The sequence below is a fragment of the Equus przewalskii genome, chromosome 11 (genome assembly GCF_037783145.1).
Source record: "Equus przewalskii isolate Varuska chromosome 11, EquPr2, whole genome shotgun sequence".
Lineage (NCBI taxonomy): Eukaryota > Metazoa > Chordata > Mammalia > Perissodactyla > Equidae > Equus > Equus przewalskii.
This window is the reverse complement of record NC_091841.1, coordinates 18,782,718-19,048,150: the sequence shown is the minus strand read 5'-3', so window position 1 is coordinate 19,048,150 and position 265,433 is coordinate 18,782,718. Positions and strand designations below refer to the sequence as shown.

The window sequence follows — 265,433 nt, the reverse complement described above, 5'->3', positions numbered from 1 at the left end:
TGGAGAAACAAACTGGGAGGTGGTACTGCCCATAGATGTAGGGAAGAAGGGTCTTGCCCTGGGCCCCATGCCTTAGAGGGATTTGCTCCAGTCCTCCTCCAGTCAGCATTCCTCAGTGGGGCAAAAAGTCCCTGAGCCCAAGGGGATACACCATCTGGGGGCCTAATTCCCCTTCTAGACCATACCTTGGGTATCTAGGACCCTGGAATCTCTTGCTAAAATGGCCAAAGTCTACTTCCAGGGTCTCTGTGAGCATCTCCTCCCATCTACCTTTCTGCCAGTGTGTGCACCCCTAGCCAAAGGGTGGCTGAGGGGCAGCTGTTTGGAGGTGTATGGTTGGAGCTTGGACATGTGGGTGGGCTAGTCCCATGCATATAGCTAAGGCCTCTTGTTGTTTGGGATGGAGCTATGTTTTGGAGGAGAAGATGAGATAGCTACATTTCTGTGTAGAATCCCAAGGAGTCAGATTATTCTAAATTTGAACCTTGATTTCCAACGTCATTTGTGAAGAACACAAATGAATGATGCTGGTGTGGTGGGAGGCTACAGGTACTTTTTGAGCAGGGGTTGCCCAGCATAGACTGATGTGGTGAGGAGAAACCTCCCAGCCTATGGTACCAGTGCCTGCATTTGCATTACAGCCCGGGCCCTGCAAATGTTAGGGGCAGGCCAGCCCAGAGGTCACGTCACTTCACTGGAGGTAAAACTAGGAAGCTGCAGAATCAGGCTCTGAATCCAAGTCTGCTGAGTCTTTCCTTCTTTCATGACTTTCCATGCCAGTCTTCACCAAAAGTCAGAATTTTGGCTCCCTGGAGGTCCATTGGTTGGAAAGTTGGGTCCCATTGTGTCTGCTGGAGTTCTGTTCCTGGTGGAAAGAGCCTCCCTTTCTCACTAGACTGTGCACTCGCTGAGCGCAGAGTCCATGTTTTCTTTGACTGTTTATTTTGTCCACCTGACACAGCCCAGAGTAGGCACTTGGCAAATGTTGTTGACCTATTGGATTCCCTGTCTGACAAACAATCTTGACACCAGGTGCTGCCTGTCATGTTGACGTCCGGCAGAGGGAGGGGGCAGTTTGGGATGGAGAGTGGGTGTGGGGGAGTATTGGGAAACGATGCCTGGGAGTAGCTGTTCAATGAGTTGTTTTAGGCTCTATTAGTCTGGGAACTCATATTATGGGGTGGAAGACTCTGACGATTCCCCTTGCTCTTGGGCTAATTCTCCAAGGCCTCCCCTACCTCCTTGGCGACACCAGATGAGGAAGGAGATTATGGCATCCCCTCACTGCATGACCCTTCACGGGTAGCACTTTTCTCATGTATACAGGGAATGGACAGGGCAGAACAATATCTTTCCCCTCAGATTCTGTGGACTGAAGCCACTGAATTTGCAAGGGAGAGTGTCTACGTGTGTGAGAGGCATTGTGTGAGGCAAAGCAAAGAGCCACAAGCTCTAGTACGGAGGACGTGGACCCTCCTGCCCATTCCCACCGCCACAGCGCAGTTCCGGCCCCCGCTACAGGGTTGATTGCAGTAGCCTGCTGACAGATTTCTCTATGTTTCAGCCCATTTTCCTCAACTAATGTCAAAATTAATCTTCCCAAAGTGTAGTTTTGATCATGCGCCCTTCTGCTCAGAAGGCTCCAATGGCCAAATTGGGCTGGATGATTAATACCGACTAAGAATAAAGTGCTCGCACTGGTAAGAAAAGGCTCAAGACTTCCCCAGATAAACAGGTGAAGAATGTGGAGAACTGCTTCACCCAAGAGGATAAGCAGAGTCAACAAGTCTCTGGAACACAGTTCAACCTGTTAGTGCTCAAACAGATGGAAATGAAAGCAGAATCAGGATAGTGTTTCATACTTATTAAATTAGCAGAATTTACAAACACCATCACCCAGTGCTGGCAAGGTTGGATGAAGTCTGTGTTCCTACGACTCTGGAAGCAGTGTGCAATGCTCTGGAAAACAATCTAGTAAAATGTAACAAGAGCCTTGAAAACATTGTTACCTTTTGACCCATTAATCTCACTTCTGGGAATTGATCTTGAAAACATAATTCAATAGATTGAAAAAGCTCCAGGCATGTTACTGGCATTATCCTCCCTCATTTCTATGGGCAGGGAGATAGTTAAGAAAACCTTGGCTAATCTAGTCAATGCAATACTGTGCAGCCACAAAAATGATAATTAGAAAGAATATGCAGAAGCATGGAAACTGTTTATAACATGTTTCTTGAGAAAAAGCAGGATATGAAATTTTCATGAACATTGTGATTGCAATCATGAACAGTAGGTATTCATGTTGACAAAGTCTAGAGAAGAATATGCAAAAACGAAAATTAGTTAAGGTTGGGAGAATGTTGAGTGGTTTTCCTTTTTGTTTAAGAATCTTCCTTGTTACTATTGTTGAAGTACTATTTTCACAACAGAGTGGATTCTATAAAAACAAACCTCTTTTATTGCTTATAGAATAAGGTCAAAACTCTTTAGCCAATGGTCACTATAATAATGGCAATGATCCCATTTGTCAGGTTTACTACATTCCAGGCAGTGAGGTGAGCGAGTCGTGCATGCGATTTCATTGAATTGTCATGACAACCCTGTGAGTATAAACTAATATGATCCCCATTTTACAGATTAGGAGCCTGTGATCCAGTGAGGTTAGCCCACCTGCCTCACTTTCCACAGTAAGTAGTGGCAGAGCTGGGTTTCAACCCAGGCCGTCTGATTCCAGAATTTGTGTTGAATTCCATCATTGGCTTTGCATGTCAATGTTTAAAGAACTTCAGTCATTTGTGTATCACCGTCATGATTTTTGGGATAACTGTGGCTCACGTATCATGTAGTATGATACTTAATTTTAAAATTTACATTAACTCAGTTTTGAAACATTTGAATGTCTACTCTAGCATTATCCTAAGCAAGAATCCCCTTGCAATCATCTGTTAAATGTGTTGGGTATATTTTTCAGTGGACAAAAAAATAAAAAAACATTAATAGTATTAAAAAAATCACCTAAGTTCATCTTGTATAGCCCTCTTTGGGAAAAACAGAACTATATTATGCTACAGACCCAACCTCCCATTCCAGTCGTACTTCCTCCACACTTCCTGCACTTTCAGCTACAGCCATTTTCAGGGGCCTGAACTGACTCAGCTAGATCCCCTCTTTGGACTCTCCCAGCCTCTCCCAGCTGGGTGCATTCAGACCTGCCCCATGCCCCCTCTCTGCCCGAGGTTCAGGGCTTCCCCGGGTCTTGCCTGAGCCAGATCCAGATCAAAGCCATTAATGGACAGAGGACTCTCAGGTTCAGAAGACTGCCCACTACAGAAATTAATTCCCATTTATTAAGCTCCTACTATGTGCCATTGTTTTGTATCAGCCTCAGGCTGCCAAAAACCGCTATTGTGGTTGGACCAGCCTTTGTGCGTCTTATTATGATTGCAAGACACCCTTCAGCAACCATCAGGAAATTTTGAAAAAATAAAGGTTTATTAGTTACGGAACTTGGAAATTACGTAGCACATCTGGGGCCACACAGGGAGGTTGTGGGGAGAGAGAGAGATAGTGTGTGGACCTGGGGTTCTGCTTCTATTGGGGTCGAGGGTGGGGGCCTAGAGTTTCGTGGGCTTACTCTTTATTGGTGAATTTAAAACATAAGAGCGGGAATATAAAGCATGGGAAGAGAAAAAACAAGGGCCGAACGGTCAGTTATCGAAATCAACCAAGATGTCTAAAACAAAGGAGCCTCAGTGGGGGAGGTGGCCTGGCTCTATCTAGTCATTTGGCTGGCAGTGTGTTTATTCAAGATAGCTACCCGTTGAAACGGATGCCTCAGCAAAGAAAACTTAAGTTAGGCACACGACAAAAAAGAAAAAAAAAAAAACCAACTGCCAGGGCTTACACTACAGCTGGGCATTAACACTAACAACTTTATATATATTATCTCAATTGGCTCTTTTATTTTTCTCCATCTCTGGGCAAAAATTTAGACAATTCTTTTTATTTTATTGTGATAAGGACACTGAATATGCAATCTATCCTCTTAATAGATTTTTAAGGGTACACTGCAGTATTATTATCTACAGGAACAACGACGCACAGCAGATCTCTAGAACTTATTCATCTTGCATAGCTGAAACTTTATTATTGACTCTTTAGAACGACCCTGTGAAGTGGATATGATTTTTAATTTCTACTTTATATGTTAGGAAACTGAGGCTTACAGGGGTTAAGGCATTTGTTCAAGTCACATAGCGAGTAAGTAACAGAGACCAGATTTAAGTCTAGATCTGTTTGACCCAAAAGTTCTTGGTCTTACCACTCTGCCCACTCCATGCCTCCAAAGTATGCCTGTGAATTTCTTGCCTCTGCAGGGTATGGAGAAAAGAGGCACTTGTTTTTTATGAGTGGCAGTCTTAATAATTGGTTCGACCACTTTGGAAGACAATTTGACAACCGCTATTAAATTTAAAATGCATATCCTCGTTGACCCCAAAGTTCACGTTTTAGGAAATTATTCTGCAGGTATTCTTGAAATGTACACAAAAACATCTGTAGATTGATAGTCAATGCCTTCTTGTTTGTAGGCACATATGATGTAGGAGACACAACCTAAATATCAGCAATACGGGATTGGTTACATACATTTTGGTATATCCATATACAGCCATTAAAAAGAACAAGAAGGTCTATATGTTCTTATATGGAACCATGTCGGAGACACTAAGTTAACTTAGCAAGGTGCAGAACAATGTAATAGTATGTTACTATTTGTGTCAAAACCATGTGGGATGAAATATATATAATTATACACACATATAGTGATACATGCATAGACTGTCTCTGGAAGGACATAAACAGAAGAGGTAAGAGGAGCCCAGATTTTCCCCCAGAATTTTGGACTGAAGGACTCTTGTTGAGAGGAGAGGGAAGGGCTGGTCTTTCAGCAGTGGTTGTCCAGCCAGCAGACTGTACTCGAGACTCAGGATAATTTGAAGGGGTTGGGGATGTGAGTAATAGAGATCTTCACACCTACGTGGCACAACAGCCACCCCTAGGCATGCTCCTGATCATGGGAGACATTTTTTACTATGTAACCTTTTGCACTGTTTGCTTTTTAGAATCATATGCATGTATCACCCTTTTAATAATTTAAAATTAAAAAAAGAAGAATTTCCTGCCCACAGCAAGACCCACCTAAGAAATGGGGACTATCCAGGCTGCAGGTGGAGCGTCAGTGTCAGTGGACCCAGGTGGGAGGAGTTGGGATGTCAGCATGGGAATGCCTCTTTCATAGCACATGCAGGACCTGGGACCTCTCTATCTCTTTTCAGTGGAAGATTTCATCCTCTCCCTTCTCTGACTAGCAGCGGGTGGTGGCTTCCGAGGCAGGTTTTTGGTCAAGATCTATCTCAGTAGCTTCGCTGAGCCCAAGCTGCGTCACCTCTCTAGGACTTCATTTCCTTGTTTCTAGGATGGGGATAATATATATCTCATAGGGTGGTTGAGAGGGTAAAGGAGCTGGTGCTGGTCGGTGCATAGAAATAGGGCAAGACAATGGGGAGACCCCTCTATGACCTTGGCAAAAAGGAAAAAGTTGACTCGTGAGGGGTCAAACCAGCACACAGTGGGAGCAGAAGGAATGCCCCTCATTAGAGTAGTTTGGGTGTGCAAGTTCTAGAAAACCCCACCCAAACTGGCTTAAGCATGCCTCACTGTCCTTCTTCAGGAGGAGAAAGCAGGCCCTCCCCAGGCATAGGAGAAAAGTCTTTCCTTCCTCTCTGGGATATCTTAGGTCAAAACCCACCTGAGTCAAAGAATTGGAGGATAATGAACACCGATTGGCTTAAGTTGGGTTCCCGAAGCTGTCTCTGGCAAGGGTGTGATACCACCATGATTATCTTGGACTCATCAGGGCAGCCCTGCAGATGGGATCAAACCCGGAGCCATGTTATTGCTGAACAGTGGGGAGAGGAGAAGAGATGTTCAGGGGGAGGGGGTCAACCACAATGACGATCACAGCCCCCTAGGTCCAGGTAACAGTGTCTTGGCTGGATGTTAAGCATAGCTAAAGAAAGACCATCCATCCATTCATCCACCCATTCATCTGTTTAATAATTTATTAAATGGCTACTGGGTGCCAAGCATGGGGCTGAGGCTGGAAGTTTAGCAGTGACCGGCAGCCCTCTGCCAAGCCCTGGATCCTTGAAGGCTCCCTGACCTGCTTGTTTGATCCTGCACCTCATGCTCCCACCTGGCACTCACGTCCACCCGCACCCTGATCTGCTTTTTCTTTTTTGCACAGCGTGCTCATAACCTTCCGACATTCTATCTCAGTTGTTTATTTATTAAGGTTATTGTTTATTGTCTCTCTCTTCCTAGAACGTAAACTCCATGAGAACAGGGATTTTTGTCTTTTTATTTGCTGATGTATCAGTAGCCCCGGGCACCCAGTAGTTATCCAATAAATGGTTGTTGAATAAATGACTAAAGGTCGCTGCCCGCATGGTGCGCTGGTGTTTACAGACTGCAGTGGTGGGGGAGAACTCAGAAATCAAATAATCTCAAACACAAATGTGTAATTATAAGCAGGGATAATTTCTACGATGAACAAGTACGGGCCATAGTGAAAGCATTTGCGCCAGACTGGGGACTGGGACAGTGTCCTTCAGGAAGTGATATTTGAGCCACACTCTGAAGGATAAGTAGGAGTTTGCTAGGGCGTGAGGCAGTAAGGGACAGAGCAGAGGTCCTCCTGGAGGAGCCAGGCTGGGCATGGAGGGCTGGGTGGTTTCTCCTGCAGAGGGATGAGGAGAAGGGAGGCCCACAGCAGTGCAACCTGTCCAGGGTTTCAGGTCACTTTAATAAAGGAAGAGCAACGGCTTCTTCTGGGATCCTGGGAGCTCAGCGCTGATGCACAGGCAGCCACGAGGTGCTGGGGCCCAGGCAGCCCGCCTCAGGGGTAAATGAGTGGCTCTAGCTCCTCCTTGACTGCTACCTGGCCCTCCTTGTGCCCCAGGTCTCAGCACCCGAGCTGCTCCCAGCCAGAGGCCCTCACTCAGTGCCAGTGCTCTCGGGCCTGCCTCCTCCAATGACGATGATGGTGGAGGTGGGGGGACAGCACTGTTGTTACCAAGTCCCAAGGGACCAGTGACCCGCAAGTGAGTCCTTTTGCCTGGAGCCGCCTGCACGGATAGAACTAGACCAGGGTCGGAACAGCAGAGCAGAAACATTATTCATTGATAAACGAATGGAGGAGGCAGAGCCCCTGTTCTTTTCAAAGGGAAGGTGAGCAGGGTTCTCATGGGATGTGAAGGGGGAGGGGTCTCCACGTCATTGCTCAGGGCAGGGGCATTTAGGGCATGCTCGGGTCTTCCCTTCTTGCACGTGGCACCTTTTGTACGTTTCCTTGTGCCCATGGCACCCCATTGCTGTCTTGGACCTCTCTGGTTTGGACTGGTTCTGCCGTTTGGCCACCAGGCATTGTTCTGCTTTGGTTCCTATAAGTAAGCACAACTTAAAGCATTAGACATGGAAAATGCTTTAGGGACTTCCCTGGGTGACCCTCTGTGGTTTCAGAGCAGAGGTTTCCAAATCTGATGGATGCTCATGGAGTTCTGGGAGGGAGCTCAATGCAATCCCTTTCCAGTTTCAGGTTGCCGAGGAGGCTCAGAGGAGGAGGGACTTATTCAAGTCCATGCAGGGAGAGTGTCTTAGAGCTGGAGGCAGGCTCATGGAGGAAGGGTGGCCATCAGGGGCTTGGACAAAGATCATAATGACCTTTGACTCTCAGACCTTAATTCTGTAGACTTAGTGGGGGCAAAATCCCCCTAAAGGCAACCCTGATAGGGTGACCCGTGCGTCTTGCAGCTGTTATTGCTTGCTGGCTTGCTGCTGCTGGCTTCTCCTTCCGACCTGGGCAGATCTCCCAGCTGCCTCCTGTCCTGGCTGAGAGGGGAAGGTTCTCTTCTTACTGATAGTTAAACTCTTTAGTAAAATTCCCAAGGCAGTTTGGTTCTTTCCTTTTTCTTGGAGTCTCCTCTCTTGAGGAATCAGGACAAGTGACTGAGGTCCAGGTCAGAAAACAGCCCAGACTTTGCATCTTTCTCAAAGGCATTCGTCAAGGCAGTGCCCACAGGAACAATTCCAGGTGTCCCCAGTCTTGCCTGAGGGTCACTTTTCAGCCTCCCTGGACATTCCCTCCAGGTGTTAGGCAGCCTTAGTCCCAACTCCTTTTTGATTGTTTTAACTCCAGAGTCCTGTCGCCTGACCTGGATCCTTCACAGCTCTTGGCCCTCTGGGTCCCCCATCCCAGAAAACCATAGATACATATGCCTTTGATCAAGTGCCCCTGAGACCTCCTGGATCCTTTGTGGCCCCAGTCCATCATCAGGACAATGTATAGGCCAAGCCGTGTGCAGAACTCAGTGGGGATCAGTCTGCTCCCGTTGCCCTTTCTGGACCAATCTTCTTGCCTGCTTCTCAGAGCCCCACTTGTCAGCGTTCCTCCAGCCCCATCACTAGCTTTGGACTTCTTTGTTTCCAGATTTGACTTCAGGTCTCTCCTTTGCACCTTTATATGCCTTAAGGGCTGACCGTGTCAGGAGAGGAAAGAAACTCTGATGAGCCCAACTTTGAAGTGCACAAGTTGCAAGATGAGGCAGGTTGGCTACAATTAGCCCAAGCCACAGCGTAGGGAGGGCTGTGTGAGCTGGAGGAAGACTGATGATGGGGGCAGAGAGTGCAGGAAGGCATCCTCCCTCCCTCAGTCCAGCTCTCTGGCTTCCCTGGTTGTCTGGTTTGGTAGATGGAAGAAATGTTCTGTGGCTGACTTGTCACCTGGTGGCAGGGAGAGACTGCATGGAAAGTACACTTAGCCCGTGTCTGCTCTTCTAGAAGCCTCAGATTGCCAAATGGTCACAACCCCTGCCTCTCTCACCTACTCAGCTGCTGGGCCTGATCCTAATCACTTAATTTGTCAATGGCACCTCTTCGGTGTGACTTCCCTTGAGCCCAGATATGTATCAGGTGCTGGCTGATGAACAGCTGATAGCATCTCTGCTGGGAGGTATCTGCTTCTCACTGGGGACACTGAAACCAAACCCCTCTACCAGGACTGTCCTGCATCCTTTCCGGCTGGTGGGGCAGGTGCTCAGGCAGGGCTTGGGGAAGTGCTTTGTTTGGCAAATGGTAGAGAGTTGTGTAAATACGAGTGATTATTCTGTCTCTTCCCTCTCCTCCATCAGGAAACAGCATCCCTCGGCCCAGGTTCAGCTATGAAGGATAGAACCTGAAGCTTGGAAGGGGATAGAGTGACCTGAGCACACGTTGGTGCCATGTCCTCCACAGGTACCTTGTGTTTTAAGCAGGAAGAAAGGGAATTATGCTCATTTTGAGCTCTGTGGAAGCTTGGGCTGTTTGCGTCTAGGATTCCTATGACCTTTGAGAGCTTTCCCCAGGGAGGATGCCCCGCCCCTCAGGGAGCAAGAACCTCCAGTCCCTAAAAGACTCAGCTTCTCATGTGGAGGAAAGGGAACCCTGTGTAAATTGTGCAGCCACTATGGAAAACAGATTTGAGGTTCCTCAAAAAGTTAAAAGTAGAACTAACATATGAGTCAGCCATTCCACTTCTGGGTTTTTATCCAAAGAACACAAAAACGCTAATTTGAAAAGATGTATACACCCCTATGTTCACTGCAGCATTATTATTCACAGTAGCCAAAACAGGGAGACAGCCTAAGTGCCCATCAATGGATGAATCGATAAAGAAGATGAGCATATATATATTTACATATATACACATATATATACGTATGTATGTGTATATATAAATATATAAAAATAATTAATATATATAATAATTTAAAAATTATAAAAATTTATATATATATATAAAATGGAATACTAAGTCATAAAAAGAGGAAATCATGCCATTTGTGACAATGTGGATGGACCTTGAGGGTATTATGCTAAGCAAAATAAGCCAGACAGAGGAAGACAATTATGGTATGATTTCATTCATTTGTGGAAGATAAACAAACACATAGATACAGAGAACAGATTGGTGGTAACAAGGAGTAAGGGGGGGTGGGAGGAGGAGGAAAGGAAGAGAGGGGCATACATGTGATGGATGGCAGCTAGACTTTTGGTGGTGAACATGATGTAGTCTATACAGATGTGGAAATATAATGACATATACTTGAAAGTTATACAATGTTATAAGTCAATGTTACCTTAATAGAAAAAAAAAGACTCAGGTTCTCAAGATGGAGGCAGCTGTAAAGGGCGGCTGAGTGATGTTTGGGATGTGGGAGAGTGTTATAAAAACAAAGATGCGCCAGTTCCTACCAGTTCCCAGAGGAATGGTTTGTGAAAGTGGGAAACCATTAAACTACTTGGCATAGTAAAACCAGGAGTGATTCAACTTCAGAGATTGTTAACACACCTTCCAATGCTGTTACTAGGAAGAAGCTTTGTTTGACTCAGCCCCACGCGCAGGGTAACTTTATGAACAGAAATTTGCTTTTTTAAATCCCAGAGAAGTAGGATTAAGGTTGGATGTTCTCTCTCCTTGAAAAAGTTGGTTTTAGGATGAGTTCAAGGATGAATAGTTATACAGAATGAGGAGCAAATTCAAGAAGAAATGAGAGACAGGGCAGAGTGTTCCCCAGAGCGGTCCTTGAACCTCATCAGAATCACCAGGTATCTCTGGGGGGTGGGGCCAGGAATCTGCATTTCATTTTAAATGAAAGTATATCATACATACAGTAAGGGACCAATGAACTGTATAAATGTGCAGCTCAGTGAATTTTTACATAAAATAGAGTTGTACAACTACCACTCATATTGAGACAGAACACTTCCGGGGATCCCAAGGCTCCATCCCACCTCTTCCCACTAGAGGTAATTAACCCACCTCTCCCCTTCTGGCAGTAATCAACCACTATTCCAATTTTTATCACAATCAATCAGTTTTGTCCATTCTTGAACTTCACACAAATAGAATGGTATATTACGTACTCTTTTGTGTCTGGTTTCTTCTGCTCAACATCATGTCTGTGAAATTAATCCATGTTGTGTGCACCAGTGTTTTTTTTTTTTTTTTTTTTTTGTTGCGGAGCAGTTTTCCATTGTACGAGTATAGGACAATTTGCTTATCCATATTTCTATCGATGGGTGTTTGAGCTGTTTCCAGTTTTCGGTTATTATGAATAAAGCTGCTGTGAACATTCTTGTACACACATTTTGGTAAACACATGCACTCATTTCTCTTGGGTAAATATCTAGGGTAGAATTGCCTGATCATAGGGTAAGTGTGGTGGCCTCGTAATGTGCCTAGCTGGCCAGGCTGAATTCCCTTCTTTGTGTGTTTCTGGTTAGGGTGGGCCATGAGGGAGACCCTTGAGGGGTATATGTATGTGGTTAGCTTCGTGGTGAAAGATCTTGGTGTCTGCAAATACCCACATCATCCATGACAGAGGCAACCAAAACTGACATGCGTTTCAGAGATTCAGTCCATCCTTGTGGCATTCCAGTTAGGGCTTATGGGGTCCAGCCTCTTTTTGATCTCTTCTGCTTTCCATCTCCCTTCCATTGCCAACCTGTGGAATTCAAACTCCAACATGAGAGGCAAAGAGAACAGCTTTGCGAGACGGCTTAACCAGCTCCCACACTGACTTACTCAAATCCCTGTGACAAGTCCATATATATGGTGGTGCTGCTTCCCTGGTTAGACCTGGCTGATACCACAGGTATTGGTGTAACTCAATTAGAAACTGCCAAAGGCTTTTCCAAAGTGGCTGTTCCCGGTTACTCCCTCTAGTTGTTTTGTGTCTTCGCCACACCTCCATATTTTCATCCTTTGAAATTTTACCCATTCTGGTGGATGAGTATCTGTATTTTTAAACCAGCACTCCTTCGGATTCTTCTGAAGGATAAAGGATATGCAATTGGTTTGGGAATTTGATTTTGAATGAGATCTTCACCACTTACTGGCTGTATGATTTTAGTTGACATTTTGTTTCTATGGGCTTCAGTTTTTTCAGCTGTAAAATGAGTTATTAATCATCGCTAACAAGTATTGAGTGCTTACCAGATGCCAGACACTGTTCTAAGCACTTCGTGTGTATTAACTCATTGAATTCTCTCCCCAAATGGTAAGGTGGGTGCTATTATTGTCTCTAATTTAGAGATGGGGAAACCGACTTCCCCGGATTCAGACCCAGGCAGCCTGGCTTCCCTGTTTTTCCGCATCCGCCATCCCTCCATTGCAAGGCAGTGTGAAGACGAAGTGACGACCCAGAAGTGAAGGCTCTGCAAAGGGCGGTACAGCTACTATATATTGATTCTTCTTCTTCAGCAAGTCTCAATGGGAAATTGCCTTTCAGTTCTATCAAATATGCAGAAATTAACCTAAACAAAGAAGAAAACAAAAAAGCTAGCCATGACCATGATATGTAGCCAGCAAGGTAAGATCTTCCTAGGATCTAGAAAAATCCAGAGAAGAGGACACCCGTATGGCTCTCTGCTTTGGCTATTCTGGCCCCTTGGCAGTAGGAGTCCTTAGAGGGGTGTGTCAGGCTTCACCTAAGTGTCAATCCATCAACTCCTTTCACTCTGACTTTGTACTGAGCAAAGAACCTTCTGGTATTGATTTCCTTTCCCAAAAGTCTCTCCTTCCTGAAAGAGATTGTGCTGACCAGTCAACCTCAGGACTCCCGTCTGCTGGGTGGTTTCATTTCTCAGTGTAAATTAATAAATTGCATTTCAGGCTTATTAGTCAGTCTCTTGTGAGTTTGTTTCATGTAGGTCATTTCCCTCATACCTAATCACAACTGAGGTCCCAGGGAGAGACTGGGGAGGAAATACCATCAGGGAAATATAAGAGAGATGTCCAAAGAGTAGTATGAAAAGGTGCGGTGTGAGACCAAAGAGAATACAAAAAGGACTTCTGTGTGGAGGAAGGGAGAATCAAGGAAGGCTTCCTGGAGGAGGATGACATTGGCACAGGAAGAGGGACATTACAGCATAAAAGTGTGGTTAGAACACAGGCTCTGGAGTCTGCTTGCCTGAGTTGGAAGTCTAGTGCTTCCTAATTCATGGCTATGTGACTCAGCCAAGTTGCTTCATCTCGCTAGGTCTTGGCTTCCTCATCTCTAAGGTGGGCATAATGAGAGTAGCCACCTTATGGGGTGGCTGTAAGGATGAAATGATTATATATAGTATGTATAGCTCTTAACACAATGCCTAGCCCCAAAGCGTCACTCAGATAAATAATTGTCATTATCGTTGCCATTACTAATACCCCAAATGGTGTTTTCATTCAGGAGAATTCTAGGAGAAGGGTCACATTTGAGGCCCGCTGTATCCTCAGAGGTGGTTTTGTCTCAAAGGGAGAGTGAGTTGACTCTGTGTTTGCTTTAAGACTCAGAGGGCAGGAAGCTTTTTGCAGTATATGACTCTTTCCTTGAGAGTGGTCACAGCCTGTCCTGCGGTTTTGCAGCCCAGAAGGAGAGCTGCCCGTACAATCTATAAGAACCCATCAGCCTCCAGAACTTCCGTGGTTTCTGAGTCACTATCAGGCCATTGCAGCTTCCAAGCAGAAACTCCTAGGGCAGACTCACCGTCTAGGCCTTTTCTGCCCTTCTCTGTGTAGGGAAGGGGAGGGCACCCTCTGGAGGCAGCCTGGACCCCACAACAGACCCCTGTTCACCTTCACATCGAGCATCACATAACAGAGAGTCAGGCTGAGAGATGTTCAGCACACGCTGCATGGCTTTCCCAAAGGGAAAGATGCCCAAGATGGCCCAGCGAGGGTGCTGCAGACCCCAGGTCTCCTGCTTCTTTGCCTAGGGTTCTGTTTACAGATCCTAGGGGCCTCTCTAGTTTCACTGAGAACTTGATTCTGGCCACTGCAGGAAGGACGGGGAGAGAGGGACACATAAACCTCGCTAGAGGAGTACCGGGGCTTCTATCAGCTATGTGCTCTCTTGGCAAGTGGAGATTCCCCTCTCTCCCCAGTTTTTCCCCCTCCTCCCAGTTAATTCCAGACACCCCCAACTCCTTCAGCACATGGAGACGATTCCAGTTTCTTACTGTTTCCCTTTGCCTTTCTCATAACAAAAGTGGGATGTTCCATTGGCCCCAGCTTTTTCCTGTTCGTTTCATCTTAGAGGAGCTGGGTATCTCAAAAATTCTGTTATTTTCACTCAGGAATCCTGTCTCTTCCTCCTGCATCCATTTCCTCTTTTCGTGAGAGTTTGTGTGAGTGGATGTAGGTTGTTGAGTAAGCGTGGCTGGGAGACACAGACCCATGGCTGGATGCAGGGGCAATTCTTCTCTCTTGTATTAATCAATGATGGCGTCTGAAAGGGCTTCCCTTCCCCATTCGTGTAACTAATGATTGATACCCATGTTATTAACTCAAATGAGTTCATGCTCTGTCCAGCGCCTGGGGAAGCCCCCTCAGGGAGGCTGGGTAGGGTACTGGTTAAGAACATGGCCACAGTCAGAGCATCAGGGTTTATATCTCAGTGCACACCACTGCTGGTGTGATCTTGGCGGCATTGCTTAATCCCTTTGGCCTCAGGTGGCCTGGATAACGGATACTAATGACAACATCTATCCCCATAGGATTGTCATGAGATTCAGTGAGGGAATAAGCACAACACACACAGTATAGTGCCTGATAGGTGGTCAGTACTCAATGAATATTAGGTCCTATTGATGCTTGTTATTCTTCTCAATGGTGAGGCATGCCTTGGTGCTGACAGTGTTCCTCAACCTGGTCCTTAGCTTTGGAGGTTCAGAGTTGTCAGTGCACCCAGGGCACTCTGTTCTAGCAAAGTCTACGTGGGGAGTCAAATTGCCAATAAACAGCTGCTTGATGAACATGGAATTTGAGCTGGGTAGGGGGCAGGTGGACAGCACAAGGTTCATAAGGCTGAGTGTAGTGGGTCCTCTGGCCCCCATTTCTATCACTGGGACTGGCCTGGAAGCTCCCTGTGGCTGGTGGGGGAGCTCTGTTCTCTGCACGGTGGAAGGGAGGTTGATCTGGTTGCAACATTCGCTGACTCTAGCATCCAGCAGGGCTGAGCTGGCTGACCTGACTGGCCAGAGCAGCCCTGTGCCCCCAGTGCCTCTTTGGGCATCCTTTCAGATTCCCTCTTGATTAAAGAGAAAAGTCTTCCCAGAGCAAGGAGGCCTCACCTTCATTCAGTGACTCTCCGTCTTTGTCAGAACGGCTTTGAACACACCAGGAGACACCCTGAAGGGTCCAACTGTAAGACTTCCTCCCCTTCCTGTCTGCTCTGGTTCGTGAACAGACTTCCTTTCCACAGCCCACAGTACAATCCACCAGGCCCCTGCCTTGAACAAGCCCAGTCAAGTGGGGGACTTCCTCCTGGGTTACAGGTTGTAATTCGGGTGCTACCTAGAGATCAGTGTTCTGGTGGGAGGCTTCTGAAACAGATGATTGAGCTCACCCACTACACAGTGATTTTCTTTTCTCATTTATTTCTTTTTTCACTTAGGAGCACTTTGCAATCCTCCTCAAAGATGACTTCATGATTTCCTCTTTATTTTTCATCAATTAAACAATTTTTGTTAACAACAATAGCTGCTATTTATTAATTAGTGAGTGTATTAATTGGGCGATTTTCTTACATTATCCTTAATCCACACAACAACATGATTCCAATTTTATCAATGAGGAGACTGAAGTGCAGAGGGATCAGTAAGATCAGTAATGGGCTCAATATTGGGGATTTTGTTTTTGGCATTGCCTCAAGATGATTAGTATTTTTCTCCCCTATTGAAATGAAAGAGAAAACCTTTGCATTTACCTTTTGTCTTCCAAAACAAGCTTTTGAAACCTCATCCAAGATGATAGCTGGGAAAACCAAACATTCTGATTTGCGTGAGCCCAGATTTTGAAAAGACAAAATGTTTATATTTTGTTTTGTTTGTTTGCTTTGTGTATCAGAAATCAAAGTCCTTTCTATGAATGGCTTACAGTTTATCCACATATAAAAATTTGGAAAGGGATGAGGGGCAGGAAAGGGTATGCGGACCCTGATCAGAGAGGGGTCATTGGAGGTTGGGGGATGGGTCCTGGCTGAGGTTATTATGAGGAGTCTTGAGGACAGAGGTCAGTGCAGAGGTGGGGGCTGCATTGGAAGGTGGCCCTGCTGAGGACCAGCCACTTCTTGTGCCAGGGGGATGACTTGGTGCAGTTCATTCATCTGCCCTGGCAAAGAATGAAAACTATTCTTCCCTGGTCTACATAAATATACCCACCTCCCCACCCCCTTGCCATAAAAATATCTACAGTGTGGAGCCTGGATCTCCAAACATGTTTGTAATGCAAAGAAAAAGCCCCCCAGCATGAGTACTTGTGTAGGATGCAAGAGACCCAGTTCTATGCTCTCTCTTCCCCCCAGTGCAATAATGTCCCATGGCTGCTATTGCCAGACCCTGGACTGGCTCTCACTAGCTGGTTGACTGGGCCTCTGGCCTCTGAGGGGTTTTGAGCAGTTAAGTAGTGTCATCAAGTGGAAACCATGGAAATCAACTCTTGAAGCAGAATGGCGATGGTTTAGAGGCAGGTGATGTCCAAATGAGAGATGATGAGGTCTGAATAGGGCAGTGGCCAAGGATGGAGAGGAGAGATATTCAGGGGTAGAATCAATAGAATGTGATTGATTGATATGGGCTGAAGTCCAAACGCCTTCACTTAGCCGGCCACTCCAGCCTCAAGTGTTGTCACGCCCCTTGCCCGCCTCTGTTTTAGCTGGTTCCTGAATATTCTTGCTCTGTCAGGGCTCCATGCCTCTGAATGTGCTGTGCTGGCTTCTGCTTGGAAGACCATTCCCTCTCTCCAGAAATCTTGGGTTTCTTTGTGTGTCTCTCCAACTAGAGAATGAACTCTGAGAGGGAAGGCACAGAATCTCTCCTCTCTGAATGCCAGCCCCTGGTCATGCTCCACATGTATCTGTTGAGTGAATCAATCAATCAAAAAAAGATGCAGGGAGAAGGGGAAGGAAGGAATTGAAGGGAGAAGGAATGAAGACACTGGCCACACAGTCAGGCCTCATTATAATCACTCCTCTCTCTGATGTTACGCTTTAATCCTCATCGGTAGAGTGAAGCATGAGAATGAGCCAAAGGGCATCGGCCTCTGCTAGCGGCTGGAACCCGAACCAAATAAGATGGAAGGGTTCAGAGAATATTCTAATTGTCTGTCCCAACAGTTTCAGTAACACTGTCACATCACTAGAGGCAGTGCCTTCTGCAGACAGTGCTGGTGGGGCTGGGAGTGGGGGGGCACTGAGAGCCAAGAGAGAGAACAAAGTGAGGTGGACAGAGCCCTGACAATCTGTCCGGAGTCCTGGGCTCCAGTCCTGGATGCACGGATAGCCCGTGAGCCGGCCCTTTCTGCCTGCTCCCGCAGACTGACGTTGTAAAATCTCGCTCTCTTTGCTTTGACTTTTTCTGTTCCTCCCTTGCTACTTCCACACTCACTGATCCCCCAGGTCCTCAGGAGACTGAAATGGAAGCCAGAGCAGGAGATAGGGATTGAATTAATTTCAGTGTCTTTGTGTCTTGCAGTCAAATAGAAAATCTTGCATCCTAAATCCTGTTTGTCCTGGGCTCCTGTATTTTCTTATGGTTTTTTCATCAATTAGATTTTTTAAGAAAAGACTTTTCTCAAATGCCCAAACATCCATTGTTAAGACTACGAGTGTCAGAACATAGGTTTGGGAGTCAGGCAAACATTGCCACTTCGACGATTGACCTTGGGCAAGTTCCTCTGAAGTCCCCTCCCAGAGCCACTTCTCTGGCTCTGTCTACACACCTGGAAACTAGAGGACCAGTGCCATCCGCAGTCTGGCTACTGCCTACCATACCTGCCGGGAGTTCATAAACCCATCTCATAGTTCTTTCATGACAATTACTGTAATTAAGATACTACAGTCCTTATCTTACAGGAGGGGCAGCCAAAGAGCTTGCTTGGGGCTGTGTAACTAGTGAATACGTGGGGTACGGGACCAGAGCCACCCTTCCCCATGCAGTCAGTCACCTGGCTGGTCACACTTCCTTCCCCCTTTGTGTTTTGGTAGAGATCTGGAAAATACTCCCTGGTTTTAGCCTTCTACTATCCTAACCTTTTATGTCTTCCTCATTAAAAAGAAGGCTGGGCTTGGAATAACTTGAGTTCTGGGCCCCTGGGGGAATCCAGGAGGCTGGGCATGGGGGCCTGCAGACTGCATGGAATATGCAAGAAGCTCTTCTCTAAATTGAGCTTTGAACGGAAACAGCCACATGGGCCTCAGAAGCGGTCAGCTCACTTACTCTGGGCTGGAATGATAGCAACGCAGCTGCTTCAGCTGGCTATCTCACACTGATCACAGCTCCGATGGGCAATTATATGTGTCTTTGATTAATAAAAAATGGAGCAACGAATGAATACTTAATCAACACAGTCTGGCGGGTAGGCTCTTTCAGGACATGGGCTGGGGGTGAGGCAGGGAGTAGTCAAAGGGGTCCTTGGAGTTAAAAAGGCAGGGCACCCCTCCAGGGAGTGGTCTCTGGAAAAGTTGTCCATTCCTGATCGTTGGCGCCTTGATTCTGTGCCTGGGACTTGCTAGAAGCACTGGGGGCATGAGATCAGGAGAGAAGGCTGAGCTGGTCAGCAAATGGGGAAAAATGTACTCTTGTCCACCCAAGTGGTCAAGGAAAGAACATGGACTAGGGGATGTGTGTGTCCACGTGTCTGCAGGTAGCTGTGTTTTCTTTGCGTGTGCGCCTGTGTGCGCTGCGAGTTTGGAATCTTTTCTGTGGGTCTGCCTGTACTCGAAGCAGTAATTAAAACGAGCTTGGTTAGGGGAGGAAGGAGAGGCAAGGGAGCTAGGAGGCTGAAGGAGAGTGTGAAAGAGGAAAACAGACTCTGTTGGGGTTAGAGGGAGAGAGAGGAGAGAAGATCCAAGGGGCGGTCGAAAACCACGGGGCAGACTGTGAGCTCAGGAGAGGAAGGAAGTGATGGAGAAGGGGAGGTCGTGGACCTCCGCAGGTGCCGCCTTGCCTGTCAGGGCCCTTCCGGCTCCAGTGGGGGTGGGGGGGGACCAGGAGGAGACTGGGAGGAGCGGCAAGAGGCGGGAATCTGAACTGCGAAGAGTGTGGGACAGCGGGGCAGCCCTGCGAGGAGGTAGGACGCAGGTGCTGGGCTGGGGCGTGGGCAGGGGCCATGGGGAAGCGAGGCGATTGGGCAGGAGGCAGGCTGACTCCGGGGGCGCCCCTATCTGGAGGGGCGCTGACCACTTGTTGGAGGAGGTGTGGGGTGGGGGTGAGGAGGGGCTTCTGGGCACTTTCCTGGAAGACGGAGATGTGGGGAAGGAGACCTGGAGAGGGGACATGGGGCATCCTAGCCGAGAGTCACGGAGGATCCTCGGAGTTGGGATATTTTTGGCGTTAGACTGGCCTTCCTGTTGTGGCTAACTAGCCTTGGGCTCATTGATAAAACCTCCTGGAGCTTTGGTTTCCTTGTCAGTAAACCGAGGATAACGAAGACTAACTGGCCAGGTTGTTGTGAGGAGCTGTGAGGACATACATGACGGCTCCCCGTCTGCTTGCCTGCCTCAGAATTGCTGCGGTTGTAATTTTAGTGGTCAGTCTTCAGGATTTGGGCTCAGTTCCTGTTTCCCCCCTCTTCTGCCAGGCGGGGTAGGACAGGGCTTTTTGTTGCAGCTGTTTCTCCTAGCTGGCCTCTCTCTCCTCCCTACAAAGGACGCTTTGTCCACCTGTACCTTTCCCACAAGCCCCCTGCACCAGCAACCTCTTCCTTATTTTACAGCAACCAGAGACTCAACCACTGATGGGTTCTGCCCAAGCCGAGAACAGCCAGCACTGGAGAGCTCCCTGACTGGAAGGGCCTGCCAAAGGAATTTCCCAGGTGCTCAAACACCAGGCCTTGCAGCTCCTGTGCTCAGCCCAGGAGGCCACCAGTGAAACTGGAGGATCGGCCACACCTCAGGCCATGGCGAGTCAGGGGCTTCCCCTACGAGTGGCCACTCTGCTGACGGGGCTGCTGGAATGTCTTGGCTTTGCAGGCGTCCTCTTCGGCTGGGCGTCGCTGGTGTTTGTCTTCAAGACAGAACATTACTTTGAGGAGCTGTGTGAACCAAATGCCGGGCTGACGGGCAATGCCACACTGACGGGCAATGTCACGGGACAGACTGGTAAGGGAATGATGACTTGTCTAGGAAGCTGAGGCCGGTTCTCACTTGGTGGGAAGGAGTAGGAAGGACTCCATCCCCTGCCCACCCTGCCAACCTTTCTACAATGAGACAAAGGGGGTGTCAGCCTCCCCTGTCCCCTACCCCTCAACCTCAGTCTAGGAGGTGCCTGGAGAGGGAAGTACTAGCTCCTGAGGGGTAATTAGAGGCAGTCACATTTCAGCTCACCGAAGGGAGAACTTTCCACCAGCCAGCTGTCCAAGACGGGAGAGGCTGCTCTGGAGGGGAGCCAGGCTGGGAACCCACCTGGCAGGAAGGCTGGGCTGGATGGGAGGTTGGCCCACCCACTCTGGCTTCTGAGATCCCCCTTTCTGGCCTCCAGACTGCAAAGCCCAGGATGAGAAGTTCTCGCTCATCTTCACCCTGGCGTCCTTCATGAACAACTTCATGACATTCCCCACTGGCTACATCTTTGACCGTTTTAAGACCACTGTGGCCCGCCTCATAGCCATGTAAGTCCCTAAGGCCCAGTCTGGGTGGAGATGAGCAAGAGGAATTCTTCTGGCATTAGCCTCTCTTGGAGGGAGTCTCGGGCCAGGCAACTGGGCAGTCCTGCCAGGCGCTGCCTCAGCAGCTGCTCTCTTCCTACACCCCTACTTCCCTTTCCTTGCCTCCTTCCTCTGCTAGGTGTGAATGTGTGTTCTATGTGACATGCTGAATTGAGCAGGAGCCCAGGCCCGCTTTCTGTGAGAGCTGGCCTGGGGCCCGGGTTATGAAATTAGCAAAACCTAAAATTGTCACTCTGCCTTCATCCCGGGGAACCTTGTCTATAGCTCCTACAAGGCCTCATGGCCAGGTTGCTCAGACTTAGTTGTCATCTTCCTCACTCCCCGTCACTCCCCAGAGACTTAGCCAGTGAGGTCTCCTGGGACCTGCAGTGGTGGGATATCAGGTCCCCTGGGGCTGGAGGGAAGGCAATGGGGTTTCCCATGCAGATGAGTCAACGAGGCCAACGGACTTGTTCTTGCTCATCCAGGGTGCCGCTCCAGCTGGCCTGGGTGAGTGATAAGCAGTGCCCTGCTGGGAGCTGATAGAACCCAAAGCAAGCAGCCCCTGGCATGCTTGTGAGAGATTAGTTGTCAGAGGGGCTGGAGGGCCGGCTGGGCCAGGAAATAGCCAGGTCCCTTGGTCTTTAAGTGCTTGGCACATAATGACTTTATCTCGTCTCTCTTGGTGTTTGACTCCCTCTCCTCCTCTTCCCTCTCCTCCCTCTTCTCCAGCCTCCATGTGTTAAGAAAAACTCAGTCTTCCTTCCTGTGTTTCTCCTTTACTTTTACACACGATACTTCACACCCAAATGTGTGCGTGTGGGGGGTGTTCCCACACCAAGCCATCCTGCCACAACAGCTGGGTGGCCTACAATTTAACTCAATTCTGACCTCATCTTCCTGGAGATAGAGTCAGATCCCGCAGGTAAGGGCTCAATCCCACGAGACTGCCCCCACTTCAGACACCAGTCGCAAGTGGTGTGTCCCCTGGTTGCCCATGACTTCTGTCTGACTTGGCTGCGCAGCGGAGGTTCCCATGACTTCCTCCCGCTTGGGTTCAATTATTTGCTAGACCAGCTCCCAGAACTCGGGGGAAAACTTGCTTACATTTACCAGTTTATTAAAGGATGTGATAAAGGATGCAGATGAACGGCCAGATGAAGAGATATGTAGGCGAGGTCTGGGAGGGTCCTGAACCCCGGAGCTTCTGTCCCTGGGAAGTTGGGGTGTGTCACCCTCCTAGTATGTGGATGTGTTCACCAACCCAGATGCTCTCTGAACCCTCTACTATTGGGGTTTTGTGGAGGCTTCCTCAAGTAGGCATGATCAATTACTAACTCCATTTCCAGCCCCTCTCCCCTCTCTAGAGAAGTGGGGAGCGGGGCTGAAAATTCCAATCTTCTAATTATGGCTTGGTCTTTCTCGTGACCAGTCTCTTCCAGGAGCCATCCAGGAGCCCACCCAGAGTCACCTCATTAGAACAAAAGATGCTCCTAGTGCTCTTATCACTGAGGAATTTGAAGGATTTTAGAAGTCCTGTGATAGGGACTAGGGACAAGGACCAAATAGGTATTTCTTATTCTAAATCACTATATCACACAGGCACTACTTTTATTACCCTATGTCTTATAAGACCCCCAAACTGCTAGAAAATCCCCATAACCTTTGGATTGTGGTTCTATAATCACAGAACCCTGGAACTTTAAGCTTGGGTTCTAGGTCGGTCCAATCATTTCCCTTTATAGAAAAGGCCACTGAGGCCCAGAGAAGGGCAGTGTCTTGACCAAGGTCACACAGTGAATAGGCATTGAGACTGAAGGTTTTGATTTGTAGACCAGGCACTAACCCCTTTCTCCAAAAGATTGGCCTGTTGGGACTCCCAAGTGGGAGGGCCTTGGCTCCACTCACTTTGTCTCTGGCCAAGCCCAGTAACCTTCTCCTGAACTCATTGCATCCTTAGCTGAGTTCATTGCCCAGGATTTCCCAGTGTAGCCTTGGACCTTGAGAGGAGCCAAATACCCTCATTTGTGAGGTCAGGGCCACCTATCAATCACATCTGGGTTTCTGGCTCCTGGTTCCGAGCCTGGGGTCCAGAAGCATCCATGCCCATTGAACTCCCAGGCTGAGAATGCACTCTAGTGCCAAATTTGGAGATTGGGTGAGTAGAATTCTTGGTTTTGTCCCCCAGGTTTCCTTTTCCTTGACAACATACTCCATCCCCTGTTCTGTGTTTCAGATTTCTGTACACCACTGCCACACTCACCATAGCCTTCACCTCTGCAGGTGAGTGCTGTCGGGGGGTGGGAGGGACACAAGCTCAGGGGCACCTGCTGGGTGGGACAGTTGCCGAAGGTGATGGACAGGACACACTGACCCCCCCATGGTTATCAGAGAGCCACAGACTTTGAGCTTGAAAGAATCTTTGAGAGAGTTATTACTGGTCTATGAAAACAGTTTCACCTACTGAGAAATGCAACAAATAAGCACAATGGAGGGATTGCCTCAGAGAGAAGAATTTGGTCCAAAGATTTTGTCTTTCCTCTTATATGTATTAACATGTTCTCCCTCTCTTATTGTAGTGAAATGATATATGAATGACAGTTGCTTTTGAAAATATCCTTACTAGCAGGGCAAAAGTTGACGATCCTAGCTAGTCAAAAGTTTTCTTTTCAAATTTTACTGGTCTATAAATGTATAAAATTCCCAAAGTCTAGGAATTCCAATCTGGTTTATTCCTGCTTTCCCCCAGTATGCAGAGGAGAAAACTGAGCTAGAGAGAGACCCCTTGCAAAGACTTGCTCAAGGGAACAGAGTAAGTTAGTGGGAAGTGGGCTTGGGGTCCCCGGCTGTGCCCTCTCCTAGCATCCTGGTTATGCTGGCCAAGAGATGCCTTCTAATATTTCTCCCCAGTGTCAGATCGCATGGCTCAATTTTGGGGATAGGAAGTAAAAGTACATAACTGTTGCGTGTGTAGTCCTTTGCTGATGCCGTATGGCATCATGAGTTCGTCTCCATTTGTGCTCCGTAAACACGGGCTGAGTGTCTTTGATCTCATGAGATAGCCTGGCACCTCAAGCCAGTTATTTAAAAGCACTCTCCTCATCAAACCCGCTTTATCTTATCAAAGAGCCTGTAAATGATTTTCAAGTGGCTGAATGTGGTGGTGGTGGCTAAGAATGTTTGACTCACCTTGTGAAGCATTTGATCACCAGTTCTCCCTTCCTCCGTAAAACTGAGCTTTTGGTTTTTGGAAAAAGTGTTGGGACCACAATGACCCAATTGTGAAAGGAATCTCACCCAACCTTAGGAGAGTGCATTAGGAGAGAGGTACCTTTTATAAAGACAGAAATTGAATGGTAAATAGTGTGAATAGTCTAAAACGAGCACTTTACAGTGCTTCTCAAGGTATAGAACAATAGTTACTTCAGAGGACATTAGGAGGCACAACCTTGCCACGTTAAGCACTGAATCGTCTGGTGGAAAAATCATTCTTTTTCTATTTCTCTTTCAGTCCTCTGATTTCATGAACGAAAGTCTTGACATGGGGCCGGTATGAATTTAACACTATGGCAGGAGCAGGTTTCAAGCTTGGAACGTTCTGAGGGCAACTGCATCTAGTTACAATTTAATAACATTGTTTTCCTTTCATTGTATTTATTTTTACTATTCCTTTCTATTCTTGACAAGCAACATGAGTTGCTTTTCATTTACAGTAGTGATACAAAGTTTCCTTTAAAAATAATAGATTTCTTTTGGATAAAACGGAGCCAACGTAAAGAAAACATTTTAGCAAATAATAGGATGGGCATGGGTTATGGCCCAAATCAGGAAAGTGGGCAGAAGTCTGTAGCTTGGGAAAGACTAATTTATGAAGGGCTCCAAACTCCTGGCATTTTAGTTCTGTTATCGTCCAACACTTTCCAGACCTATCGTAGTAGTTTGTTTGCAGGTCAGTCTGTTCAAGGGTAGGAAGTATGCTTAACCCATCCTTCATTTCCAATGCCAAGCACTATGCCCCATGAAGAAAGTGCTCAAGTTTGATGAACAAAGGAAAGAGTCTGTGCCATTTTCTCACTGAGGTCTCCCAACACCCCATAAGGCAGGAAGAGCAGGGACTGTTATTCCCATTTTACAGATAGGGTGACTTAGTCACAGATTCGGAATCCAGCTCAAAGTCATGCAGTGAATAAGAAGCTGGGCTTGGGGACAGAGTCCAGACTTCTCTCCCCACAGTGTCAAGGATGAATAGAAGGGGCTGTTTGTGGTTGAATGAGAGAAGGGAGCAGTGTCTTCACTTCGAGTCTATCTGGAGACATCCAGGTCAGCCACAGACCAAGGACCATCTTTGGTCGGGAAGAAGGTGGCTCAGGAGACCTCTGCAAGGACATTTGGGGGAGCCTTGACCAGTACCCTAAGACCTCGAAGGATGCTAGAATTAGGGCCCTGAGCCCGGGATTGTTGGGAATTTGGAGCAAGTAGGAGCCAGAGTTTGGGGTTCCATGTTTGGGTTGCACTATGATGCTGCCCCACCTCTGTTTTTGATTGTTCCAGAATCAGCCCTGCTGCTCTTCCTGGCCATGCCCATGCTCACCGTTGGGGGAATCCTGTTTCTGATCACCAACCTGCAGGTGTGAGCCTGCCCTCATCCCAGGCACCTGGCAGGAGGGTGGAAGGAGGGAGAAGCACTTTTCTACATTGGCTACCTTAAATGGGGTTGGCCCCGGCCAGGGTGGTAGCTCCTGGGGTGGAGTGTGAGTCTGGGTATCATGAAGGCCTGGAACATGCTGGGTGCACAGGAAATATTTACTTCATGATTAAATAAGTGATTCAGGTTGGTCACATTCTCTCCAGGTGGGAAACCTGTTTGGCAAACACCGCTCAACCATCATCACTCTCTACAATGGAGCGTTTGACTCTTCCTCGGCAGTCTTCCTTGTCATTAAGGTAAAAAATAGCGGGGCCAGCCCATTGGCCGAGTGGTTAAGTTTGCATGCTCTGCTTGGGAGACCCAGGGTTTCTCTGGTTTGGATGCTGAAAGTGGACATGGCACCTCTCATCAGGCCATGAGGCGGTGTCCCACATAGCACAACCAGAAGCACTCACAGCTAGAATATACAGCTACATCTGGGGAGCTATGGGGAGATGAAGAAGGGGAAAAAAAAGAAGACTGGCAACAGATGTTAGTCCAGGTGCCAGTGTTAAAAAACAAAAACAAAAACGTAAAAAATAGTAATAGCCAACATTTATTGAGCACTAATATATGCCAGACACTTGTCTTGTGAACTTTGCATGATTTCTTTCCATCAACGCTTCTGCAGCTAGAAAACATGACACTTGAACTTGAGCCCAGGCCTGTCTGGTTCTAGAGGCTGAGCTTGTAACCATTAAACTCCTTCTTCACACTCCTGTAGGATTTTTGCAAGGAGGCTAAGGGAAGGCATGGCCATGATGTGCCTGGGCCAGTGTTGGGCAGAGGCTGGGGGCCCTTTGCAATGGGGTGTTTGTGCCCGTGAGCTTCTGGGTTGGACAGGGAGGTGGGGGGTGGCTCGTCGGGGCAGCAGGGGCAGACACAGAGTCCTCTCCAGCTCTCCTGAAGGCCGAGGTTAGTGATCGGGGGATGGGCTGTTGCCAGTGCTGTTAGTAGCCCACCTAACAGCCATTCTCTCTTCTTTATTGCTAACATTCCATCTGGGCAGTGGTGTGCCCAGCCCAGGGGATGAATCCTGATTGATCTCAGCCAACTGAGGCAGTCGCTTTCCTCCTTGCTAATGATGAGTAGAGGTGGGCATATTCTCCAGTCCTTGTTAGTGAGGTGAAGGGGTTGTATTCACGAGGACTTTAGGGATATTTCTCTCCTTGTTGGAAGATGAAAGCAGAGCAAAAAGAAAGCCTTCCTCCCTGGTCCCCCTTTCCACCCTTCCTCTTTGAATGTTGTGGCAACTGTTTGAATGTTTGAATATAGCTGGATGTGTGACAGCCATTCTGTGATTATGAGGCAACAAGCTGGAGGACAAAAGCTAGCAAACTAAGGATGAATGAGTGAAAGGAATAGAAGAATATGAGTCCTTGACACCCGAAGCCGACCAACTTGGGACTTCCCTCTGGGCTTTGTGTTAGGCCAGAGGCAGCTGGCACAGCCTGTGGGCCAGGGGCAAGAGAAGAGGATCTCTGGGAGTCACTATCCAGATATGAAACTAGCTTAGTGCTGTGAGCACCTGGGCTTGGAGGGTCGCCCACAGGCTGAGCCTTGGGGCACGTACTCAAGCCTTTCTACCACTCGTACAAGAACCAATTTCCAGGTTCTTCCTCCTTCCCCTGGATGTGCTTCCCTTTCTCTCTTCCCTCTTTGGAGTTGGAAGGAGAGACAGCGCGCCAGAGCAGGAGCTGGAGATCTCCATTTAATCTGACCTTGCTGCTGCTCACTCTGACCTTGAGCAATTCCTTGTGCCTCTCTGGACCTCAGTTTCACCCTCTGTAAAGTGAGGTGGTTGGGCTAGATCAACGGTTTTCAAACTGGGTGTCGAGGAACACTGAGGGGTTCCCTTTGATGTTATGTTGGTCACCAAGGAGAATAAGGGGGAGGATGACAGGGCCACTCCCCACTGATGTGTTTCATAAGTTGAATTTCTGTGTAAAATTTTGTTTGAACAAAAGACTTTGCTGCCAGTAAAAAAAAAAAAAAACACCAGGCTGGAAGATCTCTGAGAAGCTTCACTTCACTAGGAGGCTCTATAAGACTGTGGGGATGGATAATACGCTGCCTCCTCTGCTGGTTGGGCCCTGGGGTGACAGGGAGTCTATGTGTGTACGAGGTGTAATTAATTAGCTTCCAGGGTGGAAGGCAACAGCCTGTACCAAGACTCATTCTTAGAAACTGGGGTTCCAGCTCCTGCTTCTTACCCGGACTTTTCTTTGGTGTGGTAAAATCTATAGAATAAAATTTACCGTCTTAACCACTTTAAGTGTATGGTTCAGCGGCATTAAGTTCATCATATTGTTAGGCAAGCAACACCACCATCCATCTCCAGATTGAAGTCTTTTCAATCTTGTGTAAGTGAAACTCTGTCCCCATTAAACACTAACTCTCCAGTATCCCACCCCACCCAGCTCCTGGCAACCACCCTTCTGCTTTCTGTCTCTGTGAATTTGGCTACTCTAGGGACCTCATCCAAATGGAATCATGTAGTAGTTATCCTTCTATAACTGGCTTATTTCACTTAGCATGATGTCCTCAAGGTTCATCCATGTTATAGCACGTGTCAGAATTTCCTTACCTTTTTTTGTTGTTGTTGAGGAAGATTGGCCCTGAGCTAACATCTGTTGCCAATCTTCCTCTATTTTGTATGTGGGACACCACAACAACATGGCTTGATGAGCAGTGTGCAGGTCCATGCCTGGGATCTGAACCCACAAACCCAAGGCTGCCAAAGCAGAGCATGTGAACTTAAGCACCATGCCACTGGGCTGGCCCCTACACTGACTTTTTTCCTCCTTTATCTGCAGCTCCTTTATGAACAGGGCGTCAGCCTCAGGGCCTCCTTCCTCTTCTTCTCTGTCTTCAGTGTCTGGCATGTTGGGCGCACTTTCCTCCTGCTGCCCCGGGGGCACATCCCCTACCCACTGCCCCCCAACTACCGCTATGGGTAAGCACTATGACCTAGCAATTGTGGGCCCGAGCCCCCCATGTGACCTGGGATGGAAGCAGGGGATGGGAAAGTCGTGGTCACAGTAGGGCAGAGGAAACCTGTCACAGGAGAGGAAGACCAGCATGGGTGTGTCAGCTGGCAATTGCTGCATAACAGACTACCCCAGAACTCAGTGGCCTGAAACCTTAAGCATTTATTATTTTTCCTGGGTCTGTGGGTAGCTGACGAGTTCTACTGATCAGGGACAGACTGGGATGATCTTGACAGGCCTCATTCTTGCCTCTGATCATCTAATGGGTTAGCTAGGGGCTGGCTTGTCTAGGATGACCTCACTCATACGAGTTTTTTCTGGAGGTCATTGGGGGTGACAGGGATGTCTGGGACACCTGGCTCTCATCCTCCGACAGGCTGGCTTGGGCTTGTCCATGTGGTGCTTCCAGGGTTCCAAGAGAGAGAGTGCAAAAATGCACAAGCTCTCTTAAAGTTCAGGGCTGGAATGAGCACAGCATGATTTCTCTTGCATTCTCTTGGCTGAGGCAGCTCACATGGCTCAGTGAAGATTCAGGGGATGGGGAAATAGTCAGAGCTGCAAAATTCCATTGCAAAGCGTGGAGAACAGAGGAAGTGAAGAAATGTGACCCTTTTTGCAGCTCTTCCCCACAAGCAGTAGAGGGAGAGCTTTCATTTGCTGCTCACTTACTATCTGCCAGATCCCACGTGCTCTCTGATTTCGTCTCACCATGATCCTCTCAGATAGATGGGCTTATCTCCATTTTCCAAATGAGAAAAATGGGGGTCGGAAGGGTTATGTCTGAGCCATGTTGCCACAGCCAGGAAGAACAAGAGCTAGGATGTGAACTCAGCCTCTCCTACTCTTCCCACGCCTCCAGTGGTCCCCAAACTTTGCTGGGTATCAGAATCACAGAATCACTCGAAGATCTTCAAAAAATCTGGAAGCCTGGCTGCCACTCCCAGACACTCAGATTTAACTGGTCTGGCTATGACTTGGGCTTCGGGGTTGTTAAGAGGTGATTTCACTGTGCTGTGAAACGGGGGATCCCCTGCACTATTCCCTCCAGCCTGAGACTCAGGCTCAGCTCACAGCCCTTGGGCTGGGCTGAGGGGACTTCTGTTTCCACAGCCTGTGCTCTGGGAAGGACAGCAGGGAGGAGGAGCAGAAGACAGTGGAGTCCAAAGAGCTGGAGGGACAGTCGGAGTTCATTTCGCCAAAGGAAGGTGAGCCCTGCTGCTGAACCCAGTTCCCTTCAGAACCTGGTCTTCGTGGCGGCCGACCTGGTCCCTCACCTCCAGAGCTCCCCTAGAGACTCAGTCAGGAAAGGTCAGGTGGAGAAAGGACCTGTGGGGTCTTCTCGACCCCCTCACTTTATAGAGGGTCCAGACAGGGGCAAGACTTTTGTTTCTTTTCTCCTTTCTGTCCCTCTCTTCTTTCTCTCATGTCATTATCACACTACCCCCTGAATTCCATCTTCCATCATTTTCCTTCCTGTCCGCCGACTCTTCAGTCCTAAGTCTGCCTTATTTGTCCCCATTTCTGCAGGTCTCCTGGGTCTGCCCTCTCACTGTTCCATTTCCATCACCGCCTCTGTTGCCTCCTCATCTCTTTGGGTCTTTGGTTACAAACATCACAATCCCTGCTGGCTGAATTAGAAACAGGAACAGGATTCTGGGAAGCTCACAGAATCAAGGGAAAAATGAACTTTCCAGGCTCCAGGATGAGCAGGACCAGATTACGCCTGGGGGTCCCAGTCGAAAGTCACAGCCAGTCTGCCTCTCTAGGGAGAACGATCGGATTGGGCCACCCTGGCTGAGGAACAGAATGCTTAATTCACAGGCCCATCTGGACCATGAGGAAAAGGGCAGGGGAAGATTTCCAGAGGAAACCAGGATCCTGGTACCGAAAGAGAGGGGATGCAGAGCAGCTGAGACAACAGCTGTCAGCCACTAACCCACATCTCATGTCTAACTTTCTCCTCTCCATGTCTTTTTTTCCACCATCCTGGCTGAGAAAGATCAGGAAAGTGTTAGTGCAAGAAGTGTCATTGAAATCAGACTGTGAAAGACAGATCAGATTTCAGTCGATGAGAAGAACATGGGGAAGGTCATTCAAGGTGGTAGGGCCAGAATGACCAAGGCGTAGAGGTGAGCATGTGCCACTTGCGGGCAGCTCAGGGAGCACGCTGGATGAGTTCTGGGAGGTAAGAATACAAGGTGAACGTGGACCTCAAACTGTTCCATTAAGGCCTCTACACTGTTGTTCACCCCAGTGTTCCACTTTCCTTGTAATTCATGCTCAGATCCTCCTTTCTCCATCAGAGTTTCCAGATCCAGGGCAGCAGAAGGAGCTCCACTCTTTCTGGAGCTACGCTTTCTCGCGGCGCTTTGCCTGGCACCTGATGTGGCTGTCTATGATACAATTGTGGCATTACCTCTTTATCGGCACCCTCAACTCTCTACTCACCACTTTGGCCAAGGGAGACAGGGCACTAGGTATGTGGCGGGGCTGGGAGGCATCCCATCTGTGCATCCCAGTTGGGGACTTGGAACCTCGAGCGGTGCGGGGTGCTAAGCCCAGTAGGGCTATGTGCTCCAGAGAAAGGTCTGAGCAGGGATGTGGGGAGGATGGTCGGTCAGGGCAGGGTGGGAGGGTCCCCTCCTGTAAGGCAGTCCTGGAAATTTCTTATCTCTCAATGCTTCTCTGCTCTCTGCAGTCAGCATCTACACAAATGCCTTTGCCATCACTCAGTTCTTTGGAGTGCTCTGTGCCCCCTGGAATGGCCTGCTCATGGACCAGCTTAAACAGAGGTACCAGAAGAAAGCGAGCAAGACAGGTGAGACCTGGGCTCGGGAGCATCAGGGAACCAGGAGAGGAGAGATCATTTATCTTCATGCCCATCTTCTCTTTTGTTCTTAATCTTTTTCTACTTGCATCCATCCGTCTATCCCTCCATTCATCCACCCATCCATCCATCTGTCTGTCTAACCACTAGTCGCTGAGTGCCAGTTATGGGCCATACGTAGTCCAGATTCAGCAACGGACAAGACAGATATGTCCTTGTTCTCAGTCTAGAGAGTGGAGAAAGACAAGTCATTAGGCATTACAATCCATGAAGTAAACCCACAGGGGGCTGTGGGGACACAATAAGGGCACATAACCTGTTCCAGATGAGGACGAGATCGGTGTATGGGAAGGCTTCCTGGAGAAAGTGTCATCTAAGCTGAAACCTGAAGGATGAGTCAGAAGTGAGGAGATGAAGAGGAGGGCCCTGGGAGAGTGGCCCAAGAATACGGTGGGCTCAAGGTTGTGAAGGAGAGAGGGAAACGTTGAGGACTCCGAGGACTCCCTTAAAGGGATTCAGTGACTGGCTGGAGGTGTATTGGTTAAGCCTAGCACGCTCTGCTTCGGTGGCCCAGGTTAGTGGGTTTGGATCCCAGGTGTGGACCTACACCACTCATCAGCCCTGCTGCGGTGGCGACCCACATGCAAAATAGAGGAAGATTGGCACAGATGTTAGCTCAGGGCAAATCTTCCTCAGCAACAACTAAACAAAACAAAAAAACAGTAATTCAGGCTGGCCAGGGTACAAAGGAGTATGGAAGGGTCTGGAGAGAGAGCCGTGAGAAGGGGCAGGCTGTGCCCCATGCCGAGGAGCTTGGACAAGCTCCTTGGACATCAGTCGAGGAACAGAGGGGTGCTGAGGTATTTTAACCTGCAGGGGTTGGGGATGCGGAGGGACAAAAGTAGAGAGTAACATTTCTCCTATGACTTTCATCTACACCCCTCCCTGACTCCCCTGCCCTGCTTCTCCTACCCTGCTGGAGTATTCTACAGCAAATCTCAGTCATCAAACCATTTCATCTGTAAATACTTCAGGTTGTACCTCTAACGGATAAGCCCTCTTTTACTTGAATATCACCATAGTATCATCACATCCACAAAAATTCCTCAATGATTTCTTAATACCATCTACTATGCACTCTGCTCAAATTTCCGTAATTGTCTCAAATATGTCTTTTTACAGTTGATTTGTTCAAATTAAGAGCCACACACTATATGTGGTTGATGTGCCTTTTATGTCTTTTAAAATGTATAAGTGTCGTCTTCCACATGCTTTTTGTCCTTGTTTATTTGTTGAAGAAATGGGGTGTTTTGTTCTGTCACATTTCCACATTTTGGATTTGGCATCCTTTTGGTGTCATTTAAAATGTTTGGGTATTTCCTGTAAACACACAGGTTGGAGGCTCAAGGAGCCTCAGTTTAATATTTTTGGCAAGAGTAATTCAGAGGTGGAGCTGTGGGCTTCCTAAGGGCTCCCGTCAGCAGGCCCCTGGTACCTATTGTCCTGTTCTTATCATGTTAAGATTGATCAATGGGCTAAGACATTGTCAGTCTCATCCACTTATTACAAAGTTTCCCATCGACTGTGCGTCTGATGATTGTAGCAGCCGTTGATGATCAATGCCTAGACCCATTAGTTTACTAGGGTTGCCAACTCGTGATTTCCTGTTTCCATCTTTCCTTCTGCTTTCAACAGCGAGAATTCCTTTAGAAAGAAAAACTTCCCCTTATTAACTATTTTGTTACCCTGGGATAAATGCTTGGTTTTTCTTCTTTTTACCAGTTTTGAGAATAATGAATTGATGCCCTAGCAACTTCCAGGGGTGACTACTCATTGTTTCTTTTTCAAAGTCTCATTTTAAATATATTTGATGTGTTTCAATCCATTTTCACCACGATTCTTTTTGATGTTCAAATCGTCACATCTTTGGCCATTGGGAACTTTACCAATCCAGTATCTGTGTCCTTTAGACATCATCCTGTTAGTTTTAGAGAGTGTCTTTACTTTCTAGCACAATGAGATGTTCACGTCCATCTGATCAGGTATGTTTCCTATCCCAGACCTGAAACCAGCCATTTCTCCAAGTAACGCTGGGTCCCTTTAATGGGAAATGGTATTTAAAGACTGTAGTCTGGATGCTAGCATTTCTAATTCTCCTGGGTTGTCATTGCTTTTGGGCTTTGGATAGAGTTAAAGCATACATAATTTTTTGGAAGAAAAAATACATCATAAATGCCTAATAATGATACTTTGATTCAAATTTTACCTCCTTAATTTTAGATTCGTATCTCTTTTTCTCTTCCTCTGAAAATCTTGGTTCCTAACAATACTATACAGACACACACATGTATAGTATTTTAAAAATGTTTTATATATTGTCACTGGTTTTAGCAATATCAACATTATTAATAACAATACTGTTGCTGAATGCAGTGCCTCTCTCTCTGTGTCCTTCCATCCTTCCTTCCATTCTCCTCCTTAGCATATATCCCACAAGAGGATGTACAGTCAAATTACTGTTTTAAGAATCACCAACTTGACATAAAGTTATGTTCATTGGTTTCATTTCGTTCCTGATTTTGGAGGATTGCTTTGCTTGTTCTCTTCCTATTATTTTAATTTAATTGAATTTTTAAACATTTGTATATCAAATATTTACATTTTCCCAAAGCCAAAACCATGAAACAGTATACATTCCAAGAAGTTTAGTTTTCCTCTCTGTTCCCTGCACCCTGTTCGTTCACTCTGTCTTTAGGCAATGATCTTTTTCTTAAAGACAGACTATATAGACATAATTTCGCTCTCAGATAAAGGCCACATACTGCACGCCCTGTTCTGCGGTCTTCCTTCTGTGTGACTCTCTGTCCCGAGGATGCTCCCCAGCAGGGCCTTCTCCTCACTCTTCTTACGCTGCCTAGTTATCCGTGACGGGGCTGCAGGACAGCCAGGACAGCTGTCCCTCTGGATGGCTGTTTGGATCACCCCTGTCTTTTGTTAGTACCTGTCGTGCTACACAGAATGCCTGGCTGCAGGTTGCAGGGGCCAGAGCAGGTGGCCCTCTTAGGAGGCCATTGCAATCTGTGTAATCTGTGAGTGAGTGATGGTGGTTTAAAAGTAGGATGAGTTGGTGGGGATGGAGAAGAGTGGATACATTTGAATGATAATTAGGAGGTGGATCATCAACATTCATTGATGGACTGGAGATGGGGCATGTGGGAGAAAGAGGATTCGAGGATGACCCCCTGGGTTTCTGCCTGGAAAGTTAGATGGATGGTGGTTCCTCCCTTTACCCAGATCTCTCTTGCCTCCTTCCTGCCCTCCATTGTGCCCGCTTGCAGGCAGCCTCTCCTCTTCCCTTTTGGACCAGGTTTCTCAGCCTCGGCGGTGGCCCTTTGTTCCACGGTTCCTTCTCTGGCGCTGACGTCTCTGCTGTGCCTGGGCTTCGCCCTCTGTGCCTCAGTCCCTGTCCTCCCCCTCCAGTACGTCACCTTCATCCTGCAAGTGATCAGCCGCTCCTTCCTCTATGGAGGCAATGCTGCCTTCCTGACCCTTGCGTAAGTGGGCTTGGGGTGCATTACATAATGGGGGACACATGGGGCAAAGGGAAGCATGCTGGAGGCACAGAAATTGGGAGGTGAGGATGGGCCTGAGATGGTGAGGTGATGGTGACAGGGTCTGGGAGCAGGCGTAGGGGGTGGTGCCTGGAGGTGAGGCTGGCAGGAGGAGTAGAGCTTTCATGTACTTGAGCCTTCGTATCAGCTCTCCCTCTGCCTCTGTTCTCTACCTGGTGAACGCTTATTCACCCTCTGAGGCCCACTTCTGTTCCAACACTCCCAGGGAAGAGATGGAAATAAAGTGTCTTCCCTTATTTGTGCCCTGGGCACTCTATTCCTGCTGCCTTTGATGGTGCACACATCATATGGCATATAGTGATCTGTTTTTGTGTTCATGTTTTTCTCCCAACTTCCCTGGGGTGCAGCGTGTGTCTGGGTCCCTGCTGTTTTCCCACTGTCAAGCACAATAACTTCTCTGTGTTCTGTGGTTTGAAAGCCTGACCAAAGGCAAAGGGGAGAGGGCTGTTTGGGTGAGGGTGGGTGAAGGCAGGCCGAGGACAGGGGAGTTGTGAGCAAGTAGCTGACAAAGGCCCACCCAGATGAGGCCCTGCTTGGAGGGAGGGTCCGTGAGTGTCACTGGAACCCCATTTGTCTCCCTCCCAGTTTCCCTCCGGAACACTTTGGGAAGATCTTCGGGCTAGTGATGGCCTTGTCAGCCATTGTGTCTCTGCTCCAGTTCCCCATCTTCACCTTCATCAAGGGCCCCCTCCAGAATGACCCTTTCTACGTGAGTATTGTGGGCCTCAGACCACCAAGGACATCCAGATTGGGGTGACTCAATGGGCACCCAGCAGGGGGAGCCCCAAATCTGGCTGAAGTATTTCCTGCAGGAACATTGCTGCACACGGGTACATCCTTGGTCTTGCTTCTCAAACTGGGGTCAGTGGGAGCACCCTGCCTTTTGCTGTGGGTACCTGACACCACAGGGCTATCATGGGGTGGCTGCCCAGGGGGCCCACGTTCTTCAGAGATTTGGGAAGAAAATATTTTTTTATGTGTGTGGAGACAAGTAATCATATTCTAGAGGAGAACGCAAAATCCTCACAATGATTCATGAAAACCTAAGACTTCAAAGATATTTCCTGCTTGTGATGAGCACAGGTGGACCTTGGCCTCAGCCCTAGGGATGCAACGTGCATTGGATTCCACAGCTGATCTGAGAGGCAGGAGCTCTGTGCTCTCACCCCTGCATCCCCACACCACCAGGGATGCTCACCCACCCAGCCCTGGGAGGTGGGCGTGACTCTCCAGCTGTTTGAGATAGAAGAAACAGAGGCTCAAAGATTTGGGTTGTGTGACTTCTATGTTCAGAAGCCCACAGCAAAGGAGCAGAAGTCCTTTGACTTTGAATTCAGTGTTCTGACCACTGCACAGCCCTTTAGCCTCATTTTGAAAAGATCAGCAAAGTGTAGAACAGGAGTTTAAATCAGTCATTGGGAGGAAAAAAAAAAAAGCCCTGAACTGAAAGACTGAGGAGAATTACTTGGTTGTGATATCGGAGCACCCTAACTGAATATTCAGAAGATATGATGTAGCTCTCGTCCCTCCGTCAGTTTCCTGAGTGACCCTGAGCTGGTCACTGAATGCCGCCTGGGCCTCTCTTTCTTCCTCCGTGAAATGGGCACAATATCCCTCCCCACCTGGCTCCACAGGGCAGAATGAAAAGTAACGCACAGTCCTTCCTCCAGAGTGTCTGAGTGGAAAGTGGAAGATAAACTAGGCGGAATTCTGGTCCCCTCATTGGTCGTGGGCATTGCTCAGAGTTCCTGGACTTCACCTCCCTCCTTCCTGTCTCCCTCCAGGTGAACGTGATGCTGGTGCTTGTCACTCTTCTGACATTCATCCACCCCTTCCTGGTGTACCGTGAGTGCCAGCGGAAAGAAGGCCCCCCTGCAATCGCTTAGTTTGGAAGCCCTCCATTTTCAGCTCTGCAGATGCTTTTGCTAATCTTCCCCTCCCTTTGAGGACCCCGTATCCAGAAAGTCTTTGCTCACTCAGGCTACTTGTATTAAGCAGACATTACTTTTTCTTAAATAAAGAAGACACGTAACTGCTAGCTGAGACTTCTGATAGGCAAGAAAAGAATTTCAATGCCAAGCTGATTGATACCATACAGACCCAAAGCAAAAGCTTGTGGAAGTTCTCCTTAGTTGCAGAGCAGGACGCACATGGCCTTGGCAGACCCTTGACCCGAAGGGAGGTGATGTGATGGGAGAGGAGGTGTGTCACCTGCTTCTCTAGGCCTCTTTGGCCCTGAAGCCCATGTGTGCCTGGGCCCTGTACCACCAGGTAAATTTCCAGGTGGAGGGTGAGGTTGTCATGGCCTCAGCTATGCCCCCTGGCATTTGGAGGTGGTGCCCAGCTCTCCCTCAAAGGCACAGCCTTGGTTAGAGAGTGGCAGTGACAAAGGCTTGGTTAGAGAGTCTTGGGAGACAGAGGAGAGACGGGTTGGGGTGGGGGTGGGGGGGCCCTGGGCCTGAGATCCAGCTCTGCCACTGATGCTGGAGGCCCTTGAGCAGATCCCCCTTGGACTGAGCGTCAGTTTTCCCATCTGTAAAATGAGAGGATTCTGGAGTTGGAGGGTCTTTCTGAAGCTAACAATCTAGAAGGATTTAAGAGGAGTGGCAGAGAATCAGGCCACCCAGAGAGCCTTGGGTACCAGCTGGCCTGCTCGACTGAAGGATTTCTGACAAAGCCTCTTAGGGATGTTTTCCTCAACAAGAAGGGAGATGATGATTGACTTTGGGAATTATATAAAAATGTTCTCGGGAGAAGAATTTTGTAGAACAGTAAAGTCTTTCTGCTTAAAGCAACTACTGTTTCACCACTTCAGGCTTTGGGGATGTTGTGTGTGTGTGTGTGTGTTCCTGCCCCATGCCCCAGCTTCCTGGGAAGTGGACACAGCAGTGGAGTCCAGGAATCTGGTGGCAGCATCCTGATGTGGGAGCTGGACCCAGAGTGGGGTAGGAGACCTCAGACTGATATCCAGCTACCTGGTTCTAGGATGGGCTTGAGAAGCCCCTCCACCCCTGCACCCTCACCGCCTCCCAGGAGTCCCTTCGTTTGCCTCCTCTTCCTCTGTACCCCATCCCACCCCCATCACAATACTCCACACCCCCAGCTGGAAGCACTAGATGGAATCAGAAGGGCCCTGGGTGAGTCTCAGTTCTGCCACCCAGCAACTGGGCAAGTCCCTTAACCATTCTGGATCACAACTTCCTCACCTGCAAAAAGCAATGAATCATTTCTATCCCTGAGGGCGACAGTGAGAATTTAAAGTAATTGCTACTGCCTAGCCCGTGGTGGGAGCAGGTGCACATTTCTTTCTTCATTTACTCATGACTAGAAAGGAAGGGGTACCAAGAAGGGAGAAGGGGAGGGACCTGGAGGGAGAGAGATGGTAGGTGGGCGAGATGGGACAAACTGGAATACACCAGGTGTTTTCTTCCACTTAGCCTGGAGAGGGCTTGGGAGAGGACAGTGAGGGGGAGGGGGCTGGCAGGCAGATTCATTCATCCAATCAGTCTGTCCATCAACAAATGTTTATGGAGCCTCTACAATGCATCAGGCACTGTCCTAGGTACTGGGGATACAGAGATACACAAGGGGCTGAAACACAGCTCTTCTGTGAACTGCTGGAAGGGTAATTTGCAGGGGCCTGGGGACCTGGGTCTGAAGACAGACATCAGAGTGCTCACGAACGGCTTTCATCTTGTCTTGCTCCAAAACTTTCCACGGCTTCCTGCTGTCCATGGGGCAAGGCTCAGACTCCAGCCTGGCACTCACAGCTCTCAGCAATGTGATTCCAGCCACTCCCCTACCTTCCCCACCCTCTTCACCTCCCACCTCCAGGAGGACAGAATTCATTCTTGTGGACAAAGGTTCCTGGTCTGGGCGTCTGTGAGCACACCAGTTCCTCTGCGTGGTGGCTCCTCCCATCTCTGCCAGGGAAATTTGCCTGGTCTACTGGGGTCCTGTTCAAAATGCCATCTTCTCTAAAAATCTTTCCTTGGGGTCTCCAACAGCTTTGAGTTCTCGGCACTTGGTCACACCCTTCTTGGTGACTGGCACCTGCCTCCTTGCATGATGACCTCTCCAAACCTGGACAGCAAACTCCAGGAGGCGGCATATGGGTCTTACCTGGCTCAGTGACTAATGCGTGCTTGCTGTCCATGTGGTGCCGGTTAGGGCTCATTGAATGAATGATCACTGAATGAGTGAATTCTTTCTTGTCCTGGCCTCAGTGCCAACTGGAAGGAGAGAGCAGAGCACATGGGGGTGGGATGGGGCAGTGGGAAGAACATGGACTGGGGGGCCAGGCCAACCCTTTTTTCATCCCGGCTCTGTCACTAGTGTGACCTTGGATGGGCCACTTCACCTCTACATCTCAGTTTCTTTATCAGTATAAAGGGAGAAATAGACCTGCCCTCTGGACTGTTGCAAGGATTAGAAATTAGGTCAAGTGCCTAGCACATGGTAGGTACTCAACAGATGATAGCTATGATTGCAGTTAACATATTAAGTCAAAAAGAATGCCTAATGCCCATCAACTGGTGAATGGATAAATCAAATGTAGTCCATTTAGACAATGGAAATTATTTGGCAATAAAAAGGAATGAGGTATTGATATACACTACGACGTGGATGAACCTTGAAAAGATTATGCTAAGTGAAAGAAGCCAGTCGCTAGAGACTGCATACAGTGTGACTCCATTTTTATGAAATGTCCAGATGAGGAACCTCTCTAGAAGCAGAAAGTAGATTAGTGATTGCCTAGAGCTGGGCGGAGTTGGTAGTGAGTGCTAATGGGTAAGGGGTTCTTTTTAGGGTGAGGAAAATTTTCTAAAATTGATAATGAGTGTACAATTCTGAATATGCTAAAACCCATTGAATTGTATACACTTTAAATGGGTGACTTGTATGTGAATATATCTCCATAAAGCCGATACTAAAAAAAGATGTCTGGAAAATTGCCTTAATTTTAATGGTATAGACAAGATCAATATATTTTCCTTGAGTTTTAGTTTGAGAAATAGAATGGGATATTTTAAAATCATTGTGGTACATTTAAATACATTGAATTTAAATCAGAATTACCATTTTCTTAGAAAAGTATCATTGGATTAAAAAAGATAAAAAATTGTGCTAAAAACTTCAAAAAAGGAAAAAGATGTCTGGATTCCTCAGCAAGTGCAGGAAACACTTGGATCCAGAGAGAGAGAAGCGCAGCTGTGTGCACAGCCGCCTCTTTCTGCCCCAAGAGCCCCTTGCTGCAACTTCTTCCTCAGATGGGACCAACTGCTCTTTTAAATGAGGAAGCAAGCAACAGGGGTTTCACAAGTTTTGGGTTCCTGGTGCAACCCTCCTCTCCAGCTCCAGCCTCAGCAGAGAGGAACTGGAGGCAAGTCTCCTCCTCCACAGGCCGTGGTGCCAGGCGGGGCCTCTCCTGGGGCAGAGGACACTTCCATGAGGAGCAGAGTGCCTGCCATTTAAAGAACAGCTGGACAAGTAGAATAAAATAAACAACAGCTGACAGCCGGAATCAGGAGCTCTGTGTGACAATCTCCTTTCACCTGCCGCATTTTACAGATGAGGAGAGTTAGGCTCTGAGAGGCAAGTTATGTCCAAGAGCATCTGTCTGGTGCATTGTGGAGCTGGCGTTTAGACCCAGATTTGTCTGTCTCCTAAGGTCACGTTCATTTTAGGTGTTACCTTCTCTTTACATTCATTCTTACGTCAGAAACATGTGGTGGTTGTAAAAGAAGTCAGAAAACAAAGAAGTGCATGAAAAACAAATATCATTGTTAACTGCACTGCTCAGAAATGACCATGGTTAACAGGTTGGTATGTTTGCCCCTCGCCATGTGACTATGTGTGTGATAAGGGAAACGATCTCATAAACTTTTCTTTGCCATCACATAGTCCTTCAAAACGTGATTGTCAGTGGCTCCTTACAAGCCTATCTTAGGGCGATGTCACATTTTATTTATCCCCCAGCCACCCCGTCCTGGGGGCTCCCCTCACTCACATCTTGGGACATTGGGCCTAGCCGTTCTGTTCCCCCTCTGCTGCCTGAGCTGGCGTGGGGGGTGCCTCCTGACGGTGAACCATGAGCAGCCTAGGTCAGCACACTGGAGAGTGTGCCTAATAATAGAACTCAGGGGGCCAGATGTTGCCAGAGAGCCACCTTTGGAGCTTCTAGAGATGACGTCCATCCATTCATCATCATCTGTGAATCTGGTGCTAGCTGTTGTTCAGCCAAAGGTGTTGGCTGCCCGCTTCCCAGGTGCTGTCGACCCTCTTACCTAAATTTAAAGCTTGGGGCAAAGACCCCAGTGGTTCTTCCTGGAGCTCCTCTTGCTGCCAGACCCCCAGGGGATAGATGATCCCCAAATGTGCTGGGTGTGACTCCAGGGCACAGAGAGGGTGCCTCCTCTAACATTCTTTGGAAAAGACACTGCATCCAGGTATCAAGGCACGGGCTCCTATCCGTCCGTTCTTTGGCGATGACAATTTCCTGGGTGGGACACGTCTGACCCCTCCTGGGCACACTGCAACCCACGTCTCTGTGCACAGCGGGGCTGACTTAATGACAGGTTCATTAAACCCAGGACCACAGCTTGTGGTCTCACCAGCCCCCACTCCAGGGGTTTTGATTTTTTTTTCTAACCTCAAACATCTGCTTATCGGCCTCTCAGCATTCTGTTTCCTGAGTCCAATGTTCCCTCCCAGGCCTGAAGGTGGACTCAAGCAGTAGGTTCATGGGAAAGGCTCCGGGCTTTGCAAGTGCTGACCAGCTGCGTGACCTTGAAGAAACCCTTAATCACGTGGAGCCTCAGTTTCCTCCCCTGTAATAGAGATAATAAGTACCACGGGGACTTGTGGGGAGGACCAGAGAGAACATTTGAGAATAAAAGGTGGAGGCAGCTCGGGCTCTGCAGCTGGACTGTCCAAAACCAACCTCCAGCTCTTCCCCACACAAGGTCTGAGCTTAGATTCACGGTGCCTCAGTTTCCTCATCTGTAAAATGGGGATAACGGTAGAACTACATCATGGAGTTGTAAGGGTTAAGTCAATCAGTGAACGTAAATCACTTCAAACAGGACATTCACACCACCTGACATGTGTGACTGTGGATGTTATCGGTACCATCTGAGATCCCCTGAGGGGAGGGCAGCACAAGGTGTATCTACATTTCACTCCTGGTGGAGCCTGGAATGTCACCACCTGGTTCAGGACAGAAACCACTCTGCAGGCATCTGCCCAAGCTGTTTTTTCCGTAACAAAACAGCCTAGATTCTCTTGTAGCCTTTAGAATGGGAACATTACGAAGGCAAAAAAAAGACTTTCTAATTACCCCAAATCTTAAGCCAAAGTCAATGAAAAACATCAACTTCATATCCAATTTTTGTACTACTCTGTTTCTCCAGGAGTCAGTGCAGAAAAGCCGTGATCACAGAAGTGACAATCACCATGGGTGGGGCTGTGCATTCCTTCAGGAGCCAGGGGCTTGGGGCCAGAGATGGCTGGGGCTACGGAAGAGGACAGTCAGGCAGCCCCGCGTCTCCTTCTCACCTTCTCAGGCTGCTTGTCCTTGACCGAGTCATAGCCGCTCAGTTGCCTTTGTCTCCTCACCTGAAATGGGGGTATGAAGCCCACCTCAGAGAATAGTAAGGATAAATGAGACTCCACATGAACAGCGCTTGGCCCTGGCACGCACACGATAGGTCCTCAGTTAAGGGCAGCTATTAATTTTTATTATATGTACAAAGTCACATTAAATCTCAAGGGCACCATTTAAAAGTGAAGTGGCTTAGTTTTCCTTGCTTGGAATGCACCCACCCAAGCCGTACTTAACTCCTACAGTTTCTTCACGTCTCTGCTCAGACTTTCCCTTCTGATCTGTTAACTAGAACAGATTTTCTTCCCACCAGGCACCTCTCCTGCATAGAGCTTGTCACAGTTGCAGTTTGACATAGGATGAAAAAGAGTTAATGTGTGTCTACCATCAGGCTGGGAACTGCATGTGGGCATTAACTGTATCTTTGTTTACCCACTGTATCCTCAGGGCTTTGCACCTTACCTGGCACAGAATGGAGGCTCAAGAAATACTGGATATATAAGGGACCACACACATACGCACACACGCAGACACACACGCACACACACACAGACACAGAGAGAGACACAAAGAGTCGGGGAGAAGGAAGGACGGGAGGGAGGAAGAGAAAGAAAGAAAAAAACAAAGGAAGAAAGAGAGGGAGAGGGGCCGGCCAGGTGGCCCAGCAGTTAATTTCGCATGTTCTGCTTCGGCGGCCTGGGGTTCGTTGGTTCTGATCTTGGGTGCGGACATGGCACCACCTGGCAGGCCACGCTGTGGCAGGCGACCCACATATAAAGTAGAGGAAGATGGGCATGGATGCCAGCTCAGGGCCACTCTTCCTCAAAAAAAAGAAAGAAAGAAAGGAAAGAAAGAGAGGGAGAGAAGGGACTAAGGGAAGGAAAGAGGGAGGGAAAGGATGAAAGGGAGGAGGAAAGAAGGAAGGGAAGAACGAAGGAAAGAGCCTCTTTAGCCCTCCACCACTCTGACATTTCTGTTCCTCCACTCACAGGGACTTGCTTGCAGAAACTGCAGGATGACGTGAGCCAGAAGGCGTTGGAGAGGGTTGGGGTGTTTCTGGGGGTGTCGTGTCGGGCAGGGATGGAAGGATGGATGGTTTGGGTCAGAATGCTGTCCTCTTACAGCTGACCAAGAGAGCATGGCCTATTTAGGAGGAAGATCCTGAGGTACCCAGCCCCTCTCCCCCTTTGGGGCCCTTCAGTCATCTCCAGGAGTCTCCCTGGGGCCTGACAGCAGCTGCTTCAGGGATGGTGTGTGGCCAGCCTGGTGCTGAGCCCAGCAAACCTGAAAGCCCACTACACCAATAACCACAGGCCAGCCCACCTTTCTTGTTCATTGCAGAATCTGTGAGTTGGCTTACATCCCTAGGCCCTCACTGCCTGGGCGCAAACCTCCTTTGCTGTGTCTGTGAGAGCCCCATGCCTGAGCTATTCATACCAACTGAACATCCGATTCCAGCTCTGAGCTTCCAGCTGGGGAGAGCAGAGTTATAACTCTAGGTGCTTATGACTTGGTTCCTCAATGGTGGAGCTGTGACTTGTCCCACGCAGTGATGAGTACGTAGAAGATGCTAAGAAAACCTCTCCTCGTGGATGACAGATGAGTTAAAGTTCTTTTTCAAGCTCTGTCATTTGCTAGTTTGTGAAATTTGGACCATCGCTTAATCTTTCTGAGCCTCACTTTCTCTATGCCTAAAATAGGGATAATATTCAGAATTGTTTGTTGAAGATCTACCATGTGTCAGGCACTTAGTAGATTATTGCACAACCACCTTCTCAATTCATCCTCCCCAAAGCCTGAGTGAGGTTGTCATCCTTAACTCACAGATGGGCAAACGGAGACTGGGAGATAAGGTGTCTGCTGAAGTGGGTCAGCTCATGAGTGGCAGAGCCAGGAATGGAGCCAGGGTCCTTCCCATTCCAAGGAGCACCTTCTTCCTTCTTCCCATATCATCATCTGTCCCACTAACTTACAGGGTTGCCATGTGTGTCACTTACATTAGAGAATGACCGCCAGTGCTTTGTGCTAGTCATTTACCACCACGGGGTGAGAGGTGTGAAGGGTAAGAGGGCAGGCTCCCATTCAAATCCTGGCTCTGACGCTTACCTGGAAAGTAACTTAACCACTCTGAGCTTCAGTCTTTTATCTTTAATTTACGGATGACAATGGTACTTGCCTCATAGAGTTGTTTAGAAGATTAAATGATACGGACAACTTAGCACATAAAGGATACTTCCTAAATACTAGTTGCTGCTGTTGTTATTGTTATTAAAGTTCCTGCCTAAGATCTCATTTCAGGGAGCTTCTGCCCAGTTCAGTCTGTGGCACTCTTGAACAAGAATTGCCTTTTGTCATTCACTCATTTGGCAGACATGAATTGTGCCCCCAGCGTGTTTCTAGGAGTGTGGAGGTACCAGCGATCCACAGGTGAGTATGCCTTGGTCCACCGAGGAAACGAAATCAGAAGAAAGCTGCAGTGAGATGGAACAGGGACTGGGGTAGAAATAAGCCCTGATCAGGCTCTTTTCTACTTCTCTCTGGGAGAACCAGGGCAGGCGTAATAGAAGAGGCAATCCTTGGCTGAGACATAGATGAAGAGAAGGAGTAAGCTCAGTGGTTATGGAAGAAAGAGCTTTCTGGGCAGATGAAATGATATGAGCAACAGCATGCAGGCCTGAGAGCTCATGGCATGTTAGGGAAATAACATGGTGCTCAAAATGATTGGAGCAAAATGTGCGTGTGTGTGTGTGTGTGTGCGTGCGTGTTTGGGGAGTTGAGGTGGTAGAGCAGGGGCTCTCAACTGGGGGAATTTTGCCCCTGAGGGGACATTTGGCAATGTCTGGAAACATTTTTGCTAGTCACAACCTGGGAGGAAGGTACTACTGGCATTTAGTGGGTAGAGGACAGGGATGCTGCTAAACATCCTACAATGCAGGGGAGGACCCATACAACAAAGACGCATCCAGTCCAAAGTATCAATAGTGTTGAGGCTGAGGTACATAGGGGTTAGATCATGAAGAGAGTATTTTCCCAAGAGCAAGAAGAAGTAATTGAAAAGTGTTGGTGTGATTAGCTCTGGGTTTTAGACAGCTCATTTTGTCAGGAAGTGTACAACGCATCAGAGGTGGGAGAAGGTGGTAATCCTGGAGGCAGGGAAAGTAATTTGCGGTCAATTGAAATGATCTAGGTGAAAGATGGTCAGCCATTGATTAGGAGAGGCAGGGGATATGGGGCTGAGTGGGTAGCCAAGGGGGGGAAGAGAAAGCACTGTGACTTATGGATGCATGGATGATGGAGCAGAGCTGGTCAAGGATGGCCCTACAGTCCTGGCTTGGTGATCAGGGTGCAAGGGGATGATTTCTCCTGAGAAAGGGGCCACAACTAGAGGAGCAGGTTTTTGTAGGTGCACGTGAGTGTGTACGTGGGTGGTGAGTTCAGTCTGATGCATGTTCAATTCTTAATGCTCGTGGGACATCCAAGTTGGGAAGCTTATTGCGTGGCTGTATATGTGAGTCTGCAGCTGGGGACCGGACCTGGTGAGGAACAGGTCTGGGGCTGGAGTTTGGCAGTGATCAGCATATGTTTGCTATCTCGAGACATAGGGGCAGATGAGATAGTCCATGGTGATTGGGTGGAGTTAGGAAAAAAGAGCACCAAGGGATGATGTGATTACCAATATTTAACTTTCCAGAAGAGGAAGAGGAGCCCACCAGTCCCAAACTGGGAAGAAATAACCAGAAAAGTTGCTAAGAAAGGAGACAGTCTTTAAGAAGGAGGAAGTAAAGACGTATTGTGTATGACAGAGGTCAAGTAGGATAAGAAATGAAGAGTGTCTGTTTGGTTTGGCAATTGGGTGGCCAGTGGGGACCTTGGTAAGAGTAGTTTCTGTGGACCAGCGGGGTGGGCAGAAAGTAGATTACTACAGTGTGGAGAGTAAGAAGGATTTGAGGCACTGGCCGGCAAGTCTACACTGCTGGAGGAGCTGGGCTTTGGTGCAAAGCAGAGAAGCCACCTCATTCTTTGACTTAACCTCCAGGAAACACCAAATCATCCATATCTTGGCTTAAATTCCAGCAGTACCCCTGCCATGGTTGGGCCCCTAGAAGTGCTTCCCACCACTCCTCTGTCTCTCTTATCCTGTCTGTCAGTCCTCCAGAGCCCAGTCCAAGTAAGATCTCTTCAAGGAAGTCCTCTCTGACTGCCCTTGCCCTTAATGTGACTCGGGTAGCACTGGAAGTTTGTATCTTCCAGTTTATATAACTGCCATCCCTGTAGATTTTCACTCAATCCAGGGCCTTGTCTTACTGACTGACTAATAGGTTCATTCTGTTTGCCATGCTTTATGAGCTACATGAATCCTGCCTGAGAGTAGAGACTACCTCTGAGTATTTGTTGAATGAATGAATAAATGAATGAATGATCCAGAGCACATAGCCTGGCCCAGGATTGTGCCTATGGCAAATGGAACTCAGAAAAATATCTGTAGAATCAAAATTAAGGGACTTATACTCTGACCTAAACTCAGCTGGACTTTCTCCAGGGGATAAAGCTGAAGTAGATTAATCAGTTGATTAATTATTTCAACATATAATTGAAAAACTCTACCCAATGATCTGGCTGGAGTCCTAGGTAGTGAACAAAAACGACAAGGTCTCTGTTCTCATGGATTTTTCTTCCTACTGAGGAGACAGACAATAAACAAGAAACTAATAAATAAGCACGATGATATCATTTTGCTAAATGCTCTAAACGAAATAAATGGGAAGATGTGGGACAAAGTAACTAGACACGAGTGTGGGATGGGTGGGCTTGTTTATTTAGAGAGTTCTCAAAGAGGGGTTCTCTGAAGTGGTAACCTTTGAGCTGAGACCTGACAGATGAGAAGGAGCTAGAACAAAACTCTAGCTTGGCCAATGGAGCTGAAACCAGTATGACTAGGGTCACTCATACCAGTGAGGTTGGACAAGTAGACAAGAGCCAGCCACGAGGAGCCTTTTAGGCAGTGGTAATGAGTTTGGATTAATTGCTAGTGCAGAGGGAAGACATTGAATGGGAAGTATGGGGATGATGGGCTCTGATGTGTGCTATCAAATATGGCAGCTTGGGCTAGGGAAATGGCAGCAGAGGTGGAAAGAAGTAGACGGACTGGGGATATATTGAAGGAAGAAGGTGGTGCAGGGGGAGGCACTGACTGCAAAGACATATTCCTTCCAGTCTTGTGTGTATGAAGTCTCTGGGAGAGGAGGTGCCTGGAGGGGAAGGAGGCGCCTGGAGGGGAAGGAGAGTAATCTCACGGAGGGTGCAGGAAGAGCACTGAACTGGGATTCAGGACATCTGAGTCCAGTTCAGGACACTTTACACATCTGAGACATGGAGACTGGACTGGACCATCTCTAAGGGCCCTTCCAGCGCCAGTATTGTTGGTCTATGGCAATCGTTGGAGCATCAAAATGGGAAGTGTCTGAGGAATGTTGTTGAGGCTGATTTCACAGAGCAACGGTCCAGGTCTCTATCTCCTGGGCTGCTCACCCCTGGATGATCTCAGCCCTTTCACCACCTCTTATCTGCCCCACAGAGATATTGGCCAAGTCCAGTCAGCAGCCAGTCGATCAGCCCTGAAAGTCTGGTCGCTGAAGTCCATCATGTCTCTGAGGGCAGAACTTGGAACTAGAAGAGACTTCCCAGACTGTTATGGTCTGAAAGCAAGAGTGGTGGGACATCTACCTTGAATCTAACCTCTCTTTTCCTCTGTCTGTGCTTCCTGACCTGCTATCCCTGGGATCTTTTCCAGGAAGTCCTCAAATCGATTCCTTTGGGACACTCCTCTGTGTCAGTCAACCCTGCCCTTTCCCACCAACTGCACCAACTATCAATTTCATCCTGGGAGGAAAATGGGCCTTGAGGGCTGGATTAGTCATCTATGCTGCATGACAAGTTGACACAAATTTAGTGACTTTAAAAGACATACCTTTATTAGCTCATAGTTCTATAGGTCAGAAGTGAGCACAGCATGGCCGGGTTTTTTGCTCAGGATCTCACAAGGCTAAAACGAAGGTTTTGGCTGGGCTGCAGTCTCATCTAGAGTTCAGGGTTTTTTTTCAAGCTCACCTAGTTGTAGCAGAGCTCTGCTCCTTGTTCTTGTAGGACTGGGGTCTCTGTTTCCCTGCTGGCTGTCTGATGGGGGGTGCTTTCAGGTCCAAGAGGCTGCCCACATTCCTTGTCACATGGCCCCCACCATTCTCAAAGCCAGTAGTGGAGTATCTCCCTCAAGTTGAATCTCCCTCACGTGTGGAATCTCTGACTTCAGGAAGAGCTCAGTCACTTTGAAGCGCTCCCCTGATAAGGCCAGACTCACCCTGGATAATCTCCCTTTCCTAAATTGGACTGTACCCTATAACATAACACAATCACAGGAGTAAAAATACATCATATTTACACTCCCAGGGATTGTGCAGCATGTGTGCATGGGGGTAGGGGAAGGAGCTTGGAGGACATCTTAGAATTCCGACTATCTCAAGGGCCAAGCAGGACTTTTTTGCTGAAGAAGGGTAGAGGTCATTCCTGGCAATGGACAAATTTTAGATGATATTTGAGAACAAATCATTCAGTAAATGTAGAGGTCCTTTTCCTTTTGGGAGCCCATAAAAGAATGCCGTGGAAGGTTTGGACCCTCACCCTAGGAACATCACATCATATGATGTCCAATCATAGGATTGGAGAATCCATGGCCCCTTGAAATCACTCATCACTCCCAGAATGACAAACCCTGGGTCAGGGTGTGGAGAAGGATGCAGGTTAGTGTGAGGGCTAAACAGTGTGGTATTGGTATCTGGAGCTGCAGAGCTTTCTATCTTCAAGTTGCTTGTGTTGGTCATGGGAAGGATGTAAACTTGAGCTCCTTGGTATTGGCCACCACAATCCAGGTGACCTCTACCCAGTGCTCTGTACACACATGTTGTACGTGTTGTGCTGCAGCCCAACTTGTGCCATGGGAGAGCCCTCAGTGCCAAGTCTTCCCCTGGACAGGCTGCACCAGGGCTACCACAAACTCCCCCACGAACTCAAAGTTGGAATGAGTCTCTGAGAATGAGATTAGGAAAGATGAAATGCAGGCGTGGTCTCTTGGGATCCTCCATGGGAATGCTGATATGGAAATGGGCAACCAAGTCTGATTAGGGACATCCAGGTGCTATAGTAACTTTGGGGGCAGAAGAGGGGAATCCTAAGACGTGGGATCTTGCAGTATTCCTCTAACACTTCTTGGGGGAAGGGGGCAGGTCTGAGACTGGAGTAGAGATGATGGGCATCAGGCCTCCTTGCTCAAAGTTACTGAACTCCAAGACCTCCAGCTTATTGTTCCAATTAAAAATCTAGGTCTACATTAAACACCCATAGCTCTGCTGTGGCCTAGAGGGGGCAAGTGAGATCCAGTGGGACTGCATGGGTGGGCGGTGACAATCTGGAGCCCTAGCGTGATTGCTCCTCAGTCCAGTAGGAAAATCCACAGTCCCATGGTGGCCCCAGGGAGACTTCTGCTTGGCCCTAGTAGCAAGGCCCCACACACCAAGCACAAAGGCTGGGCGACCTAGGAGCAGAAGTGGCATGGCTGGGAAAGCTACCCATCAGCTGCATTAAACCCCCTTGGCTCTGCTGTGGCCCAGAGTGGGCAAATGAGATTCAGCAGGACCAGATGGCAGCAGGGCTACTAGTTGTGGCGAACCAGGCTACACCTACCATGAAAGCCCATAACACCACTGCAGTCCCTAAGGAGGGAGCATGTCTAAGCGGGTCTGTGGGACCAGACAGCAGCAACCCAAAGCTCCTGTGTGATTGTTCGCCCAGTTTACAGGAGAACCCACAGGGCCGCTGCAATCCCAAGGAGTGGCCCAGGCTCAGTCAGGAACAGCTGACAGGGAGCCTGGTCTGTGCAGATTACACGGCTGCTGCCCCTTCCCTCACAGTGGCAGCAAGGGAAAGCAGGAAGGAAACTCTATATGTGGAGGCACAAATCAACACCATATAGCAGTATGAAAAAATATATTAAGTCTCCAGAACAGAAGGAAAATGACAAGTACCAGGAAAACAATCCCAAAGACACAGAAATCTGTAACCTAAATGTGAAAGAATCCAAAATAGCTATCATTAAAAAGCACAATGAGGGGCCAGCTCGGAGGTGCAGTGGTTAAGTTCGCACATTCTGCTTCACCAGCCTGGGGTTTGCTGGTTTGGATCCCGGGTGAGGACCTACACACCGCTTGTCAAGCCATGCTGTGGTGGGCCTCCCACATATAAAGTAGAGGAAGATGGGCATGGATGTTAGCTCAGGGTCAGTCTTCCTCAGCAAGAAGAGGAGAATCGGTGGCAGATATTAGCTCAGGGCTAATCTTCCACAAAAAAATAAAACCTGAATGAGTCAAAAGAGAATACAGATAGAGAACTCAATGAGTTCAGGAGCTACATCACAAAAGAGCTTGATACTATAAAGAAGAAGCAATCAGAAATGTTGGAGATGAAAAACACAATGGAGGAGATTAAGAAGAATCTAGACTCCCTGAACAGGAGAGCTGATAATATGGAGGACTGAATTAGCAGTTTGGAGTATAGGAATATAGAAATGCTTCAGATAGAGGAGGAGAGAGCTAACATTAAAAAGAAATGAAGAAATTCTCCAAGAAATATCTGACTCAAGTAGAAAATGCAACATAAGGATTATAAGTATCCCAGAGGGAGAAGAGGAGAAGAATGGAGCAGAAAGCTTGTTGAAAGAAATAGTAGCTGAGAACTTCCCAAACCAGGGGAAGGAGCTGGAATTCCATGTGACAGAAGCCAATAGATCTCTAAACTTTATCAATGTAAAAAGCCCAACTCAAAGGCAGATAGTAGTGAAGCTTGCAAAAGTCAACGACAAAGAGAAAATATTAGGGGCAGCAAACAAGAAGACAATAACCTACATAGGAACCCCTATCAGGCTGTCAGCAGATTTCTCAGCAGATATCTTACAGGCTAGGAGAGAGTCGAATGATATATTCAAAATTATGAAAGACAAAACCTTGCAGCCAAGAATACTCTATCCAGTGAAAATATCCTTCAAATATGATGGAGAAATAAGAACTATCCAAGGTAAACAAAAGTTAAGGGAGTTCGTTGCCACAAGACCCCCTCTATAAGAAATTCTCAGGAAGGCCATCATACTTGGAAAAAAAAAAGAGGAAGGGGGTTACCAAACCCTGAGCAAAGGATACAAGTAGAAAGGCAAAATCAGAAAATCACAGCTCTCCATCAGAACAGGTTAGCAAATGTTTAAGCATAACATTAAAGATAAAGGGAAGGAAAACACCAAGAATAAATATAATCTTGCCATTTTGATCACAAGCTCACAACACAAGAAGAAAAAAACATGTGACAATAACAACAGAGAAGGGGAAAAGGAAAGGGATGGAACTGGCTTAGTCTAAGGAAATTAGAGGCTATGAGAAAATGGACTACCTCATGTATGAGATCTTTTATACAAACCACATGGAAACGACTACGCTAATGATTATAACAGAGACACAAATTACAAATAAGAAGAAGCCCAACATGGAAAACTATCTAATGAATTGGTAGTCGAAAATTCATGGGACAAGAAACAAAGGAAACACAGGAGAACTGGAAAATGAGTGATAAAATGGCAGTATTAGCCCCCCATATTTAAATAATCTCTCTAAATGTAAGTGGATTGAATTCTCCAATCAAAGACACACAGTGGTAGGAGGGATTAAAGAACAAGACCAAACAATATGCTGCCTCCAGGAAACACACCTCAGCCCCAAAGACAGACACAGACTCAGAGTGAAGGGATGGAAGATGACACTCCAAGCTAATAGTGAACATAAGAAAGCAGGTGTCACCACACTTATATCAGGCAAAGTAGACTTCAAGGCGAAACAGGTAAAGAGAGACAAAGAGGGGCAGTTCATAATGATAAAAGGGACACTGCATCAAGAAGACATAATACTCGTAAATATATATGCACCCAAAACAGGAACACCAAATTACATAATGCAACTATTACCAAAAGTAAAAGGAGGTATCAACAACAATACAATAACAGTAGGGGACCGCAACAGTCCACAAACACCAATGGATAGATCATCCAGTCAGAAAGTCAGCAAGGAAATTGTAGAAATAAATGAAAAAGTAGACCAGATGGACTTCATAAATGTATATAGAACACTCCGTCCAAAAACAGCAGGTTACACATTCTTCTCAAGTGTGCATGGAACATTCTCAAAGATAGACCATACGTTGGGAAACAAAGCAAGCCTCAACAAATTCAAGAGGGTTGAAATGATATCAAGCATCTTTTCTGACCATAATGCTATGAAACTGGAATTCAATTACAAGAATAAAGCTGGGCAAGGGGCAAAGATGTGCAGACTAAACAACACAATACTGAATGACTAATGGATCACTGAAGAAATAAGGAGAAATCAATTATCTGGAGACAAATGAAAATGAAAACACATCATACCATCTCATTTGGGATGCAGCAAAAGTCGTCCTAAGAGGGAAATTCATTGCAATATAGGCTCACCTCAATAAACAAGAAAAGTCTCAAATAAGCAATCTCAAACTACACCTAACAGAATTAGAACAAGAACAAACAAAGCCCAAAGTCAGTAGAAGGAGGGAAATAATAAAAATTAGAACAGAAATAAATGAAATCGAAACAAAAAAGACAGTAGAAAGGATCAATGAAACGAAGAGCTGGTTCTTTGAGAAAATAAACAAAGTGACAAACCTTTAGCCAGGCTCACTGAGAAAAAAAGAAGACTCAAATAAATAAAATCAGAAATGAAGGAGGAGAAATGGATACCACAGAAATACAAAAGATTATAAGAGAATACTATGAAACACTATATGCCAACAAATTGGACAACCTAGAAGAAACGGATAAATTCGTAGACTCTTACAACCTCCCCAACCTGAATCAGGAATAAAGAGTATCTGAATAGACCAATCACAAGTAAAGAGATTGAAACGGTAATCAAAAACCTCCCCCAAAATAAAAGTCCATGACCAGGTGGCTTCTTTGCAGAATTCTACCAAAGATTCAAAGAAGATTTAATACCTATCCCTCTCAAACTATTCCAGAAAATTGAGGAAGATGGAGCACTTTCCAACACATTCTACCAGGCCAACATCATCCTGATCCCCAAACCAGACAAGGACAATACAAAGAAGGAAAACGACAGGCCAATATCACTGATGAAAATAGATGCAAAAATCCTCAACAAAATATTGGCAAGCCAAATACAGCAATACACTCAAAAGATCATACACCATGAACAAGTGGGATTTATACCAGGGACACAGGGATGGTTCAACATCTGCAAGTCAATCAACGTGATACACCACATTAACAAAATGAGGAGCAAGAACCACGTGATCATCTCAATAGACCCAGAGAAAGCATTTGACAAGATCCAACAGCCATTTACGATAAAATCTCTCAATAAAATGGATAAGAGGGAAAGTACCTCAACATAATAAGGAACACATATGACAAACGCACAGCCAACTTCATACTCAATGGGGAAAAACTGAAAGCACCCCTCTGAGAACAGGAACAAGACAAGGGTGTCCACTCTCACCACTCTTAACCAACATAGTCCTGGAGGTTTTGGCCAGAGCAACTAGGCAGGTAAAAGAAATAAAAGGAATCCAAATAGGCAAGGAAGAAGTGAAACTCTCGCTGTTTGCAGATGACATGATCTTATATGTAGAGAACCTTAAGAAATACTTTGGAAAGCTACTAGAAGTAAGTAACGATTACAGCAAGGTTGCAGGGTACAAAATCAACTTATGTAAATCAGTAGCATTTCTATACTCTAAGATAAACTAGCAAAAAGAGAACTCAAGAACACAATCCCATGCACAATCGCAATGAGAAGAATAAAATATCTCGGAATAAATTTAACCAAGGAATTGAAAGACCTATACAGTGAAGAGTACAAGACTTTCCTGAACGAAATTGATGAAGACATAAAGAGATGGAAAGGCATTCCGTGCACATGGATTGGAAGAATAAACATAGTTAAAATGTCCATACTACCTAAAGCAATCTACACACTCAATGCAATCCCAATCAGAATCCCAAGGACATTCTTCACAGAAATAGAACAAAGAATCCTAAAATTCATATGGGGCAACAAAAGACCCTGAATTGCTAAAGCAATCCTGAGAAAAAAGAACAAAGCTGGAGGCGTCACAATCCCTGACTTCAAAATGTACTACAAAGCCACAGTAATCAAAAAAGCATGGTCCTAGTACAAAAACAGGCGCACAGATCAATGGAACAGAATTGAAAGCCCAGAAATAAAAGCACACACATCTATGGACAGTTAATCTTCGACAAAGGAGCTGAGGGCATACAATGGAGAAAAGAAAATCTCTTCAACAAATGGTGCTGGGAAAACTAGACAGCCACATGTAAAAGAATGAAAATGGACCATTCTTTTACACCACTCACAAAAATAAACTCCAAATGGATCAAAGACCTAAAGGTAAGACCTGAAACCATAAGGAATCTAGAAGAAAATAATAGGCAGTATACTCTGACATCAGTCTTAAAAAGATCTTTTCAGACACCATGTCTTCTCAGACAAGGGAAACAATAGAAAGAATAAACAATTGGAACTTCATCAGAGTAAACAGGTTCTACAAGGCAAGGGAAACCAGGATTGAAACAAAAACACAATCGACAAACCGGAAAAAAATATTTTCAAGTCATATATCCGATAAAGGGTTACTCTCCATAATATATAAAGAACTCGTACAACTCAACAACAAAAAATCAAATAACCTGATCAAAAAATGGGCATGAGATATGAACAGACATTTCTCCAAAGAAGATATACAGATGACCAATAGGCACATGAAAAGATGCTCATCATCACTGATCAGGGAAATACAAATCAAAACTACACCGAGATATCACTTTATACCCATTAGAATGGCTAAAATAACCAAAACAAAAAATCAATGTTGGAGAGGTTGTGAAGAAAAAGCAACCCTCATACACTGCTGTTGGGAATGCAAATTGGCACATCCACTATGGAAAACAGTATGGAGATTTCTCAAAAAATTAAAAATAGGAATACCATATGACCCAGCCACCCTACTATTGTGTATCTATCCAAAGAACCTGAAATCGGCAATTCAAAGAGATGAATGCACCCCAATGTTCATCGCAGCATTATTCACAATACCCAAGATGTGGAAGCAACATAAGTGCCCATTGACTGATGACTGGATAAAAAAGATATGGTATCTACATAAAATGGGATAGTACTCAGCCATGAAAAAGGATAAAATAGTCTCATTCACAACAACATGGATGGTCCTTGAGGGTATTATGTTAAGTGAAATAAGCCAGATAGAGAAAGAACTCTGTATGACTCTACTCATACGTGGAAGATAAACAAACACATGGACAAAGAGAACAGATTAGTGGTTACCAGGGGAAAAAGGGGTGGGGGGTGGGGGGTGGGGGGTGGGCACAAAGGGTGAAGTGGTGCACCTATAAGATGCCTGAGAAATAAGAATGTACAACTGAAATTTCACAAGGTTGTAAACTACCATAACCTCAATAAAAAACTCTAGGTCTACTGAGCGCACTGTAGCTTGTGATACAAGGAGAGAATGTGCCGATCAGAGGGCCCAGGCAAGTGGGCCCCTTGTTGGCATAGGTCAACCTAAAGGATGTTATTGGGACCAGATATAGACATTGGTCTCTTGAGAGTTTGATTAATGTGGGTCAGCCCCAAAGACCTTGATCACTTCTGCCTATTAATACGAGTAGCTGTCATTTGTTGAGCAATAACTAAATGTCAGTTCCTGCATCGCTCAGGGATGTTAGTGGCAGGCAAAAAAAACTCTCCCTGGTTGATCTGAGTAGAAAAATGAGTTTGTTAAAAGGAAGTGAGGTAGCTAATAAAAGTGCAGGAAGGGCTACAGAGGCAGACTTGGGGCCAAAACCAGGACACAGGACAGGTCTGGGGAGGACCCCCCCTGCCGCTGCTATAATTCAGACCCCGTGGCCGGGACCATAGGGACTCTGGGTCCATCTTCTAACACTATGGTCACTGCAGTGCCAGGAATGTGATATTGCCATTGCCATAACCAGAGAGAGGTCTTCGTGGCCCCCACTTTTTGGTCATTAGGTCCAGATTCAAAGGCTTGAATGGATGCTTCTGTTTAACAGAGTCGAGCCATATCCCTTAGCTGTAAAGGAGGCTGGGAACCTGTTTGGCTCTTTCATCTTCAATAATGAGAGGCCCGTTCTCCACCAAGATCCATAGGAGGAGGAGTTCCAGAAACCTCAGGAAGGTGGTAAGGGAGTCAGGCAGCTCACAGTATGTCCACTACATACTGACTACCTAGTGATGTAGGTACTGTTATCCCCACTTGATAAACGGTACAGAGAGGTGAAGGAACTTGTTCAGGGTCACACAGCTAGTAAGTGATAGATCCTAGATTCAAACCTGGACTGTCAGACTCCAGAACACACACCCTCAGCCATTTGCTCCATACCTCCACTGGATGTTCATGAAATGGAATTTCCAGGGTCAGTAAGCTGTGGTTTTCAGATTGTGGATTGTGTGACCTAAAGGAGACTTTCCTTGGGGTAGAGGTGCCTGAGCGGCCAACTGGCCTCCAAGAATCAGCTCCATCTTGTCATTGACTGCAGTAGCTCTATCCAACATGCAAAGTGGCCCTGCAGGCAAGGCTTAGGAGGGAAGTGAGCAGGAGCCAGCTCAAAGCTTCTGTCTGGTTTCTTGTTGAGTCATTCCCTTGACTTCAGCTTCGATCTCCTTAAGTCAGTGGATACAGAGGTAGGTTATTTCCATTCCTTGGCTTAAGATGGGATGTATTCTTCCCTGTTTTTCCCAGTCCTTTCCAATGAGTACACTGTTAGCATCACTTATGAAGGAAAGGACACTGTCCTGTGCATGTGCCAAGGTCGCCCCACCTCCACACCTTTGCTCATGTTGCTCCTTCCACCTGGAATGCCCCTGTTCCCTTCCTTTCTATTCACTACCAATCCATCTAGCTGGGAGTCAGCTCCTTGTTGCTGTGGAAACTTTCATTTCTACAAAATGTAAAGCAATACACAACTTTGTAAAAGTGTTCTTACTTATAGGTGGTTTTCTTTCCAAAGGAGAGTCTCCAAAGACTGAAATTGATCAAATGATACTTTTAGTTTTAATAGATATTGGCAGATTCACTTCCAAAATGTCTGTGGCAGTTCACATTCCCACCAGTAAAGCAGGAGAGCTGTGCATTTTGGACAAGCTTCCAAGGAGATTCTGCAATGCAGTACAGGATAGGAACCACTGGCTCCAAGCAATCTCAGAATGGCCTCCAGTTTCCTGGATAGGGTGACAGGAGAGAAGCTGGAAGGCAATGGGTGGGCTCCCCAAGGAAGTGAAAAATGCAGGGTTCTTATCAGCCCTCTCACATCCCTCAGGCTGTGGCCAACCTTTCTTCCTCTGGGGAACTTTCTCCAAGGCCACTATATAAAGTGTCACTGTGGGATGGAGCAACAGAAGATCTGCGATTTGGGAACTCCTCAGGACCCAGGAAGACTTCTTGGTAGGTAAGCGCTTTTTGGTGTAGTGGAACTGGTTCCAAGTAAATGTTCAATCTCTTGGGAGACATATGGCCAGAACTGGGAGGTTCTGGAGGGCTGGCTGGCACTGTGTGCAGCTGTCAGCTTGCATGGGTGTCAGCAGGGACAGGAATTCTGATCCTCTTCCTTTCAATTCCTTCTGAGGTATACCAAAGCTCTCCTTGTCTGGGGAAGGCAGCGATGCACATGTGGCTTCTTGAGCTTTGAGGAGGCAACCCACTTTCTAAGTGCTGTGTACTCCTAGGAAGGCCAATAATCATTTTTTCTGGATTCTCTTTGTTTCATAGACTGTGAGGGGCGAATTAAGTACAAAAAATAAAAGTAATAATTCCCTTATTCACACTCAGGTCCACAGGAAAGCCAACCTTGGCTGTTCCTCATGGTCTGCTTCATTCTATTCTAGCATCCTGGAGCCTCAGGGGCTGGGCTCAGCATTAGCTTTTCTGGTCCATCTTGACTTCTATTCATGCCTACTCTTTCTCCACCTCACTCCCAAGGTTCTCTAATGGTCTTGCTGTTATGTGTGTGTGTTTATGACAAACTGTGTTCTCCATTTCAGGACAAAGTCAAGATGAAACTCCCCCTTCTTCTGGATCTTCTATTTGGGGCAGTTTCAGCCCTTCCTCTAAGTAAGTCTCTTTGGTTTTCAGTCTTTCTTTCTCTCCTTTGCTCCTTTCTACATTACATAAGGTGAGAGTCACAAAGTCACCTCCTTCTCTGGCTATCCCCTATTTCAGGATCTCTGCCTTTAAAGGAGCAGGGTCTCTAGAGCCTGGAGTTAAAGGGACTCTTCAGGGCATCTGTATATCTGCAGTCTTGGTTATAGTATGATATTCTCAGTTTTGCCCTTTCTTCATAATGTTAACGATGATCAGAATAATGACTTCCTTTTACTTTGAGCTCACTGAGTGCACTATGCTAAACATTTTCTATGCATCATCTCCTTTAATCCTTATACCATCTCCATGAGCTCCCCTTGGGGGCTTGCCCACTTGTACACCCATATCACAAATAAAGTAAAGCTAGTAGACGATGGAATCGGTACTCAAACCCACAACCCCTTGACGCTAAGACCTTGCTCTTAACACCATGACCTCATGTGGGAGGCTGGGTTCTCCTCAGGGAGCCTTGTTTCAAGTTCCTCTCTTTCCAAGGCTGAGCCCTCAGATGCCTAGGGCAAGGTGGGAACTGTCCATGGTTCTGTGGAGGCAGGGAGAGTGATGTGAAGGAGGAGCACTTAGTCATTCTCTCTGTCAGGGATTGAAACATCCTACTTTGAGAGCCCCTTGGGAGATGACACCCTGCCTCAGGATAGGGAGATGCCAGAACGTGGGGCAATGGAGGCTCCTAGGGAGGGACTGATGCTGCCGGAAGGAGAGGAGGAGGTAGGCTCTGGAAGTGAAGATGCCCCTGAGGAAGAGGGGCTCATCAAGTCTGTCTCAGCCCTAGAAGAGGTGGACAAAGACTTTCAGTGCCCTAATGAAGAGGATACAATCAAACTGGAAGGCATCCCTGGATGCAAGACCTCCCGATTTATTGTGGTGATGACAGCCAGGATGTTTCATCAAGCTCAGGTGAGTGGCCTGTGGCTGAGACTGAGGCCTGGGGTGGGGAGAAGGGCATGGAGGGGATGTCTCTGGCCTCTGTGTCTCTGCTTATTTTCCTCACTGAGGACCCTGGGGGTGTCAGCATGGGCTGAGGCCCTCAGAGGTGTTAGAGGTGGGTAAGGGGGATAGAGTTGTGGATCATGTGGAAACAGAAGTTATGTTTTGATCTCCAGTTTTCAAATGGCTGTGGGGTTGGGTGGGGAGTGGGGGGATGAATTGTGGAGACTTCGAGACCCAGGGCTAAGGTTGTATGAATTTCTGTGGGAGGGGCGCTTCATTTTCCTCTTTTGTCCTGGCTTGCAGGATACTTGCCGGAGTTGCTACTGGGGCAACCTCGCCTCCATCCATAACCTCAACTCTAACTACCACATCCATTGCTTAGCCAGTGTTGTCTACCAGAGTTATGTCTGGATCGGAGGTGCAGTCACGGGCTGGGTAAGACGTGTCCCAGCTCTAAGGGAGCCCCTCCTGACCCAAGTCAGTGCACAACTTCCTGCAGGTTTCTGTGTGCTTCTGCTCTATGATCCCCTGAAGAACTGGGGATAAACGGACACCTGGGCAAGACATCAAAGGGGCTGCCTAGGTATCAGGAAGAGCCAAGAATTTAGAACGAGGAGGTTTGGATTCAAGTTCTGCTCAGCCTCTGACTGTCTGTATGAGTTGGGCAGGACTGTGAGCCTGGTTCCTAAATTCTAGGATGTGGTTGAAACTCCTGTCCCACCTCTTGTTAGGGCAAGAAGGATGAATCCACCACAGGGATGCATGGGATGTGATGGTGATGATCACTGTGGATCAACATTTCAGTTGACCAGAACAGTGTCCATCATGGTCCAATAGTCAAGGAAAATACTTGGCAGACAGCAGGAGGACCAGACAGGGAAAGTGCCAGCTCTGCCTACCTGTCTTCCTTTTGCCTCAGGCTCCAACCCACCTTCTCCCTCCTCTATCCTCTAGGGTGGCTCCAGGAGCTTTTATTGGATGGATGGCAGTGCCTTGGATTTTTGGTTCTGGGCTGCTGGCGAGCCTTTGGTCTCTGGTGGCAGCTGTGTGTCCCAAGGTGAGGTGGGAGTGGGGATGAAATCTGAAAAGGCCTGGGGAGGTGGGATGGGCTCCCAGAGGAGTTGCGAGGAAGAGCTGGACCCTTTAAGGGAGACGCCTCCTGAATCTACAGACTTCATCTCCACTGAAGTGTAGGGTGGGGTGGGGAGTGAAGACTCCTGGGGCTGAGTCAGGGGAAACAAGAGGCTGAAGGCCGCTTCTGGTTCTGCCTTCACAGGTCACTGGAGACTATCTCATTGCATCACAGCCCTCCCTTTTGTCTGTTCCTTCTGAGTGGGATCCAGTCAAGACTTCAGAGCTGCCCTCTCTTAAGACACTGCCTCCTTTCCCCTGCCTGCCTCCCCTACCTTTACCCTCAGCAGTAAAATTGCTTTCCTTAAATTGATTTATTTTTCCTCTGATCATTGATCCACTCGGCTTAGCCCCACTCATGAACTTTGTGTCCTACAGTGACTCCCTACTCCGCTGTCTGTCGTGAAAGGGACCAGACGTTATTACTCTCAAGGAGGATGAAACATGGGATGGGGTCTGTGCGGCCGTCCTGGAGACAGAGGAATGGGCTCAGCTAGCTCTTTTCATACAATGCCAAATTACCGGGCACCCAGGTACAGGTTCTGCCAGGACCCCATCCGTCTCTCTTGAAGCTTTCCCGGTGGACCATCAATGTCCTACAGACTGTGGTTACCTTAATGTGCTAAGAAATTAACATGTCCCAGGTACAGCCGGCAACTCTCAGGAGTGGGTATCTGAGCACCCCAGTCCCTCGGGTGGAATAATTCTAAGGCATGTCCTGGGCACCATGTCCCAGGGGAATTAACTTCCAGTTACTCATGGAGGTAGCTGTCTTTACAACACATATTTTCTTGTGAATTATTCCCTTCGCTACTAGTACCCTTGCACCTCCCAAATAAATTGGCACACAAGTCCTTGTCTCAGGGTCTTCTCCTTGGGAAACCCAATATCAGACAACCTGCTCTATGGTCAACTCTGTAAGGCCTGGGAATATGTTAGGACACAGCCCCACTGTTCGGGAACATACAGTTGTTTATAATATAAGCACAACAATATCCACTAATTTTTGCCACTTATTACACACCCACAGTGTACCATACTTGACAAAATGCATGTTACACATCCACAAAGAACGTTGTAAAAAATGAAAATAATGACGTAAGGGCATTGGCCTTACATTTCAAAATACGGGTTTCTGTGTGCATTTTCTTTCTCCAACAAGACATTCACTAAGCTCTGTGAAAGGAAGATGGCATGTGCACAGTGGAATCTGTGGAGCTCCTCACAGCGTGCAGAGCGCAGAGCCGAATCTACACTCAGGGCTTGTGTGTTGATCAGGGTCAGAGTTGTAGCCCTGGTTTCCTGACAAGGGCCACTCCCAACACTATCCGACAGGGACAGTTCTGAGAGCTGTACTGAAGCTGATCTCATTAGAGGTAGGTTGAGGCATTAGCCTCAGTTTACGGATGAGAAGACTGAGACACAGAGGGCTGACTCTGGGACTTGTGATTTCATTATACATCACACAACACTGCCTCTCAAGATGGCAAGACACACCCTCTGCATAATGTGGGGGTGGACAGACTCTCAGGAGGCAGAGTTCGAAAACCCTATGAACATAAATGCCAACAACAAGCCAGAGACTTGGAACTTGACAGATGTTGAAAATGTTAACACCATTGGCTAGCGTGTCTGGAGGTAGCAATTTGGGTGTGTCAAAAAAAGCGAGGACTTGGGAGTCAGACAGAGTAGGGTCAACAAGTCACTTCTTATGAGTTGTGTAGACTTGGGCAAGTCATTCAACCTCTCTGAGCTTTTGTGGTAGATATATAGGCTAGAGATGGTAATACCAGATTGTAGGTGATTTTAGTGACTAAGTAGGATAATGGATGTAAAAGCCTGAATGAAGCATAATATGCGGCCCATGGTAGACCTTTAAAAATGTTATTTCCAGTTTTAAATTAGATAGGCATCACTGTGGTGACTGAGCAAGTCATTGGAATGACTTTTTCCAGGTTTCATATGCAAAGAAAACTGGGTCAATGCAGAGGAGGAGCAGGTTGTGGAGAAGGGAGGTGAGTGAGAGGAGGCAGAGGGAAGGCAGTCGTGAGTGCATAAGGAGGCTGTCTCTGGTTTAGAACTGTCTCTGACTTGCTGTGTGATCTTGGGCACCTGTTTAAGTGCTCTGAGATGTTGTTTCGTCATCTGTGAAATATGGACGTTGAAATGAAACAACACGTGCAAAGCTTGTCATGGTGCTGGTTCACGAGAGTAGTTGACCTTATTGGTCAACCCAACCACTCAGTGAAATGATGCCCCTGGCCTGGACCCCAAGACGGGGGAGAACAATAAGGAGGAAGTCTAGTCCTCTATCCCCTCCTCCACTAAGAGATCTGAAGTTGGAAACCTAGAGACCAGGGTTTGGGGGCCCTGGAATTGGCCAATCCCCTCAGTCAGCTAGATAAGCTGAGGGTCTGGTCCGTTGGGCTGGGGAGATAACAGCCAGGACGGTTACCCTGCAATCAGGCCAAGAAGTGACCTCTCTGATACTTCTCCATTTGTAGGTCCCCTGGGAGAGCAGAAGAGAGGAAGGAATCCAGGCCTTTTCACCCTCTGAGTTACCTGTTCCTGGTGCCCTGAGAACTGGGGTCTGGGCTGGAATCTGAGGAAAACCAGGAGGTCACAGAGTTGAGTCCTCCATCCCAACAAGTCCACTAGCTCTTGGCAGTGATATCCAGGTAAGTCACTGTTTAGCACTTGCTAGTCTCTCCTTGGACTGCACTGAATTTGGCTGGAGCTTGGTTGATGAAAGCTGGGTTTGATATTTTTGCATTTTTTTTGACTTTTAAGAAAGATTGCATTGAAATATTATTTGCCTTGACTACTGAATTCTGTAGTGTTCCCTTCAATCTTGCACTCGAGACGAATGCATCACTCACTTCCCCCTATTCCGGACCCTGTGGTGGCAGATGGCGGGAGGGAGATGGAGAGTGGGGTGGGGTGGGGAAGCTGGTCCACCAATGTTTGAAGGACTCTGCATGAAGCTTTCCATTCAAGCTGTTGCCGCCTTGCCAGAAGATACGAGCTGAGTTTGGACAAAATGTCATATTCTAGATAGTGATACTCAACTGGGGCCATTTTGCTCCCCAGAGGACAGTTGGAAATGCATGGAGACAATTTTGATAGTGATGACTGGGAGAGGTGTTATTGGCATCTAATAGGTAGAGACTGGGGATGCTGCTAAACTTCTTACAATTTACAGGGTAGCCCCCGACAACAAAGAATGGACTCCAAATAGTAAGAGTGCAAAGGTTGAGCATCTTGATCTAGATCCTCAGTGCAGAAGAAAGAGCATAGGTCTTTCACACATTAAAGGTGAGAAAGGGAGGGAGAGGGACAAGGAGAGTTAGGAAAGGAGGGAGGGAGGGGAGTCAGAGAGACAGAGGTTGTAGAGCCAAAAAGACTTCGAAATCCTGGTTCACCCACTTCCAGTGAAATCTTGTCCAGTCACTTTCCCTCTTTGAATCTCACTTTTCATGTCTGTGAAGTAGGGATAGTCATACATTTTCAAGGGAATGAGATGAAAGTGAAGTTTCAGGGACGCGATGCATATAAAGGACTTGTTCTAGATAAGGGCCAAGGGGCACTGAGGCTCCCTTCACTTCCTCCCTCCTCCTCTCATGGTCTCCCGGATCCCTGGATGCTCCACTCCATTTGTTGGGATATTGACCAAAGGGAGGCTGCTCCTGGGGTTAAGGAGCATTGTTCAGGCCGGGGCCCTTTAGGGGCACTAATAATAACTTTGCCTCGACAATAGACATCTGGGGTCTTCTCAATCACACCAGGGTGGATGCGTACCCACATATGGCAGTAGACCCCAGTAGAGAGCAGGGCTCATGGGGGAGAGGATTGAGCAAACTCCTGATCAGCTCCAATGCCCCACACCCCACACTGAGTCTCTTCCCACTTCCCCAAAAGCCCAGTATAAGGGCTGCCTCTGGGGCCCAGCAGCCAGAGACGCTGAGACCAGAGCCTCAGACTCTCAGGAGGTGAGTGCTCCCCTGGCTGCCCATGGAGGAGAGGTCCAGGGCTTGGGAGGAAGCAGAACCCTATCTGGCAAACACCTCAGAGGTCTGTCCTTCAGAGCCTAATGGCTACACTTCTTCCTTTTCTTCTCCACTGTGAGTGAAATAGGCCCTGGTCCTGAGCAGACCTGTTCCTCCAGGGTCTGGGCTAAGTGTTGTTCCAGTGAGCAGTGATGGAGTTCTCAGGAAAGAGGGGACTTTTCACCTTGAGCCAACACCCCCACGTCCTTTCCCTGATTCTCCAGCTCAGGGTCTGTTCACTGGACGAGAAGCAAGCTCTCTAGATTGCTCTTTAATAAACCAGTTAAACAAACTCTTCTTCTTTGCCGTGTGCCAGGGGCTGTGCAGACACACTGGACATCCCAGGGAGGCAAGGTGGAGCTGTGTCCCTGTCACAAGACTGAGCAGATATGAAATGCCCTCTGCTCCTGCCCCTTCTCCTGCTGGGGACAGTTGCTGCTCTTCATCTGGGTAAGTCCTCCCCTTCTCGTCTCGTCTATATTTCTCTTTTCTCCTCTTTTCTGCACCCTTTTTGCACTGGTGGGGCCGAGGCCACAGCCTCCCCTCTTCAGTTGACCTAGCTCATCTCTGTTAAGATTTCTCCTGGACTCACAACTGTGACCTGAACTTTCTATCAGGGCTCCTTCACAAGGAAAAACCACCCACTCGTGTAGGTGAAGGGCTTCCCACAGGTGAATTCTCCCAACTCAAAATACATACCTGTGGTGTCAGCTAGAAGTCAGGTTCTCATCCCTTTGTGCATATGACCCAAGAGTTCTTGCCTCACTCAACACCTTGGAGATCCTTCCAGTCTTGTCGTCAGGTGGCATCCATAGGAAGGCTTGAGTGGGATCAGAGCTGTCCATGGCACTGGAAGAGGGGAGAACTCATCTGATGGCAAGTTACCTCTTCTTCCCAGAGAGTGATGACCCCCATTTGGACATCCGAGAGACACAGGCAGACCTGACCCAGGATGTGGAAGGTTCAGGGGAGCAGGAGGGAGAGTTGGCCCTAACAGAGGAGGTGATCCAGTCAGAAGGAGAGGAGGCTGAGGCTTCCACCAATCAAGACACCTTTGAGGATGAGCAGGCCATGGAGTCGGACCCAGCAGCCCTAGGTGAAGACTTGCAGTGCCCCAGGGAAGAGGAAACAATTGAATTGCACCATCCTGGGTGCAAGACCTGCCGCTACCGCTTGGTGCGAACTCCTAGGAGGTTTAAACAAGCTCAGGTGAGTGGCAGGAAAGCTACTGTGGAGGACCTGGGGGAGAAGAAGAGAGTGGATTCAGCCTTCCGTTCCATACTCATTTAGACTAGTGGTTATCAAAGTCTAATGTGTACCAGAATCTCCTAGTGAGATGAAATCTGTTAAAAAACAGATTTCTGGGCCCCTTACCCCAAATTTCCGATCTAGCAAGTCTTGGGTCGGGCCTAAGAGTTTGCATTTATACCACGTTCCCAGGTGATGATGATATTGTTGCCTGGAGACTGCACTTTGAGAACCACTTATTTGGACAAAAGGCTTTGGTATTAGATAGACCTATGTTCAATCCTGGCTCTGCCTGTCAGTGGCTGTGTTACCTGGGCAAGTCACTTCACCTTTCAGAGCTTCAGTATCTTCATTTGTAAAATGGAGATACATAGTTCCAAGCTCCTAGACTTCTGGTGAAGTTTCCATGAAATAATACATGGAAAGTATTTAGAATACTCCCTGGGTCATTGTAAACTCTCAATAAATGGGGGCTATAATGATGCTGAGTATTATTATTATTTCCTGCAAGAAGTTCCTGACAACAGTAAAAGGAGCAAGCGATGATACTGAGGAGGGCAGTAGGTCCTGATCTATGAACTGAAAAGGGATGTAGGCTCTCTGCTGGAGACTCATGGACTTGAGTAAAAGGAGAGTGAATTCTTTACACCACCTCTTCTTGTCTCTGCAGAATGTCTGCAGGAGGTGCTACCGAGGCAATCTTGTCTCCATACACAGCTACCACTTAAACTATCGCCTCCAGTGCTCAGTCAGGTGTATCAACCAAGGCCAGGTCTGGATTGGAGGCATCAGGAGAGGCCGGGTAAGTGTGGGGCCAACTCCCAGGTACGGGAAGTTCTTTCTGGTCACCTCGAGGGTACACCTGCTGGCCTCAAGTCTTATCCCAGCAGCTGAGGTGACCCTAGGCAGGTGGGGATGAGCTGGAGCTGGCTTGTACTGGCTCAGGAGAACCACTGATTATGCATGTCTCTTCCCAACTCAATGTTCAGTGACTTCACGCTTGTAGCTTGAAATCTCCCATGGTGGATGAATTTACACCAAGGAAGTTGGCAACTGCTACAAGTCCCTCTGCCTTCTCACCTTCCCCCAGAGATGGTTGTTAAACACTTACCAGCACACCCCTGGCGTCACGAGATAGGTTCCATGCCCATCTTGGTCACTTACTAGCTGAATGACTTCCTTGAGCCTCAGTTGCCCCATGTCAAAAATGGAGTCCTTCTTCTGTTAGAGTGGCTCTGGGATTGTGGATGAATAAGTGCCATCACATTTGCTACTCAGGTGTGGTCCATGAAGCAGTAGTATCAGCATCCTTGGTAGCTTGCTTGAAATGCACAATCTTGGGCCGCACCCCAGACCTCCTGAATCAGAATCTGCGTTTCAACAAGATCCCCAGGAGATTTGTATACACAATGAAGTTTGAGAAGCCTACTCTGTGTGATGATGCCATTGCCTGCACTCAGGGATGGATCTCTAGGGTATCTGGCTTCTAGCCGGGTGAACAGCGAGAAGAGACTATACGTATAGTGAGTGTCCAGAAAGGGATGCTTGGTGCTCGGTGTGCATTCTCCGGAGCCTGTGATTGTCTCTGTCTTCCTGGATTTCTGCCCTCTGATGCAGCCTATCCCTTCTCTAGCGCTGCCGCAGGAGATTTCGCTGGACTGATGGGAGCCGCTGGAATTTTAGCTACTGGGCCTCAGGGCAACCTAGAAAGGGGAGAGGCCGCTGCGTGGCTCTATGCACCAGAGGTGAGGGGAACTGAGCACCAGGGCAAGGGGAATGGGGGTAAGGTGACCTCTTACATACTGTCCCTTTGGGCTGTCTCAACACTCCTCCCCAAACTCACACCCTTCTCCCAACTGGAGAGCCACGTCCTCTCTGTGAGAAGGGCTGAGATGTAGGGACAGATTCCTCAAAGCAAAACCAGGTGATGGGGTGTCCTGTGTGGGGGTTAGATGCGGGCTTTCCATCTTACTGCCTGGGTGGGGGTCCTTTCCCTCTTCTGATATGATGGCGACAGATGAGAGTAGCAGAGGTGAACTAAACTGTGGATGAGGGACTAAGGAAAGATGTGGGAATTAGGGATGGCTGACAGACAGTTCTCCAGCTTCCAACAGCATGGATGAGGGATGTGAGGGAGCACAGTACAATGGCTAAGACCACAGGCGCTGGAGTAAGACTGCTGCGGTTCACATCCCGGCTCTGCCACGGGCCAGTAGAGACACAGGCAAATTATTACCCCCACTAAGCCTCAGTTTCCTCATCTGAGAAATGGGGATGAGCTAGCACCCATCTCTTGGAGTCATTGTGAAGATGAAAGCACTCAATCACCCTGTCTCCCTCGCTGTGGGAGCTCACGAAATGTGAGCTGGTAGGGATGTGTAGGCAACATATGGCTGACTGATCACAGCCACAGCAGGCGAGGGAGGGTATGAGGTGCCTGAGGAGGGAAGGAGCGGGGCACAAGCCACACTCAGATGGGCAGCTGACCTCACTGTGCTCTCTATTGCCAGGGGGTCACTGGCGACGAGTTCCTTGCAGCAGGCGTCTGCCTTTCATCTGCTCCTCCTAAGCCGTTGGCACGGAGACCCTGCCTTGAAGCCTCCTCACTTCACAGCATCCTGTCAGCCCCCTGGACACTGGCCTTGTCCCCTTGTCCCTCCTCGAAATAAAACCAGACTTCCCACAGCATTTCCTGACTCTTTTCTTCATCGCTCACTTTGGAGGACTCCCTGGGGTTCGAAACACCTGAAAGCCATCACTCCTGCAGGGTGGGGCTTTGAGGAAAGTAAAAGGTGGTGGAGCCTATAGGGCTCCCGGTAGGGGTGGGTGGGGGTGCTGAGGTTTTGGGCTGCAGCGCCACCTGGGGGCGGAGCATGGACTCTGGAGGACCCTTCTCAGCCCTGGCTCAGGGATTCTCACCCCTCTCCCCCAGGCTCTGGGGGAAGATCCCATTCCGTGGGGGGTGCGGAACTGGCCCTCCTATTTTGTTTGGGTTCAGTATGCGGGGTGGGGTGGGGTGGGAGTGGGGTGGTTTTCCAAAACGGAGCTGATCTTGCTGATTGAAGGATTGGGGTGGAGCAGTGAGATGCCATCTGGATAAGCATGTGGGAGGGAGGAGAAAGTAGTCTTGTCTGGGGGCAGCCTGTTCCTCTATTCTTCTGTTTTGTTGGCCTCAGATACTGGCCCCTGTTTTCCATTCTTCCAGCCACTGTGGGTGAATTGAAAGGCCCCAACTTTTTCTGAGATCTGTTCCCCACTCCATACCCAGGAGGGTGCCTGTCCTTCCCTCTCCCCCATCCACAGTCTACCTCCCTAAAGGGGTTACATTCTCAGGAGGGAGAGGTGCTTCCCAGCATTAGAGTCTTGGGGCCAGTCAGGGTATCTGGTTGCCTCTGGCTCCCATGCTGTGTCTACAGCCCCAGGCTTCAGCTTCTCTCCCTCATCCCTTGTTCTCTGACCCAGGGGACATAGAGAGAGAGCACTGTTGCTGCTCTTTACCTTGTTCGAGGCAGGATGCTTGGCTCCCGGTAGGATCTGGAGTTGATGCAGCAGGAGTTCAGATCTGAGACTGGGTATTAAGAGGGCAGACAGCCTTGGGTTGTGGGGAGAGAATGAGGGGGGCACTCTGAGACAGAAATACTTCTTTGGGTGTCGTTCTACATGGGGCACAGGGAGAAGGTGCAAATATTTCTGGAGATGCACATGCACATGCGTGTATGTGTATTTTGGTGTGTAAGCGAGTCACTCTTTGTATACCTGTGTGTATCTGTGTATGTGTGAATCTGTATATGTAAATGTGCGTAAATCTTTGAGTCAGTGTGTATTTGTGTGTTGTTTGAGAGTGTACATTTTGTACATCTCTGTATTAATGGATAGGCCTGTGTGTCCGTGGACACCTATGAAGCTCCGCACCGTAAGATGCCTGAATGTGTCTGTGCACGCACGTGTGTACTTGGGTGCCTTTGGCCAGTATGTTTTGAGGTGTGTATACATGTTAGTGTGTGTCTGAGCACACCTGTGTACAGGTCTACATTAGTGTGTGAACATGTGTGTGTGCCTGTCCCGGCATCTGATGGGATGTGGAGTTTCAGGAACTAAAAGAACGGTCTCCCAGATGTGCTTTCTTTCTAAAGGCTCTGGAGGTGGTGGAACAGGACAGGGTCGGAGAACCCCAGGGGAAGCGGGTGGCGAAGAAGCAGCAGGGCTGAGTTCCCTGAATATGAGCGGGCCTCTGACAACGGGACCATGGGTCTTGGGCTTGCCATGAATCTCACCAATGCTTGACCTCAGGGACTGCTTCTGGTGAAGAGGCCTGTCCTCCACAGAGGGGTGTGTCCCTCAGCTTTGGTTGCAGATTGGGTCAGGAAGCTGCTAATCACAGCATGTCAGTCTCCCCAACGGCATGGAATGGGGGCTGCCTGGGGGTCAGGGCCCCACCTAGGTCCCTGCATTGCATACTGCAACAAGCGAATTCTTTTTCGTGTATGTGTGAAGAAGATTTGCCCTGAGCTCATATCTATGCTAATCTTCCTCTCCTTTGTATGTGGGATGCCTCCACAGCATGGCCCATAAGTGGAGTAGGTCCACACCCGGAATCCTAACCTGCAAACCACAGGCCACTGAAGCAGAGCGTGTGGAACTTTAACCACTGAGCCACAGGGCCGACCCTGCAACAGGGTAATTCTTGACACTCTGCTTCTAAAAGAACAGTAGAATCTGGCTTTCAGGGGTGGGAGTGATAGGCAGTAAAGGAAGATCTGCATAGGGAGCTCTTGGACTGGTATTTCGGCTGAATGGCAAGACTCCACTTTACTCCTTGTTGGGGACTTGGTTCTAGCCAATCCCGGTCACCCACTGTCCTGCCAGCCAAGACTGGAGGTAGAGGGAGGGCAGGGAGAGGAGGGGCTTAGACGTCTCCAGATTGAAGCTTGCTTGAGGCAGGCAAGGGTAGATAAGGTGTCCCTCAAATATCCAGCACTGTCTGTTATTGGGCTCAACTTCAACCATTATATATTCATTCCTTTGGTTGTTTAAGGTCTTGCAGTCTTGAATAGCCTTTGATTAAAAAGCAAATACTCTTAGGAGAAGAAACCCCTAAGAGCATTATCTCTTAATTCGTCTGGGAGGTTGATTGGTAACTTGCCAAGAACGTGGTTCTGTGAGAAGGAACACAGAAGGCAAGGATGTGTGCCACTGTCAGTGGGCATGGGGAGAGGGCAGTTGTGGAGAAGAGAAGCCATTGAAAAGGGGATAAGGAAGCAGAGAGTGCAATATTCACCATTTTTTCTTGCTGGGGACTGAGGTAGAGTGTGTTTCCTGGTATTCCTTGCATAAGTTGGGCTCTGCAGGGGCTGGCCCAATGGGTGAGTGGTTAAGTTTGCGCGCTCCGCTGCAGGCGGCCCAGTGTTGCGTTGGTTCGAATCCTCGGCGCGGACATGGCACTGCTCATCAAACCACGCTGAGGCAGCGTCCCACATGCCACAACTAGAAGGACCCACAACGAAGAATATACAACTATGTACCAGGGAGCTTTGGGGAAAAAAAGGAAAAAATAAAATCTTAAAAAAAAAAAAGTTGGGCTCTGCAGCATGCTACTGGGTGTGGCCAATGCAATGTGGGAGGAAATGATGTAAGTCTCTTCCAGACCTGGCCTTTAAATGACCTCCTATGATCTTCCTGTTCTCACTGTCCTTGCCACAGGGATCTGGGGGTCCCTGTGTCCCTGAAGGCATAGCTACCCGATGGAAGGGGCTGTCTGACCTGCTGTGTGTAGTAAACCTTGAGATTTCACAGCCTACTTGTTACTGCAGCAGAACCTGGTTGAACCCAACACATATAGACAAGAAGGTGCCCAGGAATGTCCTAATTTTTCCCGGACAGACATAGCACAGAAGTCAGGATCCCAGCCACCAGAGTCACAAAGCTCTGTGTCTGAGTCCCAGTTCTACATTTCAATTTTTTTAGCCTTACTAAGCCTCAATTTCTTCTTCAATAAAATAAAAGTTGAGTTAGACAACATCTGTAATGCATTTAGCCCACGGCCTGGCAATGGCAGGTTGTCACTAAATGTTGGCTTTTGTGCAGAGTCATTAAGGAAGCAGTGTAGTGGTAGGAATGAGCATGGCTTCCAGTTTGAATTTCCATGTATTGCACATTTCTTCTTCTATGAAATAGGATTAATAACAAACCACAGCAAGCTCACCAGGGTTGGTGTGCAGGTCCATGTGATTATGTTGGTGACTGTGCTGAGGACACCAGCACGCAGGAGAGACAAGTTAGCTACTTTATTAGTACTGACGTCAACCCGAAGTCTAGCACACAGAAGCGCTAACTTAGTTCAGCTGTGGGAGGACAGTGTCAGGCTCACACCCATGGGTTCAGGCCAGGAGGGGCTGATGCACCCACAGGAGGACCAGCCCAGTGTGGGAAAAGAGAGGGCTGGGGAAGGGGGTCCCTCCAGGACACCGCTGCCTCCATCTCCTCCTCACAGAACGTCCTCAGCCCCAGCCCAGGCTCCTGAGAGCTGGATTCACCGGGAATGCCTGTGGGCCTCCTGGTTGGAGAATGCAGTGCCGTCTTCATTGTCTGCTGATCAGATCTCCAGACATGGCCTTATTCTGGAGGCTGCTCCTGGGGTGGTGTTATCCCACCATCCTGCGGATGGAGCTGAGGGGTGAAGGCAGAGTCAGGGAAGCGACATGGGCCTTGTGTGTGGGAATCTTACCCCTTCTCTCCCTGCGGTGGGAGATCACTGGTGTTGGGCCTTTGCAAGTGCCCACTGCTTGATCGTCCCAAACTACTCCCAAAGCTGCCCACACCCCTTTTCTCTGCACCTTCCTTCGAGGGGCCAGCCCTCATCTACAGTTAACTTCATTTCTGCTAAGTCCTCATGGTCATGCCCACACTCCAACTTTCCTGGAGGCAGATTTACTGTGAAGCCAATGAAACCTACTTCCGGGTTAATATGTCTGTGACAGTTCACATTCCCACCAATAAAGAAGGAGAACCATGCATTTTGGACAAACTCCCAAGAAGATTCTGAAATGCAGTACAGGATTGGAACCACAGGCTCTGAGACATCTGAGAGTGGCCACCCCCCCCAGGTTCCTGAAAGGGGTGACAGGAGAGAAGCTGGAGGGTAATGAGTGGTGTCCCCAAAGAAGTGAAGAAATGAAGGGTTCTTATCAGCCCTCCCACCTCCCTCAGGCTGTGGCAAACCTTCCTTCCTCTGAGGAACTTCCTCCGAAGTCCCTACATAAAATGTCACTGTGGGATGGAGAGAAGGAAGATCTGGGATTTGGGAATTCCTCAGGACCCAGGAAGACTTCTGGGCAGGTAGGTGCTTTCTGGTGTAGTGGAACTTATTCCAAGTAAATGTTCATCTCCTGGGAGGCATTTGGCCTGGTCTGGGAGGTTCTGGAGGGCTGGCTGGGATTGTGTGTGGCTGTCAGGTTGCAAGGGTGTCAGCAGGGACAGGAATTCTCATCCTCTGCCTGTCACATTCCTTCTGAGTTACGTGAAAGGTCTCCTTTTCTGGGGAACCAGAGATGCACATGTGGCTTTTTGAGCTCTGAGGAGGGAACCTACTTTCTAAGTGCTGCGTGGCCTAGGAAGGCCAATAATCATTGTTTCTGGATTCTCTTTGTTTCAGAGACTGTGAGGGGCTTATTAAGTACAAAACATAAAAATAATATTCCCCTCTTCACATTCAGGTCCACGGGAAAGCCAACCTTGTCTGCCCCTCATGGTCTGCTTCATTCTATTCAGAAAGAAGTGCTAGCATCCTGGAGAATCAAAGGCTGGGCTCAGCATTAGCTTTTCTGGCCCATCCTGGCTTCTGTTCATGCCTGCTGTTTCTTTACCTCACTCCCAATGTCCCCTAATGGTGTGGCTGTGGGGTGTGTGTGTGTGTGTGTGTGTGTGTGTATGTGTATGTGTGTGTTTGACAAACTATGTTCCCCATTGCAGGAAAAAGCCAAGATGAATCTCTCCCTATTTCTGGCTGTTCTATCTGGGGCAGTTTCAGCTCTTCATCTGGGTAAGTCTCCTTAGCCTTCAGTCTTTCTTTCTCTTCTGCTCCTTTCTAAAGTCTGTAGGGTCAGAGTCACAAAGCCACCTCTTTTGCTGGCCATCCTCTATTGCAAGATGTGTGCATTTAAGGGAACAGAGACTGTAGAACCTGGAGTTAGAGGGACTCCTTGGGGCATCTGTATATCTGCAGCCTCATTTGTAGTATGACATTCTCAATTTTGTCCTCTATAGATAATGCCCATGATGATCACCATAATGACTTTCTTTTATTTGAGCTCACCTAGTGTACTGTGCTAAGCATTTTGTATGCATTATCTCCTTTAATCCTCATAGCATCCCCATGAGGAATGTAGTATTGTATACGCTTATTGCAAATGAAGTAAAGCTATTAGATGATGGAATCAGTACCCAAACCCACAAGGGCCTGGTGCTGAGTCCTTGATCTTCACCCCATGACCTCATGTGGGAGGCTAGGTTATCCTCATGGAGGCGTGGTTCTAGGTTCCTCTCTTTCCAAGGCTGAGCATTCTGATGGCTAGGGCAAGGAGGGAACTGTCCTTGGTTCTAGAGAGGAACAGGAAAAGATGTGAGGGGTTGCAGTTGGAGTTTCTCTCTGCCAGGGACTGAAACGTCCAACTTTGAGAGCCCCTTGGGAGATGAGATCCTGCCTTAGAATGGGGAGATGCCAGAACACGGGACAATGGAGGCTCCTAGGGAGGGACTGACGCTGCTGGAGGAAGAGGAGGAGCAAGGCTCTGGAGGTGAAGATGCCCCTGAGGAAGAGGGGGCTGTCAAATCAGTCTCAGTCCTAGAAGAGATGGACAAAGACTTTCAGTGCCCTAAGGAAGAGGATACAGTCAAACAGGTGAGCATCCCTGGATGCAAGACCTGCCGCTTTGTTGTGGTGGCGAGAGCCATGACTTTTAGTCAAGCTCAGGTGAGTGGCCTGTGGCTGAGGCTGAGTCCAGGGGTGGGGAGGAAGGCAGGGAGGGGATGTCCCCAGGCTCTGAGTCACTGTTTATTTTCCTCACTGAGGACCCTGGGGGTGTCAGGAGGGGCTGAGGCTCACAGAAGTGTTAGAGGTGGGTAAGAGAGGGTAAGAAGTGAGGGTCAAGTGGAAACAGAAGTTACATATTGATCTACCATCTTCAAATGGCTGTGTGATTGGGTTGGCGAGTGGGGGAATGAATTGTGGAGACTTCAAGACCCAGGGCTAATGTCATGTGTATTCCTGAGGAGGGGTACCCCATTTTTCCTCTTTTATCCTGCCTTGCAGTATACTTGGCAGAGGTGCTACTGGGGCAAACTCGTCTCCATCCATAACCTCATCTTTCCCTACCACATCCAGTGCTCAGCCAGAAGTGTCAGCCAGGGTCAAGTCTGGATTTGAGGCATGAGCACAGGCTGAGTAAGAGGGGTCCCAGATCTAAATGGGGAGCCCCTTCTGACCCAAGCCTGTGCTCAACATGCTGCAAATTTCTTTGTGCTTCTGCTCTCTGATCCTCTGAAGAATTGGGGAGAGTTGAACACCTGGGCATGATAGCAAGGTGGCTGCCTAGGCATCGGGAAGAGCCAAGGCTTTAGGTGAGTATGTTTGGGTTCAAGTTCTGCTCAGCCTCTGACTGTCTGTATGACTTGGGCAGGACTATGAGCCTGGGTCCTCATCTCTAGAATGGGGTTGAAACTCCTGTCCCACCTCTTGTCAGGGCCAGAAGGATGAGTGTGTCACGAGGATGCATAGAATGTGATGGTGCTGATCACTGTGGATCAACATTTTGGTTGACGAGGACTGTGTCCATGATGGTCCAACAGAGAAGGCAAATGCCCAGCAGGCAGCAGGAGGATCAGACAGGGACAGTTCCAGCTCTACCTCCTGCTTTCCCTTTGCCTCATGCTCCAGCCCACCTTCTCCCTTCCTCTCTCCTCTAGGGCAGCTGCCAGTGCTTGTACTGGGTTGATGGCAGTGCCTGGAAGATTTGGTACTGGGCTCTCAGCCAGCCCCTGGCCTCTGGTGGCTTCTGTGTGTCCATGTGGAACCGAGGTGATGTGGAAGTGGGGATCAAAGATGATAAGGCATGGGAGGTGGGAGGATTATGGAGGTGGTGCTAGGAAGATCTGGACCCTCCATGGGAGAGGCCTTCTGGATCTTCAAACTTCATGTCCACTGAAGTGTGGTGGCTGCTGGAATGTCTTGGCTTTGTAGGCATCCTCTTCGGCTGGGTGTCGCTGGTGTTTGTCTTTAAGACAGAGCATTACTTTGAGGAGCTGTGTGAACCAAATGCCAGGCTGACGGGCAATACCACGCTGATGAGCATGCCATGGGACAGGCTCGTAAGGGAGTGATGACTTCTCTAGGAGGCTGAGGCTGGTTCTCACTTGGTGGGAAGGGGTAGGGAGGACTCCATCCCCTGCCCACCCTGCCAACCTTTCTACAGTGAGAGAAAGGGGGTGTCAGCCTCCCCTGTCCCCTACCCCTCAACCTCAGTCTAGGAGGTGCCTGGAGAGGGAAGTACTAGCTCCTGAGGGGTAATTAGAGGCTGCCACACTTCAGCTCACCGAAGGGAGAACTTTCCACCAGCCAGCTGTCCAAGACGGGAGAGGCTGCTCTGGAGGGGAGCCAGGCTGGGAACCCACCTGGCAGGAAGGCTGGGCTGGATGGGAGGTTGGCCCATCCACTCTGGCTTCTGAGATCCCCGTTTCCAGCCTCCAGACTGCAAAGCCCAGGATGAGAAGTTCTCGCTCATCGTCACCCTGGCGTCCTTCATGAACAACTTCATGACATTCCCCACCGGCTAACTCTTTGACAGTTTCAAGACCACCATGGCCCGCCTCGTAGCCATGTAAGTCCAAAGGCCCAGTCTTGGTGGAGATGAGCAAGAGGAATTCTTCTGGCATTAGCCTCTCTTGGAGGGAGCCTCGGGCCAGGCAACTCGGCAGCCCTGCCAGGCACTGCCGCAGCAGCTGTGTGAGAAACAGCCCAGAGTGTGAAGTTGGCTAGACCTGCTCTCTTCCCACACCCCTACTTCCCTTTCCTTGACTCCTTTCTCTGCTAGGTGTGAATGTGTGTTCTATGTGACAGGCTTTCTGAGAGGGCTGGCCTGGGCCCGGGGTTATGAAATTAGCAAAACCTAAAAATGTCACTCTGACATCATCCCGGGGACCCTTGTCTATAGCTCCTACAAGGCCTCATGGCCAGGTTGCTCAGACTTAATTGTCATCTTCCTCACCCCCGTCACTCCCCAGAGGCTTAGCCAGTGAGGTCTCCTGGGACCCACAGTGGTGGGATATCAGGTCCCCTGGGGCTGGAGGGAAGGCAATGGGGTTTCCCATGCAGATGAGTCAAAAAGGCCAAGGACTTGCTCTCGCTCATCCAGGGTGCCACTCCAACTGGCCTGGGTCATTGATAAGCGGTGCCCTGCTGGGAGCTGATAGAACCCAAAGCAAGCAGCCCCTGGCATGCTTGTGAGAGATTAGTTGTCAGAGGGACTGGAGGGCCAGCTGGGCCAGGAAATAGCCAGGTCCCTTGGTCTTTAAGTGCTTGGCACATAATGACTTTATCTCGTCTCTCTTGGTGTTTGACTCCCTCTCCTCCTCTTCCCTCTCCTCCCTCTTCTCCAGCCTCCATGTGTTAAGAAAAACTCAGTCTTCCTTCCTGTGTTTCTCCTTTACTTTTACGCACGATACTTCACACCCAAATGTGTGTTTGTGGGGGGTGTTCCCACACCAAGCCGTCCTGCCACAACAGCTGAGTGACCTACAATTTAACTCAATTCTGACCTCATCTTCCTGGAGATAGAGTCAGATCCCACAGGTAAGGGCTCAGTTCCACGAGACTGCCCCCACTTCAGACACCAGTCGCAAGTGGTGTGTTCCCTGGTTACTCACAACTTCTGTCTGACTTGGCTACACAGCAGAGGTTCCCATGACCACCTCCCCCTTGGGTTTGATTATTTGCTAGACTAGCTCACAGAACTCGGGGGAAAACTTACTTACATTTACCAGTTTATTAAAGGATGTGATAAAGGATACAGATGAATGGTCAGATGAAGAGATATGTAGGCGAGGTCTGGGAGGGTCCTGAGCCCCGGAGCTTCTCTCCCTGGGAAGTTGGGGTGTGTCACCCTCCTAGTATGTGGATATGTTCACCAACCCAGAAGCTCTCCGAACCCTCTACTATTGGGGTTTTGTGGAGGCTTCCTCAAGTAGGCATGATCAATTACTAACTCCATTTCCAGCCCCTCTCCCCTCTCTAGAGAAGTGGGGAGCGGGGCTGAAAATTCCAATCTTCTATTTATGGCTTGGTATTTCTCATGACCAGTCTCTTCCAGGAGCCATCCAGGAGCCCACCCAGAGTCACCTCATTAGAACAAAAGATGCTCCTAGTGCTCTTATCACTGAGGAATTTGAAGGATTTTAGAAGTCCTGTGATAGGGACTAGGGACAAGGACCAAATAGATATTTCTTATTCTAAATCACTATATCACACAGGCACTACTTTTATTACCCCACGTCTTATAAGACCCCCAAACTGCTAGAAGATCCCCATAACCTTTGGATTGTGGTTCTATAATCACAGAACCCTGGAACTTTAACCTTGGGTTCTAGGTCAGTCCAATCATTTCCTTTTATACAAAAGGCCACTGAGGCCCAGAGAAGGGCAGTGTCTTGACCAAGGTCACGCAGCAAGTAGGAATTAGGACTGAAGGTTTTGATTTGTAGACCAGACACTAACACCTTTCTCCAAAAGATTGGCCTGTTGGGACTCCCAGGTGGGAGGGCCTTCGCTCCACTCACTTTGTCTCTGGCCAAGCCAGATAACCTTCTCCTGAACTCATTGCATCCTTAGCTGAGTTCATTGCCCAGGATTTCCCAGTGTAGCCTTGGACCTTGAGAGGAGCCAAATACCCTCATTTGTGAGGTCAGGGCCACATATAAATCACATCCGGGCTTCTGGCACCTGGCTCTGAGCCTGGGGTCCAGAGGCATCCATGCCCATTGGACCCGCAGGCTGAGAATGCACTCTAGCAACAAAGGCTTGGTTAGAGAGCCTTGGGAGAAAGAGGAGGAACGGGGTGGGGTGAGGAGGACCCTGGACATGAGATCCAGCTCTGCCACTGATGCTGGAGGCCCTTGAGCAGACCCTCCTCTGGGCTGAGCGTCAATTTCCAATCTGTAAAATGAGAGGATTCTGGAATTGGAGGTTCTTTCTGAAGCTTACAATCTAGAAGGTTTTAAGAGGAGTGGCAGAGAATCAGGCCACCCAGAGAGCCTTGGGCACCAGCTGGCCTGCTCGACTGAAGGATTTCTGACAAAGCCTCTTAGGGATGTTTTCCTCAACAAGAAAGGAGATGATGATTGACTTTGGGAATTATATAAAAATGTTCTTGGGTGAAGAATTTTGCAGAACAATCATTTCTTTCTGCTTAAGGCAACTACTGTTTCACCACTTCAGCTTTGGGGATGTTGTGTGTGTTTGTGTGTGTTCCTGCCTCATACCCCAGCTTACTGGGGAGTGGACACAGGAGTGGAGTCGAGGAATCTGGCTTCAGCATCCTGATGTGGCAGCAGGACCCAGAGTGGGGTAGGAGACTTCAGACTGGTATCCAGCTACCTGGTTCTAGGATGGGCTTGAGAAGCCCCTCCACCTCTGCACCCTCACCCCCTCCTAGGAGTCCCTTCCTTTGCCTCCTCTTCCTCTGTACGCCATCCTACTCCCACCACAATACTCCCCACCCTCAGCTGGAAGCATTTGATGAAATCAGAAGGGCCCTGGGTGAGTCTCAGTTCTGCCATCCAGCATCTGGGCAATTCCCTTAACCATTCTGGATCACAACTTCCTCGCCTGCAAAAAGCAATGAATCATTTCTATCCCTGAGGGCAACAGTGAGAATTTAACGTAATTCCTACTGCCTAGCCAGTGGTGGGAGCATGTGCACATTTGTTCCTTCATGTACTCATGACCAGAAAGGAAAGGGGTAGCAAGGAGGGAGAAAAGGAGGGACTTGGAGGGAGAGAGATGGCAGGTGGGTGAGATGCGACAATCTGGAATACACCAGGTGTTTTCTTCCACTTAGCCCGGAGAGGGGCCAGGAGAGGACAGTGAGGGTGAGGGGGCTGGCAGGCAGATTCATTCATCCAATCAGTCTGTCAATCAACAAATGTTTATGGAGCCTCTACAATGCATCAGGCACTGTCCTAGGTGCTGGGGATACAGAGATACACAAAGGGCCGAAACACAGCTCTTCTGTGAACAGCTGGAAGGGTAATTTCCAGGGGCCTGGGGACATCAGAGTGCTCATGAATGGCTTTCATCCTGTCTTGCTCCCAAACTTTCCACGTCTTCCTGCTGTCCATGGGGCAAAGCTCAGACTCCAGCCTGGCACTCACAGCTCTCAGCAATGTGATTCCAACCACTCCCCTACCTTCCCCACCCTCTTCACTTCCCACCTCCAGGAGGACAGAATTCCTTCTTGTGGACCAAGGTTCCTGGTCTGGGCGTCTGTGAGCACACCACTTCCTCTGCGTGGTGGCTCCTCCCATCTCTGCTGGGGAAATTTGCCTGGTCTACTGGGGTCCTGTTCAAAATGCCGTCTTCTCTCAAAATCTTTCCTTGGGCTCTCCAACAGCTCTGAGTTCTCGGCACTTGGTCACACCCTTTTTGGTGACTGGCACAAGCCTCCTTGCATGATGACCTGTCCTCACCTGGACAGCCGACTCCAGGAGGCGGCATATGGGTCTTACCTGGCTCAGTGACTAATGCATACTTGCTGTCCATGTGGTGCTGGTTAGGGCTCATTGAATGAATGATCACTGAATGAGTGAATTCTTTCTTGTTCTGGCCTCAGTGCCAACTGGAAGGAGAAAGCAGAGCACATGGGGTGGGATGGGGCAGTGGGAAGAAGATGGACTGGGGGGCCAGGCCAACCCTTTTTTCATCCCGGCTCTGTCACTAGTGTGACCTTGGATGGGCCACTTCACCTCTACATCTCAGTTTCTTTATCAGTATAAAGGGAGAAATAGACCTGCCCTCTGGACTGTGGCAAGGATTAGAAATTAGATCAAGTGCCTAGCACATGGTAGGCACTCAACAGATGATAGCTATGATTGCAGTTAACATATTAAGTCAAAAAGGATGCCTAACGCCCATCAACTGGTGAATGGATAAATCAAATATAGTATATTTATACAATGGAATATTATATGGCAATGAAAAGGAATGAGGTATTGACACATGCTACAACGTGGATGAACCTTGAAAACAATATGCTAAGTGAAAGATGCCAGTCGCTAGAGACTGCATACAGTGTAACTCCATTTATATGAAATGTCCAGATGAGGCAACTCTCTAGAAGCAGAAAGTAGATTAGTGATTGCCTAGAGCTGGGCAAGGTGGTAGTGAGTGCTAATGGGTAAGGCGTTCTTTTTAGGGTGATGAAAATTTTCTAAAATTGATAATGAGTGTACAATTCTGAATATGCTAAAAACCATTGAATTGTATACACTTTAAATGGGTGACTTGTATGTGAACATATCTCCATAAAGCTGATACTAAAAAAGTTGTCTGGAAAATTGCCTTAATCTTAAAGGTATAGACAAGATCAATATATTTTCCCTGAGTTTTAGTTGGAGAAATAGAATGGGATATTGAAAAATCTTTGTGGTACATTTAAATACTTTGAATTTAAGTCAGAATTACCATTTTTTTAAGAAAAGTGTCATTGGATTAAAAAAGATAAAAAATTGTGTTAAAAACTTCAAAAAAGGAAAAAGATGTTTGGATCCCTCAGCAAGTGTAGGAAACACTTGGATCTAGAGAGAGAGAAGCGCAGCTGTTTGCACAGCTGCCTCTTTCTGCCCCAAGAGCCCCTTGCTGCAACTTCTTCCTCAGATGGGACCAACTGCTCTTTTAAATGAGAAAGCAAGCAACAGGAGTTTCACAAGTTTTGGGTTCCTGGTGCAACCCTCCTCTCAAGCTCCATCCTCAGCAGAGAGGAACTGGAGGCAAGTCTCCTCCTCCACAGGCTGTGGTGCCGGGTGGGGCCTCTCCTGGGGCAGAGGACACTTCCATGAAGAGCAGAGTGCCTGCAGTTTAAAGAACAGCTGGACAAGTAGAATAAAATAAACAACAGCTGACAGCCGGAATCAGGAACTCTGTGTGACAATCTCCTTTCACCCGCCCCATTTTACAGATGAAGAGAGTTAGGCTCTGAGCAGCAAGTTATGTCGAAGAGCATCTGTCTGGCGCATTGTGGAGCTGGCGTTTAGATCCAGATTTGTCTGTCTCCTAAGGTCACGTTCATTTTAGGTGTTACCTTCTCTTTACATTCATTCTTACGTCATAAACATGTGGTGGTTGTAAAAGAAGTCAGAAAACAAAGAAGTGCATGAAAAACAAATATCGTTGTTAACTGCACTGCTCAGAAATGACCATGGTTAACACGTTGGTATGTACGCCTCTCTTCATGTGACTATGTGTGTGATAAGGGAAACGATCTCATAGACTTTTCTTTGTCATCAAATAGTAGTCCAAAACGTGATTGTAAGTGGCTGCTTACAAGCCCATCTTAGGTCGATGTCACATTTTATTCATCCCCCAATCACCCCATCCTGGCGACTCCCCTCACTCACATCTTGGGACATTGGGCCCGCCCCATTCTGTTCCCCCTCTGCTGCCTCAGCTGGCATCGGGGCTGCCTCCTGACAGGGAACCGTGTGCGCAGCCTAGGTCAGCACACTGGAGAGTGTGCCTAATAACAGAACTCAGGGGGCCAGATGTTGCCAGAGAGCCACCTTTGGAGCTTCTAGAGATGACGTCCATCCATTCATCATCATGTGTGAATCTGGTGCTAGCTGTTGTTCAGCCAAAGGTGTTGGCTGCCCGCTTCCCAGGTGCTGTCGACCCTCTTCCCTAAATTTAAAGCTTGGGGCAAAGACCCCAGTGGTTCTTCCTGGAGCTCCTCTTGCTGCCAGACCCCCAGCGGATAGATGATCCCCAAATGTGTTGGGTGTGACTCCAGGGCACAGAGAGGATGCCTCCTCTAACAGTCTTTGGAAAGGACACTGCATCCAGGTATCAAGGCACGGGCTCCGATCTGTCTATTCTTTGGCGATGACAATTTCCTGGGTGGGACACATCTGACCCCTCCTGGGCACACTGCAACCCACGTCTCTGTGAACAGAGGGGCTGACTCACTGGCAGGTTCATTAAACCCAGGGCCACAGCTAGTGGTCTCACCAGCCCCCACTCCAGGGGTTTTGATTTCTTTTTTCTAAACTCACACATGTGCTTATCGGCCTTTCAGCATTCTGTTTCCTGAGTCCAATGTTCCCTCCCAGGCCTGAAGGTGGACTCAAGCAGTAGGTGCATGAGAAAGGCTCTGGGCTTTGCAAGTGCTGACCAGCTATGTGACCTTGAAGAAACCCTTAATCATGTGGAGCCTCAGTTTCCTCCCCTGTAACGGAGAAAATAAGTACCACGGGGACTCGTAGGGAGGACTAGAGAGAACGTTTGGGAATAATAGGTGAGGCAGCTCGGGCTCTGCGGCTGGACTATCCAAAACCAACCTCCAGCTCTTCCCCACACAAGGTCTGAGACTGAGATTCACGGTGCCTCAGTTTCCTCATCTGTAAAATGGGGATAACAGTAGGACTACATCATGGAGTTGTAAGGATTAAGTCAATCAGTGAATGTAAATCACTTCAAAGAGGACATACAAACCAACTGGCATGTGTGACTGTGGATGTTATTGGTACAATCTGAGATCCCCTGAGGGGAGGGCGGCAAAAGGTGTGTCTACATTTCACTCCTGGTGGAGCCTGGTATGTCACCACCTGGTTCAGGACAGAAACCACTCTGCAGGCATCTGCCCAAGCTGATTTCTCCCTAACAAAACAGCCTAGATTCTCTTGTAGCCTTTAGAATGGGAACATTACGAAGGGAAAAAGACTTTCTAATTACCCCAAATCTTAAGCCAAAGTCAATGAAAAACATCAATCTTCATATCCAATTTTTGTACTACTCTGTTTCTCCAGGAGTCAATGTGGAAAACCCATGATCACAGAAATGGGAATCATCAGGGGCTGTGCTGTACATTCCTTCAGGAGCCAGGGGCTTGGGGTCAGAGATGGCTGGGGCTGGGGAAGAGGACAGGCATGCAGCCCCGCATTTCCTTCTCACCTTCTCAGGCTGCTTGTCCCTGACCGAGTCATAGCCGCTCAGTTGCCTTTGTCTCCTCACCTGAAATGGGGGTATGGAGCCCACCTCAGAGAGTAGTAAGGATAAATGAGACTCCACATGAACAGCGCTTGGCCCTGGCACACAGTGGGTCCTCAATTAAGGGCAGCTATTAATTTTTATTATATACAAAAAATCACATTAAATCTCAAGGGCACCATTTAAAAGTGAACTGGTTTAGTTTTCCTTACTTGGAATGCACCCACCCAACCCGTAGTTAACTCCTACAGTTCCTTCACCTCTCTGCTCAGACTTTCCTTCTGTTCTGTTAACTAGAACAGATTTTCTTCACACCAGGCACCTCTCCTGCATAGAGCTTGTCACAGTTGCAGTTTGACATAGGATGAAACAGAGTTAATGTGTGTCTACCATTAGGCTGGGAACTGCATGTGGGCATTAACTGTATCTTTGTTTACCCACTGTATCCTCAGGGCTTTGCACCTTACCAGGCACAGAATGGAGGGTCAAGAAATACTGGATACATAAGGGACAGGCACACACATACACATACACAGACAAACACACGCACACACACACACAGACACAGAGAGAGACACAAAGAGTGGGGGAGAAGGAAGGAAGGGAGGGAGGAAGAGAAAGAAAGAAAAAAAGAGAGGGAGAGGGGCCGGCCAGGTGGCGCAGCGGTTAAGTTCACAAGTTCTACTTCGCTGGCCCGGGGTTCGCCAGTGTGGATCTTGGGTGCGGACAAGGCACCAGGGGGTAGGACAAGGCCACGCTGTGGTAGGTAACCCACATATAAAGTAGAGGAAGATGGGCGCAGATGTTAGCTCAGGGCCAGTCTTCTTCAGTGAAAAGAGGAGGATTGGCAGCAGTTAGCTCAGGGCTAATCTTCCTCAAAAAGAAAAAAAAAGAAAGGAAGGAAGGAAAGAGGGAGAAAGGGACTGAGGGAGGGAAAGGGGGAGGGAAGAAAGGAAAGAGCCTCTTTAGCCCTCCACCACTCTGATATTTCTGTTCCCCCACTCACAGAGACTTGCTTGCAGACACTGCAGGAAGACATGAGCCAGAAGGCGTTGGTGAGGGTTGGGATGTTTCTGGGGGTGTCATGTTGGGCAGGCATAGAAGGATGTATGGTTTGGGTCAGAATGCTGTCCTCTTACAGCTGACCAAGAGAGCATGGCCTATATAGGAGGAAGACCCTGAGGTACCCAGCCCCTCTCCAGGAGTCTCCCTGGGGCCTGACAGCAGCTGTTTCCGGGATGGTGTGTGGCCAGCCTGGTGCTGAGCCCAGCAAACCTGAAAGCCCACTACAGCAATAACCACAGGCCAGCCCACCTTTCTTGTTCATTGCAGAATCTGTTAGTTGGCTTACATCCCTAGGCCCTCACTGCCTGGGCGCAAACCTCCTTTGCTGTGTCTGTGAGAGCCCCATGCCTGGGCTATTCCCACCAACTGAACCTCCGATTCCAGCTCTGAGCTTCCAGCTGGGGAGAGCAGAGCTATAACTCCAGGTGCTTATGACTTGGTTCCTCAATGGTGGGGCTGTGACTTGTCCCACGCAGTGATGAGTACGCAGAAGATGCTAAGAAAACCTCTCCTCGTGGATGACAGATGAGTTCGAGTTCTTTTTCAAGCTCTGTCATTTGCTAGTTTGTGAAATTTGGACCATCACGTAACCTTTCTGAGCCTCACTTTCTCTATGCCTAAAATAGGGATAATATTCAGGATTGTTTGTTGAAGATCTACCATGTGTCAGGCACTTAGTAGATTATTGCACAGCCACCTTCTCAATTCATCCTCCCCAAAGCCTGAGTGAGGTTGTCATTCTTAACTCACAGATGGGCAAACGGAGACTGGGAGATAAGGTGTCTGCTGAAGTGGGCCAGCTCCTGAGTGGCAGAGCCAGGAATGGAGCCCGGGTCCCTCCCATTCCAAGGAGCACCTTCTTCCTGCTTCCCATATCATCATCTGTCCCACTAACTTACAGGGTTGCCATGTGTGTCACTTACATTAGAGAATGACCGTGAATGCTTTGTGCTAGTCATTTGCCACCACGGGGTGAGAGGTGTGAAGGGTAAGAGGGCAGGCTCCCATTCAAATCCTGGCTCTGACACTTACCTGGAAAGTATCTTAACCACTCTGAGCTTCAGTCCTTTATCTTTAATTTACGGATGACAATGGTACTTGCCTCATAGAGTTGTTTAGAAGATTAAATGATACGGACAACTTAGCACATAAAAAATGCTTCCTAAATACTAGTGGCTGCTGTTGTTATTGTTATTAAAGTTCCTGCGTAAGGTCTCATTTCAGGGAGCTTCTGCCCCATTCAGTCTGTGACACTCTTCAACAAGAATTGCCTTTTGTCGTTTATTCACTCATTTGGCAGACATGAATTGTGCCCCGAGCATGTTTCTAGGAGTGTGGAGGTACCAGAGATACACAGGTGAGTATGCCTTGGTCCACCGAGGAAACGAAATCAGAAGAAAGCTGGAGTGAGATGGAACAGGGACTGGGGTAGAAATAAGCCCTGATTAGACTCTTTTCTACTTCTCTCTGGGAGAACCAGGGCAGACGTCACAGAAGAGGCAATCCTTGCCTGAGACATAGATGAAGAGAAGGAGTAAGCCCAGTGGTTATGGAAGAAAGGGCTTTCTGGGCAGATGAAATGATATGAGCAAAAGCATGCAGGCCTGAGAGCTCATGGCATGTTAGGGAAATAGCAGGGTGTTCAAAATGATTGGAGCACAATGTGTGTGTGTGTGTTTGGGGAGTTGAGGTTGTAGAGCAGGGGCTCTCAACTGGGGGAATTTTGCCCCTGAGGGGACATTTGGCAATGTCTGGAAACATTTTTGATAGTCACAACCTGGGAGGAAGGTGCTACTGGCATTTAGTGGGTAGAGGACAGGGTTGATGCTAAACATCCTACAATGCATGGGAGGACCCTTACAACAGAGAAGCATCCAGTCCAAAGTATCAACAGTGTTGAGGCTGAGGTACATAGGGGTCTGACCTTGAAGAGAGCATCTGCCCAAGAGCAAGAAGACGTAATTGAAAAGTGTTGGTGTCATTAGCTCTGGGTTTTAGACAGCTCATTTTGGCAGCAGGTGGACAACACATTAGAGGTGGGAGAAGGTGGTAATCCTGGAGGCATGGAAAGTAATTTGTGGGCCATTGAAATGATCTAGGTGAAAGATGGTCAGCCATTGATTAGGAGAGAGGCAGAGGAAATAGGGCTGGGGGGGGGGGTAGACAAGGTGGGGAAGAGAGAGCACTGTTACTTATGGATGCATGGGTGATGGAGGAGGGCAGGTCAAGGATGGTCCCTGAGTCCTGGCTTGGTGATATGGGTGCAAGGGGATGATTTCTCCTGAGAAAGTGACCACAAGTAGAGGAGCAGGTTTTTGTAGGTGCACGTGAGTGTGTATGTGGGTGGTGAGTTCAGTCTGACGCATGTTCAGTTCTTAATGCTCATCGGGCGTCCGGGTTGGGAAGCTTATTGCATGGCTGTATATGTGAGTCTGCAGCTGGGGACCTGACTTGGTGAGGAACAGGTCTGGGGCTGGAGTTTGGGAGTGATCAGCATATATATGCAACCTCGAGACATAGGTGTAGATGAGATAGTCCATGGTGATTGTGCGGAGTTAGTAAAAAAGAGCACCAAGGGATGAGGTGATTACCAATATTTAAGTTTCCAGAAGAAGAAGGGGAGCCTACCAGTCCCAAACTGGGAAGAAATAACCAGAAAAGTTGCTAAGAAAGGAGACAGCTTTAAAGAAGGAGGAAGTAAAGATGTATTGTGTATGACAGAGGTCAAGTAGGATAAGAAATGAAGAGTGTCTGTTGGGTTTGGCAATTGGTTGGCTGGTGGGGACCTTGGTAAGAGTAGTTTCTGTGAACCAGCGGGGTGGGCAGAAAGTAGATTACTAGAGTGTGGGGAGTAAGAGGGGTTTGAGGAACTGACAGGCAAGTGTACGTTGCTGGAGGAGCTGGGCTTTGGTGCAAAGCAGAGAAGCCAACTCGTTCTTCAATTTAACTTCCAGGAAACACCAAATCATCCATATCTTGGCTTAAATTCCAGCAGTATCCTGGTCATGGTTGGGCCCCTAGAAGTACTTCCCACTGCTCCTCTGTCTCTCTTATCCTGTTTGTCAGTCCTCCAGAGCCCAGTCCAAGTAAGATCTCTTCAAGGAAGCCCTCGCTGACTGCCCTTGCCCTTAATGTGACTCAGGTAGCACTGGAACTTTGCATCTTCAGTTTATATAAGTGCCATGCTTCTAGATTTCCACTCAATCCAGGGCCTTGTTTTACTGACTGACTAATAGGTTCATTCTGTTTGCCATGCTTTATCAGCTACATGAAGCCTCCCCGAGAGTAGAGACTACCTCTGAGTATTTGTTGAATGAATGAATAAATGAATGAATGATCCAGAGCACACAGCCTGGCCCAGGATTGTGCCTATGGCAAGTGGAACTCAGAAAAATACCTGTCGAATCAAAATTAATGGACTTATACTCTGATCTAAACTCAGCTGGACTTTCTCCAGGGGATAAAGCTGAAGTTGATTAATCAGTTGATTAGTTATTTCAACATATAATTAAAAACTCTACCCAATGATCTGGGTAGAGTCCTAGGTAGTGAACAAAAAAGACAAGGTCTCTGTTCTCATGGATCTATCTTCATACTGAGGAGACAGACAATAAACAAGAAACTAATAAACAAAAAAGATGATATCATTTTGGTAAATGCTCTGATGGAAATAAATGGGAAGATGTGGGACAAAGTAACTAGACACGAGAGTGGGATGAGTAGGCTTCTTTATGTAGAAAGTTCTCAAAGAAGGGTTCTCTGAAGAGGCAACCTTTGAGCTGAGACCTGACGGATGAGAAGGAGCTAGTACAAAAACTCTAGCTTGCCCAATGGGGCTGAAACCAGTATGACTAGGGTCACTCATACCAGTGAGGTTGGACAAGCAGACAAGAGCCAGCCACGAGGAGCCTTTTAGGCAGTGGTAATGAGTTTGGATTAATTGCTAGTGCAGAAGGAAGACATTGAATGGGAAGTATGGGGATGATGGGCTCTGATGTGTGTTATCAAACATGGCAGCTTGGGCTAGGGAGATGGCAGCAGAAGTCAAAGTAGTAGACGGACTGGGGATATATTGAAGGAAGAAGGTGGTGCAGGGGGAGGCACTGACTGCAAAGACATATTCCTTCCAGCCTTGTGTGTATGAAGTCTCTGGGAGAGGAGGTGCCTGGAGGGGAAGGAGGTGCCTGGAGGGGAAGGAGGGTAATCTCACGGAGGGTACAGGAAGAATACTGAACTGGGATTCAGGACATCTGAGTCCAGTTAAGGGCACTTTCCACATCTGAGACATGGAGACTGGACTGGATCACCTCTAAGGGCCCTTCCAGCGCCACTATTGTTGGTCTATGTCAATCGTTGGAGCATCGAAATGGGGAAGTGTCTGAGGAACTGTTGTTGAGGGTGATTTCACAGAGCAACGGTCCAGGTCTCTATCTCCTGGGCTGCTCACCCCTGGATGATCTCAGTCCTTTCACCATGTCTTATCTGCCCCACAGGGGTATTGGCCAAGCCCAGTCAGCCGCCAGCTGATCAGCGTTGAGGGTCTGGTCGCTGAAGTCCATCATGTCTCTGAGGGCAGAACTTGGAACTAGAAGTGACTTCCCAGACTGTTATGGTCTGAAAGGAAAGGTGGTGGGACATCTGCCTTGAACCGAGTTTCTCTTTTTCCTCTGTCTGTGCTGCCTGATCAGCTATCCCTGGGATATTTTCCAGGAAGTCCTCAAATCCGTTCCTTTGGGACACTCCTTTGTGTCAATCAGCCCTGACCTCCCGCCAACTGCAGCAAGTATCAATTTCATCCTGGGAGGAAAATGGGCCACGAGGGCTGTATTAGTCTTCTATGCTGCATGACAAGTTGACACAAATTTAGTGACTTTAAACAACATGCCCTTATTAGCTCACAGTTCTATAGGTCAGAAGTGAGCACAGCATGGCTGGGTTTTCTGCTCAGGATCTCACAAGGCTAAAATGAAGGTGTTGGCTGGGCTGTGGTCTTGTCTAGAGTTCAGGGTCTTTTTTCAAGCTCGCCTAGTTGTAGCAGAACTCTCCTCCTTGTACTTGTAGCACTGGGGTCTCTGTTTCCCTGCTGGCTGTCAGATGGGGGGTGCTTTCAGGTCCTAGAGTCTGCCCACATTCCTTGCCACATTGGCCCCTCGATTCTCAAAGCCTGCAGTGGAGTATCTCCCTCAAGTTGAATCTCCCTCACGCGTGGAATCTCTCATTCAGGAAGAGCTCAGTTACTTTGAATCGCTCCCCTGATTAGGCCAGACTCACCCTGGATAATCTCCCTTTCCTAAATTGGACTGTACCATATAACATAACACAACCACAGGAGTAAAAATACATCATATTTACACTCCCAGGGATTGTGCTGCATGTGTGCATGGGGGTAGGAGAAGGAGCTTGGAGGACATCTTAGAATTCCGACTATCTGAAGGGCCAAGCAGGACTTTTTTGTTGAAGAAGGTTAGAGGTCATTCCTGGCAATGGACAAATTTGAGATGAGATTTGAGAACAAATCATTCCCTAAATCTAGAGGTCCTTTTTCTTTTGGGAGCCCATAAAAGAATGTCATGGAAGGTTTGGACCCTCACCCTAGGAACATCACATCGTATGTTGTCCAATCATAGGATTGGAGAATCCATGGCCCCTTGAACTCATTCATCACTGACAGGTTGATAAACCCTGGAGCAGGGAGTGGGGAATGATGCAGGTTAGCATGAAGGCTAAACAGTGTGATATTGGTATCTGGATCTGCAGAGCTTTCTATCTTCAAGCTGCTGTGTGTTGGTCACGGGAAGGATATAAACTTGTGCTCCTTGGTATTGGCCACCATAATCAAGGTGAACTCTACCCAGTGCTCTGTACACACATGTTGTACACATTGTCCTGTAGCCCAACTTGTGCCATGGGAGAGCCCTCAGTGCCAAGTCTTCCCCTGGACAGGCTGCAGCAGGGCTACAGCAAGCTCCCCCATGTACTGAAAGTTGGAATGAGTCCCTGAGAATGAGATTAGGAAAGATGAAATGCAGGGGTGGTCTCTTGGGATCCTCCATGGGAATGCTGATATGGAAATGGGCAAGTCTGATTAGGGACATCCAGGTGCTATAGTAACTTTTGGGCCAGAAGAGGGGAATTCTAAGACTTGGGATCTTGCAGTATTCATCTAACATTTCTTCGGGGAAGGGGGCAGGTCTGAGGCTGGAGTAGAGATGATGGGCATCAGGTCTCCTTGCTCAAAGTCACTGAACTCCAAGACCTCCAGCTTTTTGTTCCAATTAAAAATCTAGGTCTACATTAAACACCCATAGCTCTGTTGTGGCCTAGAGGGGGCAAGTGAGATCCAGTGGGACTGCATGGGTGGGTGGGGACAATCTGGAGCCACAGTGTGATTTCTCCTCAGTCCAATGGGAAAATTCACAGTCCCATGGTGGCCCCAGGGAGAGTCTCTGCTAGGCCCTAGTGGAGAGGCCCCACTCACCAAGCACAAAGTCTGAGCGACATATGAGCAGAAGTGGCATGGCTGGGTGAGCTGCCGATTGGCTGCATTAAACCCCCTTGGCACTGCTGTGGCCCAGAGTGGGCAAGTGAGATCCAGCAGGTCCTGATGGCAGCAGGGCTGCAAGTCAGGGAGAACCAGCTCCCACCTACCATGAAAGCGCATAACACCACTGCAGTCCGAAGGAGGCAGCATGTCTAAGTGGGTCTTTGGAACCAGACTGCAGCAACCCGAAGCCGTCATGTGATTGTTCACCCAGTTTACAGGAGACCCCCCCAGGGCCACTGCAATCCCGAGGAGTGGCCCAGGCTTGGTCAGGAACAGCTGACAGGGATCCTGGTCAGTGCACATTACACAGCTGATGCCCCTTCCCTCACAGTGGCAGCAAGTGAAAGCAGCAACCAAACTTTATCTCTCTGCAGAGGCACAAATCCACATCATAAAGCAGTATGAACAAATATATTAAATCTCCAGAAGAAGTATAATTACAAGTACCGAGAAAACAATCCCCAAAACACAGAAATCTGTAATCTAAATGACAAAGAATCCAAAATAGCTATCATTAAAAAGCTCAAAGAGGGGCCGGCTCAGAGGTGCAGTGGTTAAGTTCAGACATTCTGCTTTGGCAGCCTGGTGTTTACTGGTTCAGATACCGGGTGAGGACCTACAAACTGCTTGTCAAGCCATGCTGTGGTGGGCCGCCCACATATAAAGTAGAGGAAGATGGGCATGGATGTTAGCTCAGGGTCAGTCTTCCTCAGCAAGAAGAGGGGCATTGGTGGCAGATGTTAGCTCAGGGCTAATCTTCCACAAAAACAATAAATAAATAAAACCTGAATGAGTTAAAAGAAAATACAGATAGAGAACTCAATTAGTTCAGGAGCTACATCACAAAAGAGCTTGATACTATAAAGAAGAAACAATCAGAAATGTTGGAGATGAAAAACACAATAGAGGAGATTAAGAAGAATCTAGACTCCCCGAACAGTAGAGCTGATAATATGGAGGACTGAATTAGCAGTTTGGAGGATAGGAATATAGAAATGCTTCAGATAGAGGAGGAGAGAGAACTAAGACTAAAAAGAAATGAAGAAATTCTCCAAGAAATATCTGACTCAAGTAGAAAATGCAACACAAGGATTATAAGTATCCCAGAGGGAGAAGAGAAGAAGAATGGAGCGGAAAGCTTGTTCAAGAAATAATAGCCGAGAACTTCCCAAACCTGGGGAAGGAGCTGGAAATCCATGTGACAGAAGCCAATAGATCTCTAAACTTTGTCAATGTAAAAAGTCCAACCCAAAGGCAGATAGTAGTGAAGATTGCAAAAGTCAATGACAAGGAAAATATTAAGGGCAGCAAAGGAGAAGACAATAACCTACAAAGGATTCCCCTATGAGGCTGTCAGCAGGTTTCTCAGCAGATATCTTACAGGCTAGGAGAGAGTCGAATGATATATTCAAAATTGTGAAAGACAAAAACTGGCAGCCGAGCATACTCTATCCAATGAAAATATCCTTCAAATGTGATGGAGAAATAAGAACTTTCCAAGATAAACAAAAGTTAAGGGAGTTCATTGCCACAAGACGCCCTCTATAAGAAATTCTCAGGAAAGCCCTCATACTTGGAAAAAAAAAAAAAGAGGAAAGGGGTTACCAAACCCTGAGCAAAGGATATAAGGAGAAAGGCAAAATCAGAAAATCACAGCTCTCCATCAGAACAGGTTAACAAATACTTAAGCATAACATTAAAGATAAAGGGAAGGAAAACACCGAGAATAAATATAGTCTGGTGATTTTGACCACAAGCTCACAACACAAGAAGAAAAGAAATGTGACAATAACAACTTAGAAAGGGAAGAGGAAAGGTATGGAACTGGCTTAGTCTAAGGAAATAAGAGGCTATGAGAAAATGGACTATCTCATCTATGAGATGTTTTATACAAACCACATGGAAACCACCAAGCAAATAATTAGAACAGAGACAGAAATTAAAAATAAGACGAAATCCAACGTGGAAAACTACCTAACTGAATTGGTAGTCTAAAATTCATGGGACAAGAAACAAAGCAAATGCAGGAGAACTGGAAAATGAGTGATAAAAAGGCAGCACTAGGCCCCACACAATTGAATAATCTCTCTAAATGTAAGTGGATTGAATTCTCCAATCAAAGACACAGAGTAGCAGGATGGATTAAAGAACAAGACCAAACAATATGCTGCCTCCAGGAAACACACCTCAGCCCCAAAGACAGACATAGACTCAGAGTGAAGGTATGGAAGATGATACTCCAAGCTAATAGTGAACATAAGAAAGCAGGTATTACCATAGTTATATCAGACAAAATAGACTTCAAGGCGAAACAGGTAAAGAGAGACAAAGAGGGGCAGTTCATAATGATAAAAGGGACACTGCATCAAGAAGACATAATACTCGTAAATATATATGCACCCAAAACAGGAACACCAAATTACATAATGCAACTATTACCAAAAGTAAAAGGAGGTATCAACAACAATACAATAACAGTAGGGGACCGCAACAGTCCACAAACACCAATGGATAGATCATCCAGTCAGAAAGTCAGCAAGGAAATTGTAGAAATAAATGAAAAAGTAGACCAGATGGACTTCATAGATGTATATAGAACACTCCATCCAAAAACAGTAGGTTACGCATTCTTCTCAAGTGTGCATGGAACATTCTCAAAGATAGACCATATGTTGAGAAATAAAGCAAGCCTCAAGAAATTCAAGAGGATTGAAATAATATCAAGCATCTTTTCCAACCATAATGCTATGAAACTAGAAATCAATTACAAGAATAAAGGTGGGCAAGGGGCAAACATGTGGAGATTAAACAACACAATACTGAATGACCAATGGATCATTGAAGAAATAAGGAGAAATCAATTATCTGGAGACAAATGAAAATGAAAACACATCATACCATCTCATTTGGGATGCAGCAAAAGCGACCCTAAGAGGGAAAATCATCGCAATACAGGCTCACCTCAATAAACAAGAAAAGTCTCAAATAAGCAATCTCAAACACACCTAACAGAATTAGAAAAAGAGCAAACAAAGCCCAAAGTCAGTAGAAGGAGGGAAATAATAAAAATTACAGCAGAAATAAATGAAATTGAAACAAAAATGACAGTAGAAAGGATCAATGAAACAAAGAACTGGTTCTTTGAGAAAATAAACAGAAGCGAAAAACCTTTAGCCAGGCTCACTAAGAAAAAAAGAAGACTCAAACAAATAAAATCAGAAAAGAAAGAGGAGAAATTGATACCACAGAATTACAAAAGATTATAAGAGAATAATACGAAAAACTATATGCCAACAAATTGGACAACCTAGAAGAAATGGATAAATTCGTAGACTCTTACAACCTCCCCAAACTGAATCAGGAAGAAAGAGAATCTGAATAGACCAATCACAAGTAAAGAAATAGAAACAGTAATCAAAAACCTCCCCCAAAATAAAAGTCCACGACCAGGTGGCTTCTCTGCAGAATTCTACCAAACATTCAAAGAAGATTTAATACCTATCCTTCTCAAACTATTCCAGAAAATTGAGGAAGATGGAGCACTTTCTAACACATTCTACCAGGCCAACATCATCCTGATCCCCAAACCAGACAAGGACAATACAAAGAAGGAAAACGACAGGCCAATATCTCTGATGAAAATAGATGCAAAAATCCTCAACAAAGTATTGGCAAACCAAATACAGCAATACACTACAAAGATCATACACCACAAACAAGTGAGATTTATACCAGGGATACAGGGAGGGTTCAACATCCGTAAGTCAATCAACGTGATACACCACATTAACAAAATGAGGAAGAAGAACCACGTGATCATCTCAATAGACCCAGAGAAAGCATTTGACAAGATTCAACAGCCATTTATGATAAAATCTCTCAATGAAATGGATAAGAGGGAAAGTACTTCAACATAATAAGGAACACATATGACAAATGCACAGCCAACATCATACTCAATGGGGAAAAACTGAAAGCACCCCTCTCAGAACACGAACAAGACAAGGGTGCCAACTCTCACCACTCTTAATCAACATAGTCCTGGAGGTTTTGGCCAGAGCAATTAGGCAGGAAAAAGAAATAAAAGGAATCCAAATAGGCAAGGAAGAAGTGAAACTCTCGCTGTTTGCAGATGACATGATATTATATATAGAAAACCTTGAAAAAATACATTGGAAAGCTCCTAGAAGTAATTAACCATTACAGCAAGGTTGTAGGGTACAAAATCAACTTATGTAAATCAGTAGCATTTCTATACTGTAAGATAAACTAACAGAAAGAGAACTCAAGAACACAATCCCATACACAATTGCAAGGAAAAGAATAAAATAGAATAAATTTAACCAAGGAAGTGAAAGACCTAAACAGTGAAAACTACGAGACTTTCCTTAACGAAATTGATGAAGACATAAAGAGATGGAGAGGCATTCCATGCACATGGATTGGAAGAATAAACATAGTTAAAATGTCCATACTACCTAAAGCAATCTACACACTCAATGCAATCCCAATCAGAATCCCAAGGACATTCTTCACAGAAATAGAACAAAGAATCCTAAAATTCATATGGGGCAACAAAAGACCCCGAATTGCTAAAGCAATCCTGAGAAAAAAGAACAAAGCTGGAGGCGTCACAATCCCTGACTTCAAAAGGTACTACAAAGCTATAGTAATCAAAAAAGCATGGTCCTAGTACAAAAACAGGCGCACAGATCAATGGAACAGAATTGAAAGCCCAGAAATAAAAGCACACATCTATGGACAGTTAATCCTCGACAAAGGAGCTGAGGGCATACAATGGAGAAAAGAAAATCTCTTCAACAAATGGTGCTGGGAAAACTGGACAGCCACATGTAAAAGAATGAAAATGGACCATTCTTTTACGCCACTCAGAAAAATAAACTCCAAATGGATCAAAGGCCTACTGGTAGGACCTGAAACTATAAGGATTCTAGAAGAAAATATAGGCAGTATCCTCTTTGACATCAGTCTTAAAAGGATCTTTTTGGACACTGTGTCTTCTCAGACAAGGGAAACAATAGAAAGAATAAACAATTGGAACTTCATCAGACTAAACAGCTTCTACAAGGCAAGGGAAACTAGGACTGAAACAAAAACACAATCCACCACTGGATAAAAATATTTTCAAGTCATATACCCGACAAAGGGTTAATCTCCATAATATATAAAGAACACACACAACTCAACAACAAAAAATCAAATAACCTGATCAAAAAATGGGCACGAGCTATGAACAGACATTTCTCCAAAGAAGACATACAGATGACTAATAGGCACATGAAAAGATGCTCATCAGCACTGATCAGGGAAATACAAATCAAAACTACACTAAGATATCACCTTATACCCATTAGAATGGCTAAAATAACCAAAACAGAAAATCAATGTTGGAGAGGTTGTGAAGAAAAAGGAACCCTCATACACTGCTGGTGGGAAAGCAAATTGCTGCATGCACTATGGAAAACAGTATGGAGATTTCTCAAAAAAGTAAAAATAGGAATACCATATGACCCAGCCATCTCACCACTGGGTATCTATCCAAAGAACTTGAAATCAGCAATTCAAAGAGATGAATGCACCCCGATATTCATCGAAGCATTATTCACAATAGCCAAGATATGGAAGCAACATAAGTGCCCATTGATTGATGACTGGATAAAGAAAATGTGGTATATACATAAAATGGGATACTACTCAGCCAAGAAAAGGATAAAATAGTCCCATTCACAACAACATGGATGGTCCTTGAGAGTGTTATTTTAAGCGAAATAAGTCAGATAGAGAAAGACAAACTCTGTATAACTCTACTCATACATGGAAGATAAACAAACACAAAGACAAAGAGAACAGATTAGTGGTTACCAGGGGAAAGGGGGGTGATGGGTGGGCACAAAGGGTGAAGTGGTGCACCTATAAGCTCCCTGACAAATAAGAATGTACAACTGAAATTTCACAATGTTTTAACCTATTATACCCTCAATAAAAAAAAAATCTAGGTCTACTGAACACACTGTAGTGTATGATACAAGGAGAGAATGCACTGATCAGAGGGCCCAGGCAAGTGTGCCCATTGTTGGCATAGGTCAACTTAAATTACGTTATTCGGACCAGATATAGACATTGGTCTCTTGAGAGATGATTAATGTGGGTCAGCCCCAAAGACCCTGATCACTTCTGCCTATTAAGATGAGTAGCTGTCATTTGTTGAGCAATAACTAAATGTCAGTTCCTGCATCGCTCAGGGATGTTAGTGGCAGGCAAAAGAAACTCTCGCTTGTTGATCTGAGTAGAAAAATGAGTTTGTTCAAAGGAAGTGAGGTAGCTAATAGAAGTGCAGGAAGGGCTACAGAAGCAGACTTGGGGCCAAAACCAGGACACAGGACAGGTCTGGGGAGGACCCCACTGCCGCTGCTATAATTCAGACCCTGTGGCTGGGACCATAGGGACTCTGGATCCATCTTCTAACACTATGGCCACTGCAGTGCCAGGAATGTGATATTGCCATTGCCACAACCAGAGAGAGGTCTTCGTGGCCCCCACTTTTTGGTCATTAGGTCCACATTCAAAGACTTGAATGGATGCTTCTGTTCAACAGAGCCGAGTCATATCCCTTAGCTGTAAAGGAGGCTGGGAACCTATTTGGCTCTTTCATCTTCAATAATGAGAGGCCGCTACCCACCAAGATCCATAGGAGGAGGAGTTCCAGAAACCTCAGGAAGGTGGTAACGGAGTCAGGCAGCTCACAGTATGTCCACTACACACTGAATACCTAGTGAGGTAGGTACTGTTATCCTCACTTTATAAACGATGATATGATGTACAGAGAGGTGAAGGAAGTTGTCCAGGGTCACACAGCTAGTAAGTCATAGATCCTAGATTCAAACCTGGACTGTCAGACTCCAGAACACACACCCTCAGCATTGCTCCATACCTCCACTGGATGTTCAGGAAATGGAATTTCCAGGGTCATGGAAGCTGTGGCTTTCAGATTGTGGATTGTGTGACCTAAAGGAGACTTTCCTTGGGGTAGAGGTGCCTGAGTGGCCAACTGGCCTCCAAGAATCAGCTCCATCTTGTCATTGACTGCAGTAGCTCTATCCAACACGCAAAGTGGCCCTGCAAGCAGGGCTTAGGGCGGGGAGTAAGCAGGAGCCAGCTCAAAGCTTCTGTCTGGTTTCTTGTTGAGTCATTCCCTTGACTTCTGCTTTGATCTCCTTAAGTCAGTGGATACAGAGGAAGGATATTTCCATTCCTTGGCTTAAGATGGGATGTATTCTTCCCTGTTTTTCCCAGTCCTTTCCAATCTGTACACTGTTAGCATCAGTTATGAAGGAAAGGACACTGTCCTGTGCATGTGCCAAGGTCGCCCCACCTCCACACCTTTGCTCATGTTGCTCCTTCTGCCTGGAATGCCCTTGTTTCCTTTCTTTCTATTCACTTCCAATCCATCCAGCTGGGAGTCAGCTCCTTGTTGCCGTGGAAACTTTCATTTCTACAAACTGTAAAGCAATACACAACTTTGTAAAAGTGTTCTTACTTATAGGTGCTTTTCTTCCCAAAGGAGAGTCTCCAAAGACTGAAATTGATCAAATGATACTTTTAGTTTTAATAGATATTGGCAGATTCATTTCCAAAATGTCTGTGGCAGTTCACATTCCCACCAGTAAAGCAGGAGAGCTGTGCATTTTGGACAAGCTTCCAAGGAGATTCTGAAATGCAGTACAGGATAGGAACCACTGGCTCCGAGTGGTCTCAGAATGGCCTCCAATTTCCTGAAAAGGCTGACAGGAGAGAAGCTGGAAGGCAATGAGTGGGCTCCCCAGGGAAGTGAAGAAATGCAGGGTTCTTATCAGTACTCTCACATCCCTCAGGCTGTGGCAAAACTTTCTTCCTCCCGGGGAACTTCCTCCAAGGCCACTATATAAAATGTCACTGTGGGAGGAAGCATCAGAAGGTCTGAGATTGGGAACTACTCAGGATCCAGGAACACTTCTTGGTAGGTAAGTGCTTTCTGGTGTAGTGGAACTGGTTCCAGGTAAATGTTCAATCTCCCAGGACACATCTGGCCTGAACTGGGAGGTTCTGGAGGGTTGGTGGCACTGTGTGCAGCTGTCAGGTTGCATGGGTGTCAGCAGGGACAGGAATTCTTATCCTCTACCTTTCACATTCCATCTGAGGTATGCCAAAGCTCTCCTTGTCTGGGGAAGGCAGCGATGCACATGTGGCTTCTTGAGCTTTGAGGAGGCAACCCACTTTCTAAGTGCTGTATACTCCTAGGAAGGCCAATAATCATTGTTTCCGGATCCTCTTTGTTTCATAGACTGTGAGGGTCCATTAAGTACAAAAAGTAAAAGTAATAATTCCCTTATTCACACTCAGGTCCACAGCAAAGCCAACCTTGGCTGTCCCTCATGGTCTGCTTCATTCTATTCTAGCATCCTGGAGCCTCAGGGGCTGGGCTCAGCATTAGCTTTTCTGGTCCATCTTGACTTCTACTCATGCCTACTCTTTCTCCACCTCACTCCCAAGGTCCCCTAATGGTGTGGCTGTGATGTGTGTGTGTTTGTGACAAACTGTGTTCTCCATTTCAGGACAAAGTCAAGATGAAACTCCCCCTACTTCTGGCTCTTCTGTTTGGGGGCAGTTTCAGCCCTTCCTCTAAGTAAGTCTCTTTGGTTTTCAGTCTTTCTTTCTCTCCTTTGCTCCTTTCTACATTACACAAAGTGAGAGTCACAAAAACCACCTCCTCCTCTGGCTATCCCCTATTTCAGGATCTCTGCCTTTAGAGGAGCAGGGTCTCTAGAGCCTGGAGTTAAAGGGACACTTCAGGGCATCTGTATATCTGCAGTCTTGGTTATAGTATGATATTCTCAGTTTTGTCCTTTCTTCATAATGTTAACGATGATCACAATAATGACTTCCTTTTACTTTGAGCTCACTGAGTGCACTGTGCTAAACATTTTCTATGCATCATCTCCTTTAATCCTCATATCATCCCCACGAGCTCCCCTTGGGAGCTTGCCCATTTGTACACACATATCACAAATAAAGTAAAGCTAGTAGACCATGGAATCGGTACGCAAACCTACAACCCCTTGATGCTAAGACCTTGCTCTTAACACCATGACCTCATGTGGGAGGCTGGGTTCTCCTCAGGGGAACCTTGTTTCAAGTTTCTCTCTTTCCAGGCCTGAGCCCTTAGATGCCTAGGGCAAGGTGGGAAATGTCCATGGTTCCGTGGAGGAACAGACAGAGATGTGAAGGAGGAGCATTTGGCCTTTCTCTCTGCCAGGGACTGAAACATCCAACTTCGAGAGCCCCTTGGGAGATGACACCCTGCCTCAGGATAGGGATATCCCAGAACGTGGGGCAATGGAGGCTCCTAAGGAGGGACTGACGCTGCTGGAGGGAGAGGAGGAGGGGGCTCTGGAAGTGAAGATGCCCGTGAGGAAGAGGGGCTTGTCAAGTCTGTCTCAGCCCTAGAAGAGGTGGACAAAGACATTCAGTGCCCTAAGGAAGAGGATACAATCATACTGGGAGGCATCCCTGGATGCAAGACCTGCCGCCTTACACTGGTGCCGACAGCCATGGAATATAATCAAGCTCAGGTAAGTGGCCTGTAGCTGAGTCTGAGGCCTGGGGTGGGGAGGAGGGTATGGAGGGGATGTCTCTGGCCTTTGTGTCACTGGTTATTTGCCTCACTGAGGACCCTGGGGGTGTCAGCATGGGCTGAGGCCCTCAGAGGTGTTAGAGGTGGGTAAGGTGGTTAAGAGTTGTGGATCATGTGGAAACAGAAGTTATGTTTTGATCTCCAGTCTTCAAATGGCTGTGGGGTTGGGGTGGGGAGTGGGGGAATGAATTGTGGAGACTTTGAGACCCAGGGTTGAGGTTGTGTGAATTCCTGTGGGAGGGGCGCTTCATTTTCTTCTTTTGTCCTGGCTTGCAGTATACTTGCTACCGGGGCTTCCTCGTCTCCATCCATAGCTTCACCTCTAACTACCGGATCCAGCGATTAGCCAGAAGTGTCAACCAGGGTCAAATCTGGATTGGAGGTGCAGCCAGAGGCTCGGTAAGACCAGTCCCAGCTCTAAGGGAGCCCCTCCTGACCCAAGTCAGCGCACAACTTATTGCAGATTTCTTTATGCTTCTGCTCTATGATCCCCTGAAGAACTGGGGATAAACGGACACCTGGGCAAGACATCAAGGGGCTGCCTAGTATTGGGAAGAGGCAAGGATTTAGAACGAGGAGGTTTGGGTTCAAGTTCTGCTCAGCCTCTGACTGTTTCTATGACTTGGGCAGGAATGTGAGCCTGGTTCCTCATTTCTAGGATGGGGTTGAACCTCTGTCCCACCTCTTGTTAGGGCCAGAAGGATGAATGCATCACAGGGATGCATAGAATGTGATGGTGATGATTACTGTGGATCAACATTTCGGTTGACCAGAACAGTGTCCATCATGGTCCAATAGTCAAGGAAAATACCTGGCAGAGAGCAGGAAGACCAGACAGGAAAAGTGCCAGCTCTGCCTACCTGTCTTCCTTTTGCTTCATGCTCCAACCCACCTTCTCCCTCCATCCTCTAGGGTAGCTGCAGGAGCTTTTACTGGTTGGATGGCAGTGCCTGGAATTTTTGGTTCTGGGCTCACGGCGAGCCTTCGGCCTCTGGTGGCAACTGTGTATCCATGTATACCCAAGGTGAGGTGGGAGTGGGAATGAAGTCTCGTGAAAAGGCCTGGGGAGGTGGGATGGGCTCCTAGAGGAGTTTCGAGGAAGAGCTGGACCCTTCAAGGGAGACGCCTCCTGAATCTACAGACTTCATCTCCACTGAAGTGTGGGGTGGGGTGGGGAGTGAAGACTCCTGGGCCTGAGTCAGGGGAAACAAGAGGCTGAAGGCCCCTTCTGGTTCTGCCTTCACAGGAGGTCGCTGAGACTATCTCAGTGTGACGTGGTCCTCCCCTTTGTCTGTTCCCACTGAGTGGGACCCAGTCAAGACTTTAGAGCTGCCCCCTCCTAAGACACTGCCTCCTTTCCCCTGCCTGCCTCCGCTCCCTTCACCCTCAGCAGTAAAATTGCCTTCCTGAAATTGATTTATTTTTCCTCTGATCATTGATCCACTCGGCTTAGCCCCACTCATGAACTTTCTGTCCTACAATGACTCCCTACTCCACTGTCTGTCATGAAAGGGACTAGAAGTTATCGCTCTCATGGAGCATGAAACATGGGATCGGGTCAGTGGGGCTGTCCTGGAGACAGAGGAATGGGCTCAGCTAGCTCTTTTCATACAACACCAAATTACCGGGCACCTAGGTACAGGTTCTGCCAGGACCCCATCCACCTCTCTTGAATCTTTCACGGTGGACCCTCAATGTCCTGGCCTCTCTCTCCTACAGACTGTGGTTACCTTAACGTGCTAAGAAATTAACATGTCCCAGCCACAGCCGACAACTCTCAGGAGTGGATATCTGAGCACCCCAGTCCCTCAGGTGGAATAGTTCTCTAAGGCATGTCCTGGGTACCATTTCCCAGGGGAATGAACTTCCAGTTACACGCTGAGGTAGCTGTCTTTACAACAGACATTTTATTGTGAATTCTTCTCTTCCCTACTAGTGCCCTAGCACCTCTCAAATAAATTTGCACACAAATTACTGTTGGGGAATACACAGTTGTTTATAATATAAGCACAGCAATAGCTACAAATTGTTACCACATTGTACACCTACAAATTTCCCCCTACTGTGGCAGGCATCTTACAGAGATGACCTTGTGTGATCAATAATTATTATCCCACCTTACAGAGCCAGGCTCAGAGAAGGGATGACCTGTTAAGAGATTTTCCCAAGGCTGAATACCCAGATGTGAGCAAGGCTGTTATTTTACTAACTGCTCCAGAGCATGTTGCTTTAACCATTATGACTCTCTGGCCAGAGGCGTTGGTGGCTTTCCCTCCAGGTGATATTATCCTATGGGGATGGAGCACAGTGGGGGCTGGGGGGGGGAGCGCAGGATGGACTCCCTTAATCTTGGGTTCATCTTGGGCATAGGACTCCAACCTAGCTGAGGTGAGGGTGTCCCAATCAGAGATGATGAAGGAAGGCATTCTGGATCCTCTCTCCACTCTCCAGCTGGGAAGCAAGCAGAAAGTAAGGGGTCAATGTCCTGAAGCCCCTTTCCTCCAGGACCCCTGAAATCCAGAGAATAACAGATGGGATCAAGGTCATAGAGAGATGCCAATCAAGACCTTTAATTTTTGGAGTATGACCCAGATAGGAGAATCTACTTGCTTAAGTTTGCACAGTAAATTGAGACAGAGATAGAAATCAAACAGGTCCATTGTGATATTGTAATTGTACCATGATAGTCTGTTGATTTCAAAGATGCTGGAATTCTGAAACACTGTTATGGATTCAGCTCTGTGCTGGATACTGTGGAGGATGCAGCTGAAGTAGAATTTTCACTCCTTGCCCTCACGGACTTTATATTCTGGTGTGGGAAGGCATTACTTCCCTCTATTCCTATATTAATAAAAATAGTAACAAAATCTCCCAGTTATTAAGCATTTACTAGGTGCCAGGCTCTGTGCTAAGCAGTAGGTGGATTTTGGGTTGTCCCTCACAAATCTCTCCTGTTGGGGGCGTGTGTTGTGACAGAAGTGTGACTTCCAGTCCATGGAGATCCCCTTGGGACTCAATGTCCAGAAGGGGCATGAAGGAGACGTCTGGGTTCCCGGGAACGTTCTGTATCTTGTTGTGGGCACAGTTATGTGGAAGCATTCACTCTGTAAAACTTCCCTGAGCAGTGTACCATACTTGACAAAATGCGTGTTATACATCCACAAAAAATGTTGTATAAAAATGAATGAGTGAAATAAGGGCACTGGCTTTACATTTCAAAATATGGGTTTCTGTGTCTATTTTCTTTCTCCAACAAGATATTAACTAAGCTCTGTGAAAGGAAGATGGTGTGTTTACAATGGAACCTGTGGAGCTCCTCACACCGTATGAAGTGCAGAGCCAAATCTATTCTCAGAGCTTGTGTGTCGATTAGGGTCACATTTCTAGCCCTGGTTTCCTGACAAGGGCCGCTCCCAACACCATCTGACAGAGTCAGTTCTGAGAGCTGTACTGAAGCTGATCTCATTAGAGGTCGGTTCTGGCATCAGCCTCAGTTTACGGATGAGAAAACTGAGACACAGAGGGCTGACTCTGGGACCTGTGATTTCATTATACATCACACAACACTGCCTCTCAAGATGGCAAGACACACCCTCTGCACAATGTGGGGGTGGACAGACTCTCGGGAGGCAGAGTGTGAAAACCCTATGAACATAAATGCAAACAGTATGCCAGAGACTTGGAAATGACGGATGTTTAAAATGTTGGCACCATTGGCTAGAGTGTCTGGAGGTAACACATTTAGGTGTGTCAAAAATAACGAGGACTTGGGAGTCAGACAGAGCAGGGTCAACATGCCACTTCTTTTGAGTAGTGTGGACTGGGGCAAGTCATTCAACCTCTCTGAGCTTTTGTAGTAGATATACAGGCTAGAGATGGCAACACCAGATTGTAGGATGATTTTAGTGACTAATTTAGTAGGATAATGGATGTAAAAGCCTTAATGAGGCATAATATGTGGTCCATGGTAGACCTTTAAAAATGTTATTTCCAGTTATAAATTAGATAGGCATCACTATGGCGACTGAGCAAGTCATTGGAATGACTTTTCCCAGGGTTCATAAGCAAAGAAAACTGGGTCAATGCAGAGGAGGAGCAGGCTGTGGAGAAGGGGAGGTGAGTGAGAGCAGGCAGAGGGAAGGCGGTCGTGAGTGCATAAGGAGCCTGTCTCTGGTTTAGAACTGTCTCTGACTTGCTGTGTGATCTTGGGCACCTGTTTAAGGGCTCTGAGATGTTGTTTCGTCATCTGTGAAACATGTACGTTGAAATGAAACGATGCGTGCAAAGCTTGTCGTGGTGCTGGTTCATGAGTGTAGTTGACTTTATTGGACAACCCAACCGCTGAGTGAAATGATGCTCCTGGCCTGGGCCCAGGAGGCGGGAGAGCAATGGGGAGGAGGTCTAGTCCTCTATCCCCTCCTCCACTAAGAGGTCTGAAGTTTGAAACCCAGAGACCAGGGTTTGGGGGCCCTGGAATTGGCCAATCCCCCCAGTCAGCTGGATAAGCTGAGGGTCTGGTCCGTTGGGTTGGGGAGATAACAGCCAAGACGGTTACTCTGCAATCAGGCCCAGAGTGACCTCTCTGATACTTCTCCATTTGTAGGTCCCCTGGGAGAGCAGAGGAGAGGAAGGAATCCAGGCCTTTTCACCCTCTGAGTTACCTGTTCCTGGTTCCCTGTGAACTGGGGGACTGGGCTGGAATCTGAGGAAAACCAGGAGGTCACAGAGTTGAGTCCTCCATCCCAAAAAGTCTGCTAGCTCTTAGCAGTGATATCCAGCAAAGTCACTGCTTAGCACTTGCTAGTCTCTCCTTGGACTGCACTGAATTTAGCTGGAGCTTGGTTGATGGAAGTTTTGATGTTTTTGCATTTAATTTGACTTTTAAGAAAGATTTCATTGAAATACTGTTTGCCTTGACTACTGAATTCTGTAGTGTTCCCTCAAATGTTGCACTCGAGACAAATGCATCACTCACTTCCCCCTAGTCCTGACCCTGTGGTGATAGATGGCTGGACAGAGATGGAGAGTGGGAGGGGTGGGGAGGTGGTCCACCAATGTCTGCGTGACTCTGCATGAAGCTTTCCATTAAAGCTGTTGCCGCCTTGCCAGAAGATACGACCTGAGGTTGGACAAAATGGCATATTCTAGATCAGTGATACTCAACTCACACATTAAAGGTGAGAAAGGGAGGGAGAGGGAGAAGGAGAGTGAGGAAAGGAGGGAGGGAGGGGGAGACAGAGAGACAGAGGTTGTACAGACAAAAAGACTTAGAAATCCCGGTTCAAGCACTTGCAGTGAAATCTTAACCAGTCACTTTCCCTCTTTGAATCTCACTTTTCATGTCTGTGAAGTAGGGATAGTCATACATTTTCAAGGGAATGAGATGAAAGTGAAGATTCAGGGAGGCGATGCATATAAAGGACTTGTTCTAGATAAGGGCCAAGGGGGGCTGAGGCTCCCTTCACCTCCTCCCTCCTCCTTTCATGGTCTCCCGGATCCCTGGATTCTCCACTCCATTTTTTGGGATATTGACCAAAGGGAGGCTGCTCCTGGGGTTAAGGAGTATTGCTCAGGCCGGGGCCCTTTAGGGGCACTAATAATAAGTTTGCCTCGACAATAGACATCTGGGGTCTTCTCAAGCACACCGGGGTGGATGGGTACCCACATATGGCAGTAGACCCCAGGAGGCAGGTCCCAGTAGAGAGCAGAGCAGAGGGGGGAGAGGATTGAGCAAACTCCTGATCAGCTCCATTGCCCCACACCCCACCCTGAGTCTCTTCCCACTTCCCCAAAAGCCCAGTATAAGGGTTGCCTCTGGGGCCCAGCAGCCAGAGACTCTGAGCAGAGCCTCAGACTCAGGAGGTGAGTGCTCCCCTGGCTGCCCATGGAGGAGGGGTCCAGGGCTTGGGAGGAAGCAGGACCCTATCTGGCAAACACCTCAGAGGTCTGTCCTTCGGACCATAATGGCTACTCTCCTTCCCTCTTCTTCTCCACTGTCAGTGAAATTGGCCCTGGTCCTGAGCAGACCTGTTCTTACAGGGTCTGGGCTAAGTGTTGTTCCAGTGAGCAGTGATGGAGTTCTCAGGAAAAAAGGGACTTTTCACCTTGAGCCGACACCCCCACGTCCTTTCCCCGATTCTCCAATCAGGGTCTGTTAATTGGACGAGAAGCAAGGTCTCTAGTTTGCCCTTTAATAAACCAGTTAAACAAACTCTTCTTCTTTGCCCTGTGCCAGGGGCTGTGCAGACATACTGGACATCCCAGGGAGGCAAGGTGGAGCTGTGTCCCTGTCACAAGACTGAGTAGATATGAAATGCCCTCTGCGCCTGCCCCTTCTCCTGCTGGGGACAGTTGCTGCTTTTCATATGTGTAAGTCCTCCCCTTCTCTTCTCGTCTATGTTTCTCTTTTCTCGTCTTTTCTGCACCAGTTTTGCACTCGTGCACCGAAGACACAGCCTCCCCTCTTCACTTGACCCAGCTCATCTCTGTTAAGATTTCTCCTGGACTCACAACTGTGACCTTTACTTTCTATCAGGGCTCCTTCACAAAGAAAAACCACCCACTTGTGTAGGAGAAGGGCTTCTCACAGGTGCTTCCTCCCACCCCCAAAATACACGCCTGTGGTGTCAGCCAGAAGTCAGGTTCTCATACATTTGTGCAGATGACCCAAGAATTCGTGCCTCACGCAACACCTCAGAGATCCTTCCAGTCTTGGCGCCAGGTGGCGTTCATAGGAAGGCTTGAGGTGGATGAGAGCTGCCAATGGTCCTGGATGAAAGGGCTCCCCACTCCCCAACTGAAGGCAAGGTACCTCTTCTTCCCAGAGAATCATGACCCCCATTTGGACATCCGAGAGACACATGCAGACCTGATCCAGGATGTGGAAGGTTCAGGGGAGTAGGAGGGAGAGTTGGCCCTGACAGATGAGGTGATTCAGTCAGAAGGAGAGGAGGCTGAGGCTTCCACCAATCAAGACACCTTTGAGGATGAGCAGGCCATGGAGTCGGACCAAGCTGCCCTAGGTGAAGACTTTCAGTGCCCCAGGGAAGAGGAAACAATTGAATTGTCTGGCCATCCTGGGTGCAAGACCTGCCGCTACCGCTTGGTGCGAACTCCTAGGAGGTTTAAACAAGCTCAGGTGAGTGGCAGGAATGCTACTGTGGAGGACCTGGGGGAGAAGAAGAGAGTGGATTCAGCCTTCCGTTCCATACTCATTTAGACTAGTGGTTATCAAAGCCTAATGTGCACCAGAATCTCCTAGTGAGATGAAATCTGTAAAAAAAAAAAAAAGAGATTTCTGAGCCCCTTACCCCAAATTTCTGATCTAGCAAGTCTTAGGTGGGGCCGAAGAGTTTGCATTCATACCACATTCCCAGGTGATGATGATATTGTTGCCTGGAGACTGCACTTTGAGAACCACTTATTTGGACAAAAGGCTTTGGTATTAGATAGACCTGTGTTCAATCCTGGCTCTGCCTGTCAGTGGCTGTGTTACCTGGGCAAGTCACTTCATCTTTCAGAGCTTCAGTATCTTCATTTGTAAAATGGAGATATATAGTTCCAAGCTCCTAGACTTCTGGTGAAGTTTCCATGAGATAATACATGGAAAGTATTTAGAATAGTCCCTGGGTCATTGTAAACTCTCAATAAATGGGGGCTATAATGATTCTGAGTATTATTATTATTTCCTGCAAGAAGTTGCTGACAGCAGTAAAAGGAGCAAGCAATGAGATTGAGGGGGGCAAGTAGGTCCTGATTTATGAACTGAAAAGGGATGTAGGGCTCTCTCCTGGAGACTCACGGACTTGAGTAAAAGGAGAGTGAATTCTTTAAACCACCTCTTCTTGTCTCTGCAGAATGTCTGCATGAGGTGCTACCAAGGCAATCTTGTCTCCATACACAGCTCCAGCTTAAACTATTGCCTCCAGTGCTCAATCAGGGGTATCAACTAAGGCCAGGTCTGGATTGGAGGCATCTTGAGAGGCTGGGTAAGTGAGGGGCCAACTCCCAGGTACAAGAGGCTCTTTCTGCTCACCTCGAGGGTACACCTTCTGGCCTCGAGTCTTATCCAAACAGCTGAGGTGACCTTAGGCAGGTGGTGATGAGCTGGAGCTGGCTTGTACTGGCTCAGGAGAACCAGTGATTAGGCAGACCTCTTCTCAACTCCATGTTGAGTGACTTCATGCTTGTAGCTTGAAATCTCCCATGGTGGATGAATTTACACTAAGGAAATTGGCAACCGCTACAAGTCCCTCTGCCTTCTCACCTTCCCCCAGAGCTGGTTGTTAAAGACCAGCACACCCCTGGCGTCACGAGATAGGTTCCATGCCCTTCTTGGTCACTTACAAGCTGAACGACTTCCTTGAGCCTCACTTGCCCCATGTCAAAAATGGAGTCCTCCTTCTGTTAGAGTGGTTCTGGGATTGTGGATGAATAAGTGCCATCACATTTGCTACTCAAAGGTGGTCCATGAAGCAGTAGTATCATCATCCCTTGGTAGCTTGCTTGAAATGCACAATCTTGGGCCGCACCCCAGACCTCCTGAATCAGAACCTGCATTTCAACAAGATCTCCAGGAGATTTGTATACACAATGAAGTTTGAGAAGCCTACTCTGTGTGATGATGCCATTGCCTGCACTCAGGGATGGATCTCTAGGGTATCTGGCTTCTAGCCGGGTGAACAGTGAGAAGAGATTATACATATAGTGAGTGTCCAGAAAGGGATGCTTGGTGCCCAGTGGGCATTCTCTGGAGCCTGTGATTGTCTCTGTCTTCCTGGATTTCTGCCCTCTGATGCAGCCTATCCCTTCTCTAGCGCTGGTGCAGGAGATTTCGCTGGACTGATTTGAGCCGCTGGAATTTTAGCTACTGGGCCTCAGGGCAACCTAGAAATGGGAGAGGCCGCTGCGTGGCTCTATGCACCAGAGGTGAGGGGAACTGAGCACCAGGGCAAGGGGATTGGGGGTCAAGGTGAACTCTTACATAGTGTCCTTTTGAGCTGTCTCAACACTCCTCCCCAAACTCACACCCTCCCCCCAACCGGACAGCCAACTTCCTCTCTGTGAGAAGGGCTGAGATGTAGGGAAGGATTCCTCAAAGCAAAACCAGGTGATGGGGTACCCTGTGTGGGGGTTAGATGCGGGCTTTCCATCCTACGGCCTGGGTGGGGGTCCTTTCCCTCTTCTGATATCAGGGTGACAGATGAGACTAGCAGATGTGAATTTAAAGGTGGATGAGGGACTAAGGACAGATGTGGGAATTAGGGAAGGCTGACAGACAGTTCTCCAGCTTCCAACAGCATGGATGAGGGATGTGAGGGAGCTTAGTACAATGGCTAAGACCATACGCGTTGGAGTAAGACTGCTGTGGTTCACATCCTGGCTCTGCCACTGGTCGGCTGAGACACAGGCAAATTATTACCCCCACTAAGCCTCAGTTTCCTCATCTGAGAAATGGGGATGAGCTAGCACCCATCTCTTGGAGTCATTGTGAAGATAAAAGCACTCAATCACCCTGCTTCCTTCGCTGTGGGAGCTCAAGAAACGTGAGCTGGTAGGGATGTGTAGGCAACATATGGCTGACTGATCACAGCCACAGCAGGCAAGGGAGGGTATGAAGTGCCTGAGGAGGGAAGGAGTGGGGCACAAGCCACACTCAGATGGGCAGCTGACCTCACTGTGCTCTCTACTGCCAGGGGGTCACCAGCGAGGCAATCCTTGCAGCAGGCGTCTGCCCTTCATCTGTTCCTCCTGAGCCGTTGGCACAGAGACCCTGCCTTGAAGTCTCCTGCCTTCACAGCTTCCCGTCTACCCCCTGGACACTGGGCTCGTCCCCCTGTCTCTCCTGGAAATAAAACTAGACATCCCACAGCATTTCCTGACTCTTTTCTTCACTGCTCCCTTTGGAGGAATCCCTGGAGTTGGAAACGCCTGGAAACCATCACTCCCACAGGGTGGGGCTTTGAGGAAAGTAAAAGGTGGTGGAGTAGGGCTCCCAGTAGGGGGTGGGTGGGGGTGCTGAGGTGTTGGGCTACAGCGCCACCTGGGGGCGGAGCATGGACTCCGGAGGACCCTTCTCAGCCCTGGCTTCGGGATTCCCACCCCTCCACCCCAGGCTCTGGGGGAAGATCCCATTTGCTGGGGGGTGGGGAACTGGCCCTCCTGTTTTGTTTGGGTTCACTATGCAGGGTGGGGTAGAGTGAGAGTGGGGCGGCTTTCCAAAATGGAGCTGATCTTGCTGATTCAAGGATTGGGGTGGAGCAGTGAGATGCCATCTGGATAAGCACGTGGGAGGGAGGAGAAAGTAGTTTTGTCTGGGGGCAGCCTGTTCCTCTAGTCCTCTGTCTTGTTGGCCTCAGATACTGACCCCTGCTTTCCATTCTTCCAGCCACTGTGAGTGAATTGAAAGGCCCCAACTTCTTCTGAGATCTGTTCCGCACTTCATTCCCAGGAGGGTGGCTTCCTTCCCTCTCCCCTATCCGCAGCCTACCTCCATAAAGACGACACGTTCTCAGGAGGCAGGTGCCACCCACCAGGAGGGCCTTGGGGCCAGTCATGGTATCTGGTAGCCCCTGGCTCCCATGCTGTGTCTACAGCCCCAGGCCTCAGCTTCTCTCCCTCACCCCGTGTTCTCTGACCCAGGGGACATTGACAGAGAGCACTGTTGCTGCTCTTTACTTTGTTCGAGGCAGGATGCTGGCTCCCGGTAGGATCTTGATGAAGCAGAAGTTCAGACCTGAGACTGGGTATTAAGAGGGCAGACAGCCTTGGGTTGTGGGGAGAGAAAGAGGGGGGCGCTCTGAGACAGAAATACTTCTTTGGGTGTCATTCTACATGGGGCACAGGGAGAAGGTACAAATATTTCTGCAGATGCACGTGCATGTGCGTGTATATGTATTTGGGTGTGTAAGCGAGTCACTCTTTGTATACCTGTGTGTATCTGTGTATGTGTGAATCTGTATATGTAAATGTGCGTAAATCTTTGAGTCAGTGTGTATTTGTGTGTTGTTTGAGGGTGTACATTTTGTACATCTCTGTGTGTTAACGGATAGGCTTGTGTGTCTGTGGACACCTATGAACCTCTGGACCGTAAGATGCCTGAATCTGTGTGTGCACGCACATGTGTACTTGTGTGTCTTTGGCCAGTATGTTTTGGGGTGTGTATACATGTTAGTGTGTGTCTGAGCACACCTGTGTACAGGTCTACGTTTGTGTGTGAACACGTGTGTGCCTGTCGAGGCATTTGATGGGATGTGGAGTGTCAGGAACTAAAAGAACAGTCTCCCAGATGCGCTTTCTTATAAAGCTTCTGGAGGTGGTGGAACAGGACAGGGCGGAGAACCCCAGGGGATGCGGGTGGCGAAGAAGCAGCAGGGCTGAGTTCCCTGAATATGAGCGGTCCTCTGACAACGGGACCACGGGTCTTGGGCTTGCCATGAATCTCACCAATGCTGGACCTCAGGGACTGCTTCTGGTGAAGAGGCCTGTCCTCCACAGAGGGGTGTGTCCCTCAGCCTTGGTTGCAGTTTGTGTCAGGAAGCTGCTAATCACAGCATGTCAGTCTCCCCAAGGGCTTGGAACGGGGGCTGCCTGAGGGTCAGGCCCCCACCCAGGTCCCTGCATTGCATACTGCAACAAGTGAATTCTTTTTCGTGTATGTGTGAAGAAGATTCACCCTGAGCTCACATCTATGCTAATCTTCCTCCCCTTTGTATGTGGGATGCCTCCACAGCATGGCCCATAAGTGGAGTAGGTCCACACCCGGAATCCTAACCTGCAAATCACAGGCCACTGAAGCAGAGTGTGTGGAACTTTCACCACTGAGCCACAGGGCCGACCCTGCAACAGGGTAATTCTTGACACTCTGCTTCTGAAAGAACAGTAGAATCTGGCTTTCAGGGGTGGGAGGGATAGGCAGTAAAGGAAGCTCTACATAGGGAGCTCTGGGACTGGTATTTCGGCTGAATGGCAAGTCCCCATTTAATTCATAGGTGGGGAATCGATTCTAGGCCATCCTGGTAGCCCAATATCCTGCCAGCAACAACGGGAGGTACAGGGAGGGCAGGGAGAGGAAGGGGCTTAGACGTCTCCAGATTGAAGCTTGCTTGAGGCAGACAAGGGTAGATAAGGTGTCCCTCAAATATCTAGCACTATCTGTTACTGGGTCGACTTCAACCACTATATATTCATTCCTTTGGTTGTTTAAGGACTTTCAGTCTTGAACAGCCTTTGATTAAAAAGCAAATACTCTTAGGAGAAGAAACTCCAAGGGCCTTATCTCTTAATACCTCTGGGAAGTTGATGGTTACTTGCCGAGAACGAGGTTTTGTGAAAAGGAACGCAGAAGGCAAGGATGTGTGTCACTGTCAGTGGGCATGGGGAGAGGGCGGTTGTGGAGAAGAGAAGCCATTGAAAAGGAGATAAAGAAGCAGAGAGTGCAATGTACACCATTTTTTCTTGCTGGGCACCGAGGTAGTCAGTGTTTCCTGGTATTCCTTGCATAAGTTGGGCTCTGCAGCATGCTACTGGGTGTGGCCAATGCAATGTGGGAGGAAATGATGTAAGTCTCTTCCTGGCCTTTAAATGACCCCCTATGATCTTCCCGTTCTCACTGTCCTTGCCACAGGGATCTGGGGGTCCCCGTGTCCCTGAAGGCATAGCTACCTGATGGAAAGGGCTGTCTGACCTGCTGTGTGTAGTAAACCTTGAGATTTCGCAGCCCACTTGTTACTGCACCAGAACCTGGTTTAACCCAACACATATAGAAAAGAAGGTGCCCAGGAATGTCCCAATTTTTCCCAGACAGACATAGCACAGAAGTCAGGATCCGAGCCACCAGAGTCACAAAGCTCTGGGTCTGAGTACCTGTTCTACATTTCAAATTTTTTAGCCTTACTAAGCCTCAGTTTCTCTTCAATAAAATAAAGTTGAGTTAGACAACATCTGTAATGCATTTAGCCCACAGTCTGGCAATGGCAGGTTGTCACTAAATGTTGGCTTTTGTGCAGAGTCATTAAGGAAGCAGTGTAGTGGTAGGAATGAGCATGGGTTCCAGTTTGAATTTCCATGTATTGCACATTTCTTCTTCTATGAAATAGGATTAATAACAACCCACAGCAAGCTCACCAGGGTTGGTGTGCGGGTCCATGTGATTATGTTGGTGACTGTGCTGAGGACACCAGGATGTAGGAGAGACAAGTTAGTATTTTATCAGTACTGATGCCAACCTGAAGTCTAGTACACAGAAGCGCTAACTTAGTTCAGCTGTGGGAAGACAGCATCAGGCTCACACCCACGGGTTCAGGCCAGGAGGGGCTGATGCACCCACAGAAGGACCAGCCCAGTGTGGGGAAGGGGAGAGCTGGGGGAGAGGGCCCCTCCAGGACACCGCTGCCTTCATCTCCTCCTCAGAGAACGTCCTCAGCCCCAGCCCAGGCTCCTGAGAGCTGGATTCACCGGGAATGCCTGTGGGCCTCCTGGTTGGAGAATGTAGTGCTGTCTTCATTGATGTGTCTGCTGAGATGTGCCTTATGTTTGGGAATCGTACCCCTTCTCTCCCTTCAGTGGGAGATCATTGGTGTTGGGCCTTTGCAAGTGCCCACTGCTTGATCGTCCCAAACTACTCCCAAAGCTGCCCACACCCCTTTTCTCTGCACCTTCCTTAGAGGGGCCAGCCCTCATCTACAGTTAAGTTCATTTCTGCTAAGTCCTCATGATCATGCCCACACTCCAACTTTCCTGCAGGCACATTTACTGTGAAGCTAATGAAACGTACTTCAGGGTTAAAATGTCTGTGACAATTCACATTCCCACCAATAAAGCAGGAGAATCATGCATTTTGGACAAGCTCCCAAGGAGAGTCTGAAACTAAGTACAGGATAGGATCCACTGTCTCTGAGACATCTCAGAACGGCCCCCCAGGTTCCTGAAAGGGGTGACAGGAGAGAAGCCGGAGGGTAATGAGTGGTCTCCCCAGGGACGTGAAGAAATGAAGGGTTCTTATCAGCCCTCCCACCTCCCTCAATCTGTGGCAAACCTTCCTTCCTCTGGGGAACTTCCTCCAAAGTCCCTATATAAAATGTCACTGTGGGATGGACAGAAGGAAGATCTGGGATTTGGGAATTCCTCAGGACCCAGGAAGACTTCTGGGCAGGTAAGTGCTTTCTGGTGTAGTGGAACTTATTCCAAGTAAATGTTCATCTCCTGGGACACATCTGGCCTGGGCTCCGAGGTTCTGGAGGGCTGGCTGGGATTGTGTGTGGCTGTCAGGTTGCATAGGTGTCAGCAGACAGGAATTCTCATCTTCTACCTTTCACATTCCTTCTGAGGTATGCGAGAGCTCCTGTTGTCTGAGGAAGGCAGAGATGCACATGTGGCTTTTTGAGCTTTGAGGAGGGAACCCATTTTGTAAGTGATGTGTGGCCTAGGAAGGCCAATAATCATTGTTTCTGGATTCTCTTTGTTTCATAGACTGTCAGGGGCTTATTAAGTACAAAACAAAAATAATATTCCCTTCTTCACATTCAGGTTCACAGGAAAGCCAACCTTGTCTGTCCCTCATGGTCTGCTTCATTCTATTCAGAAAGAAGTGCTAGCATCCTGGAGAATCAAAGGCTGGGCTCAGCATTAGCTTTTCTGGCCCATCCTGGCTTCTGTTCATGCCTGCTGTTTCTTTACCTCACTCCGAATGTCCCCTAAGGGTGTGGCTGTAGGGTGTGTGTGTGTGTGTGTGTGTGTGTGTGTGTGTGTGTTTGACAAACTATGTTCCCCATTGCAGGAAAAAGCCAAGATGAAACTTTCCCTATTTCTGGCTGTTGTATTTCGGGCAGTTTCAGCTCTTCATCTGGGTAAGTCTCCTTAGTCTTCAGTCTTTCTTTCTCTTCTGCTCCTTTCTAAAGTATATAGGGTCAGAGTCACAAGCCATCTCTTTTGCTGGCCATCCTCTATTGCAAGATGTCTGCATTTAAAGGAACAGAGACTGTAGAACCTGGAGTTAGAGGGACTTCTCAGGGCATCTGTATATCTGCAGCCTCATTTATACTATGACATTCTCCATTTTGTCCTTTATAGATAATGCCCATGATGATCACCATAATGACTTTCTTTTACTTTGAGCTCACCTAGTGTACTGTGCTAAGCATTTTGTATGCATTATCTCCTTTAATCCTCATAGCATCCCCATTAGGAATGTAATATTGTATACCCATATTGCAAATGAAATAAAGCTAGTAGATGATGGAATCAGTACCCAAACCCACAATGGCCTGATGCTAAGTCCTTGATCTTCACCCCATGACCTCATGTGGGAGGCTAGGTTATCCTCATGGAGGCTTGGTTCTAGGTTCCTCTGTTTCCAAGGCTGAGCATTCTGATGGCTAGGGCAAGGAGGGAACTGTCCATGGTTCTGGAGTGAACGGGAAAAGATGTGAGGGGGTGCAGTTGGACTTTCTCTCTACCGGGGACTGAAACATCCAACTTTGAGAGCCCCTTGGGAGATGAGATCCTGCCTTACGATGGGGAGATGCCAGAACACGGGACAATGGAGGCTCCTATGGAGGGACTGACCTTGCTGGAGGAAGAGGAGGAGCGAGGCTCTGGAGGTGAAGATGCCCCTGAGGAAGAGGGGGCTGTCAAATCAGTCTCAGCCCTAGAAGAGGTGGACAAGGACTTTCAGTGCCCTAAGGAAGAGGATACAGTCAAACAGGTGGGCATCCCTGGATGTAAGACCTGCTGCTTTGTTGGGTGGTGAGAGCCATGATGTTTAGTCAAGCTCAGGTGAGTGGCCTGTGGCTGAGGCTGAGTCCAGGGGTGGAGAGGAAGGCAGGGAGGGGTTGTCCCCAGCCTCTGAGTCACTGTTTATTTTCCTCACTGAGGACCCTGGGGGTGTCAGCAGGGTCTCAGGCTCGCAGAGGTGTTAGACGTGGGTAAGAGGGCGTAAAAGGTGAGGGTCAAGTGGAAACAGTAGTTACATTTTGATCTCTAGTCTTCAAATGGCTTTCTGATTGGCTTGGTGAGTGGGGGAATGAATTGTGGAGACTTCAAGATCCAGGGCTAACATCACGTGTATTCCTCAGGAGGGGCACCCCACTTTTCCTCTTTTATCCTGCCTTGCAGTATACTTGGCAGAGGTGCTACAGGGGCAAACTCGTCTCCATCCATAACCTCATCTTTCCCTACCACATCCAGTGCTCAGCCAGAAGTGTCAGCCAGGGTCAAGTCTGGATTTGAGGCATGAGCACAGGCTTGGTAAGAGGGATCCCAGAGCTAAATGGGGAGCCCCTTCTGACCCAAGCCAGTGCTCAACTTGCTGCAGATTTCTTTGTGCTTCTGCTCTCTGATCCTCTGAACCACTGGGGAGAGTTGGACACCTGGGCATGATAGTAAGGTGGCTGCCTAGGCATCGGGAAGAGCCAAGGCTTTAGATGAGTAGGTTTGGGTTCAAGTTCTGCTCAGCCTCTGACTGTCTGTATGGCTTGGGCAGGACTATGAGCCTGGGTCCTCATCTCTAGAATGGGGTTGAAACTCCTGTCCCACCTCTTGTCAGGGCCAAAAGGATGAGTGTGTCACGAGGATGCATAGAATGTAATGGTGCTGATCACTGTGGATCAACATTTTGGTTGACCAGGACTGTGTCCATGATGATCCAGCAGAGAAGGCAAATGCCCAGCAGGCAGCAGGAGGATCAGACAGGGACAGTTCCAGCTCTACCTACCTGCTTTCCCTTTGCCTTATGCTCCAAGGCCACCTTCTCCCTTTCTCTCTCCTCTAGGGCAGCTGCTGGCACTTTTACTGGGGTGATGGCAGTGCCTGGAAGATTTGGTACTGGGCTCTCAGCCAGCCCCTGGCCTCTGGTGGCAGCTGTGTGTCCATGTGGAACCGAGGTGATGTGGAAGTGGGAATGAAAGATGACAAGGCAGGGGAAGTGGGAGGGGCTTATGGAGGTGGTGCTAGGAAGACGTGGACCCTCCAAGGGAGAGGCCTTCTGGATCTTCAAACTTCATTTTCAGTGAGTTATGCGGTGGGGAGGGGGAAAGACCCTCCATGAGCTAAGTCAGGGGAAACAAGAGGCTGAAGGCCCCTTCTTGTTCTGCCTTCACAGAAGGTGGCTGGAGAGTACCTCATTGCAAGGCGTTCATTCTGTGTGTCTGTTCCTACTTAGCAGGACCCAGTCCGGAGTTCAGAACCGCCCCCTCCTGGGGCCCTGCCTCCCGTCCCATGCCTGCTGCCCCTTCCTCCACCACCCAGGAATAAAATTACTTTCCTGAAACTGATTTCTGTTTCCTCTGATCATTGATCCACTCTGCTTAGCCTCAATCTTGAACTTTCTGCCCTACGATGGCTCTACTGTCTTTCATGAAAGGGGCCAGAAGTTATTACTGTCAAGGAGGATGAAACGTGGGGTGGGGTCTGTGGGGCAGTCTTGGAGACAGAGGAATGGGCTCAGCTAGCTCTTTTCATAGAATGCTCAATTACTGGGTGCCGGTGTACAGATCCTGGCAGGACCCCACCAATCTCTCTTGAATCTTTCATGATGGACCATCAATGTCCTGGCCTCTCCTACAGACTGTGGTTGCCTTAATGTGCTAGAAAATTAGCACGTCCCAGGAACAGCCGACAACTCTCAGGAGTGGGTGTATGAGCACCTCAGTCCCTTGCCCCTCAGGTGGAACAATTTTAAGGCATGTCCTGGGCAGTGTTTCACAGTGGAATTAACTTCGTTACCCAGGGAGGTGGCTGTCTTTACAACACATATTTTCTTGTGAATTATTCTCTTCGCTACTAGTGCCCTTGCACCTCCCAAATAAATTGGCACACAAGTCCTTGTCTCAGGGTCTTCTCCTTGGGAAACCCAATGTCAGACAACCTGCTCTATGGTCAACTCTGTATAAGGCCTGGGAATATGTTAGGACACTTTTTGGGAACATACAGTTATTTATAATATAAGCACAACAATATCCACTACTTTTTGCCGCTTATTACACACTCACAAAGTACTCCCTACTGTGGCAGGCACTATACAGAGATGACCTTGTGTGATCAACAATTATTATCCCATCTTACAGAGCCAGGCTCAGAGAAGGGATGACCTGTTAAAAGATTTGCCCAAGGCTGAATACCCAAATGCCAGCAAGCCTGTGGTTTTACTATCTGCTTCAGATCATGGTCCTTTAACCATTATGATTCTCTGGCTGGAGCGTTGGCTGCTCTCCCCTCCAGGAGACGATCCTATGGGGATGGAGCACAGTCGGGGGGAGGGGGTGGGATGGACTCCCTTATCCTTGGGTTCATCTTGGAGCATAGGACTCCAACCTAGCTGGGGTGAGGGTGTCCCAATCAGAGATGAGGAAGGAAGGCATTCTGGATCCTCTCTCCACTCTCCAGCTGGCAAGCAAGCAGAAAGTAAGGGGTCAGTGTCCTGAAGCCCCTTTCCTCCAGGACCCCTCAAATTCAGAGAATTACAGATGGGACCAAGGTCATAGAGAGAGGCCAATCAAGACCTTTCATTTTTGAGTATGGCCCAGATAGGAGAAGCTACTTGCTCAGATTTGCACAGTAAATTGAGAAACAGATAGAAATCAAACAGGTCCATTGTGATATTGTAATTGTACCACAATAGTCTGTGGATTTTAAAGATGATGGAATTCTGAAACACTGTTATGGATTCAGCCCTGTGCTGGGCACTGTGGAAGACGCCGCTGAAATAGTATTTTCACTCTTTGCCCTTACGGACTTTATATCCTGGTGTGGGAAGGCATTACTTCCCTCTATTCCTATATTAATAAAAAGAGTAACAAAATCTCCCGTTTATTAAGCATTTACTAGGTGACAGGCTCTGTGCTAGGCGGTAGGTGGATTTTGTGTTGTCCCTCATAAATCTCTTCTGTTGGGGGCGTGTGTTGTGACAGAAGTGTGACTTCCAGTCCATGGAGATCCCCTTTGGGGGATTAATGTCCAGAAGGGGCATGAAGGAGACGTCTGGGTTCCGGGTAACGTTCTGTATCTTGTTGTGGGCACAGTTATGTGGAAGCATTCACTCTGTAAAACTTCCCTGAGCAGTGTACCATACTTGACAAAATGCATGTTATACATCCACAAAAAAATGTTGTAAAACATGAAAATAATGACATAAGGGCACTGGCTTTACATTTCAAAATACAGGTTTCTGTGTGTACTTTTCCTCTCCAACAAGATATTAACTAAGCTCTGTGAAAGGAAGATGGTGTGTTTACAATGGAATCTGTGGAGTTCCTCACATCGTGCAAAGCGCAGAGCTCAAGCAACACTCAGGGCTTGTGTGTTGATCAGGGTCACAGTTCTAGCCCTGGTTTCCTGACAAGGGTCACTCCCAACACCATCCGACAGGGTCAGTTCTGAGAGCTGTACTGAAGCTGATCTCATTAGAGGTAGGTTCTGGCATTAGCCTCAGTTTACGGATGAGAAAACTGAGACACAGAGGGCTGACTCTGGGACTTGTGATTTCATTATACACCACACAACACTGCCTCTCAAGATGGCAAGACACACCCTCTGCACAATGTGGGGGTGGACAGACTCTCGGGAGGCAGAGTTTGAAAACCCTATGAACATAAATGCAAACAGTAAGCCAGAGACTTGGAAGTTGATGGATGTTGAAAATGTTGTCACCATTGGCTAGAGTGTCTGGAGGTAACAAATTTGGGTGTGTCCAAAAAAGCGAGGACTTGGGAGTCAGACAGAGCAGGGTCAACATGCCACTTCTTATGAGTTGTGTGAGCTAATGGATGGACATCACTGTGGTCACTGAGGAAGTCATTGGAATGTCTTTTCCCAGGGCCTGTATGCAAAGAAAACTGGGTTAATGCAGAGGAGGGGCCGGCTGTGGAGAAGGTAGGTGAGTGAGAGAAGGCAGAGGGAAGGCAGTCAGGAGTGCAAAAGGAGCCTGTCTCTGGTTTAGAACTGTCTCTCACTTGCTGTGTGATCTTCAGCACCTTGTTTAAGTGCTTTGAGATGTCGTTTTCTCATCTGTGAAACAGGGATGTTGAAATGAAACAGCATGTGCAAAGCTTGTTGTGGTGCTGGTTCACGAGAGTAGTTGACCCTATTGGTCAACCCAACCACTCAGTGAAATGATGCCCCTGGCCTCGGCCCCAGGAGTGGGGAGAACAATGAGGAGGAGGTCTAGTCCTCTGTCCCCTCCTCCACTAAGAGATCTGAAGTTTGAAACCCAGAGACCAGGGTTTGGGGGCCCTGGAATTGGCCAATCCCCCTAGTCAGGTAGATAAGCTGAGGGTCTGGTCCGTTGGGTGGGGAGATAACAGCCAAGACGGTTACTCTGCAATCAGGCCCAGAAGTGACCTCTGTGATACTTCTCCATTTGTAGGTCCCCTGGGAGAGCAGAGGAGAGGAAGGAATTCAGGCCTTTTCACCCTCTGAGTTACCTGTTCCTGGTGCCCTGTGAACTGGGGGACTGGGCTGGAATCTGAGGAAAACCAGGAGGTCACAGAGTTGAGTCCTCCACCCCAACAAGTCCACCAGCTCTTGGCAGTGATATCCAGCATAGTCACCGCTTAGCACTTGCTAGTCTCTCCTTGGACTGCACTGAATTTGGCTGGAGTTTGGTTGATGGAAGTTTTGATATTTTTGCATTTAATTTGACTTTTAAGAAAGATGGCATTGAAATATTGTTTGCCTTGACTTCTGCATCCTTAAATCTTGCTTCACTCACTTGTCCCTAGTCCTGACACTGTGGTAATACATGGCTGGCGGGAGGTGGACGTTGGGGTGGGGTGGGGAGGGTGGTCACCAATGTCTGAATGATTCTGCATGAGGCTTTCCATTGGAGCTGTTGCCTCCTTGCTGGAAAGACATGACCTGAGGTTGGAAAAAATGGCATATTCTAGATCAGTGGTCCTCAACTGGGGTCATTTTGCTCTGCAGAGGACATCTGAAAATATGCAGAGAGCTTGTTGATAATCATGACTTGGAGAGGTGTTATTGGGTTCTAGTCAGTAGACACTGGAGATGCTGCTAAACTTCTTACAATGCACAGGACAGCTCCCCACAACATAGAAATACTCCTAATCGTAAGAGTGCAAAGGTTGAGCATCTTGATCTAGATCCTCAATGCAGAAGAAAGAGCATAGGTTTTTCAAGCATTAAAGTTGAGAAAGGGAGGGAGAGGGAGAAGGAGAGTGAGGAAAGGAGGCAGGGAGGGGGAGACAGAGAGACAGAGGTTGTAGAGACAAAAAAACTTCAAAATCCCAGTTCACCCACATGCAGTGAAATCTTGGCCAGTCACTTTCCCTCTTTGAATCTCACTTTTCATGTCTGTGAAGTAGGGATAATCATATGTCCTCATGGGAATGAGATGAAAGTGAAGATTCAGGGACGTGATGCATATAAAGTACTCGTTCTAGATAAGGGCCAAGGGGGACTGAGGCTCCCTTCACCTCCTACCTCCTCCTCTCATGGCCTCCCGGATCCCTGGATTCTCCACTCCATTTGTTGGGATATGACCAAAGACAGGCTGCTCCTGGGATTAACGAGTATTGTTCAGACTGAGGCCCTTTAGGGGCAATAATAACAACTTTGCCTTGACAATATACATCTGGGGTCTTCTCAAGCACACCAGGGTAGATGGCAGTAGACCCCAGGAGGCAGGTCCCTGCAGTCACAGTAGAGAGCAGGGCTCAGGGGGGAGAGGATTGAGCAAACTCCTGATCAGCTCCATTGCCCCACACCCCACCCTGAGTCTCTTCCCACTTCCCCAAAAGCCCAGTATAAGGGTTGCCTCTGGGGCCCAGCAGCCAGAGACACTGAGAGAAGAGCCTCAGACTCAGGAGGTGAGTGCTCCCCTGGCTGCCCATGGAGGAGGGGTCCAGGGCTTGGGAGGAAGCAGGACCCTATCTGGCAAACACCTCAGAGGTCTGTCCTTCGGACCATAATGGCTACTCTCCTTCCCTCTTCTTCTCCACTGTCAGTGAAATTGGCCCTGGCCCTGAGCAGACCTGTTCCTCCAGGGTCTGGGCTGAGTGTTGTTCCAGCGAGCAGTGATGGAGTTCTCAGGAAGAAAGGGACTTTTCACCTTGAGCCGACACCCCCACGTCCTTTCCCCGATTCTCCAATCAGGGTCTGTTAATTGGACGAGAAGCAAGGTCTCTAGTTTGCTCTTTAATAAACCAGTTAAACAAACTCTTCTTCTTTGCCCTGTGCCAGGGGCTGTGCAGACATACTGGACATCCCAGGGAGGCAAGGTGGAGCTGTGTCCCTGTCACAAGACTGAGTAGATATGAAATGCCCTCTGCGCCTGCCCCTTCTCCTGCTGGGGACAGTTGCTGCTCTTCATCTGAGTAAGTCCTCCCCTTCTCTTCTCATCTATGTTTCTCTTTTCTCCTCTTTTCTGCACCTTTTTTGCACTTGTGGGGCCAAGACCACAGCCTCCCCTCTTCACTTGACCTAGCTCATCTCTGTTAAGATTTCTCCTGGACTCACAACTGTGATCTGAACTTTCTATCAGGGCTCCTTCACAAGGAAAAACCACCCACTTGTGAAGGTGAAGGGCTTCTCACAGGTGCTTCCTCCCACCCCCAAAATACACACCTGTGGTGTCAGCCAGAAGTCAGGTTCTCATACATATGTGCATATGACCCAAGAGTTCTTGCCTCACCCAACACCTCGGAGATCCTTCCAGTCTTGTTGCCAGGTGGCGTCCTTAATAAGGCTTGAGTGGGATCAGAGCTGTCCACGGCACTGGAAGAGGGGAGAACTCATCTGATGGTAAGTTACCTCTTCTTCCCAGAGAATGATGACCCCCATTTGGACATCCGAGAGACACAGGCAGACCTGACCCAGGATGTGGAAGGTTCAGGGGAGCAGGAGGGAGAGTTGGCCCTGACAGATGAGGTGATCCAGTCAGAAGGAGAGGAGGCTAAGGCTTCCACCAATCAAGACACCTTTGAGGATGAGCAGGCCATGGAGTCGGACCCAGCAGCCCTAGCTGAACAGTTGCAGTGCCCCAGGGAAGAGGAAACAGTACAATTATGTGGCCATCCTGGGTGCAATAATGTCAACTACCTTTTGGTGCGGAGCCCCATGGACTTTAGACAAGCTCTGGTGAGTGGCAGGAAAGCTACTGTGCAGGACCAATGGGAGAAGAAGAGAGTAGATCCAACCTTCTGTTCCATATCCATCTAGACTAGTGGTTCTCGAAGCCAAAATACAGATTTCTGGGCCCCTTCCCCAAAATTTCTGATTTAGCAAGTCTGTGACCGAGCCTAACAGTTTGCATTTATACCACATTCCCAGGTGATGATCATATTGTTGCCTGGAGACTGCACTTTGAGAACCACTGATTTGGACGAAAGCCTTTGGTATTAGATAGACCTGTGTTCAATCCTGGCTCTGCCTGTCAGTGGCTGTGTTACCTGCGCAAGTCACTTCACCTTTCAGAGCTTCAGTATCTTCATTTGTAAAATGGAGATATATAGTTCCAAGCTCCTAGACTTCTGGTGAAGTTTCAATGAGATAATACATGGAAAGTATTTAGAATAATCCCCGGGTCACTGTAAACTCTCAATAAATGGGGGCTATAATGATTCTGAGTATTATTACCACTTCCTACAAGAAGTTCCTGACAACAGAAAATGGAGCAAGCAATGAGACTGAGGGCGGCAAGTAGGTCCCTGATTTCTGAAATGTAAAGGGATGGAGGGATCTCTGCTGGAGACTCATGGACTTGAGAAAAACCAGAGTGAATTCTCTACCCCACCTCTTCTCTCTGCAGAATGTCTGCAGGAGGTGCTACCGAGGCAATCTTGTCTCCATACACAGCTCCAGTTTAAACTATCGCATCCAGATCTCGATCACGGGGATCAACGAAGGCCAGGTCTGGATTGGAGGCTTCTTGAAGGACTGGGTAAGTGAGGGGCCAAATCCCAGGTACAGGAAGTTTTTCATGATCACCTTGAGGGTACACCTGCTGGCCTCAAATCTTATCCCAGCAGCTGAGGTGACCTTAGGCAGGTGGTGATGAGCTGGAGCTGGCTTGCACTGGCTCAGGAGAACCACTGATTATGCACGTTTCTTCCCAACTACATGTTCAGTGACTTCACGCTTGTAGCTTGAGATCTCCCATGGTGGATGAATTTACCCCAAGGAAATTGGCAACTGCCACAAGTCCCTCTGCTTTCTTACTTTCCCCCAGAGCTGGTTGTTAAAGACTTACCAGCACACCACTGGCGTCACGAGGTAGGTTCCATGCCCATCTTGGTCACTTACAAGCTGAATGACTTCCTTGAGCCTCAGATTCCTCATCTCTAATGAGGTCCTTCTTCTGTTAGAGTGCTTCTGGGATTGTGGATGAATAAGTGCCATCACATTTGCTACTCAAGGGTGGTCCACGAAGCAGTAGTATCAGCATCCCTTGGTAGCTTGCTTGAAATGCACAATCTTGGGCCGCACCCCAGACCTCCTGAATCAGAATCTGCATTTCAACAAGATGCCCAGGAGATTTGTATACACAATGAAGTTTGAGAAGCCTACTCTGTGTGATGATGCCATTGCCTGCACTCAGGGATGGATCTCTAGGGTATCTGGCTTCTAGCTGGGTGAACAGTGAGAAGAGATTATATATGTAGTGAATGTCCAGAAAGGGATACTTTGTGCTCAGTGAGCATTCTCTGGAGCCCCTGAATCTCTCTGTCTTCCTGGATTTCTGCCCTCTGATGCAGCTTATCCCTTCTCTAGTTCCAGTACAAGAGATTCTTCTGGACTGATGGGAGCACCTGGGATTATAGTTACTGGGCCCCAGGGGAGCCTGGATATGGGAGAGGCGACTGTGTTGCTGTAAGCAGCAGAGGTGAGGGGGACTGGGAAATGGGAAGGGGGGCAATGTGGACTTTTACATACTATCCGTTTGAGCTGTCTCAACACACTTCCCGAAACTCACACCCTCCCCACAATTGGAGAGCCAACGTCCTCTCTGTGAGAAGGGCTGAGATTTAGGGAAGGATTCCTCAAAGCAAAACCAGGTGATGGGGTGCCCAGTGTGGGGGCTAGATGTGGGCTTTCCATCTTATGGCCTGGGGGGTGGTCCTTTCCCTCTTCTGATATGAGGGCGACAGATGAGAGTAGCAGATGTGAATTTAAGGGTGGATGAGGGACTAAGGAAAGATGTGGGAATTAGGGAAGGCTGACAGACTGTTCTCCAGCTTCCAACAGCATGGATGACAGATGTGAGGGAGCTTAGTACAATGGCTAAGACCGTAGGCGCTGGAGTAAGACTGCTCCGGTTCACATCCCGGCTCTGCCACTGGCCAGTAGAGACACAGGCAAGTTATTACCCCACTAAGCCTCAGTGTCCTCATCTGGGAAATGGGGATGAGCTAGCACCCATCTCTTGGAGTCATTGTGAAGATGAAAGCACTTAATCACCCTGCCTCCTTCGCTGTGGGAGCTCAAGAAACGTTAACTGGTAGGGATGTGTAGGCAACATATGGCTGACTGATCACAGCCACAGCAGGCAAGGGAGGGTATGAGGTGCCTGAGGAGGGAAGGAGCGGGGCACAAGCCACACTCAGATGGGCAGCTGACCTCACTGTGCTCTCTCTACTGCCAGGGGGTCACTGGCGAAGAGCTCCTTGCAGCAGGTGTCTGCCCTTCATCTGCTCCTTCTAAGCCATTGGCACGGAGACCCTGCCTTGAAGCCTCCTGCCTTCACAGCTTCCCGTCTGTCCCCTGGACACTGGGCTGGTCCCCTTTTCCCTCCTGGATATAAAATCAGACTTCCCACAGCATCTCCTGACTCATTTCTTCACTGCTCACTTCAGAGGAATCCCCGGGGTTGGAAACGCCCGGAAACGCTCACTCTTGCAGGGTGGGGCTTTGAGGAAAGTAAAAGGTGGTGGAGGTGGGGTGGGTAGTGGAGGTGGTGTGGGTGGGGGTGCTGAGGTGTTCGGCTGCAGCGCCACCTGGGGGCGGAGCATGAACTCTGGAGGACCCTGGCTTCGGGTTTCCCACCCCTCCCCCCCAGGCTCTGGGGAAAGATCCCATTCGGTGGGGGCTGGGAAACTGGCCCTCCTGCTTTGTTTGGATTCAGTATGGGGTGTGGGGTGGGGTGGGAGTGGGGTGGCTTTCCAAAACAGAGGCGATCTTGCTGATTCAAGGATTGGGGTGGAGCAGTGCGATGCCATCTGGATAAGCACGTGAGAGGGAGGAGTTAGTAGTCTTGTCTGGGGGCAGCCTGTTCCTCTAGTCCTCTGTCTTGTTGGCCTCAGATAGTCGCCTCTATTTTGCATTCTTCCAGCCACTGAGGGTGAATTGAAAGGCCCCACCTTCTTCTGAGATCTGTTCCCCACTCCATTCCCAGGAGTGTGGCCGTCCTTCCCACTCCCTGACACTTCTCCCTCTCCCACATCCGCAGCCTACCTCCCTAAAGGGGCCACATTCTCAGGAGGGAGGTGCCTCCCAGCAGGAGGGCCTAGGGGCCAGTCAGGGTATCTGGTAGCCTCTGGCTCCTATGCTGTGTCTACAGCCCCAGGCCTCAGCTTCTCTCCCTAATCCCATGTTCTCTGACCCAGGGGACATTGAGAGACAGCATTGTTGCTGCTCTTTACCTTGTTCGAGGCAGGATGCTGGCTCCCGGTAGGATCTGGCATTGATGAAGCAGAAGTTCAGATCTGAGACTGGGTATTAAGAGGGCAGACAGCCTTGGGTTGTGGGGAGAGAATGAGGGGGGCACTCTGAGACAGAAATACTTCTTTGGGTGTCGTTCTACATGGGGCACAGGGAGAAGGTACAAATATTTCTGAAGATGCACGTGCACATGTGTGTATATGTATTTTGGTGTGTAAGCGAGTCACTCTTTGTATACCTGTGTGTATCTGTGTATGTGTGAATCTGTATATGTAAATGTGCGTAAATCTTTGAGTCAGTGTGTATTTGTGTATTGTTTGAGGGTGTACATTTTGTACATCTCTGTGTGTTTATGGATAGGCCTGTGTGTCTGCGGACACCTATGAAGCTCTGCACCGTAAGATGCCTGAATCTGTGTGTGCATGCATGTGTGTACTTGTGTGTCTTTGGCCAGTATGTTTTGGGGTGTGTATATATGTTTGTGTCTGAGCACACCTGTGTACAGGTCTACGTTTCTGTGTGAACATGTGTGTGCATGTCCAGGCATCTGATGGGATGTGGAGTTTCATGAAAAAAAGAACAGTCTCCCAGATGTGCTTTCTTTCTAAAGGTTCTGGAGGTGGTGGAACAGGACAGGGCAGAGAACCCCAGGGGAAGCGGGTCGCAAAGAAGCAGCAGGGCTGAGTTCCCTGAATATGAGCGGGCCTCTGACAATGGGACCACGGGTCTTGGGCTTGCCATGAATCTCACCAATGCTGGACCTCAGGGACTGCTTCTGGTGAAGAGGTCTGTCCTCCACAGAGGGGCCTGTCCCTCAGCCTTGGTTGCAGATTGGGTCAGGAAGCTGCTAATCACAGCATGTCAGTCTCCCCAAGGGCTTGGAACGGGGGCTGCTTGGGGGTCAGGCCCCCCCCAGGTCCCTGCATTGCATACTGCAACAAGCGAATTCTTTTTCGTGTATGTGTGAAGAAGATTCACCCTGAACTCACATCTATGCTAATCTTCCTCCCCTTTGTATGTGGGATGCCTCCACAGCATGGCCCATAAGTGGAGTAGGTCCACACCTGGGATCCTAACATGCAAGCCACAGGCCACTGAAGCAGAGTGTGTGGAACTTTAACCACTGAGCCACAGGGATGACCCTGAAACAGGCTAATTCTTGATGGTCTGCCTCTGAAAGAACAGTGGAATCTGGCCTTCAGGGGTGGGAGGGATAGGCAGTAAAGGAAGCTCTGCATAGGGAGCTCTGGGACTGGTATTTCGGCTGAAAGCAAGCCCCTACTTAACTCTTTGATGGTGAATCAGTTCTAGCCAATCCTGGTAGCCCAATATCCTGCCAGCCAAGACTGGAGGTAGGGGTGGGCAGGGAGAGGAGGGGGCTTAGACCTCTCCAGATTGAAGCTTGCTTGATGCAGGCAAGGGTAGATAAGGTGTCCCTGAAATATCCAGCACTGTCTGTTATTGGGTCGACTTCAACCATTATATATTCATTCCTTTGGTTGTTTAAGGCCTTGCAGTCTTGAATAGCCTTTGATTAAAAAGCAAATACTCTTAGGAGAAGAAACTCCAAGGGCCTTATCTCTTAATACCTCTGGGAAGTTGATGGTTACTTGCCGAGAACGAGGTTTTGTGAAAAGGAACACAGAAGGCAAGGATGTGTGTCACTATCAGTGGGCGTGGGGGGAGGGTGGTTGTGGAGAAGAGAAGCCATTGAAAAGGAGATAAGGAAGCAGAGAGTGCAATGTTCACCATTTTTTCTTGCTGGGGAAAGAGGTAGACTGTGTTTCCTGGTATTCCTTGCATAAGTTGGGCTCTGCAGCATGCTACTGGGTGTGGCCAATGCAATGTGGGAGGAAATGATGTAAGTCTCTTCCAGGCCTGGCCTTTAAATGACCCCCTATGATCTTCCCATTCTCACTGTCCTTGCCACAGGGATCTGGGGGTCCCTGTGTCCCTGAAGGCGTAGCTACCCGATGGAAGGGGCTGTCTGACCTGCTGTGTGTAGTAAACCTTGAGATTTCGCAGCCCACTTGTTACTGCAGCAGAACCTGGTTTAACCCAACACATATAGAAAAGAAGGAGCCAAGGAATGTCCTAATTTTTCCCGGACAGACATAGCACAGAAGTCAGGATCCCAGCCACCAGAGTCACAAAGCTCTGGGTCTGAGTCCCTGTTCTACATTTCAAATTTTTTAGCCTTACTAAGCCTCAGTTTCTTCTTCAATAAAATAAAGTTGAGTTAGACAACATCTGTAATGCATTTAGCCCACGGCCTGGCAATGGCAGGTTGTCACTAAATGTTGGCTTTTGTGCAGAGTCATTAAGGAAGCAGTGTAGTGGTAGGAATGAGCATGGGTTCCAGTTTGAATTTCCATGTATTGCACATTTCTTCTTCTATGAAATAGGATTAATAACAAACCAGAGCAATCTCACCAGGGTTGGTGTGCGGGTCCATGTGATTATGTTGGTGACTGTGTTGAGGACACCAGGATGCAGGAGAGACAAGTTAGCTATTTTATTAGTACTGATGTCAACCCGAAGTCTAGCACACAGAAGTGCTAACTTAGTTCAGCTGTGGGAGGACAGTGTCAGGCTCACACACACAGGTTCAGGCCAGTGTGGGGAAGGGGAGGGCTGGGGGAGAGGGCCCCTCCAGGACACCGCTGCCTCTGTCTCCTCCTCAGAGAACGTCCTCAGCCCCAGCCCAGGCTCCTGAGAGCTGGATTCACTGGGAATGCCTGTGGGTCTCCTGGTTGGAGAATGCAGTGCTGTCTTCACTGATGTGTCTGCTCATCAGATCTCCAGACACGGCCTTATTCTGGAGGCTGCTCCTGGGGTGGAGCTGAGGGGTGAAGACTCAGTTGAGGAAGGGGGATGGGCCTTATGCGTGGGAATCTTACCCCTTCTCCCCCTGCAGTGGGGGATCATTGAGGTTGGGCCTTTGCAAGTGCTCACTGCTTGATCGTCCCAAACTACTCCCAAAGCTGCCCACACCCCCTTTCTCTGCACCTTCCTTAGAGGGGCCAGCCCTCATCTACAGTTAAGTTCCTTTCTGCCAAGTCCTCATGGTCATGGCCACACTCCAACTTTCCTGGAGGCAGATTTACCGTGAAGCTCATGAAGCATACTTCAGTGCTGCTCACTTGCATGAGCTCCTTCTTATACCTAATTTTTATTATTTTTTTAAAAATGCCCCAATCGTATGTGCATCAGTCTTCATAAAATCTGGACCTGCTCCTGCACTCGGCCCTGGTGTGATTTCTGGGCCCCTCATGGGGTGAGAGCCCAGAAGGGGAAGGGGAGGTCTGGGCACATGGAGGCAGGGGTGGACCAGGTGCTCTCTCCACAGCCTTCCCAGCTTCCTGTTCTTGCCTCCTCCCCAGAGTGGCAGGACACCTGGTTCCCTTTGGGCCACTCACTATGACATAAGTCATTTCCCCCTTTGGCTTCCATTGCTCATCTGTGAACAGGAGAGTGGGCAAGATGTTTTCTAAGGCCCTTTAGTTTCTAACATTAGGAGACTGACCACTTCGTTAGGACCCTGCGGGGACCCGCCCGCTGATCACCTGCCCACAGGGCACTGGGGCTCACTGGAGCCTTTTCACCAATGTTTTTAAGGAGGATTGCTGCCCTCTTAGAACAGGGCCCCAGGTCTAACAATCACATCACCCTGGGTGTGGCCTACTCTGGCTTCTGGAGTGAGGGGACCCACATGGCTATAAGTATGTGGGAGCCCCAGAGAGAGAACAAGAATGGCCCCTTCCCTGGGTTGGGGACAGAGCCGTGGGGGAGGTAAGGACAAATTCACTGACAGTCATGCCTCCTATTTCCTTGTGAATTTGGGACCCACCCAAGTTGGAGAAGGAGACCTCGCACCACTGTCTCACTGGTCTCTCCTAAAATGGGGCCTGCCTGAGCTCCCGGGAAAGCCTGGGGCTTACTCTTGATTCAGCTGAACCTAATCGTGGTAGAGTGGAGCCGGTGGAAGCAGCAGGGCAGATGCCCCCTGACGTTCATTCTTCTCTTGTGCGGTGTGGGCAATGGAGTTAGACCTGGGTTCAAATCCCAGCTCTCCCGCCTCCTGGCTGTGTGGCCTTGGGCACATGACTGTCTCTCTGAGCCTCAGGGTATCTTCAAAACAGGGGAACTAATATCTACCTCATAGGATTATTCTAAGGATTAAACAAGATAATGCATGTGAGAGTGCCTGGTACTTGGTAGGCCCTGTGGCCACTCATTATTACTATTCTTATGTCTACTCTTTGGAAGGGGGATGACTCAGGTGCCACTGCCCTGGGGGTCTTGGGAAGCAGATTGGGGTGAGGCAAGGGGTGAAGGGAAGATAGAGGTCTTAGCAGGGAGTACTACCTGTATGTCGGAGCCCTGTGGGAACAGCTGGTCCCCGGCTGTGGCCTCATGAGATGAGCAGCAGAAATGAGAGCCCCTCCCCTCTCCCATCCTCCCTTGCCCAGGTGGGATGCCCTATGGGGAGGCCCGGATTCCAGGGGTGAGCATGGGGCCCTGGGAAGAGGCCCTAGTGGCCTATGGAGTAGGCCCCTGAATCTGTGGACTGCTTCTCCTCCGTGGTCTGGTCGCTGGAGAACACTTGGTTGGTCGAGGCAGCAGCTTTCAGCGTCATCTCATTCACCTGCAGGCAGAAGGGCTGGCTTTTTCATGCTCTGACTATGGGCGAGGTCCTCCTAGGGGGCTCCATTCAACAGACTCAGCAGTCAGGGCTCGCGGCCTGTTCACTAGGGGGCTAGAGCAAGTCTGTGTGATCCTGAGCTCCTTTCCATGCACCTCAAGGACAAACAGAAACCTGAGATAACTCATCACAGGATTTGTCCCACCCTAGAGACAGGCAGGGGATGATGATGGATGGGGATGCTGACAGCGATGACCTGCACAGCCCCAAGATTCTCCACAGAGAGGTCTCCAAACCCCCTCTTTTCTGGACTCCCCAATATACATTGAGGCCCAACGAACTTCCCTTGGGAAGTCCCCAGAAGGTGAGCCACTGAGAGTCCCTGGGTCTTAGTGGCCCTCCCTGCCCTGCCCCTCTACCTCCTCACCTCCTCAAACTTCTTGGCTTTGTACTGGTCGGCCCCCTTGAGGAAGTTGAGCAGGATGATGTCACAGAGGACAGTCCCCTGGAGGAAGAGAGGCAGGTGGGCTCAGAGGGGCTGCCCTGGGACAGGTGGGAGCAGGAGGGCAGGAAGCAGCAGGCTCAGGTGGACCCTGAGCTGCCCGGGCAGTGGGCAGGAGTGCCCTAGGGCAGAGAGCAGGCCAAGGGTCAGGGTGAGTCCCCCAGGAGGCCTCACCAATGTTTCCTTTTGGAAAAATGTCCAGGGGCTTTGCAGAATGTCTTCATGACCTGCCTCCCCAGCTCCTGGGGGTGACCCCAGAGCAAAATGCAGAGAGAGGACTTGGAGGGAGAAGCAGAAGGACTGAGGGGGCGGAAGTCCCTGAGAGTGGGCTTGCCAGCCAGGATCGGCTCCTCCTGAAGGCTCCTCAGGTCTGTGGAACCCTGGTCTCCTCGCCCACCTTCATGGTGAGGGACAGGAACTTTGCATTGGGTGGTGCCTCCTGCTAGTGGGGAGGCTGCTGAGGGAGGTGATGAGTTCTCCATGACTGGAGGCCTTCATGTAAGGGCCAAGCCAGCAGGGAGGGGGTAGAGGAGAGGAAGCATCTGGCAAGAGGTTGGGCTTTACATTCTCGGCAGAAGCATTCTGGGTCCCCCCGACCCCCCATGCCAGACGGGGCCCCACCCTGACTGGCCTCCTGTCAGAGCCTGGAGTGGCAAACTCACCACTCCCACGGAGGTGAAGGCTGCCACGGAGCTGATGATGGTGGGGATGATGTTGAACTTGCCAGCCTGCAGGCACAAAGACCAAGGGAGTGGGCAGAGGGTCCAGCAGGGCAGAAGTGAGGCTGAGGCTGAACTTGGACTCCCAGCCAGAGAGGAAGTGGAGCTAGAAGGGTTCTTGGGGGGTCAGCAGGCCCCATCCCTTCATGGTACAGGTGAGGACACTGGAGATGTGACCAACCCAGGGTCTCAGAGCCGGTCAGCAGCAGGACCCTGCCCCTGAGAGGAGCCTCTTCAGGGCCCCAGATGGATCTGGGTTTCCTCCCCTGACCAGCCCATCTGCCCAGCCTAAGGACTCACATTCCCATACACCAGCACATCGAAGCGGATGCCAAAAGCCTTCAGGAGTGTGCGGTACTCGCTGCCGTCCTCCATCTTGTAGTACTTGGCAAACCTGGAAGCCAGAGGCGAAGGTGGGTCCCACTGTGGGCTCCTTCTTGAGACTTCAAGGTCCTCTAGAGCCTATGAGCCTCACTTACTGAGCAACCCTTACCGATGGCATGGTGGGACGCCTGCCATGGTCCTCCCTGTGTGGTTAGCTGACAGGCATCATCTTGGGGGCTTGTTAAAAAGGAAGATTCCCAGCCTCCACCTCAAACCCATGGAATCAGCATCTCTGTGGCAGGGCAGGGGAGGGGGCCAGGACTCTGCCTTTTAAATAATCTCCCTAAATGATTCTGATTTGTACGAATGTTTGAGCCATGCTGGACTCCAAGCTTCTTCAGTTCCCTTTGTCTGCGTATCCCATGTCCTGGCTCCCTGCAGATGCTCCCCTCTCCAGAGGCTTCTCAGCCTGCTTGGGTTCAACACCTGGCTCCGCCACTTACCAGCAATGCAACCTTGGGCCAGTTACTTAACCTGTCTGAGACTCAATTTCCTCATTTGTGATTGGAATAAAAAAGTCCTGCTTCATAGGGTTGCCGTGAGAACTGAATGAAACCACACACATGGGGGGTTTAGAACAGTGCCTGGAACACCGTAAGCACCCAGGAAATGTTCGCTGATGTTGGCTGTTGTTATTGCTGAAGAAATACATTTGCATTTATAGAGAGGTTTAAAAAAGTCCTTTCAGACACCTCATCTCATTTCACCTTCACACAAACTTGTGGGATGGGGATGTGATTGCTCTATGTTTTAAATGAGGCTCCAGGGGTTACATGACTTGTCCAGGGCCATCCGAGTCTCCGAGACTCAACGCTAGGTTTGCTGACATTCAAGATTTTGTCGTCAACACCTTCTCTGCCTGGGATGCGGGGTGCCAGGAACTGTACTGGGGACGGATAAGAATGATCACATTTAATTCTCACCAAACACAGTGAGGCAGGTGTTCACACTCCCATCTGGAAGATGCCTGTGGTGGTGAGGGGACTTACCTTGTAGTTTCACAGGTAGGAAGCATTTGACCTGCATTCATCTTTTGGCTTCTAAAGCCAGTGCATTTTCCTCCATGTGGCTCTGCCCATCTCAGGCAAAACTCTATCATTAGCCAAGTGTAATCTCTTTGGGCTACTGTCCCACAGCTGTGAATACTGTAAATACTGGTGCCAGTATCCCAGGAAAATGGTGAGGATTAAGTGAGAGGATGGGGGTGAAGTGCTCAGAAGCTCTGTAACTGGGGGGGGGGGGGGGGATCAACAACCATCTTATTCCGGGCTGCTGCCTCCCTTTCAGTGTTTCCAGCCCCCACGGATTCCTGAGCCCTGTCCCAGACCTCTCCCAGCAGAAAGGTCTGAGAAACTCCTTCCCTGGAATTGTTGAGTGATCGATATGATGCTCCCCCCAGCCCCAAGCAGGGATCTTTGGATTTGAAACTGTCCAGCAGGTGCTGACAGAGGGAAACTGGACTTGTGGTGGTGAATGCGACGTAATGTATACAGAAGTCAAATTATACTGATGTACACCTGAAATCGACATAATATTATAAATCAATGTTACCTCAATAAAAAGAAAAAAGAAAGTTCCAAGCAGGGAGAATGAAATGCTCAGCCCAAGTGAATAAATAATGGAGGGATTACAGGCCTGGGAGGAAGACCATCTGTGGGGAGGAGTCATCTTCAATCGTGAAATGTTGACCACTGTCTGCTCTGGCCATGGGAACTGTGGAGTCTAAATCCTGGCTCCATCGCTTGCTGGCAGTGTGGCCTCTTGTGTGACTTAACCCTCAGGGTTTCACTTGCCATGTCTATAAATGGGGGTGCTCAAGCCCCCTGGCAGGTCTGTTGGCAAGGGGGGTACATGCTGAGACCCACCCTTCGAGGCAGCACTCTCTCCACGCCTACCCCTGCACCCTCAGTCTCTGCCCTTTTCTGCAAAGTCTGCTTCCACCAAGCTCCCTACCCTCTGGTTCCAGTTGGGTTCAGCCAGTGGGAGGCACCTACAGGTGATCAGAGGACAGGAGGGAAGAAGAGTGAGGGTGTTTTATCCTTCAGCTCCTCTCTGCTGGGCCTCTAACAGCGGCTGAATTCCACCTAAGGCCCAGAGCCTGGAGGGTGGCCTGTCCTACAGCCACGCCTCTCTCCAGGTTCTGGGCACTGCTCCCTCCTCTTGGCCCTGCCAGCCTAGGTGGGAACAGCTTTCCTGTGGGGCCAACCCTGGTCCTTCCCTAGCCTTCTTGGTTCCCCTCTCCCTGCATGCACCTTTGTGAATAGTCCCTTCATTCGATCACCCCTTTTGAGACCACCAACTGTTTCCTCCCAGGACAATGACCCTTACCTTCCCCATTTCACAGAGCAGGCGGCTCAGATCTGCAGAGGTTTAACTGAGCCAGGAAGGTGTGTAGGAGTACAGGTGGCCCATTTGCTGTCTCTGCCTGTGCCTGGGCACGGCCAGAGCTTGTATGGCTGAGTGCTGCACCTGCTGCCCAGGTAAGGCTGAAAACTTTCAGTGAGAAAGAGGTTCCCTGGGAGCCTGACTGGGGAGGTGTTTCCCTGTGGCCTTTGTAACTGAAAGGACAGGCAGGGGAGGCAGGATGATCTTCTTGAGACTGAGACTCAGAGTAAAAGTGAGAGTGGCCCCAGGAAGGAGGCTGAAAGAAACACAACTACCTAACCTCAGGAAGCAAAGGCTTGCAGGAGACATTCCCAAATAATCTTTAAAAACATCATAAGTTATGGTCTGGGCAGTGGTGGCAGAGGGCTTCACAAACCAAGGCAAAGTGGAAGGAATTCAAGTTGCACCAGCAGGAGGATAACAGGATAGACATCAGAGAGGAAATCAGGGGCCAGCCCAATGGCCGAATGGTTAAATTTGTGCTCTCCGCTTTGGTGGCCCAGAGTTTGCCAGTTCAGATCCTGAGCGTGGACCTAGCATCACTCATCAAGTCATGCTGTGGCAGCATCCCACATAGAAGAACCAGAAGAACCTACAACTAGGATCTACAACTATATGCTTGGGGGGCTTTGCGGAGAAAAAGAAAAAAAAAGGAAAAGAGGAAGATTGGCAACAGACGTTAGCTCAGGGCCAATCTTCCTTACCAAAAAAAAAAAAAAAAAGAAGAAGAAGAAGAAAAGAAAGAAAGACAGAAAGCAAAGAAATCATTTCTGCAAAGATGAGGAGGTCCAAGAACATAACTCTCCAAGGAGGCCCCTCAGGAGATTTTAAAGCAGTTTGGAAAAGAAGTCTCTGGAATGGGCTGAAGCCTCCAGGAAGTTCTGACTCTGGCTTTCAGGTTGGCTTGAGGCTAAGTATGGACCATCACCATCTCCACACCCACCACTTATAGAGCACCAGAAAAATAGGCAAAGCTCTTAATATACGCATCTCAGGAAATCTTATGAAGGCGGCACCCTTGACGCATTTCACAGATGGGGAGACAGATGAAAAGTTAACTTGCCTGAGCCGGGATTCTGATCTACTTGGACAACTCCAAAGTCTGTGCTCTTAACCCTGAACTGTCCCGCCTCTGAGCTCTAAGTGGCTGTTAAGGACACAGGCAGCCCTGTGCCAGACCTCAAAGCCCTTCTATATTCTGTGTTCTGTCTCATGCCAGTGGAGAATTCAGGGCCCTTGTCTGAGAGCCATGGCAACTGATGCCCATGGGGACTGAGCAGGGGTGGGTGGATGGGGCACAGACATTTGCGGCAGGGCAGAGGCTGGGACTGTGCTCCTGAGGCCTGCATTCCAGGCCCAAGGCTGCAGGCATGACAAATGCTCTGACATCAACTCAGAGAACAAAAAGTCGGCATCCTGGGCACTGCTGTTGGAAGCAGGGCTGACTAAATTTGTCTCGAGAAGGAATGTGAAGGGAACAGGGAGAAAAACCAAAGCAGACTTGGTTTTTCTCCAGCACCTGCCTTCCAAGAGGCAATAAGCATGATACGCTCATTATCTCACCACCCACCCACCCTCAGAGGAGGGTTGGCAGGGACTGGTTCTCTTCCTGGGTAGGAGCGAGGAGGAACAGTGCTCCAGGAGGGAGGACCCAGGCTGCACACAGGGGAAGGACCCAGGAGTCCTGACCTCTGCACTTCTCTAGTATGGCCAGTGGGAGGTCACAGAATCTGGCCCAACCCTGTGGCCCCAGGATCTTGGCTCTCTTCTCTTCTGGCACATGGCTGGACCATATTTCCCAGCTCCACTTGCATTTAGCTGGGGCCCCATGACTAGTTCTTGCCAGTGGAACGTGAATGGAAACGAGGTCTGTTACCTGCGGGCCAAGGTGTGTGACAGGCGTACCTTCTTCATCCTTCCTTTCCTCCTGGCCAGCTGCTCAGGAGCCAGGGGAGATCTCAGGCCCTAGGGGAGACTGTGTCAACCGGTGGCAGGAACCCAGATCCCCGTGTGACTGTGTGGAGCACCCCACCTCCACTGACCCACAGTGCACTGGGCCATGTCATGTGAAGCCACTGAGACGAGGGGGTTGTTTGTGACGGCAGGTAGCAATATTCACCCCAACTGTTACAAACTCCTGTAATTTTATAGCTGAGAAGACTGAGGCTCCCAGAGGAGAAGTTCTTTGTCAAAGGACAAAGAATGAGTTAAAATTGGGGAGTTGGTTAGACAGAGAGAGGGCAAATTCCAGTGATGATTCCACTCCTAGGAATAAACTCTCTAAGAAAGTCCTGGGAGATCTGGGGGTGGTTCAACCACTGTCTTGAACTAGCTTTTTGACCCTGGACAAATCACTCAACCTCTCTGAGCTTTTTACCTCAACTGAGAAGTGAGAGTAGAGAGCTGCAGGAGGATGAGATGAGACAATGTTCATATATAGTAAGTGCTGAAAGCATGTTCCCTTTCATTCTTATCCTCAGCTCAAGATAAAATGAACTAATAATATCTACATTTACCTTAACCATTACACTCTCCTGCCTCCTGGAGATAATAATATCAGCAACAATAACAGTCGTCAACATATACTGAGTTCTTACTATGTGCCCAGCACTGTGCTAAATGCTATACACTTATTAAGTCATTTAACACTCACAAAACCCCATGAAATTCAGTACTGTTGCTAGTTCCATTTTACAGATGAGGAATCAGGATCAGAAAAGTTAAGCAACTTGCCTCAGGTCACAAAGCCAACAGTCGGTGAGCGAAGCTGGGATTCAAAGTCTGCCAGTCCAGTTCCAGAGCCCAGACTCTTAGCCAGCGTTCTGGACTGTTCTTTTCATTGCTTGATTTTTGTTAGGTCCTGGCTAATTTTTTTCAGTTTTCCAGCTGGGGGACACTTTTGCATTTGCAAGGTGGGTCTTGACCCCCAGAGTCATTGGCTGGGAGCAGAGCAGGAAGCATAGGAGGGCCATGAAAAGTCAGAAGAAGGGCCACCAGCCTCCTCATCTGAAAAGGGGAAAAGCTGAGCTAGACCACGCCGGGCCCTGATTTCTCCCACTTCATCTGGTTCTGGGAAATGGGGTTGGTGAGAGTGACACCAGCATTCCACACCTCGGCCTGGAATACAAGGCCCCTCCGAACCTAGCCTGGTCCACCTTCCTAGCTTCATCTGCAAAGTTTTCTCCCTGCCAGGCACCTCAAGCACCAGCCACACCACACCACCTGCCTTCCTGTATTTCCTGCCCACATTTCAGAGACATAGATTTCTGTGTCTTTGCTCATGCCGTTCCCGTCTCCTCCCCTTTTCCACCTTGCAAACTCCTATTCATCCATTAGAGCCCAGCTCAGTGGCCTCTTATCCTTTCAACACTCAACAGACATTTAGAGCAGATATGCCAGGCACTGGCGCTAGGCACTCCTGATACCTGGGCCAGCTCTGCTGTCATGAGGGAAGAGAAATAATAATTTAATCACACAATCCCATAAATAGCTAAAATCAGACATAAGGGCTGGGAAGGAGTGGAGCACCATTCTAAGAGCATAGCTAGCGAAGGCATTTGACCCTGGCTGGCCGGCCAAGGAAGGCTTCGTGTGATAGTGATGCAAAGCTGAGACTTGAAGGATGGCGAGTTGAAAGGTAAGAAGGCCCAAGGTGGGGCAGCTTTCCTGGTTGAGGGAACTGCAAGCCCTCTCATGGGAAAGCACGTGGTGTTTTTTCAGAAGCTGAAAGAGCACCGGGGGCTGGAGGACAGAGACAGAGGGTCATGGCAGTGGGTGGTCCACCTCGCCCTGGCTGGCAAAGCCAATTGTGTGCATCTCTTCCCAATTCCACATTCAGGGACATCATGCTTGTAGCTTGAAATCGACTATGGTGGAGTATTTACACCATGGAAATCAGCAAACGCCCAAATCGGGGTTTTGTTTTCTTCTTTTCCAGAGAGCTGGTTTACCAGTGCGGCACTGAGGCTGTATACACCCCCTGGGCCACCTTTCCTGTCTCCGCTGGGATCCTGGCCTCCACGACAGTACCTGCCACGCAGACTGTAGTTAACAATTTGGACTACTGACTATGATTCAGATCTCCTTCTCTCTCTGCCCGAGGGCCCCGTGCAGCAGAGGGTAGGGTAAATGCTTGCTGGAAGAACAAATGAATTTCTGAGATTCTTGACATCTCACAGCATGAGTCGAGCAACGTTGGCCTCCAGGGTTCCTCCTGTTGACTGTAGCTTCTCCGAATTCTCCCGATTTTTCAGGTGGAGCTAGTACAAAGGGGTAACAACAGGCTGTTTCTCTCCCAAACAGAAAACATTTCAATCTGGCAGCCAGCTGGGTGGCAAAGTAGGTGGTATTGGCGGGAACCAGCCCTGGTGGAGGGGAGATGTGGAAAAGCGTAGAGACATCGTACATGTGGAGTGTTTATTGCTGCTGACGCTAGTGAGAGGCTTCCGCACCCATATTTCATTGAGGCCCCATGACAACAGCTCAGTGGGGTGGCTGGTGGCTTAGGGGCTCTGAAATGAGAGAATCCCGGGCTTGAATTCTGGCTTTACCACTTGAATTAGTTTATAGAACTTGGGGCACGTTACTTCAGCTCTCTGTGTCCCAGTTTCCCCAAATGTGAACTGGAGAGACTAACAAGTGCTGAGGGCTTATTGAGAGGATTCAGGGAGCTGTAGGACATGAAGGCTGAGCACCGCACCTGGCTCAGAGCTTTCAAGGAGCATCATCTATGGATCATCAGGCCACACCGTCCAGACTTCACAGGCGGGAGAGAAGCATAGCAGCTGTCCTTGGGCTACCGGCCTGCAAGGGGCGCAGCTGGGAGCTGAACTCAGGCTGCTGGAATCTAACTGCCTGCTGCTTCCCTGTGGAGGAGCCAGCAAGAGAGTTCACTGCAGCCTCAGTGGGCAGGGAGCTTGTGAAGCCGGTGCCTGTGAAAACACCTCAGCTGTTGAGGAAAGCGCAGCATGGCTGTGACTGCGATGAGGCCAGAAACATGGGAGGGGAGAACAGAGCCAGGACACCGGCTGGCGCTGAGCCCGGGAGGGGCAGGAAACCTGGGTGGGGGTGGGGAAGGGGACGAGGGCAGAGCTGGCGCTGTCAGCGTTGGGAGGGCCACCTGAGCCCAGACATCTGAAGGATGTGGGATGATTACTGGTGCTGACTGCTCTCCACTGCCCCGAGACCCAGCCTCTGGTCTTGGGCCCCCTCAGGCTGACCTCTCCAGGCTGCATGCCTGCCCTCCTTCCCTTCTGGTATTTGAGGGGTTTGGAATGTGATGCCCTGGTGGGGGACCAGAGGGCAGGAAGGAGAAAGGTAGGGTATGTATTCTGCCCACTGCTTCCCTGCCTCGCTGGCCTGTGGCTGTGTCGCTCTGTGACTACTGCTCCTCTCAGGGGCCCCAGCACTCCCCCAGTTTCTCATGCCTCCCGCTGTGACTGTGTGGCTAGAGGTGGGCACAGCTTTCTACTTTGTTAGGCCCTGAGTATCTCAGCTTCCATGTTTGTGAGTTTCTTCACAAACCCCAGCTGAGGGAGCTTTCCCAACAGGACCGTCACTGACACACCTGTTCTGTGACCAGACAAGACACTTCCAACACAGGACCAAACGGAACAATTCGGAGGCCAGACAGGGCCGAGACATTTCTGTGTGTGTGGGTGCGTGTGCATGCTCCTCATGCCACAAGCAGCAATAGATAAAGAATGAGTACGTACCAACGTCAATTACCATAATAAATCAGTTGTCAGATGTGCTTCTGCAGGGCAGTGTTGAAGCTACATGCCGATGTGACAGGTCTATAAATAATAGTGCTTGCTTCAGCAGCCCGAGTTTCCAAAGCCCTCCCCCAGACACCTACGTGCGTTGACTCAGACTCTTAGAGCTTGAAGAGGCCCTAAAGATGATCACCTTTAACTAGCCCATTTTACACAGGAAGAAACTGAGGCCCACAGAGGGGATAAGACTTGCTCAAAATCACACTGAGCATTTGTGACAAGGCCTGAAGCACAGCCTGCAGGTCTCCTGACCCACAGCCTGGGCCCTCTTTGCTTCACCTCTGCCTCATCTTAATTATTCCTGCCTTGCCTCAGCACCAAACTTTTGTGTGTGTGTGTGAAGAAGATTGGCCCTGAGCTAGCATCTGTTGCCAATCTTCCCCTTTTTGCTTGAGGAAGGTTGTCGCTGAGCTAATATCTGTGCCAATCTTCCTCTATTTTATGTGGGATGCTGCCACCATGTGGCTTGATGAGCGATACTAGGTCTGTGCCCTGGATCCGAACCAGCCAACACCAGGCCCCATGAAGCGGAGCATATGAACTTAACCACTGTGCCACCGGGCTGGCCCTGCCAAATATTTTTTTTTTGTATAAACATGTTTGTTATTTGGGTTCAGGTTTACTATTTCCACTAGATTAAAAGTTCCTTGATCGTAGGAACTCCTCTTGTTCCCCTCTGTATCAGCCCCAAAGCCCAGCACGTGATGTAACCTGGAAGTTGGAAGAGACCTTCAAAGCTCTCCCCACATTCATCACAGAGGGTTTCCCGCCGCTTCCTGAACACCCGCAGTGAGAGGGGACTCACTACCTGGAGGAGCGGCCCAACCTCAGCTTTGGACGGTTCCCTCCCTCGCAAGCGCTTCCCTGCACTGAGCTGACATTTGCAGCAGTTGGCAGTCAATAAACGTTTGCTGAATGGAGAGGGTTTGTATCACGATGTACAAACCCCTTGGAAGCGCTCAGACATCTGTTTAGAGATGATCCCGTAGAGTGGTGGCAATTCCTTCCTAAAGCAGGGACACTGTGACAGCAGCAGGAAAAACAGCTACAAACTTGCGGGATCCGGGTTGGACTTGGACTTGCAAGGGAAAACCTGGGCCTGGAATGTGGGTTTCTAAGTGAAGGAGGTGGCGTTCTCAGCAAAGCTTTTGCCTAGCAGGAAGGACTTCTGCCAGCCGAAATATACTTTAGCAGTTGATTTTATACTGACAGGAAAATATCTCCTGGCGACTCACGGCATAGGGGTGGGGCAGCATCCTTCGAGCAGGCTGGGCTCCTCCCCTGAGAGACGGCCCCCAAGCCATATTTATTTACTCATCTTCTAGGAACCTAATCAACTTCAAAGGCAGGTATTTAAAAAATGGTTTGTTGTTGATTTTTTAAAAATGTATTACTATTAATTTATCATTAATCAGGCTGGGAAAGACCAATGGACACAGCTAGAAGATGTATGTGGGAGCCAGGTTACTAGCTGTCTTCTCCTGGGGGTAATCTTTTTAGCCTCAGTTTCCTCATCTGTAAAACGGGGGTAACCACATCGGTCCTACCAGGATACTTGTGGCTGCCAGCACAGGCTCTGGAGTCAGGCTGCCAGGGTTTGGATTCTAGCTCCAGTGCTATTTGCTGTGTTGCCTTAGGCAGATAAATGACACCTCTGAGCCTCAGATTTTCAGCTATAACATTCTCCCTCGTCCGAGTCGATGAGATAATCCACAAAGAGCACTAGCTATGTCCCTGGCTCACTGGTAAGTGCTTAATGAGTGTTAGCCGATATTTTCTACCAACAACGTTGGTTGCTGTGAGGATAAGATAGACATGAAAATTACAAAGGCCTGTTTAAATTCAGGGTCGCTCTAACTGCCTCACCTCCCACTGTAACCTAAGGAAAGTAAAGAGCAAAATGTATCATGGAGAATTCAAGCAAATACCCCCCATCGAAGAGAGCCTTCAAGTGTTTCTGTCGAAATGATGGAAATGGCTGCTTTTAACACATATTCTATGGCTTTTAGAAAGAGAAAAATCCAGATTGCAAAAAGCATGATGGAAGCCAAGGGCGCACTTCGATTCCATCTCTGTGAATTGGCCTAAGATCTTGCTGATCTGCACGTTTCAGCATGGAAGCTGAGCAGGCGCCAAATTTCAGAGATTCATGAAAGCTGCTGTGGGTACATTTCCAACACAGAACGATCACTAGAAACACCTACGGCATGAGGAACATCTAGCAGCTGAACAAGTGTTTTTTGTCCCAGACACCCAGAGAGGAAATCCAAAATTGTGTTGCCTTTTAGTAGCAAAGCTGTCTTAGGAATGCTCGGAGGAGAAACAAGAAAGCAGACATTGCTAAATGCACCGTTTTGCTTCTTTCCCATCACTCCAGCAATCACTACCAGGTGTATCTCCTACAGCTGCTTTTTCTTTTTTGCAAGCAATGTGGTGGTGGAGGGTGTGACGGAACCAATGGCTATAGATCAGTTTCCTGGGTTTGAGTCCTGATGCACCTCCTTATTAGGCTGTGTAATCTTGGGCAAATCTCAAAATCTGTCCGATCCTTCCATGGGGGAGGGCAGCGAGCTGTGAATCTTGTCAAAAATAGGTGTGAAAAGGCTTTGCAAACTTCACTCTAGGAGCTCTTAATCTGAGGTCCAGGGATAGGTTTGTAAAGGTCTTCAGAGTCTCAGAATTTTATGCCACATAGATATCAATGCAGAGAAAAAAGACTGGAAGGAAACTCACTGAACCACCCAGGATGTTAACTTCCTGCAGGGGGAGCAGGACTGGAGGAGTGCAGGGGTTTCCAGGCCATTACGCTGTATGTATCTGTTTTGCTTGGGTTTATTACTCTGAGGATGTATTTATATCTTATTTATAGAAATAAAGTATCCTTTAAAAAAGAAATTGCCTGCAAAATTGCTCATGTCTATGAAGACGTGCATTTTTCTTGGGCAGTCAATGGTCCATGCTTTCCTCAGGGGCATAAGGGGGCATAAAGATCTCCAAAAGTTGACGAAAGGCTGTGATTTCACAGGTGAGCGTTGTGAGGACTTGTACTGGACACCTCCTCTGATCCACGCTCCTCCTTCCCTGCCCTGCCCTGGCTGCTCTGCTGGCTGCTGGGCTTGGGCTTCTGGTGGGGCCCGGCTGGGTCACAGCTCCTGTCAGCCTGCCCCTCCTCACAGCTCTCTGTCTCTGGGTTCCAGTAGCTGCTTCCTGCCCTGGCCCCTTCAGACCTGGGCAGTCACCAATGTCCCCGACTGGCCCCAGGCACTGCATTCTCCTTTGCGTTTTCCCTACACCCTGCTCACACCTTTGAAACAGCCCCTTTATTAAACTCTCCTCAAATTACCCAATTTGCATGTGCCATCTGTTTCCTGCTGGGACCCTGACTGATACACTATTTTTAATTTTTCTTTGTACCATCTCTGCCTCTACACTCACATACACACGTACGTTGACTGACACACACACACACTCGCTTACGCACACAACTGACACACACATTCACTCATGATCACTCATAGACACACTTATACTTGCACACTCACTCACATACATTCATCCACAAACACACCCGCTCACTGGCAAACTCACACTCAGGACTCAGACACGGCATCGCCTGCTCCCAGCACTTCGGGGAATGTAGCACTCTGGTTCAATCCCCCTCTGCGAGCTGAGGGTCCACCTGTGATACAGGAGCCAGGCCCTTGCAGGAACCCTGCTGCTGGCGTGCCTGTCACCTGCTCGCCACCGAATTGGCAACTCTCACCAGTTCTTTGTTTTGAAATGCTGCACTTTGTCCACTACTAATCTGAATGAACCCACCAACAGCACACTCTCAAGGTACTTGGAAAGAGGCTTCATAAAAATACAAAGTTAAAGTGGCCCCTAGAGTCTTTAGCCATGCAGAACAGACCTAGGAGTAAAAATAAAATCTTTCTACCAAATTTCAGGTGGGGACAGATGGAATCCCTCAGGAGGTCACACAAATAAAGATTAGTTTAGATGGACAGCACTAGGTCCTTTGGGTGGGAGTTGAAGGGAGATGCATTTTGGCTCAATATGAAGTCACATTTCCAATAACTGGAGGCCATCTGATGATGGACAGGCCATCTGGTGAAGCAGCCCCTTGAATAGACCTCTAACGCTACTCTAAGATGCACCCACGGCTTTGGGCAAGTCACTTCTCCCTTTGGAGGTTCCACTTCCTCATCTATAAAATGACTGCCTCAGTCTAAGCGTCTCCAAGGGGTTTTCAACAGCTATAAATTCTCTAAATCTCTGTTTCTGCAGGCAAGGAGGTGCAAAAAGCGGGGGGGCGGGGGGAATTGGAAAGAAGCTGCAGAAGTAATTAGTGATGGAAATACAAATCTCTAGCTGCCTCTGGATGTCTGAGTTTGCAGATTAAAACAAGGCTGAATCTTGGCTGAATGATTCCATTCCCTCTGGAACACACAGCAACAGTAGGATGTTGAAAATTCTGGCCTCTGTTGGAGAGGGAGCGGCCAATGAGTTTGTTTGGGAGACAAAAGGCCAGGCTATGAATTGTGCCTCCAGCAGCTGCTAGTCTTTTAGCTTCCCTGGACCTCAGAATCTTTGTTCTCAAGTGGGGATGAGAGTAACAACCACACAGGCATGTTTTTCTGATGATGAACAAACGTGAATGTCCCTAGCCTTTCTGGTTGGGGTGGACATCATCCAAGAAAATATGTTTGCATCCAGGCTCCCACCCTTGAAACCAAGGACGAAGGAGTTAAAGTTTTCCTGGATTAGGATGAAGCTGTGCCTGTACCCACAGGTTAACATGGGAAACAAAGTAACCAAAGTTTCTGAGCTTGCTTTGCAGAAAAGCAAGAGGACCACTGATAAGAGAGCAACTTGGGACAGCCCCTCACCTGACTAAGCATCACACAGGAGCACTGAGAAGCTACAGTGACTGATTGTAAACTTCAGATGTCACAGACTAAAAATCCACCGCATGCAACACATAGAATCCGCCCGAGTTTGCACACGCCCCCCATGAAGAAATATGAAAGACAGTCGCCCCTGTGCAGAGGACTCTTAGAACTTCAGCCCCCAGGGCCATATGCTCCCCCTCCCCAGTGTGCAACCACGTGCTTTAGAAAAATGCTTAGAACCTCACGTAGGCAAGCCAATCTGTAACCAGGAGAAAGAATAACTGGTTAGCAGAAAATTTACGTCCTCTGTCCAAACTATTCCTTCCGCTGAAGATAAGGAAGTAACTGAGGTTTTCTTAGATTCCTCAGGAATGTCTCATTCAGCAGATCTGCTACGGAGAGCCACCCAACATTCTGTGGTCATCCATCACCTGACATTTCTGAGCCCCCTCCCCAACAACGTTTGTCTTAAATAAGTCATTTCCAAATCAGTTCCCCTTTAAGATGGTTTTTTTAGGACGATGTCCACCATCTTCCAATTTGCTGGTTTATCGCTTATTAAAGTTCTTTCTCTACCACCTCCTGCTTAGCCTTTTATCTTGCAGCGAGCAGATGAAGCCCTTGTTCAGTAACACGCTTACTGGCTCTGTGATCTTGGGAAACCAACTTAACTCTGCAAGCCTTGGTTTTCTCACCTGTAAAGTGGCAAGATTGTAGCACCTCCCTTGCAGGATGAATGAGGAGCAATAAGCCAAAGCACACGAGACACTTTGCACACAGGGTGGCCCACTAATAAGGAGCTTTGTGGGGTTCTAAAGAGCAGCATACATTTTACTGTATCATAGGAACCACCCTGTGGCCTGTGCTGAACCTGGCTGAACCGAGGATTCAGAAAAGTGGCCTGTAGCCTCCCCAACCTGGGCTCTTAGCTAAGCCGTGGGTGTCTGTGTGGTGCTAGTAGCTTGAAGGCACCATGAGGGTGGTGAGTGGGCACCCAAGGGAGGTACTTGAGGGAGCTTGAGCACAGCCCTCTGCTTGGCATGGCTGTCTTACATTCCCCCATGCCAGTACTATTCCTCGGGCCCTCTGGAAACCACGAAGGTCGAACTGAGCAGCTTTTCCCCTTCATACTCTGGCTTGGAGGTCTTTGGTGAGGCGGTCAGTTACCTGGGGCCCACACCTCTCAGACAGTTTCCTTTAGGCCCCTGGGAATTACACTCGCAGGGTCCTTAGAGATCCTCTGATCTGACTCTCCAAATACAATCCATGCTTACTCAGGAGTAGGTCCATCTTGTGTCCTACTTGCCTGGGTGGGGAGGCAGGGAGGGCACCACCGCCCAATAAAACTGGAGCTGAAGGACTCCAAACCGATTCCTCTTTAAACAAAAGACATTGTTCTAAAGCTGTGTGACACCAATAGTCAGGGTCTTCATAATAGTTAGATTCTTCACAAACCCTCCAGCCAAATGAGTTATTTGGAGGGCTGAAGAATTCCCAATGGCCAGAGGGAAGTTACAGAGATGAAAACTTGCATTTTGGATCATAAGCATTTTATTAATATGTTACTATTTTAAGCCACCATACAGATATCCTTTGTATTGATCTCAGTGTGATGTACCGACTGAATAAATACGCCAATTTCTGCCGGGGAGCCAAACAGTATTTTTAACCTACTTTAAAATATGTGTTGTTTCCTATGGTTTTTTTTTAAAGTTTGGAGTTGATTATGAAAGCATTTTCAATTTGAAAAAATTCTTCTTTCCAGAACATATACATGTATGTTTTAACTATTAAATATAAAGCTTACTGGGCGCATAATTACTTTTTGAAACTACAAATAAAGGTAAAAAAAGGTGGATAATTTTTTTTGGCTTACGTATGACATTATATTGGAAAATACCACTACAACAAAGGAAATTGGAGTAGTAATTCTTTGAACATATAGCTTAAATACGTTATTGTATGTATTTTTCTTCCTGATCATGGCCTATTTAGCCTGTTTAGTGGGTAATAGTGTGTACTTAATCAGGGCCCTGCCAGAAACATCAGGATCTTCAAAAATTAAGCAGAAAACCCCCCATACAGGTGAAGCTTTTCACACATTAGCTAACAGGATCCTCAAGACAATAAGGATACTATCACCATTTGACAGATGGGAAAGTTAGGGTGAGAGAAGGTCAAGGCTTATTCAGGGGCCTACAGCTGGTTCCAAACAGTTTATCCCCGGGGTTCTCTCTCTCTCTTTTTTTTTGGTGAGGAAGATTGGCCCTGAGCTAACATCTGTTGCCAATCTTCCTCTTTTTGTTTGAGGAAAATTGTCCCTGAACTAACATCTATGCCAATCTTCCTCTATTTTGTATGTGGGACGCCACCACAGCATGGCTTGACAAGCAGTATGTAAGTCCTTGCCCAGGATCTAAACCTGCAAACTCTGGGCTGCTAAAGTGGAGAGCATGAACTTAACCACTACACCACCAGGCTAGTTCCCCAGGGTTCTTCTTTTTCCCTTTCTTCAAAATGAGGGGTGGGGTGAGATCCCTTATATCTCAAGGCATAATTGGGAAATATAAATTGGGAATATAAATTAGATAACATTTAAAGACTGGTTCGAGTTCTTGTTCTTGCTTGGGAAGGCACTGAAGAACTATTGGCCACTGTAACAGTTCTTTGTGCCTCAGATGAAATTTCCTGGTTATGGACAGAAATACAAAACTTCCATCGTGTAAAATGACACCAGCCATTGCCCTTGCTTTGCAGAGTGAGCAACCTTAGAAAATTCAGGTCCAGGAGAAGGAATGGGGCTACCTGGGAGTTACACAGCCACGTCATAGCTTCAGAGCCAGAGCTAAGATGGGCTCCAAATCACAGAACCCAGCATTGCAGGAGACCTTGGGCATGTGGTCTAACTGGCAGCCAGGAGCATGAATCCTCAGCATGGTCCCTCCCAGTGATGGGCAGCCGTTATCTCACAGGACAGTCTATCTGTCTCTGAGTGGCTCGCTGTTGGAAAGTCCTTCCTAAGTTTGAGCAGAAACCTGATGGGGGAATGTGGGACCCTTTCTTCCCAGTACATGTGTTGCTGCTGGAGATGCAGCTCTGTACCACAGCCCTTGCTGCCTTCTCCTGATGTTCCAGGAGACAGGGGATTACCTGAAATTGTAGCCTGGGGAGATGCTGCTCTTCTCAGAAACGCCGTCGAGGCGGGTGAAGGAGTACTTGGGGATGCACTGGTCCCAGGCCTTGTCCAAGTCGCACACCCAGCCAATCTTAATGCCCAGAACTCCACCCTGGAGAAAGGGGCCGCGTGTGAGCTCTCCACAGCCCTCCGCCTCCCTGTCCTCGGCCAGGGTGGGGGCTGGGGGCTGGGGAGCTTCGTGACAAACAGACAAGTGATTTCTTTCCATTCCCTAGGTGGAGGACGGAGGGAAGGAGAAAGAAAAGTGGTTTGTCACATGTTGCTTGGTGAAGAAGTACTACAGCTAGGGCTGAGGACCCTCGAGCCTCTAAATCCTGCTTTTGTTGACTTGAGGCCCTTAGCCAACACAGGACAGAGAAAGTGGCCAAAGATCCACTTTCCCATTGTGTGGGCCTTTTCAGAGACCTAAGGCCTCTGCCTGCAGCTGAGGTGGGAAGATGGGAATGGGAGACTGAGGCTTGTGGGGAAGGGTGAGGGAGACAAGACCCTCAGGGCGGGGCTGCATAAAAAGGGCTTCAGCACACAGCCAGCTGTAGGCCCGGATGCTTCCACGAGGTGGCGCTGTCTCACTCCCGCTCCTCTTCCCCAGCGCCCCGCTGCTTGCCACAGGGCCCCCAAGTCGGGGAATGAGGGAGTTCCCGGGCTGGGGTCGTGGACAGTGGCCACGTCCTCACCGTGCTGGCCAGTTTGGCAAAATCCTGCCCCGCAAACTTGACCACATCCCCCACCCGCAAGATGGGGCAGAAAGGGGACTTGTCAGGGTGGAAGCGGCATGTCTTTATGTCGGCGGCCGTCAGGTTGGGAAGCAGGTTACCCCTGGGGAGGAGAAGAGGAGAGAGGTGAAGGCCCAGGGTTAATGTGAAGACAGTCCTGCACCAATTTTTCTCTAGCCTTACCGAGCCTCAGGGCCCTCCAGGCCCAGGCACGGGGATCTGAGTCCTGATCTCTTGGACTCTCACTGCCTCCCTTGCCTCTGTCCCTGCATCTTTCTTGTTACTCCAGTCACCTATCACGTATTAGGGTTATGTGTGTTCATGTCTAATATCCCCTAGCCCAGGTCACGCCTGGTTACCCCTGGCACCTCTGTCCTGCCTGGTTTTGTGTTTGCACACCCCTGAAACCCACAGCGGAGTTGTTGAATGAAGGAGACAAGGAAGAGAGGCTGAACTCACTAAGAGGAAAGGGGCACGCACACATGGGCTTGATGTGGGGAGGAAAGAAACGGGGTGCGCCCTCGGGCCCCAACCTTTGGAGGTATTGGAGTTCCAGGCCCAGGTTTCAGTTGTCCCTCTCCTGCCCCAAACAGAGCTCCCATGTGGGTTCTGAGCCCCCAGGCAGGGCAGCTGGAAGAGAACACGGCCCCGGAGGCCAGCAGGGAGATCGGGAGTAGGAGCCCCAGGGAGGCGGGGAGATGGGGAGAAAGTGGGGAGAACCGTGGTGACGGGCATCTCCACTCCTCTGACAGGAGGTGGCAGGGTGGGCCGGGTGCCCTGCTGCTGGCTTTAGGGAAGAAGCTAGGACTCACTTTTCAAAGTTGAAGAGAGGGAAACGGATGCTGTTCTTGATGAAAATAGTGAAATTCTCAGCTTCCATCATGACAGGCCTGTGGGCGAGAACAGGAGGACTTAGCTTCTTGGGAAGAGGAAGGGGAGACAAGGGGGGACCACCTTTCCTGGTGGATGTCTCCCCACAGGCACATGGTCATGGCCTCTCTGGGTCTGAGGGTCAGAGGGACAGGAGGGTGGCTGGTGAGGTGGGCTAGAGAAGATGATATCCTGAGGCCACTTCCCCGCCCCCAGAGTGGACACTACTGGGGATGCCCACAAGACACCCTGCAAGCTCAGAGATGCAGGGCTCCCACAGGGCAAAACTGAGCCAGGGTGAGGTCCCCTCTCCTCCTGTTTGGCTCAGGTCCTTACATTTCCACTGTGTCCACTTCGGTGGGGCACCAGCCCCGGATCTCACAGGTCCGGAGCACAGAGCTGTAGTTCACGCAGCGGCCAGTGAGGATCCCTGTGGGGGTGGAGCCACAAGTGCTGGGTGCCCACTTGGCCCTTAGCCACTCCTCTACCCCCCTCCCACAGGGACCCCAAAGGTAGAGGGAAAGACAGGCAGGGCAGGGGAGGTCGATGGTGACACATTAGCCCTGCAGAACTCTTCTCTCCCCTCTTCCCGAGCCCTAGACCAAGCCAAAGGGCGGTGACAGCTCTCCTCTCACAGGTTCCAAGCCCCGGCCACCCCAGGGTCCCTTGTCCTCTTGTTCTACAATCACAGCATGCTCCTCCTGGCCTCTGAGCCTTTGCTGCAGCTGTTCCTTCTGCCTAGAACCTCCCATCCTGCCAAGTCCTACCCATCCTTCAGGGCCCATCTCAAATCTCAGTGCCTCTAGGAAGCCACTGGGGTCACCCACCCAAAACCAATTTCCCTCCCTCCCCCAGCTCCCACAGTACCTCCTTGACAGCACTTGCCACCTCCTGGCACACCTGTCTGTCACCACCATCCCTGGACTGGGTCTGGCACACACATAGGCCAATTCCCACTCTCTCTCCTAGGTGGTGAGGGATGTGCTGCCCTCTAGGGCACGCTAACACTTTGGGGTTGTGAGGGGCGCGGACGGACGGGGCTGCACTCACCGCCACCTGGGAAGCGCTCGGGCCTGCACTGGCTGTCTGACACACAGCGGTACTTCTCCTCGCTCTGTGGGGAGACAGGTCTGCAGGTGGGTGACGGACCCTGGGTGAGCCCCTCTGCTCCCACTGCCTCCCCACAACTGGGGGCCTCTGGAGGGTACAGGTCGCAGACACGGCTCCAAGGCCGGACCTTGGGCCTCTGCTTACATGCTTGCCCCTCCCTGCCAGCCCCAGCCCCCAAACATTTTCTTCCTTGACCACTTCATCTGACCTCCCTCCCTCCCCTCACCTCTGGGCAGAATCCTTGCATCTGGTTTTCAGTAACGATCATCTTGGTGATGATGACAAAAACAGAGGTGCCCTTGGGGAGGGAGAGAAAAAGTGCAACACTGTCAATCTGTGAGGTGGGTACCATTGTTATCCCCAGTCTATAGACGAGGAAACTGAGGCTCGAGTTGAGAGATCTGGCTAAGGTCACAAGGCTAATCAAGTACACAGGTGGGTCCAAACCAGCCTTTCCCAACCACCCTCCAGCCCCTCTTGCTCCTTCTGTGTGTTGTCCTTGATTACAGGACAAGTTGGCAGATCCCGAGGGGAGCCCAGCTTTCCCGATGCCCAGTGCTGCACTCCGATGGCAGGCCCAAGCTCCCCCACCTCCCAGCCGCTGAGGAAGGAATTCTCCGGGCCACTGATGCCAGATGCTGGTTTGGGGATCCCGTGAGCACTCTTCCTGCCCTGCCTCCTCCCCTCCAACCTGCCTAGCATCTGGGCGTCCACACTGCGCCCTGGGGTGGGGGGGACCATACCTGGGGTGGGGTCACATAATCAGACACGTCCATGACTCTGTTGGCATACTGTCCAAAGCCCTTCACCTTGGTCACCACCGAGGACTCAATGGCTGTGTCCCGTACCTGGTATGCCTTCTCGTGCAGGAAAACCCACCTGGGCAGGAAAGCAGAGATGGAGAGCAAGAAAGAAGGGTCTAGAGCCATCAGACAGAGGCTGAGAGAGGTTCCCTTCCTGATAATGTTAGGATGACATGGGGTCCCTGGCAGGTGGAGGCCTGTGCTGGAGATGGGGGGAGGGGCGGCCTGAGGGTGAGCCCTGGGTTGGCTTAGACTAGTGTTTCTCCATCTTTTCCCCTTAAGGAGCCTTTTTAGATATTTTTTTTTTTCCTAACTGTAATCCCCCCATGAAATCTGAACACTACAGTAGTCCTCGCTTATCTGCAGTTTCACTTTCCACGGTTTCAGTTACCTGCGGTCAATGGCGGTCTGGAAATATTAAATGGAAAATTCTAGAAATAAACAATTCATAAGTTTTAAATTGTACACTCACACTGTCCCACTCCCTCCTGCCCAGGGGATGTGAATCAGCCCTTTGTCCGGCGCATCCACGCTGTATATGCCTCTCAGTAGTCCTCTCGGTTATCACATCAACTGTATCCCCGTGCTGTGTTCAAGCAACCCTTATTTTACTTAATAATGGCCTCAAAGGGCCAGAGTGGTGATGCTGGCAATTCGGCTGAGCAAAAGAGAAGCTATAAAGTGCTTCCTTTAAGTGAAAAGGTGAAAGGTCTCGACTTAATAAGGAAAGGAAAAAAGATCGTGTGCTGAGGTTGCTAAGGTCTGCGGTAAGAATGAATCTTCTCTCTGTGAAATTGTGGAGAAAGCAAAAGAAATTCGTGCTAGTTTTGCTGCTGCACCTGAAGCTGCAAAAGTATGGCTAAAGTGAGTAGTAAGTGCTTGGTGAAGATGGAAAAGGCATTAAATTTGTACAATAAGATATTTTAAGAGAGAGAGAGAGAGAGACCACATTCACATAATTTTTATTACAACATATTGTTATAATTGTTCTATTTTATTAGTTATTCTTGTTAATCTCTTACTGAGCCTAATTTATAAATTAGAGTTTATCATAGGTATGTATGTATAGGAAAGAACATTGTACATATGGGGTTTTGTACTATCTGTGGCTTCAGGCATCCACTGCGGGTCTTGAAGAGTCTCCCCTGCAGATAAGGGGGGCTACTGTATAGATATCTATTTATGTATTGTATGTTTACTTGTGCTTTATACATAAAAAGAGTGAGATAGTTTTATCCCTCAAGAAGCAATTTTCACTCGCCTAGTGGAGAACGCATTGTCATTCCCACTGACTGTGGAGACCACCTGTCTGGCAGGCACCCCAGAGAGAGAAGGTGTGGATCCTAGGCCTCTAACCCCATGCATCCCAGGCTTTGTTCATGGCTGTACCCTAAGTGCCTGGCACATGGTGGGTGTTCAGTAAATGAGTCACTGAAGGCACTTGGGAGCTGGACACTGGGCAGTCTCCCTCTGTGGATGGAGAGGGGAGGGAGGGCAACGGCTGAGCCTTTACCTGGCAGGTAAATGGAGTTGGGTTGGGAGGCAAGAAGGGCCTCTGATCTTATTCCTTGGCTTGTGCTGCCACCTAGTGGACATTTGCCTGTACTAGTTTCTCCTTGCAGCTTCCAGCCATCACCCCATCACGTGGATCAGGGAGAGACCCCTTCTTCCATGCCCTCCTCCCTCCCGGGACTCTCTCACCCTTCCCCTGCAGCAAGAAGGGCCTGAAGACACTTGCAGACAACTCTTCCCTCTGCATTTCTGTGAGGTGCCCGCCTTTCCATTTGAAATTACCCATCACAGCCCTCAAGGCTCAAGCCACTCTTGGCCTGGAAACCATGCTTCCAGCCTGAGGAGCAGTCCCAGTTGTTCCTGACAGGACACTGGGAGGCAGACGCTGCTACTGTCCCCATTGTACAGCTGAGCAAACCTCATCGAGTATGTTTGGAAAATGCTGTGCTCTCTCAGTTTTGAAGAAACACTGGTGACATCTCATGCATTGTAGTGCACTTTTGGAAATGCTGGGTTAGGGTTACTTTCTGCAGGCTACCCAGGGTGGTACAAGGGTGGAGAGCCCCATTAGATGGAGAGGAAGCAGATGAAGAAGAGCAGAAGGAACTGGAGATTATGTAGCGCAGAGAGGACAATGCTGGGGGGCCTAGGCAAGGACACTGCCGAGGGCAGCACCTGGGCTGGCCCGAGGAATTTATAAGGAGAGGGTTACAACTTCAGGCCCAGGAGCTTCCTAACCCCCAGAGAGGCGTCTATGCACGGGCTGCTGTGGGAGGGAGCGAGTGTCACAAGCCCAGGAAGACTCAAGGAAAGGCCTGATGCCCACCTTCCGGCTGTGCTGAGAGGAAGCTCCTTGGACTGGATGACCTCTGTGGTTCCCTGATGTTGAGAGACGCAGAGGGGAGCAGCTCCCGGGTCATGCTGGGGTCACAGTCCCTGGTGGGATGGTCACCTGCCCAACATGTTTATGTGAACACAGGCTGGTGTTTGCAAGCTGCTCCTTATCCAGTTTTCAGGGAGAGGGTTGAGTTATCCCCACAATTGTGCTTCCCTCATGTGCTTGAATTCAGAATGCTCTCTTGAGTGGGAGAGAAAGAGTGGTGTTGCAGCCACTGCCGGCGATGGCTCCTAACCTGTCACCTGTTTTATTGTTGCTGCCTTACAGCAGGCAACATCCTGACTAATGCACCACCATTAAGAGTTATTCGCATGCTTGTAAAATGCTCTTATGAACACCGCGCCTCTATAGAAGCCTGTGGTGTGGTGGGCTTTATTTCCTAGCATTATTCTCTTCTTTTTTTGGAAGGGGAGGTGTTTCATTAAGGTCTTGCAAGGAAGGATAGCTCACATAGAAATCTCATCCATCATCTTCTGTCCTGGCAGAAGAGAAGGGAGCATCCATTACCAGAAAGGTGAAGTTATCCAAATGAGCATTATTAGCTCACAGCCTGGGGCCCTGTGGGGTGGAGGAAGTGAGGTCTAAGGCCCAGTCTCTCTGCTCCCAGCTAAGAGCAGCTGTGTCGCTGCTGGACACTTGGCCGAGTGGAAGCCACAGTCATGACACACTCTCTGGAACCTCAGTGTGCCTGGCCACAGAATGGACACATCTCTGAGTACTGATCTAATGAAATAGCTTCCTGAGGCCCCTCTCCTGTCCTTCAGTCCAGGAATATTCGCAGGTGAGAAGCAGAGTTCAGATTACTAATATCGTATAATCAACGTAGCACGCTAAGTGCTGTATGTGTTAAGGATTCATTCAATCTCTACCACAACCCAACGAGACAGCTTTGTTATTATCATTATGTTACACATGAGGACACTGCGACACAGAGTGGTGGGCTAAACTGCCAAGCTGATATGTGGGCTCCTACCCAGGCAGACTGCTCACGACCACCTCACTGGAAGGTCTCCAGCTGTGTTCTAGCTCATGGCCAGGCCTCAGCTGGCCTCCTGAACTGGATCCTGGTCCTTGTCCTGCTGGCCCTGCCTTGTCACCAGAGAGAACACAGTCTAATGTCCTAGCAGGTAGGAAAGTCTCAGGAGAAAGGGCTGAGGGCTTGGAGGAACAATTAATCAATCTCTTTCCTCCTCCTCTTCCTTCAGGCCTCCCTCTTATGCCCACTGGGGAGGAGAGGCCACATCTGAATTCTTTCTCCAAGTTAAATAACAAGTGGAAGAATTCCAGTGGCCTCACGGGGCTGAGGAAGTCATCAGGGCAGCTTGAAAAAGGGGATGCTTCATTTCCAGAACAGAGAGTTGAGTCTGTCTCTAGAGGCCAGGGCTGAGGAGATGGGGCAGGACTGAGCCTTCAATTCTTGGCATTTACTCTGCTGCTTTGACTTATTTTTTTCTTGTGTTCCTGGTTTATTATTTATAGAGCGGAAGGCGGGTGGCAGATCCTTGGCAGGTGGGATGTGCAGGAAGGAGGCCAGAGCAGCGGCCCCTTCCAGGGAGTCAGGGAGGAGGCCAGGGAGTGGGTGTGAGGAGTGTGTGTTGTGTGTGCCTGGAGGAGAGGGTCTCTCAGGAAGGCATGAGCTGGGCAGAGGGAAAGGGGGAGGCGTGATGGGGAGTCTATGAAATAATAACGGTCAACACCTATTACCGAGTCACCCATCTCAGGCAAGGCACCCGACATGTTACCTCCCCTCGCCATCACTCCCAGGGAGAAGCATTCCTACACCCATTTTCCAGATATAAGGACAGAGACTTAGAGATGTAAAATGGCCCCACCAAGCCCCACTCCCAGTTGGTGTCAGAGCGAGGCTTCTAACCAGGGGCTCCACGTTCCGTGGTCTCCCCATCGTAGGGTGTGGTGAGGGGAGAGGGGAGACAAAAATGAAAGCCATGCCTCTCTCTACACTTGTAAGATGGGGGTTCCAACAGGTATTTCCACCATATGTCACCTAGTGTGCCAGTGAGGTGCCTCTGGGTGCTACCTTGAGCTGAGAGGATGGGGTAGGGGGCCAAGAAGGTAGAATTCCTGGCCCTTCTCTTTAAACTAGAGTAGCTTTTAACTGCTTTATGTATTAAGCTCCTATGTAAGATTTGAAACGAGGCTGAACATTATGAATCAAAGGGGGTAGCTGTGTAAATGGTAAGTTTGTGGATGGGGCTTTGCCAGGGGAGGAACAAGGCAGGGAGAGCAGGGCTATGATGGGGTCAGAGGCACCTTCAGCCACCACAGATCCTTCTAATGGATGCAGCATCAAAGGGCTGGGAGGGTCCCTCACCGCTAGTTTGCAGGGAGGTAGCTTCCTCCAGCAAGGCCCTGAAAACCAAGTGCAGGCTGTGCACGGGCCAGCGCTTCTGGAGACTCGGGCCCCAGGGATCTCCTTCTACTTCCTCCTCAGGTCCCCATTGGATCTAGAAAGCAGATTGGCTCTTAGGAAGTCCAACCCATAGAGGAGACTAGGGATTACTACCTGTGCCCGGGAGAGACGTCGTGAGAAACACCAGGTAAGTCCTGGCCTCTCTGTGTCCCTGTTGGGGTGGGGGGGGAGTTGAGTAAAGGAAACCTGTGATGAGGTGGTGTCAACTACACACAAGCAGTGGAGGCTAGAGGCTAGTTTGTGTGGGGACGATTAGGTGGTGTGTTGCTGTGAGTGCATAAGAGGAATGGTTGGCTCATATCACATGTGGCCTAGGTAAGGTTGCGCATCTGGTCTACCCGGCAGGGCTAATATGGAAGAGATTGAAGTGTTACTTTAGCGTTAACATCACATTAAAGCATTAAAAATCCTTTCAAATTCTATGGAGTCCAAGCTTCCAACATCTCTTTCCATGTGACTGCTCTGCCTCTTCACTGGTTTTCTCGTATCTACTCCTACCCACTCCAAACCCTTGGCGTATCAGCCTGAGCGATCTTCCCAACTCAGATCTCATCATGTCTGCCTTTCTCTCAATCACACAGGCACACACATATACACACACAGGTTATGGTGCTTCAGTAGCTTCCCATCCATTACTCTTCTCCAAAAACAAAAGATGTGAGGTATCAGAGGTGGGGCCTCTGTCTGTGATCCCATCCCCAACTTACACCACCCTCGCCTTTGCTCCCTCTGCTCTAGCCATAAAGACCTTCTCTTCTCCCCATTCGCCATGCTCTTTCCCTTTGCAGAGCTGGGTTTCTCTGCCTTCAACCCTCTTCCTTTCTTGCTTTCCCCTGGGTTGCTCCTTCAGATTAGCTTGGATGTCACATCTTCAGAAAACCTTCTCTGAATTCCCCAACCAGGTCAACTATCTCCATACCAGCAGCTCTCCTAGCACCGTGCACCTCTTCTTCGAACCCTGAGCTGCAGTTGAAATTTTACATTTGTTTCTGGAGATTATTTGATTAATGTCCATCTCTTGCATTGTAAGCTTCATGAGGATGAGGACCCTGTCTGCTTTTGCCCACTGTTCTATCCTCAGAGCATAATGCCTACCACAAAGAGACACTCAATACATTTTTGCTCAGTTAATGACAATGGATTCATGAAGTCCTAATGGTGCATGGGCTGCTGTGCACAGAGATTGGGTTCAGGCCTGAGAGTTGGGCTGCAGAATGCACTGATATAACTGGAAGGAGTTGCTCCATGGGGAGCTGTCAGGCTGGGAGATGGATGGGATTGGATATCAAGACGCCAAAGAGCCTCTCCAGCAGGCTGGGATCCAGCACTGAGGGTCGGAGCATCAGATTGGATCATGATGAGGGAGAGACACAGGCAGCGGGGGAGCTGAGTGGACTGGTCCAGGAGCTGGCTACCTACCCTCCATCAATCTTCTGACTGGAGCCAATGGAGCTGGGCCAGGCTAGGAATGTGCTGAGGCAGCTTTTGCACTCACCTAGACCAACATATCACCTTGTGGCTATAAATAATCACAGCATCGCATGTACATGTGAACATGGAATCTTTAAGCACCGACTTCAACCCAGGCTCTGGAGATGTGGACACGGAACATTTCCAAACATTGTATCTCACAAAACCTCAAAGTTGGAAGGGAACTTCAAGGTCATTTAATCCTACCCTAAAGCTTGAATCCCTTCTCTAATATCCCCACTAGGAGCGTAGATGTATACTCTCGTCTACAACATCCACATAAATGAAGCCTACTGGCTCTAACTAAGCAAGAGGAGCGAAAAACCCCTTAATCCACATCTACCCACCTTTCCACACACACCATCACATGCTACTCCGACCTTCAGTAAGCGGCCCACTCACACCCAGCTCCAGCCCACATGCACACAGATGTCTCCTTTCACTTGCTTGAATTAACCCATGACAGTTGTCAGTGGCTTGCTGTCTTACACACACAGACCCATTGTCTCAAAGAACAGCATCACATTAGAGACCGGTACGCCAGGAAAGAAAGCCTTCAAGGTTTCTGCCTGTATTTCCTGGTGCCCACCAGTGTGTGCGAATGACCACAAGAAGGACAGAACCTGTGTTTTTCCCCCGGCCATTGTCTGCTCTGTGGTCCTTTGTTACTGGCTCTTAAGCAACTCCCAGGATGGGTTATATGGTGCAGAGTCAGGTAGAAGTAGGGCATTTATGCTTTCTGACAAAGGGGAGAGCATTTCTGGATTCTTGCGGAGGAAAAGCCACATTTTTCTCCTCAGCAACTCTTCCCTTGAGTGTTTTCTGTGTCTCTGTTTCTCCACACCTCCCCCTACTCCAAAGAGACAGATCTCCCCGCTTTGTCCTTCCCTCCAGGAGCAAAGGCTTCTCCCCTTTCCATGTCCTCTCACCATCTCTCCATGCCAGAAGGGGAAGTGCTTCTAATTCTGCTTCTAATGCTAAAGTAGATCCACTTCTCTCCTTCTCACCCTGCCACCAACCTAATCAACCTGTCACCACCTGCCTGGTTTCAGTGCCTCTCCTTTCTCTTCCCTGTGTTCTCACATCTGTTTGAGACCCCAAAGAGTTGACTGAGGGGAATGAGAAGATGTGTATGTGTGTGGTCTGTCCATTCTCTGGTTGGGGGGAGATGAGAGTAGGGAGAGGGGAGATGGTCACCTGAGACCTCTCCTGGTGGAGGGTAGTGCAGGGGCAGGTACTCCCATTCTTGTAGTATGTGCCTGAAGACCACCCTCCAACTCCAGAGGATTTGCTGGGGGAAAAAACTCACCTGGGCACCAGATCGCTAGTAGGGGTGGCAGAGGCCAGTCCTTGGGACATGGCTCCACATAAGAGGCTTTCCCCCATGAGAGGATAAGCTTAGGAAGCTGGACAGCAACACTGAGGGGATTGGGGGACAGCACATCAGGCAGCCCTCCCTCCTAGGACCTGGAGAGCCACAGACTCACCCCACAAAATAGGAGATGATCAGAAGCTGAACTGCTCGGTTGATGATTCCAATGGTCCAGCTCTTCACAACCACTGACTTGGTGGTCTCGTAGGTGAAGAAATCTGAAATGCAGTTCATGTTGACAGAGTGATCAGGGACCACTCAGAAAAGACCCAGTGGTGGCCTCAGGAGGGAGAGATCCTCTGGGCGGGGAGACAGAGACCACCGCCTGGAGGGGACAGCTTAGAGGGGCTGGAGGAATAGGGAGCCTGCTCCTTTAAGTCAGGCAACCCTAGCCCAGTGCCCAGGCTCTCTGCTCTTGACACTCTAGGCTGCCAAGAGCCCAAGGCCAGGGCGGGGGACCCCCTTTTTGTTCGTCTCCACCCCACTCCCCTGTGATGTCACGGCAGGGGTGGGGTCTCCAATTCCAGGCTCCTGATTGCCTGGGATGCAGCTGGCTAGGGCCCTCTGGGACTCATGTTTTATCTGCACTCTGTCTACCGTTTCTGTTCCATTCTGTTATGCCGCATCTTCATCTCAGCTCACCAGCTGCTTCATTCTTTCCTTAAAGCCCCTCGCAATGCCCCATCCCCCAGCCACTTAAGAGCCTGCCTGAGCTGAGTACCCCCTTCATTCCTGAGATCTTCCTAAAGCCACTCAATCCTGCAGCCAGTTCCTCCCTTCCCTAGTTGCCTCCAATAGCAGAGGTCAGGGGGAGGGGTCTCTGGAACACTTCTCTTGGTCTCCGGGCAGGGTATGAGTAAACAGTCACATAGTTCATATTTCCTACTCAAGATGGCAGTGGCTAAAGCTCTACCTGTAGCATAGCATTATCACATTGGGTTTTGTTTTACTGTCAGTTCACTTATCTGAATCATTTGTTAGATTACATGCTCCTGGAAGGCTGGGGCTGTTTCTGTCTTATTTACTAGTTTCCTCAAATCCCGTACCTGTGTTGGAGCTCACTACACATTTATTGAATCCAGTTGAATTTATGTTGCTAGGTAGTGCTGGAGCAGCCATGAGTTCAGGGAGCAGCAGTGTATTCCCGTCCTCTCTTTACCCAGGATTGAGTTAGCAAGCTTTTCTAACTGTTTTAAGTCAGACTGTCAGAGAAATCTTGAGTTTAAATATTCTATCCTAATGTCGTTATGCAGGACACATATCCATCATTCTGAATGTAGAGTCACTGTGATTGTGATAGAAGAGAACTGGACCGGGGTAAAGGGATTTGGGTTCCAGCCTCCATCTTTGTTGCTAACTCCCTGAGACCAGTTTTCCCATGTGCAAAGGAAGTTGTAGTAGACAAATTCAAGCATCTCTTCAAGGTCTGGCTTCCTTTGATTTTGCAAGATGCGCCCTACGACTATATAAGGGGGGCCTGGCTTCTGCAATCCGAGACTGATGTGGTTTCAAATCAGTTCCGGCTCCACGGTGAAACTGACACCAGACTTGAACTTGATACTGCTTTTGCCAGCCTCTTCCAGGCCACCCATACATTGCAGTTACGGATGTGAAATTTGGGGGGTATAGACAGTGAACTCATTTCAAAAAGGAGCCAATCCCATGTGCCAGGGAGAACGGTACAGCCACAAAGACACTAAAATCCGCATGCTCTTGGCAGCCAGTAGGAGGGGCCATTTCTCCCCACAACTCTTTAAATACTTTTCTTCTTGTCCCCCAGCCTCCCTCTACTCCACTGAAACCACTACTATGCAGGAGAGAGGGACACACATACACACGCATCTGTGCAAAGTCTGAAAAATAAAACTCCACAAGCTCTCTCTAGAACCTAGTTCTCCACTGAGGAAGTGTCTGTAATTTTTACACTCCTATGCGCCCCCAGGTTCTAGTCGGACTCCGTCACTTTCGTCGCAGGCCGGCTTCCCTCAGGTCCTCCAGCGCCGCAGCCGCTCTATGTGACTACGTCTTTGGCGGGCCGGTCTCGGGTCTCTCTAACCAGCTCGTCCTCTCTATGGTCTGTGCACGGCTTCCGGTGGCAGGACGCGGGGCCGCGCACGCGGGAAAAGCTTCCCCAGCGTCCCCCCATCCCCCGTGTCCCCGCCCCCCTCCCCCGCATCCCCCAGCGCGCCCACCGCCCGCACCCGGGGCGTCGCGAGGCTGCAGCTTGAGAAGGTGGGTGGTCGCCGTCCCCGTGCCCCAGGAGGGCTCGGGCCCTGCTCCCCCGCGGGACGCTCCAGATGGATCAGTCCGCGCTCGAATCCACGGCAGCGGGCGAATCCATTTTAGGGGGAGGGGGGAGCCGTGGGTCTGGGGCCGCGTCGCGGTAGGGGCACTGGGAGGGAAACTGCGCGCTGAGTTGGGTTGGGGCGCGGGCGAGCTGCAGGCTCCGGCAGGCCCTGGGGTTCCGCTGCTCGTTGCCATGGCGCCCGGTGGAGCTCCCAGAGCGGGTGTCTGGTTGGCGTGTAAGCGCTACTCCAGGCCCTCTTCTCCAGCCAGGGCTGGGCCTGGCCCCACGAGCTCTAGAGAGCCGGCCCACAGGCTTCCAAGCAGAGGAGATCTTGAGAATTTCCAGGCGCAGCCAAGGGGTGCCACCTGGCTCCATCCTGAGCAAAGGGAGGTATTATCTTTCATGCTTCTCCATCTCCCTCTTGAATTCAGATTCCCAACCTCCTAAGAGTCTGCATACCCATCCAGGCAGGAGTTGGGGCCCACCTCCCAGTTGAGGACAACAGGAGCAGGTCAGCATGGCAGAAACACTGGAGTTCAACGACATCTATCAGGAGGTGAAAGGCTCCATGGTAAGAAGGGCTTGGCCTTTTAGTACAGGGGGCAGAGGGAAGGGGAGTAGACTTTTTGGCCGTTAACAAGAGCTGGCCTTGGTAATGTTGCTTCTTTAGAAAAGGAGTATATTGTGTACCTAGTGTTCCCTAAAGAGAATATCGAGAGAGAGTACGAGAGTTAAGGAACCTTACATGCTGCTCAGTCCTGAATCCTGAAACTCAGGACCTGCAAGGGGTTTTGATGCCAGAGCCACGATTAGAATCCAGACTTCCTCACTACTTGTCTGTCCTTAGCACTTCAGCTGTTGCTCCTGCACTGATATCTGGGCAGCCCAGGAGGGGTGCTGGGTGGGAATGTACCTGGTATGCACTGCGCACCATCCCTGTGCATTTGGACCTGTTTTTTTCCCAACAGAATGATGGTCGGCTGAGGTTGAGCCGCCAGGGCATCATCTTCAAGAATAGTAAGACGGGCAAAGTGGACAATATCCAGGCTGGGGAGTTGACGGAAGGCATCTGGCGCCGTGTAGCTCTGGGCCATGGACTTAAACTGCTCACAAAAAATGGCCATGTCTACAAGTATGACGGCTTCCGAGAATCGGTGAGATGTCCTGTTGCCACAAATCCTCTTTTTACCGGGCCATCTTCTTTATATTTAATCTTCTAGAGAGAACTGAGGCTCCTTCCTTTGATAACGTTGTACTTGCTAGTTTGGGCTCCTTAGAGCAGAGCCATTGAGTCCATTAAGCAGTGGTCAGCTTTGGGTGTCAGTCTCCACAGTTTCTTTGTGCCTTGACTCCAGAATATTTTATGCTGTTTTGATTTCTTTGGTGGTTTCTGCTCATTGCCTTTATCTAGGTTCAGAGTCTTAGCAGGATGCTTTAGTTTGGGTTTTGTTTTTCCATTTTGAGCTGCTTGAGTTAAAGACTTCACTTCCTCTTAACTTCCACTTTCATTAGAGCAGTACCTACACAAAACCAGACGCTCATAACCAGGAATGTCAGTTTCTTACTTTCCTCCTCTCCCAGCCTGAGATCCAGTCCCCAGAACCAACCTCTTTAACAGCCTTTTAAATAATTCTATAGCTGAGATTCTAAGTCAGCATGGATTTCTGATAAAAGGTATATTAGGGCAGTTTCTCAGAAATAGCCAATCCCAGAATGTTCAAGTGTGTATTGAGGCTTTACTGGGATTGCTCTCTCTGTTCCACGTACAGGAGTTTGAGAAACTCTCTGATTTCTTCAAAACTCACTATCGCCTTGAACTGATGGAGAAGGACCTATGTGTGAAGGGCTGGAACTGGGGGACGGTGAAGTTTGGTGGTGAGTCCTGGGAAAGATTGAGGTCTGGGGGAGAAAACAGGGTGAAAGGTTTCAGCTTTTAGCTTGTTTTGTTCTCCTCTGCCAACTATCTCTGATTTCCTATCAGTCTGTAATTCATCGTGTATTTCTTGAGGACCAACGGTGTATCAGGCACTGTGCATGGTCTTGAGGGTATAGTTTGCACAAAACAGCCCCGGTGCCCTATCCTCAGGGAACCTATGGTCCACGGGTGGGGGATGTTGTTTACACAGACCCAAGGGAAGGAGCTTGTGGCTTGAAAAGCCCTTTCCCCACAGGGCAGCTGCTCTCCTTTGACATTGGCGACCAGCCGGTCTTCGAGATACCCCTCAGCAATGTGTCCCAGTGCACCACAGGGAAGAATGAGGTGACACTGGAATTCCACCAGAACGATGATGCAGAGGTCTCTCTCATGGAGGTGCGCTTCTACGTGCCTCCCACCCAGGAGGATGGCGTGGACCCTGTTGAGGTGAGGCCTCCCTGGTCGCCTTGGGAGGAGATGGTGCCACGTGGGCCCTGGCTGGTCCAGGAGCAAGATCCCGCTACTCCATGACCACTGTGTGCCTTTGCAGGCCTTTGCCCAGAATGTGCTGTCTAAGGCGGATGTGATCCAGGCCACTGGAGATGCCATCTGCATCTTCCGGGAGCTGCAGTGTCTGACTCCTCGAGGCCGTTATGACATTCGGATCTATCCCACCTTTCTGCACCTACACGGCAAGACCTTTGACTACAAGATACCATACACCACGGTACTGCGTCTCTTTTTGCTGCCCCACAAGGACCAGCGCCAGATGTTCTTTGTGGTAAGCAGAAACCATGGGGGTGGGTTGTCCTGGTTTTTGCCTGAGTCTTTAGTAAACAGATCTCAGTGGTGTTTAGTTAGTCAGCAAGTTCTTATGGAGGATCGACTGGTGCTAAACCCTGTTGGCTTTTGCTTACCAGATCAGCCTGGATCCTCCCATCAAGCAGGGCCAAACCCGTTACCACTTCCTGATCCTCCTCTTCTCCAAGGATGAGGACATCTCCTTGACTCTCAACATGAATGAGTGAGTGTCTCCTTGGACTCTGTCCTGCTGCTGTCCAGGCAGGGGACAGGTGTGCTATTAAAAGACAGCAGTGCTCATGACCTTGTCTTCGTCTCTTTGTAGGGAAGAGGTAGAGAAGCGCTTTGAGGGGCGTCTCACCAAGAACATGTCGGGATCCCTGTACGAGATGGTCAGCCGGGTCATGAAAGCGCTGGTCAACCGCAAGATCACAGTTCCAGGCAACTTCCAAGGGTGAGTGTGCAGGCCTGTGGTCCTGGCCTGCCTGGGGAGGGGCTTGGCTGTGTCTCCTTGGTAAATGCCCCCTGGGATGGGAATGTGGCCTCTTAGAGGCCTGGTTGGGTCATATCTTGATGGTGTTAGTTGCCTCCCTCAGAGTAGCTTAGTGAGGTGCACTCCCTTGAGGGCCTCAGCACACGTTATGTCTCTGCTGAGAGATGTGCCCTTTGGCTCTGTGCCACCTGCTGCCCAGGTAGGCACTGACTGGGCTCCCTGTGCCCTCCACCAGGCACTCAGGGGCCCAGTGCATCACCTGCTCCTACAAGGCCAGCTCGGGACTGCTGTACCCGCTGGAGCGGGGCTTCATCTACGTCCACAAGCCGCCAGTGCACATCCGCTTCGATGAGATCTCCTTTGTCAACTTTGCCCGCGGTACCACCACCACTCGTTCCTTTGACTTTGAAATCGAGACCAAGCAGGGCACTCAGTACACCTTCAGTAGCATTGAGAGGTGAGAGCCTCTGCCAGTCACTTCCTGGGTGTCCTGGTCCCTGGGATTTGGTTCTTTTCCTTGGAACGCCCAGCCTTTGGAAGCCTCTCCGTTGTCTTCTTTCTGTACTTAAAGAAAAATACTGTTTTCTCTATTACAAAAGCCGTGTGTGTTCAGTACGAGCCTTTCTTCTGCACTCCCCTCTTGGTAGAAATGCTATCTCTCTCTTTCCTGGAATGAGCTTTCTGCCCGAGAACACAGCACCTAACAGCTAATGTTTATTGAGTGCTTGCTGTGGGCTAAACGTTTTACAAACATCTTTGTGCTTAATCCTCATAACCACCCTGTGAAGTATGAGATACAGACCAGTAAAAAGGTGATAACGTCCCCTCTCCTGACATACCCCAGCTCCGTGCATGTCTTGTAAATAGGTACACACCCCTCCCTGCCTTTTTTTCCCCAGAACTCTTAAGACTGTGCAGACTGGTGTGTTCCAAGACTTTCAGGACTAGTGTCTGCCTCTTCCTTACTGCTGTCCTCTGGGGGTCTCTGAGCTGTTGGGTTGGATAATGTGGTCAGGAGCTCCAGGCCCCACAGGTCCCTGCCCATGGGTGTCAGAACAGTCTGTGGTCCAGCCCTGCGTTAGCCTTGCTGTCTGGTAACATGGCGCATCTTCCCTCAGGGAGGAGTACGGGAAGCTGTTTGATTTTGTCAACGCAAAAAAACTCAACATCAAAAACCGAGGATTGAAAGAGGTACCTGCGTGTGTGGAAAGGATGAGCCTCTCTCCTGTTCTTTCTGCAGGCGGGGAGGGGCAGGGAGTTTTCCGGCTTCTTTTTCACTCTCTCTTCTTTTCTTACCCTTATAGAAAAAAGAGGTGCGTGTGACCCTTCCCCCTCCTGGTGCAGGTTTCCTCAGCATGACCTTAGATCAGTCTCTGCAGCCCCTCAGGAGCCCCCAGTGGGCTGGGAGAGGGAGGGGCTTGGACTAACCAGCTGGCAGGAAGTCCTCGGCGTAGGCCCTGCACGTTGGCTGTGTGTGGACAGTGCAGCCCCGGGGCTCTCCTGGGAGCTGCTGCTCTGATGTTACTCACAGGCATGGGGGAGTGCTTTTGAGTGTGCAGGGGCCCTGGCACCAGGGCCAGCTGGTCCTCACTCTCTTCTCTTCCCTGGCTAGGGCATGAACCCAAACTACGACGAATATGCCGACTCTGATGAAGATCAGCATGATGCCTACTTGGAGCGGATGAAGGAGGAGGGCAAGATCCGGGAAGAGAATGCCAATGACAGCAGCGATGACTCAGGAGAAGAAACCGGTGGGCTGGCCTTGGCAGTTCTGGGGCACAGGGGTGGTCAGACTCTTCCCTGGAGCCAGGGCTAGGCTCACCCTGGGGCCAGAGTTGCATGTCTGGGTAAGGGAGCAGGATTTCCACTGGGACACAGTTGATACATCCTGTGTTCTTTTTCAGATGAGTCATTCAACCCAGGTGAAGAGGAGGAAGACGTGGCAGAGGAGTGAGTTTTGCTTCCACCTCATGGGGGTGAGGTGGTGGCCTATAAGCTTAAGGGACCAAAAGATTTCTGGACATTTCTCATGTCCCAGCATTAGCTACTGATCCAGGGTGGAAAAGTGACTTCCAAAGAGGGATAGATGGAAATGCTTTGAAAACTGTCAAGGGCTTTGTAAATGCAGGGCACGTTGGGAAGCTAGAAAAGTACAGTAGGGAGAGAATGAGAATAAGAGCCAGTGCTTGACTGCTTACTAGCTGGGAGTCCTTGGGTCGTCCATTGTTGGATCTGTGCCTTCACCTATAAAAGGGCAGTGGTCCCCCTGTGCTGTGTTGATGAAGGCTCTTGATTGCCGATGTCTGAACTGTGACTCAAAGTGACTTTAGCATAATAAGGGAATTTTATAAGTTTGTCTAGCTGGAGAGTCCAGGGATATAGTTGGCTTCAGGCATCTGGATCCAAGTGCTCAAAAGTTGTGGGGAATCTGTTTCTATTCTGATTTCCTTATATTGAGATAGGTTTGCTCCAGGCAGTGCCAAATGACCCTCAGAAGCTCTGGGCAGGCTTGATCCTACTAGTGTAACACCCACAAGTGCCTCTTCTCTCAGAACAGCAGTAAACAGCATAGTTACTGCCCCTTCTGAGTCTGGGTTACTAGGATGTGCTCTGATGGGCCAGAACTAGGCCAGGTACCCACCCTTAGAGCCTGTGGTTGGGGTGAACCCCCCATGGATGGGGGTAAGGTGCTTCCCAACAGAAGATTGGAATCGTTAATCCAGAAGAATTGGGAATGAATATTGGGCAGAAGAAAAAAAAAATTTGCCAGGTGTCCACTAGTTCTGCTTGCCACATACTTATGAAGGTCAGTGAGCAAATGCTTATGCAAATGCCTTGAAAAGTGTTCAGCACCATACAGGTGTAAGGTAGTTCTATCTCTGAGGACTTCCACGTGTATCAGATAGGACTGACTTATATGGGTATTTGCTGGGTTGGCCTGAAGTTGGTTTTCCCCACTTTTTATGGTAACTAATTATCTCTTCATCAGAAAAGACTGTAGGGTGGGTTAAGATGATTAACTCAAAGGAGGTGGAAAAGTGGACTTAGGGCATGTTCTGGGCAAGATGAGACAAAGTTTCTGTCCTCCGGGGGCGTGGGGATGGAGTAGGACTTGGGTTAGGCTGTGACCAAAGAGAGCAGCTGAAGCCCATTGGTTCATTTGCTTTTCATTTATTGATTCAACAAATAACTCATTGCTGTGGCTGGGTCTGGAGAGGGGATGGTTGAAGCCACCTCAGTGAGGGGGAGGAGGTGGGGTTGGGGGCTGGTGGTGGAGGCCGTCCTGTGGTCCTCCTCCCTCTCCCCTTTCTGGGCAGGTATCTTTGGACTTGTTTTCTTCCTATCCTTGGCGCTATGGGCTGCTCTCCTCCCTTCAGGAGTCTAAGCCCCACTCTCTTTGGCAGGTTTGACAGCAATGCCTCTGCTAGCTCCTCCAGTAATGAGGGTGACAGTGACCGGGATGAGAAGAAACGGAAACAGCTTAAAAAGGCCAAGATGGCCAAAGATCGCAAGAGCCGCAAGAAGCCTATGGAGGTACAGACTCACCTCTAAATGGGAGGGTGTTGGGGAAGCCATTTTCTTTACCGCCTCCTGTCCACCACCAGCAGGACCTGTCAGTTGGTCCTCTTGGTGCTACTTTTTGTAGCCAGTGATTATGGTCTTGAGTATCTTCTGGGAAATTTTTCTCTGGTCCTTGAGATAATTAGCATCTGGGAGATCTGAATTAGGAGACAGGTAGCTTCTTTCTCAGGAGCCCAAGGAAAGGGCCCCTAGTGAGCTAGGCACTGGGGTGCAGAGGGGAGGAAGACATGGTCTCTGCTTTTAGGGAGCTCTTGGTCCAGCCTGATGCTGTTTACTCCTTTCTCCATTTTTTTCCTCCAAGTAGGTGATCCAAGTAATTTCTTTGGGAGAATGTGGACGTCTGTGGGAAATAGATGGCTGAAGGCATCTGTTTTCGTTTCTATGTAGGTGAAGAAGGGCAAGGACCCCAATGCCCCCAAGAGGCCCATGTCTGCCTACATGCTGTGGCTCAATGCCAGCCGAGAGAAGATCAAGTCAGACCATCCTGGCATCAGTATCACTGATCTTTCCAAGAAGGCAGGCGAGATTTGGAAGGGAATGTCCAAAGAGAAGAAAGAGGTGAGTAGCTGCAGAGACAAGGGGTGGCGAACCTTGTAACTGATAGAGGGGCCGGGGGGGCCATTGGTGGAACTGTTCTTTCTAGATTTTGCCTGCATCAAAGGAAGAGGTCTCATTCTTCTCTCTTATTTTTCTGTGTGTGTGAGACAGGAGTGGGATCGCAAGGCTGAGGATGCCAGGAGGGAATATGAAAAAGCCATGAAAGAATATGAAGGGGGCCGGGGTGAGTCTTCTAAGAGGTGAGTGTCAGGAACAAAATGACCCAGTATCTGCTTTTTTTTGGTGGATATTTTTGCAGGTCCAGATTGAGAACTGGGTGTTAAATATGCTTCTCTCTGCAGCAGGGTAGTGCTGCTCCAATCTGGGTAGGCACTTGTCCAAGTATGGGTAACGTGCCAGGGGAATTATAGGGCCCATTTTTTTAGAGGGTCAATTTTATTTGAAGGTATGGAGGAATTAAAATTATCATGGAGCATAATTTACATGAATTTTTAAAGATAAAGCAGGAGATGTTAAGTAAGTTTTGCATATGGGGCTGCTTCAGGCTGTGGCCCCTGATACTTCTGGTTATTTGCTTTGGATGCTCTCCCTTGGGGCACTTGGGGTTGACATAGCTGGTTGTTTACGTTTAGAGTGAGATGGGCAGTGTGACTAGGATTGAGAATGGCCCTGTGAAAGCTAGGAGAGGTTTGGCCTTGGTGGTGGTGGGAACCAGAAGGCCTAGTCCCTTTTCCCTCTTGCTAATATAGGGACAAGTCAAAGAAGAAGAAGAAAGTCAAAGTAAAGATGGAAAAGAAATCAACGCCTTCTAGGGGCTCGTCGTCCAAGTCGTCGCCAAGGCAGCTAAGTGAGAGCTTCAAGAGCAAAGAGTTTGTGTCCAGTGATGAGAGCTCTTCAGGAGAGAACAAGAGCAAAAAGAAGAGAAGGCGGAGTGAGGTGCGGCAGGAGTTTGCGGGCTGTGGGGCCTGGAAAGGTTAGGGGCATCTGAGTCAAGGGTGGGTGGGTGGGGACAGATGTTTCTGGGCCAGGGGTTACGGTTGGTCTATAGGAGTAATGAGATGGAGTGGACAGGTGGAATTCTGACGCTCTGAAGGCTAGTGCTGGAGTTTAGGGAGGTGGGTAGGGAATTGGGGGCCCTTCGCCACTGAGGAATGGCGGGGAGGGCAGCCAGGACTCTTACCTTTCCCCTTAAGAGACCTTTGGTTTTCAGGACTCTGAAGAAGAAGAACTAGCCAGTACTCCCCCCAGCTCAGAAGACTCGGCATCAGGATCTGATGAGTAGAGAGGAGGAAAATTCTCCCTCCTTGGGCTTGCCCTGTCACACTCTCTGTCTTCCCACTCATATTTTCGTACCAGTTTCTCTTCATATCAAATGTAGTCCTTGGATTCCGTGCCATCTGAACAAGCTCTCCTGGTGGTATGCACTTCGCTAGGGCAGCAGGGGATGCGTCTTTCTCTGCTGCTTCACAAGGATGGCTCTTTATAATCTGGGGAGAGATTGGCTGGGAGGCAGGGCAGTGCAGGATCCAAATCCTCATCCTACTTTCCCGACCTTACGGATATAGCTGCTGCTTGTCCTGTTCAAGTTGCTGCAGCAGGGGTCATGTGGGGTCAGGCCTGTAGCTCCTAACTGGGGCCTATTTCTACTTTTATTTTGTATTTCTGGTCTGTGAAAAATCAACATTTAATAAAGGGAACTGACTTTGGAAACCATGTCCTTATGCTTTCTCTCTGGCCCTGCTGTAATGCTCATGCTTTTCTTGGTGTTATTTACCATATTCTGGCTGGGCATGGCCCTGCTGGTCAGCCGGGAAACAACTCTCCAGGTACATCCTGTTCTGTTCCCGGCTGGACAAGCATTGGTTTTCTCCCTTTTCTGCCGGGATGGGCCACCTGAGAGTCTAGAAATGAGAGCTGATCTGATTAGGAAGTCTCTCTCACAGTTCCACTCCATTAGCCCAGCTAAGGGGAGGCAGCTCTTGGCTCCATCCCTAATCACCTGTGAGTCAAGGGTCTTCCCAGGCTTCAGATAATGGAATCGGGATCAACTAGCCTCCCTGCAGCCTGGGGAATGGAAACCTGAGCCTGCAGAGTTGGGGAGGATGTGCGCGATGTGTGTGGGGCGGGGTGCAGTCTAATGGGTATACAGGAAAGGTATGGTCAATGTGAAGCTTTTGTACTTATGGGAGGAAAGGGGCATACCAAATTTTGAGGCTGGGAGGAGTTTCTATCCGGGAAGGGGACATAACAGGAAATAAATGAGGCTTAGCGAGGAAAATAGAGCGTCCTGTCTTCCTCACAGCTGCTATGTAAGTCTGAATTTATACACGTGGAGTGACCACGTTGCCTAGGTTCTCAGCTGTTGCCACAGGAAGCCTCTCCAGTCGGCCAACGGTTACCTTCTTTCTGGCCGTGACTCTATGGTGCTGCAATCAGAACAGGCCGCTGGGCTGAGGATCGGGCGGTCTCCTCTCTAGGCAGTCGTCTCGGTGGCCATTTTGTCCGAACACTCTGAGCAGCTCGCGGAATTGCGTCAGTTTCGCCCAGGTCTGAGCCTGGGGCGGGCCCCTCATTTGTAAACCTCATGAATAATTGAGCACCTGGGCTGTGCCTATTTGCATACCATCCGGTGAGTTCTCGGGCTTCCTACTCCGGGTTTTCGCCGGCTCATGGATATTCATGAAGCACTCTGGAGGCGTGGGCCTGGGCGGGGCCAGGGGCGGGGTCCCGCCGGGGCTCGCACTGGCTTGGTCCCGCGGTGACGGCGGCGGCGGCAGCAGCGGCGGCGGCGGCGGCGACGACGACTGGCGTCGGGGAGCGGAGCCGGATCCTGGGGGAGCGCGTGAGTGCGCGGGGGCGGGCAGGAGGGCGAGGGAGGGGGCGGGGTCCGAGACTGGCGGCTGGGGAGAGGCGTGGACGGAGTAGGCGCTTTCCAGCCGGGACCTCGGGTTGAGGTGGAGGCAGGGTCACCAGGAAAGTTTGCAGGGGCCGGGGGCGCGGGGGAAGAGGGGGCACGGCGGAGCCCGCACATGTGCGCGGGGGCGGAGGATGCACGGTCTGGAGCTCTTGCTGGCCGAGCCAGAAGAAAGGGGGGAGGGGGCGAGGGCTTGGGGCGGGGCCGGGGGCGGGCTGAGCTGCCGAAGGGACCCCCGCCTTCGCCTTCCCCCGGGCCCGCGCTGGTCCCCTCCTCCAGCTCCCTCGGCACGCCCCCAGCCACCTCAGTCCGCCCCGACCCGGTCCGCGTCCCCAGTCCCTTGTCTCTTCGCCGGCTGCTTCACATCCCGCGCACAGGTCCTCCTCTTCTGCTGCCGCCGCCCCCTCCTCCTCCTCCACCCTTTTCTCCTCCTCCTCCTCTTCGGCTGCCGCTGTCCCCTCTGTGTCCAGAGCTCCCCACTGGGCCCCTCCAGACGGCCCCTCGCCCCGGGCTGTTCCGTCTTTCCGCTGGCCCTCCCTCCTCCAGCAGATTACGTGCTGTCCCTGCCGACCTCTCTGGTCCTGGATCCAACCGGAGAAGCTAGGGTCCGTAGGGCCGACCCCGCCTGCGTCTATGCCTCTTTCTTGGCTCTTGTCCTCCGGATGGAGCCGCCGGGCCTCTCCCTAGCCCTTCTGGCAGCCTTTGCTCCTGGGAGTCAGCTAGTCTCCCCCTGACTCTTGGGGATGGGGAGGGGTCAGAGCCGCTGTGATTCCACAGCTTTCGGCTATGGTCTTGGTCACCTGGGTTTCCTGGCTGGGGCGTCTGTGCTGTGGCCTCCTCCTCAATTAGGGAAGCCCAGCCCCCCCTTAATTGTTGCATCCCCTCATACAACAGAGGTGCCCATCAGGCCCCCAGGTGAAAGGGTTTTTTGTTCTGGGCCAGTTCCTGCCCATTTGTAACCACCCACACCGTGTCCCTTGTAATAATGTTCAAGGACAAGGAAACAATCTTGTGTTTTTTTAATTTTTTTTTCCTGTTGGGTGCCCCTCCCCCCATACTCACTTAGACTGGCTCTGCAGTTATTCACCCACCCGCCATGAGCAGTCCTTGTGGTAGCCAACTGACCAAGGGATTGATGGTCCTGGGTTTCTCTCTACCCTCTTCATATTCTCTGCCTATCTTTGAAACAGGCAGCTTCAGGGTCAAAGGTGAAGGCTGAGTGGGTTTTGCAAAGGTTGGGCACTGAGGTCCCGTCTTAAGATTTGGTGCTGTCTTCCCAGCCCAGCTGGAGTGGTTGACTCTGAGAAAGGCAGTACCCCTTGCAGGTTGGAAAGGGTTGGGTTGTCTTCACCAACTGTGTGTGTATCAGGTGATAGGAAACATTCCCCTTCCTTTGGAAGAAGAGGGGCAGGGCTCTGTCTGCCAGGCTGGAGAGCCTGGGGGTCTTGTGGGTGAGTTGGTGCTTCAGGAGCCAGGATGGGAACTGAGGAGGTGGTGGGAAGTCTGAAGAACAGGTGACATGACTTGGGCCTGTGGGAGTGGAGGAATGGTCTGGAATGCTGGCAGCCTGTAGTCTGGGGAGAGGAGGAGGTGGTTACCAAGGATGTTCGCTCCTTGGTGACAGTGAATGGAATCATGCTAATAATGGCCACCGTTTATTGGACACTTATTAGGCGCCAGGCATTGTGCTAAGCAATTTGCATGCATCATCTCATGTGAGCCTCCCAACGGTCTCAGGAGCTCTATTTTTCACATAGGGAAACTGAGGCTTAGAGAAGTAAGCAATGTGCCTAAAGTTGCACACGTTTAAAGTGGTAGACCCACTCGGTATTAGCATCCTGGTATATCAGATCCCAAAACTCCTGTTCTGAGCTTAGAGGAGGGGCAACCATTTGGCTTCCACCATAAGGCAGTGTCATTTGGGTTACAATTTCTTCTGCCCCCTCCCCCCCAAAACCCCTCAGACCAATCCTAGGCTGGTGAGTGATGCCCACCTAGCCCCTTTTCATAGGCTGTGGCTGTCCCACCCTGACTGTCCTAGAAGGGGGAAACCCCAGGGAGTTTTTCCCCCAAGCCACCCCACCACCCGGATGCTCTCAAGCCCTGTCCCGTTCTCCCAGCCCAGGCTTGGGCCGGCTCCTCCTTCCTCTTGGCAAGGCTCTGGAAATCCAGTGGGAGGCCATTGCTATGGCAACAGGACTAGGCCTTGGCTTTACCTCATCAAATTCCAAGCTGAAGCCAAAGCGATTGAGAAATTAAAGAAAAAAATGTATTCCAGATGTTTACTTTTTATTCCTTATTTTTCCGTGTTTGGATGAGGCAGCTTTGAGGGAGGCGGGAGTGGGGCAGGGATGTGGAAGGAGGAGGGGGAAAGAGCGGGGAGAGGGAACCACTCCCAGCTGCAGGAGGGAGGGAGGGAGGAAAGGAGGGTGAGCGGGAAGGGGGAGGCAGGCGGTGGGGCGGAGCCCCAGGTTGGGGAGGAGCGGGTTTTTCCCGTCTCCCATGAGGTGATTCACGGAGAGACTTCAGACTTTGCGGCCCTCTTGCTCTGCTCCTGAGTAGAAACCTCGAGAGCAGGGCTACCAGACTCAAGGGGTGGCTTGGGAACGGTAAGTGGGGTGTCTTGGAGAGCTTGCCAGAGGAGGGAGCAGTGGGCGGCTCCCTGAAGCTCCAAGACTTTGGGGTTAGGAGACAGTTAGAGAGTGGTCTGGGAACAGGGGAGGATATGGCTGTTGGGACCTCCCTTGACCTCCCCCAACCCCCCTCCTGAAGTTCTCTCTTCCTGTCCCACACTCTGTCTCTGCTAGAAGTAGGAGACTTCCCCCGGCTAAGCCTACTGCCAACGCCCAACCCTTTTGCCTTCTCTCTCTCCCCCTCTTTTCCTGGGTCTTCAGCCACCCCAGCTCACACCCCTCTGCTTCCCAATTCTCAGCAGGTTCTGCCGCATGTGATGAAAGTGTCTGCTCTCAGGGAAGGTACAGTCATGGCTTCCCCACCACCCCAGGAGTTGGAGGAGGAGCTGGTATCTGCTGGCTCCGAGCCAGGTACCTATGGGTGCAGGGCGGGGCGGGGCAGGGTGGCTGTGAGGCTGGCTGGAGGGGCAGAGGCTGAACCCCTGTTCTGTCTTGGAGGGTGTGGGCTCGACGATTCTGTTGAGGCGGCAGGGAAGGAGGGGTGCTGAGGACGTGCAGGATGAGTTTGAAAGGTTCTCAGCTCCTGTTGAGACCCCCTCAGAACTGTGTGGGATCATAGACTCAAGAAGATGAGAGCAGACTGTCCTTCCAAGAGGAAGTGGATCAAGCTGGGGTTTTTACAGAGGAGGAAACTGAGGCCCAGAAGAGAAACGGCGTGAACTTACGGGGGTTTGAACCCAGGCCTCCTGGCTCCCTGTTGAAGACTCCTTTCTTAGACTGAGCCGAATGAGTGGATGATATAGGATTCTAGCAGGAGGGCCTTGCCCATGAGTAATTCTAAAGTCTTTTATTTGGCATTGAAATGCTTTATATAGAGGGTAGGTTTCTGGTGGTGTTGTTTTTCCTGTAGCAGATTTACTTCTGTTTGGTTTAGGTCAATAGTAAGTTTGCATTCCTGATCACACACCGGATGACAGTGGGGAGGTGGCCTGGGTATGCCCTGGGGGAGGGGGCAGAGTGGGGAAGTTCGCTGGGATAAAAGGTTTACCATGGAGGATAGTGTAGTAGAGTGTTGTATAAGAGGAAAGGACTGGATTGGGGAGATGGGGGGATGACTGCTTGATGTAGGTAGGCAGGCAGGCATTTGTTCACTGGTTCATTTGCTCATTCATTCATTCACTCATTCATTCGTTCATTTGATAAGAACACATATTAGGTGCAAAGTAGGGTACAAAGGGAAATAAGGTGCCAGCTGGGCTCTTAAATAGCTTTAGCTTATAAGAGGAATTGACTAAACCTGTTGGGAATTTGGAGAAGGGAGAAGATGCTTCAGGGTTGTCTATGGAAAATCAAGGACGGCTTCATAGACGAGGTGACGTTTGTTGCCTAGAAGGAGGTGAACATTTTGAGTTTGTAGGGTGGGAGATGAAGTTCTGCTTCCTGGTTCTTCTGACAGCCCCTCAACCAACCCTCTCCTTTTGGCAGGTGACACTCGGGCCAAACCCCCCGTTAAGCCCAAACCCCGGGCCCTGCCCTCCAAGCCAGCCTTGCCTGCCAAGCCCAGCCTGCTGGTGCCTGTTGGGCCTCGGCCCCCCCGGGGTCCCCTGGCTGAGCTACCTTCTGCCCGGAAGATGAACATGCTGGCGGGACCCCAGCCCTATGGTGGCAGCAAGCGTCCCCTTCCCTTTGCAACAAGGCCCACGTCCGAGGCCTCTGCTGGAGGAGAGGTCACCCGAGAGACTGGGAAAGAGGAGGCTGGGAAAGAAGAGATGCCCCCGTTGACACCCCCAGCTCGATGTGCTGCCCCAGGGGGTGTGCGGAAGGCCCCTGCCCCGTTCCGTCCAGCCTCGGAGCGCTTTGCAGCCACCACAGTAGAAGAGATCCTGGCCAAGATGGAGCAGTCACGGAAAGAAGTCCCAGCCAGCCCTGACCGCCTCTGGGGCTCCCGCCTCACCTTTAACCATGATGGCAGCTCAAGATACGGCCCCAGGACTTATGGTGTGGCCTCCGGTCCCAGGGATGAGGACGGTGGGCCCCTCTCCAGGGGATGGTCCCAGGAGGGGCCAACAAAGTCTCCCACACAGTGCCCGGAAGAGCACAGCAAGACCCCCAAGGAGAGGTGAGGGGTGGGAGGCTGTCTGTTTTGTTGCAGCCTGGAAGACAAAGTGGGTGGCCCCATCTGGGAGTGTGTCGTTCACTTTTAGTTAGTTGTGTACTGTGAGTGCAGGCAGACCCTGGTCTATCACAAAGCATTCCCCCAGCAGATGGTGTTATCCTTACTATCTTCTTTTTAAAATTGTAATTTTCTTTGCAGAGTGGATGCATGTTTATGGTGGAGTTCACGTGTGCAGCGTGGAAGTTTATTTTTAGTTTCTTTATACTGAGAGCCGACCTTTGCCTCATTTAATCCACAGCCATCCTGTTTAGTGAAGGGAGTATTAGGCCCATTTTAGAGAGGAGGAAACTGAGGGTCACAAGTGACTTCCCTTGGTCCCTCAGCAAGTAAGAGGCAGCGCTGGGGTTTGAACTCATGTCTAGTTGATTCCAGAGCATGTGCTCATAACTGCCAGCTCCTGCCGTGGGTGGAGCAGTGTGCCAGGTGCTGGGAGGTGTGTGGGTAGCAGGATGAGCAGGACACAGTCTGTCCATGAGGAGGAGTCTGATGGGAGAGATAAGGCAGGAACATGCCTTAATGCCAGACATGTGTCAATGCAGAGATTGCAGCTGGGTTGGAGACTGTTGCATATGACACACTTCTCTGGAGTTGGTGCCCGTGTAAAGGAAGACTGGCCAGGAGGTGCCCCTTGGGATGGTGGGCACAGGGCATTGGAGGAGAAGGCTGAGGGATCTTGGGTGCCGTCAGCCGCATGGAGGCCATCCTCAGGGCAGGGAGAGCCACTTTGGGGACCACTTGGTCCCCTGGGCCCTTGGTGGCTCTGCTGGACCCAGAGGCTCCCCTCCTGCTCCTGCTGCTGTGGTCTAGGCTGAGCCAGAAGCCAAAGGCCCCTGCCTTGCCCTCCAGCCTTACCCTTCTCTCACCTGAAAGTACCTGGAGGGCAGGGCCCCTAATTAACCCTTCTCTGTCCCAGGCCAGGGCTCCCCAGAGGTCACACCCTGCCCGGGCTGGGTTCTGCCTTCCCTCCTCCTCTCATCGCTTGCTCCAAGCAGAGTTTAAGAGGAACAACTTCAACCTTGGAAAATCACTCTTCCCCCTTCCCTCCCCCTGCAATCCTTCAAGAAGGATTGGCAGGGCAGCCGGGACCAGCTGCACTCTGGCTGGAGGAGAACCTTAACCCCTTACGGACTCCGGGAAGGAGGAGTTATCTTTTTGGGAACCACTGAGGGGTCTGGGCATGCAGGATGTTTTTCCTGAAGGCGCTGGGGAATTTAACCCTTGATGTGCAGGTAGGGAATAGGTACCATCTCCTGCGGCACTTCCTCTGTGGAAACTGCACAGCTTCTCTGTCCCCAGTGGTTCCAGGCAGGACTCAGTAGTAATTGTCTGACTAGGGGGCGGTGGTTAATTCTGGGTGCTGTTACAGTCCCTTAGGCTGACTCTTGAGCACCTCTGTCCTCTTATCCATCTTTGACAGGCTTCCTTCTCCATTTCCTGTCTTTCTCCCTCATAGGAGCCCTGCTTCGGACCGGGCCTTCAACGGGCACCTTGCTCAGCCAGCCAGCTCTGAGCCACCTACTGACGTGAGTTATTCTGTTACGAATCAAGATCATAGTATTTTAGAGCTGGAAGGGTCATCTGAGATCATCTGTTCCAACCTCCTTATTATTCAGATGGGAAAACTGAGGCCCATGGAGGTGGTGACTTGTCCAAGGGCTGGCCCTGGGACTCAGATTTCTCAACTCCCAGGCCAGTGCTCTCCCTCAGCTAGGTGGATCAGCTAGGTGGCTAAGTGCATTCAGGCCATGAGGCTGTTCATTATTAAGAGTAACAACTGCCACTGATCGGGGACCTACTGTGTGCTGGGCATGTCCCAGGAATGTTGACTAAATTAATCCTTGTGATCACTCCAGCTAGTAGGCCCTGTTGGTCCCACGTGAGAGCTGAGGATGCCAGGGCTCACACAGGTTAAGTAACCCAGGGGCTGAGGCAGGATCTGAAGGGTCTGACTCCAACGCTCTCCCTGGCTGGGCTGCTTCTCAGGGTTCAGAAGAAGGAAGAGATGTTTCTTGGGGGGTTTCCTGTTACATCTTCCCCTCTTCTCACAGTGTGCTCATAGGACCGTCAGCCTACTTTCCTGAGTAAATGATGTAAAGATGGCTCTTTTTGCTCCTAGAGCCCTTGCTGGCTAGAGGCTGTCCTATCTGCCTTGTGATGGAGACCTGACTTCATTCATTTGTCCATCCAGCAAATATTTGATGAGCACCTCCTATGAGCCGGGTGCTAGGGAAACTGCTGAGAACAAAACACATCCCATGCCTGCTCTCAGTTTAATTCTCACATTGGAGGGTGGGGGGCAGGCGCAAACTGACATTCCTGTGAACCAGCAGATGTGTAGTGCATGAGACCATAAAGATGGGGCATGCTGGGGTGAGGGTAGTCGGGGAGGGCCTTGCTCCAAAGAAGGTGAGGGAGTGAGCTGTGTGGATGTTAGGGGAACAACATTCTTGGTGGAGGGAACTGCAAGTACAAAGGCCTCGGTGCCTTCCTGGCAAGGAAGCCAAGATGTCTGATTGCAGTGAGAGGGGACGAGTGGGTGGTGGTGAGGCCCAAGAGGTGATGGGTTGGGTTGTGTTGAGCCACATAGGCCACTAAAGGACCTTGGCGTGAGTGAGGGGAAGAAGCCATTGATGGGTTTGGAGGAGAAGAGTGACTGGTTTAGTTGAATGCTGTTGATTTAGTTGTAAAGAGTCCCCTGCCCTCTGGATTAAGAATTGGTTGCAGGGAGCTAAGAGCAGCAGGAGGGACCTCTTGGGGGTCTGTTGGAATAGTCCAGGTGAGAGACGATGGTGGCTTGGTCTCTGGAGGTAGCCTATGGGTGGAGATGGCAGGAAGTGGTCGACTCTGGATAGAATGTGAAGGTGAAGGGGACGGGATTTGCAGATAACTTGATGTGAGGAGAGAAAGTGCAGAATCAAGGAGGAACAGGGCTTTTGGCCTGAACCAGAAAGGTAAGGTTACGTTTACTGAGATGGGGACTTCTAAGGTTGAAGCAGGATCGAGGGAGATATGAGGAATTTGCTTTTGGAATTTGTTGAGTTCGAGGTGCCTTTTAGACATCCAAGTGGAAATGTCGAGTGGGCAGTGGGATATTTGAGTCTGGAGTTCCAGGGACTTGTCAGCGAACAGATGGTAGTTAAGCCTGGCTGCGATCACCAAGGGAGTGGGTGACGGATGAGAGGGAAGAGGACCAAGGCATAGCAAGGAGACGGGAAGGAGCAGCGGTGAGGTGGGAGGAAAGCCGCTGAGGGGGCAGTCCTGGAGGCCAGAGAAAGCCAGCTCCCGGGACTGGAGTGGGGCACCCTCAGCGGTCAGCTGCTGCTGACAGGTCGAGGAAGGTGAGCCCTGAGAATGGGATCTAGCTGCATCGGTGACCCTGATGAGAGCAGTTAGGTGAAGGAAAAAGCCTGTCTGGAGCAGGTTCTGGAGAGAGGGGGCAAGAGGAACTGTGGTGCTAGTGAATGTAGACAACGCGTTCGCGAAAATGGTTGGTAGCTAGGGAGAGGTGAAGTCAAAGAGTATTTTTTTTTCAAGACAGAAGAAATGAGAGCAGTTTGCATGCTGCTGGAAATGCTCCAAGAGAGAAGAAGAGATCAATGATGCAGGAGTAGGGGGGTTGGCCTTAGCTTTGAGCGAGGACAGTTCACAATCCATCGAAGAGGGGAGCAGAATGCTGAGGCTCACAGGCAGGTGCGGTGGGGGTGGGTGTTCTCTGCTGATGGCCCCTGTGCTCACAGGAACGGGAAGCAAGGCCATCAGCTGAGAGAGGGTGGGGAGGAGGTGTTGGAGGTTTGAGCAGAGGAGGCCTTGCCTGGGATCGAGGGGAAGGCGGGGAAGGAGGGAAGACTGAGCAGCTCCAGGGCCTGTATGAGAGCAGTGGGGGTGAAGCTCAAGTGAGACCAGCCGTCCTGGTTACCTGCTGTTCTCCAGCCACGTCCAGCTGCCCAGGTACAGCCTTAGGGTGGAGGAGAGCTGTCTTGAAGAACAGGTCAACCGGTAGGATGAAGGAGGGAGTTGAGGGTTGTGTAAGAGTGACTTTAATGGTGGTAAAGAGAGAAGTGAGGGCAGGAGGAGAAGGGGGGACAGAGAGAAGGAAGGGGGGTCAATGGCTGTGCCTCCTAGAGGGGCTGAAGGATTATGGGAGGTGGGGAGATGGGAGGAGGGAGCTGGACAGATAGGAGGTGGGAGCCGGGGAGCGGGACACTTGACGCTGAGTTTGTGGAGGGGCGGCAGTTATTGGTAAGGACAAGGTCTGCGGGTATGACCCTGGGGTTACAAGTCGTTGCAAAAGAGGGGTCATGGAACAGAGCCAGGATGCTGGAAGGGTCAACCGTGTAGCTCTTAAAGTCACTAGAAATTTTAACAGGAGTCGTGCTGGGCCAGGCTGCAGCGATCCAGGAGCTATGCTTTTCAAGGAATGAGGGGTCTGTTGGGGGCTCTAACAGGAGGGATGGTGAATGTATAGTTTAAGGACATGAGCTTTAAAATTAGAGCATTGTAGAGAGGAGGAGGATGGAGGGGATGGAAGGGGCCTTGAGAAGCAATCAGGATGCCTTTCTCTGCCCATACCCGGTAGATGATGGTGTGGGAGAAACAGCTCTATTGGACAGGGCGGCAGGGGAAGCATGACCCCTGGGGAAGGCGAAGGTCAGATAGAACAATGCTCATGTCATTGTCAGGGACAGGCCGAGTGGAGCGGTGAAGGAGAGCCAGGTGCTTGGTGCCCCCTCTGTCCCCTTCTTCCCCGTGCCCCTCATCATCCCACTGCCTCCATTATTTCTATAAGTCCTATTCCAAGAGGCCACGTGCACAAATCTTATTTAATCCTCACCTAACTCTGTGTGATTTATGTTGTTGCCATGAACTTCAGTGTCCAGATGGGGAGGCAGAGGCTCAGAGACACCAAGTGACCGTACTGGAGGGCATACAGCTTATAGGAGGCAGTGCCAGGGGGACGCCACGCCGGGTGCTGTCATTGTCGCCCAGTGCCTTGCGCCTGAATCCAAGGCCTGCCTGCTTCCTTGGGTGGTGCTGGGACCTGTGGCTACACGGGGCAGGGTCGGGAGCTCCACACCTCCCTGCTGCAGCTGCTCCTGGGAGCTGGTCTGCAGCTGCACTGGGCTTGGAGTCCCACTCGGAGGCAGAACGCCCCCATGCCCAAACGGTCAGATTGCCCAGTTATCCTTTTCCCTTATTAAAGCCAGTGTTCTTGACGCATCAACTGCGGACTCTTAGGAGATCCTAAGATGAACTTTGGGGTGGGTGGATGGGTTTGAACCACCTGAAGTGGTGTGAGTGATACTAGGTGAATAAGGCTGTGTGTTTTCTGGGGAAAGGGCCTGCAGGAGGGGTCTGTGAACCCTAAGAAGCTTAAGATGCTCTAACTCAGTTTGAGGTCTCTCCCAGTTGTCCTTGGAAGCCTCCCTCTGAGCCCTGGTTTCCTCCTCTTGTCTGTGAAGGGAGAGTGTGAGGAAGCAACTGACCTGGGGTCTATATGGGGTTAGCAGGGACCTCCCCCACCCAGCTGAGAGGTGAGTGATGGCTCTTGACCTTTCTCTTGCAGGTTGCCAAGCTCTGGGCCCTCTCAAGTCCAGGCCCTGCCTCAGAGAATGGAGGGTCTGCCAGCCCAGGCCTTGCCACTGAAGTCTCAGATCCAGCCCCCGGGTCTCCCCATCTTCTCTCACCCCATGAGAGCTCTCCCCGCCACTCTCAGCTTCCAGAAACCCAGAGTCCAGCAGCTGCTGGGGCTTCTCCCTGCCTCCCTGAGACTCCAGCATCCCCAACTGCAGCCCTGCCTGATGAGGGCTCCCGCCATCCCCCAAGCCCAGGGCTCCCTGCTGCTGGGGTCCCAGAGGCCGCCAGAACCGAAAGCCCTCTCCTTGAGAAAGTCTCAGGGTGCCACAGCTCAGAGCAGCCCCCAGCCACCTCGCCCCAACCCCTGAGGGCTGAGGGTGGGTTGCTGGATCTCGCTCGGACGTTGCCCTCTGAAGAGGAGGTGGCCAAGAGTGTTGCAGACCTTCCCCATGTTGGCCTGGCTCAGCGCCGGTTTTCTGAAGGTGTGCTCCAGCCGCCCGGCCAAGAGCAGGAGAAGCTGGGGGGCTCGCTGGCTGCCCTGCCCCAAACACAGGGGAGCCAGTCAGCCCTGGATCGTCCCTTTGGGAATGGGACAGAGTCCAACTGGAGCTTGTCCCAGTCCTTTGAGTGGACCTTCCCCACGCGGCCTTCAGGTCTGGGGGTGTGGCGACTGGACTCGCCGCCTCCCTCCCCCATCACTGAAGCTGCTGAGGCCGCCGAGGCTGCTGAGGCTGGAGACTGGGCTGCGTCCAGCAGGGAGGAAGGAGTGTCCCAGCAGGGGCAAGGGGCCCGGTCAGCTCCAGAGGAGCCAGGAAGGCCTGGTTCCTGGGTGCAGGCAGGTGATTCGGGCACCTCCCCAACCCAAGAGGACGATGGAGAGAGTCAGCCTCAGTCCCCAGCTCTTCCCCTCGAGCCTCTGCCAACAACAGGGGGCCCACCTGGACCAGCTTTGCTGCAGGCAGAGGAGAGAGATGAGGACCGGGAGCCCTTGGCTGCACAGGAGTCCCCTCTTCCTCTGGCCACCAGGGAGACTGCCCTGCCCGTCCTGGAGCCGGTCCTGGGGCAGCAGCAGCCAGCATCCCCTGACCAGCCTTGTGTCCTCTTTGCTGACACTCCTGACCCTGAGCAGGCACTGCCTGCCGAGGAGGAGGCCGTGACCCTGGTCCGGGCTGAGACCACCCAACCCAGGGCAGAGGCTCAAGACTCCTGTGGGGCGTCCCCCGATCCTTCAGGCCCTGAAAGCAGCTCCCACTGGCTGGATGACCTCCTGGCTTCCCCACCACCCAGTGCTGGCAGTGCAAGGCGGGGAGCTGGATCTGAGCTGCAGGACATGCAGACCCCGAGTGCCTGCTCTGAGGTGAGGACAGGGGCACAAGGAGGGGTGGGGGCCTCGGGATGGAGGCCAGGCCTTCAGTGGCTTTGTTCTTTCAGCGTGGATTTTATATTTCAAGAACTTGGGATACAGCCGTGAGAAAGGCAGCTGTGGACATGCTGCTCATAGCGGTGTATTCTGGCAAAGCTGGCAGAGCAGAGGGTACAAGACGGCGCTCAGGGTTTAGTGCGAGCTCATTTCTGACTCCAGTATTCACTAGCTGAGTGGTCCTGGGAATGTGCCTTGACCTCTAAGCTTCAGAGTCCTTTCATAATAATAACACTGGCCTCTTAGGGTTGTGTTGCGGGTGAAATGAGATGTGGAAAGCACTCGGGGCAATGCTTGGCATATATTGAGTGTTCAGTCTGTTATTACGTGGAGTATTGTGAAAGGCGAAATAGCATAGCCACGGAGAGCGTGGGCTCTGGAACCAGACTGCCTGGTTCATCTCCTGGCTCTGCTGTTTATTTGCCCACATGTGACCTTGAACAAGTTACTTTTCCACATGTGCCTCAGTTTCTGCATCTGTAAAATGGGGATAACGATAATGAGCTATGTCTCATAGTGATGGTGAAGACTAAATGAGCTCTGATACCCGTAAAGCGCTAAGAGCTGTACCTGGTTCATGATGAGTGCTTAGTAAGTGTTGGCTTTTGTGACCATTATTACTGTGGAGCCCCACACTTGTCTTGTGGATGGGCAGCTGACGCCCAGAGGAGGGAGAGCCTTGTGCAAGGTTACCCAGCAAGTTAGTGGCTGGGCCAGTGCCCTTGCTCCTACCAGGCTGCCTCTGAATTTAAGAGCTGGGGTCCAGGTGGCTTTTGAAATGTATTTTTCAAGCGCAGCCTGGGCTGGCAGGGGCGGAGCTGGAAGGAAGGAGGAGCCAGGGGGCCTCTGGGGCAGAGGGGGCGGAGGAAGAGCAGGAAGGAGTTAAGGCCAAGCTGGCTCCTGCAGTAGGTGTGTCTGTTCTGGGATGTGAGTGACTCAACTGGCTTCTGGGCGGGGCTGCCAGAGCTGCAGCTGCTCTGGAGGGAGCGGGGCCAGGGCGAGAGGGAGCCAGAGCCGTTGGACAGGTCCGGGCGAGGAGAGCGGCCCAGCCCTGTCCCAGCAGCGCCTGCCGCACCTAGCAGCCTGGGGCGGGCAGGGGCTAGGGCCCATGGCCCAGCTTGGGGACAGGGAGCCCAGCATGTCTGTGTTGGAGAGGCTACTGGCCAACGCTGCGCTGCGGGATGAGGCTGGCCGGCTCCGCAGCCCTGAGCCCAGGGCTCAGCTGCCAGCAGGAGTGAGTCAGGGAGTATGGGGTGGGGGGTGCCCTAGCTGGGTCTTTCGCCTGCACCAGAGGGTGTTCCTCCTGTCTCCCCCAGAGCCTAGGCTAGGGCTGAGAGGTCTTTCTGGGGAGGCCTGTGGCGGAAGGGTACTTTCCTTAGGGAGGATGAGGCTGGGATCTCATGGGCTAGAAGGGCCAGGGGTGGTGGTGGAATCCTGCCTTCGAAAGGAGGTTGTGGAGGGGCTTTGACTCTTGCGGGCTTATAATTGAAAGACTACCCCTCCCCCCAGCCCATGTGAAGACCACTCTGCCAGGCAGGCTTTCTCCTGGCTGTTAGCCAAGTGTTGCCCAAGGGCTGTAAACATGACCATGGGATCATCGATTGAGTGCCCATTGCATGCCAGGTGCTCTGCTGAGCCCTTGGCTTAAATGATCTTGTTAATCCTCCCAAACCACCCCATGCAGTAGGAATTATCCCCATTCAAGGATGAGGACCCTGAAGCCCAGAGTAGTTAAGTGATTTGCTCAAGATCACACAGCTGGGATCCAAACCCAGGCTGTGGGGCTCTCTGAAGTGGGGCTCTCGGGCACTGGGCAGTGCTGACTCTCATTCTGGATTGACTTCCACCCTGACTGACTCTAAGCATTGTTTCTTTATCTCTCTCCTTTTTCCTGATTCCCAGGGACTCCTTGGCTGGGCCCAGAAAGATCTGCAGAGTGAATTTGGGATTGCAGCAGACCCACATCCCAGCGGTTTTAGTCCTTCCAGCTGGTCCCAAGACACTTCTCAGGACTATGGCCTTGGGGGTGTGAGCCCTAGAGGGGACCCAGGCCTTGGAGAGAGGGATTGGACCAGCAAGTGTGGGCAAGGAGCAGGGGAAGGGAGTGCCAGGGAGTGGGCCAGCAGGTGTGGCATCGGCCAGGAGGAGATAGAGATCAGCGCCCAAGATGGGAGTGGAGGGCTCACAGCCCAGGACCAGGTGATTGGAAAGCTGACCCAGCTTGGCACTCAGCAGAGCCGCGAGGCGGATGTTCAGGACTGGGAGTTCAGAACGAGGGATTCCCAGGGCACTTACTCCAGCCGGGATGTGGAACTCCAGGACCAGCAATTCGGGAAGAAAGATTCGCTGGGTACTTACAGCAGCCGGGATGCGGAACTCCAGGACCAGCAATTCAGAAAGAGAGATTCGCTGGGTACTTACAGCAGCCGGGATGTGGAACTCCAGGACCAAGAATTTGAGAAGAGAGATTCGCTGGGTACTTACAGCAGCCGGGATGCGGAACTCCAGGACCAGGAATTTGGGAAGAGAGATTTGCTGGGTACTTACAGCAGCCGGGATGCGGAACTCCAGGACCAAGAATTTGGGAAGAGAGATTCGCTGGGTACTTACAGCAGCCGGGATGCAGAACTCCAGGACCAAGAATTTGGGAAGAGGAATTCGCTGGGTACTTACAGCAGCCAGGATATGAGCCTTCGGGACTGGGAATTTGGGAAGAGAGATTCGCTGGCTACTTACAGCAGTCAGGATGCAGATGAGCACAACCAGGAATTGGGAAAGAAAGACCACCTTGGCAGGTACAGCAGCCAGGATGCAGACAAGCAGGACCAGGAATTTGGGAAGAGAGATCCTTCTCTGAGCACCTACGGCAGCCGGGATGCAGAGCAGCTGGACCGGGATTTTGGGAGGAGTGCCTGGATGAGGGACTACAGCAGCAGCGGCAGCCCCACAGCCCTCGGCCCCCAGGACAGAGGCTTCGGAATGAGAGCCCTGAGCGCCGGGTTCAGCCTTGAGGAAGCCCAACAACAGGATGAAGAGTTTGAGAAGAAGATTCCGAGTGGTGGAGACAGCCCGGGCAAGGCCAGTGGGGATGCAGGCCAGTCTGAAGAGAGAGAGTCAGGGGACTTGTTCAGCCCCAGCACCCCCCAGTCACAGGATGGGGCACTGGGGCAGAGGGACCAGAACAGCTGGCAAGGCAGTGGTGCCAGCCAAGAGGTTGGAGGGCTGCAGGGGAGACAGCAGGCAGGAGGCCAGAGCCCAGGTGATGCTGACCAGGAAGACAGGGAGGTGGGGCAGAGAGGCTGGGCCAGCGACTTCAGCCTCGGTGTTGTCCACCAGCCAGAGGTGGCCTTCAGCCCGGGGCAGCGAGACTGGAGTGGTGACTTCTGCCTAGAGGATACTGAGAGGAGCCATCAGTTTGGCATCATCGGCAATGACAGAGTGAGCGGTGCTGGCCTGAGCTCTTCCAGCAAGATGGACCACTTTGTGTCTCCTGAGAAGACCTCGGCCGGGCCTGTGGACTGGACTGACCAGCTGGGCCTCAGGAACTTGGAAGTGTCCAGCTGTGTGCGTTCTGGGGGCTCGAGTGAGGCCAGGGAGGATGCTGTGGGACGGATGGGCTGGTCAGACAACCTGGGCTTGAGAGATGTGGACCTGGCCAGCCGTTTGGAGACTGGAGGGTCTGAGGAGCCCAGGGGGATTGGAGTCGGGGAGAAGGAGTGGACTTCGGATGTTGGGGTGAGGGGCAGAGATTTGGCTGGGGCAGGGGAAGTAGAAGGCCACAGCCAGGCCAGAGAGAGTGGCGTGGGGCAGACCGACTGGTCAGGTGTGGAGGCCGGAGAGTTCCTTAAATCAAGGGAGCGTGGAGTGGGACAGGCAGACTGGACACCTGGCCTCGGGCCGAGGAACACGGCCTCAGGGGCAGGCTGCAGCCCCAGGGAGCTCAGGGCGGGCCAGGCGGACTGGGGTAGCAATCTGGGCCTGAGGAATTTGGAGATGCCATGTGACCTGGAGTCTGGAGGTTCTTGGGAGCCACGGGGATGTGGAGTGGGACAGATGGACTGGACCCAGGACTTAGCGCTCCGAGATGTGGAGCTCTCTAGGGCCTTGAGTGAAGCCAGGGAGCACGGGGTAGGAGAGGTCAGCCAGTGCCCAGAGCTAGGACTCAGGGACAACGGTGTTCTGTCCCCTGGTCTGGAGGCCAGAGACCCCTCAGAGGCCAGGGAGCTGGGGGTCGGAGAGACAAGTGGGCCAGAGACCCAGGGCAAAGACAACTCCTTACCTTCCTTGGAGACCCGCCCTGAGGACCTCCGAATGGAGACAGGAGAAGCCTCCCGCTTTGGAGCCAGGTAAGAGAGCCCCATCCCTGTGTGGGAGGGAAGGTGTGACATCTGTCCCCAAAACTGCAGCCCTTCTGAGGAGGAAAGAAACAGCTTTCCCCAAGGACTTTCAGTGTTTGGAAAATTGAGATGGTTTGGACTGTGAATTTTTTTTTTTTTAGCTGAGGAAGTTTCACCTTGATCTAACATCTGTGCTAGTCTTCCTCTATTTTGTACGTGTTTCACCGCCACAGCATGGCTGTTGACGAGCAGTATAGGTCCGTGCCCAGGAACTGAACCTGGGCTGCTGAAGTGGAGTGTGCCAAACTTAACCCCTAGGCCACAGGACCAGCTCATGGACTGTGAATTTTTAATTTTACTTTTTTTTTAATTGAAATATGGCACACATACATGTGTGCTCCTTTTTTGATGACAAATGGGATGTTTGAGCTGTTATTCTTTCAAAGCCCGTGCTTTAGGTTTCCTTGGTGATTTTGTATTGCGACTGTGCTGAAGGAAATGATGTATGTCACATCTTCGGATAGTTTCTGGTGGGTTGCACTCTGTGCACAGCGGCTATGCTTGAGGCCTCTCAGCTCTGAAGCCACAGGTGCTTCCAGGCCAGGGAATGTGGCTTTCATAGGCCTAGGATGGAGGACTCTGTGTCTTCTTGGCCTGGGCCACTGCAGGTCAAGTGGAGTCAATAGTGATGCTCATTGTTTCTCACGAAAGTTAGGAACTTACTTGGTGCTTCCTGCCTGTTCTGTCTTAAGACCCAGGAGAACAACCGTTTAAGAACCTGAAAGATGGTGGGACCTGGCTCCTAGCCCCATGACCTTGGCGTCTGTGCACACAGTTGCTGCAAAAGAACTTTCTAGAGAAATGAACCAGTAGTTTTATGAGCCAGCCACGATCTGTCTCAGAGATTTTTATGTTCTAAAACCAGCTGAGGTGATTTCACACCTGGAAAGGGTGATAAAAAGGCATTGCATCTATTTCGTTAACATTTCCATCCATTGAGATTTGATTTTATTCTCTTGACTGAATAGAAAGTTTGACCTTTTCTCATCCTGGAGCTTCTCATTGGCCATCAGGGAAGAAGGGAAGGGAAGTGTTGGGTGGGGGCTGTGTTACAGGTGGAGGAGGCTCATAGTAGTGGGAGAGGGGCAGGAGGGGCCAGGAAAGGTCTAGAGGGAATCGTGAGGTGTTGGAGGGGTTGGGAGAGGCATTTGGGGTTTAGGAGAAGGAGGGAGAGGGGAAGGTGGGCAGAGAGTGGGGCCAGGATGATGTGGGTCTAGGGGGAGCTGAGGAGGGGGGACATTCTGGGGACCCAGTCTGTTGAGGGGCGATGGGGGAGCGTGGGCAGGTGGTGAAGACTATAGGGAAGTGGGGAGTGCACAGGACTAGGAGTCCAGAGGCTCCTGGGATCTTGAACCAGTTGCTGGACCACCTCTCTGAGCCTCACTTTCTAACGTTAGGCTCAGGAAGCTTTAGCATTCCTGGTGCCTGGGGAGAATGGAGGTGCGCTGGGGTTGCTCCCGATTTCTCTTCCTGGGACTCCAGAACTCTGCAGTCCCTAGTGCTCAGCTGCACCTCTTACCTCCTTGATCTTCACAGCTGCCTGTGAAGCAGGAAAGGGATCTTATCATCTCCAGTTTGCAGGTCGAGAAGCAGGGTGACCTGCTTAAGATCACAGAGTCAGCAGTGCCTTTCTGCCTTCTTTATCTTAAATGCTGTCAGGTATGGCCTCTGTGTTCAAGACTCAGACTACCAAGTGGTGCGACCCACAGCCCTCCACCTTTCCCCTCTGATTGGGGTGGCTCCTGAGAAGCAGGGGGTGGGGAAGTGAGAGTATCTTTCCCTTTTTTTAGGATGGAGGGAGAGGCTGGCTGGGGGCTGCAGATTATGCCGGAGCCTGGGCTGGGGAAGAGGAGGGTAGTGGCAGAGAAGCAGGGAGCCCTCAGCACTCAGCTCTCTGAGCTTTGGTCTGCATCACGCCTTTAAAACGCCCTGGTTTTCAGGCTGTGTTATACGTTGGAAAATGTTGTGTACTCTGTGGCCATGCAGCGACTCAGAGTGTCTGTGTATTAGCGTGAATTAGCGCATGAAAGCACAGGAATGAGGAAACATGTTTCCCTTTCTCTAACAAAGTGTTTCCCAGACTTGTTTGACTGTTCAAGGAGCTAGTGTTCTGACATCTGACCTAGGGAAATTCTGCACTCTGGAAAGTTGCTCTTTAAAGGAAGTTTTGGAGGTTCCCCTGGTAACAAGAAGTCCTTGAGGCTAGTTCAGAGCATCTGGCTTTGGGCCCCTCAGCCAGGTTTGGGTCCTGATTCTGTCACCATCTCTGTGACCTTGGGCTAGTTCCTTTTCTTCTCAGGGCCTGCAACTCCTCTGTAAATTGAGAGTAATTTACTCCTAATACTCACAGGGCTGTTGTGATAGAAACCTACTCTCTAACTGTAGTTGTAGCTGTTGTTTCAATTTGGATGGATGTGAGCTGTCCGTAAAGGGAGGCCCCTGGGGACATTTTTGTCATCATCCCTGTGTGGGATAAAGGTACCCCTGATGGTGATCATTGACTGGAATGCTGTCCAGCACAGCTGTGACCAGACAAGCATGGGGGTGGGTGGCATGTGGGGAGAGGTCAGGCCCCTCCTCTGTGTCTAGGGCCACCTTGTCCTGGTGGGAGGCTCTCCTGGGTCTCCTGAGAGCTGATGGACTGCCTTCTTCTCTCTCTGGCCTCCTGGTCATCTCCTGCCCAACCCCCTGGGCCCCAGGGATGCAGAAACCTCCCAGTCATTTTGGGGCCTTCATAGAATCTGAGAGGACCCTCAGATCATTGAGGCCAGCTCCCTCATTTCATGGATGGGAAGTTGGAGGCCCAGAGAGGCAGTGGGACTTGCAGAAGGCCCACAGCTGTGATCGTGGCCTCCTCCTTGTTCCCTCAGGCCCCAGCCTTGTGGTCATCTCTCTGGGTTCTCTGCTTTTCTCTCTGGGGTCAAGGCCAGCTGCTGCCCCTTTGGACCTGTCATTCCAGCTCCAGCCTGAACCGCCCTCATTTCAGGATTTGGAGCCTAGAACACTGGGAAGCTGATGTTTTGCAGATCTTCTGCATGCCGTTTACCAGTCTGCACCTGGAGTGGTGGTGGGGGGTGGAGTTGGCTAGAGTCCAGGCCCTCAGGATATGCCATGTCCAGACATGGTGAGGCCTATAGATGGTATAAGATGAGACAGGTCCTCAGGCCAAGAACCTGTATTGATGATGGTGATTATCCTAAAAATTTTTCAAGTGCTAAGTATGTGCCGGGCACATATTTCTGCCAACACACCGAGCAAAGGTTGGGTACTTTTATTATCCCCATTTTACAGATGAAGAAACTGAGGCTTGGAGTACATCAGTAACTTTGCCAAGGCCACAGGCATAGTATGGGATGGAGCCCATATCCATACTGGAGTGGCAGTGCCCAGCACAGGCTCCTGACCATTCCTTTGTCCCACTTCCCTGCAAGGAGAGCTAGTGAGGAGCTCAGGTTGTAGGTGTTCTGGGTGCTCAGAAGTAGGAAGGCTTCTCCTGAGATGGGGAGAGGGTGAGTGGGTTTAGACAGGCTTAGATGCACACTGGACCCCAGTGCTCTCCCCACCTTATGGCCCCCACACCTCCCCAGCCCATCAAGCTCCTCCCCTTCCCTCTGCCCTTGTGGCTTAGGGCCAGGTCTTGCTCTGGATATGGATCTTTCCATCCACCCATCCGCTGTTTCACATCCTCTTAGCTCTCCCGGCCTGCCCTCAGCCTTCTCTCTGCCCTACCCCAGGGAGAGGCTTGGAGCAGGGCCTCCTCAGGCTGGTTGGGGTGCTGACACCGCCCCCCTCTCTCCCGGCCTCCTTGATTTTAGGCAGCAGGGTGAGCTGGCTTTGGCCCCCATCCAGGGCTGGCGGCTCCCGATTCCACTGCCTTGCTGCACTTCTGCTGCTGCCTTCCCCTCCACCCTCCCTCCCCAGACCGCTTTAATTTCCATCTGTCAGCAGCTTGTGGAAGGACAGACTGACACATGTTCTCTCCCGCTCTCCCCACTTCCTGCCTGGTACTGACTCACCTGCCTCATTCTCCTCCCCTCCAGTCCTGCCTGGCTCCACGCACTGCCCTGCCAGCCTTTCCCACACCCGAGTGATGGAGTGTCTGTGTGTGTGTGTGTGTGTGTGTGTGTGTGTGTGTGTGTGTGTGTGGTATGGCTCTGCTGTGCTTATGAGAGTGGGTACTAGGCATCTCTGGAGGGAATGACAGACGAACAGTGCCCTCCCACCCCTGTATGAGGTGTGCTGTGAGTGTGTGCAGGGTGTCTGTATTTCAGGGGGTGGCAGCTGGACAACACACAGGCTTCTTATGTGAGGTACATGAGTTAGATCATGTGGTGTGCTGTGCCTGTGTGTTTGTGTCGTGTTTTATGGGAGCGGCAGGCAGAAGACACATAAGCTGCATCGAGGTGCAAGGTGACCCAGCCTCTCATTCACTGAGCAAACATTTGCTTAGTCCTGCTCCTGACCAAGCCGTGGGCCAGGTGCTGGGGGCACAAAGGCGAGAGGGGGCCCTATCTTTGCCCTTGAGGAGCTCACAGACGGGCAGTGGGGACAGAGAACCACAGACTCTGGGCCAGGGGCTGGCACAGGTGGGAGCCCAGGGCTCGCTGAGCTGAGGAGGAGTGGTGGCTGGGGGAAGGGAGCAGGCGAGCCTCAGAAGAGGAACTGAAGTGCAGGGAGAGTGAGTGGAGGGGCGGTGGGGGATCTTTCTAGGCGGGGAACAGCTTGTCCAGATACACAGCAGCCTGCGAGGGCCTGGCATGCTCTGGGAGTCCCTGCCTGTGCTGTGAGACTGGGGCATAGGGAGGGAAGACGTCGGGGGCGAGGGCTGAGGAGATTAGACAGGTAGGTGGGCCAGGACCTGGCTTATCTCAAGGAGCATGGCCATCAAAGCAGGTGCCCCTGGGAGGGACACGTTGACAGCATCAACAGCAACAGCAGCAGTAACAGCTGTTTTTATAGGACACATCCTGAGAGTCAGGCACTATGCTAGGTGCTTCTGATTATCATTTCATGTCCTCAGTGGCTCTATAAAGTTAGAGGACCCCACGGCTTTTATAGGTGAGGGGACTCATCCAGAATCTCAGTAAGTGGCAGACCTAGGATTTGAACTGCTGGCCTGGCCTAGCTTGTCCCCTCTGTGGCTGTGTTGTGAGAGGCTCTGACTGTGTCCTTCCTGAAGGAGTCTGGGAAAAGCATGGAAAGGAGGGAGAGGTTGGGGGAGAGGGGAGTCAGATCCTATAAGGGGGTCTTCGGGGGAGGGAGGTGTACCTCACGGTGACCGTGTCCTCTGCTCTGTCTGCTTTGTAGCTCCGGCGGGTGCCCAGCCCGCTCCCCGCCCTCTGGCTCCCAGGGCCTCCTGGAGGAGATGCTGGCTGCCAGCAGCTCCAAGGCAGAAGCCCGGAGGGAGTCAGCAGCCTCTGGCCTCAGGGACCTGTTAGAGAAGGAAGGAGCCACAGCAGGTGCTGACCTAGGGGAGCCTCTGGAGCCTAGCAGGGACCCTGTGCCCTCCTGGAGGCCCCAGCCTGATGGCGAAGCCAGCCGGACAGACGAGGTGGATGGCACGTGGGGCCCTGCAGGGGCCGGGCAGGGCAAGCAGGGCCCGAAGCGGCCCCCTCAAGACCCTCCGCCCAGGTCCCCCAGTCAGGACTTCTCCTTCATTGAGGTCAGTGGAGGGTGAGCCTAGGGCAGTAGGGTGCTGTTGTAGGGGCACTGCAGGTGGTGGAGCCAGAGCTTCGTCCCTGGGGTTTCCCTTAGGTGCGAGGAGCCCTGAGCAGTCTCGGTCTGGGAGGCAGAAAGCGGACAGAAAGCGGGTAGTCATATAAACAGGGAGCTCCAGACTGAGGGAGGGATCCGCTCATGGCCAGCTGCTGTGGAGGGGCTCCTCTGGGGTGGGACAGGACCACGGGGCAGAGGTGGCAGCGGTGTTGCCATTGTCCTGAGCAGGATACCGAGATCCTCGACAGTGCCATGTATCGGAGCCGTGCCAATCTGGGGCGCAAGCGTGGGCACCGGGCCCCGGCCATCCGGCCGGGGGGTACCCTGGGCCTCTCGGAGGTGGCAGACTCAGACGCACGGCTGTTCCAGGACTCTACAGGTAGAGTATTGTTTGATGACATCTGTGACCCTGTCTGGGGTGGGGAGGTCTGAATTTATTGCCTGAGCTGAGCCCGCTCTCTGGGTCCTTGCAGAGCCACGAACTTCTCGGGTGCCATCTTCAGATGAGGAGGTAGTGGAGGAGCCTCAGAACCGCCGGACACGGATGTCCTTGGGCACCAAGGGGCTGAAAGTCAACCTCTTTCCTGGCCTGAGCCCATCAGCCCTGAAGGTACCATCTGATCATTCAAGAAACATCCAGCCACCTGGCCTGCTAGCCACCTTGCGTCCAGCTTTCTCTTCGTTCCCCCATCCCCTTCTTCCCATTCCTCCTCTCATTCTGCTCTCCAGGAAGGGCCCCCAAAGATCCCTTTGTGCCCCACTGGATCCTGTGCTATGTGCTAAGTGGTATGGAAGGAAGAACAAGGTGTGTTCATGTCCCAGAACTTCACAGGGTAGTGAGGTACACGAGCCGTGGCCATAATTAGCTCTGGAGAAGGGAGAAGTTCAGTGTCACTGGGAGGTAGAGGTAAATAAAGGCTGAGCTTGGTCAGAGAGAGAGAAGTTATTTCTTAACAGTAGGTGCCTGAGGATGGGAGGGTAGATTGGGGAAGGCCTCACAGAAGCGTTTGGTTTTAGCTTTGAGGCATGCATGGGAGTTGGCTCTGGGGGGTGGGGTGGCAGGAAGGCATTCCAGGCAGATGGAAGAGTGAGCCAACTCACAGGAGTGGGAAGTCACCACTGGCTTTGTCCTGTCCAATTAGTCTGAATTCAGTTTGACAGTATATTTTTGAGGGCCTACTGTGTGTGAGGCATGCCTCAGCTCTTGGGGGAAGCTTGTTTTTAAGTGACTTTCCATCCATCTGGGTAAAAGGACTGCAAAGGGGTCTGTGCCTGATTCTGGGCACTACATACTCTTGGGAGAAGGCCCAGCTCTCTGAATCCTCCTGCTTGTCACTCTGACGTCTGTCTGCACCTGGACTTGTCTCTCAGGCCAAGCTGCGCTCCCGGAACCGCTCAGCTGAGGAGGGAGAGCCAGTGGAGAGCAGGTCCGGCCAGAAGGAGTCTGCGGTCCAGCGCTCCAAATCCTGCAAGGTCCCAGGGCTGGGGAAGCCCCTTGTGTTACCTCCCAAGCCAGAGAAATCCTCAGGGTAGGTGACCCGAGTTGTGGGCATCAACTGACCTGACTGTGTTGGCCTGAAAAGGGAAACTCCACTTTACAGAAGAGGAAAGCTGAGGCTCGGGGAGGAGGTTGACATGCCCCAAATTAACTCTCTTGAGTTGGTAGCAGCATTCTGGTCTCTGCAGCCAGGCTCCAGGCTGCCTCTTCTGGTTGTGAGTGGGGGTTGGGGGCTTCTATCCCTTCCACTCCTCATTTTGTTCAGCTTTCCTCAAGTTTTCCTTATGACCTTTACCCTCCGCCTTCTAGGTCAGAAGGATCGTCACCCAACTGGCTGCAAGCCCTGAAGCTGAAGAAGAAGAAGGTCTGAGAAGTCACTAGGTGAGGGCAGGTTCATGGGCTCGGGGCTCTCTGGGGTTGGGGAGTGGGGTTCAGGGTGAGTAGGGCCTGCCCTGGAGGACTTAGGAGCCACTCCCATCCCCCTTCTAGCCCTTGGCACCCCATCTTCCTTTCTCTCTGAGGCTGGAAGCAGGCAGGTGAAGCCAAGCTCCAGGACTGCCTGGGTCCCTTGGCTTCCCCTAGATTTTGCACACAGAGCAGGCTGTTGTCTGGCCTGGGATGGACGAGGAGGGTTTCCATCCATGCCTTCCTCCCTAAGTGTGCTCAGCCACTCTTCTGGTCTGGGACCCCTGGGGGCACTCAGCAGGCTCAAGGTCCCCAGCACTGGGCTCAGCTTGGGGATGCAGGATGGGCACAGGGAGAGGAAGCCGAAGCGTCTCCTCTCTCCCCCGCTCTCCTCCCCTGACCCATTCTCTCCCCTCCCGTTGCAGGTACTTCCCATCCGGCAGTCTCAGGCAGTGCCCTTTCCTGTGGGGACCCCAGCGAGGAGATGGCTGGAGCCCCACCATGCCCCAGGCTGCAGCCTCTGTCCCCCATCCACCTCTGAGGAGCGTCTGGGGAGGCACATTTATGCACTTTGTATCACCGTTCCAACTTTCCCCCCACACCTTCCCTCCCAGCCTGGATTCAGTCACTAGTGGTCGAAGGTTTTTGTCCCTCCCTCCCTTCCGCTCTTCCCACATCCCTTTCTGCTTCCTCCTCCAGCCTCCCTTGGGTTTTCTTTTGATACCAGTTTATAGCATTTTTTATGAAAGCCTTTGATTTTTGTAATGGGTGGAGCCCAGCCGCAACCCCGGTCTCCTTCCGCCCTGCCAGGTGCCCCAAAGAGACCAATAACATTTTGCCACTTAAAACAATAAAGGTTTTTGGGAATTGGTGCTGCCCAGGTTGTGGTGTGTGGTCATGGCTCCCCCTCCCCTCATCAAAGGCTGTTCTTGGGAAATGCTGGTTAGCCCTGGCCCCTCAGGAGCACACTCTGATGTTGAATGTCACTTCCCTTGCGCTCTTGGGCTCAGTGTCCCTAGAGAGGGTGTGTTGGTTATAGTAGGCTGATTGCTGATTCAAACAATTCCTGAGTCTCAGTAGCTTACCACACAGGTTTATTTTCCATTCATGGCCCAGCCCAGGGTGGGTTGGTGGTGGGGATACTCTGTGCCTCACAGTCATTCAGAACCCAGGCCCCTTCCTTGTTGTGCCTCAGCCATCTGCAGGGGCCTTAGAGTCCCGCAAAGCATCCAATGGAAAGAGGGGAGGATCCTGTGGGAGACCCGCACTCCATTGGCTAGAATTCAACTCACGGTCCCTGCTAACTGCAGGGGAGATGGGAAATGTAGTTAGCTGTGTGGTCAGAGAGAGAGGACCAGATATTGGTGAAAATTCACCCTTCTTGCTAGGGGGCTTTGTTCCTGTGATCCCTAAGGGTCCTTTCAGCCCATGCATTCTGGAATGTCCCTCAGGTTCTGGTCTTCCCCACCCAAGCCCCTGGCCTCCTACTGTCCCTCAGCCTAGTTCTCTGTTACCCTGGTTTCCCCAGACTCGACAGCCTCTTTCAGGGCTGGTATTGTCTTTCCCTGAGACTTGGTAAAAGGAGAGGCTCCTGTGGCCTCACCTTGATGGGGCCTGAACAGTGTCACTGAGTTGTGGCAGGTCGGAGCTACAGCTGAATTTAGAAATCATCCCATTCATCAGTGCTTCTTAGCTTTTTGGTTTTTTGGGGGGGGTATGGAGGCTGTTGACCTAATTCGCGAATTTGACCAAAGCTGTGGACTCTAGAAAAATGCGTGAATATACAATTTCATAAACCAGCCTGTAATTCCCATCAGTGACTTCCTAGAACAGTGGTTCTTAAGCTTCACCATGCGTCACAGTCTCCTAGGGCGCTTATTAAAATGCACCTTCCTGGGTCCACTCCCAGGATTCCAATCTAGTAGGTGTGCCCAGGAATCTGCATTTTTGGAAGCCCCCTGAAATGGAGGAGAAGGAAAGTCAGGGGCCTCACGTGGGTGCCTGGCTGCACCCCTGGGTGAGTCTGTGCCATGCAGCCCCTGTACCAGCCCACCTGGGGCCCCGCAGAACCTAGCTGGCGTGAGCTTTGTCCCATTCTCTCCCATCCCCTCCTCCCCTTAGGAGTAGGACTGGCAGGATCCCAAGCCAAACACTTAAGACTCATTAGTGGGACAAATGGAGCCAGGGCCAGTCTCCGTGCCCAAGCTCTGCTGAGAGGGAGAAGAGATGGGCCCCACTTCTGGGGAAGGCAGGCCAGAACTGGTGTGTGGGCGGGGGTGTCCCACACTCTCCCTCTGTCTGGGGAATCGTTCAGGGCCTTTGTCAGGAGTCAGGGATAGGGGGGCAACACACACAAGCTTTGAACTTAAAGGCAGGTGTCTGGCAATAAACATAACTGGGAAAGTCATGTTCTTGTCATGCAGCCGTTTCTCAGACTGTGCCTGGGGTTCTTGGGTGGGGCCTCAGGGGGGGCAGGTCTTGATCTTTTGAACCTGGATTTGGATTTTGGAAACAGCTGAAAGTCACTTGGATACCCATATTGGGAAATACTTTGGGTAATCAGCAGGCTGATCAATTTTGGTCAAAGGTGGCTCTGAAGGCAATTTCTGAAGAGTTGAGTGAGCTGTGGAAGAGTCACTAGGATGTATACAGCTTTGAACAGCTTTGGACAGCTTTGAAGGCAACAACTCTGAGCCTTCCTGGGGTGTGTGTTGATAACTCTTAGAGAATTTGGTCCCAATCCCATTACAATTAGAAATTTCTCAAGACCATCTCTCCCCTATTCCTTGCTTCTGAGGCCTTCATCAAGAGCCTGTCCACATATGAATTGGATACCAGATAATGGAGGAAGCCTTTGGGAACTGAACAGAAGTGGAGCCCAGGGGGCAGTCCCACGTTCCCTATAATCCAAAGTTGGAATTGCTGTTTGAGGTGAAGTCGAGCCTAAGAATATGCTGGCCCTTGGCCTTGGTGCTGTTGGTATTTGTGTGGTAGTGGTGGGGTGCTGTAGGAAACCTCCTGAAGGGTTGCTGCCTACTGTTAGCACTTCCTCCAGCATCCTGTCCCCCACATGTGGTCCAGCTATCCACTATGGTTCACAGCCCATCCCTGAGAGGGTTACAGACAGGGAGAGTGAGCAGATTGGAGTTTATCCTCTGCTTCTGACCCTCAGGGACCCTCTCTGAGCCTCAGCTTTAAAAGACATGTAATAATAGAGTATCTGCTGTACAGAAAACCATTTAAGGTCTAAATGATGGTGAATGGACCTATCTGGGACAAAGCAAGTAGTCCTGGCTGTCTTGTCCTTCTTTCTTTTATTTATATGATGGGGGCAGAGGACTATTTCAGTTCTGCCTCCTAGGCCTATGGCCCAGAGCAGGCTGATGTTGGCCTGGAAGCTGGTGGATGGACAGGATTTTCTTGAGGCTGATGTGCCTCTGGAGCTCCCTGAGCCAGATGTGTAGGCTCACCTGGGACAAGCCCTTTGGCCACTGCAGCAGCTTCTCTGCCTCCCCACCCCTCCCCTGCCAGCAAGAGCCCATTGCAGACAGGAAAAGTGCTGGCAGGTTTCAGCGGCACCCCACCTCACCCTGGGGAGAGTGCCAGGCCCTGGCGGCCAGAGCTCCTGGGCACAGAATGATAAAGTGGGTTTTAATTGCTGCCCAAGCAAGGACTCTATACTTGTATTTACATGTCACACATCACTGTGTCTCCAGAGGGCCGAACACCCATTCATTGGTTTTTTTTTAAAGTTTATTAAATTTTTCTCTGATGACAAAAGCAGAATATATTAATTGCAGACCACTTAGAAAGCAAAATTGAGAAATTGCCCATAACCTCACCACCCAGATACACTGCTAACATTTTTGAAAAGAATACTTTTTATTTTAGAGTAGATTTAGATTTACAGAACAGTTGCAAAAATAGTACAGAGAGGTCCCCTAATCCCACAGCCAGTTTCCCCTTGTGTGAATATCTTACATTAGTTTCTTTTTTTTCTTTTTTTTAAAGATTGGCACCTGAGCTAACAACCGTTGCCAATCTTTTTTTTTCCTGCTTTTTTCTCTCCAAATCCCCCCAGTATATAGTTGTATATTTTAGTTGTGGGTCCCTCTAGTTGTGGCATGTGGGATGCCGCCTCAATGTGGCCTGATGAGCGGTGCCATGTCCGCGCCCAGGATCCGAACCGGTGAAGCCCTGGGCCACGGAAGCGGAGCACACGAACTTAACCGCTCGGCCATGGGGCCGGCCCCACATTACTTTTTTTTAAATCACAACTAATGAAGCAATACTGATACATTATTATTAATTAAAGTCCAGACTTTAGTCACATTCCTTAGATTTTACCTAATATTCCTTTTCTGTCCCAGGATCCCCTCCAGGACACTACATTACATTTTGTTGTCATGTCCCCTTAGGTTCCTCTAGACTGGGACAATTTCTCCAACTTTCCTTCTTCTGGGTGACATTGACAGTTTTGAGGAGTACCGGTCTGGTATTTTGTAGACTGTCCTTCAATTTGAGTTTGCGATTAGACAGGGCTTATAGGTTTTCGGGAGGGAGAAGTGAAGTGCCGTTCTCATATCAAAGGTACATGCTATCAGTGTGACTTACTGTTGATTTTAACCTTGATCAGCTGGCCAAGGTGGCATTTGTCACGTTTCTCCACTGTGAACTTCCTCTTTCCTCCCTTTTCACACCGTGCCGTTTGGAAGGAAGTCACTAACTCTGGCAGTTTCATGTTTGCTTCCAGTTGCAACCTTTCCCCCTTACTCCCAAAAGGAAAGCAAAATTCCAAGGGGTGCTTGTTAATTCTTGACACCTGAGAGTCTTGCCAAGAGATGGGATCTGGGTTCTAACCTCTACACTTTTGTTTTCTTAATTTTTGGAGATCTTAGCATGTAGGTGCATAGTACCATTTTAAATGGTTCTGTGCCTTGGTTTCATCAAGTAAAACAAAATTATTGAGCACTACTATGTGCCAGGCACTGTCCTAAATGCTCTCCATGTCATATTAGTCCGCATACGACCCAACGATGGAGATGATGCTAGTGTCTTCATGTTGTAGATGAGAAAACTGCAATTTGTGGAAGTGGAGTGCGTTGTCCAATCACACAGCTTGCAAGTGGCAGAGCTGGAATTCAAACCTTGGTCTGTGATCCCAGAGCTCAGCACTAAACCATGCTCAACTGGACTGGTTAAGAGCAGTCATGGAGAAGGGAGGTTCAGGGTACAGGCTCAGGAGTTCGAATCATGCCTCTTCCACTTACTACCTATGTGGCCTTGGGTAAGTCACTTCACATCTTTATGCCTCAGTTTTCTTACCTGTTTTGGGGACAATAACATTATCTTCCTCATGGCTGTTGTAAGGCTTAAATTACTTAAAACAATGTTTAGTTCAGGGTGCGCAGTCAATGAGCATTATTGTTATTACTATGCTATCTTTTCATTTGTACATCCATCTATCATCCATCCATCCATCCATCCACCCATCATCCGTCATCTGTCCATCCATCATCCGTCATCTGTCCATCCATCCATCCATTCAGGAAAACACTGTCTGCTCTGGGCCTTAGTTTCCCCATTTACAATGGATGTTGAACCAGTATAGGAGTTCTTAACCCTTCTTGTGCCATGGGCCCTTTGGGCAGGCTTGTAAAATAAAATACATAGATCACAAAGGAAACTAATTATACTAAAATACAGCTATTAAAATATTAAAAAACAAGTTTGTGATATAGTAATACATGGTTTATGTAGTAACACATTAAACAAGGTCTAGTGGTAGGTCCAACCACTGCTGCAATTTGCAAGTAGTAATATTAATAATGTTTTGAGAATTCTTCAATGACTAATGAGCTATGAAAAAATCGGTCATTATTCTTAGTGACAAAGACGTAGGTACTCCTAATTCTACTGTGGGTTGATGCTTGTGTTTAAAATAGAAAGAAATACTGAATTTCAGTTACAGATTAGTGAACATCTTTTTCCTCAATCCAAGTTCACAGATGGCTGAATTCTTAACATGGACCCCAGATTAAGAACTGACTTGGAGGATAACTGGGGTCCCTTCCAGCTCTCACACCAAGTGATTTGAGTCTGATCCCCAGCAGTCCTGGGGGTGGGAAGAGGAAGCCCTGTGCTCTGAGGATGTTGACCCCAGGACAGGCACACCACAGCCTGGCTTTCCCAGATTGATCTGCTCTCATGTCTCAGAGAAACTGGCTGGCAACTCCCCACGGGAGCCTTTGCCCTCACTGATCAATGGCTGCTGCCTCAGATCTATTGACCCAGCCTCTTGTTTTCCAGAAACAACCCGCCTTTCTCTTGTTAACCCCTGCCAGCCTGGCCCCAAACAGGATGCCTCTGTGCTCCCAGCTCAGCACTAGAGCAAGACAGACTTCAGGAGAAGGACAGCAACCTGTGGATGAAGAGCACCTGCCAAAGGCCAGGAGCTATGCTGGGCCCTCTCATCTAAATAATTGGCTCATTTAATTGGCTGGCAGCAAAGGAGCTAGGCTTCAAATCCCAGGTCTGTCTGAACTTCAAATGCTGCTCTTTCTCCAGGGTACCAGAAGCCTCTATCCCTGCTTCACCATACAGGTGAGTTCGGGATCTTTTCCATCCCTAGACACATCCCCCACCACACACACACACACACACACACACACACAGGCACACACACACTTCCTCAGATTTACAGACAGGTAAGGGCCGGTTTTGCCCAGCATGAGAAGGAGCCACTGACTCCAGCTTTGGGGTGCTGGGAAGTTGGGGAAGTCTTCCCTCCCCTAATCCTGCTAATTTTCAGCCCCTGGCAGCCTGCATTGTCATCACTAACAACCCGTATCTTTGGGGTAATCATTGCCCTCCCCGGTTTTTGTTTTAGAATATAAAATCTCTAAGGCGGTGCTAATTTTCACCTTATAGCCTTTCTTAGAGCCTGTGCAGAAAGCAGGGCAGAGGCACCGAAGGGGAAGCCGTGGGGTCTGCAGGCCAGAGACCCTGCCAGGGCCATGCTGAGGCACCCAGCAAACTCCTTGATTCAGTTCAGTCCAACAGACGTTTTACTGAGTCATGTGTTATTGATGCTGGGGTTGTGGAGATGAGTCAGGTACGGCCGCTGTCTCAGGCTCAAAGTCTGGCATGGGAGATGGTTACAGGAGATAAACCAAAATATGGTGTCATAGAGATTATAATGGTGACATATGGACTGTGCAGAGCAATTTGCTGACTCAGGGGAGCTTGAAGGGAAATGTCATTGACCAGTTAGCAAGGCCTGGAAGGTGGAGTTTGTCAGAGGGTTGGGAAGAGGGAAGGAACTGCACCCCTGGTTGGGTGGGGGCCTCAGCTTGGGCAAAGGACGAGTTTGAAAATGTGGGACACTCTGACGAAGGGAGTTGTGTTAGTCTGCTCGGGCTGCCATAATGAAATAGCATAGGCCGTGTGGTTTACATAGCAGAAGTTTATTTTCTCACTGTTACGGAAGCTGGAAGTCCAAGATCAAGGTCCTCGCAGGATTGGTTTCTCCTGAGGCCTCTCTCCTTGGTTAGCAGATGGCCGCCATCCGCGAGTCCTCACATGGTCTTCCCTCTGTGTCCGAAACTTCTCTTCTTTATTAAGACGCCAGTTGTATTGGATTTGGGCCCACCCATGCGACCTCATTTAACCTTAATTACCTCTTTAAAGGCAGTATATCCAAATACAGTCACAATCTGAAGTACTTGAGTTGGGACTTCAACATATGAATTTGGGGAAGGGGGTACTCAATTCAGCCCATAACAGGAGTAGATGTGGAAGAGGGGAGAAATGGGCCTGGATGGGAGGGTGGGGGTGGAGTGGACAGAGCCAGATTAGGAAAGGCCTTGACCATCAGTGTTGGACTTTAAAATTTAGGATTTTAAAAATGCTGGCACCTGCTCTGGCTTCGGAAGGCCAGTTGGAAAGCGAAAGCATCTCGGCTTCCTGTCCCGATGGTCTGGTAATTCTGGGAGTGGTGAGATCTCTCAGGCCTACAGCCCTCAGGGCTGGTCACTGGGGCCACGCCCCAAGGAGGGGCCAGCATTGGCTCCCTGCCCTGGCTCTGTGGGAGCCCCACCCAGCTGGGTGGGTCCTGGAAACTTATCAAGTAGCAAAGCTTCCTGCTTTCCAGAAATTCCCATCTGGATGGGCATGGTTGTACAAAGACCTCACCAAGCAGAGTCTGATGGGCAAGGGAGAGCTCAGCCACATGGAAAGAAAAAGGAGCGGAGTTCTGCCTTTAGGCCTTTCAACATCCTTGGGCGTCAGAGGAGCCTGGGCCCTGCAGTGGTGCTGGCATCCTGGGCTGGGACCTAGGGAGGCGTGAGCTCCCATGCTGCCTCTCTGGGTGCACAGTCAAGTCCCTCCACCTCTCTGCTTCCTGCTTTCTTCCTCCATGAAATGAAGAGTTGGACTGAAATTGCTAAGGGCCTGACCCTTCCAGCACCAACTTTGGGATTCTGAAATGGAGAAGGAAGTGGGGGAAGAAGGCCCAGAGGAGGGGGTGGAACCATGGCCCCTGCCCCTGGAGAAAGCCTCCTTGCTCCGTCCGCTGGCCAGGATGAGGAGGCCTAGGAATCTGCTTTTCTGGGGCATGGAAAGTTGGCTAGGGGCAGGGATGGAGGTAGGGTCCTCGCTCTGGATAATTCTTTTTAAAATCCTTTATTGACCTAGTGTGTCCAGTGCAGGAATTTTAAGTGTAGAACTTAACGGATTTTTACGTATGAATACTTTTGTGTAACCACCACTCAGATCAAGATATAGAAGATCCCAGAGCTGGGAAGGCTCTCTGCCTTGTCCCTCTGTGCAGCCCACCCCAGGTAACTATTATTCTGACTACAGATTAGTTTTGTCTATCCTTGAATGTCACCTGGCATGGAGCTCCTAAAAGCTTTGGAATTTCCAGGTGATGAGAACAATAAAAATGTCTTTTGTTATGTAAATGAAGTGTTTGGAACCTAAGGAGGGGGGTTGGTTGCCAGGAGAACCAACCATGTGAGTAGAGGGTTGGAAATTTCTGTCCGGCCTCCCAACCTCCGGGGAAGGGGGAGGAGTTGGAGTTCAATCACCAATGGTCAATGATTTAACCAATCCTGCCTATGTAATGAAGCCTCCATAAAAACCCAAAAGGACCGGGTTCGGAGAGCTTCCAGGTTGGTGAACATGTGGAGATTTGGGGAGAATGGTGCTCTCCGAGAGGACGTGGAATCTCCATGCCCTTTCTTCATACCTTGCCCTATGCGTCTTGTCCATCAGGCTACTCCTGAGTTATATCCTTTTATAACAAGCCGGTAATCTAGTAAGTAAATTGTTTCAGTGAGTTCTGAGAGCCGCTCCAGCAAATTAATCAAACTCATGGAGGGGGTCATTGGAACCTCCCATCTATAACCAGAAGGTCAGAAGCACAGGTGACAACCGGGGCTTGTGACTGGTAGACTGGCGTCTGAAGTTGGTGGGGGGCACTCTTGTGGTACTGAGCGCTTAGCCTATGGAATCTGATGCTGTTTCTGGGTAGACAGTGTTAGAATTGAGTTGAATTGTAGGACACCCAGCTGGTGATGGAGAATTGCTTGGTGGTGTGGGGAAAACCACCCCCCCCCCCACATTGGAATTGGAATCAGAATCATTACCCTGCCTTTGAGTCTTCAGAGTAGAGACCCCAGACATCACAGAACAGAGACAAGTCATCCCCCTGGTTGCCACATTTACCTCATTACCTGCCCAAACCCCTGACCCATAGAGCACAGGCATGTAATAAAACGGCTGTTGTAAGGTGCTAAATTTTCGGTTAATTTGTTATGTAGCAACAATAAGTGGAACACAGGGTGAGAAGTGGCTAGATTTGGGAGGGCCAAGTTTAATCTTCTGACTGGATGGGAAATGGCAAGAAAATTTGCCTTGCTGAGCCCACTGGCTGCTTCACAGGCTGCCTTGGCTGCAGCCTCTGGTCCTTCCTTTAGAGCGTCTCTGCTCGGTTTTGGGCCAGTTGTCAGTTAATTCTCTGCCTCCCCCAGACCCCAGAAGCAAAAGGCATCTTCTGGTAAGGGTGTGATTCCTCCCACACATCTTTGCCTCCCTATCAGCAATTCCTGAAGAGGGGAACACGTGGAATATTTGGGGACAGTCTCTGGCACGTGCAAGGAGATTGCGTAACGCAGCTCCAGGCACATAATGCTCAAGAGATGTGTGTATCAGAAGCAATATCATTCCCCTCTCACCACCAGGTGTCCTCCCTGTGGCCTCTGGATGGGGACACCATTCAGGGAGCAGGCCTTTAGCACCTGGCTCTTGGAACTCTATTCTGAGGGTGCAGCTCTGGGTCAAGCTCTTCATCTGTATTATGAAATGTCATCTTTGTTGTATGGATGGAGTATAGTTGGGCACTTAAAGTGACAGATTTGACATAGTAGCTCTGCCACTTACTAGCTGTGTGACAATGGAGAAGTTGTCTGACTTCTCTGAGCCTCAATCCCCTCTTTTGTAAAAAGGGCGTGATAATAAATAGTCCTAGCTTTGTCCAGGGTTGCAGTGAAGACTAAAAGAGGTAATAATGCATGGACAGCATTTGCTTAGTACATAGTAAGCCTTCAATAAATGTGAGCCAAACCAAACAAAACGGGGAGGTGGGGATCTTACATTATAGGCATCATTATTGAATTTTTTTCACAAATGAAGACCTGAGGTCATGGGGTTAATGGGCAGAGGGGACGTGGTGCCAGTTTGGGTCTTTCTGTTGCCAAAGCTCATGCTCCTTCCTCTGTCTCTTTATCTTTAGAGCAGGTGCCTATGGGTCTGGAGCCCATGCATGACCTTGCAGAGCTTCATGCCCCATCCAGGCTCACAGCCAATCCAAGTCTAGTAGAGCTGCGCTACTCTCCTTGGAGCATGGTGACAATGCACTGTAGGGCATCCTCCAGCCTCAGCAAGCCTGACCATGCCCGGCTGTAGCCACTGAAGAGCCCTCTGGGCCTGGAGTTTGCAATATGATGCCTTCCAGAAGGTTCTGTTTTTGTCTGTGATCTATACTGACTGCAGGGGCTTGGAAGCTGTGCTTGCCTAAAGCGGGTGCCTAAGGCAGAATCTGATTTATTTTGTCTTTTTAACAGCTTTATTGAGATATAATTCACATACCATACAAATCACCCCTTTAAAGTGTCCAATTCAATGACTTTTAGTGTATTCACAGCGTTGTGCAACCATCACCACAATCTTAGAACGTTTTTGTCACCCCATAAAGACACTTTGCACCCCTCAACCATAATCTTTTACCCTCCTCTGACCCTCATCCCTAGACAACCACTAATCTACTTTCTGTCTCTGTAGATGTGCCCATTCTAGACATTTCATAGAAACAGACTCATAGCACACGTGGTCCTTTGTGACTGGTTCCTTTCACTTAGCATAACGTTTTCAAGATTCATCCATGTTGTGGCATGGATCATTCCTTTCTATTGCCAAATAATATTCCTTGTATGGCTAGACTACATTTTATTTGATAGGCACTTGGGTTGTTTTCACTCTTTGGTTGTTACAAATAATGCTTTTGTGAATATTTGTTACATGCTTTTGTGTAGACATATGTTTTCATTTCTGTTGGGTATATACCCAGGAGTGGAATTGCTGGGTCATATGGTAACTCTATGTGTAACCCTTTGGGGAACTGCCAGACTGTTTTGCAAACAGTTGTACCATTTCACGTTCCCATCTGCAGTGTGTGAGGGTTCTGATGTATCCACATCCTCTCCAACACCTGGTTTTTTGATTCTAGCCATCCTAGTGGGTGTGAAGGGGTATGTCTTTGTGGTTTTGCTTTGCATTTCCCTGATGGCTAATGATGTTGATCATCTTTCCATTTGCATATTGGTCTTTTGGATATCTTCTTTGGAGAAATATCTATTCCGATCCTTTTCTGATTTGTGTTTTTATTATTGAATTATAAGAGTTCTTTACATATTCTCGATACAAGTCCCTTACCCTGGTTTATTTTTAGGAATCTTTAGGAAAGCCCATTTCATAGCTTCCCTGTTCCCATGTTTACTGGCTAGAGAGCTGCATCAGAAACAGAACATTGGCTCATCTGCAAGGCAGAGCTGACACTGCTTGGAAGCAACAGCTCACATACATTCCTGGTGCTGGTGAAGACAGACAGGATCCTGCTGGTTCCCGTTTCCCCTCATTTCTTTTTTCTGGACTTCCCCTAAGTCAGTGGGTCTCAAGTAGCGTAGAGTGGCACATCTCATAATCACCTGGGGACTCTTGGAACGTCCACAGCCTCACCTACCCCCAAGAGTTGAATGTGCCTTCCTCTTCCCTCCACCCCTCACTTTCTTTTTGAGAACCACTGTCCTAAAAGGATCACTTTGAGAGTTACCCTGGCCTGGGATGAAAGGGACCCTGGGAGGCAGCAAAATTGAGATGAAGGCCCAGGGATTGGCGGCAATGGCCAGTGCTGATTCTCAGACCAAGGAAACAGTATGACGGTTCCTTAACAAATTAAAAATATAGCGACTGTATGATTCAGCAATCCCACTTCTGGGTGTATAGCCAAAGGAATTGAAATCAGGATCTTGAAGAGATAGCGGCACTCCCATTGCAGACTCGTTCACAATAGCCAAGACATGGAAGCAACTTAAATGTTCATGGAAGGACAAATAGATAAAGAATATGTGATATTTACATGTAATGGAATATTATTCAGCCTTAAAAAAAAGGGAAATCCTGCTATTTGTAGCAACATGGATGAACCTGGAGGACATTATGCTAAGTGAAATAAGCCAGACAGAGAAAGACAATACTACATGATATCACTTATATGAAAAAGCTAAAATATGGGTCAAACTCACAGAAGCAGAGCGTAGAATGGTCATTGTCAGGGGCTGGGGGAAGCGAGAAACGGGGAGGTACATCAAGGGGTGCAACATTTAGGTTGTAAAAGACTCATAAGCACTGCAGATCTACTGTACGGCGTGGTGCCGATAGTTAATAATACTTTTGTCTACTTAAAAGATTGCTAAGAGGGCAGATCTTGTGTTAAGTGTTCTTATCACACACACACACAAAATAATGAGGGCAGGAGGAAACTTTTGGAGATGATGGATATTTTATGGCATAGCATAGATTATGGTGATGGTCTCACGGGTATGTACTTATCTCCAAACTCATCAAATTGTATACATTAAATATGTACAGCATTTTGTATGTCGACCACACCTTAATAAAGTGGTTTAAAAAATTTTTTTAAAAAAGGAAAGAACCTTCCTTTTTTGCAGGCAAATGCATGGGAAGCTGGGTTAGAGGGTCAGATTGTTCTCTGGCTGAAGCCAAGAGTGTAATGTTGTGAGACACTATCATGCCCTAGGGAGAGGGGAAGGGATGGTGGCATCATTTTGTTTCCAAGAAGGATCTCGGCAGCGTCATTCAATGATTATTGAGCTCTAATATTGAGCCAGGCATTGTGCTAAGCATTTTATTTTCCTTATCCCATTCAATCCTTGCCATAACCTTAAGGGTTAGGCACAGTTGATCCTTATTTTCCAAATGTGGAAAGTGAGCTAGCCTTGCTAGCATCACCCTGCTAGCTGGTGGCAGAGCTGGGATTCAAACCCAGGCTGTCTACACTTTTAAATTCCTCCTTTTTGAATGCCCAGAGTACCCAAGCTCTTGAATTTAAATCCTGTTGATGCTCATTTCCACATTGTTAATTTCCATAGAAATTTGCCTGGGAGGCAGCTGAGCTGTAGAAGAAAGAATCCCTGAGCATGGATTCAAAAAACTGGCACTGAGAAGTACTCTAGCATGCACAGGTTTTGTGTGACTTTGGTCCATTACATCATCTCTCTCTAAATTTCCTTACCGTACAATGGAGATAACATTCCTAGTCAGGGGGTTATTGTGAGGGTCAAGCGAGATTATGGCCATGAGAATGACTTGTAAACTCTAAGGTTTGAAAAGTCAGGGACTGTTATTCTCATTACATTGTTCCCTTAATTCAGGTCAAATCCTGTAATTAGCAGCCCCAAACCTAGATAACAAGAGCTCCAAGTCTTAGCCAAGAAGTTCAGTGTTGGCTTACTTCTTCTGAGCAATATTCAAGACAATAGAAATGGGGCACCGCCCAAGCGTTGGATTTTGGAGTTTGTGGTTGTTGTTTAATCCTATAAGTCTATCCATCCCTCCCCACTTCCAACCACCAGCCTGGATCTTGGTCCTTTTGCCTTACCCCCACTCTCATCTGCATTGGCTGGCTGAGCTGGCTGAGTCCATACCTTTTGCTTGCTCCTTAGCAGGAGCTGTGTGGTTCTTTGTGGCCGAGATGGAATGTGTTCACCAAATGTCCACATATTCATTGGTTACAGTCACTGAAATGTAAGCAGAAATGACATGTGGTTCTTCTAGGCTGAGGCAGTTAAGAGCCAAGATTCCCCTTCCACATCTCCCTTCCCCTGTTCGACGCCACCTACAGGATGGAGGAAGCCCACTTGACCCGCATCAGTTTGTGACATGAACAAGAAATGAATTTTAGTTGTGATAAGTCACTGAGATTTGGGGGTTAATTTGTTGAACAATGTAGCCTAGCATTGCCCCGACAAATTTATTTCCTGCTGTCAATCTGCAGAGAGGGGAGGAGGGAAGACCCTATTCTAGGTAGAGCAGCGTGAGAAAAGATAGGGCATGTTAAAGAAGGAATGAGAAAATTGGTGTGGATGGAGCTGAGGTTCCTTGCTCACAGGGCCCTATGACATAGTGGTTAAAGTCATAGGCTTTGAGTCCTGGCTCTGCCATTGGCTGGCTGTGTGTGTTAGACAAATTACTACTGAGACTTGGTTTCCTTAACTGTAAATTGCAGACAATAATAACACTCAGACTGTGGAGCTGTTGTGAAGATTGAATGAATGCTTAGGTCAGTGCCTAGAGTGGCTAAGTGCCTGATAAAAATGAGCCGTGTTAAATATCAGTCACTGTTACGATAAGGGAAGACTGGGAAACTGACTTCGGGACAAAGAAAAGTGTTTTCTATTCTTACAGTAATCTGGAGCCTAAGGTGGTGAGTAGGAGAAGACGAGGAGATAGGGTGTTCTGAAGGTACCTAGTACCAGGTCATCTACCCTGCATTCCATCCATCCAACCATCCATCCATCCATCCAATAAACTAAAAATATTTTAAAAAATAAATATCATTCTCTGAATCTGTGAGGGGATCTCTAACCAATAGGGAGATAGAGCCTGAAACACTGGTGTTACTGGAGAAGCCCTTTTACGGTCCTGTAGCCTCCTTAATAGGAACTAGAAAAAATAGAAAAGTCAGGAAGGGAGCCAAAGCCAGTGACGTCTTGGTCGGAAGGGCAGCGACAGGAAACCAGCATCAGAGCTAAGTGCCTCTCCTGGAGGTGGGTCCTTCCCTGTGTGAAGAGCATGGTGGGGAGGGTGAGGGGAATCTCCATCCCACGGCACCGTAGTCCAGAAGTCTCTGTTTTGCAGTCCACAGGTCTGGGCTGTGCAAGGAGAGCAAGATGGTGGGAAGCCATGCTGTGTTTTGCTGAAGTTAAATCTGAGAGCCGCAGAGTGTGGGAAGCATCACCATGAGTCTGTGCAGCAGCGTTTCTGGCAGCCTCGTAGGGGCATGGGTGAACTGAGTTGTAAAGACTGGTCAGAGTGAAAGTGGTGGGTCTTGTCTGCTCAGCACCCACTGCCTTATCTCCCAGTTACTGAGCAGCTCTAAATCCATAGGTTCAGCAGAGTTTACTCAATCCCCAGCTCCAGGGCTGGGCAAGTGACCTAGGCCCGGCCAATCACAATATTGATTCTTCAAAGTCTGCTGTGATTGATTCAGGGGTGGGTATGTGGCCAAATTGGTCCAATGGGATTTGATTTGATTTGTAAGCTTTTGTTTGAATTCTTGGGGAGCAGAATCTCTCTTTTCACAGGACTCACAGCTGGGAGGATATGGGCCTGGAGCTTTTGGAAGCTAATAAGTACAAAGAGAAAATCTGACTAAGGCTAACATAGCAAAACAGAGTGCTGAGAGCACAGAGGCCACTCCTGATGCCATTGTGTGTGAACCCCTAGATCCAACCATTCCTGAAGGCTAACTGAACTTTTCAGCTATTTGAGAGTCCTAATTGATACACTGGTTCTCCAAAAAAGCATCTTTGGCTCTCTGAACACTATCAGCTGGGGGAATCTCACCATCAGGATGCATTTCCACTCTCCACCCTTCCTCTCACTTCACAATGGGTTACTTACTCTGTACCAGTTTTTGAGCTGTGCTCCTGGGAGAGAAAAATGAATAGGACCTGGGCCTTATCTTCAAAGAGTCATGGTCTAGAGAGGGTGATAAACATAACAAGAACAGCTCAGTGAAGATATGCAGAGATAAAATAAAAACTGTCATGGGAATGAAGAGACAAAGGAAGCCACAGTCTCAGAGGGAGAGGAGTGTTGAGTAGGGCCACTGAGAGGAGGAATGAATATTCTTTCGGTTCCATAGGTGTTTATTGAGCATCTGCTATGTGCCATCTACTGTACTAGACACTGGAAATTTTGTGGTGACCACAAACAGATATGGCCCATGACGTCAAGGAGCTGACAGTCTAGTGGCAGTGGGGTCACCAGACTTAGAATAACCTGAGGGCACAGGACAGGATCATGGGGCCGTGAGAACAAATAACGAATGAACTAGACTTGGCTTTGGGATCTAGGGGAGGCTTCTCCGAAGAAGAAATCCTGGAGCAGATAGTTGAAGGAGGAGCAGGAATTCAGTAAGACAAATGGAGCATGGAGATGGGGAAGCATCCTCTACAGAAGGGAACAGCATCTGTGAAGGTTCTGTGGTGGGGAAGAGCCAGACAACCCAACCAACAGAACCAATTGTTTGGCTGGTCGAGAAGTTAGGACCCATGATCCTTAAATCCATGGCTTCCTTACCCCAGATGGTTTTTCAATCACCCTGAGTATTGTTTTCCTTGTCTATAAAATGGGATAACAGTATCCACTTTGCAGGCTTGTTGAGAGGATTAGATGAAATGATGTGTTAAAAGGTCTGGCAGGGAGAAGGTTGTTGGTAAACAGCGTGGTTAAGAATGTTCTCCCCGTCAGGTCCAATCTCCATCCTCCCTGGTGGAGGGTGGTTGAGGCTGTCATCTGGTTCCCAGAGTTCTCACTTGCCTTCTGTGAAGCCTCCTCTGCATCCACCAGCTCCCCACAGCTCTGCCCCCAGAACTCAGCTCCCATTGGCTCCTCCAGGTGGCCCAGAAATGGGACAGGCAGCATGGAGAGAGACAGTGTGTTATAGGCTGCATCGTGTCCCCTCACTCCCAAATTCATGGGTTGGAGTCCTAACCCTGAGGACCTCAGAATGTGACTATATTTGGCAATAGGGTCTTTAAAGAGGTAATTAAATTAAAATGAGGTCATATGGGTGGGCCCTCATCCAATACGACTGTCCTTATAAGAAGAGGAAATTTGCATACAGACATGCACAGAGGGAAGACGACGTGAAGACACAGGAAGAAGATAGGCCTCTACAGGCCAAGGAGAGACGCCTCAGAAGGAACCAACCCTGCTGACATCTTGATCTTGAACTTCTAGCCTCCTAAACTGAGAAAATAAATTTCTGTTGTTTAAGCCACCTGGGCTGTGGTATTTGTTATGGCAGCCTGAGCAAACGAATACGGGCTGATAGTGAGAGGCACAGAAAGGTGCCTGGGCCCACAGGTCATTGCCACACACCTGACACAGGTGTCCTGAATGCTTCACCTGCACCTCCGTCCTGCAGCTCCCGGAGGCTGGGAGAGAAGCCTGTTCTCTCCTCTCCTTGGACACAGGTCATAGAGGAAGAGAGCAGGAGACAAAGACAGAGGCCTTGGGAACAAAGAGGCTTTGTCTTTCCCCTGCTTCCTTCATCTGTACTGGGTTGTGGGTAAGAGCAGTGTAAGATCTTTTTGTTTTCTTTTTGGTGAGGAAGATTGGCCCTGAGTGAACATCTGTTGCCAGTCTTCTTCTTTTTTTAAAAAATTTTCTCCCCAAAGCCCCAGTACGTAGTCGTATATCCTAGTTGTAGGTCATTCTAGTTCTTCTATGTGGGACACCACCACAGCATGGCTTGATGAGCGATATGTAGGTCTGCGCCCAGGATCTGAATCCGTGAACTCCGCGTCACCGAAGCAGAGTGTGTGAACTTGATCACTCAGCCATGGGGCCGGCCTCTGTAAGGTCTTTTGAACCAGGCTGGCATCAGACTTCCTGAGTTCTCCTGTCCTGACTCCACCACTTCCTGGCTGTGTGACTTTGGGTAAGTTAGTTACCCTCTCTGTGCTTCCCCTTCCTCATCACTAAAATGGGAGTGTGTACCTACTGCATTGGGTTGTTATGGAGATTAAATGGGTATGTTTTTAGAACAGCACCTGGCACACAGCAAATGCTGTGTAAGTGCTAGTGAGCTTTAGGATTAACTCCGTCTCAGAACCTCACTCTTAAAATGAGAAGAATGTTCCTGGCCTCTTGAGGTCAGGTAGGACATTTCACGATGATTCAGGACATTGGCCACGAGAGACCACAAATGTCAGTAGTTGAATTATGAACTTAGTTCAAGTCTTAGTCTGTTACCCATTCGAGAAGTCGCGTGACCCCTGGGTCTCGGTTTGCCTCTCTGTAAAATGGCTCAGCTGACTCTTCACGCCCCTGCCTGCCTCAAAGAGTCGTGGAGAAATGCAAATGAGAGAGCAAGTGCAAAATCACTCTGTGAAATGAAAGCCTTGTATCCCCGGGAGCCCTGCCCATAGATGTCATGAGAGCCAATATTTGAGCGCTTCCCATTATTTGGCATTCTCTTAAGTGTCTTGCATATATTTCTCATTTAATCCGTAAAACTCTATGCAATGGGCCCTCTAATCCCCCATTTTATAGATGAGGAAACGGAGGATAAGGGGATTAAGTAATCTGCCCAAGATCACCAGGAAGCTGTAGCACTGGGATCTGCCTCCAGGAGTGGCACCTGGGGGTCACACCCTCAGTCATCAGACAGTTCTGCCCAGTAGAACTGCCTGTGATGGGGGAGATATGCTACAGCTGCCCTGTCCAACACAGGGGCCCTACTGAGCACTTAAGTGTGGCCAGTGTGACGGAGGAGCTGCATTTTTAATCTAGTTTAATTTTAATTAATTTGAATTCAAATTTAAATAGCTCCACCCACCTCACGGCTACCATATTGGACCGGCACAGCATGAGGCTGTACTGCCTTGCGATGGATGCCGTAACACTACATTTTGGACAGCACGCAGATGAGGAAGCAGGTGATTCTCCAAACCCTCACGGTGACTAAGCCAGACTGTCGGGACTCCAGCTTGCTGCGCCTGGCTTTCCACCAGGCTTCAGGTCAGTCCTGGCTCTTCCCTGCTGGGCCTGTGGAGAACAGGCGGCCCATTCCTGAGAGATGACAAAGGTCAGGGGATTTTCCCGCCGCAGGGACCAGACCTCCCATGTCCCCAGTGGGTGCTGGCAGTGGAGGGTGAGCACCCCTGCCTTCCCCATCCCTCACCCTTCCCAGCAGGCTCTGAGCTCCACTATCCCAGCAAGAGAGAGAAGCTGGAGGGGAAGTTGAGCTTCCCTCTCTGAGCCGGGAGCTGAGCTGGCCGGCGCTCAAGGCTTAATTAGTTGAAATAACTGAATAATAAGCTTTAAAATGATAGTGGTTAACACTCAGGCCGAGCTGCTTCTCATTATTCAGCTGCACGGCATGAGCATCCTGTTGCCAGCTCAGCCGCGCCAAGTCTGTCAGGCTGAGCAGAGTGACTCCAGAGTGCCCGGTTGAAGCCCTCTGCCTGCCATGCTCTGTGTGATAGGGGAGGCTCGGCTCGGTGTCTTTGGGGGGCCTGGCTTTAGATCTCCAAGATGGAGACCATATACCCGCCGAGCAGGATGGTTGCGAAGATACAACCAGAAGCTTTGCAAACCCTAAAGCATTCCCAGAACAATGGTTAGACATGCTCTGTGGGAGTCACAGACGAGGGGACAGTGGTGCTCGCTGCTGAATGACCTTGAGCATGGCACTCCATGTCTCGAAGCCTGTTTCTTTCTCCAGAAGATGGAAGACCCTCACCTTTTAAGCTCGTCCTGGAGGATGAGACGGGCATGTGTGCATGTAACACTTGGCCCAAGTGCCTGGCACACAGCACATGCTTAGCAAATGTTATTTTCTCCTTTTTGGTTCTCTCTTGTCTTTCTGCTGGATCTTGGGAAATGTTCCTAACGCGGGATGCCAGGGAAGGACTTGGTCAGGAGGTTGGAAGGAACTGATGTTCCAGAAACAATTCTCTCTCCTAGTGCTACCTACCAACACTTTCTCTGAGGGACGTAGAGAGGCTGGGACCTTTGAGGTCCAGGACGAGAGCAGAAGAGGCAGCGAGTGGGACCCCTGCAAGGACAGGTCCTGCGTGTTCTGCCCGAGAAACCCAAGTGAGGGAGAGAGCTCCACAGCCAACAGGTTACTTTTCATAGTAGAACTATGAGGTTGAACCATATGAAATTGCCATTTTTCTAGGTCAAATATCAGTTAAATGTAAACAAGTTTTGTAAAATAAATAAAGCCACTTCACTTGACTTTAATTAAGTCTGCATTAAGCAATGTGCTGCTTCTATGCATCTATTTAAAGATGTGAGGGAAAAAAGTATAAATGCTTTAGTAATGAGATTTAAATAGTCCTTCTAAACACAATAGGAGAGAGGCCATCAGGCAGGATATAACGAATTGCCAAGTAATTTATAAGAAAATGATTGGTGTAGGGGCTGGCCTGGTGGCTCAGCGGTTAAGTGTGCACGTTCCACTTTGGCGGCCCGGGGTTTGCTGGTTCAGATCCCAGGTGCAGACGTGGTACTGCTTGGCAAGCCATGCTGTGGTAGGCATCCCACATATAAAGTGGAGGAAGATGGGTTAGCTCAGGGCCAGTCTTCTTTGCAAAAAGAGGAGGATTGGCAGCAGATGTTAGCTCAGAGCTAATCTTCCTCAAAAAAAAATAAAAAGAAAATGATGGGTGTAGAAGTTGAAAAGAGGGACAGGGTGTTCCTGAGTAAGTGAGGTGATGGGCAGGTTAGCAGAAGGCGGTGGGGTTTATGCTGTTTCTGGAAGGATGGTTAGCAGGTTAAATAGGCAGAGAGGGGTCAGAACAATGCTCTTGGCAGAGAGAAATGAGCTGATCAAGGTCTGGGGACTCAGAATCACCAGAGCAGGGAGACCATGCCTGGGTAGCATTTCTGCATCTAACACGATCCCCATGACAAAGTAGGTACTAGTATATGTTGCATAAAAGAATGAATGAATGAATGAATGAATGAACAAACGAAAAGCGTGTGGAGATGAGTGAGTAAATCAGTGGGTTAGTGGGTAGTGGGAGATAAAGCTGTAAAGATGGACCTTGGAGAGTTCTGTGTACAGACAAAGGAGTTTGGACATTCCTTGGCGCAAACAGGAATTGCCTGCTATGAATTCCACAAATACATATTCTGTGTAAAGCCGGATTCTAGAGGTTGGAGAACAACCATCTAGGATCTCACAATTTGTTGATTTTAAGTTGATGTGGTCCTGGAAAACAGAGACCATTCTGTATTCATCAGAATATGTTAGATTATGTTGCAGTTGCAAATAACCCTGCAATTCCAGTGGCTTAAAGCAACAAGGATTTCTCTTGTTCAGGCTACAATCCCGCCCCAGGTGGGCTGTAGCATTCATTGCCCCTTGGTGTCTTCACTCCAGGATCTGACTGACCCAGCAGCTGTATCTGGGACATTACTGCTTTTGTAACAGAGGAAGAGTAAAACTTGGTAAGCCATGTGCTGTGTGTTACAGCTTCTGCTCAGAAGTGACACATTTCCTTGGCTAAAACAAATCACGTGGACGAGCCAGATGTCAGTGGGGTGGGGAAGCTTAATCTCCCCTTCCCAGGGAGTGGCAGTAAATATTTTTGAACCATAAAACGACCATAGTTCCTCGTTGAAATTTTGTGTAAAGTAAGAATAAGTAGGCTAGGGAGGTGGCTAGTAGGGAGATAGACGATCTGGGGTCATGCTTGGGTTAATCTAAGTCTGAGCTTTGTCACTTTTTTTTCAGCTGTATAGAAGCCGTTTTTGCTTCTGTAGTCATTCTTGGCTGTGTTCTGGAAAGGGGAGTGTTCTTTATAGGGTGGAACAGGTTACATAATGTGTGTGGCCCAGTGCAAAATGAAAATGTGGAGCCCCTTGTTCAAAAAGTATTGAGAATTTCAAGACAGTCACAGCAAAGCAGTAAACCAAACATGAGCCATTTTAAGCGCAGGGCGCTGAGCAACTGTACAAGGTGCGTGCCCAGGAAGCTGGCTCTGTTTATGGGTAACCTCTGGTTCTGTGAAGTCCAGCCTGGCTGGAGCTTTCCATTCCTCTGCCTTTTTATAAGTACCTTTTGGTGAGGAAGATTGACCCTGAGCTAATATCTGCTGCCAATCTTCCTCTTTTTTTTTTCTCCCCAGAGCCCCAGTACATAATTGTATCTCCTAGTTGTAAGTCCTAGTTCTTCTATGTGGGATGACGCCACAGCATGGCTTGATGAGTTGTGTGTAGGTCCACGCTCAGGATCCCAACCCACAAACCCTGGGCCGCGGAAGCAGAGCATGCGGACTTAACCACTATGCCACTGGGCCAGCACCATCCTCTGCCTTTTCACTCTGACTTCCTCCTCTTTTTCACGTTCCTTCTCCCTCCGTTTTCCAGGTCTGAATAAGGTTGTCCATATCTCATTGGCCTGACAACCATTCCCCTCCCTGCCCCCTAGTAAACGCTTGTGTTTGAGAAGCCCTTCGTGAACTGGGTGGAGGACCAATGGGAGAAGCAGGGAAAGGGAGCCAGACTGTGAGGCAACATGTGCCTGCAGCATGCCTGGTGATCCTCATTTCACTCTCCATCACAACCACCTCATACCCTCTCCACTCTCTCCAGACCTCTCACCTGCTACCCTCTGTCTTCTTGTTTGTCTGTCAGATGAGAACAGTCATCTTCTCAAACCCAAATCTTCGAACCTCTCAACATCTGCACCCACGCCAGCCCTCTGGGAAGCAGAGTTTCTGTCCTTCTGCCTAAGGCCACTCCTTCCGCCTCTGCTTTGGATCCCTCCTTCACTGAGACTATCATTTATCCCTTTTTGCCTTCAACTATTTTACTCTTTCTTTCAACAGAATCCTTTCCGCTGACTTTTATTTTTAAAATAACAGCTTTATTGAGATATAATTCACATAGTATACCATTCACCTATTTAAGTGTGTGATTTAATGGTTCTTAGTATATTTGGTTATGCAACCATCACTGCAATCAATTTTAGAAGGTTTTCTTCACCCCCATGCCCATGAGCAATTACTCCCTTTCCTACCTTCCCCCTTCAGCCCTAGGAAACCACTAATATACTTTTATCTCTGTAGATTTGGCTATATGGGAACTTTAAATAAATGGAATCATACCATGTGTGATTTTTTTGTCACTGACTTCTTTTACTTAGCATAATGCTTTCAGGAATCACCCATGTTGTAGCGAGTATCAGTACTTCACTCTTTTTTTTTTTTTTTTTTGAGGAAGGTTGACCCTGAGCTAACATTTGCCACCAATCCTCCTCTTTTTTTTGTTGTTGAAGAAGATTGGTCCTGAGCTAACATCTGTGCCCATCTTCCTCTATTTCATATGTAGGATGCCTGCGTCAGCATGGCTTGATAAGCAGTGTGTAGGTCTGCACCTGTGGTCCGAACCTGTGAACCCTGGGCCACTGAAGCAGAGTGTGCGAACCCAACCACTATGCCACTGGCCTGGCCCCTGTACTTCACTCTTTTTTATTGCCAAATAATATTCCATTGTATGAATATACCACATTTTACTTGATGGGCATTTGGGTTGTTTCCACTTTTTGACTGCTGTGAATAATGCTTGTATGAACATTTGTGTACATGTTTTTGTGTAGACACATGTTTTCATTTCTCTTGGGTGTATACCTAGGAGTGGAATTTCTGGGTCATCTGTGTTTAACCTTCTGAGGACTTGCCAGATTGTTTTCTAAAGTGGCTGCCCTATTTTATATCCCTACCAGCAGTGTATGAGGGTTCCAGTTTCTCCATATGCTCGCCAAGACTTGTTATCTGTCTTCTTGATTATAGCCCTCCTTGTGGGTATGAAATGCTATCTCACTGTGGTTTTGTTTTGCATTTCCTGGACAGCTAATAATGTTGATCATCTTTTCACATGCTTATTGCCTATTTGTATATTGTCTTTGGAAAAATGTCCATTAAGATCCTTTGCCAATTTTTAATTGAGTTGTTTATGTTTTGTTGTTATTGAGTTGTAATAGTTCTTTATATATTCTAGGTACAAGTCCCTTATCAGATATATGGTTGCAAACATTTCCTCATGACCTATGAGTTATCTTTTCACTTTTTTGATGATGTTCCTTGTGGCATGGAAGTTTTTAATTTTGATGAAGTCTGATTTATCCATTTTTTTGTGGTTGTTGCTGTTGTTGCTTGTGCTTTTGGTGTCATATTAAGAAACTGTTGCTTAAGCCATGGTCAGGAGATTTATGCCTATGTTTTCTTTGACAAGTGTTATAGTTTTAGCTCTTACACTTACGTTTTGGTCCATTATGAGTTAATTTTTCTGTATGGTGTGAGGCAGGGATTCACCCTCACTCTTTTGCATGTGGATCTCCAGTTCTCCTAGCACCATTTGTTGAAAATATTTGTTTCTCTCCTGTGAATTGTCTTGGCACTCTTACCAATAATCAATTGACCGTAAATATGAGGCTTTATTGTTGGCGTCTCTATTCTAGAGATTGGTATGTCAATCCCATTTATCTTTTTGGAGCTCTACATTCTTATTAATTGCCTCTCCTCCTGGGCAGGATCTCTGAACCTTTCTCCAGAGCTGGAGGTGAGGACAGTGCCCCACTTGTGTTAGGGCAACACCCCTGATTTATGAGCAGGGCACTAAGTGAAGATGGTAGCCTCTAGTCTTCTCAGCTTGCCTCTGCTGGTATGAAACCTCCACCCTACAACTAAACTGGGGTGAGGGTCCCCATGTTCTTGGCCTGCTCTGCCTGGGGTTGAGTCTCTGATCTGTGAGTGAGGACTAAGTGGAAGAAGTGAGCCCCTGATATTTTGATGACTTTTGCCAAGAGTTCATCTCTACAACTTGGAGTTTGGGGAAATGAGAAATGCTAGTGGTCTGCCTTTCCTAGTGAAATGCTCTGTGCCTTGACTGGGAACTGAGGGGAGAGGGAGGCCCATTTTATTAACTACACCTGCTCAGATTGGAGCTTCCATTGGCCTCTTGAGATGTGGTGGGAGAGAGGGAGCAAGGCATGGCTCAAGTTTCACAGACTCTTGCTGTTCTCCCTGAGATTTAGTTCTTGAATAAGTGTTTCTTCATTTGCTATACTCCCTTAGGAAAATTCCCAGAGACTTTATACAGTCGAGTTTAATAATTTTCATCATTTATGGTTGTTTTCTGGGGAGCGGGTCTGCAGAACTCCCAGAAGTCTCACTTGGCTTTTAAGCAAGTCAAGTTTTAAATAAGGCTCAAGTCTTCGCCACTCAAAAATTTCCTATCCTGTTCCAACTGTTGCTCAATTTCATTTTACTTTCAGTCAAAGTTCTAGCAAAAGTTCTATGTTTCCTTCTTTCTGACTTTCCCCTCAATCACTCTAAAAAGGTTTTTAGAGGCCCTCAGTCCTGAAAGAGCAGCTTATATCCTAAAGTCATCAGTGATTTCCACAGCTCACTGTTGATCAAGCATTTATCTCTCCTCTTATTTGATCTGTCAGCAGCATCCCGACATTGTTGACTATTCCCTCTTTACTGAGCTGTCCTCTTCTCTGGGGTTCTGTGGCTTGGCCACCGCCTGGATTGCCTCCTATGCCTGTGGCTGCTTGTTCTTTGCCTCCTCTGCAGGCGTGTTCTCCTCTGCCAGCTATTAAAGGAGAGGAATCCTCAAGGTTCTGGCATGGGTTCTATATTAGTTATCAATTGCTGAGAAACAAATTACCATTAGACTTAGCAGCTTAGAACAACAAGCATTTATTATCTCAGTTTGTCTGGGTCAGGAATCTGGCTGCAGATTTGCTAGGTGTCTCGATTAGAGTCTTGTAAGGCTGCAGTCAAGATGTTGACTGGGGCTGAATAGTTATCTGAAAGCTCAACTGGGACTGTAGAATCTGCTTTCAATCTTCCTCATGGGGCTACCTTCACAGGATATCATCACAGGATGTTGGACTAAGGGCCTCAGTCTCTCACTTGCTGTTGGCCAGAGGCCTCCTTCAGGTCCTTGCCACGTGGCATGCCGTAGGGCAGCTTACAGCATGGCAGTTGACTTCCCTCAGAGCAAGTGATTGAGAGAGAGGGCACCCAAGATGAAAGCCAGTCTCCTTGTAACCTAATCTTGGAAGTGACATCCCATCACTTTTATCATCCTCTCTTTTCTTAGAAACAAGTTATTAGGTCCAGCTCACATTCAAGGGGAGTTGCACAAAGGCATAAATACAGGAGGTGGGGATCCCCAAGGCCATCTGAGAAGCTGCCTCCACAGACTCCCTTCTCTCACTCTCTACCTTCTTCCTAGACCACCTTGGACACATTTACACTTTAATTACCAGCTACACAGGAGAGGGAGATGATTCATAAACTTATATTTTCAGTCCAAACCTCCCCTCTGACTTCCAGGCTCACATCCAACTGATCAGTTGCCATTTTACTTGAATTTCTCAAAGGCTCCTCAAACATAAAATGTCCAAAACTGGACTCATGGGTTTTCTCCAAAGCTGGTCCTGTTCCACTATCCCCTATGTGTTAGTTATGGTACAGGCTAAGACGTGAGACAGTGGTCCAGCTCTCCTCCACAGGGTGCCCAGATGCTCTGCCATTCCTTCAGAGGTTGTTTCCATCGCATGGTCAAAGCAGGCCCACTAGCCCCTTGTTCATGTTCCACCCCAAGGGGAGGGGGAAAGAAAATAATTTCCTTTTTAAAGAATGTGACCCAGAAAAAGCACATATCACTTCTCTCATAGCCTGTGGACTAGTCAGCAGGCTGCAGTTAGGGAGTAGGCTGGAATAAGACTGGACATTCCAGTCTCTAGTAGTGAAGTCATGCCCCAGCTAACACTTCGGGGTTATATTACTGCCTAGACTGGGTCCCCTCAGAGCAGAGTCTGGGACAGGGGGCTCATATACTCTTATTTTACTAGGAAGTGTGCTCCCGGGGAATAGTAGTAAGTGACAAGGGGAGTGGCACAGGAAGGAGGGAAAGAGAAGATGAAGATGCATATTATGAGCTGGCCAATCTGTAGGACTACTACCTTAAGTTGTATAAACTTCTCCCGAGGACCAGCCCTCTTGGAGAGAATGCAGGAAGAACTTCTCCACTGGCTTCTGTTTCCCATTGGTCAAAAGTTCGTCCCCTGGGGTGCTAACTTTTGCTTTTCTGAATTTGCATGAAAGGACATGGGCACCAGCAATATCAACCAGGGAAACCCCGGAGGGAGAGGTAAGTAGGCATGGCCTGGGTCAGAGGTGGGGAGCTGTCAGACTGGGGCTGTTTCTGGTCCATCAGAGCCCTTGCAGAGCTGGATCAAAAGGGAGATGAGCCCGAGAAGATCTGAAGGGGCCAACAAGAGAACTCTGATGGAATCACTAAAAGGAGAAGGAGAAAATAGATACTGGGATTCACTTACCACTTTCTGCCACACCCTGTTTCCATGAATGACACCCCTATTCATTCAGTTCCAGCAAGCAAGAAATCTGAGACACCCTGACATCTCCCTTTTCCTTATACCTACTTCCAATCCAAAACATCTCTGAGATCTATTCACTTCTCTCCATTTGACCACCACACTCTTTTTTTTTTTTGAGGAAGATGAGCCCTGAGCTAAGTACTGCCAATCCTCCTCTGTTTGCTGAGGAAGACTGGCCCTGATCTAACATCTGTGCCCATCTTCCTCCACCTTATATATGGGACGTCTAACACAGTATGGCATGCGAACGGTGCCATGTCCGCGCCTGGGATTGGAACCGGCAAATCCCGGGCCACCGAAGCAGAACATGCGCACTTAACCTCTGTGCCACTGGGCCAGCCCCCTGGCTACCACACTCTTAATCAAAGCTCCTATTGTCTCCTGTGGGGACTAATATCGCCTAACCGAACTCATCCTCTTCCATATCCGTTCTCCACACACAGCCAGAGCGGCTTTTCTGCAACACCAACTGGATCTTGTCACCATGCCTGACAATCAAAACCCTTTGACAGCTTTTCATTGGTTGGGGGATAAAGATAATGCTTCTCAAGGTGCCCCACAAAGCTCTGTGTGGCCTGGTCCCTGCTTTCCTCTTGTAACATCATCCGTTGTCCTCTGTTCCAGCCTCACCCGTCTTCTTTCTGCCTTGGCTTTCTAAGTTCCAGACTACAGCAGGACCTTTGCATATGCTCTGTCCAATGCTTGCTCTAATGGTTTGCCATCCTTTTCACCTACCTACCATTTTACCCTTAAGCTTTCAGAGCAGTTACCACTTTCTCAGGGAAGTCTTGATTTTCCTAAGTCAAATCTCTGTTACATGTGTACCCCGCCCTAGATTCCCCATTAGGCAGACTAAGTATGTATTTTGTATTTCAGGCATTAGGGAAACAGAGTCACTCTTAATTTTTCTTAATATGCTGTTTGATTTTTTTTTAATAATTTCAAAGCAGTCATCATGGGAAAAACAAGACTTTTTGGGGATTTCATTACACTTACATTTTTATTCTGTTTGTTTTTATTTTAAATTGATTATGGAAGGGGGTCATAATCTTTTTGGTGCTTAGAACCTCTAAGAGTCAGACTCTAAAATTCTGATGTGGATATAACTCTCCTTGTAATATTTTCCACAATGGCAGACTTACGTTTTACGTCACTAGTTAGTAGATATTGGTCTCCCACAGGCTGTAAGTCTCTTGAAGGGGGAGGCCTAGGTAGCATTCTGACTCACCACTGAGCTTGGCACAGGGTCTTCCCACAGAGGAGACACTCAGCAAACGTTCCTTTGGAGAGTGGATCACAGGCGCCTGCAGCTGCAGCCACTCATTAACTCTGTCCCTCCCTCTCTGTGCTGAAGCTTACTCGAGAAATAAATGCGTCTCCAGAGAGAGAAGGAGGAAAAGAGAAAAGGCACGCACACATTTTAAAAGAGACCATTAATTCAAACTCTACATGGCCTTCAGCGACCCAGGGCTCTGATTGGAATGGCTTGGGGGGGTATGAATGAAGATATTTCTATATTCACACTTCTTGCTTGGGCCCACGCAACTGTGTGTCCATCTTTTTGTCACGCTAAAATTAGTGGGTGTAGTGGGAGAGATTTCAGTGCAAAGTTCATTGAGACAAAACGTTCAGTTAAGAGCCCAGAAATAAAACCACACATCTATGGACAGCTTATCTTTGACAAAGGAGCTGAGGGCATACAATGGAGAAAAGAAAGTCTTTTCAACAAATGGTGCTGGGAAAACTGGAAAGCCACATGTAAAAGAATGAAAATTGACCATTCTTTTTCACCATTCACCAAAATAAACTCAAAATGGATCAAAGACCTAAAGGTGAGACCTGAAACCATAAGGCTTCTGGAAGAAAACGTAGGCAGTACACTCTTTGACATCAGTATTAAAAGGATCTTTTCAGACACCATGTCTTCTCAGAGAAGGGAAAAAATAGAAAGAATAAACAAATGGGACTTCATCAGACTAAAGAGCTTCTTCAAGGCAAATGAAAACAGGATTGAAACAAAAAAACAACCCACTAACTGGGAAAAAATATTTGCAAGTCATATGTCTGACAAAGGCTTAATATCCATAATATATAAAGAACTCTCACAACTCAACAACAAAACATCAAACAACCCAATCAAAAAATGGGCTGGAGACATGAACAGATATTTCTCCAAAGAAGATATACTGATGGCCAATAGGCACATGAAAAGATGCTCATCATCACTGATCATCAGGGAAATGCAAATCAAAACTACACTAAGATAGCACCTTACGCCCATTAGAATGACAAAAATATCTAAAACTAATAGTAAATGTTGCAGAGGTTGTGGAGAAAAAGGAACCCTCATACACTGCTGGTGGGAATGCAAACTGGTGCAGCCACTATGGAAAACAGTATGGAGATTCCTCAAAAAATTAAAAGTAGAACTACCATACCATCCAGCCATCCCACTACTGGGTATTTATCCAAAGAGCTTAAAGTCAGCAATCCCAAAAGTCCTGTGCACCCCAATGTTTATTGCAGCACTGTTTACAATAGCCAAGACGTGGAAGCAACCTAAGTACCCATCAACAGATGAATGGATAAAGAAGATGTGGTACATATATACAATGGAATACTACTCAGCTGTAAAACAGAACAAAATCATTCCATTTGCAATAACATGGATGGACCTTGACGGAATTATGTTAAGTGAAATAAGCCAGCGAGAGAAGGATAATCTGTGTATGACTCCACTCATATGAGGAATTTAAAATTATGGACTAAGAACAGTTTAGTGGATACCAGGGGAAAGGTGGGGTTGGGGGTGGGCACAAAGGGTGAAGTGGTGCACCTACAACATGACTGACAAACATTAATGTACAACTGAAATTTCACAAGATTGTAACCTATCATTAACTCAATTAAAAAAATCACTGAGAAAAATTTAAAAAAACAACAAAAAAAACAACGAAAAAAACGTTCAGTTAAGAAATTCTCAATGAGTCTTCCACGGCGCATGAGGAAGGGAGCCGTGGGGTCTGGGATTGCGGTCAGAAAAGCAACCACAAGGTGGCGCTGGGTGCTCAGGAATGAGAGTCTCCCCTCCCAGGACTTGACTATCAACATTTTTCTTATGAATTGTCAGTTAAAAAAAAAAATTCCTTTGTCTCTTTCTAGTCTCTAATTTTCTTTAATAAAACAGTTACATTTTTCCCTTCTATGTGTTATCTTTACAGAGTGGCGTGCTTGAGGAAGAGTCATGAGTAATATTGAGGATGATTCAGCGTCTCTCGGTTGTTGCACTCCTGCACCACCTAAAGAGAAAAACGACAAGACAAGAACATTTCTTTTCTGATACCAGTGTCATAATATGATATTGGATAATTACAGCGCAATGTAATCACATCTCAAGGGGGAATATATAGCTCAAAACACAGAGCTGGGTGTGGGGACCAGGGCTTGATTCCCCAGGAGTGTGGGGACCTGACCTAGGTTCTAAGACCTGCTCAGTCTCAGAATCAATCAGCTGATTGGACTGTGGGCAAGCCCCCTTTGCTAACTGTTCTTAGCATGGCCCTGAAGATTCTGGGGTTGGCAACTGTAAATGCCACGGGAGCCTAGCTTACCTGAGTCCTCTGGGGACTCAGCCTGTGGCGTGTCTGCCCCTGAGGCAGAGCCCAGAAGCCAGTGCTGGACATCAGGCTCAGGGGACAGTCAAGGTGAGTACCAGCTCATTTCCACCAGAGGTCAGCATTGCTCAGTGGTCGGAAGCTCCGCAGACACCAGCTTGGCCCAGGATATACCTCCGGGAGGCATCTCTATGCTCCTTGTCTGGCTGAGACGAGAGTGTCCAGTGCTTATTTCCAACTCCCTAACCATGCCTAGAACCTGAGCGGTCACAAGGGTGGGAGATGCTATAGCACCTGCCTCATGCCTTCTTGGCAAAGGGAGATTGCGGTTGGATACTCGTGGTACCTCTTGCAGCCCTGGGGCTGGTGTGCAACTCATCAGCTGAGCCCTGTGGCATCCTGAGGTGGCTCCCTTTCTGCATTCATACCAAACTGTTGACTGTACCACTGGCTGCTGTCAGTCTTGGGAAGGCATGGCTGGCACCTATCATACCTCAAAAAACGAAGATGCAAAGTATCATTAAAAAAGAACAACAACAAGGGCTGGCCCTGTGGCCGAGCGGTTAAGTTCGTGTGCTCTGCTGCAGGTGGCCCAGTGTTTCGTTGGTTCGAATCCTGGGCGCGGACATGGCATGCTCATCAAACCACGCTGAGGCAGCCTCCCACATGCCACAACTAGAAGGACCCACAACGAAGAATATACAACTATGTACTGGGGGGCTTTGGGGAAAAAAAGTAAAATTCTTTTTTTAAAAAAAAAAAGAACAACAAAATGCGACTGCACAAATTGTTCAGGATTATGAACTGTATACCATTGTGTATACCATTGCAGACCCTGGAACCAGCCCTCCTAGATTTGGATCCCCCTTCCAATACTTAGAAATTGAGGGATGTAGGTAAATTTCTTACCATCTTTGTGCCTCACTTTCTACATCTGTAAACAGGGAATATTATCATTCCCATTTATCATAATCGACCCTCCCTATCCCACAGAGATACTGTGAGGATTAAATGAGATAATTGCAATAGGCAATGTTTAATGAGCATTTGCTCTGTGTCAGGCACAGACCTAAGACTTTTCTTGTAGTATCTCATAATTCTGACAACTCCTGTATATTATTACCTCCATTTTACAGTTTGTGAAACCAAGGCTTGGAGGGCATACTAGCAGAGCCAGAATTTTAAATGAGTGGTTTTGCCCTCAGATGTTGCTCTTTAATCATTGTCCTTCATTGTTGCCTGTTGACGTGGAGTGAACACTCAATAAATATTAGCCTTATTATTATTATTATTATTGCTGTTTTTATGGAGTTGTTCTTGGCTTCATCTCCAATGTCTACATTGCATAATCGCAAAGCATGTTGGTCTTGCAAATGATCTTTTTGTAAATTATAGCCTCGAGCTCTCGATTGACAGCTCTAGGTGAAGTTTTCTTCCTTCAATCTCACTGCGCAGACAGACTTTACAACTGAACTAACGCTTCCATGCAGGAGAGAGCGCCTCCTTCCAGGCGGTTCCTCTGACGTCCCCCTTCAGGGAAGCACTAGCAGGTCGCACTTGGCTGCAGAAGCAGGGCTCTGCACTGAGAGAGCACATCCTGGCTGCAGAGCTCTCTGGCTCCTGCAGCTGAAGTCGAGGATTCAAATCCTCTCTGTGTTGCTAATAAGCCATGTACTCCTCAGCCAGTGACGTAACTCTCTGAACCTCGGTTTACTAATCTACAAAATGGGAATCGTAACGTAAATTACCTTATGAAATTTTTATAAAATTTATTTTTATGGAAATTATGTTGGGGAAAAGCATTTAAATGTGCTTATGCAGTGCCTGAGAAACTTTCTTGGGATGTGATAAGCTTTACCTGTTAGAAGCAGTTGCGTTTACGTGGCGCTCTCGCTTATGAAGAAGAGAAATCACATCCTTCTTGGAACCTACCTTTGGCGAAAAAGATCTGTATGAAGATCTCCCCTTCAAACAGGCCTTTGATCGGGGCAACTGCATCTGTTTCCTAACGAGACCCCTGATTCGAACCCACCCTCAGAGATGCCTCCACAGCAGACACCTTTATGCTTCGAGCTGGTCCTTCAGCTTCATGCTGTCCAATATGACTGTAATGGGAATGACATATGTAACTTTAATTTTTCTGGTAGCCACACTAAAAAAGTAAAAGAAACAGGTAAAATTCATTTTGATAATATATCTTATTTACCCCCATATATCCAAAATATTATCATTCTGACATGTAATCAATATAAAAGATTACTGAGATATCTTAGGTTCTTTTCTTCATACTAAGTCTTTGAACCCTTAGTTTATTTTACACCTGAAGCTCGTTTCCATTCTCCTTGGCCATGTTTTCAGTGTTTGACGGCCCACGGGTGAGTGACTGATGTCCCGGACAGTGCAGGTCTGGCTCTCCAGTGTTACTTTAATGGCGACAAAATGATGGTTGGCTTTTCCAGCCTTATCTAACGTTAGCCCCAAGACATTTTAAGCTCTTTCTTTTGCATCCCTGTACCTTTGCCCACATCCGGCTGCCTGCATGGCATTCCTTCCATGTTGGATTCTTTACCACTGCTCTCTTGTCGAGTCCTCACACCAACCCCATAAGGCAGATACTATAATGATTCCCATTTTACAGATGAGAAAACTGAGGTTTGAAATGATTGGGCTCCTCACCCATGGCAACATCCTCGTGAGTGGCAGCAGTGTGCTCCGAACCACTCTGCTCTGTGGAAGGTAACACTGTGGAAGGTGCTCATTCAACACATTGTTGTTGTCATTATGGAGTTGTTCATGACCTCCAATTGAGGCCCCCAACTGGAATGAGTATAGGCTGCCAGGGGCGAGAGTGAATGTCTGGTCAACAGAGGTATTCAAGAGGCCCGTGGATGGACTTGGGTGCAATAGAGGTGATTTCTGCACTGGGTTGGGGCGGTGAGGCAGGCTGGTGATGCTTTTTGTAGTTGCTAGGGTCTAGGATGTCCTCCTGTCCTTGGGGAGGTTGCCCTCTGGGCAACCTACATGAGGCACCATTGTCTCCCGTGCCTGCTCTGGCCCCAGGGTGGAGGGCTTGATTTCCTCCTTTAGCAGTGCAAGGTTGGCCTTCCCTAAGCTCCGGTTGTCCTTGTGCAGCCTCTGGGCTGATTGCGTTGGTCTTCTCCCCTGGAGGGCCCAGCCCCACATCCTCCCATTGTCAGCACTAATACAGTATCTCATTAATTTAGACTCACTGTAAATATTTTTGGAAACACCGTGTTACTCTCCTGAAGACTGGCAGATCTAGATGTGAGCAGGGGGCCAGGGTCCCGTCTGCCTTTTCCTGACCTCCTTCCGGCCTCTGCTCTGTTTCCTGTCCTAGCTACCTCCTGCCCAAGCCCCTCCTCTCAGCCTAACAAAGGCCAGTGAGCTCCAAGGAGAAAGACTTCCTCCGGGACCAATCTACAGGGATGGAAGGGAAGACAAAGTGGCACAGGGGACAGTGTGCTTGACCCGGTGGGGACACCTGGATGAATTCCCTTTCCCTCCTCGGGCCTCCCTTTCCTCATCAGTAACGTCAAGTGTGTGGAATAAATTAGTGGCCGCCTTTTCACTGGCAAAGGCCACATGGCTTACTTTCCATTCTCCCCCTACCAATGAGTTGTCATTTTGTAAGGATTCTGTTTACCTAACCCACTCAGTTCATGCAATAATGATTAATTCATCTTCTCAGTTTTTATTCATCAAAGGCATCCTGAGTAGCAATGGAGTAACCAGAGTCACCACAATGAGTTGTGAAAATCCAAGCTGGAGGGGCTGGCAGTTGACATTTAGAGAGGATTATCTCATTAAGGGGCAGGGAGAATGTGCCATTTCCAAAAGGCTTTATGAGATGCTGATGCTGGCCCCATGCTACCTCCTCCCCCCCCCCCCCCATTACTATCTTCTAGGGCCTCTGACCTCAGCTTGGTAATCAATGCCCCCAATGAATTTTAGGAGTCTTTCCATGTGGTCCTAAAGAAAGCCCTGACTGCTTCTGAGGTTTTACAAATCCTGGTCCTACTGGCTGCAGCCAAATTGTCGCCAGGTATGGATGAGGGGCCCACTATGTACAGGATGCTGTGCTATGTAATGAGGGACGTGGGTAATGGTGGGTGAGGGAGGTGGGTGAGGAGATAAGGAAAGGCTTCGAGACCGCTGTTGCTCACAGTCTAACAAACAACCCACTAGATGGGGCTTGGTGCCATGGTGGGGAGAACGGATTCTGATCTGATCCTGCCCATCACTGACCGGCTCCACTGAGTCAGTCAGTTTGCCTTCCTCCCCTGACCGCTTCTGGGAGCCACTGCCCCACTTCCCAGAATCCCGTAAGGATAGACTCAGCTGGCTCAATGTCGTCATGTACAGATAGGGAAACCGAGGCTCAGAGACGGGGAAGAGTCTTGTGCACGGTGACACAACAAGCTAGCATTCAGGTTTCAGCTAGAATGTCTGCGACCCCCCAGGAGGAACCCCCATCTACTCTGTCTAAAAATGCCCCTTCCCATTTAGTGTGTGTCATTATCCAGTTTAACTTTTTTTGTAGTGCTTGTCACTGTCTGAGTTCATTGCATTTGTGTATAGTTCATCTGTTTTGTCTCATCTCCACTTCTAGAATGCGCGTGCAGGAGATCAGGGACACGATTCAGGGTGTGCCCATGCCTCCAGCAGAGTCTGGTCCATAGTAGCCACTCAATGAATATTTGCTGGGCTAATGAATCAGTAGCCAAGATGGGATTGGAACTCATATTTCCTGGCTGCCAGGCCCGTTGGTTTTCCTGCATTTGCAGCCCACAGGGCCCAGGAGGTTCTAGGAGTTTGGAGGATGGCCTGGGAGTTTGAAGTTACGCCAAATGGCCAGGAGAAGAAGGAGCTGCTGTGGGGGTCTGCTTAATTGCCAGAAGGCAGCTGGCCATTTGTTTTTGGTCAGATAAGCTGCTAAAGTAGGACTTGTGAGTGAGTGAGTGTGTGTGTGTGTGTGTGTGTGTGTGTGATAGGGCTGGGATGGGATGGGAGTGTTGTGTGGGTGGAGAAAGGGGAGAGGAATTCCAGAGAGGGCTGGGCAACCCGCCTGTTTCCCTGTCCTCCCCTCCCCTTTCCCTCAGATAACACCACCAGCTGTTTGGGACACAGCTGCACTCCTCTTGGGAAGGGGAGAAAAGGGCCCTGTTGCCCTGGGTGAGTTCCCAAGCTGTGGAGTTCAAAGCAGACCTGCGAAGTGAGGGGGAGCTGGGAGGGAGGAGGTGAAAGTCAGCAAGGGGCAGAGAAAAGCAGGTTGCACTTTGATGTCCTCCACCCAGAGCTTGGGGCAGGGTCTGGGCAAGATTTCGGCTTTTTCTCCCTCATCCCAAGCCCTTGGAGGGATCCAATTAGCCACCCTTTCCTGTCCTGCAGGGAGGATGTTTATCCAAATCCCTTATCCCAGAACACATTCCTCTCATGAATGCTGAACCCAATGCACACTTATATCCCATGCACACACAAGGCCTGTCTGCTACAAGCGACCCCACGGCACACATAAACCCTGCACGCAAATGCACACAGCCACCCACAGCTGAGGGCACAGGGCCAAGCCAGTCTCTGCTTTCTAGGCCAGGAACAACCCTGGGGGTGGTGTGGGTGAGGGCTATTGAATCACTGACTCCAGAGGTCCCCCAGCTATCTGGACTCTGCTCAGAGGGCCCTGCGGCAGGTCTTGGGTGCTGTTCTGCCAGGAGCCATTTGTCACAATGCCCTGAAGAAATTACCCAGGAGAGAGAGGAGTCCCCAAGGAAACCCACTTGGCCTCTCCAGAGCAGGCCAGCCCCGGGGACACTGACCAACTGTCCTGTCCTAGCTGCTGTTTTGCCAGATGGCTCAGGGTAGATTATTCTGGATCAATTTAGCAAAAATGTGCCCTTGCTAATGCAGTAGAGCAGCCCTGGGGTGAAGACCAGCCTTTCCCATCCTTTTCGGAGTACATTCCTCTGGCGTTAATTTAAAGGCATTTACCAGGTGCCAAGTTTGAGGGGGTACAGAAATGAAAAGCAAGTTCTGTGCAGGTACCCTGTGTCCAGTGAGGGCTCTCTTCTGAGCCCTGGGGCACAGCTACTGGTCCTATTTACCAAACTTTCATCTTCTGAGTTGGATGGACAGGGACCTTGAGTGTCAGGTGGGGTGAAGAATGAGCCTGGCTGATTCTGCTCATTTCAGGCTGCCATTGCTGGGGGCGCTCAGGCTATGTGGCTCCATCTGGGTCTTGGCTGGAGGCCAGATCTTATAAGCGCTCACTCTACCCCTTCTGGCCCCAATCGATGGCCCCCTTCCAGCTTCGGCCCCCAATTCCCTCTGATTTCGATGAGTGTAGTTCCTCTTGTGAGATGAGCTGCTTCTTACCCCCTTTGAGGCAGAGAGCCTGGAGACCAGAGGATTAAAGAGATGGATCCACATCCTCTCCAATGGGGTCTCTAGGCTCCTATCTGACTCCTGCTCCAAGTGGGAACAGCTGGGGGGAGGGACCTGATTTCAGGGCCACACCAAGCTCACTTGTTCCCCTTCCTCTATGTTCTTAGCTGCAGACGGTGCCTGCTTCTTTCTGGAAGAACCAGAGAGCATCTGGATTCACTGGGGGTCTAGAACTTGGCCCTTATCCTGGAATGTCCTAAGCCGTCATTTTTATTCCTAACAGGGCCATCTACTGTGACCTGACCTGAGTCAGACTGGTTCCTGACAACTCTTAGGTCCCTTTTGACAGGTCAAGGTTGAACAAGTCTGCTGTGGTTGAACGTTAACCATTTCCGCCCAAGCTTGCTGTCAGCTTCTAACAACAGCTATTCTGCCACCTGCACAGAATTCTATTAGACCAATATGCAAGAACAATCAGGCCCCAAGCAGTTCATACCCTGTGTACTGTGAGATTGATAAAGCCCCAGCTCTGGGTCCTATTGGGTGTCCCAACCATCTTTTTGCAGACTGCCAAGATTCCAGAGGTTAGGTTCTGTTAACTTTCTAGCTGGTATAAGGCAACTAGGAATCCTCTTTAGCAATGGCTGGTCACAGGGCAGTTTCTGGATCAAGCCACGGAGCTAACCCTAAGGGCACAGACTATTGCCTGGCAGGGTTCTTACACCCTGTTCAATCAATTGGGTTTTTAATTTCACCCAAGAGAGCTTATTTCAAAGTAAGTTGCAGGTATCCTAGCACTGTCCTACATTTCTATGATGCTCAACAGATAACAAACCACCCAATTTAAAAAGGGCTGGAGTTTTTCTTTGGGAAATAGTGGTTTAGTCCATGAATTCAAGACAGCCTTAGTTCAAATTCTGATTCGGACAATTACTAGCTGGGTGGCCTTGGCCAAGTTACTTCACCTCCCCATGCCTCAATTTTCCCACCTGTAAATCGAGACCAATGAGAGTACCTACTTCCTAAAGTTGTTGTGCTGATTAAAAGAGAGAATAAACACACTTAAAATATAAAATGTTTAGAAGAATGCCTAGCAGGTAGCTAGTGTTCATTATGTAATCCTCATAAAAAACACCAACGTGGGTGTCGGCCCAGTGGCGCAGTGGTTAAGTTCGTGTGTTCTGCTTCGGAGGCCCAGGGTTTGACTGGTTTGGATCCTGGGCACAGACCTAGCACCGCTCATCAAGCCACACTGAGGTGGCATCCCACATAGCACAACCAGAAGGACCTACAGCTAGAATATACAACTGTGTACTGGGGAGCTTTGGGGAGAAGAAGAAGAAGAAAAAAAGAGGAAGATTGGCAACAGATGTTAGCTCAGGACCATCTTTAAAAGAAAAACACCAACATGTTCTCATTCACACATTGCCTTTAGGTAAAGGGCATCCAAGACTCAGAATCTTTCTTATCTTTCCCTCCAGCCTTCTCTTCACACCCTAAGGCTTTGGCTCTGTTTGTTTTCATTTCGCTATCTTTGCGTTGTATGTTTCTTCCTTCTGGCCTAGCCTCCCTGTTGTTCTCCCGCATAATATGTTTGGCAAGCTCCCTTTCAAAGAGCACCAACCGGGGGCCCTGAGGACATTTCACTTGTCCTGCTCTCTCTCTTTTTAAATGGAATTAATTTCCCAAATTTACGAGTCTGGAAACTTCTCATAAAATCCAGAATTTGAAATTATATTGAAAAACTGGAAGACATGGTAATTCTGGGCTGCACATTTCTGCCTGGCAATGAGAGATTGGAGCTGGGGAGGCCTCCTTGGGGTGGAGTGTGCTTGCTCTGGTTTGGCCCAGTCTCCACCACCCGTTCCTGTCTCAAACTGGTTGTTTAACCCGTATACACTCTTAGCCTGGTTCTTGTGGGTATTTGAATTTGAGGTCCCTGCCTTAAGATCTCTGCAGAAGATTTTCTGACCAATCTTCCCTTGAGACAATGGATTCTAGTTTGGCAAGCTCTTTGTTTCGAATGTGGCCAAGACCCATCTCTTGATTTTGCTTCATCACACTCCTGCCCAAGTTTAGATGGCCTCTTCCGCTCTTGGGGGTGCTTTTTCTTTTTGACTTGTGCATCCTTCCTGGCCAGAGGTCCTGGAGAGTTGAGCATATAAGGCAAAGTGAGTTTCTATGGGACTGTGCCCATGGCGTCTACTCAGAGACTGCTGTTTTCTCTGCCTCCTCCTCTACCTGTAACTTCCGGACCCCCGCACGGTCTTAAAGAAACCTCCTGATCTGCGGAGGGCAGTAAGAACCTGAGGACTGAAATGTATCCATGTCCTTATCACATAATAATTGATACACTCATTTCTTTCTCTAGGGACTCTTCATTTTGCTCACTCCCTAATTCATCCATCCACTTACTTATTCACTCAACAACCATTTAGTAATCACCTACTACATGCCAGGCACTTTGTTAGGTGCTTGGAGAAGAAAAGCAAATAACAAAATGGTAACAAAATTCAGCCTGTGACCTTGGGCAAGACACTTATCTCGTTAGGCATCAGTTTCCCCATAGATTTAATAACTTAATCAGAGATCCTTTTGTCTGGGGTTTCTTTTGTCCTGTGCTCCTGTCCCAGCTCTCTAAAACTCCCTATGCCACCTGCGAACTGCAATCTGCCAACAGCTTATGAATTCTAGAGAAATCCCTCTATAACTGCATCGGTAAACCACAAAAGTTCCCAGAGAGAGGGTCAAAGCCGAGGTATAAAGGAGGATGATGTGAGGGAAAGAGTAGGGTGAAGTCTGGTCTGGGTGGGGGCTGAGAGAGCAGGAGGGAAGGGTGTGGGACAGTTCCAGGGGCCAGACCTTCCTGCCAGGAGGGCTTGCCAGATGCTCAGATCATCCTGCGAAATCTCACACCCTCCTTGTCCCCTACCCGCCCTGGCTCCAGCCCAGGCTGGATTTCAATCTGCATAATTTGCCCCATTTAGAGGGGATGAAGAGGGGTGAGAACAGGAGAGTGGAGAGGACTGAGGAGGGGCTGTTCCAAAAGCCAGAGAAAATCAGAGGCATAGAGGCTGGGGGTGCAGGCGAGGCCAGGAGGAGAGCAGGCTGCAAACCCCAGATAACATTCTGCCCAGCACGGGTGACAGCCAGAGGGAGGAGGCGGGGCCAGGAGGAGAGCAGGCTGCAAACTCCAGATAGCATTTTGCCTAGCACAGCAGGGGTCAATTTGGTCCACTTGTCCAGTAACAAGAAGGAAAAAAAAAAGTGGGCTGTAACTTAAAGATCTTAAGACTCACAAGTGAGGGGTTGGTCTGGAGGTGGGAGGAGGGAGTGACCAGCCAAGGAGGAGACAGAGACTCAGGAGGGTGCAAGGAAGTGTCTTAGCTGAGGCTGGGACCAGGCAGGACAGAGTAGAGAGAAGTCTGCAGGAGCAAATTATCCTCCAGGGTCCCAAGAATCCAGAGGCAGCTCCTCCTGCTGCTGGGAAGGGCTCTGGACACCTTCAGCCATTCTCTCTTGCCCTCTGAGGCTCAAGCCAGAAGCTCAGGGTGCTTGCTGAGTTGCTGACACAGCCAAAGAGCTGGTACCTCCGGGATCCCCTGCCGGTCTTCTCGCCGCTCCCCAGCATGGAGGAGGGTGGCGAATTTGACAACTACTATGGGGCAGACAACCAGTCTGAGTGTGAGTATACAGACTGGAAGTCCTCGGGGGCCCTCATCCCTGCCATCTACATACTGGTCTTCCTCCTGGGCACTTCGGGAAATGGCCTGGTGCTCTGGACTGTGTTTCGGAGCAGCCGTGAGAAGAGGCGTTCAGCTGATATTTTCATCGCTAGCCTGGCGGTGGCTGACCTGACTTTCGTGGTGACCCTGCCACTGTGGGCCACCTACACATACTGGGACTATGACTGGCCCTTTGGTACCTTCGCTTGCAAGCTCAGCAGCTATCTCATCTTCGTCAACATGTATGCCAGTGTCTTCTGCCTCACTGGCCTCAGCTTCGACCGCTACCTGGCCATTGTGAGGCCAGTGGCCAATGCTCGACTGAGGCTACGGGTCAGCGGGGCCGTGGCCACAGCGGTCCTGTGGGTGCTGGCCGCCCTCCTGGCCATGCCGGTCATGGTGTTCCGCTCCACTGGGGACCTGGAGAACACCACCAAGGTTCAGTGTTACATGGACTACTCCATGGTGGCGACCACGAGCTCTGAGTGGGCCTGGGAGGTGGGCCTGGGGGTCTCGTCCACCGCTGTGGGCTTCGTGGCGCCCTTCATCATCATGCTGACCTGTTACTTCTTCATCGCCCAAACCATCGCTGGCCATTTCCGCAAGGAGCGCATAGAGGGCCTGCGGAAGCGGCGCCGGCTGCTCAGCATCATCGTGGTGCTGGTGGTAACCTTCGCCCTGTGCTGGATGCCCTACCACCTGGTGAAGACGCTCTACATGCTGGGCAGCCTGCTGCACTGGCCCTGCGACTTCGACCTCTTCCTCATGAATGTCTTCCCCTACTGCACCTGCATCAGCTACGTCAACAGCTGCCTCAACCCCTTCCTCTATGCCTTCTTCGACCCCCGCTTCCGCCAGGCCTGCACCTCCATGCTCTGCTGGGGCCAGAGCAGGTGCGGGGGTGCCTCCCACAGCAGCAGTGGGGAGAAGTCAGCCAGCTACTCCTCAGGGCACAGCCAGGGGCCCAGCCCCAACTCAGGGAAGGGCGGAGAGCAGATGCATGAGAAATCCATCCCCTACAGCCAAGAGACCCTTGTGGTTGACTAGGGCTGGGATCCGAGAGAAGCCTGGTGTCCTCTGCCCTGCCTCAGCCTTTGCCCCTGCTCTCTGAAAGCCAGGTAGTGTGAGGGCACCTTCTCTCTTGCACTTGACTCCTTTCCCTGCTCCCTGCCTCCTGCCTCCGTCTTGTCCTCCTTTCTCCTCTCTTCTTGTTCAGAGGTTTGCGGACTGGTGGAAGGAGACTGAGCCCTGCAGACTTGTGCTCAGCCACTCAATATCTGTGAGACTGACCTTGCACAAGTCTCTTAACCTCTCTGAGCCTCAGTTTCTCCATTTGTATAAAATGGGGGAAGTCATACTGCCATTAAAATGTTGATGTGTAAGTCCTGGCTCAACAAAAGTTCATTTCTCTCTATCCCTTTTCTTGGATTTTCAGCTCCCTTTTCTCCTTCCTTTTCTTTACTTTTTTGTCTCCTCTTCCTTCCTCTGTGTTTCTCTCTCTGCAATATTTACTCTGAATCCTTACCTGCGGGCTCCTACCCCCTCTCCCAAAGCTTGTCCCCCTCCCTCAAACCTTCTTCCTTTCCTTTTTGCCTCCTTTTTCTAAAGGGCTCCTAAGGGTTAAGAATCCTGAAGCATGCAAACACTACTTCTGTTCAAGCTCTTTATCCAGGTCCCTGAGAGAGTCAGGGAAAGGACTGGTGCAGGGGGTGAGCTGGGTGTTAGGAAAGAATTAGTGTTCCAGTCTCTGCAGCTGGGAGTCCAAAACTTTCCCCCAAATCGGATTAGTTTGCTGTGATTTCAGGCACTGAGAGTAGATCCATCCCAGAAAGAGGCCTCCCTTCCTGCAGCCTCTCCATGATGCCAACTAGATATGCTTTCTACAGATTTCCTCAGACGCTTCCATTCATCCTCTATTCTCTGTGGGGATTGGAAGGCAATGGGTTGATGACACAATGGACTCCTTGGTCTCATTATTTGAATGGGGAGTTGGGAAGGGAAAGTGGAGAAAGAGGGGAGTCTGCGCGTAGTCTATATGCTGCATGGCTTCCTTCCCCACATCCCCACCCCTCCAACCTCCTTCAGAACTGTGAGCTGCCGGTCTTTCCCATCTCCCCACCCCACCCTGTCAGCCCCAGGATGTTTTCCTTGGGCACTGGTGCTAGTTGGTGCCAAGAGTCACTTTGGTGGGGGTGGGATGCTTGCTTTGTGTGTGTATATATATATTAGCGTGGATGTGTGTAACATAAAGATCAGTGTGCGTGTGTCACTTGTCACTTGGATGAACCACCCTTCCCCCGTCTCCACTCTTCACACGATATCCTTGAGGGAAGAGGGGACATATTGAGGCAATATAGAATAAAAATGAGTCCACCCCCCCCCCCCACTGGCTTTGGGGGTTCTGACGGCTGGTCCGTGCTTTAAGAGAGAAGTCTATGTTTGCACTGGCTCCCTCTAGAGAGGTCTCTCCCCAAAGCAGCTGGCACCCAAGTCTTGGGGAAGTCCCACGTGCTGGGCCCCTGCACTTCTCTAGTTCCATGAGGGAAATGGGAGGCTAGTTAAGAGCTTTCCCTTGGCCCCCTTCCCATGCCTCCCCACCTTGCTTTGAGTTTATGAGCATTTCCCTCATCACTCTCCCCTTTTCCAAGGTCAATGGCCTTCTTCCCAAGAGTGGGGGAGGGCACCTGCTTGCCAGGGAGTGAAAAATACTGCGTGGGTTTTTTCTCACCTAACCATCAGGAGTGGACCCCTGGGCTTTTCCTGCTGGGTTAGGGGGCTGGAAACAGTGATTGGAGCAGCTGTGGCAGGGTTGACGGCATGACATCCACATTGCCAGAGAGACCTTGAGGATGAAATTGGTGGTGGGGCCTTTGTGAGCTTGGGGTGGGGTATGTATATTCCGGGTTTTGTTTTTGGAGGACTCTGGACGTGAAGGACAAGACATGAGCCATGCAGGCAGGAAGAGCCCAGTGATGTAAATGGACATCTTGAGAACTGCTGGGATGGGGCCAACTCTGGGAGCAGAGGGAGGAGGAGAAGGGAAGAGGCTCCTGTCAGCTTAGTCTCCTCATTACAGGCCAGAATCTTTCACAGACTCACTTTCTTGACCCAGAGCTGTCTCCAAAGCATCCAGTCTAGGCTGTAGGAGGCTCCTACAAGGGAAGAGCGTGCCCCCTCTGAGGCCCTTCTGAGTGACCTGCAGAGACTGCCTGCCCAGAGATCATCCATGGGCCTGGACAGAGGGTGGAGGAGGCTGCCTGCTATGATGCTCCCTCACCCCCCCGCCCCTTCTTTGGAATGTCTGTGCTGTTTTCTGACCCTGTGTGTCACTGTGGTTCATCAAATAAATCTGTTTTGTGTAATCCTGTGTCCAAAGCCTCTTCTCACACAAGTGTCTTGGGATGAGGAAAGGACACCCAGTTTGCAAATGTGAGCATGGGAGGTGGAGTGAGCACAACTGAGGGGGGACGGTGGGAAGAAGTGGGAGCTAAAACGAGCAAAGCAGGAAGCTGGAAAGGATGTGGGGGAGGTGGTGAGAAGTTGGAGAAAATAGACAGAAGGGCAAGGAAAGGGTGGAGTGAGATAGGGGAAGGCACAGAAAGTAAAGGGAAAGAAGAGCCTCTAAGATTGTGTGCTCTCAGGAGCTGTGGAGCAAATGGGCACACATTTCAGAGTCCAGAACACAGATCTGGGGGAAAATACCAGCATTTCTTCCCATGGAGGTATACCTATTATTCATTCATTCATTCATCCCTGTATTCATTTATCCTCTGCTATTGACTCATTCATTCATTCATTTAGTATTAAACAAACTTCCATTCAGTTAGACCAGAAGTTCAAACACCTATTCTCCAATCAGAGTCACTCTGGATGGTTTTGAAAATACCCATTCCAGGGTGTCATTCAGAACTACGGAATCAGAATCTCCTGGGCTCACCCGAGATATTCACTATTACTAAAAGCTCTTCAGATGATTTCTAGGTGAGGTTGGGTTTGGGAATGTCGCCATCCAGATAGATTCTGCCCAAATTGAAGTGGGCACAAAAGATTAGATGGTCAGAACCAGAGGAAACCAGCTCTAGATGGTCATCTATTTGGGGGAAGAAGGGACTGAAATGATCCTTGGGGAGAAATACTCAATCCAGAGGTGTTCGCCATTTTCCGTGAAGACTTCTGGGTACTAATAATGTTTGTGGATGACACAAAAACAACCACCATAGTAGAACAGATAGTAAGTAATGAGAGAGTTTATGTTTACTGTGTTTTACCACTACACTGAGGGTTTTCTAAGCATCATCTCATTTAATCCTAGCAATCCTCTGAGAGGGGCATTTTCCCCTCATTTTGCTGATAAGGAGGCTGAGGCTCAGAGAGGTTAGTTAGGTACCTTGACCAAGGTTACACAACTATGGAAGAGCCATGCTTGGAACCAGCCAAGTCTGGCCAACTCTAAACCCCATGCTCTTGACCACTGTTCCTCCCAAAGTACAAATGAGGCAGTACCAGGTGGTAGGGGAGGAAAGCGAGATCTGATGTGTAAGGTGCCTGGCACAGGTAGAGAGTGCTCAATGAATGGAGACTGGGGCAGGATGGGTGTGGGAGAGGAATGGTGGAATATGAATGAAAGAGAGAGAGAGGGAGAGAGAGAAAGACAGAGAGACAGAGACAACAAAAAAGACAGTGATAGAGAGACAGAACGAGAAGAGAGAGAAGTGGAGACGGAGATGGTGAAAGAGACAGAGAAGGAGGAAAGAGAGAAACCAAGGCAGAGAGAGAGAGCAGCTGTGAGGAGGTAGGTAGGAAGAAGAAATTGCGAGACAAGGAGGGAGCTGGAGGACAGGGTGTCTTTGCTTGTTTTCCCTCTTCTGAAACACGCCTGGGAAAACCCTGCAGGAATTTACAACTGTAATAACAAGCTATTGGAGCTATTTTTTACAGATGCTGTAAAAAACCATCAACAACTCTCCAGGGAATTTTGAGGTAAGTTATCCAAAAATTGTAAGACTACAGAGCACTTAATAATTCATTTGTTCACACATTTCTTCATTTCTTCTCTCACTCATCTCTTTATTCAACATGTCCTTATTGATTACTTGAGTACCAAGCAGCATACTGGGCACAGGATCAAATGGTGAGCAGGACTCAGTTGGGCTCCCAGTCTGGTGATGGAGACAGTTAGATGAGCGATTATAATGGAGAGTGGTGAATTCTAAGAGAGAGAATGTACAACGTGTTCCAAGGACCTAATGGAGACAATGGAATGAGTCTAGGCAGAGTGTCAGGGGAGACCTTAGAGACACAGTGCATGCCAGGATCCTGCTCTCTGCAGGGTGGAGGGTGAACCGTTAGTGGGGAAATGCTCTGTGCAGAGGAAATGCCCAGAGATAAGAGAGAGCAGCCCCTCTGAGGAACTGGAAAGAGTGCTCATCCTTGCTTTCACCCACCCCCATCCCAGCTCTGGGAGGGGAGCCAGGCAGAGGCAGAGAAAAACTTGCCCAGCTCTCAGAGTGTGGATGACAAGCAGACTGGGGGTGGAACTAAAATCCAGGTCTCTAAACATCTTGCGGGGCCAGAGATTTGTTTTTGGTGACTTCCAGTTTCTCTTCTCTTTGGATTTGAGTTGTCTTCCTCTAAGATATCTGCTGGGATCTCCTAAATGGCACTGGGGAGTTCTGGGCCCTCTCACACTGGGCTTGTTGGAGGAAGATGCTAAGAAGGGGCAGATGGATTCCTTGGGGAGACCACTCCTGGACCCAGGCTGACACTCAGTGTGACAAGATCTAGACGTGATGGCCGCGCTGTCTCAGCTGGTACCACTCTGTCTGAATTCCAGGAATTTTGAATCTTGCAGGGCCTGATCCAGAGGGTACAGGTCTTCTCAGTTACTGCCCAAATGCTTGTCAAGTCACTGTGAGCAATGTTGGAGTCACAAAGATGTGATTCAGGGAGCTTAAAATCAAGCACACAATAGGGGAGATTCTGAGATGTTGGCTTGATTCTAGAAGTTTCAATTTATAGTAAGAGTGTTCGAGTATCAAGCAATGTTCATTGATTTATTCATTCAACAAACATTTATTCAGCGCCTACTATGTGCCTGGGACAGTCTTAGAAGCTGAGGATATTGAGGTGAACCAGACACCACCCCTACCTTCATAAAGCTACTAGTCTTATCTTCCCATTGAATAGATGGGTACACTAAGGCCCACGAAGGGGGAATGATTCATACAAGGTCGTACAGTGGGATGATGTCAGAGGTGGGACTGGAACTCAGACTTATCACTGCCAGACAAGAGCTTGTTCCATGGATACAGGCTTAGAAAAGAGAGATCATTTATTGAGGGTATGAAGAGCAAGTGCAGAGGGTCAGAACAGTGATGGGCCACTAGCTGGGCAGGGGGAGGGCACAAAGGTGCATGAAGATGATTATCTATATTTTTGTTAATACACCTTTTATCTTAGAAGAGTTTTAGATTTACAGAAACACTGCTGATCCAGTGCAGAGAGTTCCGATATATTCCACATCCAGTTTCCTTTATTATTAACATCTTACGTTAGCGTGATGCGTGTCACGATTAATGAACCAATATTGATACATAATTATTAACTAAGTCCATGTTTTATTCAGATTTTCTTACTTTTATACTTGAGGTCCTTCTTCTGTTCTGTTCATTCAGGACATCTCATTACATTTAGTAATCTTGTCTCCTTAGGCTCCTCCTGGCTGTGACGGTTTGTCAGACTTTGGTTTTGATGACTGATAGTTTTGAGGAGTACTGGTTCAGTATTTTGTTCTATGTGCTCTTTAAACAAATATATTTTTATTCCCATATACCAGGCACATGCTAGGGGATGAGGATAGAGCCATAAATAATATACAAGTGATTTCTGCTCTTCTGGAGTTTAGAAATGAATAATAGAGTGTAGTAAGCATCATCTCAGGGAAAGAAGAGGATGGCATGGAGGCAAACACCCATCTTCCAGTGGGCGTCACTAACTGATCACGATAAGGCTAATGTACTGTCTGAAAGCCCAGATCCACCTTCAGTTCCACCAGGATTTAAATTTCGGACATTCCCTCTCACCTCCAAAACCACCCTAGCTCTCACTTTCTTGCCTGAATAACTGGAAACCTGAGGATACGAGACAAAAGAATATTTGTGTTCAATGGGCATCTTGCACCATACTGTTCCGTACTTTATTATTTAGTTGTGTGGCATGTCTCTTGCCTACTTGAAGATGACTCCTACATGAACAGAGGATAACCAGAAATGGATTCCCCAAACCTGCTTGAACTAGCCTACTTGGTCAGTGCCCTACTCCTTCTCTACTTCATGTCCCCTGAAGACTGGGAGCATGCCTCCAGAAGAGCCCCAATTTGGTCACACTGTAATGGCTCTGTGTGCTTGTCTGTCTCCTCTGCTGTATGGGCAGCTCCTTTAATATAGGGGCTGTGTTTACACATCTTTGTATTCCTAGTGCCTGGAATGTGGCAGGTACTCAAAGGGTGTTTGCTTAAATGATTGAACAACTGGATAAAGAAAGTGAAGGAGGAAAGGCGAGAAAAACTAATTTTTGCTTAAAGCAAACAAGTTGATTGCTTTTAAAAGAGCCCAGAAAGATCAAGTAAAGATTGTGCCAGAGGAGATGCACTGGGATTGCTGAGTACTAGCATTACTAATCGCTGACTCAGTTAAACCAAATAGTCTGTCCTCTTAGAGCTGCTGCTTGGGAACCACAGAGCCAGAACACAGGACCAGTTGGACCGTGTTCCGGGGGCATTTTTAATATTCTTGTGAGTAGAATTCCTCATGTTATAGCTTTGCAGTGGCCAGTGCAGCATTTATGTTGGAAACCGTGCCTTCAAATGTCTTTGGCTGGATGATGGTATGCAAGCTGGTTGGCTTCCTGGGGAAGTTATTGGTGAGCCAACTGCAGCCGGCACTGAGTCAACAGTTTCTGGGAGTCTTTGTCTGGACATCCACTGTTCATGGAGGAAGGACTCATGATGGTGAGATGTACTGATTGAATAGAAAATAAGATCTTGGACTTCCCCCCTTTATAAAAATACTCAGGGAAAACTTCTCTTCCGGTGCCTGAGAAAATCTAGGCCAGGTTTAAGGGCATCCAAGAAGATTTGGCGGTCTTTCTTCTGGGTCTGGAATATGTCCATAAGTTCAAGAGGTCTTCCTGTATCATGAGGATGAAGTGGCCTCTGATGACAAGAGATTCAGGTTTCACTCTAAGTGCGCTGGGTCTGGTCTCTTTGGCAGAGAAAAGACTTTGGCAGCAGGGACGTGAGTGACCCAGAGTTTGAGGACTGTCATCCCAAGGTGCCAGGATTGAAGAGCATGGATGCAACCCTTGCCCTTAGGAAAATGGATACACCAATAAGGTGGTTGGTTGGTTTCCGGGATGAGACCTGGAAGCCCCTGGGTATCCCTGGGATCCAGCTGGCTGCAAGCCCTGCAGTGGGGTTGCTGACAGCCTGTCGGGGCCCCTGGAAGGTGGTGGTTATTTGCTGTGCTAATAATAAGCTATTTTTATGTTTGGAAAAAGCAACACAGCAATTACCAAAGGAGTTGACTAAAGATAGGTGTTGCAGCTTGGAGAAGGAAATAGTTTCTACTCTGATTGTGTCAAGAGCCCAGGTAGCCCAACATGCTGGCTTAAGAAACACAACATAAGCTGGAAAGGAATGTTTCTACTTTCCCACTTTGCTAGAAAAGAAAATAAGGCTTTGGAAGGGTAAGTGACTGTTAACTTGAAACCAAATTCTCCTGTTATTTTACCCTCAAAATGAGTTTATTCAGGAATAGCCAAAAGAAATGTGATGCGGGATGTGCATGCTATGGTGAACCATAGGCAAATCTGGAAAACAAAGGAGGGGAACTGCTTTTATAGAGAAAAAAAGGGAGTAGAGAGGGCCTGCTCTAAACAAAAGTCCATGGGGAGAAGTAACAGTTCAGGGTGTCAACAGCTTCTTGTTGGCTGAGCTGTGGCATTTCTCATCGGCTGGGCTGTTGCCGGGCGGAGAGAGAAATCTTCCTTTAGTAGTAAAGTAGTTTTGCTTCTTCCAAGATGTAAGCATATGTCTCTTCCTGTTTGGTGTAATTGATGATAGGACGTGAGAGCTCCCCCTACAGGCCTTCCAAGCTCCAAGTTAATTAAGATTTCTTTCATTAATTTCTACATGACTTTCTTAATGTCATTACTAAGTAGTGACTGAGTTTGTTGGCTTGGTTCTCTTGATTCCCAGGCCTGTTTGTCTCCTTTCTATATTTCGGCTGGCTTTGGAAGGGATACTAGTCAGAGTAAATAGGCAATCAAACATAGTATCGACTTGTCCAACTTGTGTTAGTGACAACTTAACGTGTTTTCTTCAAAACCATTACATTTGTGTCCCTGCTGTTCGTTCTGTTAAGAGCACAGTTAAATAGGTGTCGACGCAAATAATCCATAGCCAACCTATAAATTGAAACTTGGGTGAGTTTATTATGAGCCAGAGTGAGGATTATAACCCAGGAAGGCCTTAGAAGGCGTTCCAGAGAAGCATGGGTTTCAGTACAGTCTTATATATTTTTAGAACAAAGAACACACATTCAACACACCCAGGATTTTCAAAGAGGTATTCAGTTGGAAATTAGCAGGTCAACATGACTGTGATGCCAGAAAAGGGACTAATCCGGGCATTACCAATAGGGCGTAGGAGGGGAAGTATGCATTCTTGTCTTAAGAGAGTGCATTCTTTATTTTAGTGGTTAAGCAGATGTACAATGTTTGTTTGATAGGCCACAAGTCAGGCTTTTTAGTTCAAGCCAAATTGGTTTTGAACTTGAATAGTTACCCTATATACCTCAATATGTGAAAATCTCTTGTCACAGGTCTAACCTGAATCCTAATGCTTCACATGTTTGTCTGTGTCATCAAGACCAGTGCTTCTTAACCTTTGGTGTGCAGAATAATCACCAGGGGATGCTGTTAAAATACAGATTCTGATTCAGGAGGTCTAGGGTATGTCCTGAGAATCTTGTTTCTAAAAGACCTCTGGCCATGGTGGGTGCTGTTGGTCCGAGGAATATACTCAGAGGAGCAAAGATCTGGGGCACAACACTCATCAGTGGACTGTTTTCTCATCTGTAAAATGGAATAATAAAAGTGGTTATGCCATTGGATTGTTTTGAAGGGTTTCATGAGGTAATGTTTGCAAGGGCCTCGCATAGCCTCTGGCACATAAGAAGTAATCAATGGTGTTTTAGTCTGGGTTGCTATAACAAAAATATCATAAACTGGGTGGCTTATAAACAAGAAACATTTATTTCTCATACTTCTGGAGGCTCGGAAGTCAGAAAACATGATCCTGGCAGATTCTGTGTCTGGTGAGGACCCACTTCTTCATTGACAACCATCTTGTCACTGTAACTTCACATGGCAGAAGGGGCAAGGGAGATCTTAGGGGTCTCTTTTATAAAGGCACATGACCGGGTCCACCCTCATGACCTGATCACCTCCCAAAGGTGCTATCTCCGAACGCCACCACATTGGGCATTAAATATCAACATAGGAATTTTGGGAGGACACATTCAGTCTATGGCAGGTAGGTAACTTTCTTCCATTCTCCCTTTTTGCCTCTCCCATTGCAAAGAAAAGTGATTTGATGAACTTTCCACTATAGAAAGCTTGGAGGATCTTTGCATTTAAAAAGAGGGCAGAAGGAAGGAAAGAGTGCTCATCTCCAGGATTGTGGCTGTTAGTATTTCTTCTTGTTTTTAAAATATTTTTATCTTGGTGGTAACAACAAAATAAAACTGGAGACTTTTGACAGAAGTTTGCATATAAAATTAATCTGGTCAGATGTTTCTTGGAAAAGAAAGATTAAAAATACTATACTGTATATATATTTTTTAAATTTAGAAATCACAATCTTAGTAGTCTTTCAAGTGTGTCTGAGCCTCAGCTTCTCTGTCTGGAAATATAGAAAAGGCAGCCTGATGTAATTCCATGCTTGTTGTCCAAAGACACAGGTTCTGTTGTCAGCACTGCTTCCAACTAACTGTGTCCCCTGGAAAGTCACCCCACCAGGCAGAACATCAGTTTCCCCATCTGTAACACGAGAAGATTGAACAAGACCAGCGCAATCCTCTCCTTCCCGTTGTCATGGATGGCATTTTTTGCTTGATTTGGCGCTAGACCTCAGAATCCCTCTCAACACAGCACTCTGGGCAAATGCAATTTTGAGCCACCATCTCTAAGAACTGGCATTCTAGGATTCTAAGAATTGCTAATGGTGGAATCTCAGGCATTAGAGTTGAAGTTGGGCCTTGAAGGATGACTAGGATTTGGGCAACTTGAGTGTGGAACGAGGTTGATAAGAAGGTATCCAGACTGAAGGGACAGTGTGAGCAGAGGCAAGAGGTCAGGGAAGGGCATGAGAAGTTTGAGGAACAAGTCTGGCTAGCTTGTGTGTAGGGTATACATATAAAGGAGTGTGAGATAAAGAAGGAAAGATTGGACTAAGGACAAGTCATGATGATTCATTCATTCATTCAACAGATATTTATTGAACATTTACTGTATGCCAGTCACTTTGCTAGGCCCTGGGATTAAAGTGGAAGACGAGACAGACATAGTCCTTCCTGTATGTAAGTTATCTTTCTTTTTTTTTGAGGAAGATCAGCCCTGAGCTAACACCCACCACCAATCCCCCTCTTTCTGCTGAGGAAGAATGGCCCTGAGCTAACATCTATGCCCATCTTCTTCTGTTTTCTATATGGGATGCTTGCCACAGCATGGCTTGAGAAGCGGTGTGTAGGTCTGTGCCCAGGATCCAAACCGGCGAATCCCAGGCTGCTGAAGTGGAGTGTGTGAACTTAACTGCTACATCACCAGGCCGGCCCCGTAAGTTATCTTTTTTTTTTTTTCTGAGGAAGATTAGCCCTGAGCTAACATCTGCTGCCAATCCTCCTTTTTTTGCTGAGGAAGACTGGCCCTGAGCTAACATCCATGCCCATCTTCCTCTACTTTATACGTGGGATGCCTACCACAGCATGGCTTGCCAAGTGGTGCCATGTCCGCACCTGGGATCCGAACTGGCAAACCCTGGGCCGCTGAAGCAGAACATGCAAACTTAACCACTGTGCCACCGGGCTGGCCCCCCATAAGTTATCATTTTTATGGGTGTAGATAGACAATAAACAAGTACCTAAGCAAACATATTAAATGGCAGATTACAGAAAATGCTGTGAAGGAAATAGCATTTCAGATAGAAAATAATGTGGAGGACGATTTCAGACAAGCTGCTCAGGGAAGGCCTTCTTGGAAGGTGACCTTTCAGTTGACACCGGAAGGATGAGTGTGAGCCCACGATGCGAAGGACTGGCTGAGAGAGTTCCGGATGCAGGGAATAGTAAACACAGAGATTTCAAAGCAGGAAAGATCTCAGTGGATTCGCAGAGCTCTTGTCAGGGCAACTGAAAGGCTAGTGGGAAGGAAGCCAGGGAGAGGGTAGCATGAAACAGTTCGAGAGATAAATAGGGGCCAGATCATGTAGGAATGTGAAGGTCATGGCAAGGATTGTGACTTTATTCTAAGAGCAATGAGAAGCCATCAGAAAAATGACATGATCCAGTTTGCAAAGAATTGTCCCTCAGGCTGCTGTGTAGACAATGATTAGAAGGGGAGCAGGAGGGAAAGCAGAGAGACTAGTTAGGAGACTACTTCAGAGGCCAAGACGAGAGATGATGGCAGATCGCATTAGGTGGGTCCACAGAGATTGAGAAGGGAGGCAGATCTAAGCCACATCTTGGATGCAGAACGAATAGGACTTCTGATGGTCTTCACGAGTGAGTGAGTGAATGGGGAGGTGGGAGAGCGAGAGAGAATTACCCAAAGTTTCTGACTTGAGCAACTCAGAAGAGGGTGGTACCGATAACTGAGAAAGAGAAGGCCGGAGGAAGAATAGTTTAGTTTTTGGTGTGCACATGTGTGTGTGTGTGTGTGTGTGTGAGAGAGAGAGAGAGAGACAGACAGACAGACAGAGAGTCAAGAGTTCTGCTCTATGTCACACCGGCGATGTTCATAAGACATCTAAGTGAAAATGTCAAGAAGGCAGCTTGGTATGCAAATCTGGAGTTCTGAAGAGAGGTCTGGACTGCTGATAAAAATCTGAGCATGGTAGAGATGGAACTGTGAAGAAGGCTACTGACAGGTCAGGAAAGAGGAGACTGGAAAATTGTCTGGTGACATGGATCAGTTGGAATGGACTGTGTTGGTAGGAGACAGACTGCAGAAAGTTGAAGAGTGGGTGGGAGGTGAGGCATGCTTACAGAAACAACTCTTTTCAAAAGTGTAGAGAATGCTTTCAGAAACAAGCAAGAAGTTTGGCAAGAAGTTGGCAAGAAGGTGAGCAGAGAAATGGGCAATAGCTAGAGAAGGATGTGGGATGAAGGAAAGCCTTTAGAAAATCAGAGATACTGGGGCATGTTTATGTGCTGGTAAGGATCTGAGAAAGACAAAGGCTATGATTGAGGGTGAGAGTGAGAGCTAGCCATAAAGAGGATGATGCTCTGATGGAGAGGGGATGATTGGAGAAAAACCTTTGAGAAGGTGAGCTGAAAGACATCTCTAAGGGTCAGTCTGATAAGAAGAGAGAAAATTCCTTCAGCACATTAGGAAGGAAGTAGGAGAGGATGAGTTAAGAAGCAGGTATGTTGCTAGAAGTTGGTGGTGGGAAGATGGGGGAGTCCTAGTGTTGTGAGTTCTGATTTCTTTTTCTTTTTTTAAGATTTTATTTTCCTTTTTCTCCCCAAAGCCCCCCGGTACATAGTTGCATACTTTTAGTTGTGGGTGCTTGTAGTTGTGGCATGTGGGATGCCGCCTCAGCATGGCCTGATGAGCGGTGCCATGTCCGTGCCCAGGATCTGAACCGGCAAAACCCCTGGTCACCAAAGCAGAGCACGCAAACTTAAACACTCGGCCATGGAGCTGCCACCCTGAGTTCTAATTTCTTTCTTTCTTTCTTTTTTTTTTTTTTAACGTAACACAGCTACTCTCTACATTTGTTTCTCTCTATACTTCTTTTTTCTTTTTTTTTTTAAAGATTGGCACCTGAGCTAACAACTGTTGCCAATCTTCTTTTTTTTTCTCCTGCTTTTTTTCTCCCCAAATCCCCCCAGTACATAGTTGTATATTTTTCAGTTGTGGGTCCTTCTAGTTGTGGCATGTGGGACACTGCCTCAGTGTGGCCTGATGAGCGGTGCCATGTCTGTGCCCAGGATCTGAACCAGTGAAACCCTGGGCTGCCGAAGCGAAGTGTGCAAACTTAACCACTCAGCCACCAGGCCGGCCCAGTGAGTTCTAATTTCTAAGTGAATTACTAGATGAGGTCATTAGTTGAGCATGAGGTAGGGAAAGGGGTGTGTAAAATGTTGAAGGCGTAAAGTATAATCTGGGGCAATGATAAAGCAAGATTCCAGGGAAAGCATACAGTGCTGATTCTCCACTTTGAGATTTGTGTCCACGAATTTAAAGCGAAATCACTTAGCCAGGTTGTGTGATTTTCTCTGGCAGCATTTAGCTGCTGTGGTTATAGGCACAGAGAAGGTGCTCAGCAAATGTTGGAGTATTGCAAGGTGATTGTGACAGGAGAGAGATGTGAGGGTGTTGGGGTTGTTTGCAAGACGGCAATTAAAATGAAGGAAAACAGAATTTAATTTATGTATGGAAGGAAGCAAAGACAGGAGGTGGACATGTGGTGGGATCAATGGGTTAGTGGTCAGGATAAAGGACAAGAAAGGTGGGAGTGGGGGTACTGGAGCACGTGAGCTGAAAGCACGGGAAGCAGAGGTCAAAGAGCAAGATTTCAAAATGGAGTTTCTGGTAACGACATGGTATATGGTAAGACTCTTGAGTGGGTGGCTGCAGTGGAGTGGAGAAAAGGACTGTTGGGGGGTGAAGGCCATTGAGCAACAGAAGCCGTGCTGCTGGGTGAGTTGTATATGTAGATATCAAAGTTTTGAGAATTATTATAGGAGAAGGGCAGTGAATATGTCTACAGTGAAGGAGAGGTAATGACTAAGAGGAGGGTAAAATGACTCCAATGAGGAAGAGGGCATGGGTATGAAATGAAAGTTGGGCCATGGCTAGTCCATACGATGCTTTTGTGCAAACTGGGGAAAAATGTTCCTCCTCCGGGGGAAGCAGCCCCGACCCAGGATGCACAGCTTGGGGAGGGCGGGCTGGATCTTACTTACCCCTCAGGTGGGCATCCTTGGCCAGCACGCACCCTACTTGCACAACCTGTACAGCCGTGCCCAGTAGCCCTGGGTGAATGGCAAAGGCAACAAAGGAATCAGATTTTTGCAAGAGAAACAGCCTGACAGAGGAAATGGGGAGCAAAGGTCCATCTTCTGATTTTACAGATAGGGAAACTGAGGCCCAGAGAAGGGAAATCATTCAAATACATGGGAGCTTGGTGGTACAATTGGAATGAAACTGTTCTCCTGAGTCTTGGTGCTTTCTGCCATACCTCATAAGGGAAGCGATGTTTTAGCAAGCGCTCCAAAATTGCAAATTCAAAAACATGTTGTCCCTCAAAGTCGTTTCTGTGGGAGGTGACAGACTTCTTTCTAGTGATGCTGCCATTGTTCCAACCATTTCTGGAAACTCCTTCAGAGAAAAGATCTACAGAGCCAGATTCTGAGTCACAAAGACGGCCCACTGCACTGTAGAACCTTATTTAATACATGGGTGGGACCTGTTCTCTTCCTCCTCTAGTGTTAGGTGTGAGAACTCAAGATGCAACCTGGAAACAAGGCCTCTCTGCATTTTATTTCAGCACATATTTATTTTGCACTCAGCATCTTCCAGGCCCACGAGATCCCCGTCGAGGTGGGGGGTCAGATATTGCTGTGAGGTATGTTCAGTCTGAACAGGTTTTGTTTTGCAAGGCTGGCATGCATGAAGTTTGCATCTTCTGGCATCTTAGGTGCAAACAACTGAACTTCCCCCAGCTATTTATGCAGAAAATGAATACTCTAAAGAAAATTTGGTAGATCACAGAATATCTGGAGAATTAGGCTTCAGGAAGGAGCCATCAAAGAATTATCCAGATCCAGTAGGGATGTGCCGTCCCTGCTTGCACCATAAAGTTCTGCCTGGGACTGGACCACAGTGCTTCTGTTTCAGCTGACTCTGAGACCCTAATGATTTTCTGCTACTCCTCCACCTCAGTGAGAAAACAGATTCCACGTGGCTCCTGGGTCCTCAGGTTAGGGTTAGTCTCTTGCAAAGTGAATTCTCCCTTTTGCACGATTGGGGGAGCCCAATGTGCATATGCTGACGCTAGCTGCAAAGGAGGCTGGGGAAAGTGGATTCCAGTTTCTAACTTGGGAAGCAGTGCTTAGATTGTGGGAAGATCCCCAAACATCGAGGTATTGTTCCAAAAAATACCGAGTGTCGCAGACGTAGCAAAGGTCGCCAACCAGGCTCCAGGCTTCCTGGGCCCTTATGCCTAGAATTTGGGAAGTCTGCCTCTATGTGCACGGTGGAGACTGAACTACTGTCCCTCCTGGTCGGATGGCCCACCCTCGCAGAGTGTGATCATCAGCTCAGAGATCACAGTACAGCTATACTTTTTGTTTAAAAATTTCGAGTTCCCTTTAAAATGAATGCAGTTAACAGAGAAACAGGAAGTTGTTTCTCCAACCCCTGCAAATAGGTCATTGTCAAGATCAAATCCTCCTCCCAAGAAAACCTGTGTCCATGGAGAAAGGTGAGACATTCTACTTGGAAATGCTATTCCTCAATGATCCAATCCCTTCTATAATAAACAGAAAGATGACCCAGTGGCTCCCTGTGCACGCTGAGAGGATTCATCTGACAAGCATTTATTGAGGTCTTAGTAGGTGTCGGGATACTGGGGCTTCAGCCTGCACTGAGGAGGCTAGTAGGTTTCAGAGATGGGTGAGATATGGACTCTGTTTACAGGAAATGTAGTCTAAATCAGAGACAGACAAACCTACGCTCAACTGTGTGTCAACGGGGTATGGGGAGTAGGGGAAAAGGGCCTTGGGATCTTTCAATCCTGGGACCATGTCCTGGGCTTTCTGAACTCGTTTTCCCATCTGCAGAGTGGGGATTGATGAGGATCAAGGCTGCCCCAGGAAGAGAAGTCCAAGGCGTCCTGCCCTGCATACCAACCTATATCGTTCTCTGGGAAGCATAGGACTCCTGACCTGATCCCATCTGATTCTTATCTAAAGTTATAGGACCACCCAATAACCAGACCCCACCTGCACTGATACCATTTTAATGACTTTTTTACGTAATCTTTCCTTTGTCCTGTAAAGAGATAACTCACATACCTATGCCTTATAAATTTAGCCCTGCCCTCAACGCATGTTTGCAGCTCTTCACTGCCCATGGGTCCTGTCGCCATGCTGCAGCTCTTACTGCCCATGGGTCCTGTCCCCATGCTACTCCATGCTATTCTCTGAATAAAGGAGCATTACTACCAAACCTTGAGAGTCCAAGAAATTTTTCTCTCAACTCCTCGGCTCACCGAGCCCGCATCAGGGATAATATGACTTTGCTTACGTAACGGTTTAAAGGAGTAAGTAGTGTAAAGTGTGTGGAGTAGAAAGTGCCTGGCACATAGTAGGCATTCAGCAAGCCTAGTTCCCTGCAATATCCCTCCCCTTTTCCCTTCAATGTAAAGTGTGATGGGACCATAGAGAAGGTGGTGGTTAATTCTGTTTGATGGATTGCAGCTGGGCTCCTGATGACGCCAGGGAATTCTTCAGGTGGAGAGTGAGGAAGATGCTTCAGACAGTAGAAAGGGCATGATGAAAGCCATGGGATACCGTGTTTAGGGAATGGTGGACTGAACATCTGGTTGGAGGTGTGTGAGTGGGAGAGGGGACTGGCTGGAGGAGAAGCTGGAGGGGGAGTTAAGGGCTCTATGAGTTACGCTGGGGGTCTAAACATTCTCCTGTGAGCATGGGTGGTCAATGAAGGGCTTTAAGGCAGAGGACTCTTCCAAGAAGGCCAGAGCAGCCGCTCTTTGTCTGGTAAAAATATCTCTCTTTTATTTAGAACTTTCCTGGACTTTGGAGTTCTCCATATCTCTACTTTGAGAGAGAAAGATGAAAGAAGCAGACTGTTTCTTGGCTCCCATTCAGGCTGGGGATATGTATGATTGGATGTCTCAGAGAGCTTCTTAACACTATTACTACTTCAAATATGAACCACAATAATACTATTTGTAGAACATCTCCACTCTCAATGCAATGTTAGATATTTTATGTAAATAATCCCAAATCCTTTTATGTCTCTGTAAAGGCAGATATTATGATCTCCATTTTGCAGAAGAGGAAACTCAAGCTCAGAAATGTTAGGCAATTTGCTCAAGGTTTGGTAACCAGTATATAGTCATGCCAGGATTCAAAGCTGGATTTGCCTAACTGTAGAATCTGTGCTGGTTTCACCATGCTACACTCCTGAGTCCCATTGGATTGTTTCTAATTGACACTTGTGGCATGAAAACTCTGTATTTGTATACCCATATATATCTTTATATATATCTCTCTGTATTTATATCCATAGTGTATCTATCATCTCTCTATCTACCTATTTATCTAACGGAATGGCATAAATTTACCTAGTGTCTCATAAATTTACATAGAATCTCTTACCTTCCATTCCCCAAATCTCTGGGAATTCAGGTGCATACCCCTTTCTGAATGGGGGAAGCTGAAATGTGGTTACCTGTTGTCATCAGAGGTGTCCTGGAGCGAGGGTATCTTCCCTGCCACCTCAGTCATGGACAGACCCCCAGAACTGGTCCCATGAGAAGGAAGTTTTGAGAGCAGCTTATAGGATGTGATAGATTCCTCAAACTTTGGTCTTTCTCTGTAGATCCTGTCAATCTCTCAGCAATGTGCAAGTCCCTTTGTCTTTCAGTCTGTTGTGATGTGGTGAAACACACAACTCATAGTGACCTGAGTTAAAATATCAGCTCTGTCCTCACCAGTGACTGGAGCCTTGGGTGAGTTACAGGAATGCCTCTGGGCCTCAGTTGTCTGGTTGTCGGTCAAGTGGGGATGGTTATTGTACCTACTTACAGGCTGTCGAGAGAATAAAACAAGATGTCTGTAAAATTCTGGGCCCACAAATGCTCCTCAGGTCTCTTCTTTAAGCCTTTCTTTCCTGGTTTGGAAATGTATTCACCCACAGTAGATGGTCATTTTAAATAATTATCCTCAGTAACATCTTTGAAAAGACAGAATGAGATTAGATCGTCAGGCTACTTGACCATGGCAGGGAAGAAGTGGATGGAATAAGGAGGTAGAAGACGGGAAGGAAAAACAAAGAAAGGGCTTATCAGAGGCAGAGTTCAGTCACTTTGTAATATGTTCAGGATCCAGGCCAGGTCTGCCAGTGAAAGGGGTAGCAGATGGGCCTGGGTGGGCCTCTTTGATGCTGACTGTGTCCGTAAAAGGTTGGATGAAGTCTTCATCAAGCCATAAATATGTTCTGGGCTCCAAACACAACCTTTCCTTAAAGGGCAAAATGCTCTCGGGTGGAGAGGTGCCTTTATTTGGGTTTCCCTGCCGTGGGCAGCAGCTCACAGAAGGCTCCTGGCAGGAAGCAGCCTCGGTGGCTCTCGGCCAGGCCGGTGGAGACCTGTGACCTTCTCTCTGGCCCTCAGGAACTGCTGCTTCCCTGGGAGGAGGAAGGTGGCAGGGAGGAGGGGAAGGCATGGGGGGAGCAATTGGAGCCTTCCGGAAAAACATTGGCAGTCAGGGAAGCAAGGTGAGTGGGAGGACCCCGACAGAACTGTGAGCCTTGAGGAGCTCCTGGTGCTGCTTGTTGTTGGTGGTCTCTTGTGTTTGTGTGACCCTTAGTTCTTGAGCACATCTTGAAGTCATTGAGTGATAAAGGATCATTGCGTCTCATCTCTCCATTTTGCTTTATGTAACAAAGACCAGAAAGGGAAGTGATTGTCCCAGGGCCACTGCCCAGTCCGGGACCCTTTGCACCACCCCTCACTGCCCTACTGTGATATTTTGTGATCTGATTATTCCAGAATGGGATGGATTGATAATAATAATACCCAAAATAATAATAGCAGCAGCAGCAGCAGCTAAAGTTTATTGAGCACTTCCTAAGCTAGACATTTCTGGAACTAGAGAATTCCATGGGCTTTACTTCATTTAATCCTGGAAGGTGTTGGTGCTATTGTGACAAGCCTCATATTCCAGCTGAGAAAATTGAGGCTCAGAAGGATGAAATAACCTGCCAAACATGAAATGCTACCCAGCAAGGGATAGCTGGGATAGTCAGGTGGAGGGGATCCAGGGCTGAGGATTTCTCCACCACCATATGCTACTTCTGGTTGGCAGCTACCTTCTGCAAGCCTTGGTATGTAGAGGTCAAATTGCTCAGTAAATTATTTTTATGTAAATGATGATGAAATGTTTTTCCCTCATTTTGCATTTCTGCTTTGCATAGTCTGCTGCAGAGACTACACATTAGGCACTCCAGATGGATTCATTCAAAATTAATTTTCCTAGGTAAGAAGGGACTGGTTTAGAGATTCTAGGCATTAATATGCATATATAAGATCTGTCGCCTCCTTGAGACAAAAAATATGGCAAGAGAGATCACAGTTAATATTATTTCACATTTATCCAGCACACTGAAGAGAGGTAACATGTATTGAACACACATGTGCCAGACATTGTAGCATCTGTTATTTCATAATCATTGCAGCTATCTTGGGTGAGGTGCTGTATTATGATGTCCATTTTACAGATTAAATTTAGAGTTAAAGTAACTTTCCCTGGGTGACACTGTAAGTGGAAGAGTTAGGTTATGGATCTAGAAGAATCGGAACCCTAACTTCGACATGCCAAGCTACCCTCTAGGTGTTGGGCAAATAATTTACATGGAGGGAGGGGCAGATTTACATTCCACTCCTCATGCTGGAGTGAGACCTGGGCACAGGAAGAGGAGGGGTCTCATTTGTTTTTCCTCTGAAAGGTAGAGAACTAATGGAAGGCGTGCTCTCAGTGAGGACTTCGGGTGGGCCCACCATAAGGCAGGAATCAAGGGGCTTGGGCAACAGGCCCCAGGATCCACCAAGGACCCCTCTAGGGCTCAGAAATATTTGGACTCCCAAGCAACTGTGCTGAATGACAGCTAATCCCTAGATTACCTCATTTCCCCCAAAATTGAGCTGAAACAACTGATCTACCCACTAGAATTCTGAACTGTCTCATGAAGGCTGATGAGAACAATCTGGGCTCTTGTTACCCATTCCAAAGATGGAGGCTGCATGCTTCCATTCACCTTGCTGCTTCCTGAAATATTTTTAGTACTTGGGGACCCATCTCCAACGTGAGTACACTTCTGGGGATCTGGATCTCTAAGCTGGGACCCATCATAGTGAGAAATGAAGTGGTTCTCTCATTCTTGTTTATTACTTGCCTGCTGTCCTTGGTCATTTTGAGCAGGATTGATAGCTTGTGCTGGAGTCGCATGGAAAAAACTGCAGAGGTGCTCAGGGCTTGCAGTCTACAGCACCTGTAACTCTGTTGTCACCAGGCCTTTAAAAAGGCTGAGACGCAAGTCTCCAAACTGTGAGTCCTAAGGCCAGAGGGTTTGGGGACTAGAGGCTGGGGGCTGAGAGGTCCTGAGGCAGCTCTGGGAAGCCACTAGGAGCGTTTTTGCTGGGAATGACCGGTTGTTCTAAATGCACGGTCATCTTATGGGAGGTTTGTTTTCTTAGTGGATTGAGCCCAGCTGTACTGGCGAAGCTGGGGCTGGTGAGTGTGTGTTTGTGTGTGAGTATTTGTGTGTATGTGTGAGTATTTGAGTGTATATATATGTGCTTCTGTGAGTGTATGTACTTGTGTGTGTTTTTGTGTGAGCATATGTATTATGTATATGTGTGAGCATATTTATTGTGTGTGTGTGTGTGTTTCTTTAGGGCTGCCAGGCCAGGTTTGGACTTAACCCAGCAAAGCCCCTTTGAAATGGAGATCAGAGAGCTCAGTCCCTCATTTCTCCCAGACCGGACCAATTGCATGCTTGCATGGTGGGGAAGGCATTTATTAGCTGTTTTCTCTCTTTCACACTGTCTCCTCTGTCCCAAATGGTGGCACAAACAGCGTTTTTGTGAGAGACCTCTGGCTGCTAGGTTTCTCTGGGTTCCATGGAAACCATAAAGCCCACTTGAAGGGGGGTTAGAGGCAGGAGGGGTGGGGGAGGGGGGAGCTTGGGGTAGGAGGTTTCCTCTCCAGACAAAGAAGAAGGACAAAAGCTGGGGGAGGGGAGCAGAGGGTGTCACTAAGGAGGATTTATTGTCCTTGTTCTGTGGCTTTCCAAATTGTTTACAGGATAATGGAGCCTCAGGGCCTCGGGAGAAAGCTGAAAGGGACTGTGAGCTGTGTCCTGGGGACTGAGCATGATTCGAAGACTGGGACGGTCTCCACCTCACTGCCTGCGAGATAAACCCTAAATTCCCTGAACCGCCATTCAAGGCATTCGTTCATCTAACTCCATCCAAGCTGTTCACTTTCCTTGATTTCTTCCTGATAGTTTCATAGAACAAGTGTTGGCCTGACTACTATATATTTCTCCAGGGCAGCAAGTTTGTCTTATTTATTTCTGCATCTACAATGCTCGGCCCCATAGCCGAGCTGTATGAATTGATAAAATGTTCATGCTTACTCCAGAACCTGGAGCCTTTGCTCTGACGGAGCTCCTGCATGGAAAGCCTGATCCTTCCCTCTCCCCATGAAAGGTCTACCCCTTCTTTCAGGCTCTACTCAAGTCCTATATTCTCTGTGAAGTTTCTCAGCTCACATTCATTACCAAGGTCTTCAAAACACGTGTATAGCTCCTTGGCTCGCAGGTGCATATTAATATCTGGTTTCTCCGAACACTTGTGTCTGTGCTGCATCACAGCCCAGTTGGTTTTAAAATACTGGCTCTTTCCCTCCTCTTGGAAAGGGCATGGAATTTAGATAACAATACTACTAATCAATAATTCATTTCCTATCTGGAGTGCTTTGCATGCAAAGTACTATTTAAAGAAAAACCAATCTGAGCGTGAGGTTTGTCTCTGCATCTATGATTTGTGAACTTGAGCAAGACATTGCAACTTTCTGAATCTCAGTTTCCTCATCACGAAAATAGGAATTATAATAGCTATTTCCATGTTCTCTTCATAGGGTTGTTTTGAAGATCATAAAAGCTATTAGGACAGTGCTTTGAAACTGGGAAGATGTCCTGCTGTGTGTTATTGTCACTGTTTGGAGTTCTCTGAGCACAGGGAGCGTGTCTAACTCATTTTCTGGCCGTCTGTCTGCCCCACTCCATGCACAAGTGCTCTGCTACCATACTAGAGAAACACATAGCAAATGTTTGTTGAGTTGAGTTAAAGATTTGTAGAGAAAATAGTGCTGGGAGGGTTGGCTGAGTCCAGGTGGGGAATCCCATAGTGTATGGCTCACGGGGGCTTGGGTATTGTTAGGGTATCTGGAAATTTTCTTAGGTTAACAAATCTGCAAGGCTTAGAGGTCATAGCCTAGGGCACTGCAATTATTAAGGGGAAATTTCGGGTAGGGGCAAGGTGAAGATTAAGAAATCCTAAGGAATAGAGGTTAGGGAAGCTCAGACTTTAAAAATACTTGGGTACCTGCTGCCTGCTGGTCACTTTCACTTATGAATCATCATCTGACTTCATTTTTCCAACCACCATGTGAAGTGGATGTTGCTGTCCCCATTTTAAGAGTGAAAAGACTTGCCCAGAGCCAGAAATTCCTCCATAGTTCCATATTATGTCTCTGACCCTGGTCTGAGGTCTTGAGGTCCCCTCTTGAGGCCCTAACGGAACTGGAGTAAGATGACCCCTTGAAAGACCCCCTGAGTGTTCCCAGGGGAGAAAGCCAATAGGTGTGGTGACTGCAAGAAAACATTTGGTTGGAAATCACAGCTCGTCGTCCAGGAGTGAGCTCACACCAGGGATAAGAAACCCAATAGAGCTTCCTGTGTTGTTTCCCGGGTGGCCTGGTCCTTGCATCTCCCGCCTATCTGTATGTCTACTTAACTCACAAACATCCATCACCGCAGGGCACAGGTTGGGGTGACATGGAGGGGTAGGGAATATGGAGGGGGATGGGAAAATCAACTAGTGATCTCCAACAGCTGGCCTCCCTCAGCTTCTCTCACCCTGGCCTCAAGGTTCCCAGGGGCAGGGGTGAGTCTGATTAAGAAGCGTCTGTCAGGACGTGCCCACTGCCTGCCGGGTGACCTCAGAGGCTGTTTAATGTCCAGCAACACAATGTCAGTCACAACCTTTGCCCTGTCTGCACCACTGGAGGATGGAGCTTATTCCAAAGAGGAAAACATCTTTAAAATAGAAGCTAGCCTCCTCTGCCCACCCCCTGGTTTTTCCTGCAACTTCAAGGCTCTTGTTAGAAGCCTGGAGATGGCTGTTTTCTTTCTCTAGTTGAGCCAAGAAAGGGGCCAGGTGGGAAATTTACCAAATAGAACAGACCACTGGGACCAATTATTGTCTTGGATCCTGTGAAAACATTTTGATTTCCAAGGAGATGTCTCAGAGAGGCCCCTTACCCCTTTTGTGAAGTTTGGAGGATCCTTCTTATTTTCATTTCTCAGCCCCTGCCTGTTACCCAGAGGGGCAGTGTGCACTCCCAGGTCTAGAGGTGCATGGTGAGCCACTAGCCACATGTGGCTATTCAAATTTAAATTTATATTATTTAAAATTAAATAAAATTAATATTTCAGTTCTTTAGCCACACAAGCCATATTTCAAATTCTTAATAGACATGTGTGGCTAGTACCTACCAGATTGGACAGTATGGAGACAGGACATTTCCTTCATTGCAGAAAGTTCTTTGGGACAGCACTGGCCTGCAGTAAGGGTTCTCCACTTTGGCTGCCCGTTGGAGTCACCTAGAAGCTTAAGAAAAGTCCTGATACCTGGTTGGGTTTTCCCCCAAGATTTAAAGTCAATAGTTCTGGCATGGGACCTGGCATTGGGATTTTTCAGAAGTTCCCTGAGTGATTCTAATGTGCAGCCAGCCCTGGTCCACTGAGTCCCAAACCTACCTTGTTATAAGGATTGGTGGAACTTTTAAAAAATACAGAGTCCTAGGGGCTGGCCTGGTGGTGCAGTGGTTAAGTTTGCACACTCTGCTTTGGCGGCCCGGGGTACGCTGGTTTGGATCCCGGGCGCGGACCTAATACTGCTCATCAAGCTATGCTGTGACAGGCTTCCCACATACAAAGTAGAGGAAGATGGGCACAGATGTTAGTTCAGGGCCAATCTTCTTCAGCAAAAGAAGAGGAGGAGTGGTGGCAGATGTTAGTTCAGGGCTAATCTTCCTCAAAAAAAAAAAAGGTAAAAAGCAAAAGTTCAGATTCCTAGGAAACTTCCC

The 265,433-nt window shown here is 49.0% G+C and overlaps 8 protein-coding genes, 1 long non-coding RNA gene and 1 pseudogene across 24 annotated transcripts; 9 read left to right on the top strand and 1 right to left on the bottom strand.

Moving 5' to 3' along the window:
* The first annotated feature begins 18,973 nt into the window (after window positions 1-18,973).
* On the top strand, window positions 18,974-37,713 carry SLC43A3 (solute carrier family 43 member 3). 3 transcript variants are annotated; one of them, XM_070563912.1, is made up of 13 exons: window positions 18,974-19,207; window positions 19,853-20,237; window positions 20,617-20,746; window positions 23,019-23,065; window positions 25,334-25,410; window positions 25,634-25,726; window positions 28,286-28,425; window positions 29,570-29,664; window positions 30,763-30,936; window positions 31,158-31,277; window positions 34,654-34,840; window positions 35,504-35,627; window positions 36,703-37,713. In XM_070563912.1, the coding sequence occupies exons 2-13, from the start codon at window positions 20,036-20,038 to the stop codon at window positions 36,802-36,804; spliced, it is 1,491 nt and encodes a 496-aa protein (XP_070420013.1). In that variant the 5' UTR covers window positions 18,974-19,207; window positions 19,853-20,035; the 3' UTR covers window positions 36,805-37,713. The 3 variants fall into 3 exon arrangements, with proteins under 3 accessions (XP_070420013.1, XP_070420015.1, XP_070420014.1); XM_070563914.1 differs by lacking the exon at window positions 18,974-19,207 and adding an exon at window positions 19,531-19,666; XM_070563913.1 differs by lacking the exon at window positions 18,974-19,207 and having other exon boundaries at window positions 19,716-20,237.
* Window positions 37,714-58,072: 20,359 nt separating this feature from the next.
* LOC103544917 (proteoglycan 3-like) lies at window positions 58,073-68,917 on the top strand. 5 transcript variants are annotated; one of them, XM_070563919.1, is made up of 6 exons: window positions 63,365-63,613; window positions 65,298-65,431; window positions 65,880-66,190; window positions 66,900-67,031; window positions 67,863-67,974; window positions 68,740-68,917. In XM_070563919.1, exons 2-6 carry the CDS (start codon window positions 65,371-65,373, stop codon window positions 68,796-68,798), a joined length of 675 nt encoding a protein of 224 aa, XP_070420020.1. In that variant the 5' UTR covers window positions 63,365-63,613; window positions 65,298-65,370; the 3' UTR covers window positions 68,799-68,917. The 5 variants fall into 5 exon arrangements, with proteins under 5 accessions (XP_070420022.1, XP_070420023.1, XP_070420020.1 ...); XM_070563918.1 differs by lacking the exon at window positions 63,365-63,613 and adding an exon at window positions 64,752-64,924; XM_070563920.1 differs by lacking the exon at window positions 63,365-63,613 and adding an exon at window positions 64,876-64,924 and having other exon boundaries at window positions 65,309-65,431.
* Window positions 68,918-73,439: 4,522 nt separating this feature from the next.
* Window positions 73,440-103,189, top strand: LOC103545210 (bone marrow proteoglycan). Its single transcript, XM_070563915.1, is given in 8 exon segments — window positions 73,440-73,564; window positions 100,695-100,739; window positions 100,741-100,765; window positions 101,396-101,521; window positions 101,524-101,711; window positions 102,050-102,172; window positions 102,686-102,797; window positions 103,020-103,189. Coding segments are annotated over 8 exon segments (705 nt in total). The 5' UTR covers window positions 73,440-73,489; the 3' UTR covers window positions 103,031-103,189.
* Window positions 103,190-107,585: 4,396 nt separating this feature from the next.
* Window positions 107,586-111,646, top strand: LOC103545372 (proteoglycan 3-like; annotated as a pseudogene).
* Window positions 111,647-117,129: 5,483 nt separating this feature from the next.
* LOC139074355 (proteoglycan 3-like) lies at window positions 117,130-127,545 on the top strand. 2 transcript variants are annotated; one of them, XM_070563917.1, is made up of 6 exons: window positions 117,130-117,476; window positions 123,968-124,101; window positions 124,551-124,864; window positions 125,535-125,666; window positions 126,497-126,608; window positions 127,368-127,545. In XM_070563917.1, exons 2-6 carry the CDS (start codon window positions 124,041-124,043, stop codon window positions 127,424-127,426), a joined length of 678 nt encoding a protein of 225 aa, XP_070420018.1. In that variant the 5' UTR covers window positions 117,130-117,476; window positions 123,968-124,040; the 3' UTR covers window positions 127,427-127,545. The 2 variants fall into 2 exon arrangements, with proteins under 2 accessions (XP_070420018.1, XP_070420017.1); XM_070563916.1 differs by lacking the exon at window positions 117,130-117,476 and adding an exon at window positions 123,529-123,594.
* Window positions 127,546-130,876: 3,331 nt separating this feature from the next.
* On the bottom strand, window positions 130,877-164,088 carry P2RX3 (purinergic receptor P2X 3). The gene is made up of 12 exons (XM_008537756.2): window positions 162,175-164,088; window positions 154,317-154,452; window positions 153,800-153,871; window positions 153,514-153,577; window positions 152,800-152,893; window positions 152,406-152,483; window positions 151,555-151,696; window positions 150,835-150,971; window positions 134,550-134,643; window positions 134,193-134,258; window positions 133,456-133,533; window positions 130,877-133,031 (listed from the first exon to the last, which is right to left on the bottom strand). Exons 1-12 carry the CDS (start codon window positions 162,291-162,293, stop codon window positions 132,918-132,920), a joined length of 1,194 nt encoding a protein of 397 aa, XP_008535978.1. The 5' UTR covers window positions 162,294-164,088; the 3' UTR covers window positions 130,877-132,917.
* Window positions 164,089-164,112: 24 nt separating this feature from the next.
* Window positions 164,113-173,405, top strand: SSRP1 (structure specific recognition protein 1). Of its 2 annotated transcripts, none has more exons than XM_008537759.2 (17): window positions 164,113-164,291; window positions 164,778-164,917; window positions 165,315-165,500; window positions 166,116-166,221; window positions 166,518-166,708; window positions 166,812-167,042; window positions 167,182-167,285; window positions 167,388-167,516; window positions 167,791-168,012; window positions 168,674-168,746; window positions 169,168-169,306; window positions 169,460-169,505; window positions 170,960-171,089; window positions 171,525-171,695; window positions 171,846-171,934; window positions 172,445-172,631; window positions 172,906-173,405. In XM_008537759.2, the coding sequence occupies exons 2-17, from the start codon at window positions 164,864-164,866 to the stop codon at window positions 172,975-172,977; spliced, it is 2,130 nt and encodes a 709-aa protein (XP_008535981.1). In that variant the 5' UTR covers window positions 164,113-164,291; window positions 164,778-164,863; the 3' UTR covers window positions 172,978-173,405. The 2 variants fall into 2 exon arrangements, with proteins under 2 accessions (XP_008535981.1, XP_070420043.1); XM_070563942.1 differs by having other exon boundaries at window positions 164,117-164,291; window positions 164,814-164,917.
* Window positions 173,406-174,125: 720 nt separating this feature from the next.
* On the top strand, window positions 174,126-199,299 carry TNKS1BP1 (tankyrase 1 binding protein 1). 7 transcript variants are annotated; one of them, XM_070563940.1, is made up of 12 exons: window positions 174,126-174,537; window positions 177,542-177,653; window positions 178,728-179,361; window positions 180,872-180,941; window positions 184,982-186,349; window positions 188,315-190,758; window positions 196,117-196,471; window positions 196,753-196,903; window positions 196,998-197,134; window positions 197,896-198,053; window positions 198,332-198,403; window positions 198,853-199,299. In XM_070563940.1, the coding sequence occupies exons 2-11, from the start codon at window positions 177,560-177,562 to the stop codon at window positions 198,390-198,392; spliced, it is 5,472 nt and encodes a 1,823-aa protein (XP_070420041.1). In that variant the 5' UTR covers window positions 174,126-174,537; window positions 177,542-177,559; the 3' UTR covers window positions 198,393-198,403; window positions 198,853-199,299. The 7 variants fall into 7 exon arrangements, with proteins under 7 accessions (XP_070420041.1, XP_070420035.1, XP_070420036.1 ...); XM_070563934.1 differs by having other exon boundaries at window positions 174,419-174,537; window positions 177,545-177,653; XM_070563935.1 differs by lacking the exon at window positions 174,126-174,537 and adding an exon at window positions 174,579-174,649.
* Window positions 199,300-204,759: 5,460 nt separating this feature from the next.
* Window positions 204,760-230,590, top strand: LOC139074357 (uncharacterized). 2 transcript variants are annotated; one of them, XR_011523886.1, is made up of 3 exons: window positions 204,760-205,030; window positions 217,628-217,819; window positions 229,451-230,590. It is a non-coding gene; the product is annotated as an uncharacterized lncRNA (long non-coding RNA). The 2 variants fall into 2 exon arrangements; XR_011523887.1 differs by lacking the exon at window positions 204,760-205,030 and adding an exon at window positions 216,475-216,737.
* An 8,283-nt stretch (window positions 230,591-238,873) lies between these two features.
* Window positions 238,874-243,329, top strand: APLNR (apelin receptor). Its single transcript, XM_008537760.2, has one exon. It carries the CDS (start codon window positions 239,872-239,874, stop codon window positions 241,012-241,014), a length of 1,143 nt encoding a protein of 380 aa, XP_008535982.1. The 5' UTR covers window positions 238,874-239,871; the 3' UTR covers window positions 241,015-243,329.
* The last annotated feature ends 22,104 nt before the right edge of the window (window positions 243,330-265,433 follow it).

Excerpts from the sequence above, each read along its gene's own strand:
- TNKS1BP1 (XM_070563941.1), top strand. The coding sequence starts at position 174,744 with ATGCACGGTCTGGAGCTCTTGCTGGCCGAGCCAGAAGAAAGGGGGGAG. Across the intron at positions 174,987-177,541 it reads GCTTCACATCCCGCGCACAG|CAGGTTCTGCCGCATGTGAT; the intron begins GTCCTCCTCTTC and ends CCCAATTCTCAG. Across the intron at positions 186,350-188,314 it reads CCCCGAGTGCCTGCTCTGAG|GGACTCCTTGGCTGGGCCCA; the intron begins GTGAGGACAGGG and ends CCTGATTCCCAG.
- LOC103544917 (XM_070563919.1), top strand. The coding sequence starts at position 65,371 with ATGAAATGCCCTCTGCTCCTGCCCCTTCTCCTGCTGGGGACAGTTGCT. Across the intron at positions 67,032-67,862 it reads GAGGCATCAGGAGAGGCCGG|CGCTGCCGCAGGAGATTTCG; the intron begins GTAAGTGTGGGG and ends TCCCTTCTCTAG. Across the intron at positions 67,975-68,739 it reads CGTGGCTCTATGCACCAGAG|GGGGTCACTGGCGACGAGTT; the intron begins GTGAGGGGAACT and ends CTCTATTGCCAG.
- SLC43A3 (XM_070563912.1), top strand. The coding sequence starts at position 20,036 with ATGGCGAGTCAGGGGCTTCCCCTACGAGTGGCCACTCTGCTGACGGGG. Across the intron at positions 30,937-31,157 it reads CAAGGGAGACAGGGCACTAG|TCAGCATCTACACAAATGCC; the intron begins GTATGTGGCGGG and ends TGCTCTCTGCAG. Across the intron at positions 31,278-34,653 it reads GAAGAAAGCGAGCAAGACAG|GTTTCTCAGCCTCGGCGGTG; the intron begins GTGAGACCTGGG and ends CTTTTGGACCAG.
- SSRP1 (XM_008537759.2), top strand. The coding sequence starts at position 164,864 with ATGGCAGAAACACTGGAGTTCAACGACATCTATCAGGAGGTGAAAGGC. Across the intron at positions 166,709-166,811 it reads ATGGCGTGGACCCTGTTGAG|GCCTTTGCCCAGAATGTGCT; the intron begins GTGAGGCCTCCC and ends GTGCCTTTGCAG. Across the intron at positions 169,506-170,959 it reads GAGGAAGACGTGGCAGAGGA|GTTTGACAGCAATGCCTCTG; the intron begins GTGAGTTTTGCT and ends TCTCTTTGGCAG.
- LOC139074355 (XM_070563917.1), top strand. The coding sequence starts at position 124,041 with ATGAAATGCCCTCTGCGCCTGCCCCTTCTCCTGCTGGGGACAGTTGCT. Across the intron at positions 124,865-125,534 it reads TGGACTTTAGACAAGCTCTG|AATGTCTGCAGGAGGTGCTA; the intron begins GTGAGTGGCAGG and ends TTCTCTCTGCAG. Across the intron at positions 126,609-127,367 it reads TGTTGCTGTAAGCAGCAGAG|GGGGTCACTGGCGAAGAGCT; the intron begins GTGAGGGGGACT and ends CTCTACTGCCAG.
- P2RX3 (XM_008537756.2), bottom strand. The coding sequence starts at position 162,293 with ATGAACTGCATTTCAGATTTCTTCACCTACGAGACCACCAAGTCAGTG. Across the intron at positions 152,484-152,799 it reads GAAGTGGACACAGTGGAAAT|GCCTGTCATGATGGAAGCTG; the intron begins GTAAGGACCTGA and ends TCTCGCCCACAG. Across the intron at positions 134,259-134,549 it reads ATGTGCTGGTGTATGGGAAT|GCTGGCAAGTTCAACATCAT; the intron begins GTGAGTCCTTAG and ends TTGTGCCTGCAG.
- APLNR (XM_008537760.2), top strand. The coding sequence starts at position 239,872 with ATGGAGGAGGGTGGCGAATTTGACAACTACTATGGGGCAGACAACCAG.